The sequence below is a fragment of the Bos taurus genome, chromosome 24 (genome assembly GCF_002263795.3).
Source record: "Bos taurus isolate L1 Dominette 01449 registration number 42190680 breed Hereford chromosome 24, ARS-UCD2.0, whole genome shotgun sequence".
In the NCBI taxonomy this organism is placed as follows: Eukaryota; Metazoa; Chordata; class Mammalia; order Artiodactyla; family Bovidae; genus Bos; species Bos taurus.
The window spans coordinates 24689426-24977783 of record NC_037351.1 but is presented as its reverse complement, the minus strand read 5'-3'; the positions used below and the strand labels follow the sequence as shown (position 1 = coordinate 24977783).

The window sequence follows — 288358 nt, the reverse complement described above, 5'->3', positions numbered from 1 at the left end:
ATGGTGATATCAGCCATGAAATTAAAAGACACTTACTCCTTGGAAGGAAAGTTATGACCAACCTAGATAGCATATTAAAAAGCAGAGACGTTACTTTGCCAACAAAGGTCCGTCTAGTCAAGGCTATGGTTTTTCCTGTGGTCATGTATGGATGGGAAAGTTGGACTGTGAAGAAGGCTGAGCGCTGAAGAATTGATGCTTTTGAACTGTGGTGTTGGAGAAGACTGTTGAGAGTCCCTTGGACTGCAAGGAGATCCAACCAGTCCATTCTGAAGGAGATCAGCCCTGAGATTTCTTTGGAAGGAATAATGCTAAAGCTGAAACTCCAGTACTTTGGCCACCTCATGAGAAGAGTTGACTCATTGGAAAAGACTCTGATGCTGGGAGGGTTTGGGGGCAGGAGGAGAAGGGGCCGACAGAGGATGAGATGGCTGGATGGCATCACTGCCTTGATGGACGTGAGTCTGGGTGAACTCCGGGAGTTGGTGATGGACAGGGAGGCCTGGCGTGCTGCGATTCATGGGGTCGCAAAGAGTCGGACACAACTGAGCAACTGAACTGAACTGAACTGAAAGTATAAAGGAGATAGAGAAAGCTTCTGACATAGGCATCATAAGGGGGCAGAGAGAGTACCCTAACTTTGCTTCTTGACCTGCATACAGATTTCTCAGGAGGCAGGTAAGGTCGTCTGGTAATCCCATCTCTTTAAGGATTTTCCACAGTTTGTTTTCCACACAGTCAAAGGCTTTAGTGTAGTCAATGAAGCAGAAGTAGATATTTTTCTGAAAATCTCTTGCTTTTTCTGTGATCCCCTGGATGTTGGCAATTTGATCTCTGGTTCCTCTGCTTTTTCTAAATCCAACTTGAATGTTTTGAATTATTAGATTTATAATTATATACCTAATGTAATACCTAAAGCAACCACTATAAAAGCCATAGACACTAAAAATCGTATATAATGTATTAAACTTCATATATATTACATTATATATGTATATAAAATCATAGCCTTCTTTCAATTTTGAAAAAAATCTATACAATAACTAAGTTTAAATAACCATTGTTTGTCCTTCAAGTGTTTTTTCTTTTTTTTTTTTTAAAGTAAAAGCGATGTTCTATGAGATAAGTGGCTAATTCATCTCACAACTCAAAAATCTTACAGGTTCTTTTCTTTAACTTAGCCATACTTCATTATGAAGCAAAAGTGCCTTTATTAATACATTCCATTTTATCAGACAGAATAGAAAAAATACGTATGCTCAAGGGTTGAGATTTTGTAAAGTTAATCATATTTATTACTTCATTAAGGATATTTTTGAGTAAGATTGGCTTTAAAATTACTCATTTATTGATTTATTTAACACAATGTGTCACAGTCAAGATTGCAGTGACTATTAGTACTGTTTGGTACATTGCCTTGATTTGTGCTAAGACACCAGCAATTCTATCCATCATTGCTTTCTTTCTTTTTTTTTTTTTTCTGACTTTTTTATTGTGATAAAAATTTTAAAACAACAAAATCCACCATTTTAACCATTTTAAAGGGACATTTAGAACATCCCAATGTTCTATCAGTAGGATTTCCCTGGTGGCTCATACAGTAGTGTCTGCCTACAACGTGGGAGACCTGGGTTCGATTCCTGGGTTGGGAAGATGCTCTGGAGAAGGCAATGGCAACCCACTCCAGTACTCTTGCCTGGAAAATCCCATGGACAGAGGAGTGTGGTAGGCTACAGTCCATGGGGTCACAGACACGACTGAGCGACTTCACTTAATGTTATATCATGACCATCATTATGCACTGGTAGACCATTTTCATCACCCCAAAGAACATTGCATATCCATTAAACACTCTTTCTCTTCCTCCTTGCTCCAGCACCCACAAACCCACTGCAGTCCTTGGCAACCACTAATTTGCTTTCTATGTTTATGGATTTGCCTATTCTGGACATTTTGTGTAACTAGAATCACATAATATATGACCTTTTATGTTGGGCTTCTTTCATTTAGCATAAGATTTTCAAGGTTCATTTATATTGTAGCATACATCAGTTCAGTTCAGTTCAGTTCAGCCTCTCAGTCGTGTCCAACTCTTTGCAACCCCATGAATCGCAGCACACCAGGCCTCCCTCCCTGTCCATCACCAACTCCCGGAGTTCACCCAGACTCACGTCCATTGAGTCAGTGATGCCATCCAGCCATCTCATCCTCTGTTATCCCCTTCTCCTCCTGCCCCCAATCCATCCCAGCATCAGAGTCTTTTCCAATGAGTCAACTCTTCTCATGAGGTGGCCAAAGTACTGGAGTTTCAGCTTTAGCATCATTCCTTCCAAAGAAATCTCAGGGCTGATCTCCTTCAGAATGGACTGGTTGAATCTCCTTGCAGTCCAAGGGACTCTCAACAGTCTTCTCCAACACCACAGTTCAAAGGCATCAATTCTTTGGTGCTCAGCCTTCTTCACAGTCCAACTTTCACATCCATACATGACCACAGGAAAAACCATAGCCTTGACTAGACGGACCTTTGTTGGCAAAGCAATGTCTCTGCTTTTGAATATGCTCTCTAGGTTGGTCATAACTTTCCTTCCAAGGATTACTGCTGCTACTGCTAAGTCACTTCAGTTGTCTCCGACTCTGTGTGACCCCATAGATGGCAGCCCACCAGGCTCCCCCGTCCCTGGGATTCTCCAGGCAAGAACAATGGAGTGGGTTGCCATTTCCTTCAATGTATGAAAGTGAAAAGTGAAAGTGAAGTCGCTCAGTCGTGTCCGACCCTCAGCGACCCCATGGATTGCAGCCCACCAGGCTCCTCTGTCCATGGGATTTTCCAGGCAGGAATACTGGAGTGGGGTGCCATTGCCTTCTCCGTCCAAGGAGTAAGCCTCTTTTAATTTCATGGCTGCAGTCACCATCTGCAGTGATTTTGGAGCCCCAAAAAATAAAGTCGGACACTGTTTCCACTCTTTCCCCAACTATTTCCCATGAAGTGATGGGACCAGATGCCATGATCTTCGTTTTCTGAATGTTGAGCTTTAAGCCAACTTTTTCACTCTCCTCTTTCACTTTCATCAAGAGGCTTTTTAGTTCCTCTTCACTTTCTGCCATAAGGGTGGTGTCATCTGCATATCTGAGGTGATTGATATTTCTCCCAGAAATCTTGATTCCAGCTTGTGTTTCTTCCAGTCCAATGTTTTTCATGACGTACTCTGCATATAAGTTAAACAAGCAGGGTGACAATATACAGCCTTGACGTACTCCTTTTCCTATTTGGAAATAGTCTGTTGTTCCAGGTCCAGTTCTAACTGTTGCTTCCTGACCTGCATACAAATTTCTCAAGAGGCAGGTCAGGTGGTCTGGTATTCCCATCTCTTTCAGAATTTTCCACAGTTTATTGTGATCCACACAGTCAAAGGCTTTGGCATAGTCAATAAAGCAGAAATAGATGTTTTTCTGGAACTCTCTCGCTTTTTCGATGATCCAGCAGATATTGGCAATTTGATCTCTGGTTCCTCTGCCTTTTCTAAAACCAGCTTGAACATCAGGAAGTTCACGGTTCACATATTGCTGAAACCTGGCTTGGAGAATTTTGAGCACTACTTTCATTACAGCATTCCTTTTCACAGCTGAATAATATTTCACTGGATGAATATACCACTAATCAAAGGGAGTTGTAGGGAGTCGTTTTAGCACAAAAGAGACATTGTTGCCCACATGCTGGTGGTTGAGACTCTGAAGCCAGACTGCCCTGGTTCAAATCTTACCACACACTTGTGGTGTGACCTGGGAGAGTTACATAATCTGTGCCTTCATTTCCTCATCTCTACACTGAGTAGTAATAATGCTTAGCTTACAATGTTGTTGGAACAATAAACTACATAATATATGCAAAGTGCCTAGAACAGTGCCTGGCGCATCATAACCACTGTGTAAGTAAGAGCTGCTGTTGCTAGAAAAGGAAATCAAAAGGATGATGAATGGCAGGGTAAGAAAGCAGAAGCAAGTATCTTGGATGATAATGGCTTTTTCTCAGTGATTTTTTCAAATTAAAAGTAGTTTTTATAATTGTGTATGCGCCTCTGCTCCCAACACATGTCCAGGGCAGTTTACAATTAAAACCCTGGTTAAAAGAGTTCAACCCCTCAAAAGCAGATCTCATCATTTTTTTTTTTCTATGCAGGTCATGACTATCTCTGTTGCAAATGTTATTAGTCTCCTATTGTTTGGTTCTTGGATGATTAACGTACCAAATTATGGGCAAGCTGTCTTGTTATGTAGTTCAGTTACTAAGTTGTCTTCAACTCATTGTGACCCCGTGGACTGTAGCCTGCCAGGCTCCTCTGTCCATGGGATTTCCCAGGCAAGAATACTGGAATGGATTGCTATTTCCTCCTCCAAGGGATCTTCCCAAACCTGGACTGAACCTGCATCTCCTGTGATGGCTACATTGGCAGGTGGATTCTTTACAATTGAGCCACTAGGGAAGTCTGGGCAAACTTACTATTCCATAATCTGGAATTTCCAAACTGAGATTGAGATACATTTTTGAGAAGTTTGTATTTTTAATTCTGGGAGCAGAAGAGGAAAACCTCTCCAATTTCTTATATATGCGTATAGTCATATTACTCATGTATATATGAAGATTTTGTAAAGACAAGGGAATGAACAGGTGTGTAGGTGTGCATGCATGCTAAGTCACTTCAGTCATATCTGACTCTCTGGGACCCTATGGACTGTAGCCCGCCGGGCTCCTCTGCCCATGGGATTCTCCAGGCAAGAATACTGGAGTAGGTTGCCATGGCCTCCTCTGGGGGATCTTTCTGACCCAGGGATTGAACCCGAGTGTCTTAGGTCTCCTGCATTGGCAGGCAGATTCTTACCACTAACACCACCTGAGAAGCCTGCAGGTTATGTATATACTTTGGTAAAATGCCATTTATTGATATCATGTGGCCATACTGGGTTCAAATTTGAATTACCTGTTAGTCTCAGGCTTTAACCTTTTTAATAGTATATGGATTTTTTGTTTTTACACTGGTTTCCAAAGGTTTAACTAGAGCATGTAACAGTTTACATAAATGTCTCCTCTTTTTCAATTATACAAAAACTCCCCTTTCACACTCAGTTTTCTTTAAAGTGAGAGGGGAAATGGAGCCATCTCAGTCTGTTGTGATCCAGCACCTGCCATGATCCTCACAGCAGGATATTTTTCTTTAGTCATTTTCCCCACGGTCCTTGTTCCTTGTGATTGTTTAAGACATGTGGCCTGAGGTGTTAGGGCTTCCCCAGTGGTTCAGTGGGCAAAGAATCCACCTACAATGCAGGAGACACAGGTTTGATCTGGGTCGGTAAGCTCCCTTGGAGGAGGAAATGGACACTCACTCCAGTATTCTTGCCTGAAAAATTCCATGGAGAGAGGAGCCTGGCAGGATACAGTCCAAAGGATCGCAGAGAGTCGTACATGACTGAGCAACTAAGCATAAGCACTGAGGCATTAAGTAACTAACTATTTCTCCAGTGGGGCAGTTCTAGAATTTTCAGCATTGGTTCAAAGAAGATAGTAGGTCCCTTTAATGGAATATTGCACCCTGTAAAATGAGGTTGGATTTGATCATCTAAAGACCTTTTCCTGTGGAAGCATCGTTCTGTGGTTCCAGGCCTGCCATGCAGCATGGTTGTCAAGTCAGACTTGTGAGGCCTATGATTGCAAGTTTGTGATATCAATTGTTTCTACCAGTTTTGACTGACAAGGGACAGTGGGTATTTTTGGAAACCAGCTAAAGTGGCACTGCCCTATGGTTAGGGCATAATCACAATTTTCAATTCTTGTGGGCCACTAGTTTTAAAATTAAGAGATTCTAAACGAATTTTAAATTTAAGATGTTTCCCATTATTTTAATTTTGCACAGAGAGACAGATTTTCTACTAAGACATTTAATACTGTGCTATTTCAAATGATTCTTTATTTCAAATAAAGAATTTCATACTTTGCATAGAATTTAATTACCTCTTATTTCATAGGCAAAATCATGCCCTTGTCATTAAACACCCATGGAAGCACATTCACTCTTTCATTTACTCATCTGTACATTTTGGTACCTGGTTATATTGTTGAGTTAATCTGTCCTTTAAAATTCCAGGGATAGAGTGAACTGTATTTAATCTTAGGGCTCAAAATGACCTTAAATCCCTGTATTTCTATGGAGAACACTGTTTGGGGCCTAGAAAGAATGGGGCTCCATTCAGATTATCTTTATTTATTAATTAAATTTTTTTTTTTTTAGTTCTTTAAAGTTCATGTATCTGTATATAATTTTTTATTTTGTTTTTTCTACTGTCCTATTGTTTGTCTTAGAACATTCCTATTAAATGTTTCCATGCAACAGACACTCACACATGTGTCAACAAGCTTGTGCTCATAGAAACTTGATTCCAGTCGGGGGTCTAGAGCCCTCTGTGGCACAGACCAGTTGAACTGAGATCTTCAAAAATGAGACTCCAAACTTGAGCCCTGAAAGATTATATTGAGGACAAGAAATCTCTGTGAAAATTATAAACTCAGATCAAATGTTCTTTGACATGATGAGCTTTTGGCATTGCTTCCTTCTAGGAAATTTCTCTTAAAAAAAATAGTATTAAAATTATTTTACTTTTTATTTTAAAAAGCTGTATTGATTATCTTTATTATTTAAAGATATTAAATAAATATTAAATATTTAATTTTAATTTAATCAAATATTTGTTTATTTAATTTTAATTTAATTAAATATTTATTTATTTAAATTTTAACTCAATTCAATTTTAATTAATTTAAATAATAAATATCTATTTAAATTATTTAATTTAATGTTTTAATTTTAAACAAATATTTAATATTTTAATATTTAAAGATCATATTTAAATAAGAACATGAACTGCAGAGAGGACAAATAATTATCCTTTGACATCTAGAATTTTACCATAAATCCAAATTTCACCACTGAAGTCAAGTCTGACCATTAAAGCCTGGCAGCCTTCTAGAACATTGACTCCAGTCCTCAGATGTAGTTTACATCAGAGACACAGTGCTTGCCATCATAAGAATTAACGATTATAGGAAATTTTCATCAGAACTCTCAGATGACTGGGAAATGCTGTTATGGAAACAATTAATTATTGGCCAGTTAAACACCCATTTCAAACCAACTGAGGAGGTGAAAACAAGCCACTGGAAATGGACACTCCATAAACTTTTGGGACTTTGGTGATCAGCACGATCAGAAGGAGAACTAAACTTCCTGGTCAGGAGAAGAGAACTAAAATTTCTGGGTACGTTTAACTGTACTCAATTCTAGATTCTGTGGGGTATTTTATATATTTAATTCTCACAACAGTCCTTTGTGATGCATATTATCCTTATTTGACAGGTGAACAATATTATGTTTACAGTTAGGTCATTTGGCTTTCAACTTGTGGTTATTCTAACTTTATTATGTCCATGTGGTGCTGTAAGCAGTGTGGTCCACCTGTTAGACAACAGAAAATTCAACTGAGTAAATTTAAAGCTCAGATTGGCTTTATTAAATGACTCATAAATTGGGCTTCCCTTTTGGCTCAGCTAGTAAAGAATCTGCCTGCAATGTGGGAGACCTCGGTTCGATCCCTGGGTTGGGAAGATCCCTTGGAGAAGGGAAAGGCTACCCACTCCAGTATTCTGGCCTGGAGAATTCCATGGAATACCCAGCCCAGGAAATTGCAAAGAGTCCAAAACGACTGAGCAACTTTCACTTTCACTTTCCATCTGTCAACTTGAAAGGAGTTCCACCAAGTTGTAGAAAAGGGAAGGGTTTTTTTATTTGAACATCAGTTCAGTTCAGTTCAGTCGCTCAGTCGTATCCAACTCTTTGCGACCCCATGAATCGCAGCACGCCAGGCCTCCCTATCCATCACCAACTCCCGGAGTTCACCCAGACTCACGTCCATCGAGTCAGTGATGCCATCCAGCCATCTCATCCTCTGTCGGCCCCTTCTCCTCCTGCCCCCAATCCCTCCCAGCATCAGAGTCTTTTCCAGTGAGTCAACTCTTTGCGTGAGGTGGCCAGAGTACTGGAGTTTCAGCTTTAGCATCATTCCTTCCAAAGAAATCCCAGGGCTGATCTTCAGAATGGACTGATTGGATCTCCTTGCAGTCCAAGGGACTCTCAAGAGTCTTCTCCAACATAGGCACCTTTAAAAAAAAAGTTATTTATTTAGCCACACTGGGTCTTAGTTGAGGCATGTGGAATCTTTAGTTGCAGTATGTGGGATCTAGTTCCCGGATCAGGGATCGAACATGAGCCTCCTACACTAACAGTCTTAGCCACTGGACAACCAGGTTAGTCCCAGGGAAGGGTTTTAAAGGCTTGAAGAGATAGGATAAGGAAATTATTAGTAAAGAATGCATTATTTTAGGCCAGGCCACCTTCCTAAGGGGATGGGAAGAGGTAGATGACCTCACTTGTGCTAACCAGGTGATTTCCAGGTTGGCTGGGTTAAAGGTTACTTTCCCAGAGGGGTTGAAACTGCGATTAAGTCAGATATTAAGTTTTGGCTCGGTGATGCAAGTTGAGCACAAGTGACTCCATTTGAGACACTCTGTCTCCTCACTCCACTGAGGAGCAGGCTATACCTCAGGACATGGAGACGGTTCATCTGATCTGCCCTTTAAGTGCAACCTGTGCAGAACCTACATTAAATGTTTAAGGTGGTAACGATCCAGCAAAGCCCAACTAAATGAAACCTCTACTTGCAGAACAAACAGAAAGAAAGTATTCTGCTAAGTGTGTGTGATAAGTGATTTCTAGTAAGAAACATGTATTTGGTCTTCCTGTTTCTGCCACAGAGCTCCTAAAAACCTTGACATTTCCTAAACAATGAGAACTGTAAAGGAGTCTTATGTTAATGAGGTGACTTCTGAAACTCATCTAAGGATGGGGGCCAGTTGCCAAGGGAACCAACCAAGATCAAGGTGTTGGAATTTTCTTCCCACCCCCTGATTTCCAGAGAAAGGTGGGATTGGAGGTGGAATCAATGGCCAATGGCCAAAAATCAATGGTCAATGATTTAATCAATTATGATTTAATTAATTGTGCCTATGTAATGAACCTTCCATTAAACCCCAAAGGTGATGGGGTTGGTGAACACAGGGTGGTGTGGGCAGAATGGGCCACTGAGAGAGCATGAAGCTCCACACTGTTTCCCGGTACCTTGCCCGACACATCTCTTCCATCTGCTATTCCTGAGTTATATCCTTTTATAATAAGACAGTAATCTAGTAAGTAAAATGTTTCTCTGAGTTCTGTAAGCTCCTCTAGCAAATTAATCAAACCCAACAAGGTGGGGGTCATTGGATCAGAAGTGTGAGTGATGATCTGGGTTTGCAACTGACTTCTGAAATAGGCCTAAGTCTTTAACCTGTGGAGTCTGATGCTATTTCCAGGTAGACAGTGTCAGAACTGAGTTGAGTTGCAGGACACCCAGCTGGTGTTGAAGTGCTTGGTGGCCTGGGGAACACCTGTCCTTCCTGCCCCCTCCCCCACTCCTGTTTTCTATTCTTGCTGCTGCTGCTGCTAAGTCGCTTCAGTCGTGCCCGACTCTGTGTGAACCCATAGATGGCAGCCCACCAGGCTCCCCCATCCCTGGGATTCTCCAGGCAAGAACACTGGAGTGGGTTGCCATTTCCTTCTCCAATGCATGAAAGTGAAAAGTGAAAGTGAAGTCGCTCAGTCGTGTCCGACTCCTAGCGACCCCATGGACTGCAGCCCACCAGGCCCCTCCGTCCATGGGATTTTCCAGGCAAGAGTACTGGAGTGGCCTTAATCTTCCTCAAACTTGTGTCATCTTTTGGCTGCTGCTGCCTCTGGTTAAAATTTCTTGGATCATTTATAGCAACAATAAGCTGGAATAGGGAAGAGGAAGGATAATTAAAGAAAGACTCCCCATTATAGAACCCATTCAAACAGACCATTTCCTCCAGGAGTCACCCCTGCGCTTTGATCTCTCAGCTAGTAAATCTTCCAGCTGAGATTTTATAAACAGATAGGGTAGGGGGTCCCTGGAGAAAGAGAATCAGTCCATAGTTTTTGACAGAAGAGAAACCATTTTTGGCCTAAGGCATTTGGTGATCTAAGCTGGGCCACTTGCATGCCTGCCCTTGAACAGGTCTCAGTAATGAATGATCTTAAGGGAAGGGAAGGAAAGGAATGCAGAAACAAAGGAAAAGCAATCAAGAAACAGTTGTTCAGTCTCTAAGTTGCGTTTGACTCTTTGCGACCCCATGGACTGCAGCACACCAGGCTCCTCTGTTCTCCACTGTCCCCCAGAGTTTGCTCAAACTCATGCCCATTGAGTTGGTGATACTATCTAACCATCTCATCTCCTGCCACCCCCTTCTCCTTTTGCCTTCAATCTTTCCCAGCATCAGGGTCTTTTCCAATGAGTCTGCTGTTCGAATCAGGTGGCCAAAGTATTGGAGCTTCAGCATCAGTCCTTCCAGTGAATATTCAGGACTGATTTCCTTTAGGATTGACTCGTTTGATCTCCTTGCCATCCAAGGGACTCTCAAGAGTCTTCTCCAGCACCACAGTTCGAAAGCATCAATCCTTTGGCACTCAGCCTACCTTATGGTCCAAGAAACAATAGTTTGGTGATAAAACAAGTACCTGTTCCTCCTCTCGGGATATAATATCAATCTGATATGTATCTGAGTTCTCCATGAGCTAAGGTCCCCCCATCCAGGTGGAGGATGGTAGCGACATATTGAGACCCCAAACTTGTTGGAACTGAAAGGATGATAATGTCGGCCTTTTCTGACCCTCTTGACTTCAACCAACTTCAGCTTGGACTCTGGTAACCTTTCCCCCAATTCTATGCTGCATTCTCTTCTGCTCAAGCCCCTTTATGAATATGCATATACTACCCAAACCCTTCATAAATATGTGCATACATTTAGCTTGAAATTTCCTCAGTTTTTCTCTTTGGGGGACATATATCCCTGGTGTTCTCCCTACTTGCTTCAAGTGATTAATTCTTCCTTCTCTTCATCTTGGTTGCATCTTTTGGCTTGACATATATCAAGAAGCAAACCCAATTTTGGGGTAATAATTTGACCAGGACTTTCTAATTCAAGACTCCAGGTATTTCACCACTGTTTCCTGGCAAAGTCAATGAGAAAGGAGAAAGAAAGCGTAGCTGTCTTTAAGGAAGCACCATCACTGTTCTTTAGTCACAGACATCCCTGTGGGATTCCAGAGAAGTGAGAAAGACAAATTCAAGAAACAGCTTTGCTGAAACTTGACTTTTGGTTGTAGAATTCAGGACTCCTTGGCTTATAAGTGAAGAGGTGACAAGGTTGCTTAAGCAAATGGGACTTCATTGGCTTGCGTATTCTGACCTTGGGAAACTGGGCTTGAGCTGGTCCCAGGGATGAACAGAACCTGGAACATGTGTGCCACCAAGCCGCAACCTCGGCCATCCCCATTCCACCTCTTGCTTTGTTCTGCCAAACTACTCGTCTGTGGCAGGGGATGTGGTGTTGGTGCGCCAGACTCGGGTCCTCAGAGCTCTGACCCAGACAGGACTTCAGCTCCATTCTGAAACATCGTGGAGAAGGGTTTTGATTGCCATGGCTTAGGCTATGTGCTGGTTTCCTGTGGCCAGGGGTAAGGTGCCCTGTTTGGTCCAGTCTGGTTTAGTGCATATCCTTGTTGCAAAAGGAGCCAGAGAGAATGACTGCTGGGAAATCACCATGGATTGGATGTCCGCTCTGTTTTGTGCCTTATGTAGCTAACTAATCTTGGAATGACCAAAAATGTTTTCAAAAAAATTTTAAAAAGGATAAGGTGTGTTTTATAGTTATGCTACAGGCCAGATTTCATTCCTTAATCAGTTGATCATGCAACTAGTCTCATTAATTATCCTCTTTTCTATTTTAAAAGCCACTAATATAACTTAAAAAAAAAGTCTTCATTGAATTTGTTACAATATTGCTTCAGTTTTATGTTTTAGTTTTTTGGCTTCAAGGCATGTTGGATCTTAGCTCCTGACCAGAGATCAAACCCGCACCCCCTGCATTGGAAGGTGAGGTGTTGATCACTGGGTCACCAGGAAAGTCAACAATAGAATGTTATATATATAGTTAAAAGAAAGAGACTTTTAAAAATTTATCAAATTATACACTTAAAAAAAGAAAAAAAACATAGGTACTGTGAGGAGTTAGGAGGGTGACTTCCTGCTACTCTCTCTCCTGCTGGACACAATCCACTCTGGTCTCAGAACCCCTTCTCACCATGTCCTGCCTTCCTCCCCTGCCCACTAACCCCATTCATAGGCTACATTGTTTTGAAAGACTTCAGGGAAAATGAAAGTAGTGAATGGCCCCCCAAAGTTGGTGATTATGAGATCCATCCCAAATAGTTATTCTTTAGAGATAGGTAGATAACTATTTTCTAATTCATTAAAAGGAATCAAAGCCTGCCACTTACCATTTGAATTTTTTATATTTAATCACATGTTCTTTCCATTTAGTTTTAAAAATTGCATATGTTAAGATGTGTAGAAATAAAAGGAATTGCTTAATTTAGCACTGCTGCTGCTGCTGAGTCACTTCAGTCACGTCCGACTGTGCGTGACCCCGTAGATGGCAGCCCACCAGGCTCCCCCGTCCCTGGTATTCTCCAGGCAAGAACACTAGGGATAGTCTTATTAGACACAGAAAAGCCTCAGTTACCATTTAAAAATTCTAATGATAGTTAAGAGGGAAAAAATAATCATAAATTATGGAAATAAAGAAATCAACATTTTAATTTTCTAGGTTTTATGAGTCACTTATTGCAAAAGAATTCAAAAGAATCTATAAAAATTTGTCAGAGGTAATACGTTTTCTTAAATGTGTATATATATATATATAAATATATAACATAAATATAGATTTATTATTATATGTGTGTGCCATAATGCTAAAATACGCAATGATAATAAAAGATTATTTGTTGTTGTTTGTGCAAATATTGAATTACTGAGAATTAACTCAGGACACACAACATTTAAAATATAAATCTTAACATGAAAAATAAGAGGACAAGAATAAATGGACAGATATGTAATATTCCCAGTTGAGTATTTTAAATAAAGGAGATGATCATCCTAAATATAATACATGGGTTTATGCATCGTTAATGCATTTTATCAAGGGAAGTTAAAACAGAGTAAAAAAGTAGAACTTGACAATTTGATAGTCACCTGGAGCACTAAAGGACTCAGTATGAATTTGTAAATGTGTACATATTTACATAAAATTGATCATAGTTGAAACATTTTAGAAAGTAATGAAAACCAAAACATTATGGTACTGAGTTAAAAGGAGAAGCATTGCCCAGGGGATTCTATTTCGCTGCTCATTTACTATAAAATTAATGTATGACAGAACAAGAGCCATACAGCTGCCACGGGCAATTCTGCCCTCAGCTCACCTCTCTGCCTCCGTGTTCCAGGGTCAAGCATCTTCCATGCGCTTGGCTAAGTGGACTCAGGGCCTGCCATGCCTCTCTCTTCTCTGTGTACCCATCTGAAGGTGGCGATCACTATGCTGCTGTACCCTGCATCTGGTACTATCTCAGGCTTTTATTATTATTATTGTGTGTCTGCACGGGGTCTTTGTTGCTGTACTCCAGCTTTCTCTAGTTTTGGTGAGCCAGGGCTACTTGCTCGTTGCTGTGTGGGGCTTCTCACTGTGGTGGTGTCTCCCGTTGTGGAGCACAGGCTCTGTGGCACAGCGGCTGCAGTAGTTGCCGTGGATGGGCCCGGTTGCCCTGCGGCATGTGGGATCTTCCTGGACCAGGGATTGAAGCCATGTCCCCTGCTTTGGCAGGCAGATTCTTAACCACTGGACCACCAGGGAAGTCCTGTTGCAGGTGCTAGTTGGGAGGTCCAGGTTGCATGTTCCAGCCCAGTTTTATCACACGAATACACTGGGAGTATTAGGCATTTATTCAGTTCCATCAAAGGTATACTTTCTTCTTTGTTTCTCATGGCAAATTTTTGGAGAGACTGAAGGGAAGGCTTGGGTGGATATGGTTGACAGAGGTGGCTGTGAGAATTCCTGTTTCTCTGACTATAATACAATATAAACTCACTACAAATTCTTTCATTACTAATATTATTGTGATAACTGGATAGCAAGACCGGGAAAATTAATTTAGATTTATACTTATTGTATATACTGCAATGAATTTGAAACTGTTTAGAGGCTTAAACATTAAACAATATATGAAAAAACAAGGAAAATAGAATAGCATATGAAACATATTTCTCTGTTCTGGGCAGTAAAATTAAGGTCTCATTAACAGTGACCTCAACATAATAAAGGCTATACATAACAAGTCCACGAGTTTCCCAGGTGATGCTAATAGTAAAGAACCTGCCTACTAATGCAGGAGACTTAAGAGCCATGGGTTTGATCCCTGAGCTCAGGAAGATCCCCTGAAGGATAGCATGGCAACCCACTCCAGTATTCTTGCCTGGAGAATCCTGTGGACCAAGGAGCCTGGCGGGCTATGGTCCATGTGGTCCCAGGGAGTTGGACACGGCTGAAGCGACTTAGTACGCGTGCATAACAAGTTCACAGCTAACATCATCCTCAATGGTGAAAGGCTGAAAGCTTTTTCTTTAATATCGGGAACAAGGCTGCCCTCTTTAGCCACTCCTATTCAACATAGTATCAGAGGTCTTAGCCAGAGCAATAAGGAAAGAGAAGGAAATAAAGGGCATACACATTGGAAAGGAATAAGAAAAATTGTCTATGTTTCAGATGATATGATCCTGTATGATAGGATAGAACATGCTAAAGACACCACCAAGGAACTGATAAACAAACTAAGTAAAGTTGCAGGATATAATATTAACTGCAGAAATCATGTAGAAGAGTTCTATACATTAACAGTGAAATATCTGAAAGAGAAACAAAGAAAACAATCCCACTTACAATAGCATCAAAAACAGCAAGACATTTAGGAATGAATTTAACCAAAGAGGTGAAAGATTTGTACACTGAAAGCTGTAAGATTGATAAAAGAAATTGAAAACACAAATAAATGGAAAGATATGTGTTTATGGGTCAGAAGATTTAGTACTGTTTAAAATGTCTGTATTGCCCAAAGGCATCTATAAATCTAATGCAATCCTTATCAAAATTCCAATGCCATTTTTTATAGAAGTAGAAAAAAACAATCCTAAAATTCATATGAAACTGCAAAAGACCCCAAATGTAGTAGGGAACTTTGTATTCTACTACAAAGGGATGTTGCCTATAAGATTAAGTTATAAGTGACGGCCCTTCTTTGAGAACGTTGCCTCCCAGCTAATGAGCATTAAGCTAAAACACCTTTGCTAGTTTCACAAGTAACATCCTGACCAGGCTCACCTGTGACTGAGAGCAGGGAGGCTCATGGGAACCAGGAAGTGTTTGACTTTACTCCTCCCCTTTAGTATAAAAGAAGCCTAAGACTTCTAAGTCAGGCAAGCTGTTTCTTTGGGATACAAGTCTATTGTCTTCTTGGTCTGCTGGCTTTGTGAATAAAGTCATCATTCCTCCCCTCTCCACTCTGCTACCCATCTCTCCATTTAATGGCCTGTCATGTGGCAAGTTGTATGAGCTTGGACTCAGTAGTGGGTTTTGGCCCAGCCAGCCAGGAGTCTTGCTGTCTTGGTTAGCCGACCCGCTGGGCCCAAGCAACTCCTGAGGCCCATCCTGAGGATCCCCCCTTCACAGTTCTTCAAAGTGGCCCTGGCTGTCCCAGCGCTTGGCGGTTGGAGCAAGGAGCTGACGGGCTTCATACAGTAGGGTAAGTCACTCCGGTGTGTATACAGCCGGGAGAATTTCCTTCTTGTTTCGGGCCTTTTTCCCCCTCCTAGAATAAGCCCAATTTGTTTCCTATTTGAGTGTGGTACCCTGCTACAGAGAGGGAGGAGTTGCTGCATTGCACCTGACTTGGGAACTGGTTTGTTTTTTCGGTGCTAGCATCTGTGTGTGCCATTTGTGTTTTGTTTTGAACTTGTCTCTAGAAAGAGGGAAGGTTTCAACTATCCCTAAGGAAAGTTCTCGGACACATATTTTGGATAAGTGATTACAGCTCTGAACTCATGGGTGAGAGGAGGGCATTTAGTTGGAAAAACGTGTGGCCACAGTACCTGTGAGGCTCTCCGTAAAGGGTTTAGGCAGGGTTACTTTGGGATCCCGGGGAACCATGAACTGCTACCCTGGCTGCGTTAATTACATCAGTTATGGCCTCCTGTGTCGCAGGTGTATGTAAACCACCAAGACCAAATTGAGGGTTTAAGATTTTCTGTTTGCTTTTGAGTTTTTTATTTCGCTTTGTTTGGTACTGTTTCTCCATTTACAGCCAAACTAGTTTTGTGATATTTAAAACTTTTACTGGTATCAAATGGAGGAAAGGAACAGGAGAAAAACCCAAAAACAAAACCTGTCCTTATCCAACAGAGGGACATTCTCAGGAAGAAGAGAAAGGTTCTGCTTGGTTTTTAAAATCACCAAAAAGCTGCAAATAGAAATAGAAGTGTCTTTTCCATGAATATTAGTAAAAAAGGTTTAGCAGTCTAGACAGGTGACCTTGATTTGTCCCATCTGCTGGAAACCCGATTTGAAACTGACTTCTGTAACTGATGGGTTTTACCTTGTTGTACATGATTCAAAGGCCAAAGCCTTTGTGTGAATCACAACAAACTGGAAAATTCTTAAAGATACGGGAATACCAGACCACTTTACCTGCCTCCTGAGAAATCTGTGTATGCAGGTCAAGAAGCAACAGTTAGAACTGGACATGGAACAACAGACTGGTTTAAAATTGGGAAAGGAGTACGTCAAGGCTGTATATTGTCACCCTGCTTATTTAACTTATATGCAAAGTACATCATGAGAAACACTGGGCTGGAAGAAGCACAAGCTGGAATCAAGATTGCCGGGAGAAATATCAATAACCTCAGATATGCAGATGACACCACTCTTATGGCAGAAAGTGAAGAAGAACTAAAGAGCCTCTTGATGAAAGTGAAAGAGGAGAGTGCAAAAGTTGGCTTAAAGCTCAGCATTCAGAAAACGAAGATCATGGCATCTGATCCCATCAGTTCATGGGAAATAGATGGGGAAACAGTGAGAGACTTAATTTGGGGGACTCCAAAATCACTGCAGATGGTGACTGCAGCCATGAAATTAAAAGACACTTGCTCCTTGGAAGGAAAGCTATGACCAACCTAGACAGCATATTAAAAAGCAGAGACATTACTTTGCCAACAAAGGTCCATTTAGTCAAAGCTATGTTTTTTTCCAGTAGTCATGTATGGATGTAAGAGTTGGACTATATAAAGAAAGCTGAGAGCTGAAGAATTGATGCTTTTGAACTGTGGTGTTAGAGAAGACTCTTGAGAGTCCCTTGGATAGCAAGGAGATCCAACTAGTCCATCCTAAAGGAAATCAGTCCTGAGTATTCATTGGTAGGACTGATGCTAAAGTTGAAACTCCAATACTTTGGCCACCTAATGCGAAGAACTGACTCATTGGAAAAAACCCTGATGCTGGGAAATATTGAAGGTGGGAGGAGAAGGGGATGACAGAGGATGAGATGGTTGGATGGCTTCACCAACTCGATGGACATGAGTTGGGGTAAGCTCTGGGAGTTGGTGATGGACAGGGAGGCCTGGTGAGCTGCAGCCCATGGGGTTGCAAAGAATCGGACATGACTGAGGGAATGAACTGAACATGACTCATGGCAAAATTTTGAAATGGAAACTGAGGTCCTTTGTGTGTGTGTGTTACAGATGTGTGGCACTGCCAAAATTAATTTGTAAAAAGTTCTATTTAATTGCCTCAAAGGAAATGCTTATGTAAAATATTCAAATATAAAAAATCTGGCTGGAATGAATTTCAGGTTCATGTGATCTAGGAAATGTTCATTCTGGGAAGTATTGAATTAATATCTGGTATTAGAGTTAACTTAAGCTTGTTCGTTTGATTAATACAGATGTGCCTTTAGACTTTTCAACATTAAATATAATTTATTGTACCTAGGTTTCCTAGAAATTAAATAAGAATTTATTCCTTTTACAAAGCTTGTTAGCAAGAAAAATAACAATATAATAAAACTTTGAATTAAATAAAATAGAGGCAAATGAATTAAGCATTTTAGGTAAACTGTATCTGAATAATTGTTTTGGGAATGTCTGTCTAAAATAGTCTCTCCGGGTTTTCGTAAGTTGAAATTGAACTAAGTTAAGTGAAAAGAATTCATTCACCACTATATGGGTCATTTCAAATAAGATAAAACATTAGAACATTAATTGCTTGGCAGGACTAAGTTTGCTTACCTTTTGCCTTCTCCGAAGAGGAAGAATGAAGCATAAGCTTGTCAATTGGGAAATGCTGGTATGACAGTTTTACAAGTACTTGCTTCTTGGTTTTTACTAAAGAGTACGGTTTTAAGGTTAAGAATTATCAGGGAAACATTTTGGTATGCAAAGAGGGGATGCGTCCTAGAATGTTTCTGAATGGGAAAGAAGGGGAGGGACATGATAATATGGATATGGAAAGTTGTGGAAGGTTTGTGGAGCAGGAACACTGAAAGAGTTCGGTGCATGATCAGGATTCGCTAAGATAAGACTGAACCTAAGAAAATGAGCTGTAAAGGTAAAACGGCACAAAACCTGCATTTGCTTCTCTGAAAGGACAAAATTCTCTTCAAATATTGAACCGCTTTCGGTAATTGTGAGTTTCTCTAAGTGATCTGTACTTGTTATTGAACTCTTATTGTTGTTGTTTAAAACCTTTGGATATTTTTGACAAACTTTCCAAAGATCAAATTCTAAATGGAGTTCATTTGATCTCTGGCTTTGAAAGTCTTCCAATGGGTCCCTGGGACACCTCAAATTATTCTCCATCTCAGAGAGAAGATTAATTAGGCTTATTTGCTATGTTAAGTTACGTGAAAAGCATCATCAAATAAGTGATTGATAAAACTTCTTTTGTTATTTATGTAAACATTATTAATGTACACATTCTGGAAATCATATGCAACTCCTAAAATTAAAGTACATTTGATAAATAATATCAGTGATAATTTTAGTAATTATCTTAAATTGTATGTCTTAGTAACCAAGTTTCTTTTTTTTTCTTTTTTCTTTTAATTGGAGGCTAATTACTTTACAATATTGTGGTGGTTTTTGCCATATATTCACACGAATCAGCCATGGGTGTACATGTGTTCCCCATCCTGACCCTCCCTCCCCATCCCATCCTTCAGGGTCATCCCAGTGCATCAGCCCTGAGCACCCTGTCTCATGCATCGAACCTGGACTGGCAATCTATTTCACATATGATAATATACATGTTTCAATGCTATTTTCTCAAATCATCCCGCCCTCACCTTCTCCTGCAGAGTCCTAAAGTCTGTTCTTTACATCTGTGTCTCTTGCTGTCTCGCATATAGGGTCATCGTTACCATCTTTCTAAATTCCATATATATACGTTAATATACTGTATTGGTATTTTTCTTTGTGACTTACTTTGCTCTGTATAATAGACTCCAGTTTCATCCACCTCATTAGAACTGATTCAAATGCATTCTTTTTAATAGCTGAGTAATATTCCATTGTGTAAATGTACCACAGCGTTCTTATCCATTCATCTGCCGATTTTTGCATTGTAATTCTGTTGTTTGATGCCAAAGCAAAAGGCATCCTTTTGATGATTAGATGGTCAACTGCTATTTATGGTTTTACAGTGGCTTTTGAATGACTCTTGAGCTGTTTTGTGAAAAAGCAGGGATGGATTATGAAATTCTTTACGTTTGCGAGCATTTGGGCTATTACATCAGAGAAAATCAGAAAAGGAAGGGAATAAGATGGGGAGGGTATGTTGCTTCAAAACTTAGCCCTCCCTCTGAGCCAGGTGCCCCAGCCACTCTGGCAATTGTGCCGTCGTGATCAGTGGTGGAAGGTCTCAGCACTGCTTGTTTCAATTGGCCATTTAAAGTTAATAGTAAAAGACTGATTAATGATAACCATGTGTCATAAAACCTTCAGAAGGGAAGGAGAATGTTTTGCGGGCCATTGGTTCTGTGTTTGATAGTTTTAAGTTATTTTTATTTATTAAAAATGTTTCATTGAAGTTGATTTATAATGTTTCAGGTGTACACAAAGAGACTCAGTTATATATATATTTTAGATTATATATATAGTTATATATATTCTTTTCTCTTATAATTTTATTACAAAATATTGAGTGCTATTACCTATGCTATATAATAGGTCCTTGTTTATCTATTTTATATATGTTATTTTATATATTATTTTATATATGTTAATCTGAAACTCCTAATTTATCCCTCCCTCTCTTTCCCCTTTGTTAACCATAAGTTTTTTCAGTGTCTGTAGGTTTCTTTCTGTTTTGGAAATAAGTTCATTTGTATCGTTTTTTTAGATTCCACATATAAGTGATATTATATTTGTCATTCTCTGCCTGGTTTACTTACTGTGATACTCTCTAGGTCCATCCACGATGCCACAAATGGCATTATGTCATTCTTCATGGCTGAGAACTATTCCATTGTGTATATGTATCTCGTCTTTATCCATTTCCTCTGTCGTAAGACACTTCTGCTGCTTCCATACCTTATCTACTGTAAATAGTGCCGCACTGACAGGGGGGATACGTGTATATTTTCATATATATGAAAATTAGTTTTCTCTAGATGAATGCCCAGGAGGGGATTTCTGGATCATGTGGTAGCTCTGTTTTTAGTGTTTTAAGGAACTTCCATACTGTGTTCCATCGTGGCAGTACCGGTTTATATTCTCACCAGCAATGTAGGAGGATTCCTTCTTCTCCATGCCCACTCCAGCATTTATTGTTTGTAGACTTTATGATGATGGCCATTCTGACCAGTGTGAGGTGATACTTCATTGTAGTATTGATTTATATTTCTCTAATGATTAGCTTTGTTGAGAATTTTTTCATGTGCCTTTTGGCCATTGTATGTCTCCTAGTTATTTTTAAAAATTAGTACTTTTTAATTGGTTAAAGTCCTTCCTAAGGAAATTATTCCTTGATTTGGATTAAGACATTAGAACCATATTCATCCTAGAGAGCACATCAACAGGAAAAACCGAGAAAATGACCACTAACAACTTGGGATAAGGCCTTGCTATTTGCCTTGCTATGGATCAGTGGCTCCCAGAAGCAGGCTTAAATTAAGCCCCTTTGAAATATTGTATGGTAGGCTATTCCAGGTGTCTGCCCAGGTGAGAGAATCTACAAATGCTCTTAAAGACCTGAAAGTGAAAGTTACTCAGTCGTGTCCGACTCTTTGCAACCCCATGGAATACAGTCCCTGGAATTCTTCAGGCCAAAACACTGAAGTGAGTAGCCTTTCCCTTCTTCAGGAAATCTTCCCAACCCAGCAATTGAACCCAGGTCTCCTGCATTGCTGGTGGATTCTTTACCAGCTGACCTAGCCGTTGCCAATTATGTTAAAGTTTTGGGAACTATACCAAATTCTGTTCATGTGTTTGCCTCCAACAGGTCTGCCTATCTAATGGAAATAGATGGTAATTTCATTGTAGTGTCAATCAGTTTAATTTTGTCCAAATAAATAACACAGAAATTTAGTGTGTGTGTGTATATATGTATATATATATGTATGTATGTATATTGGGAATTGGAACTCAAACCCCAAGTTGAACAAAGTATCTCTTGACTTCCTACTTTTGTATTCAAATCCCTTATGATGAAAAAGACATCTTTTTTTTTTGGTGTTAGGCAACAAAGTGCTAAGGGGGTTCATCGGGTTCAAACAGTTGTAGATGAAGGACTGACATAAATATTCTAAGGCATATTTGTTGCCTCTATAAGTAGCCAGAGTGGTCTTTGTTCCTTTCCCCATAATTTTATAGAATGAATGTTGACACTGGGCAAGTGTAGTTATAGGGAAGAACTTTTGTGTTCTGTTACAAGTTAATCACTAAAGGAATATTGTCTATAAGCTTAAATTATACATAATGGCGTATCTCTGGGCTAATATCTCCCATCTAATGACCATTAAGCTAAAATACCTTTGTTTTACTCACAAGAAACATCCTGACCAGGCCCACTGCTATGATGCAGGAAGGAAGAAATGATACATCCCTCTGGAGGCCGATGGGAGCCAGGAAATGTTTGACTTTACTCCCTTCCTTTTCTGCTGTAAAAGAAACCTGAATTCTAACTCAGGCAAGATGGTTCTTTGTGGCATGAGTCCACTATTTTCTTGGTCTGTTGGCTTTCTGAATAAAGCTGCTATTCATTACTCCAACAACTCTTCTTTCCATTTGTTGTCCTGTTCTGAGGCAAATTGTACATGCTTGGACTTTAACACAAATAGCGTTTGAATTTCTTATATTTAATCTTCCCTGGGGGCTCAGAGGTTAAAGTATCTGCCTCCAATGCAGGAGACCCGGGTTCGATCCCTGGGTCGGGAAGATGCCCTGGAGAAGGGAATGCTAACCCACTCCAGTATTCTTGCCGGAAGAATCCCATGGATGGAGAAGCCTGGTAGGCTACAGTCCACTGTATTGCAAAGAGTCAGACACGACTGAGCGACTTCACTTTCACTTTCTTTCATACTTAATCTAATAAAAGCAATCTTGAGAAGAACAAATCTGGAAATATCATACTGCCTGATTTCAAACTATACTACAAAGCTCTAGTAATCAATACAATATGGTACTTTCATCAAAACAGACACATAAGTCAATGGAACAGAGTAGACAGCCCAGAAATAAATCCTCACATAGGGCCAAGAATACTCAGTGGGGAAAGGATATTCCCTTCAATAAATGATATTGGGAAAATTGGCTATTCACATGCAAAAGAATGAAACTGGACTCTTTGTCTTTCACCACTCACAAAAATTAACTTGCAATGGGTGGATTAAAGACTTATCCATAATACCAGAGACTGTAAAACTCCTAGTAGGAAACGTAAGAAAAATGCTCATCGACATTGGTCTTGGCAGTGAATTTTTGGATATGCCACCAAAAGCACAACCAGCAAATGCAGAAAGAAATGAGTGGGACAACATCAAATTAAAAAGATTCTAAATAGCAAAAGAAATCATTAACAAAATGAAAAGGCAACCTGTAGAAAGGGGGAAAATACATGAAAACTTCATCTGGTAAGGGGTTAAGGAACTCATACAACCCAATAGCAAAAAACTAATCAGATTTTAAAATGGGCAGCACCTGAATAGACATTTTCCCAAATGAGACATACAAACTACCAATAAGTATGTGAAAAGACGCTCAGTATCACTAATCGCAGTGCCCGTGGATTCTGGTGGTGCAGCTGTGTCATGCTGGCTGAGCTGTGATGCCAGGCCAGGTCATGGCTGCCCTGAAGGTGTTCTTCTGTGAAGGGCTGCTACTGCTACCGATGTGCTGAAGCAGTCCTGTATTCTCTAAAACTGCAAGAGCGTGTGGCAGTGTTACCAGTACTGCATAAAGATCTTACATGAGGATAATTGTTTTGGTTTTTCCTTTGGATTTTACCATTTGCCAAGGACTTTGATGTGAGTCCATGAAAGCTTCAAGAGGAAAAATATCAGTAAGGATGTGTAGAACCCTTCTACCTCACCTTCCAGAAACATAGTACTCCTTTTTAAAAGCCAATCATGGGGTCTTAACACTTACTCTTTAGGGTCCTCTTGGAGCAGGGGCCTCAGTGACCATTAATGACAATCTCTTGGTTGGCCAATCCCACCATCCTCTAGACTTGCTTCATTTTGTTCAATCTTACAGGTGAGGACTGCCTAGTCAACCTTTGGGCCCATCTCACATTTCAGGGCCCAAGGGTGTCCTTGTAGGATGGTACTGCAGTGTAATTTCTGTTTACAGTTTCACCCAGAAATTATTTTCAATGCCACTGAATGCAACTGTATGATTCATTTGATCTGCCCATTCATTCATATATACATTCATTCAACAAATAGTTTCCAACAGAAAAGTTTTCTTTCTTAAAATGGCAAGGTTTATCAACTATAGTTCATTGCCAAATGGCAGCGAATGATTAGTTGTTTTGTGTTTCAGCATACTGGAGGTAGACTGTTAGTTGATTTTCGTTGACCTGTATTTGTGTTTAGAATCATATAAAATGCCGATGTATTATAACTCAATGCGTGAATTGACAAATGCTTTCTGAGATTTATGGAAACATCGAGTCTTCTTACTCATGGAATTCTTATCTGTATCTTATTACTAGCAGCCCCGAGCCCTTCTTTTTTGACAGCAAATGGAGGGAGATGGACTTTAAAATCTTTCAGAAAGAAGAAAAAGTCCATCTGTAGAAATATAGGTTATTGCCATCTTAAAAAAAAACCCAACAACAAAACTCAACCTAAAAATTCCATTTTTCTCCTTCTGTTCAAATCCAATTGTCCATCTGCTCTTCATTCCTTGCTTCCCTGTGGCTTACTTTGCACCTTTTCCCGGGTTTATTAACACTTGTCATTCAGTCATCTGTCCGCTCAAATCAGCAGCAGCCGCAGTCTAATTTAACAGCTAAATGACAACCTGCTCCTCTGGCTTTAATGTAGACTAATTTGGACAATCTGTAGTCCTGTTTAATTTTCAGCCTTCTGTGGATATTACCTCCTATAAAGTAGCAGAGGACGTTTGTGAGCTAAGGGCAACAGATGCCCTGCTTGTTTTATCATAGAAAAGTCGACCAAGAAAGCTAGATTCATGACAGTTTGGGGGCTGGATGAGTTTGGGGGGCTGGGTGAGCCTGCCTCAGTAGAGGTGCTTCTGGGATGAGGGGGTGGAGCTTTCTCTGACCACTTTCCTATCTTGAATACTGAAAGCACAAAATGAAGAGAGGCATGCTTTTTCAAAGCAGAATGTTTTAAGAGAAATTGAAAATATTATAAACATATATAAATATTTTGTAAAATGTAAATGTATATTTATATAAAATATTCTGGAACACATGGTATAATATAAATAAAATACATATTTTATAAAATGTAAAAATATTCTAGAACACATGGTAAGATACTAAATTATAGGGCTCTTGGGGTTCCTATTCATCTTTACAATGTTCCTAGGCTGCTGCTCATCTTTCTACTCCTCCCCGCTCCACATGCTTTGAAGTACTCAGTTAACATTTGTGGAATTGAATAGATTAGAAGAATCAAAGGCCTGGTAAATAACACATTTCAAAGGATTGATTTTTAGAAAGAAACTTTAAAACAGACCATCTTGTTTGGATCATTATTAATAGCTGGTTAGGCCTGAATAATATTCAGGGTACATTCCTCACTCATTTAGCAGGTATGATTGTGTCATTCTTCCTCGTCTCAGAACAGCAGTCCTTCCATTTGACATAAAACGGAAGGCAATGAGCAAACCCCATCACCCTGAGTTCCAAATCCTTGTGAAATTTGAACTAAAAACTCTAAATTCATAATAAAAAGATAACGCCTCTAATATCCAGAATTTACTTTTTACATAGTTTTTACTACGTGTTGCTTAAAAATTACAGTATAAACTATTGGATGTAAGATAGGCTCAAGAATGTATTGTACAACACGGGGAAGATAGCCAATATTCTGTAAGCTGTAAATGGAAAAGGAACCTTTAAAGTTGTCTAAAATAAAAAAATTATGCCACAGTCAGGTATTCGTGCAGACTTAGCACAGACAGTGTCACAGGTGTCACAGGCCTCAGTTCTGTGACCTGGTCTAAAGCACCGGGGCCTGCTGACAGGGTCTCAGTGAGGGCGTGCTGAGTTTTCTCTGAAACTGCTTTCTTTGTGGAACAACACTGGATATGGAGTCAGAGCTGCCATGCATGGAGGGAAAGTGGGTGAAATATGAAGGTTTGAGAAAGGGAAAATGGCCTGACTGCAAGGCCAGTTTGAGACGACCCATTTGGATCGTTGGATGCATTTGCCATCCATCTCTTCATAAATACTATCGAGCCCCTTCCTGTGACAGGCTCCCTTCTAGATGGTGGGGAGATAGCAGGTGACAAAGCAAAGTTCTGGCTCTCTCTGTTTACAGGCAATCAATAAAACCATGAGAAAACATGTCTGCAAAGGATTGCAAATCAGCTTAAAGACAAGAGAGTGATTGTGTGGTTACGCTATTCTGGAAGTCTGGTCACGTCTCTTGAAGGTGACAGTTAAGAGGAAATATGAGTAATTACAGCACTGAACATGGAAGATACTGAGAAAGTCTTCAGGAATATTTTCTAATGAGTTCTTAAAATGACCACTCAAAGGAAGTGTTGAAAACTAGAATCCTACTCTTGGAAACTTCCCCACCATTGCCCTCTTAACATTCTGCTTGCACTTCTGTCATAGAGCCTAAAACGCCTTGATGTACCCATTTCTTTCCATGTCTATCCTCTTGTTTTCTCCTGTGAGCACCTTAAAGACAATCTTTGTCTCTTTTTTTTTTTTTTTGGTCTGTGGCTGTCAATTCTTGGCATGGAGTAACTATTTAATAAATTCAAGTTGAGTGAACTTATTTGTCTCATTCCCACAACTAGACAGAAGGCAGATACTGCGTCACACGTACTTTATATCCTCCAAGTGTCTGGCATCAAGAGGGACAGTAAGTGATGGGTGAAAGCTCCTTGAAGTATTTGGTTAAATTCCAAGTGGACTTTGAGCTTCAAAGGGTAAAATGGAAAGATGGAGAAATAGCTTAGGCTAGAGGCAGATTTACACAATAGTCAAGTTTTTTAGGGTGTTTGGGTTTTTGGTAGATCAAAGTTGGGATTTAGGGCTGGATCAAAGAAAGGGTGATATGGAAATATGTGGGGAACTTGGGGCTGGGGGTTGATGTATTGGACGCAGGACATTTGTGAAAAGGTCAAATGATGTTCTCAAGGATAAAAAATGTTTTCAATAAAAGCCAAGCTCATTTTTATACAAGAAAATGATGACACAGTAATTGTGCTAGTTTGGCTTTTTGTTTTCTTGCTAATATTACATCACTGAGTCACACGAGCGTGGTGAGGAGGGGACAATAAAAATAAGTTATCAATGCACTATTAACTCAGCGTGCTCTTACCTATTAATAAGACATTGATGTCTCCTCTTATGCGTGTCCCATCGAGAAGCATTTTCTCATTACCTCCAAGCAGCATACACAAAATGGCTTTTTTAATATACTCATGCCTGTGAATGCTTGGTGCTAAAGACTTCTCTAAATGGTCAAAGATATCCTATTTAAGAAACAGGAAACACTTACATTGCACATTATCAACATTAGAACAGAATCTCATTATCCATTAGCTGGTATTTGCACGATTTATAACTCACTTTAGATTGAGTTTTGCAGGATTTCATGATCTTTACCACATCATCAGCTGAAAACTTAGGTGCTGTGTCCTTGTTTATCAGTTGATATTATTGCGGGCATCATGGCCTTGTGTTTTGTAGGCTGCAGAAATCTTTTAAGAGATGCTGCTAATTAACTATTAAATAAATGCTTGGATGAAGTTATCTTCATAACAGATAAGCTCCTCGGAAATTGCTTTCAATAAAATGGAATGAGTTAAATTTCTTTCTGTTTTTGTTAACCTTTGCCTGTCTTTTCTGAATCCCAGACAGAACACTATACAGTGTGTTTTGTTTTTGTTTCCTAAAACTTGTGCTCTCTAAAAACTTTTGAAAGGAGGAACTCGTAAAGATATCTCTGAAATACCCTATGTGATGCTCCAAGTGATGACTGATGTGTTCTCTGCTTTGCGATGAATCTGAGAAGGCAAATCTAATAGAGGCAAATGGTTTTAAACTATAGAAAGAAAATTACATTATAATTTAGTGAGAACTACATGTTAAGTTGCAGGGTTTTTCAATGAGAAAAGAAAAACTAAAAATCTAAGAAAAATGGGTGCTTTGGTTTTTTAAGCCATGACAGATTATTTCATTGAACTGAAAACTGTTGGCTTCAATTGTGAGACTAAATATGGGCTTTAATTGTAAATCTAAGGAAAAAGATTTAAATAGGTAAATACGGGCATCTCAAGACATTTACTGCTTTTGGCAAATATTTATCTTTTCTAAAATTTCACTACTTGAAGAGTTTATTTTCAAAAGCAAAATGGGAGTGGTTTAATTTGTTTATATCCACCCATCCAACGACAGAAATGTTTACTGGACCTGACCATAGTGAGACAGGCCGAGGGGCAGGACCTGACCATGGTGAGACAGGCCGAGGGGCAGGCAGGGCAGTCTTGGGGCCAAGACTAAGATAAGTAAGACGCGAGAATCTGATGTTTTATAATCTAGGGACAAAACCAGAAGTTTAGGCCCTTGTTTACCTTCTGGAGAATGGCTCTTATTACGGTCCTCATACGGGGACATGCCTTGGAAATGAACAGAGATCATTCTGTCATTTTTGAGATTGCATCCAAGTACTGCATTTCGGACTCTTTTGTTGACTATGAGGGATGCGTGTTAAAACGACAGTAAATAAAATGACAGAAAAAAATCCATTTCTTCTAAGGGATTCTTGCCCAAAGTCATAGATATAATGGTCATCTGAATTAAATTCGCCCATTCCAGTCCATTTTAGTTTACAGATTCCTAAAATGTCAGTGTTCACTCCTGCCATCTCCTGTTTGACCACTTCTAATTTGCCTTGATTCATGGACCTGACATTCCAGGTTCCTATGCAATATTGCTCTTTACAGCATCAGACTTTACTTCTATCACTAGTCACATCCACAAGTGGGTGTTGTTTTCGCTTTGGCTCTGTCTCTTCATTGTTTCTGGAGTTTTTTCTCCACTCTTCTCCAATAGCATGTTGGGCACCTACTGACCCGGAGAGTTCATCTTTCAGTGTAATATCTTTTTGCCTTTTCATACTGTTCATGGGATTCTCAAGGCAAGAATACTGAAATAGTTTGCCATTCCCTTTTCCAGTGGATCACATTTTGTCAGATCTCTTCACCATGATCCATCCGTCTTGGGTGGCCCTACATGCCATGGCTCATAGTTTCACTGAGTTGGACAAGACTGTGGTCCATGTGATCGCTTTGATTAGTTTTCTGTGATTGTGGTTTTCATTCTGTCTGCCCTCTGATGGGTAAGGATAAGAGGCTTATGGAAGCTTCCTGATGGGAGAGATTGTGGGGGAAACTGGGTCTTATTCTGATGGGCTGCTGCTAAGTCACTTCAGTCAGGTCCGACTCTGTGCGACCCCATAGACGGCAGCCCACCAGGCTCCCCTGTCCCTGGGATTCTCCAGGCAAGAACACTGGAGCGGGTTGCCATTTCCTTCTCCATTCTGATGGGCAGGTCCCTGCTAATAAATCTTTAATCCAACTTTCTGTTGATGGGCAGCGCTGTGTTCCCTCCCTCTTGTTTTGACCTGAGACCAAACTATGGTGGAGGTAATGAAGATAATAGAGACTTCCTTCAAAAGGTCCTCTGCACACATCGCCACACTCAGTGCCCTCGACCCTGCAGCAGACCACCGTCGACCCATGACTTTGTCAGAGACTCCTGGACACACACAGGCAAATCTGGGTCAGTCTCTTGTGGGTTACTGCTCCTTTCTCCTGGGCCCTGGTGCACAAAAGGCATTGTCTGTGACCTCCAAGAGTCTGTTTTCCCAGTCCTGTGTAAGTTCTATAACCAAATCCCACTGGCCTCCAAAGTCTAATTCTCTGGGGGATCTCAGTCCCTTTGCTGGATCCCCAGGTTAGGAAATCTGTTGTGGGTCCTAGAATTTTCTTAACACTGTGAGAATTTCTTTGGCATAATTGTTCTTCAGTTTGTGGGTCATCTGCTTGGCAGCTCTATGGTGGGGTTAATGGTGACTTCCTCCAAGAGAGCTTATGCCACAGGCTGAGTGACCCAGGTAGCTGCACCCAGAGCCCCTGTCCTTGCAGCAGGCCTCTGACCTGTACCTCCAGAGGAGACTCAAACAGAGGTCTGGCTCAGTCTCTGTGGAGTCTCTGGGTCCTGGTGCACACAAGGTTTTGTTTGAGCCCTCTGATCGTCTCTGGCGGGTGTGGAGTTTGATTCTAAATGTGATTTCGCCCCTCCTACCATCTTGCTGGGGCTTCTCCTTTGCCCTTGGACGTGGGGTATCTTTTTTTGGTGGGATCCAGCATTCTCGTGTTGATGGTTGTTTAGAGAGAGTTGTAATTTTGGAATTCTTGCAGAAGATGAGTGCATGTCCTTCTACCACTCTGCCATCTTGATCTGCAGAAGCATTGATGTTTTGGAACTGTGGTGCTGAAGAAGACTCTTGAGAGTCCTTTGGACTGCAAGGAGATGAAACCAGTCAGTCCTAAAGGAAATAAGTCCTGAATATCCATTGGAAGGACTATGCTGAAGCTGAAACTCCAATACTTTGGCCACCTGATGCAAAGCACTGACTTATTTGAAAAGACCCTGATGCTGGGAAGGATTGAAGGCTTGAGGAGAAGGGGATGATAGAGGATGAGATGGTTGGATGGCATCACCAACTTGATGGACATGAGTTTGAGCAAGCTCTGGGAATTGGTGATGGACAGGGAAGCCTGGCATGCTGCAGTCCATGGGGTCACAAAGAGTCGACATGACTGAGCAACTGAACTGAACTGATGGGTACATGCATGCTGGTTCAAACAGTATTGAGACTCACTGCTGCTGCTAAGTCGCTTTAGTCGTGTCTGACTCTGTGTGACCCCATAGACGGCAGCCCATCAGGCTCCCCCATCCCTGGGATTCTCCAGGCAAGAACACTGGAGTGGGTTGCCATTTCCTTCTCCAATGCATGAAAGTGAAAAGTGAAAGTGAAGTCGCTCAGTCGTGCCTGACTCTTAGCAATCGCATGGACTGCGGCCTACCAGGCTCCTCCGTCCATGGGATTTTCCAGGCAAGAGTACTGGAGTGGGGTGCCATTGCCTTCTCCATTGAGGTTCACTACCATATGTAAAATAGATAGCCAATGGAAATTTGCTGTAGGACTCCAGAAACTCAATCCAAGGTTCTGTGATAATCTAGAGAAGTGGGAAGGGGTCACAGGTGGGAGGGAGGTTCAAGAGGGAGGGGACATATGTACACCTATGGCTAATTCATGTTGGTGTATAACAGAAATCAAGCCAATACTGTAAAGTAATTATCAATTAAAAATAAATAAATGCAATTATTTAAAAAAAACAACAGTATTTAGAAGACAGCCAGCCTCAGGCACCACAGGACAGAGGCCAGGAAAATGAGAAAAAAGTCCTTAGAGAAGAAAAGAAAGAGATTTCTGAATTTAAATCCACCAACCAGCCCATGCACTCACCCACCTACTCACCCATCAAATAACCAACAGATATTACCAAACACCCACTGCCAAGAAATGGTTGTGGTGGTTGCCATGTAGGAGACATACAGAGGATTAGACCTAGATCCTGACTCAGAAAAGGAATCTAAATACCAGCTCTTTTCTTCCAGCGAAAAGGTCAATCCCTAATGGTTCATTATCTTGCCATTTTCCATGACAAATAATAACAAAGACTCTCCTTTCCTCTTTTTGCTAATACAAAAGCTTTGTTAGGATCTTTTTGTTCTTCTGTTGGGCTTAATTTTCCTCTTTCAAAGAAATGAAAATGTGGCTCTTGCTTCCTAAAAGCAACTTCATTCCGTCTATACTTCTCCCAAGACTCTGTTAAGCTTTGCAAAGGTAAAGAAAGTTAAGACGTGGGTTATTCTAGACGGAGCCGTACACTCACTCACCAACCATCCTCTGTGGCAGACGGCACTTTGCTTTTCCTGTAATGCCGTGTTGCATTCGACTCATGGGGGTTGTGGTGATGGGGGCTGTTCATGTAAATACATTTTAGGCTTGAAGTGGTAGAACAGGGAAAAGTAAAAAGTACTTGCCTGGAGTGAAGGATAAAAAAATCGACTTCTAAAAAGTTTTGGTTTTTGACTTGACTTGTGGGCAAGTCTGTTTCTATCATCACATCATTCTTGTCAACATTCAGAGATTTCAAAAGACATTCCTGATTGCGAGGAGCTCCAACCCAGCTCTCAATTATGCCCGTTTTATTCCTGTTTTTAGGTATTTCCTTCAGTGTGGAGGACCAGTTAGATTTATGGTTGTGGCTTTTGTGTTCTGGGGCTTTTATCGAGGGAGCTTTGTGGTCAGGAGACAGCTGCTGCTCTGGCATAAATTTAAGTTCCAGAACAACAGATAAACTTCACAAAAAGATTGATTGGAGGTAGAAAAATAGAGTCTGTCCTTCACCAGAGTCTGCAGGGGGTGGTGCCTAGATCTTGGCTCTGGCTTGTCTGGAGAGGTTCTCTAATGTCTGGACGGGCTTTGTCAAACCCATTCGCTCATCAACCACTGTTTCAATCTATCAGCCAACTGGGCACCACTAGAGGCCATGTGAGCTTCCCAGTGGCAACAGTGGTAAAGACCCCACCTGCTGATGCAGGAGACATAAGAGGCAGGTTCGATCCTTGGGTCGGGAAGATCCCCTGGAGGAGGACGCGCGACCCACTCCAGTATTCTTGCCTGGAGAATCCCAGGGAGAGAGGAGCCTGGCAGGATGCAGTTCAAGGCGTCACACAGAGTCAGACACAGCAGAAGTGACTGAGCACACACCCACGCAGAGACCATGTACTCTCCTTCATGTTGAACATAATAAAATATGACTCCCTTCCCTAATGCAAAGATTAGAACCTTTAATTTTTTTTCTCTTTAAAAAAAAGTTTTCTTTAAATTCCCCTTCATATTCATTTATGATAAAGTGAGGCTAATTTCTCTTCACTACCCATAATGCAAACTTGACATCCCCCATTCAAAAAACCAGAGTAAGGGAAGAGGGTTAATTAACAGCACACTTCTATGTCTTAAAATTTTCATACATGCTGATATATATCAGCAAGAAGGGTAAATGTACTTCAACTAGCAGGCAACTCCTTCTTAAGTAGGAAAAAGCTAAAAATAGGAAGCACTGTACATTTGTCTCTTATCCTGCTGGTTTGAGACTGGCCACAGAGTTTGCCCAGCTCAGTGCAAAATGAAAATTCGGCGTGCGTGCTAAGTCGCTTCAGTAGTGTCCGACTCTGCGACCCCATGGACTGTAGCCCACCAGGCTCCTCTGTCCATGGGATTCTGCGGGCAAGAATACTGGAGTGGGTTGCCATGCCCTCCTCCAGGGGATTTTCCAGACCTAGGGATAGAACCTGCATCTCTGAGGTCTCCTGCATCGGCAGCCAGGTTCTTTAACACTAGCACCACCTGGAAAATTTGGAGCCACTAGTTAAAATTAATTTCAAGAGGGCAACAGGAGAGCATTAACCCAGATGTGCGGTACCTTTTTTTGTTTTTGTTTTTTAATTCTGGTAGTTTATTAAGTAGGGAGGACTGGTTGCAGTGGGAGTGGAGGTTGTGGGGAAGGCCCAGCCCCTACCTCCACCATAACCACCAGGTGATACTAAATTTAAAAAAATAGCTGCAGGTGGGCACGGAGGAGAGTGGGCAGCAAACACTGAGAGTACAGGAGGGACACAATGCCCCCTCCAAGCTCTGTCCATCATCAACCCTGGACCAGTAGGTACTATGATCAGTGAAGGGTGGGGCTCTTGGCTCTGGCAGCCCCCCACAGCCACTGAGTGTGGCCCATTGGATTGCAATCTTTCTGGAGGAAGAGTGTTTTCGGTGTTTGGACCTGAGAGGGTAACAGGCAGGAAGGCCAGGGGTCTCCAAATGGAGGAAATAGCCTGCAAGTGTCAGACATTCTTATCTCTCTTAAGCGGCAGGAGGAAACAAACTAGCAATATTTTTTCCTTCTCTATACAAATTTAAAGGGAGGTTTCTCTTAAAATACTGTGTTGCCATAATGACACCTGGTTTATTCTTGAGCCTAGAGATAACCAATGCCTTTTTCTTATGGGACTGTTTGTCTTAAGCTATGCTAATGTACTATGCCTTTACCCCAAACTCTGTCTCCAAGCCAGTTCAGCTTCTTGGCCCAGAACCTACTTGACAAACCAGTATGGATATTGTTCCCCTAATCTATGTAAATGAAATTATTTGTATGGTGGTCTGCCCTTCTTCAAGATTCAAATTAATCATTTTATGGCCCAGGATAAACCATTTGGCGCCAAGATTATCCCAAAATGCATCTTATGGGTGAGGGGCCTGGTGCCATTCTGAATTTTAAGACATTCCTTTCTTTCATTAACAGACTGCTAGTGACTATATAACATCCAGCTGAAGACTAGCAGGGGTGTACTCTTTCTGCCCCCTTCTGATGCCTATGTCAGAAGCTTTCTCTATCTCCTTTATACTTTAATAAAACTTTATTACACAAAAGCTCTGAGCGATCAAGCCTCGTCTCTGGCCCCAGATTGAATTCTTCTCCTCCGGGGGCCAAGAATCCCGGTGTATTTGCGTGATTCAACAACAACTTTTCAGACCTTTATTCTTGACAGAAATCTGAACCCTTGGCTGGCCCAGTCAGACCCAGATTATGAAGAGGCTATTGTCTCTCAGACTTCTAGATTGTTCTATTCATAATATAAGAGACCAATGGGTCATTGTTACCTGGTGTCCTGATGATTGGTCTATTCAGGACAGAGGCCATGAAAGGGTTATTGTCATTTAGCTTTCTAATTGGTTTACTAAGACTCCAGGACATCAAAGAGTCATTGTTTCTTAGGCTCCCAATTGGTCTACTCAGGACCCAATGTCAGTCAGTCACAATTACTTAGCCTTCTGATTGGCCCATTCAGGACTTAGGACAGTAATGGTTCTGGCAACCTGGACCTCTGATTGGTCAACAGGAACCCATGGTTAGGACCTAAGGGACAGATAGAGCCCCAGCAGCCCCTGGGAAGGGGAACAAGATTACGTGCTTGGGGTTGTATGACTGTGTAAGTTGCCTGTCCAGGAAACTGGCTTTGTACTTACTATTATATGGGGTGGAGATCTCATATTTTTTATATCCTTCCCACAGTTTAATTCTTAGTTAGCCACATCTTGAACTAAACTAGATGATCTCTAGGTACTAGCCTTCACCATCTTTCCAAAGCACAGTCTAGGGAACGTTGGAGAAATAATGGTGGCTCAGTGGTAAAGAATCCACCTGCCGAGGCAGGGGATGTGGGTTCCATCCCTAGGTCAGGAAGTTCCCCTGAAGAAAGAAATGGCAACCCACTCCAGTATTCTTGACTGGGAGATCCCATGGACAGAGGAGCCAGGCAGGCTACAGTCCATGGGGTTGCAAAGAGTTGGACATGACTGAGTGACTAACAGCCAGCATAGTTAGTAGTTTCTTATTGAGAATTTCTCAGAGTCTTTAATATACTAATAGCATTATGCATTTCCAGTGGGTATAATCTATAGCATGTCTCAAATTTTTGATGGGTTTGAGACAACTGAAAATACAGGCAAGAATAAGTATGTGATCCTGGAGAGTTAATGACCTAACTTGTTCTAGAGCTCAATTCTGTCCTCAACTGCTGACTCATGTATCAGAAATATCTCCAGCAGGAAGGCTGCATTCCAGTGGTCAACACTGGGGCAATGATGTTGCATAAGAGCCCATGCAGACACTGCTGGTTGCTTATCCAGTATCTGACCTCATCTCCTTTGCTGTTAGAGCCCTGATTTCTTCATGGGTGAAGATACTCACCTATGCGACATTTGCCACCAGGGTGGTCGTGTGACCTAGCTTGGGCCAAGTGGAAATCTATGAGACTTAAAAAAGGACTGAATCAATGGCATGAGTCTTTTGCTCTTCATACTTCCGAGCTTGCTTTCTTCTTAAAAGTCAGGAAACAAATGTTTGTAGGTACAGGATCCGAGTCATAATCATGAGGACAAAAGCCACGGGCGAGGCTGGTGCTGCAGGAGACCTGAGCCGTCCTGGTTTCTGGATGGTGGCCCTGAGCAGGTGCACAAGCCTTACATGCCATCTTTGGGCTTCTTGTTACTGAGGAAAACACCCCCCCGCTTCTCAACTAAACGGCTGTAGTTGTTGGTTTTGTTCTGTGTAGCTAAAAGGGTAGATGGCCTGAAACACAGCATACCCAAAGCTGAAACAGCATGCCCTTCCCAGCTGCTCCTCAGGTTCTTTTCTCTCCAGTTGCCCAAGTGGGCACCTTGGAGGCGGTCCTCAGTCCCTCCTTCCCTCCACTCCCAGGAGCCGTGAGCCCTGTTCCCCTGGTGCTGCCGCAGGCACACTGAGGACAGCCTCTGCTCCACGGCCCCGCCCAGTGCAAGTGCAGCCACTAGCGCCTCTGGGGAACCAGTCGTGCAGCCTCTGACTTTGGGGACATCCAGGCTCCCCATGGGGCTTCCCAGGTGGCGCTAGTGGTAAAGAAGCCTCCTACCAATGTAGGAGACATAAGAGACCCTGGTTCGATCCTGGGTCGGGAAGATCCTCAGGAGGAGGGCATGGCAACCCACTCCAGTATTGCCTGGAAAATCCCATGGATAGAGGAGCCTGGCGGGCCATAGTCCATAGGATCACAAAGAGCCAGACACAACTGAAGTGACCTAGCACACACGCACACAGGCTCCCCGTGGTTTCAGAGGACAGGAGGATATCCCTAGTTAGGGATACTGCCTTGGCAAATTCCTGCCCAGCTCCACCGGGGGATGCTTTGTGACTGAACTCCTGGTTCATCCTTCCGACCAGGACAGGTCCAGTGGAGAGTCTGGATTAGGCACCAGCATTTATCATTAAATTCATATTCTGTTGTTTCTGTTCATATCTCTGAAAACTACCATAATATCACACTTGTATTTTCCAGTCTCATGTTGTATTAGGAGGGGAAGTGGTGCAAGTTTGAGAGTCATAGGCACCTGGGGCCGTAGGTGCTTAATTTTGAAGTAGTACCTGCTGTGTTGGAGCAACTACTGAGTCCTTTTGTTTCACCTCCTAAACTCTGCTCTAGTCAGTCTATTTATCTATGTCCCCATTGGTGCTACCCCACCAAGAACAGCTCACCCCTTGCATAGATTATCTATGTGCTTCCTAACTGCTGCCTTTTTTTTTCAAACACATATCCCCTCTTTTTTAGATTTCCTTCCCATTTAGGTCACCACAGAGCATTGAGTAGAGTTTCCTATGCTGTACAGTAGATTCTCATTAGTTATCTATTTCATGCATAGTAGTATATTTGTAGATTAGTCCCAATCTCCCAATTAATCCCCCCTTGGTAACCATGAGTTTGTTTTCTACATCTGTGATTACATCTGTGATCCTATTTCTGCTTTGCAAATATGTTAATCTCTACCGTTTTTCTGGATTCCACATATAGGTGATGTATTTGTTTTTTCTCCTTCCGACTTCCTTCACCCTGTATGACGAGCTCCAGGTCCATCCACATCTCTGCAAATGGCGCTAATTCATTTCTTTTTATGGCAGAGCAGTATTCCATTGTATAGAGGTACCATGTCTTCTTTATCCATTCCTCTGTCTACGGACGTTTAGGCTCCTTCCATGTCCTGGCTATTGTAAACAGTGCTGCAGTGAACACTGGGGTGCATGTATCCTTTCAAACTATGGTTTTCTCTGTATATATGCCTAAGAGTGGGATTGTGGGGTCATATGGTAGCTCTATTTTTAGTTTTTTAAGGAACCGCCGTACTCTTCTCCATAGTGGCTGTACCAATTTGCAGTCACACCATCAGTGCAGGGGGGTGCCCTTTTCTTCACACCCCCTCCAGAATGTATTGTTTGTAGGTTTTTGATGATGACCAGACTGAGGTGATACCACAGTGTGGTTTTGATTTGTATTTCTCTAATAATGAGTGATTTGAGCCTTCTTTCGTGTATTTGTTGCCAGTTACATGCTTTCCTTGGAGAAATGTCTATTTAGGCCTTCCTCTAATTGCTTCTAATGGCTTTCCCCACAATCAAGTTGGCTTCCTCATAACCCACACCCCCTGCCACCCACATTCCCAGCCATCCTGTGGCTCCCTGCTTCCAATGACAACGTTTCCCCACCGCTTTCGGGATGAAGGCCAACCTCCCTGGCCTGCGGTGCCACGGCCTTCCTGGAGAGGCCTCCCCCGGCTGCTTCATTTCTCACTGATGCTCTCTAGGCCTTCCTGGAGAGGCCTCCCCTGGCTGCTTCATATCTCACTGATGCTCTCTATTTGCCACACCGCAGCCCCACTGAACAATTCACGTCAGTGACTCTGCGCTCCGTTGTATCTCCAGGACCTTGCCAATACCGCCCTCTCCCCTCTCACATCCTTCACCTTCTCCCAGCTCCCCTTCATTCCACAACCCCCACCCATGCTCCAGATTCTCCTTCAGATCCACTTCTACAGGAGGTCATCTCTGGTCTCCAAGTCGCAGTGACCACCTGTCCAATGAGCTCCAAGAGCACGTGTTCCCACATCGGAGCCCAGACTCGAGTCAGAGAGCCCCGCGTTTGCATCCAGGGTTAGCTGCTTGCTTGCTGTGTGATCTCGGATGACTTGCCCTTTTAGGCTGTCTCCTCATCTATAAAAACAGGAATAAGGAATTCCCTGTCGGTCCAGTGGTTTGGACTCTGTGTTTTCACTGCCAAGGGGCCCAATTTGATCCCTGGTCAGAGAACTGAGATCCCACAAGCTGTGTGGTAAGGCCAGTTAATAAATAAATAAAAACAAAAACGGGAGTGACAGTAGTGAGAGTGAAAAGTGAAAGTCGCTCGGTGGTGTCCGACTCCTTGCGACCCCAATAGACTATACAGCCCACGGTATTCTCCAGGCCAGAATACTGGAGTGGGCAGCCTTTCCCTTCTCCAGGAGATCTTCCCGACCCAGGGATCGAACCCAGGTCTCCCTCATTGCTGGCAGATTCTTTACCAGCTGAGCCACCAAGGAATTACCTCTTACTGCTTCCGTGTAAGTTAAATGAGATCGTGTATGTGATTTCCCAAGTTTTAGTGAATGGAACACAGTAATTAATAAATGATTTTTACTATCGTGTAACTGTCTGTAAAGCATTAGCTTGTGTCTTATGCACTCAGAACAGCTTTTGTACCTGGTCTGTCAGAAAACATAATATATCCTCAAGAAGTACTTGCTGAATGAATGGATGGTCAGAAGGAATATTCCCACACCATCTTTTCCCTCATTTTAAAAGGGAAAAGTTTAATTCTATTTCAAAACAGAACTGAGTCTTTCTTTGAACTAAGTGGCCTGTCAGGAGCTTCACGTATATCAACTCATTTAATTTTCATCACCACTCTAAGGGGTAGCTGTCAGTCTTATTTTATAGGTCAGAAGATGATGTCATAGCCACACCAATAATAAAGAGCGGGACTCTGACTTGAATGGACTCCAAAGGTGTCAAATATTTGTCACTAGAAAAATACACCCTCCCTCAGCTTCCATCCTGAAGAAAAGGATGGACGCACGTGTGGGAGACCTATCAAACCTGTATGCGCAGCGTTTCAGAGCTTCTCTGCTGGCTGTCTGTGCAGCTGAGGGTGCAGTTGTGAAGAGGTCTCTGGTTCATTATTGGGCCCACTTCCACATGGGTTTAGACAGTGAGTCTTTGGGAGGATGTTTGTTCACAGCATGGGTGTGGCTGTATGTGTACACACCTGCTGGATACCTGGGCTGTAAGCAAGCACACGTGTAGCTCATGTTGAGGGACCAGCTGCACATAGAAACTACAGAAGGCCTGGGAAGGCCTAAATACACATCTCAAGGGGAGCTTCTTTGCAGCCAGGGAGCCCCACGTCGGGATGAGAAGCAGGAAGTGACTCCGTGACCTTGACCAGCTGGGTTTGGTGCCAGGGCTGAGAATCAGAGGAAAACTGGGTGTTGGCAACCTCCATCTTCCATTCGTAGGCTTTGTCCCCTGCTGACTGTCGCCCAGGTTCAGGGTGTGATTTGGAAGGAGGAAGTTTAGAAGGAAATCAGTAGTTGTTGCTAGAATTGAGGATTTGGTACCCCTGTACCCTCAGCCATCCCAACATTCAGGCTGCAAATGAGACGCACTTTCCTCTAAGGGAATGTACCTCAGGGATGTGCTAGAGGGTGAGGGGCTGGCTGGTAAATATTTTATTGATACTGAAATTAATTTCAAACCTGCCTTTAGCATTCATACAGCCAGGATTGAAAAAGCAAATTGTTACTGTCTGGGAACGATGGGAGGCCGGGCCCCCAAATTACTTCAGTTAATAAACCCAGACAACCGCACACCAGCCGCCCTGCCTTCTTCCATCTGTCTATGAGTTCAGCCAGTCTCTCCAGTGTTGTTTGCCTGGTGGATCGCTTTGGCTGTGAGCAAGGACACGTTTGTGAAAGTCAGGTTAGAGACTGGCATTGTAGTGAACTAACTGGTGATAGACCAAAAAGGAGGTTCAGGGATATGTGAAATTCAGACTGAGTTAAGATCTAAGAAGCCTCAGGGAAGGAGGTGCGAGAAGGAACCCAGATTGCAGGGGTGGAGAGGCAGGAGGCAGGGCCACTACTGTGAATACAGAGACCCACAGCGCTTGGTGAGGAGAGGAGCTGATTTAGGTCAGGGTCTGGAAGTGGCATAATCCACAACCTAGAACTTGAGTGTTGGGAGGGCTGAAAATACATGGGTATAAAATCCTCAATTCTAGCAACAACTATTGATTTCTCTATGAAACTTCCTGCTTGCACATGACACCCTGACCCTGGATGACAGTCAGCAGGGGACAAAGCCTATGAATGGAAGATGGATGCTCTAAATATGGCCAACATTGGCAACATGGTAAGGCAAATAAATGAACAAGACCTCTCTCAAAGGGTTAACTAATAGCACACCCAGCAGCTAACTGAATAAGGAAATGTGTGCTTCATTTTCCCAGCCCATATTTCAAAATGTTCTGTTGCAATTAGTATCTGTGAAAGATAAGTTATCTCAGCCTTCCAAATAAACTATCAATTATTAACTGATCTGTGGATCCCAGTACTTTATGAGTTACTGTAGTAGTGGTGTCTGAGTGGGCTGCCTCTTCCTTCTGCTGACACAAGTCACTCCCATATCTTTCTATCACCCAGGCTGATTAATAAAGGGAAATCTGACTTCTTCAAAATGTGCCCCCCGATAACTGGCATACACAGCGAGTACCATGCTCACCTGTGTTTTTAATCAGATTTCAGTGAATAGTGAGTTTCGTGGGAAAAAATGGGATTGTGCCAAGAGCGGAAGCTAGGTCACACAAACACCGCTCCTCACCTTGTGAAATGGTTGGCTATCCTGGTTTCAGGTTTTGCTTCAGTGATAATTTTCATTGCTGACTTTTCAAACTGTGGGGTGGGGGAGGGGAATAGGATACAAATGCAGAACCAGCGTATCTACAGCTTTTGCACAGACCAGGAACCGAAAGTAAGGGTCTTTGTGTGTAGGACAGGGTAACCAGGACAGAAACATGGAACCAGGATAGCCAATCATTTTACAAAGTGAAGGAAAGTCCCATTTTCCCATGGGATTCAAAAACCATCGAAACCTGATAGAAACAGGTAAGCATGATTATAGCAACTTAAACTACATCTGAAATTATTGGTAGCTTACTGAATTTGTAAAATCAGTCATCTCCTTAAAAGTTGAAAAAGAGACTTCCTTTATTTTATTAATAACTGTGCTAAACTGAGAGTAGGAAAAAGCAAAGAATGAAGCATAAACACGTTTATGCCCAAACTGAGGTCTGATATTCTCTTTGTTAGAGTTCATCTTTCCTTTGTTCTTCAGAATCAGTTAGGTTGGTTCATGGTTTGGTTGTTAATGTGAAAGAGGACTGGAAGACATACACTGTCTCAATCTTCAAACATGTGAAATGTCATGTATGAAACGAGATGCCAGTCCAGGTTCAATGCACGATGCTGGATGCTTGGGGCTGGTGCACTGGGACGGCCCAGAGGGATGGTATGGGGAGGGAGGAGGGAGGAGGGTTCAGGATGGGGAACACATGAGAAATAAAGGAATAAAAAATTAAAAAAAAAAAAAAAAGAAAATCGACTTGATAGCTTTTATTTTTGGTTAAGGGTTTTTTGTTGCTCAAAACCAATCAATGGGGGAAAAAAAGAACTACAATTTCCTTTATGCAAAAGCTTCTGATTTGCCCCATTCACTTTCAAAATTCCAAAGACTGCAAGAAGGAGCAGGAAAAAAAAGCTGACAGGTCAGTTTTGCACTTTGAAAATTTCTCTGTGGAAATGTGGCTTAAATTTGAAACTGCACAGCACCTCCATTTTCAAATCCCTCATCTCTTTTGAGCCACTTCTTTCTATTTATATAACTTCAGGATTCGAATGCCTTTGGCTAACTAAGGAAAGTGGGAAAGTGAAGGGAATATAGAGACCACCACCAGAGAGGAGAGTTTTAAAACTTTACTCTGTACTAAGGCTGCCTTTGGCTAACTAAGGAAAGTGGGAAAGTGAAGGGAATATAGAGACCACCACCAGAGAGGAGAGTTTTAAAACTTTACTCTGTACTAAGGCTGGACTGGAGTGATCCATGGGCAGTTATTGGCTGGTTGGAAAAGCCCGACACCTTGTGGCCACGGTTAGTACTACAGCTGCCTCTTTGACACGGTGCCCCAGTTTGTACTCTTCCTAGGGGCTTCCTCGGGTACAGTGGCATAAAAGGTGTGTATGCTATATGTGTAGATTTTTTGGGGGAGGACTTTTTAAAATTGAAGTATAGTGGAATTTGAATATTTCAGGTGTACAGAAAAGTGATTCAGTGCTACGTATACACATTATATATGTATGTTCTTGCTCAGATTCTTTTCCATTAAACATTATTACAAGATATTGAATATAATTCTCTATGCTACACAGTAGATCCTTGTTATTTATTTTATATAGAGTAGTGTGCATCTGTTAACCCCAAATTCCTCATTTATTCCTCCACTCCCTTTCTCCTTTGGTAACCATTGAATTTGTTTTCTATGTCTTTGAGTCTGTCTTAGATTCCATGTATAAGTGATATCTATGCTAATTGTCTTCCTGTGACTGACGTCACTTAGTATGATGATCTAGGTCCATCCGGGTGGCTGCCAACGGCATTATTTCACTCTTCATTAAGGCTGAGTGATATGCGATTGTACATATATTTCACATCTTTATCCATTCATCTGTTGTTGGACATTTAAGTTTGGATTTTTCAAACATTTTTTCATCTTATACCTGTCTCAGTATCTCCACTGAGTCACAGTTTTTGATCAGAAAGCAGGAGACATGCTCAGAGCCTCCATTTTACAAGCAGGAGATGTTTATTTTGTTACCAAACAAAACTGGAGGGAACATCAACTCAGTATCATTTCCTATTTTTAGCCTTAGAAGAAAGAGAAGTTGGAGGACCAGGGTAGGGCATTCCATGTGCTTTCAAAAAACCCATGAAATGTTATTTTTATAAGTTAAAAGTGAAGGAAATTGAGAGACAAGTTTGTAGGGGAATGAGAGCATGCGTGCTAAGTCACTCAGTCATGGCTGACTCTTTGTGACCCCATGGACTATAGCCCACCAGGCTCCTCTGTTCATGAAAATTTTCAGGCAAGAATAATGGAGTGGGTTGCCATGCCCTCCTCCAAGGGATCTTCCTGACCCCGGGATCGAACCCACATCTCTTATGTCTCGTGCATTGGCAAGTGGTTTTTTTTTGTTTTGAACCACTAGTGCCACCTGGGAAGCCCCGGGAATGATTACAAAATGGGTTTTATTTCCAGCTCTGGTTCTGTCACAAACCATATATGATCTCAGGGAGGTCATTTACCCTCCATGGCTTTCATTCCAACAAAGCTAGGAGATCGGACCAGCTCATTTCCAAGGTTCTCTCTGGCTCTAAACCTCTGTGGTCTGCCCATGGCTGCTCCTCACCAGCTGTGCTTCTGGGAGCACAAACTGGTTTTTATCTTTACCCATCATGCTTCTGGTCCTGAGATCACCGAGCTTAGGTCATCCATCCAAGTCTTCAATGGCCTGTGTCTTTGAGAGCCAACATTCGAATCAACCCACAGAAACACACTGATCTTTCCTAGTTCACTTGACATCCATTAAAGAACTGAATGCATTGCCTTCATCAAACTGTTAGAAGAAAAAATTTTTTCTTTGGCAAGTGATACAAACTCGATCTGGAATCTCTAAATAGGTCCTTATCTTACCCTCTTTTAGTCTTAGAGGTTTTATGATGACCACAGATTTCATTTGTCATCCTTTTGACTTTACTTCATTGTTATGTAGCTCCAGGGTCTTGATCTTGATGGTATGAAGACTGGCCGCCATTAGGAATGTGATGTAATCATGCCATCATTCGGTAGAACCTCAAGTAGCATTACTTTTGAAGATATGACAATGAAGACAAAAGCCTTCATACCAAAGACTTACAGCTCAAAAGGGTAGGCAGAAGGATGTCAGCACAGAGACCTGAGACCAAATCAGCTTGGGGGATGTTGCTTGGTAAATCCTGAAGGATACGTGTGAGTAGCTAAGCATGGAAGGGCTGAGGTGGGGGAGGGGACTGCTTCTGGGAAAACTCGTTTCAGTGAAATAAGAATTTCCCAGCGCCTACTCACTGTTTTCAGTGATTTGGCTTCTTCTAACCTCAGATAGGTCAGATTTGGAGGATATCTGATTCTAACCCAATATATTTCTTTTTAAAAAATTTTAAATTTATTGTATTCAAGTCAATTTACAATGTTGTGTTAATTTCTGCTGTACAGCAAAATGATTCAGTTATATATATATATATTCTTTTTCATATTCTTTCCCATAATGGTTTATCACAGGACATTGAATATTCCCTGTGCTACTCGGTAGGAACTTGTTGTTTATCCATTCTAGATAGACTAGTTTGTACATTCGTTCCAAACCCCCAATCCTTCCCTTCTACTTGCCTCCTCCTTGGCAATCACTGGTTTGTTCTCTACATCTGTGAGTCTTCTAACCAAATATATTTCTAAACTCAATTTACTCAGCAGTATTCAATTTGGGGGAGTCACATGTCCTCGTGTATAGCTGATGTACATACTTCTAGAAACTTGGGGTAGATCCTTGGACATTTTAGCCCAGTGATGTCAATCCTATAGGTTCATCCAACACACATGCCTGAAATCAGGAAAGGGGCCCCCTGGCGGGTTTAGTTGCAGTGAAATAGGGCAGAAGGGTTGAAGGTTTAAGGATAAGGTGGAATGATTTGGGCATGCTTTGTTTAGCAAAAGAAGGCAGGCAGATTCTCTGGTGACTGTGAAGCTGGGGAGGTCCTAGCCAGACGAGGACTTCAGATCATTCTCCCCCCAGTCCTTCAACCTTCCCCTGAACTGCTCAGTAAGATGGTCTTGAGCTATTTCATGCTATTTCAAGTACAATAAAAACTTTCTTAATCTGCGTTCACTCGCCCACTTCTCTGCAAAACTGACTGGTGAGTGCTGCAGGGTGCTGAATGCTCAAGTCTTTCTCTAGATCCCTCAATCACTTCTGCTCCTTGTTAATTATAATTATATAAATTATACATAAGCCAAAGAGACACACATTTCTATTGCTTTGCTTTTCTTGGTATGAACATGTATTATTACTTTTATTAAAAATTGTAATTTATTTTTGGCTTTTTTTTTTTTTGGCTGTACCACGTGGCATGTGGGATCTGTTCCCTGACCAGGGATCAAACCCATGTCCCCCCTGCATGGAGACCATGGACTCTTAACCACTGGACCACCAGGGAAGTCCCAGTTTTGGTTGTATATTTGACTTACAATGTTGCATTTGTTCCAGGTGTATTTAGTGTTCAGGTGTTTCAGTGATTTAGTTATCTATCTCCCAATCTATATTCTTTTTCAGATTCTTTGTTATTATAAGATATTGAATATAGTTCCCTGTGCTATACAGTTGGTCCTTGTTTATCTGTTTTATATGTAGTAGTGTGTATCTGTTAATTGCAAACTCCTCATTTATCCCTCCCCCACCAACAATTAATTTCAAAACTTTTATTTTTTTGGCTGCAGCCATGTGGCATGCGGGATTCCTTAGTTCCCTGACCTAGGGATTGAAGCCATGCCCCCTGCAGTAGAAGCAGTGTCCTAACCACTGGACTGCCAGGGAAGTTCCCTACTATCTTTTAAGGCTCACCAGTTCATCTGTATTTGTCTTTTCTCGTATCTCCTGATCGCACAGGTACTAGATTCTCTTTGCATGCCATTGGGTTACCTGGTTCCCAGCTTCTTCCATTTATGATATGATAGCCAGTCTTCAATCTCTTGTCAATATGGAGTGGACTTGCAATCTTCATAATCTCTTCAGACAAGTTTCCTTCTGCTTCATGAGGATGGGGAAGAGTGTCTGGAAAGCCATGCACTAGGTTCAACTCACTAAGGAACCAATGCCAGAAGAACAACTTTTAAAATTTCTTTATTTATAGACATTTCAGAACCACTGAAATCAATGACAAATTTTTTTTAGACACAACATAACCATGTTTATCTTGAGGTACACATTGGGCCCATAGATAATGCTCTGGAAACAGTGCAACTGTTAACTGGTAGTTAACCCCAGGTTCCAAGCCAAGAAACTGTAAAGATGGTTACAAAATTCTTCGAAAAGAATAAACCATTTCCATTTAAGTCAAGGAAAACGCCCACATTTTTGATGGAGTTCAATTTTTAGGCTTAGCTTAAACAGTATTTTAAAGGGAACTTCATATGAGAATGGGAGAAGATGTTTATAGTTAAGAAATGATCTGAGCCTTACAACATGAGGTTGGAAACAAGAAATTCATAATCCGATAAGTTCATTACAAAACTCATAGCCTTAAAATTAAGAGCAGCAAAATTACAGAAGATATTTGTACAGTTTTACCGCAAATCACGTTTACCCTTTGTTTCTGGCTTTCACAAGGAGACAAATGTTCAAACACCAAGTTGTGAAGACTAAAGGACGTGACTGGCTAAGAAGTAGCCATCAGCATTCCACAAGATCCACAACCCCACCCTGTAAAAGTCCTACTTTCCATTATTTGCCCTCTGGCCATTGTATTTTTCTTGCCCCAGCAGTTTGGTGCCATTATGAGAAAAATAGTGGGAATTGGTATAATGGTGGTAAGTTTCTGAAAGTCTTGTGTGTCCAACAATAGATTTCACTTTTGTGGTGGACTGAAGTTGAAATTTCTTTGAACAGTTCGCTAGGGTCTTTGGAGAACTGTCTGCTTTACCAGTTTGTTATTCAAAACGTTAATCTCACACTCTTTAGGCATGATGAGTAGTGACTTGTGTGTGACACGGAGTGTTGGTTAAATGATGGACCCTCTATTCACCCACACCCACTCCCTGAACTGCTCGAGGAGTCGTGTGGACAACATGCAGTTGGTTCTGGAATGTCACCAGACAGTGTTCACCCATGTGTCTGAAAACAGTTGGAATGGACAGTCATAATATTTCCCCATAAGATTGTTTTATTTCTACATGAGACAAGAATAAACACTGCAATTTAGTCGAATGGGCAGCTCGCTGCAACTTCATAAACTTGAACGGCATATGTGGGTTGAAAGGGTCTCAACGTAAATTTCACAGTTCATAAAGTTGAGCGGCTCAACTTAAAAGAGAGAGAATATGCAGGCGTTTACGAGATGCTGAGAGGGAACTGACCTGTGAGTGCTTGAGTTCGCCCTCCCTGTGTGAGTCAGGCCCACATTTTACATTTTCGCTGCTCGGTTTGATTTATTGCTGAGTTTCCTTTCTGATGGGGGTCGTGATGATTTTGGCCATGAATTTAAGGAGGACCCCAAATAAGAGTCCTGTTTGGACACTTTCTCCCAGGCCGTGGAGTCAGTGCACAGACTGTGAGGCATCTGCCAGAGATGTCCTGTCCTGACTTGGTTGGTTAGAAACGATTCTGGGTGTGAGGGTCTCTCTACACCACTTTTCAATGCAAAATCGCAGCTCAAGAAGGGGAAGGGCTGTCTCCTTCCTACCCCTGTTCTGCATTTCTTGTCATGATTCTCTGTGGCTATGCAAGCCTTGTCTAGTCAGGGTGCCATGTGGCTTCAGACATGCCAGAAGATACTTATTAGCAATTAAAACAAAATTTCAGTCAGTAAAAAAGAACACTAGCCAGTGGGGCTCTGAGATGTTTTGTGTCTCCAACGCTTTCCAAGTTTTGATGATCTTGTAGTGTTTCTTTGATACTCCTTTCCTAGAAGCTGCCATTTTTCCCATCTGTGGCTTTTTGAAAGACAGAGCACACTTAACTGTCCCTATATCCAGCTGCTCGGAAGATTTCACGTTTCTCTTACACAGACTCAGTCTCAACAACTGTGGTTTTAAATATAAACATTATGAATTCCAAGAGGGCAGGAACTGTCCTTGATAGCAACCTGTCAAGTCATCCTAGCATGGTGCCCAGCACACAAATGATGCTCAGTGAATTGTGAGTGTGTGACTAAAAGGCCATGTCGTCCCTGCCCTCAAGGAGTCTCTACGTTGCCATCAATATAAACGCAACATACATAAGCCAAGACAAAAAAAAAAAAGCAGAAGGAACTTTTTTTTTTTTCCAAAGGAAAAAAAAAGATAAAAAGAATCAGTTGTTCATGTGGGGCGACCTTCATAGTAAACTCAAACCTACTTATTCCTCCCTCCTGAATTGAGAACGGTGTCTGGGCGTAAGGATTCACGAATGGGTTCAGCAAGATTTTGTCAGAGAAAACTTGCAACTATTCAACAGCCTCCTGTTTTTAAAGAAAGGTTCTGAGAGGTTAACTTTACCTAAGGGGTTGCCCCTGGCACTGAAGGATGGTTTCCCAACAGGAAAAGTCTAAGTGCAGTACTGGAAGCTTCTATACAGACTTGTCAGTTACTTATGAAGAGGTGACCCAGCCTGACAAGTTTTACAGGGTATTCTTTTTATGGGGTACTTTTAACCTAGAGTATTTGCATTTTGAGAGACATATGAAGGGAAAGAGGCTTTATTTAAAAAAAAGATTTAAGATGGAAAATGAGACAATATATCAATTCACCTCAGTTCTAAACAATGAGATGGATTAAAAATATCTTTCATGGCAGGAAATGAAGCCATATTGAACAGGTCTGCAAAACTAGAACTGGTGGGTTTTGTCTTTCCACTGGTGGACTCATTTTGATGAGCAGGAAGAGCAGATAATAACATACAAGCCAATCCTGACACCTGGGTGGCTGTCTGTCCCATCTGGAATGTGGGGACAGACTTCAGGAAGGCAGGGCTGAGGATGATAACCTGTTCAGAGATGGAAAATGTTTCTAAGATTCATATGCCTTCAAAAAGTCAACAATTATATTGATGCCATCGTATTTTGGAATAGTTAATCATGTTTGGCAAAAACTGTCAGACTGGGTTCTAGAACTGTTGGAATGAAAGTATGGTAAATCATGTATTTTCTCTGGACGAGAGGAAAGAAGAGGTTTCCGAACTAGACAAGTACTCTTATTGATGCTCTAAAAAATGATGCAACAGACGTAGCACAGATCAAAGCAGAGGGTGGTGTGTCTGACTTCGGAGCGCTCCTAAAGCACAAAGCATGTTGAACATGAGACATGGCTCTGAAAACTGCTCTCCAGACCCCAAATAACCAGATACCGGGAGAAGAACACCCTCAAACCCGAGAATTATCACTCAACAGAAATGATCAGTTCCCCAGACATGAATGGGCACAGGAGTATTCTATGCAAAACCCAGCCTGTAACAGGTTTAAAATTCAACTTAATTCTTCAGTACAGACTCTCTACTGGTTTGTTCCAAGTTTTCCATGCTGGAGCCTGATAAGACCGAGCTTCGAGGGACAGGATTCTGAGAATCTTTGACATCATTCTGTCCACTCTTCCTAAGAGTCGACTTAATCAATGGCCCCAAACTTTCAGTGGATATTTGAAAGTGAACAGATGTTACCTAAAAGATCAGACTCATAGGGATGTTGAAAACATACATTTGTATCATGTCTAGATAAATATACATACACATATAGAGTCTGGGTATTTTTTCTCTGCTCAATAAAATTAGCAGCTACAGATAAATTGTTGTGGTCATGATTTATTATTTCTAAGGACGTCTTATATCCTCTACCAGCACAAGACTTGATAAAATGCCTTTTGATGAAAAGATCCCATCAAGCACATAACACTGCATTGTCATTTCATATTACTAACATTTTCAGGCACAAGAGGAAAACAATTAGCACTGAGCAGTCCAAATAACAGAGCACAGACTAGAGTTAATTGTCTGAAGTTGATTCTCCCAGAGGAGGGAATTGTTCAAGTGTGTGTGTGTGTGTGTGTGTGTGTGTGTTTAAGATTTCTTGTGTTTCTCAGCTTTGGCTATTTTGTAAATAAATATCAGACCTTCTTGCATAAACCTACTTGGGTAAGAAGTATTTCTCTGAACATGCCTTTTGTCTTTTAGCAGCTGTTGAGTGTTGAGTGACGTACAAGGCACACCTCTAAGTGTTCTGTACAGCATTTTTATTGATGTACAAAATAGCCTGTTCACCATTCAAAAATCATAATCTGCATAGTAAGAGTTCTCTCTTATCCCTATTTACAGCGAAGGTTTTTAGTGCAAAAAAAAAAAAAAAAAGAAAGAAAGAAATCCATGAAACCGTGTCCCAGCCAGTCCCATCTAGCACAACGGGGTTATCAGTTTTGCTCCATGCCAGCTGGGCTTATTTGGCTATATTTTGGGTCTCCAGCCATTAATGAACTGCAGAATTTTCTTCACCTGCAGTTTGCTCAGTTTGAAATCCTCCGAGAGGATTTCTTCTGTGAGCTGAACGAGCAGATTGCCATCGATCTTCTCGGTCACGAAGAACACGATGACGTCCTCCGACAGCCCGATGAACCGCAGGGACTTGGACACCTCTTCGACCGAGAGTCCCGACAGGTCGGCGGGCGGCTGCCACGGGGACCCGTCGCCGCAGGAGCGGGGGGCCAGCTGCAGGTGGATTGGCGACGAGAAGGGGTAGGGCGTGGAGAGGAGGTCCTGCGCGCCCTTCTGGATGAAGTACGCGTCCTCGGACAGGTCCGGCGACCCGGACTTGGGGGCTTCCTCAGCACCGTCGATTTGCAGGGGCAGAGGCGGGGTGTCCGGGGCCGCTTTCTCTTCCAGCGGCCTCGGGGCCCGGGGGGGCAAGGCGGGGCAGGAGCTGCTCTGCTTGGCCGGCCCGCCTGCCAGGCTCCTGTCACCCGAGCGCTCCAGGCAGTAGCTGGCCGACTTGGGACAGCCCGCGGGCTCCGCGGGGCCCGGAACAGGCGGGCTGGTGGCCAGCTCGCGGCCGTCCAGCTCGAAGGCGGCCGGGCAGTTTCTCTTGGGCGTGCCTGGCGTCTTCTGTCGGGGGTAACTGTAGCTGCGGCTCGGATCCAGCAGGAAGTCGCTCCTGGTGTGGGTCTCCGACGCTCCCGAGTAATGGTTTGGCCACGAGAGCCTGGAGGACAGAGCTTCAGAAGGGGGGCTGCCGCACGGGGACTTGGGGTCCCCGGAATCTGCCTTCACTCGGTTACACGGGTAGCAGGACACGGGAGCGCTCTCGGGGGGGCTCGTCTCACTTTTAGTGACGCTGCTTAAAAGCCAAACACACAGAGAGAAGGGTGAGTGAGAAAGTGATAGTGAACATCCAGCCTAGCTTTAGCCTATCGATGTCAGTTTTGAGTAGAAAAATGCTAGGAAGCAAATATTTCTTATCATGAATTCAAAAAAGTATCTACTTAACCTCACTTTTTTTTTTTTTAATTTAAAGAATCTTTAAAGTACTAAAATACATCAGTAACTATGGATATGAAGATACTGATTTAATAAGCTACAGCAGAGATGGCAAATAGATTTTTAACCACAAGAAAATCATTTGTTAGTGAGTGCCTGGATCTTCGTGAAGAGAAAAATCTTTAGTCCTGTTCGGGCTTATCACCAATAGGGTCTGATTAGTGACGTCTGCAGTGGGCAAGGGGGGCGTGAGGGAACAGATAGTGGGTGTCTCGTGCTACAGTGGCGGGACTACATCACCACCACCGATGACCTATCCATCCAAGAGGGTGTGAGGCTGGAAGAAACGTTTCAAATACAGTGCTTACACGAGCCTTGATTTCTGCACAGTTAACACCAGCATAAAGATTTAAGTGTCCAGCGAACAAAAAACACCTGCCAAGGAGAGCTACTGTAACCCATCAGGAGCATGTGTGATCCCCTGCAGCTCTGGGGCCCTATCTTCAAAACAACCATGAAACCCGAGTGCGCTCAGACTGGGTGACCGAGGTGGGGTGGGGTGGACAGTGGGTGGAACCGAGTCCGCCTCTTTGGGAGAAGAGAAGAGGCACATTCACGGCTGACCTCGCGCTTTCACAGCCTGACCAAGAGAAGCAGGTAGACCTAAGTTTGTTTCTCTAGACATAAGAAACAGTTGACAGTTACATAGAGAGAGATATAATGTAATATAATGAAAGATTTCTAAAAAAAAAAAAAAAGTTCTCAGCCTGTGCCAACCATGGAATGAGCCACACTGCAGAAGCATTTGCTCAGGGCACCAGGAGGATGGAAATGGAAGACGGTCTGCCAGTAATGGTCAGGAAGGGACCCCGGCTCTGGGTGGAAATTCAGAGTGGAGGCAGAACCCCTGTGACTCCCCGTCTCCCTGGAAGTTGCTGTCTGCTCGGCTGAAGTCAGAATGGAGGGCAGCATTGGCTAGGCTTTATCACCGAACCCCGCACAGACTCTACAGTCTGCTCATGCCACTGGCTCTTCCATCCTAGCTCAGAACCAACAGGGTCTATGCTCGTCCAGTAAAAATAAAAAGAGAAAAAGCTGCCTTTCCTGTCACTGCGAAGAGGGGCCGGCTCCCTGACACTGTCTGCAAGGACCGGGGGCCTTGGCTGCTGAGGGCACCGTGGGGGAAGTGGGCGCTGGCATAGGACTTACATGTCGTGCAGCCCTGAAGAATAGTAGGACAAGGTGGGGCTGGGCGAGCGAGTCTGCGGCCGCGCCGGCTTGGCTGTGCGAGGAGGGACCGAGGGGCTGGTGGACTGAGGCTTTGCGCTGCGGGGCGGGACCGGCGGCGCGTTCAGGAGCCGGCACTCTTCCCGGACCTGGCGCAGAAGAGAACACGCGGGGTTAGCGACACGCGACCCGGAGGGGCCCGAGGCTGCTCTGACGCGACACCAGCTGCGATGGACGGAGGGGAGGGGTGACCTGAGCCGACAGGGGGCTGCTAGACGTGGATTGATTTTGCAAGAAACCAGTTTGGCAAATGCTGCTGAAACGTGGCAAGTAGAGGGGAAGGACAGCCCAGGGAGGGCGCAGGTGATCCATGGCGACGCAGAAAAGAGGAGCAGGAAGAAAGTAAGGGTGTAAGAGATCTTACTAGAGGATGCCATTCTCCCAGGCAGTGGTGTTTCTTCACTGTTCAAGCTGAATTCGACTTGATCCAAACCTTAGGGGCAGAGCGAACCTTGTCTAGTGGAAAAGCTCCTCCAGGGCTTCTCACGGGTAAAGGTGCACCTCAATCCCCTGGGGATCTTGTTTCTTGCAGATTCAGTAACCAAGGGTGGGGCCTGAGACTCTGCATTTTTCTAACAAGCTCCCGGGTGATGCGGACCGGGCTGGACCACAGACCGTACATACTCTGAGAAACAGGGCGGCAGATGGTGGAATGAGGCAGCTCTCCAAATCCCCAAAATAGTACTGTGTATAAGAGCTGCCTCTGCCTCTCTCACTCTCCCTTCATCTTCCCACCAGAGAGGAGGCAGGTGACCCGTGCCAGCAACAGCCTGCCTTCACCCCGGCTTGTTGGCGATTCACAGCCGGCATTCAGAACATGGTTCTTTATAATGAAGATATTTTACGTACTTCTCTGTGTCAGACAGCAGGGGGCAGTTTATACCTGGTTCAGCTACTCTACCCTTAACTTCATAGATAAAAACTGAGCCGATTCTGGCTCAAAAAAAAAAAAAAAAAAAGGAAAGAAAAAGGCTTTGCCTGCTTTTAGGCTGTGTTTCCACCTTTTTCCCCCACCTTTTCCTTGACTCCTCCATCTCAGGGGCCCTGGGGTAATGAAGACAATGAAATAACAGCTCCCATTAGCTTTTGGTTTGGAGTTTGCTTAAGACCAAATGAGACGGGCTCCTGTTACATCACGTTGGCTACCACCTACGCTGCACCCGGCCTCGAACTGGCTTCCAAGGCCTGATTCACTTGCAGTAGAAATCCAGCCATTAAGAACAGTTATGTGACCCCGGGTGACCCGGCAAATCTCAACTCTAAGCAAAATGGAAGCCATTAAAAGTCTCATCCATTGGCATTTCTCCCTGGGCCTGCTCCCACCCAGAGGACCCACCAGATACAAGTTTTCATCTCAGCAGCTCTTAGGCTGAAACAAAATATTCAGAGCAGTGGATTTTCTTCAACAGCTGCAGGCTTTCCCCTTTTGAGCTTTTCTTAAGAAGGTGGTAGTGGAGGAAATGAGGTTTGCATAAGGAAGAGAGAGGCTTGTAAGCTGGCCCAGGGGGGCTCTTGCCCCACTTTGGGGTCTTCTGCAGAAGCTGAGAACCAACCAGGAGAGTGAAAAGCTCTGGTTGGGGTGCTCCCCTCCCTGAGTTTTGGAAGCATGGGCTGATTACAAAATAAGTAAAATAGTGTTTCCACCTTGCTGCTGCCGCTAAGTCGCTTCAGTCGTGCCCGACCCTGTGTGACCCCATAGATGGCAGCCCACCAGGCTCTGCCGTCCCTGGGATTCTCTAGGCAAGAACACTGGAGTGGGTTGCCATTTCCTTCTCCAGTGCATGAAAGTGAAAAGTGAAAGTGAAGTCGCTCAGTCGTGTCTGACTCTTAGTGACCCCATGGACTGCAGCCTACTAGGCTCCTCCACCCATAGGATCTTCCAAGCAAGAGTACTGGAGTGGGGTGCCATTGCCTTCTCCGTTCCGTCTTGATAGCAAACTGTAAAGTAGCCAACTGTGTCTCTTTTCTTTCTTAAGGAATGTCTTTAGAGTCTAGGGTGGATGGGTGTAACGTCTATAGATGTGCCTGGTTCTGTTTATGCTAGAGTGATAAGAATCAAGGAAAACGTGAGAGGATAAGGAGTCTGTTAATTTTTTTGATTTTAAAAATAGTCACGTTTCAATATGGAATTAGAGAGAAGTATAAGGGTTAAGGCTGAATCTGATTTAGAAATTTCTAAATTTTGGAATTCGTTGTTAAATACACTTAATTAGGGATCGTTGACTTAGATGTCAATGATGATATGCTAAGATGTCAATTACAATTGCATTTTAAAAATGTATTTATTTTTAAGGTAAGGGTATGACTTTACAATATTGTGTTGGTTTCTGCCATAGGATCATTGGCTGATCCAGGTCTAGGAACACAGAGAAGCAGCCACGTGCAGTTGAATTTGACCTCTGGGAAGCCCTCTCTTCTCATAAGGTTCCTGACAGCTGCTTCTGCCTCCTCCTTCCCTAACTGGGCAGTCAGTCCTTAGAGCTTCCCCACAGGTTGGGGGTACAGAGAATACTATTAATAAAAAGTTATTTGTAGGTGACAGGGCCTGGTAAGGTGAACTTGGCTGACCGAGAGCCTTTCCAGCTGAACTCCAAACAGCACCTGAAATACGGAAAGCTCCTGAGATGGCCACATGACTCCTGAAAGGAATTCAAGAACAAAGGTGTGAGTGTGTGTGAGAGTGAGAGAGCTTCTTACCCTTGGGATCTGATCAGTGAGGAGATACTAACATGAAGCCAGAAAAAAAAAGAGTTCTTCCCTTGTGATGAGAAGGCAGTGTTGTTAAGTCACTTCAGTCGTGTCTGACTCTTTGTGACCCTGTGGACTACAGCTTGCCAGGCTCCTCTGTCCATGGGATTCTCCAGGCAGGAATACCGGAGTGGGTTGAGAAGGCAGTTTGGGTGTAATCACGTGACTTCAAGAACTAGGCTTATCTGAAACCCATTTCGGAGACAAAGGTAGTTAAAACAAAACCTGACTTCAAAGGGACCCCGTCCTGGATGAGAACTGAGCTGTAATGCGGTGGAGGCATAGATTAGTGCTTCACCCAGCAGGTGTGGGAGGGCAGCCCGTCGGGGGGTGAGCCCCGCTTACAGCTCTGCAGACAAATGCATCTCCACGGGTTACTCTCAACTTGTGGCTGCAGATGTGGGTGCTCGAGGGAAGTTGTACAGCAGTGTATTTTATGGGAAAAATTATATATGCGTTGGGGTTCCGAGGTTACGTATCACAGGGTTTATGGTGCCATCTTACTTCCTAACTCTTACATCCTCTCAACAGAAATCATTCTACTTTCCTTTGGATTTAATTCATCATGGGACATTTGTATCCAAGGGAAACGTAGCTGTGGCTTGAAATGTATTTCATCTGACAATAAAAGGTAATTTACAAGACCGGATGGCCAATCACCCTATTTCCAGTTTTCCCTCATATTCCGTTTCATGTTGAAGTGCTACATTTTCAGCACATTCCTTCTGAAAGTCTCAGCATGTGGCTTTCATCATGTTACTTCCCATCTCCAGGGGCCCCTCTGACTATTGGACAAAGTCCAGCTTCTCCTGCCTCCCATGGAGGCCTGCAGCAGTCTTTCTAGTGATTTCTTCCCATCTGGTGCCATCTTTCTAGTATTTCCCCTGCTCTCCTCTGTATGAACACACAGGTCCCTCCAGTGGGGCAGGTTCAGTGTCATCTAAACTTATTCCTTGTACTTTCCTGTCTGTCTGTGCTTTAGTTCCAACTCCCACCCGCCCACCCCCGCCCGCCCCGACCCCCATCACTGCCTAAGGCCCAGCCTAAGCGTTACAGGTGCGGTTTGGGACCGTCACACACAGCCATCAGCACTCGTCACTGCGTCTGAACTCTGCACAGATGCCGTCTGTATTTACTCACTCTCCATGTATGCTCAAGGAGCCTGAAAGTGGACATGCTGGGGCCATCGGCATTGTTCTTACTGCTCTGTGGGTGGCAGAGTTTGGGGACTTGACACCCCTGGCCCAATGTGTCACCTAGAATGGCAGGCAGAGGTTACTGGATGTCACCAAACTCAAAGCACTTTTATTTTTATATGGATACCATAAGAATGTCTTTTATATTTTTATGTGGAAACTGCTATTGATAAGTCATCTGGGCTACATGTTAATTTGTGTGTGTGTGTGTGTGTGTCTTCATATTGGTATCAATTTAGGGGAAAAAAAGGCGTGTAGCAGACCTGGGCTAGGTGACCACCATCAACTCCGCCACCGCTAACCTGGGCGTGGTATCGGTGAAAATGACAGTTCTTTCTGAACTGGGAAATGCTGTGGCTTCATTAGGGAAGGGTGGGGAGGAGGGGAGAGGTATTTGGATGACCAAGAATAAGCTCTCTAACGCTGGTGCTAAGCGAGGAGATGGCATTGTGTCTGAGGCAGGTATTATTATTACCTATCATAGATTATGGGTGACTTTTGCCTACTGGTGGGTGATCTCTGGTGATGAGCAGCTTGAGTGTTTACAGCCAAGCTCCTGGCACCTGGTTATGATGGGGGTCAATCCACAGTATGAATTCAGGGCGAGCAAACTCCCACCCCGTACCCAGAGCCTGGCTTTACCAGCACTTCTCTGGTCTAAAGCCTTTCTTTCCAGCAGTCTCCCCCGTGCCCAGCACAATTGTCTCATCCTTGCCCCTTTACAAGTCTTGTCCCTTTTCTACAGCAATGTTCAATGATCCCATCTTATCAGAGATAAGATACACTGCCCTGAAGTAAGACACTTCTCCCCAGGGTTCAAGGTGCAGACTGCCAACCCAGGGCTAATCAGCAGATTTATTGAGAGGATGAATAGTGAGCTCCACCCTTTCTAGAACCGTCACTTCTCTCTAGTCTATGAAGCATATGTTCAGCGAGGCATAGGCAAAGTGACTCTCTAACACAGAGAGTTCCCTAGTGGGATTTGAAGGAGGCTGTGGAAGGTGCCCGTCCTGGGACTAACAGCCAGACCACAGGGACCATCTACTCCCACTGCCCCTAAAAGTCTGAAGAACATGCATCACTTCCCCTTTTCCTACAAACATGAATTCCATTTACGACTGACTTGTTCAGTTCCGTGCTGGGTGCCCATACAGGTTCACTGAGCTGCTGTGGAGTAGGGCTGACGAGAACGAGGAGCCCCTGCAATTAGCTGGGAGGGGGGTGATGGAGGCCAGTGCATGACAGATAGAAACAGGCTCCGTAATAGCAGAAGGTGGAACGCAGATCAGTGGGAGGATCATGGATGATTCAAGAGGCAGAGGGAGGACAAACTCAGGCAATTATGCTGAGGAAGTCTGGAGGCGGAAGGAGTTGTGAGTGTACGAGAGGCATGAAAACACCCCCGGAAAGATGAATTGGTCTGGGGGCTTAAAAGGCGAGACAAATCCTGGTGCTACTGATTCAGACAGACACTTAGAAAGAAGAACGGGCGTTGGGAGAAACCAAGGAGTTCAGGGTTGAAAAGAGTTTGAGCTCAGTGTTCTATTGATAGAACCTGAAGACGTGAAGAGGGCTGAACCCCTAAGAGGCGGCAGAGGAGGAGACCAAGGCGGAGAAACACAGGGGCCTGCACCTCACTGTTCACGGCAGGGAACAGGCCCTGATGGTGTCACAGAAGCGAACGGTGGGGAGGATAGCTCAGGACAGGGATGCGGTGACGACAGGGACGGCAAGAAGTCCAGGCAGGTTGGGAAGATGTGTGACAATTAGCAGGTCACTGAGGATCTTAGCACATGAAGCTTCAGTTGAGTGAGGAGACCAGAAGCAGATTCCAGGGGAGTCAGAGCTGGAACAGGAGGCCAGGGAGAAGTTAGTGAGGACACACCATTCCTTACAAGAAGGAAGGGGGAGGAGCTATTAGAAGTGGATACTGGACTGAAGGAGGTGTGGCTTTTTTCTTGGAAGAAACTTGAAAACGTGCATGAGTAGGTACATGTACGCACGTGACCTGAAATCAAGTGTACACTGACTCCAGGGACAGAGAGAACACACTTCCCCACAGTTTTCTGCTTTCCCCAGGCCAGTACCGGCCACGTAAAACCAGAAAAATAATGGCAGCTGATTATCTAAGAGCTTCCCAGGTGGCGCTAGTGGTAAAGAACCTGCCTGCCAGTGCAGGTAAGAGATGCAGGTTTGATCGCTGGGTCAGGAAGATCCCTGGAAGAGGGTACAGCAATGCACTCCAATCTTCTTGCCTGGAGAATCCCATGACAGAGGAGCCTGGCGGGCTGTGGTACACAGGGTCGCAAAGAGTTGGACACGGTCGAAGCAACTTAGCACACGTGCAGAGCAAAGACGGACACACCCAGTAGAATAAGTGACTTCGGAAAGCTTTGTTTAGCTATGTGAAGGGTGGTTGACAAGGTCAAAACCCAGTTCCAACCTGTGGTCAGAATCGCATGCGTCACAGAGTGGGACTATTTATTTTCAGAATACTCTTCCAGAAAGTGTAACTTGGTTCCCTGACTCCTGGAATAGGCATTTAAAGGATCCTTTCTCCTCCTCTTCCCTGGACTTCCCTGGTGGCTCAGATGGTAAAGTGACTGTCTACAATGTGAGAGACCTGGGTTCGATCCTGGGTAGGGAAGATTCCCTGGAGAAGGAAATGGCAACCGACTCCAGTACTCTTGCCTTGAAAATGCCATGGACGGAGGAGCTTGGGGCAGGCTACTATCCATGGGGTCGCAAAGAGTCGGGCACGACTGAGAGACTTCACTTTCTTTTCTCCTCCTCACTCCTCATAGCTGAAAGTCTTTTTAGCTGGTGGGGGGAACTGAGCCCCATCTGAAGGACCAATAATTTATGCAAAATGGAAAACAAGGTCTTCTTCCTAAATAGTCACATATTAAAGACAATGCATGAGAATGTGTTAAATACAAAGCTCGTTAGAGCATGGTTGGAAACAGGGGTAAATGTAAATGTTTGGCAGACAATTCAAACATTACATACAACTGGAGTATCTTATACACATGAACTACTTTCTTCTGTGACATTCTCTTTCTCTGACACTTCCTAGGGATTAACACAACACAACAAAAGACACACAGTGTGCCTACGAAGCTACTCAGCATAGGAATAGGGGCTTTTTAGTCTGATGATGCTTCTTGGAAAGTCTTAGCTTCTCAGAACTCTCTACTTGTCTTATGAAAGAAATGACACTTTCACACCCCATTCATTCACCAACTGGACCAATGAGACAGCTTAGGAAAATGGAATACTTACAACAACATGTTCCTTGCTGAACTTTTTCTGGGGGAAAAAAATTTTATAGCAGCGACTGTTGTTTAGTCGCGAAGTCATGTCCAACTCTGTAGCCTGCCAGGCTCCTCTGTCCATGGAATTCTTCAGGCAAGAATACTGGAATGGGTTGCCACTTCCTTCTCCAGGGGATTTTCCCAACCCAGGGATCAATCCCGTGTCTCCTGCATTGGCAGGCGGATTCTTTACAACTGAGCCACCTGGGAAGCCCATAGCAGTAATTACTCAACTTTTAAATACAAGCAGTGGATCTGAAAGCAACTGTCATTAAGACTCCGTGAGTCCTTGTCCACAGTCTAAAGTCCGGCATCCCATGCCTGCGGATGAAAACCTTGGCGCTCCAAGACCACACTACTTGGTCACTAATGGGCTGCAGCCATCCTTAGGCAGACTCAGGATCACTGCTTTTATGCTGACAATAATTCAGAAAACAGACACGATAGGTGAGCTTGATCTGAAACTGGACTCCCCTTCACTGTGAGTTTTCTTCTCTTAAAAAGCTGACTTGGGGATCGTGTCAGTGTTCCGAAGAAAGGAGTTTTGTAACCAAGCTTCCCTGAACTTTGTAACTTTGCCTTGACCGTGTGCCCTCTGCCCCGTATTTTACGTTTCTTCCCACACTCCCTCTCCCAGATAACACAATCATTACAGCCTTAAGAAATCTGATTTATAAAGAGGCTTTTATACAAAGAGTTCACAACCCTGTCACATACCCATCAGGGGTATTCTCAGCCAAACAGAAATTCAAGTTTCAGAATGACAATGTGGCCATCAATGAACGGCTCTTAGATGGATTACGCAAGGGTAGATGTGATTTACAGTCGAAATCCTGATTCTCTGATGCGTGTGTTTCTTTTTCGCCATTGTGTATGTGGACGGTAAGGACCGAAGGCAGGCCTGGGTCTGCCATGGCTTCCAACCTCCAGGCTTGGGGCACAGGAGTCAAGGCTGAGGGCACAGGAGGCCGCTGCTGGGAAACGAGAAGGGCCCGCAGCTCTGAAAAGAATACTTGTTTAAATTCCAGGGTGCTTCCCTGGACTCTAAAGAAAGATGATGCCATTGGGCGGAGAATAAAGCCCTTTTCTGAGCAAGGAGTATAATGCATGACAGATACACTGAAATAGGATATAACCTTCCTATTAATGTGATTCTGTGCAAATGGTAAACCCAAGAGTGCAAATTTGAAACAAGGGCTAGCCCAGAGAATATTACAGTGACTTTATTAACATTCTCATCATTGAGACTTTCAGTAGACACAGGAGAAAACAATTTCTTGGCCAAGAAGGTTTCATTTAAAAACAAATAACCTACATAAAACCGAAGGCAATTAGTTTCAAAATTACTAGAACACAGTAATAATTCAGTCATTATTTCAATTAACAAATGGGAAACGCAGGTATGCCTTGCTTACCGAGTACTCCTTAAAGGTTGTAATTAAAATGAATTAAATGTCAGATGCCTTAGGAGACCTTGTTAATTAGTGGAATCCTGAGTGAATCCTTTCGTAGAGCAATTATTTTGAAAAGTAAATAGTCATTTCCAGATGAACCTGTTTAATATCTAAATTTGACTATGACTATGTCAGGTTTACTTAAGAAAAACTTCCCTTTAGTGCCTTCCTAAGTTTTTTTTAGCTTAATTTATATCACCTAACTTTTTTATTGGATTACAGATATACTGTATCTTTTATATACAGTAGTGTGTGTATGTTATTTCCAAGTTCCTACTTTATCCCTCCCCATTTGCCTTCTCTAATATTAATATTCAACAGGAGAAAGCCCAAAGACAAAATAAAAATTCAGAGTAAAATCAATTATTTTTTAAAAATTTATTTGGTTGAAGTATAGTTGATTTCCAATGTTGTGCTAATTTCTGCTGTGCCGAAAAGTGACTCAGTTACACACGTGTGTACATACTCTTTGCCATTATGGTTTATCACAGGATACTGCATATAATCCCCTGTGCCACACAGCAGACCTTGTTGTTTATTCTATATGTAATAGTTTGCATCTGCTAATCCAAACTTGTAATCCACTCCTCCCCTTCTCTCCCCCTTGGCAAGCACAAGCCTGTTCGCTGTGAGTCTGCTTCTATTCTGTAGATAAGTTCCTTTGTGTCAGAGTTTAGATTCCACATATAATGGTGTATGTGGTATTTGCTTTTCTCTTTCTGACTTAGTATGATCATATCTAGGTCCATCTATGCCGCTACAAATGGCATTCTTTCTTTCTTTTTTAATGACTGAGTAGAACTCCATTATAATATGTACCACATCTTCTTTATCCATTCATCTGATGATTGACACTTATATTGTTTCTGTGAGTTGGTCATTGTAGATTTTGCTGCTATGAACACTGGGGAGAATGCATCTTTTTCAATTATAGCTTGTCTGGATATATGCCCAGGAGTGGGACTGCTAGATCATACAATAACTATTTTTAATTTTTGAAGGAACCTCCATACTGTTCTCCATAGGGGGTGCACCAATTTACATTTCCACCTACAGTGTAGGAGGGTCCCCTTTTACCACACCCTCTCCAGCATTTGCGATTGGTCGATTTTTAAATGATGGTCATTTTGACTGGTGACACCTCATTGTAGTTTTGATTTGCATTTCTCTAATAATTAATGATATTGAGCATATTTTCATATGCCTGTTGGCCATCTATGTCTTCTTTGGAGAAATGTCTGCTTAGTTTTTCAGCCCATTTTTAAATTGGGTTATTTGCTTTCTGCTGATGAGTTATGAGCTGTTTGTATATTTAGAAAATTGAGCCCCTCTCAGTTGCGTCATTTGCAGTATTGTCTCCAAGTCTGTAGGTTATCTTTTCATCTTATGGTTTCTCTAATTGTACAAAAGCCTGTAAGTTGGATTAGGTTCCACTTGTTTATTTTTGCTTTTATTTCTATTGTCTTGGGAGACCGACCTGAGAAAACATGGATACGATTTATGTCAGAGAATGTTTTGTCTATGTTCTCTTCTTTTAGTTTTATGGTGCCATGTTTTATATTTAAGTCCTGAAGTCATCTTGAGTTTATTTTTGTGTAAGGATGTGCTCTAACTTCACTGATTTACACGTGGCTGTCAACTTTCTCAGCACAATTTGCTGAAGAGATTGTCTATTTCCCATTGTATGTTTTTGCCTCTTTTGTTGCAGACTGACAGTAGGTTTTGTGAATTTAATCTCCGGGCTCTCTATTCTGTTCCATTGATCCGTATGTCAGCTTTTGTGCCAGTACCATGCTGTTTTAATTACTGTAGCTTTGTACCGGGCTTCCCAGGTGGCTCAGGTAAAGAATTCGCCTGCCAATGCAAGAAACGTGGGTTTGATCTCTGGGTCGAGAAGATTGCCTGGAGAAGAAAATGGCAACCCACTTCAGTATTCTTTTCCTGGAAAATTCCATGGACAGAGGAGCCTGATGGGCTACAGTCCATGGAGTTGCAAAAGAGTTGGACACAATACAACTAAACAACAATAAGCTCTGCTGTATTGCCTTCAGCTATGTTCTTTTCCCTCAGGTGTGCTTTGGCAATTCTGGACCTTCTGTGATTCCAATAGGATTATTTGTTCTAGTTTTGTGGAAAATGTCATGAATATTTCATAGGGATACTCATTACATGGGTAGATTGCTTTGGGTAGTATGGCCATTTTAGCAATATTAATTCTTTCAATCCAAGAGTATGGGAGTATCCTTCTATTTCTTTGAATCATCTTCAGTGTCCTTTATTAATGTTTTATAGTTATCAGCATATAGGTCTTTCACTTCCTTGGTCAGATTTACTGCTAAGTATTTTATTTTTTTGATGCAATTAAAAGGGATTTTTTTTTTCCCCCCACATTCCCTTTCTGATCATTAAGTGTAAAGAAACACAACAGATTTCTTAATATTCATCTTGTATACTGCTACCTGGCTGAATTCATGTATCAATCTAGTAGTTTTTGTGTGGAGTCTTTAGGGTTTTCTGTATATAGTATCATGTCATCTGCATATAATGATAATTTTACCTCTTCTTTTCCAACTTGGGTATCTTTTCTTTCTTTTTCCTGTTCGATTGCTGTAGCTAGGACTTCCAATACTGTCTTGAATACAGTTTGCATCCTTGTCTTATTCCAGAATTTAGTGGGAAGGCTTTTAGCTTTTCACAGTTGAGTATTATATTGGGTGTGGGATTGTGATAAATAACTTTTATCATATTGCAAAGTATCTTCCCTCTATACTCACTTTGGTTTAAGAGTTTTTATCGTGAATGGATGCTGAATTTTATTAAATGCTTTTTGTGCATCTATTGAGTCATTGTGTGGTTTTTGTCTTTTGTTATGTGGTATACAACACTGATTAATTTGCATATATTGAACCATCCTTGTGACCCTGGGATGAATCCAATTTGGTTGTGGTGTTATGATCTTTTTTGTTTTGCTTGGCTGTGCTCGGTCTTCATTGCAGTGCAGGAGGGTTTCCTGAGCTGTGCTGCAAGGGCTTGTGATGTATGATCTTTTCTTGTGTTGTGGATTCAGGGTTTGCTAATATTTTGTTGAGAATTTTTGCATATATATTCATCAAAGATAATGGCATGTAATTTTCTTTTCTGGTACTGTCTTTGTCTGGCTTTGGTATCAGGGTGATGGTGGCTTCATAGAATGTCGTTAGGAGTGTGCTTTCCATTTCAGTCTTCTGGGAGAGTTGAGAAGGATCGGCATAGGTTCTTCCCTGTATGTTTGGTAGGATTCACATGTGAAATCATCTGGTCCTGGATTTTTGTTTACAGGGAGATTTTAAATTACAGATGTCATTTCACTTCTAGTGACTGGTCTGTTCCAATTATGCATTTCTTTTTGATTCAGGGTTGGTGGGCTGCATGTTTCTAGAAACTTGTCCATTTCTTCTAGGTTGTTGAATTTATTGGCATATAATTTTTCACAGTATTCTCTTATGGTTTCTTAGAATTTCTTTGGTATTGGTTATTTCTCCTTTTTCATTTATTATTTTGTATATTTGGGTCCTTGCTCTTTTCTTCTTGGCGAGCCTGGCCAGAGGTTTGTCAAGTTTATTTATTCTTGAATGAAGCAGCTGTTTGTTTTGTTGATCTTTTTTCTATTTATAAAAAAATCTTTTATTTCCTCTCTGATGTTTATTATTTCCTTGTTTCCTTCTGCTCACTTTAGGTTTTTTTTGCTCTTTTTCTAATTCTTTTAGGTGGTAGATTACGTTGTTTGAAATTTTTCTTATGTTTTAAGAAAGGCACATACCACTATGAATTTTATTTTAAGAACTGCTTTTGCTGTATCCCATAGATTTTGTTTGCTTTTGCTTTTACCGTCATTTATCTCAAGGTATTTTTTGATTTCCTGTTTGATTTTGTTGTTGATTCACTGGTTTTTAGTAGCATGTTGATTACATGCTCCATGTAATCAATTTTCTTATTTTTCTGTAGTTGATTTCTAGTTTCATGCTGTTATGGTCTGAGAAAAGGCTTAGATATTATGATCAGAAATAATTTCTATACTCTTTAAGTTTACTGAGGCTTGTTTTGTGGCCTAGGATGTGGTCAATCCTAGAAAATGTTCCCTGTATACTATACTAAAAAAGAATGTGTATTGTCTTTTTGGAAATAACGTCCTGAAAATATCAATTAAATCTAACTGTTGTATCCTTTAGGATCTATGCTGCCTTACTAATTTTCTGTCTAGAAGATCTATTGATTGAGTGGGTGTTAAAGTCTCCTGTAATTGTACTCCCATCAATTTCTCGCTTTATGTCTTTTGGTATTTGTCTATGTATTTGGATGCTCCTACATTGGGTGCAAATAGTTTGATAAGTGTAATATACTCTTCTTGTATTGACTGCTTTATCATTATATAGTGTCCTTCTTTAACTTTCTTTATGGACTTTGTTTTAAAATTTGGTCTGATATGAATAGTGTGATCCCCATTTTCATTTCCATAAGATATCTTATTCCACCCCCCCATTTTCAATATATGTGTGTCCTTTGCCTTAAAGTGGGTCTCTTGTAAGGAACATATTGTAGGCTCCTGTTTCATATTTTTTATTCCAGTCTGTCACTCCCTTGTTGCCATCCACACTCATCTTTTTGTTGGGCTGTGATGGGTCTTGGTTGCTGCACACAGGCTTTCTCTAGCTGTGGTGTGTGGGCTACTCACTGCAGTGGTTTCTCTTGTCGCAGAGCACGGGCTCTAGGCGCATGGGTTTCAGCAGTTGCAGTGTTGGGCTCGGTAGTTGTGGCTCATGCGCTTAGTCGCTCTGTGGCATGTGTGATCCTCCTAGACCAGGCATGAAACCAGTGTTCCTTGCATCGAAAGGTGGACTCCCAACCACTGGACCACCAGAGAAGCCCTCCCTTGTCTTCTAATTGGAGCATTTAATCCAGTGACATTTAAAGTAATTATTGATAAATATGTATTTATTACCACTTAAAATCTTATTTTCCAGTTGATTTTTGTATTTTTTGTTTTTCTTTATGTAGTTTATGATTTCCTTTTGCATTATGCTTGTGTTCTCCTCTTTTTGGCTTTTGTAAATCTACCAAATGTTTTCACTTGTTGTTACCTTGTTTTCCAAGCAGTTTAACCCCTTCCTACATCTACTTGCTTTAGACTGGTAGTCATATACTCAAACATATTCTAAAAATATTTACATTTTATTTCTCTCCTCCCCCCACACTTTATGATTTTGATGTCCTCTTTAACATCTTCATGTATATGCTTTTGCTATTCACTGTGGCTGTCACAGCTTTCACAAAAACTTTCTGATCTTTAAAAAAAATCTGTCTACTGGCTTATTTAAGTGATTTACTTTTCCAATTGTGATTTTCTCTTTCCTATATATTCTTGCTTCTTTTCTATTTACAGAAGACCATTCATTATATCTTTTAGGTTAGATTTAGTATTGCTATATTCTTTTAGTTTTCGTTCCTCTGAGAAATTCTTTGTCTTCTATTCTAAATGATAATTTTACAGGGTAGAGTACCCTAGATTGCAGATTTCCCCCATGTTGCTATTTCCTCTGGCCTGCAAATGTTTCTGTAGAGAAATCAGCTGATAAACTAATGGAGGTGGCCTTGTAATTACCTCTGTTTTTCTGTTACTGCTTATTTAGAATCCTCTTTTTAACTTTGCCATTTCTATTATATCTTGGTGTAGATCTGTTTGGGTTCATTTTATTTGGGACCCTTTATGCCTCCTATATCTGGATATCTGTTCTGTTTTTAGGTTTGAGAAGTTTTCAGCCATAATTTCTCTGAATAAGATTTCAATCCCCCTTTCTCTTTTTTCCTCCTTTAGGGATCCCAATTATATGTAGATTGGCATGCTTTATATTTTCCCATGGGTTTCTTACTTGGCTTTCATTTTTAATTTTTCATTTGGCTTTTTCTGAGTGGGTGATTTCTATTATTCTATCTTCCAGAATATTAATTCTTCATTATGCAATCTGCTATTCATTGCCTTTAGCTCAGGTTTCATCTCAGCAAATGAGTTTTCTAATCTTTCTTGGCTCCTCTTTATAGTTTCTAGTTCCTTTTTACCATAATCTGAATTCCAGTTGATAACTCTTCTTAATTTCTTCAGTATATTCACTATCTTCTTTTAACTTGGTGTCTATTAGACTGAAGAGTTTGTTTCATTGTTGGTTCTTTCAGGGGGATTCTACTGATCTTTTAATTGGGAATGTTTCCTCTGTTTCTTCATTTTTATTTATACTTCTCTTACTCTATGAATTTAGGAGAAATAATTATCTACCATGGGCCTGGAGGGCTATTTTTATGTGGGAATATCCTCGTGTAATCTGTGTAGGGTTAATATTTTTGGTGCAAGGGCTGTTTTAGTATGCATGCCTGTTTCCTCTTTGCTCAGTGTTTGTTGGCTGTAGAGTAGAATTGATTCTTACAGCTCAACTCTTGAAAAATCACTTCTCTCAGCTTTTAAACAATATATTTTAGGATTTTCCCCTTAATTTAGGTAGTTGTGTGAGGGCCCTCATTCTGTAGGGTGGCCACATCCTGCTGTGACATCTGGTAGCACCATGACCTAGCCCTACCCACGCCTAATGAAATCAGCCAAGGCAACTTCTCAGCTTTAATATTTCTAGAGAGGTTTTTCTAGGAATTTGAGTTTCTTGATGTGCATTTGCAGCCTTGGAACCATATGTGGCGTTTTTATAGATACTCTCTAGTTCTACAAAGTCCCCAGATCCCCCATGAAAGGATTACATATTATTGGGGTCCATAGGTTGCTGAGCATTTCTGTAGTTCTTGGTTTATGACAATTACAATTTTGGCTCCACAGCTAGATAACTGTAACATATAGCTTATCAAGTAGACATTTTAAAACTCGGATGAAAGAAGATTTTGTTACTTTTAAACCTAGTTAGGTTCCTGGGATATCTTAAAACAACTAGGAGAATGAAACTCACAGGCACTTTGGGAAGGCAGGGATGACTGTCCCCTGTCTGAGTGCCAGGACTCTCTGCTGGCCTGGCTGTGGAGGTACATGTCCTTGTCCCCATCAGTTTCCATGACTCTCTGGGGCGCCTTTATACCTTAGGTAAGGAAGAACAGGGGAAAATAACCTCCAAAAAAAGAATCCATCTCCTATCGAGGTATTGCTACTATTTCCTGATTACTTACCACGTGCCAGGGAATACTGCCAAGTACTCTGCACAATACAGTAATGCAATGAAGATGTCATTATTAAGTCTTGCAGGGACTGACTCAGGAAGTGAAATATTTTGCCCAAGGTATGAAACACTAAGGGGCAGGGGGAGGATGAAAAGCCACGTGTGCTCTCAGATGTGACGCTTTGTGCCTCTATCTATCACACAGTGTGGCAGACCACTCTGCTGCTGGTGAAACTCCACTGAGAGGGGAAATGAAGACTCAGGGTCCTTGGTGTCTCCTTCCACCTTCTCATCAGGTGCTCAGCCTGTCTGAAGCAGATTCAGATGCTCCGAATCACCTCTGTGTAGCCAGTCTTTTCAAGCACCCACTGAACTCAGTCCGGTGTGGAATCTGGATTAAATTCATCCTGTCTGTCTTATTTTCCTCAAGCATCAGTAACACAGTGTGCTCCATTACAGGAACTTTATTTACAATGAACTTAAATCTTGTAACAGTGGATGTATGCTACCAATCCATCTTATGACTCAATCCCCACATCCTGCTTCTCGTATGTCAAGGGGGCCATCCCAATGGTTAACAGATTCTCTGTCCATACTGCAGTAAAACTTGCTTTAAACAAGTGGTTTATAACCTAGAGCTCCTTTTAAGATTTTCCTTTCATGAATCTTAGGAATCACTGTAATGTTAACATCCAACCAAGAGTGAATGCATTTTTTCTTTTTCCCCTATTACTAAAGACAGGAAGAGGATGTTAATTAACCCCTGGGTTCTGGGGTCCTCAGGTTTGATACTATTGCACAGGTAGCTATAGACAAGTTGTGATCTTGTAGTTTTGATACTGATTTGTGATTCATTACATAAACCAGAATAGTCTGAGAGTCAAACATTCTATTTCTAGAATTTCAAGCAGTGTCAAGCTTTCTCATCATTGCTCTCCAAAATGGCATCTTCCAAAGAGGTTTAAAAAAAGACAGCTCTTGAAGACTGTCACTTATAGAGTGTATCTGGGTAAATATTTTAGACATTATCAGCCAACAGTCAGAAAATTAAAATAATGGAATGAGGGCCACAATGTTACGAAATAGGAGGATATGTTTAGAACATAGGAACCAATTAAGGATAACCCACTTAAGTGGAACTGTCAGGTCATTCTGATTTGAGGGCACTTGGCACAATTTTAAACAATGAAAATGTCACCCCTCAGTGAGCTGGGCAGGCCCCCAGATTGGGCTTGTCTGCAGCAATTTTAAAGGACAGAAGTGGCCGCATCTCTTCTGTGCCTGGAACCAGGAGCTCCAGGATGTTCCAGTTAGGAACATCAGTTCCAGTTGGCTCCTCGGATGTTCCAGTTAGGGAGGGGAAAAGACTCTTATTCTCGGGAAAGATAAGCTGCAGGGTTTTGTGCTTAAAGAAGAAAACCTTTGTATTCAACAATCATTACAAAGATTACAGGGGTCTCTAACCCACAGGCCACGGACCACATAAAGAGACAAACCTCTGTATTTGATGATCATTACAAAGATAGAGGCTAGAGCAGGAAATCGGGCTGTACAGCAGGGGAGCGGTGGGTGAAACAGAAACCACCCCCTGAGCAGCCCTGGTCTGTGGGAAAACTGTTCTCCATGAAATCCAGTCCCTGGTATCAAAAAGGTTGGGAACTGCTGGACTAGAGCAAAATTCTAAGTAGCCACATCAAGTACAAAGTATATTAACAGGGCTAAACTGATTACCCGCACCTGCCTCCCCCCCACCACCTCCCACCACTGAGGATTTTCTGTTTGGCCCCACAGCCTAGTTTTCCATTCCAGAATATGGGCAGGAAAATGGTCAAGCATTAACTTGGATGATGATGGAACTGCAGCTCACTGTTGGAAACAGCAAGTGTTACTGTTGAAGGAGAAAATTTTTTTCAGAATTTTTTTACAGAAACAAAGACCATCAAAATGTGGAGAAATAGCACAGATATTTGCTATAACTCAGGGGGCTTCCCTGGGGGCTCAGTTGGTAAAAAGTCTACCTGCAATGCAAGAGACTTGGGTTGGGAAAATCCCCTGGAGAAGGAAATGGCAACCCACTCTAGTATTTTTGCCTGGAGAATTCCATGGACAGAGAAGCCTGGTGGGGTTGGACATAGTGACTAAACAAAGGACCCTGAAGCAGGTGGTGAAGAACAGAAGGAAATACAGGCTCACACACCCTGCAGTGAGCCACTGTCCCTGTAGATCCTAATAAGACCAGGCCATGGGCTGTTGCCAAGAAGAATTCATTCACCAATTACCAGCTTTGTTTCTTTTCATAAGAAAGATATTCTTTGACTCTGTTCTGTTACTCCAGTATCTTCTGTTACTGAAGACCTGATGGGATTTGTCACTTTCCCAGATCACCTTACTTGAAAATGGCCTCACAGGGAAGCTTATTACCGTCTTCAATTATTGGAAGGATAGCTGTGAGACACATGGCCCATCTCTCTCCCTGGACCCACCCCACTGCCACTATCCAAAGGAGTTTTATTTAATTCTGTGGGAGCACTTGAATTTATGCCCCAATAAAGATCTCTTTTGAAAACTACAAGTCGAAGCCACATCTAACAGTCACGACATTCTCTGGATCCCATGCACATCCTAAAACTGGAAAACTTGTTTCATGGCCACAGAACCAATAAAATATATGACTTCATTCGAAATGCCTAATTCTTAAAAAAGGAAAATAAAGTAATTTCAGGTGTTTATAAAAAGTCTTTAGGATTGGAGCGTTCTATAAACACTGAATATGCTCTAAGAAGGTTCTCTTGTGTCGTAAGAAATTACAGCTTGGACTGGAGTACCAAACCTTTCATTCTGCTGTGAGATTTGCTTTCAGTTTCAAATTTAACTCTTAACATTTTTCTTTTAGGACCAAGGTCAAGATAGGGCCTCTTAATATTTATGCTCTTACTCATCTTCCATTAGCCACAGTGAAAACAAGCATCGCCAGTTTCCTACCTCAAGACTTGGTTACATAAATAACTGGGTGTGACCATATTGGATGAGTCAACCAGTCAGTCAACAAACAGGACTCCCCATTATGTGCCAGGTGGGAGCAGAGTTCTACAGGAAAAGTTCATGTGGTCACGTTCCCGTTGAAGAGAAGGACTCTAAGCTTCAAGCAACAGCAAATGTACAGCTGGGCCGAGCCAGTCCTGTAACTGCCCAAAGTACTTGCTAAGAGTACAGTACCTCTTACTTACCTCCCCTTACCTCTGATCTGTTTTTTGAGGAACACCATCTGACATGAATAAAAGAACCAAGGACTCTTGACTCCACCAAGAATTCCCCCAAATATTCTACACCCCCTTCTGGGTACAGGGACTTCTGGTCTTGTGCCTTAGTGCGTGCGTGCTAGTCATATCTGACTCTTTGAGACCCTACGGACTGTAGCCTGCCAGGGTCCTCTGTCCATAGAATTTTCCACGCAAGAATACTGGAATGGGTTGCCATTTTCTCCTCCAGGGGACCTTCTTGACCCAGGGATTGAACTCGAGTCTACTGTGTTTTCTGCATTGGCAGGCAGATAACTTATTGCTGAGTGACCCTGGAAGATTGTAAAGAGGAAGGGAACATGCAGACCTGCAATTTCTGGGGAGTTTTTATGTCCTGAGCAAACAGCTGGAGGTGGGTCTTCTCTCAGGAAAGCTTTGCTGCAGTGAGGGGTCTGCCTCGACAGCTCCAGCACAAAGTCCTACCTGGTGTCCAGGGCCTTGCAGCCACCACTGCCCTTCACCCTCCCTTTTCAGCCCTACTTCACCTGCCCAGCAGAACTGCGTTTTTCTCATCCTCCCCTGCCTCTGCTCAGGTCATTCTGTCTGGAATATCCTTCCTTCTCATCTCTCTGCTCTTCCCATTCACCTGCACACCCTCAGGTTTCCCATTCACGTGTACACCCTCAGCTCATCTGAAATGCCATGATCTCCATGAAAGCTTCTCCTGCCCAACCAGAAATTTTTCTTCTCTGAACTCTCCCACATTTTAACCTCCATAGTTGTCCTCTCTTTTCACCTGTTACCTTCCCTGCTGCTGCTACTGCTGCTAAGTCGCTTCAGTCGTGTCCGACTCTGTTCGACCCCATAGACAGCAGCCCACCAGGCCTCCCCGTCCCTGGGATTCTCCAGGCAAGAACACTGGAGTGGGTTGCCATTTCCTTCTCCAATGCGTGAAAGTGAAGTTGCTCAGTCGTGTCTGACTCTTAGTGACCCCATGGACTGCAGCCTTCCAGGCTCCTCCGTCCATGGGATTTTCCAGGCAAAAGTACTAGAGTGGGGTGCCATTGCCTTCTGCTGCTGCTAAGTTGCTTCAGTCGTGTCCGACTCTGTGCGACCTCATAGATGGCAGCCCACCAGGCTCCCCATCCCTGGGATTCTCCAGGCAAGAACACTGGAGTGGGTTGCCATTTCCTTCTCCAATGCATGAAAGTGAAAAGTGAAAGTGAAGTCACTCAGTCATGCCCGACTCTTAGCGACCCCATGGACTGCAGCCTACCAGGCTCCTCCGTCCATGGGATTTTCCAGGCAAGAGTACCGCAGTGGGTTGCCATTGCCTTCTCCAAAAGGGAAAGCTACTGGAGTCCAAAATCATCATTTCTGGGGTTACTGATGGTGATTCTAGCATGTGTAGTATGTGGCCCAATAATTCCATGGTTTGAAGCAAAGCTTTACACAGCCTGGTGATTACAGAGGGGTGCCCTGAGGCCACATGGTGGGAGCAGAGTGGATAGGACTATGGGGAGAACCCTAGCCCTCCAATCTGTCCTTCAGTCAGATGGGTTTTGACTGTAATTCTTCTATTTATTGTGATTCATATAAGTTTTCCTTTAAAAAAGAAATTCTACTAGAGATAGAAAAAAAGGAAACCACTGCCATAGATACTATCAAATAAATGAACAGAATTATATCCAATGCCTTGAGTACTTTTTCCCTTCAGATATAATGAAATCCATGATAAAAAAAAAGTCAGGCAAGGTTCAGAGTGCCTGTCAATCAAAAACATGGTCAAAACAGAGGCCCTTTCTCCTCTCCTATATGATCCTTTTCCATTATAATTTGACAGATGCCTTCTCAAGCTCTGAGTGAGCTGTGTTTGAGGTGGTGAACAAAACCACGTTGGGCCTGGTTCTGCTCTGAGCATCACACCTGTGATGCTCTGATCTCAATGCATGTGGGTGAGCGCACTTATGATGCTCTGATCTCAATGTGTGTGCGTGAGCACACCCATGACACTGTGATCTCAATGAGTGTGTGTGAGCACATCCATAACATTCTGATCTCAATGCATGTGGGTGAGTACACCCATGATGCTCTGATCTCAATGAGTGTGGGTGAAGACACTCAAGAAGCTCTGATTTCAATGCATGTGCGTGAGCACACCCATGATGCTCTGATCTAAGTGCGTGTGCACATCCATGATGCTCGGATCTCAATGCATGTATGTGAGCACACCCATGACACTCTGATCTCAATGTGTGTGAGTGAGCACACCCATGATGCTTTGATCTCAATGTGTGTGCATGAGCACACCCATGATGCTCTGATCTCAATGAGTGTGGGTGAGACACTCAAGACGCTCTGATTTCAATGCGTGTGCATGAGCACACCCATGATGCTCAGATCTCAATGAGTGTGCATGAGCACACCCATGATGCTCGGATCTCAATGAGTGTGCACAAGCACACCCATGATGCTCGGATCTCAATGTGTGTGTGTGTGAACACATCCACGACACTCTGGTCTCAATGTAACTTCGAAGAGAGAACTACAAATCATGCTGACAGACATCTCTTGATCCTTCTCCCCCACCAAATAAATCTATTCCTTCAGTCTAAGTGGTGCTAATATCACTCTGCTGCTCAGGCTGCACATCTCAGAGTGTCTCCTGATTTCTCTCCTTCACTACTCACACCCAATTTATCAGTAATACTGCTAGTTGCATCTCTGAAATGTTCCCAAGCAGCTCATTTCTCCCTGCCATCTGCTGCTACCGACGGCTGGAGCTCAGGGCGTCATCATTCCATACCTGTTACCAAGTTCATACCTTTTCTCTACTCAGCCTTCTGCCCTCTCCTCCCTATTATCTGTACTCCAGGCAGCATGTTTAAACCTCTCTTAATAAAACTCTCTTGAGTTTCTTGGGAAGATTCCCCTGGAGGAGGAAGTGGCAACCCACTCCAGTATTCTTGCCTGGGAAATCCCATGGCCAGAGGAGCCTGGTGGGCTATATAGTCCATGGAGTCGCAAAGAGTCAGACATGACTGAGCAACACACACACACACACACATCTCATCAAACATAAAGTTAAACTCTAACTCCCAACTGGTAAAAAAAAAAAAAAAAAAAAATCCACCAAGTATTTCTATTTCTCTCCAAATTCAGCAAATTGCTCATTCTGATCACCTTGCATTGGGGAGTTTTCCTTTCTTTAAGAAAGAAAGTAAATTAGCAGAAGACTGAGCAGAGAGACAGAACTGGCCCATCACCACCAAAACAGAAAGGACTCACGGCTTCGGATTTGGGAGGCACTGGAGGCGGAGGTAGGGCGATCTCTGCAGATTTCACTGCTGCACCCAGCGCTCCGGGCACAGGAAGGGGAGAGGTTGCACACTTGGACCGGACAGAACCTCGAAACTGGTCGCATCTGCTCTTCTCGCTCAGGGAGCGAGTGAGAGGCTGATGGCTGGGCTTGCCTTCCTCCAGCCACAGCTCTTCATAAGGAAGTTCTGACTTCCCTGCCATGCCTGCAGATTCTTCACCAGCTTCTGGGAAAAGGTAGTCGCTCCCGCTGTCCCCCGAGTCCTGATAGGGTAGGATGTCGTGAGGAAAGGGGGCCCACTCTCCTCCCAGGTCCCTGCAGCCGTGGAGGTTCACCTCGCTGTTGCCATGGAGATTGTTGCCATACACACAGACCGAGAGCCGGTGGAAGGACTGGGTGAGCTCATCGCGAGCGTAGCTAAGGGAATTGGGCACGTGGTTATGGCCGGCACACCGGCCTTTCTTGGGGCTCTTACAGTCCTCGTTCCAGTCGGTTTTCACGTCGCGGACTGCCCGTGAATACTCATCGATGTCGAACTGTTCTTGGCAGATACCCAGCCAGTGATGGACCAGGGTTTCAGGCCATCCCTCTCCCTTGACCAGGTGTTCCGGGAGGCTAAACTTGGGGACGGTCAAGTGCAAAGGGAAGTGCATAGGGAGGATCTTGTTGTTCCGCAGCACACAGCAGACCACCACTGTCTTGGTCTGGATGTTCACAAACTTGTAGCGGTGCCCCTCGCGGATGAAGTGGAGGTCATACGGGTTTCTGGGCGGTGGGCTGGGCACCGTCACGTTCACGGGGAGCCTGGTTTTCTCCACGATGTTGCGGATGGTATGCTCGCCCTCCTGCATCTGAAGCTCCAGGGGGCTCCGGGTGCTAAACCTGCCCTTGCACTGGAACGGGAGGCTGATGCTCTCGTTGGTCCGGTGATTCATGCAAATGAGGCAGGGCATCTTGCCTTTTCCCAGCTTGCTGATGGAGTTGAGTTTCCCAATCTTTTTGAAGATGGTGTTGAGTCGCGACTTCTCCTTGAAAGTCTTTGCATAAAGGATTTCTGCCTGGCCCATTAGAGTGAGTTCATCTCCCGTACACAGGGTGATGTTGTAAACTTCGGTGTCTTCATTGCATTCACCCGAAGCAACCTACAATAGGATAAATCAAATTTCAGGGCTGTTTTCTTCAGTTTATTCACACAGAGAAGTAGAAAACTTGATATTAAGACAGATGGGCATGCACAAAGGAAAATGCTGTTTTTAATACTAAATTTAGACACTCCATTTTTCCTATAATATTTATGTGGCTAACAATAACAGGATGATGTTAGTTTTTAGACTTTTAAAAACTTTTTAAAAACTTTTTTTCCTGAAGAACAAGGTACTTTGTATTCCTTAGTAAAATTTTGAGAAATACAGAAGATAAACATAAAAAAAAGTAACACCCACGAGCCTGATGACTATGGTTAATGGTTTGATAAACATGCTTCTAGTTTCTTTTTCTATGTATTCTACCATGTAGATAATTATATTGAGACCTTAATTTTATCACTGTATTTTTTTCAATTATACAAATACTTCCATAAATACTAATAGGTAGAAAATAGGTAGAAAAAGTAGAAAATATCTTTTAAACTATTAAAATTCTACTAATTTTTTACCTTTAAAGTTTTGCTAATTTTATTAAATTTTCTAAAGTTGGGACAAAGGATTTAAGAAATGTCTCATTTCTCCTATTCTTTTATTATACAAACTACTCACATTCACTAGAATTATTAGAAAATACAGATATAAAAATGAGCAAATTCTATACAACCTGACCAATCACTAAAAATAACTTGTTAACAATTTTATAAAAACGAAAGAAAAGACAAGATGGGAGAGTAGAAGGACGTGAGTACAACTTCTTATGAAACACCAAAGTCACACCTAACCGAGAATGGTGGTGGTGGTGGTGTAGTTGCTAAGTCATGTCTGAGCCTTGCAACCCCGTGGACTGTAGCCCGCCAGGCTCCTCTGTCCATGGGATTTTCCAGGCAAGAATACTGGAGTGGGTTGCCATTGCCTTCTCCAGGGGATCTTCCTGACCCAGGAATTGAACCGGTGTCTCCTGCACTGCAGGCAGAGTCTTTTACCACCTGAGCTACGAGGGACCATAGGCTAAAAAAAAACCCCCCAAACACTGGTTCATATATACAATGGAATACTAATCAGCCATGAAAAGGAATGAAATAATGCCATTTACAGCAACATGGACAGACTTGGAAATTATCCTACTAAATGAATTAGGTCAGACACAGACAATTTATCATATGATACTGCTTACATGTGGAATCTAAAAACACACGTGCCACAAATGAACTTACTTATAACACAGAAACAGACTTAAAGAACGAACTCATGGTTACCAGGAGGGAAGGGCCAGGGGTGAGGGGTCGGGCAACTGGGAGGTTCAGACGGACATGTGTACACTGCTATACTGAAAATGGACAACCAACAAGGACCTGCTATACAGCACAGGGAACTCAGCTCAACATTCTGCAATAATCTGAGTGCGAAGAAAGAATAGATAGCATGTATATGTACAACCTAATCACTTTGCTGTACACTTAAAAGTAACACAAAATTGTTAATCAACTCTATTTTAATATAAAAATTAAAAATTCTTGAGTGATGTTTTAAGCAAAACTAATATTACTATGCTTATTGCACCAAACTCAAAAATTTAAATTCCTGTTCTAAAAAAAGAAAGAAGTGTATTAGTCTATCTCAGGGATATATATTTATATACAATTTTACTGCTCTGCTTCTCACTGTAATTTGTCCATTTTCCTGTATATATACTCCATTAATATCAATACTGACCTAACACATTCCATTATATCTGGATATGCCTTATTTGACCAATTCCCTACTGTTAGGCAGATGGGATTTCCCAATTTTTAACAATTATAAATAGTACTGCAATAAAGATTTTACACTTATTTCCTTAGGATAAAGTCGCAGAAACAGAATGCATGAACAAAGCTGTGTATATATATTTGAAAGGTCTAATATGTGTTGCTCACTGCATTGGGTTGGCCAAAAAGTTTGTTCAGGTTTTTCTGTAAGATGTAATGAAAAACCCGAATAAACTTTTTGGCCAGCCCAATACTTCTGGTGTATTACGCGTGTGTGTGCTAAATCAGGAGTGTTACACACATTCATATTTCTGATTTATGAGGTTGTTTCCCCATACCCATGCTGACTAAGTTTAATGCTTAGCAGTATTAAAGGTAATGCATGCAACCTGCATTTATTTACGCTTGTGAAAGTTTTCTGATATTTATCAGGATTTAGTTTTTCTTTTGTGAGCTGCCTCCTTGTGTCCCTCACCCATTTCTTCTATTGTGACGGTTGTCTTTTCTTCTTACGATTTATGTGTCTATTCATGGGTGCACTGGGTCTTGGCTGCTGTGCCCGGGCTTTCTCTAGTTGCAGTGAGCAGGGGCTACTCTTCGTTGCGGTGGCTTCTCTTGCTGCTGGAGCATGGGCTCCAGCAATTGAGGCATTTGGGCTTAGCAGTTGTGGTGGACTGGGCTCAGCTGCTCCAAGGCACACGGCTCTTCCCGGACCAGGGATGACCCTGTGTCCCCTACACTGGCAGATGGACTCTTAACCCCTGGACCACCATGGAAGCCCTGTGATGGTCATCTTACTGACTGCTTTTTATGCAAGGTGAATGTCATTTATGCTATATATTTCCTAATATGTTGCCTGAATTTCAATTCTATGGTTTTAGTTTTGTTTTTTTTTAATGTAGCAAACATTTTAAAAGATTTCCTTTGAGAGTCCATTCTTGGGTATTATGCTCCTTCTTTGGTGTTATGTTCCTTCATATCTGGTGTTATGCACCAGATACAGATCAGTGGTTCCAATCAAGGTGTGGTTTTCTCCCCTCCCCAACTCCCTGGGTGTCCTAAGACATTCCAGATTGCCATGACTGTGAGGGTGCTGTTTACATCTAGTGGGCAGAGATGAAGAATGGTGCTGAAAATGCTTACAAGGCACAGGACAGCCCCCACAGCACAGATTCATCCAGTCCAACTTTCACGATTGCTCAGGATAAGAAATGCTGATATCATTAACTAATATTTTCTTCTGCTATTTTGATGGTTTCATTTATTAAATATTTATCTTATTTACATAAAATTTCCTTGGATTATTTAAGATAGGGCTTTAAATTTTTAAATAGCTAACTTAGTATCCAGTACATTTCCAAATAACCATCCCTTTCATCTCAGTTTTGAAGTGCCACATTTATCTTATATTAAACTTATAAAACACATACATTCAAATACATATATTTTTTCCTAATGACCTTTCTGCCTATTTTCACATCATAACAATGTTGTTTTAATTTCTATATCCTTATCATACATTTTAAGATCTGATAAACAATAGCCCTCACTTGTGGTTATTCCAAAAACTCAAAGTTTTTGGATAGAAAGAGAAAAGAGAATCAAAATCAAAAGTCAAGTAACAGACTTTATTTTCCAGAACAGACTAAGTTTAATGTATAAGGTATACCACCATCTTGTTTAAGAAAGAAGGAAAAGTTACTATACATGTATTTCTGCCTTTTTTTTTTAAAGGAACATAAGAAAAATAAACCAGAAAACAAGGAAATTGGTTACTTCCAGGAGGGAGGGGAGTGAGGAACCTGGGGGAAGGGACATGAGGGCAAGTGACACCGCTGTGAGTAAACCATGCTATAGAGTTTCGCCTGTTAGAAAGTGGGCTAATGGTCTACATATTAAAAAGAATAATAATAAAATTAACAAGAAATTACACAAAAACTGAATGCAAATGGAAATAGATGAACCCAACTGTATTTCAAATGAATAAACTAAAAAATAGCCCCAGAGACAGAGAAATAATCAAAGTGACTGTGGAACACTGACTATATAGTTCAGTTCAGTTCAGTCGCTCAGTCGTATCAGACTCTTTGCGACCCCATGAATCGCAGCATGCCAGGCCTCCCTGTCCATCACCAACTCCCAGAGTTTACTCAAACTCATGTCCATCGAGTCGGTGATGCCATCCAGCCATCTCGTCCTCTGTCGTCCCCTTTTCCTCCTGCCCCCAATCCCTCCCAGCATCAGGGTCTTTTCCAATGAGTCAACTCTTCAAATCAGGTGGCCAAAGTTGGAGTTTCAGCTATAGCATCAGTCCTTCCAATGAACACCCAGGACTGATATCCTTTAGAATGGACTGGTTGGATCTCCTTGCAGTCCAAGGGACTCAAGAATCTTCTCCAACACCACAGTTCAAAAGCATCAATTCTTCGGCGCTCAGCTTTCTTCATAGTCCAACTCTCACATCCATACATGACCACTGGAAAAACCATAGCCTTGACTAGACGGACCTTTGTTGGCAAAGTAACGTCTCTGCTTTTTAATATGCTATCTAGGTTGGTCATAACTTTCCTTCCAAGGAGTAAGCATCTTTTAATTTCATGGCTGCAATCACCATCTGCAGTGATTTTGGAGCCCCCAAAAATAGTCAGCCACTGTTTCCACTGTTTCCCCATCTATTTCCCATGAAGTGATGGGACCAGATGCCATGATCTTAAGTTTTCTGAATGTTGAGCTTTAAGCCAACTTTTTCACTCTCCTCTTTCACTTTCATCAAGAGGCTCTTTAGTTCTTCTTCACTTTCTGCCATAAGAGTGGTGTCATCTGCATATCTGAGGTTACTGATATTTCTCCTGGCAATCTTGATTCCAGCTTGTGCTTCTACCAGCCCAGCGTTTCTCATGATGTACTCTGCATATAAGTTAAATAAACAGGGTGACAATATACAGCCTTGACGTACTCCTTTTCCTACTTGGAATCAGTCTGTTGTTCCATGTCTAGTTCTAACTGTTGCTTCCTGACCTGCATATAGGTTTCTCAAGAGGCAGGTCAGGTAGTCTGGTATGCCCATCTCTTTCAGAATTTTCCAGTTTATTGTGATCCACACAGTCAAAGGCTTTGGCATAATCAATAAAGCAGAAATAGATGTTTTTCTGGAAATCTCTTGCTTTTTTGATGATCCAGAGGATGTTGGCAATTTGATCTCTGGTTCCTCTGCCTTTTCTAAAAACAGCTTGAACATCTGGAAGTTCACGGTTCACGTATTGCTAAAGCCTGGCTTGGAGAATTTTGAGCATTACTTTACTAGTGTGTGAGATGAGTGCAATTGTGTGGCAGTTTGAGCATTCTTTGGCATTGCCTTTCTTTGGGATTGGAATGCAAACTGACCTTTTCCAGTCCTGTGGCCACTGCTGAGTTTTCCCAATTTGCTGGCATATTGAGTGCAGCACTTTCAAAGCATCATCTTTTAGGATTTGAAATAGCTCAACTGGGACTCCATCACCTCCACTAGCTTTGTTGATGCTTTCTAAGGCCCACCTGACTTAACATTCCAGGATATCTGGCTCTAGGTGAGTGCTCACACCATCGTGATTATCTTGGTTTGAATATCTTTTTTGTACAGTTCTTCTGTGTATTCTTGCCACCTCTTCAATATCTTCTGCTTCTGTTAGGACCATACCACTTCTGTCCTTTATTGAACCCATCTTTGCATGAAATGTTCCCTTGGTATCTCTAAATTTTCTTGAAGAGATTTCTAGTCTTTCCCATTCTGTTGTTTTTCTCTATTTGCACTGATCGCTGAGGAAGGCTTTCTTATCTCTCCTTGCTATTCTTTGGAACTCTGCATTCAGATGCTTATATCTTTCCTTTTCTCCTTTGCTTTTCGCTTCTCTTCTTTTCACAGCTATTTGTAAGGCCTCTCTAGAGCCATTTTGCTTTTTTGCATTTCTTTTTCTTGGGGATGGTCTTGATCCCTGTCTTCTGTACAGTGTCACAAACCTCCGTCCATAGTTCATCAGGCACTCTGTCTATCAGATCTAGTCCCTTAAATCTATTTCTTACTTCCACTGTAGAATCATAAGGGATTTGATTTAGGTCATACCTGAATGGTCTAGTGGTTTTCCCTACTTTCTTCAATTTAAGTCTGAATTTGGCAATAAGGAGTTCATGATCTGAGCCACAGTCAGCTCCTGGTCTTGTTTTTGCTAACTGTATAGAGCTTCTCCATCTTTGGCTGCAGAGAATATAATCAATCTGATTTCAGTGTTGACCATCTGGTGTCCATGTGTAGAGTTGTCTTGTTGGAAGAGGGTGTTGGAAAAACAAAAGACTGACCAAGATTGTGTTCTTTTTAGGAGATTTGTTTTGCATAGAGGTATAGGGACAGTGAATCTGAAACAACTTTACATGTGTTGTAGGATTGAACAAATGAGTAAATGTGTCCATAGTTTGGGAGTTTTCACTGTGGCAGGGGAGACAGAAGTATGGAATTGAGAAAAACAAAGAACTCCAAGGGGTTGGACTGGAATTGAAGGCATTAGTATGAACTCATAATTTTAAGAACACACACACACAAACACACGTTACTTGGTTTTGTCCTTTCAAAGAGATTACAAGCAAAGACTTCACTATCACCATTTCTCATTAAAAGGAACCAGGGCTCCTGGAATAAGTGACTGATTCCAAGGCTAGGGTAAGAAAGATACAAGATGAGCTGGGAATGTTCTGTTGTGCTGGGAAGTAAAGAAATGCTCTTAAGATGATGGGATCCTGTCAGAAGGATACAGGAACCAGCCTGAATTAGCCCCCATTGGTCCATATTGTTAATAAAAAATGAATGAATGAAAAAAATGAGTGGGGTAAAACCTGACACATGTAGAGAAGTGGTGGGGCTGGAAAAATTATAATTTTGTACTTATTACAGTAAAGATTATATGCTGCTGCGGCTGCTGCTGCTAAGTTGCTTCAGTCGTGTCCGACTCTGTGTGATCCCATAGATGGCAGCCCAAGAGGCTCCCCCGTCCCTGGGATTCTCCAGGTGAGAACACTGGAGTGGGTGAATCATTAATAATTACTGAATTTATAGAAGTTTGATTAAAGAGATGGTAATGAGGAAGATCTTAAAATGTCTTCGTCCAGAAGCTTAGGAATTGCCAGAGGAGAAAAAGTAATTGTAGAGGGTAGAAACAAGTGATAAAATCTAAACTCACCAAAAAGAAGCGTATTTCCATCACATACCTGTGGGTGTGACTCCCTGATAAGGTCAGAACCTCACTCATGTAACATTCCACCTACAAGGGCATTCATTAATGGAATCTAATCATGAGCAAGTATCAGACAAACCCCAAATGAGACATATTCTGTAAAATATCTAGTGTGTATTCTTAAAAAACATCCATGTGATGAAAAACAAAGAAAAGTTGAAGAACTGTTCCAGATTAAAGTGAAAGACAGAAATGAAAAGTAAATGTAACACATGATTCTGGAATGAATTCTGTACTGAAAGAAAAAAATGCTATAAAGTACTATATTGGGACACTTGGCAAAGTTAGAATATAGACTGTAAATAAAAGTACTGTTCTCAACGCACTGTGCTCACATAAGAAAATACCCTTATTCCTCAGAAATATACACTGATTACTAAGGGGCAAAGGGCATAAGGTATACAGTTCATTCTTGAATGGTTCAGAAAAGTGTAAGTTATACATATATATGTATATGTGGGCATACAGAATGATAAAACAAGTGTGCCAAATGCCAAGAGCTGGTGAATCGAAAGTGGTTAGGGAGATCTTATATTACTCCTGCAACAATTAAGACAGAAGTTATTTAAAAATAAAAACTTCAAAGAAAATATGACAACAAGAAATTTTAGATATTTTTTAGATATTAATCTATTTCTCCAGATGAACTTTATTTTTGGCTGTGCTGAGTCTTCATTGTGTGCGGGCTTTTTTCCCCCTAGTATCAGCGAACAGGGGCTAAACTCTAGTTCTGGTGCACAGGCTTCTCATTGTAGTGGCTTCTCTAGTTGCAGAGCATGGCCTCTAGGGCACGTGGGCTCTAGAGCACAGGCTCAATAGTTGTGGCACTTGGGCTTAGCTGTTCTGCAGCAAGTAGGGTCCTCCAGGACCAAACACTGAACCTGTCTCCTGCATCAGAGCCACCAGGGAAGCCCTCCCACCTGCCATGAACCTTAGAATCATCCTGTCCATGGTTTGCATTGGTAATTTTATTGGAAGCACATCTACATGGTGTTTTTTTTTTATATTGGAGAAGGCAATGGCACCCCACTCCAGTACTCTTGCCTGGAAAATCCCATGGATGGAGGAACCTGGTGGGCCGCAGTCCATGGGGTCGCTAGGAGTCAGACACGACTGAGCGACTTCACTTTCACTTTTCACTTTCATGCACTGGAGAAGGAAATGGCAACCCACTCCAGTGTTCTTGCCTGGAGAATCCCAGGGACAGGGGAGCCTGGTGGGCTGCCGTCTCTGGGGTCACACTGAGTCGGACACGACTGAAGCGACTTAGCAGCAGCAGCAGCAGCAACATCATTATAGTCATATTTTCAAAGTCACATGAAAACTCTAATCATGTATTCAGATCTTTTATTTCCCTCTTGGGTATTTAAGTCTGCCTTTGTTATCAGTCCCTGAATATCACTGTTCATTTGTGTTGTTAAATATGCTTTGTTGATATTCTGTGTCCAGTAATTTTATTGTCATAGTTTTCCCAGTTCATTTTCTTGGGATTCCTAGGTGATTATATTACTGATTTGTCTTTCCAATTCTAGCTTTCTAAAAGTTTCTACAAAGAGATTTTATCTTTTACCAAATGCTGTTTCTGTATCCAATAAGGCAGTCACGTTTATTTTAAATTTTGATGTATGGATTTTATAACAGTATATTTCCAAATATTAAAGCAACCCTGTGCTGTGCTTAGTTGTTTAGTCGAGTCCGACTCTGGAACCCCATGGCCTGTAGCCCACCAGGTTCCTCTGTTCATGGGGATTCTCCAGACAAGAATACTAGAGTGGGTTGCCATGCCCTCCTCCAGGGGATCTTCCCAACCCAGGGATCGAACCCAGGTCTCCCACATTGCAGGTGGATTCTTTACCAGCTGAGCCACCAGGGAAGCCCCAAAACAACCCTACATGCCTGAAATAATCTCTGTGTGATCATGGTGGACTTAAAAGTATACTGCATGATTCTCCTAAACAGCATTTGATCTATAGGTGATGTACTGGGTTGGCCAAAAACTTTGTTTGGGATTTCCATTGCATCTTATGGAAGACACCAATGAACTTTTTGGCCGACCCAATATCGGTCACTGGTGAGATTAGCCTACGGTTCTATTTTATCTTTATCATGTTTAGTGTCAGGCTTACATTAAGCCTGAGATGGATTTTTTTCTTGTATGTTACCAAAGCATCTTGGGTAAAGTGACTGACATTCATATTGCTTAATCAGTAGTGATCATTATGTTCTTAGAGAACTAAGTAGTAAGAATCCTTGTAAATAATTTCTTACCCATTCCAGGTCATCTTTACATAATTTTAACCTTGGGCAAAAGCAGTCTGTCAATTAATAGCAGTGCTATAAAAAAACAGACAGTTCTGTTGCCTCTGGCCAGGAATTATTCTGAAGGAGGCATTATCAGCACATAAATGGCAGAACAGTATTGCTTTTAACAGGAGTTCAGTCTCCAAAGGTTTAAGATCCATTTTTGGGGACTCAAATAAGTTTTATAATTATTTTTTGACAAGACCTCAACTTAACTGTGTTTATTTTTGGACTCGGCATTCACGTGGACTTCTCTATATTGGAGTAAGTTTAGGAATTTAAATCAATAACAAATAAAATTTAACTTTTACTTGGAATACTTCAGATTTGTAGGAAAGTTGCAAAGACAGTACAGAGAGTTCCTGTATACACTTCACCTAGCTTCTTCTATTAACATCTTATAAAACCATGGCACTTTATCAAACTAAGACATGAACATTGGTATAGTCTATTAACTACATTATAAGCTTTATTTGGATTTCACCGAATTTTTCAACAAAGGTCCTTTTTCTGTTTCCAGACCAAAGCAGGATACCATATTGCACCCAGTTCTCTGTTCTGTGAATTTCTTGAACTTGCCTTGTTTCTTTATGATCTTGACAGTTTCCACCTGATTTTACAAATAAAGTTTTATTAGGACACTGCTATGCCCATTTGTTTCTGCACGGTCTGTGGCTGCCTTCACTCTCCACTGGCAATGCTGAGTAGCTGCAACAGAGACTGTATGGCCTGCAAACTCCAAACTACTCACTCTTTGTCCCTTTATAGAAAAAGTCTGCTGACCCCTGGTGATGAATAAATGAACCACAGCCTTAGGAAGGCAATGGCACCCCACTCCAGTACTCTTGCCTGGAAAATCCCATGGACGGAGGAGCCTGGTAGGCTACAGTCCACGGGGTCACAAAGAGTCGGACACGACTGAGCGATTTCACTCAGCCTTAGGAAATTAATTGGTACCATACTATCAATGGTGCAATACTAACAACTAAGCTACAACATGAATTTGAATCCTGTTTACTGTTAAGTAACCTTAGAAAAAGTTTTGCCATTTCGCTTTATTTATTATTTTTGGCCGTGCTGGATCTTCACTGTGGTGCTTGGGCTCTCCAGCTGTGGCACTTGGGCATGTGGATCTCAGCTTTCCAATCAGGGACTGAACCCATGTCCCTTGCACTGGAAGGCGAATTCTTAACATTGGACCACCAGGGAAGTCCTGTGTTTTACCTTTCTGAGTCTCAGTTTCCTCATCTGGAAAATGAGAACACCATCGGCTACTTCTCAAGCTTAATTACTGTAGGTAAACAACTTCCCACAGTGGTAAGCTCTCAGTAACTCAACAACTGTTATTATTACTTTTATTAACAATAATTCTTAACAGTTTTAATTCTTATAATTGTTTCACATTGCCTTTCCCATCTCTGTATTTTCATGCTGTTTTCTGTTTTCATGCACTACTGCTGTCAAGCCCAAACCACTATCTCTAAGCATTATCTTTCATTCTGTACCACAGAACTGCTCAAATTTTTATTGAATGTGTTATCCCGGAATAAAACTTAATGTCAGAATAGGGCCTGAAATATCATTACAGTTACATCCCAAAGGAAGTGAACATATTGAAATGATTCATAATACGCTGTTTTAGGATAAACTGGTCTCCAACAAGCTCAGATGCAGTGCTGTACTTCCTTTTTATTGGAACTTGGTAAAATAAAAACTTGGCAGTCCATCCATTTGGATCAGGTTAGAGACAGGGATGTTGAGAGAAAGGGTTCTCATGAGACTTGAGACACACATACACACACACACACGTACGTACGTTCACTCATACAACAAACTGTTTCCAGGGAACAGACAGGGAGCCAACAGTGCTTCTCAAACATGAGGGACTAAGAAGAAGAAACATCTCTTTCTAGCTTCTAGAGTCAGTAACTTTGGTACTATTTTTCCTTATTTACCTTTATAAACATACACCTTCCAGGATGAAAAAAATCATAGATCTGGTGAGTACTGCACACCAAATGAAACTGAAAGAGAATGTCCACATGCTTTGTGAGACAGAATTCACACAGATTAAACAGATCAAAACCGTCTTCAATAAATGTCACGCTCCGGGCGCACGCAACAGTTTTGTCTACAGATTCCTGTCTGTCTCTACTTCTAGAGGAAGTTACTCCTACTGCCATACATAAAAATGCATAACATATGTGCACACAATCTGTGATTCCAAGCTTCCAACTCTGATGTCACCGTTCACACTGGCAATTAGCTCTGCAAGTATTAGCAGACTAGCATACTGACCGATCTTGTGGTCACTGTCCGTGACAGAGGAAGGAGCTCATAAATAAGTGTTTTTCCTTTGGCAGCTGAGCCAAACAATCTCCTCTGGTTTCTACAGATGTGATTTATTTGCATAATTTCTTTAAGATTTTTTTTTTTTTTTAATAGCAAAAGAAACAGTGTGTTCTGTCTTAAGTGCTTGGGTATGCGTGCCTGGTTAACATTTCCAGTTTCAATGTTTCCTGAGAGGAAGTCATTCAAAGTGTGTTATCTAAACAACTCTAATAGGTCTAATCCAGGAAACTATCAGGGTTTTACTGTTCATAACACCATTCAGAGTTAATACCCCAGGGTCAAGCAACATTTAAAAACACTGACGTAAAATTTTACACACACACATACACACACACACACACTCTCTCTCTCTCTCACACACTCTCTCTCTCCCACCCCATTCCGCTCTTCTGTCTCTCTGGCTCTGTCAACAGGCAACATTTTCCCCTAAGAACAGTTCTTTTAGAGACTGACATGGAATAGACGTTAAAGTCGCAACTCTTGAAAAAAAAAAATCAGGATTGATCTGACTGATATTTGGTTAGACAATATTTGATCAATATTAGATCTTTTCCTCCCCAAACTTCAGTTTTTATAACTCTTTTCTATGGGAAAATGGAAGAAAACGGGAAGCAAAGGGCATCAAGAGTTAAGACAAATGTCAATCCTGAGTGTTTTATTTTTTTAAACAGGAAATAGGGCAAGGATGACAAGTACAATGGCCATGATTTAATTTGTAGCGGCGCAAAGGAGGGCTTGCCAACCGGTAGTTTTTCAGAGGAGGTCTCGAAACCACAGATGACAAAAAAAGCACTGGGCTGTCTTCAAACACTGAAATAATTAGCCTCACCATTGTATCCAATTTTATCGTTCTGAATGACTCTTGAAAATAAATGACATCTGACTCATGGTAAGGAAAAGATGCGATTTTTAAAAACTGGAAATTACAAATAAAAATTGGCCACCTCTAAATTCATTCGCTCTTCATTTTTAAAATTTGTTCTTACATCTGACAAAATTCAGGCTGCATAGTAATTGATAATTTCTGATCTCTCTGAAATGTAGCCAAAAAAAAGGCAGTGAAATAAAGGCCTCTGAGCAGCCAAAAAAGATATGACATAAGGGCTTACGGAAAAGCCTTTAAGGACCTTAATTTAGAGTACTTCCTCCTATCTAACTAAACTCTACCCGTAGAACTTGTTTCCAACCCACTGCAGAACAGAAGCGGTAATCGAAACGAAACTCGGACTCTTAAAGCAGGTATTCTAACAAACATAAGAGGCAACAATTTAAATGAGACCATAAAACACCTAATTCTTAGGGTATGGGGTTCTTTCCATTTAAAGGTAAAACTATACCGACCCAGAGATGAGAATGAGTTTAAATTTTGTTCAAGTACTTCTCTTTCAGATGATAGAAAGTAGAATCCATTTTAAGAAACTCAAAGAAAATTACAGTCATTTTGCACAGGATTTTTGTTATAATTCAGTTACCCCCAGAACGGGCTACCCTAAAATTAATCATGCTCCAAAAGTTCTAGAAGAGGTAGGAAATGCCAGAGCAAATGAGCCCTATCCATTAAAAAAAAAAAAAAAAATCACAGGGGGAAAACACCTGTCTGACATCATTAAAAACATACAAAACGAGAAGGATTCCTTTTCTGAATGGTCAAGACAGAAACTAGGACTGGGATAGTAAACTAGGAATGATGTGACCACCATGACTGATCTATGCTTTTAATATAGTAAAACAAAACAACCAAAAAACTCAGAATTCAGTTCCACTGTTTTGTATTACTGTACAGGATGACCGTAGGATGGCCCATGTACCCAGAGTAAAGTCTAGCCATAAACTGTTTTGCCTTTTAAAAGACAAACACAGGACTTCCCTGGTGGTCCAGTGGTTACAAATCTGCCTGCCAAGGTAGAGGGGCAGGGGTTTGATCCCTGGTCTGGGAAGATCTCACACGCTGAGGAGCCACCAAGCCCGTGTGCCACAACAAAGACCCACTGCAGCCAAAATTAAATAAATAAATTTGTTTTAAAAAGTAAAGATAAACATGATCGGAGAGATGGCAGGGAATAAAATAATTATGACAAGGGTTAGAATCAAGAGCAGCCCAAACCCTCTTCATGAGTGTATTTTCAAGGCCTTGTCTGTAGTGTGTTCTAAGATGAGTAGAGGAAGTAATATGACATATGTTTAATTTGTTAGCTATCTTACATATGGAAACAAAATACGGTCTAACCGGCTGGAAGAGCAGGAAGATATTTCTTCAGCACTTTTTCAGATGGAAACTTTAAAAAGGGGAACGAATATATTAAGATAAAAGGCACACAGACTGCCTCAAGTCAATGGCTTGGGGGGAAAGCTGGCTGATTCTAAGTTAAAAGCCTTGGAAAACATCCAAGGTTCAGCATCAAGTTGCAGGAATCATATTAAACTTTAGAACTCTTGCTTATTGATTCAATGACGCATTCTGGCCACTTCCTTGTATCTTCACCATTGCTTCAAGCAACAGAGCAAGAACCCACCTTGTTTCTCCGTGAATACTGGTTGATAACAAAAAACAATGCTGGGTTAATATGTTACACTAGCATTTTTGAAGGGGTTCATTTGGACTCATGCTATCTAATTAGAAACTGCATCCTGTGCTGACAGAAAACATCAGGTGAACTAGTAGGATTTATTTTTGAAATGCTGGCACTATGCTCAGGAATGAAGGAAGGTCTTAAAAATTGGCAGATGTAACATTCACAAAAGTTGCCAAATCCTGTGTGTCAGACCATCAACATTTCAGATACAAAAGGCAGAAGGATTTGGCTAGGCAATAATTATTGAATACATCTATTTACTTTTTTTTTTAAGAAAATGAATTTATCATGCAAGTTATTGTGTCTATGTGAAAGGATCTTCTCATCATTGTCATGGGCCTTATCTCAGATCCACAGACAGAATTCGAGGGAGTTAAAAAAGACAACTGGATTGAATTAGGGGACCAGGCTTTGCAGCTAAGTTGCTTTGTGGTTTTGTATGAATCAATGAAGTCAGCTCTCATCTGTTTCTCAGTTTTCCTATTTATTAAAAGAAGGAGTGGGATGGGGCAATGTGTAAGGGCCTTTCCAGATCTAACATTTGATGATTATCTGAGTCTATAAATTTCCTAGTCCTGCTGGATTATTTATAATGGTGTATCACTTTATTCTTGGTCATGTTTCTTAGCACTGAGAAACCTAGCTGCCACTCAAGTTCTCCGAACTTTAAATGATTTTATTTTCCCTATTAAAAAAAAAAAAGATCCTGGGGCTTCCCTGGTGGCTCAGTGGTGGAGAATCCACCTGCCAGTGCAGGAGACACCCTTTCAATTCCTGGTCCGCGAAGATCCCACATGCTGCAGAAAAACTAAGCCTGTGTGCTGCAACTCCTGAACCTGTGCTCTAAAACCTGGGAGCTGCAAGTGGAGCGCACTGCCACAGCTACTGAAGCCCATGCCCTGAGCCAGTCGCAATGAGAAGCTCCAACTACAGAGTGGCCCTTGCGTGCCGCAACTAGAGAAAAGCCCACACAGCAATGAGGACCCAGCACAGCCAAAAATAACCGAAAAATAAAAAAAGACAAGATATTGAAACCCGTGCCAGAAGCAGATGCCAAACCCAGTTCTCAGGAGCCGATACCCAGGTGACAGGACTGTCAGCGGAGCTCTGACCCAGCCCACAGGAAATGGTTTTTACGAGGTCTGTGCAGGCTTAAGTGGTAACTATGCTCCATACTGGATCAAAATGTCACAGTTCCTGAGTTGGGGCACGTTGCCCAGCGGAGACAAGGCAAACTTATTATTCTGCCTCCAGGGAAATCTATGCTGGAATGGCTGAGATCTAGGACTTCACTAACTGGAACGAAAAGGGCAACGTTACAGCATCCAGGTTAGCGCGTTCGGGCACCCTCAGACTGGAGAGGAGTCGTCCGGAAAGCTTCTGGGCGACAGTACTGAAGTCAAGATGCCTCTTCCCCAGTTAAGGAGAGCTGCAAGCTACCCACTGCTAAGTCCAAGGCTGCCCTTTCTTCTCGCTCTCTCTGCAAATGTCACAGAAAAGACAGAACTTACAAGATTTAGCTTTAGTCTTATTTTGATGGGAGAAAATACATGCGTGGGGGAATTTCTTACTATCACTGGGCTGGGTTTGCAAGGCTGGGAGACATTTTAAATAATTCACCAGGTACTGGCATGTGTGTTCTGGCATAAGAAGGCTCCAAAAAAGTATTTGAGGTGAAAGGGTATTCAGAAACAACAACAACATATGTACTGTGTTCTCAATATTCAGTCACAGGGTATAAAGTACTAAATAAAGGGTAAGTGAAATCATCTGTGTTAGGAAATTTTTTTTTTTTAGATGTGAAACTTCCCTTAGTTGGATTTTATGTTTCGAATCAGGGGTTGGCAAACTTTTTCTTACAGGGTCAGTGAGTAGTCATTTCAGGCTTGTGGGCCATATGGTCTCTGTTGCAACTACTGGACTCAACTGTTACATTGCTGAAGCAGCCACAGACAAGAGGAAGTGCAGGGGGATTGCTGTGTTCTAATAAAACTTTATTTACAAAACAGGTGTCTTGCCCTAAGACTGTAGGTAGCCAGCCCCTACACGAGACACTTGCAAAGCATGTGTGCTTTAATGCGTTGCTTCATTTAATTCTCATGACAAATCTATGAGGTGGGGAGTTGTTGCTGTTCCTCAGTCACTCAGTCATGTACAATGCTTTGCTACCCCATGGACTGCAGCACCCCAGGATCCTCTGTCCTTCACTATCTGCCCGAGCTTGCTCAAACTCATTGAGTTGGTGATGCCATTCAACCATGTCCTTTGTCGTCCCTTTTTCCCCCTGCCTTCTATCTTTCACAGCATCAGGATCTTCCAGTGAGTTGGGTCTTCGAATCAGGTGGCCAAAGTATTGAAGCTTCAGCATCAGTCCTTCCAATGAATATTTAGGACTGATTTCCTTTAGGATGGACTGGTTGGATCTCCTTGCAGTCCAAGGGACTCTCAGAGTCTTCTCCAACACCACAAAAAGCCTTCTTTATGGTCCAACTCTCACATCCATATATGACTACTGGAAAAACCATAGCTTTGACTACATGGACCTTTGTTGGCAAAGTAACGTCTCTGCTTTATAAAGTAGAGTAAAATACACTGTCTAGGTTTGTTGTAGCTTTTCTTTCAAGGAACAAGCATCTTTTAATTTTTGCTGCAGTCACCACCTGCCGTGATTTTGGAGCCCAAGAAAATAAAGTCTGTCACTGTTTCCATTGTTTCCCCACCATTTGCGATGAAGTGATGGGACCGAATGTCATGATCTTAGTTTTTTGAATGTTGAGTTTTAAACCAGCTTTTTCACTCTCTTCTTTCACTTTCATCAAAAGGCTCTTTAGTTCCTCTTTGCTTTCTGCCATAAGGGTGGTATCATCTGCATATCTGAAGTTACTGATATTTCTCCCAGCAATCTTGATTCCAGCTTGTGCTTCAACCAGCTCAGCATTTCTCCTGATGTATTCTGCAGAGAATTTAAATAAGCATGGTGACAGTATACAGCCCTGATGCACTCCTTTCGCAATTTTGAATCGGTCCATTGTTCCATGTCTGGTTCTAACTGTTGCTTCTTGACCTGCATACAGGTGTCTCAGGTAAGGTGGTCTGATATTCCCATCTCTTTAAGAATTTTCCACAGTTTGTTGTGATCTGCACAGTCAAAAGCTTTAGCATAGTCAATGAAGCAGAAGCAGATGTTTTTCTGGAATTCTCTTGCTTTTTCCATGATCCGTTGGATGTTGGCAGTTTGATCTCTGGTTCCTCTGCCTTTTCTAAATTCAGCTTGTACATGTGGAAGTTCTCGGTTCATATACTGTTGAAGCCTAGCTTGGAGGATTTTGGGCATGACCTTGCTAGAATGTGAAATGAGTGCAACTGTGTGGTAGTTTGAACACTGCCTTTCTTTGGGATTGGAAAGAAAACTGACATTTTTCCAGTATGTGGCCACTGCTGAGTTTTCCAAATTTGCTGGCATATTGAGTGCAGCACTTAGACAGCATCATCTTTTAGGATTTGAAATAGCTCAACTGGAATTTCATCACCTCCACTAACTTTGTTTGTAGTGATGCTTCCTAAGGTCCTCTTAACTTTGCACTCCAGGATGTCTGGCTCTAGGTGAATGATCTCACCATTGTGGTTATCTGGGTCATGAAGATCTTTTTTTGTGTAGTAGTTCTATGTATTCTTGCCACTTCTTCTTAATGTCTTCTGTTTCTGTTAGGTCCATACTGTCTCTTCTTTATTGTGTCCATCTTTGCATGAAATGTTCCCTTGGTATTTCCCATATTTGCCCATTTTTCACATGATGGCACTGGGGTCCTATGACCTGTCCGTGGTCACAGTCAGTGTAGTGTCTGGACCTCAATTCTGAATCCAGAGCCTGAGCTATACTACCTGGTCTGACGTGCCCTTTAGATCATGACACCTTGTTTAAAGAGAGAAGTAGGACTGAAAACTGTTGGTGCAGCTATTTTTCTTATTAAAGCATAGAGGAATGAGGCTTCGGTTTGGAATGACCAATTCAGAGATAAGACATCTTCTGACTTTGAAAGTAAACATGAGAATAGAGACAGTTGATGAAAAAACTAAAGGAGGTAATTAAAAAAATGCCTATCACAGTTAAAAACAAGTAGGCAGGAAAATGGGTAAGATTCTCACCATGGAAACCAAAAGCTGGATGTTATTAATAGAGAGAAAAAGTGGCGAATGAGGCAGGTGACTGCTGTTCTAAAAACACTGAATGCCATTAGCTTAGGAGGGATTGGAGGAAACAGACAAAATAATCAGCAAGAGGCTACCTGCCCACATATTCTTTCATTTTCTTGACCTACTCATCTGCCATTTTCTGTTCCCCCCACCTCGGCTGCCTACTCAAAAAGGCATATTCAGATTTGAAGAGACAGCTACTCCTGTCGTTTCCTATGTTACTGCCTCAAATTTAATCCCAAGCATTCTACATTCTATCGCTGCTCCTAGTCTGCACCTTGCTTTCTTAACCCACACTGGAAGTCTCTTAACTTTGTCAGGATCTCCAAGATCCCATTTATCATATTCATACTTCCGGAGAAGGCAACGGCACCCCACTCCAGTACTCTTGCCTACAAAATCCCATGGATGGAGGAGCCTGGTAGGCTGCAGTCCATGGGGTCGCTAGGAGTTGGACACGACTGAGCGACTTCACTTTCACTTTTCACTTTCATGCATTGGAGAAGAACCAGTGTTCTTGCCTGGAGAATTCCAGGAACGGGGGAGCCTGGTGGGCTGCTGTCTATGGGGTCACACAGAGCCGGACACGACTGAAGCAACTTAGCAGCAGCAACAGTTATTCTAGCCAAAGATAATGCTAACTAAGTGTAGTAACGGAGAGGGGGCGGGTTGGGTGGTCAGCTCAGCTACAGCACAGTTCTTGTGAGACCAGTTTTAGCCATTGGCACCAACCCACGAGGAAGCTGGAACCCCCATAGGAAGAGGCACAGATGAGCACTTAACTGTGCACACGAAGACCTAAAAACCAAAGGAGGTTAGTAATGATAAATATTTGGTTCTTTCAGAGCTACCTTCACGTTGAATGTTATTTCCTCCATGACGTACACGCGTTCAGGAAATGCTTTGGCCACCTCCTCCACGCTGTTGAAATATTGCACTGGCTCCTTTATATCTCGGTCTTGTTCCAGCAACTTGAATTGCCCTAAAATACATGATAAACAGAAGAGCTGTGAGATGCTTACGCTGGACAGCTGTCACCGTGGTGACAGCATCCCCTCCCCTTACTCCCACTCTTCTCCGTCAGAGGCTTCCGAGCATTACATTAAAAAAAGAAAGCCACTGTGGCAGAAGGTTTTCTCTGAACTAGGATATATTTAAAAATTAGCTTAAAAATGAAAGCAAACGTGTAGTTTCTTTCTTTTTATTTTTTTGCTTACATTCAGGGTTTATTCCCAAAAGATCAATATCAAATTGGATGAATGCTTGCTTAGAGTGTAAACACGATGTGAAAACTCAGTGTGTTATAAATGGTTGCACATGTGGCTTGTTGACAGTGGTCCTGCTGTTATTTAGGTGTAATGATACCCCCACACATTATATTCTAAAACCAAGGTTGAGTGGCCTGGGGGAACTGGTTTTTTTAAATTAGTGTTTTTAAAATGTGCAGGTGGAATAAAATAATCTCAGGCTTAGTTGTGTCTTGGGCTTTCCTGGTGGCTCAGAGGTTAAAGTGTCTGCCTGCAATGTGGGAGACCCGGCTTCGATCCCTGGGTCGGGAAGATCCCCTGGAGAAGCCCCTTAGCTTTCACCGATACCCTTGGTTTCAAGAATACGTGGGTGATATTGGGGGCTCAGAAGCTCCTATAATTTGTGGTGTGGTTGCGGTACATGGCCTGAGCCCGAAGGGGCTGGTGTTGGGGGGAGACCCTTCCAGTGAGTAAGGCACTTGGCATCTGGAGCAGCAGGTGGCTTCCTTTTCACTACCATCTGTGAAATTCACAAGTGCAGACATACTATCACAGTAGCCGTAGTTTGGGTGATTTTTGAAGAACTTTGAACACATTCCTAAAAATGTCAAGGATCTACTATGCTGCTTGTACATTTCCAGCATTTGTGACACTCACTGCTACATTCTAGAGGAGCTGCTGTCAACTTAGAATAAAAGACCATATACAATCAAGCCCATGACACCGTGTTTCTCAGTGGTCATTTTCTGAATGCTGTTTATAACACTTGAGAAACTGGAAAAGGAATTAAAAACTCTTATGAGGCAGAGTTATCTGCATGCATCCATAGGTCAACAGGTAGAAACAGGGGCACTTTCATACTGACCATTCATATTCTCAACATATTTTTTAACACAGCATCTATTAGGTGGAGGTATTATTTTAGATGCTGAGATAAATCAATTAAGAGACCATATAAAAATGTCCTCTTGAAGCTTTACATTGTAGTGGGAGACAGAGGATATATACAATAAATCAATGGAGTATATAATATGTTAGAAGGTGAGTAATGAGCTTATGTGCTCAGTTGTCTCTGACTCTGCAACCCCCATAGACTGTAGCCCACCAGGCTCCTTTGTCCATGGGATTCTGCAGGCAAGAACACAGGAGTGGGTTGTCATTTCCTTCTCCAGGGGATCTTCCCGACCTAGGGATTGAAACCGTGTCTCCTGGATTGCAGGTGGATTCTTTACCAGCTGAGCCATCAGGCAAGCCCATCAGAAGGTGAGAAGTGCCATTAAAAATAGGGTGAGGGGGTTGGAGAGTACCCGCTGGCCAGAGCAGGCATGTGTCAGAAAGCGACTTTGATGGAGCTGTTCTTAGAATTCTCAACACAGCCAACAGTCTCCACAGAGACCGTCAGGCAGATGGGCTGGTGTGCGTTTGGTATGCTACCAGCGTGGCTGGACTGGGGTGAGTAAAAGCTAAGAAGGAAGAGAAAGAAAGTCAGGGAAATAACAGGTGGTTTTGACAGTCCACGGCTTTGCAGAACTGTGGCTCTTCATCTGAGTGGGATGGGGAGCCACCTGAGGGTGTGAGTGGAAAAGCAGTGAAATTATAGAAGAATCATTCCAGCTGCTTGTTCAGGACACACTCTGAAGGTGCCAGGTGTAGAGGCAGAGACATCAGTTAGGAGGCCCCGCCATCATGCAGGTATGAGATGGCAGGGGTTTGGAAGAGGTAAGAAAATGTCAGGAATCTGGAGTGGCTAAAGGAATGGAAATGCTATTGACTGAGATGGGCAGGTTTGGAGGGGTAGGATGAGGAAGTAAGGCCAGGAGTTAAGTTTGGACTCAGGCTTAGTTGTGTCTTGGGCTTCCCTGGTGGCTCAGAGGTTAAAGCGTCTGCCTGCAATGCGGGAGACCGGGGTTCGATCCCTGGGTCGGGAAGATCCCCTGGAGAAGGAAATGGCAATCCACTCCAGTATTCTTGCCTGGAGAATTCCATGGAGGGAGGAGCCTGGTAGGCTACAGTCCACAGGGTCACAAAGAGTTGGACATGACTGAGCTACTTCACTTTCTTTCTTTAGTCATGTCTGACTCTTTGCAGCCCCATGGACTGCAGCCCGCCAGGCTCCTCTGTCCATGGGATTTCCCAGGCAAGAATATTGGAGTGGGTTGCCATTTCCTTCTCTAGGGGATCTTCCCGACCCAGGGATCAAATCCGTGTCTCCTGCATTGGCAGGCGGACTCTTTACCACTGAGCCACCAGGGAAGCCCTTATTAGACATAGAAATGGAGATACCCTGAAAGCTCTTTAGATGGACAACATAAGCGAGGCAGTCAAGAGAAAGGTCTGGTTGGAGATGATAACGCTGAGTGCCATCAGCACATGGATGATATTTTCAGTCATGACATTTAATGATGACAACCATGGGCCTAAGTGCAGACTGAGAAGAGGTCCCAGGTTTGAGCTCTGGGAGACTGAGGAATGGTCAGGGGAATAAGGAAAATCCAGAAGCCGTATATCCTAGAAGCCAGGTGATTCTGGTGCTTTGGCCAACAATTCCACTGCTCATATCAAAACCCCCAATTAAATACAAGCTGCTAAATCCAAGAGTTCTCAGTCTCATTTCACAGTTTTGTATGCAACCCTTGACATTACTCCCCTTCTGCTCCTGGAGACACTTGAATCAAAAACACAAAAATAAAATAGAGCTACGACCTCAGAGGGCTTCACGAAAGGAGTGTTTTCAGGGTATATGCAGGTTTGGGTTTTAACAAGATGCAAGTAACGTCAAAGAAGGGTTTAAGGAAGTAGGGATTTTGCTGGTGATGAACCTTGATAGAAGTGTTTTCAAGAGTTAAAGGGTAGGTGGTGATGACAAAATAGAGGATGCACCCAGACACGACAGCTCGAGTACCTTCTAGAAGGATGTAGAGCGATGAATAACACATTCGAAAATACAAAATGATCATACCTTTTTCATAAAAACAATCTTTAAAAATTCAGAAAGACCATGACAATCTTAATACTACTTACATAAACAAATTCTGCCACTACAACCGACTAAACTTTTCCTTTCTCACTACTCTAGTCTGTGTACAAACTTTAAGTAACCACGGTTTATCTACAGTTTTATACTCTGTTCCTTTGTAATTTTTCTCCTTTTCCCCACATGATGACACAATGTTTGCACAGCATTTAATAATGGGCTTATCTGTTTTTCTGTTCTTCTACAGTTAGGTTGAGTTAGGCAGGTGCCTAATGTAAGTGGGCGCTCTGCCACGTACATGTTTTATGATACTGGCAAATCACTAAATCCGTCTGAGCCTTGCTTCCTCGCCTGTAAAGTGGGGACACTTCACAGGGCAGCTGTGGGGATTAACGGAGATGATGCAAAGTGTTCAGCGTAAGTAGCCATTTAGCGACTCTCGGCTCCCTTCTCTCTTCTCAAGACGCACAGGGATTCTGTCTTTTGGTTCATGTTTTGGGGATAAATCTTCTGGAGTGAGATTATTAAAGAGTAACACAATTTCTTGTTTACCATTCATGGCTAAATTTTTTTTTTCCCCAAAAAAACCTAAACCAGTTTATATTTCTACCAACAGGCTATGTGCCTCCTAGTTGGAGCACAATCTTGTTCTGAGTATTTTTTCAATTAAACAATTCCATGCATATTACAAAGCATCTCTTCCTTTTATTAATCTGCATCTCTTTGAAGATCAGTGAAGTTAAACATCTCAATTTTTCTTGAGCAAACGACTATGCAGATTTATAATAAATATATTTGACACAGTCTACATTTCCTTTCACTTCTAGAGACATCTAAGGCCCTCTGGATGGTTATACTTGGAAGTCCCATTAGCACCAAATCCAACATGTCTAAATTCAGGGAAGCACAATGCCTTGCATGCAATAGGTACTTAATAAGTGTTTGCTAAATGAAAGAAAATTACTGTAGTCCTGGAACTGGCAGACAATAGAGCAATGCAGAAGTAATTGCAGGTTTTCCAAGTTGTAAATATAAGGTGAACTACATTACTGTATACAAGGTTTGCTTCTAAACCACAGATGAATGTTGTCACTCAACAAAGAAAGCAAGCAACGGTGTACTTAAAAATCATTCAAATCTGAATAATGTACAGAGCCTCAAAGGATATTTTTCAGGAATCAATCCTACCAAAGAACATCAGACAACCAACAGAAATTATCTTTCAGGATGAAGCAATCTTTCAGCATCGGGATGTGTTAAATAAGGGGACAAAACTAGTCATCAGTGAGTTAGAATTTCCATGAATACAATGTTTTCACATTGTCTTTTAAATCCTGTGTTTGTTTTACCCTTGTGGCACACCTCTGTTCACACCAGCCTCATTACAAGTGCTAAAGAGCCTGTGTGACCAGTGGTTGCTGTGTCCATGGAAAGTCTAGAACACCCCCCTGTGTTTGCTTATAAAAGTGGCTGCAGACACTGTTCACATCCTTAAAAAAAGATCCTGCCGTGGGGAGTACCTTCTGACAAAACAGGATGTTCTCTCTCGTGACATAAGAGCTTCAGAATTCTTATATTTTCTTTTTCTCGTCCTGTTTGTCATGATCACTGATATTTTGATTCAGATAAGAGAGCCTGGGTTTCTTGATACAAACCATCTCTAACCCCTTAGACAGATCGCCCATCTCTATCACCATTTCTCTTCTCTTTCAATCTGGTGCTTGTTCTTCAGGCATTCTTTAGTTATTTTTTCTTGTGTCTGAGATCTTTTACTATCAGCAGGCTCAAATATGCTTTGGCATATGGACCAAATGAATAATTCTGTCTGGTATGGCTGTGGTGTCAAGGGCAAAGCTGCACACATTTCTCTTCTCTTTCAATCTGGTGCTTGTTCTTCAGGCATTCTTTAGTTAATTTTTTTCGTGTCTAGGATCTTTTAGGTATGACATAAATCAAATCCCTTACGATCATACAGTGGAAGTAACCAATAGATTCAAGGGATTAGATCTGATAGAGTGCCTGAAGAACTACGGATGGAGGTTTGTGACATTGTACAGGAGGCAGTGATCAAGACCATCACCAAGAAAAAGAAATGCGAAAAGGCAAAATGGTTGTCAAATAGCTGTGAAAAGAAGACATGAGAAAGGCAAAGGAGAAATGGAAAGATATACCCATTTGAATGCAGAGTTTCAAAGAATAGCAAGAAGAGATAAGAAAGCCTTCCTCAGTGATCAATGCAAAGAAATAGAGGAAAACGATAGAATGGCAAAGACCAGAGATCTCTTTAAGAAAATTAAAATACCAAAGGAACATTTCATGCAAAGATGGGCACAATAAAGGACAAAAATGGTATGGACCTAACAGAAGCAGAAGATATTAAGAAGAGGTGGCAAGAATACACAGAAGAACTGTACAAAAATGATCTTCACAACCCAGATTATCACGATGGTGTGATCACTCACTTAGAGCCAGACATCCTGGAATGTGAAGTCAAATGGGCCTTAGGAAACATCACTATGAATAAAGCTAGTGGAGGTGATGGAATTCCAGCTGAGCTATTTCAAGTCCAAGATGATGCTGTGAAAGTGCTGCACTCAATATGCCAGCAAATTTGGAAAACTCCGCAGTGGCCACAGGACTGGAAAAGGTCGGTTTTCATTCCAATCCCAAAGAAAGGCAATGCCGAATAATGCCCAAACTACCACACAATCACACTCATCTCACATGCTAGCAAAGTAATGCTCAAAATTTTCTAAGCCAGGCTTCAACAGTATGTGAACCATGAACTTTCAGATGTTCAAACTGGATTTAGAAAAGGCAGAGGAACCAGAGATCAAATTGCCAACATCCTGGATCATCAGAAAAGCAAGAGAGTTCCAGAAAAACATCTATTTCTGCTTTATTGACTATGCCAAAGCCTTTGACTGTGTGGATGACAATAGACTGTGGAAAATTTTGAAAGAGATGGGAATACCAGACCATCTGACCTGCCTCCTGAGATCTGTATGCAGGTCAAGAAGCAACAGTTAGAACTGGACATGGAACAACAGACTGGTTCCAAATCGGGAAAGGAGTACATCAATGCTGTATATTGTCACTCTGCTTATTTAACTTACATGCAGAGTACATCATGAGAAATGCTGGACTGGAAGAAGCACAAGCTGGAATCAAGATTGCCAGGAGAAATATCAATAACCTCAGATATGCAGATGACACCACCCTTATGGCAGAAAATGAAGAACAAAAGATCCTCTTGATGAAAATGAAAGAGGAGAGTGAAAAGTTGGCTTAAAACTCAACATTCAGAAAACTAAAATCATGGCAGCCGGTCCCATCACTTCATGGCAAATAGATGGGGAAACAATGGAAACAGTGACAGACTTTATTTTTGGGGGGCTCCAAACTCACTGCAGATGGTGACTGCAGCCATGAAATTAAAAGACATTTGCTTCTTGGAAGAAAAGTTATGACCAACCTCAGTTCAGTTTAGTCACTCAGTCGTGTCCAACTCTTTGTGACCCCATGAACTGCAGCACGCCAGGCCTCCCTAGACAGCATATTAAAAAGCAGAGACATTACTTGGCCAACAAAGGTCTGTCTAGTCAAAGCTATGGTTTTTGCAGTAGTCATGTATGGATATGAGAGCTGGACTATAAAGAAAGCTGAGTGCCGAAGAATTGATGCTTTTGAACTGTGGTGTTGGAGAAGACTCTTGAGAGTCCCCTGGACTGCAAGGAGATAAAAGCAGTCCATCCTAAGGAGGGACTGATGTTGAAGCTGAAACTCCAATACTTTGGCCACCTGATGTGGAGAGCTGACTCATTGGAAAAGACCCTGATGGTGGGAGGGTGGGGGCAGGAGGAGAAGGGGACGACAGAGGATGAAATGGCTGGATGGCATCACTGACTCGATGCACATGAGTTTGAGTAAATTCGGGAGTTGGTGATAGACAGGGAAGCCTGGCATGCTGCAGTCCATGGGGTCACGAAGAGTCGGACACAACTGAGCGACTGAACTGGACTGAGATCTTTTACTATCAGCAGGCTCAAATAAGTTTTGGTATATGGATCAAATGAATAATTCTGTCTGGCATGGCTGTGGCGTCAAAAGTAGAGCTGCATACCTTCTAACCTTCTAGCCTCACCTGTGTTTGTCGTCTCAGTTAGATGGCCAGGAAGACCTCAACCGCACGGGAGCACTGACAAGAAACTATGCTGAGAGTGATGAACGCACACAGATGAAAGAGTAAGAACCAAGTGGCAGCTAAATGTGACCAAATGTTTTCACATCTTAACATATTGCACATCAGAAAAATCAGTTCCTTTCATTCATTCCTGTTAACTGTTTACTGAATATCTAATACCATCCGTTAACTTGTCTCTTTTCCATATAGTTTATTTATATTGTCCTGCAAGATTTTAGTTTATATGTTTCTGTGTGTACATATATTTTTATTTTAAACATTTCCCTGTCATATGTTTAATGGTCTAAAACCAAATAATTATTTTATACTTCTTACACCCCACAAATACCTTTAAGATCTAAATATATCAAATGTTTTGATGTAATGTTTTAAATACCAGGTCACGGTATATATGCAGCTTCCTATTGCAGGGGCTGGCAAACTCGTTCTGTAAATAATTTAGTTTTTGTGGGCTAAATGGCCTCTGCTTCACCTATTTCAACTCTGGCAAAGTATCTCAAAAGCAGCCTCAGACGATTTGTAAACGAATTACAGCAGCTGTGTTCTAATCAAACTTTACAAAAACAGGCAGTAGGTCAGATTTGGCCCTGAGGCCACACGGTTTGCTGACCTCTGTCCTGCTGGGAGAACAGCAAAGACCCAGAAAGTGTGGCCAGAAAACAAGACATTTAGAAATGTCTTTACAACATTCTAATACTCCTAAGTAGTTACACTGAGGTCTCTAGTAAGGTAGAGATATTATGTGTTCTCTGACTCTTTGCGACCCCATAGACTATAGCCTGCCAGGCTCCTGTCCATGGGATTTTCCAGGCAAGAATTCTAGAGTGGGTTGCCATTTCCTCCTCCAGGGGATCTTCCTGACCCAGGGGTGGAACCCAGGATCTCTTGCAGCTCCTGCATCGCAGGAGGATTTTTTACCACTTGAGCCAGACCCATGCGCAACTTAAGAACAGAAGTTTTCCCTTTAAATATGAGTCCAGAACCCAGAATTGTAAGATGCAGATTGTAATCTGCAGCTGTAGCTTATATTAGGGAATAACGCAAATGAAATGCGAACATGCCCACATCCTCTCACTGGATTTTAAGAGACCAAATTTCTAAGCACTTTACTGACTTAGCTTCTATTCTCCTATAAAAGAATCTGACACTCTCAGATGAGTCAACTTGAAGTGCTCTGAGAAAGATGCTGAGCTGCTCTCTCTCCTGCCACTGCTGCAGCCTGGAAGGCAGAACTTGTCAGAGTCAAATCTTGGAGCCAATCTAAAGAGTTAAGAACCAGTGCCCTGCCAAAATGTGAAATCAATTTATGTAACACATATTCCCACAACCCCTACACGGAGGAACTAATTTTTTAACAGACCATTTCATGAATAACAGAGTCTTTGTGCCACCAAATAAAAACATTTGGAGATCGCCAAAACATCTGTTCTGAGATGTTACTGTCAAAACCCTGTTCCCGGAGAGGCAGGAAACTGCATTGTCTTTCAGCAGTTTTTTAAATTTCATTAAAAAAAAAAAGTCTCCACTGAGAGCGCTCTTCTGTCTGTAGGACCTCCAAACTCCCAGGAATGAATTCAACAGCACGCTCGTAGGTTACAATTTACAGAAACTGGAGGTAATAATGTAGAAAGCAAAGGCTGGTAGAATTATTGATCTGCTTTCATGAGTTGCTTCTAAAACTACATTAATTAATATGCTGACGATAACTGTCATTCAGAAAATATCTGTATTTTGGTGTATGTCCCTCAAGATAATCACAGCGATTTACTTCAACAGAGATGATGCATTAAACACACAGCTAAAGGGCTTCTCTGGTGGTCCAGGGACTAAGATTCCAAGTTCTCAATGCAGGTGGTCAGGGTTTGATCCCTGATTGGGGAACTAGATCCCACAAGCCACAGCTAAAAAGATCCTGTGTGCTACAACTAAGTTAAGACCTGATACAGCTTAAAAAAAAAAAGGGCAGCCAAGAGGCCCAAAGCCCTACCTGAGGCGTCTACATTTCGAGCTCCTATATGATGCTGAACAGTCTATAGGACTTTGTTACTTAGAAGGAAAAGGTCACTTGTCAGAGATGAAAAATGGAAACAAATTTTGCTAAATTAACAAGAGACAGCAACAACAGTGAGATGGGTAGAGAGAACAAGGAGAGTAAAGGTGGTCAAATTCAGTTCTGTCCTGTTTGCTACTGGCTGGGAAGCTGGGGTCAATGAGAAGTGAGTTCTGTGCCCCTGAAGATGGGGCTCCCATCACAGCTGGTGACGAGCACTGCCTGCAGGCAATCTCCTGTCACCACTCTGGTTTACTGCTCACCTGCCCTTTAGCACAGTGGCCGACTTCATATGTGTAAAGAAAAGCAAACCAAGCGAGAGCCAGGGCCGTTATTATCCATCTGTGGGGCCATAACTCAAGTCAGTGGCGACAGCCACCCAGTTTCCCCCCCGCCATCCACCCCCTCCCGGCTTGGAGCTGGAAAAGGTCACAGAAATCAGCACAAATGATAAAATGGAAAAGAAAGCAACAAAAATGGCACTAGAACACCAAAACAACAGTGAGCTAAGAACGGCTCAGACGAACAAAAGTGGTTAAGAGTCCCAGAGACTTCCCTGGTGGTCCAGTGGTTAAGGCTCTGAGCTCCCAATGCAGGAGGCGCAGGGTAGATTCCTGCTCAGGGGACTAAGAACCCACATGCTGAATGGCATGGCCAAAAAAAAAAAAGTTCCAGAATGTTGAAAACTCAATTACCAGGGATGAGTGATTTCCCATGGTACCTGGTATTATACCACATGCGGCATCAAGCAGGGCTTATGATTGAAAAAAACGAAGGAATTCTTCTTTTCTTCTCTTACCTCTTTCAGAGACAGCCCACCAAGTCAGTTGTGTGAGTGAAAATACACTCTAAATGGTTCGAATAACTGGATCTTAAAACCATTGGGTCATTTCCAGATGTGAAGAAATGAGGATTCTCAAGTGACAGAAGCAACAAACCAGCTGCCATTTTTCAATAAATAAATAAACACACAGTCAAAACTATCCTTTTCCCAGTAGTCATGTACGGATGTGAGAGCTGGACCATAAAGACGGCTGAGCGCCAAAGAATTGATGCTTTTGAACTGTGGTGTTGGAGAAGACTCTTGAGAGTCCCTTGGACTGCAAGGAGATCCAACCAGTCCATTCTGAAGGAGATCAGCCCTGGGATTTCTTTGGAAGGACTGATGTTGAAGCTGAAACTCCAGTACTTTGGCCACCTCATGTGAAGAGCTGACTCATTTGAAAAGACCCTGATGCTGGGAAAGATTGAGGGCAGGAGGAGAAGGGGATGACAAAAAATGAGATGGCTGGATGGCATCACCGACTCAATGGACATGAGTTTGAACAAACTCTGGGAGATGGTGAAGGACAGGCATGCTGCAGTTCATGGGGTCGCAAAGAGTCAGAGACAACTTAGCAACTGAATAACAACAAATAAACATGGGCAGGAGTCTACACTTACACTCAAGATTTAACTTAAGAGTGCTTTTGTATTTTTAACTCCATGGATGAAAACAGGCTGGATTTTCTATAGGACTGAAATGGAAAAGGACTGCCAGGTAAAAAGAGATGCATCTTATTAGTTATTCTAAACTGCAGCAACCAAGAGATTGCCTTCTAAAAAGCGTCTGTAAATGCTTTCTTCTTCTACTGTTCACTTCTACCAACAACATATGAAAACTCATTTACCTAAACCTTTCACCAGTACTGTTGGTGAACCACCTGGAGTCCCTTTTCCTGAGGAATGTGAAGAGTTTTTATGATTTACTTAATATATATAATTGCCAAAAAGTTAAAATTGTATGTAAGGGTTTAGGGTAAAATGTCTCCTTCCCAATCTGATCCTCAGATCTCTTCGTATCCTGTACATTCGTCCAGAGATGGTATCGGATAGAGTCCACTCTTACCCAAAGACCACTCTTACCCAAACAAACGGTAGGATTCCATATAGTTCTTCTATCATTCCATAAAAATCTGTCTTGTTCTTTTTAAGAGGTACACAATATTCTACTCTGTGCAAACACCATAACTAATTAAACAAGTGCCCTGTTGACGGGCATTCAAACTTATTCCAACTTTGTAGCAAAAGCTTTGTGTGCTGAATCCAAGTACATTGGCGGGAAAATGCCTGCGTGTGGAAACTGCTGGGCCAGAGGGTAAGTGTGTTTTTATTTTTGATAGATATTGCCAAACTAACCTTCACAGAGCATGTGCCCACTTATACTCCCACTGATGGTTTTCTCATTTCCTATTATCAGTGCCAATGTGATAGGTGCAAAATAGTACCTTGAGATTAGAATTGCACTTTCCTCACTATAAAGGTAGATATAATTATTTGGTAATAAGGTAATTCATATTTCATATTCTGTTCAGCTTCTTACTACCAAGTTTTGAAACTTCTAATACGATTAAGCCTAACTAAAAAAATAAAAACCCAAGGACTTCCCTGGTGGCTCAGTGGTTAACACTCTGCCTGCCAACGCAGGGGATGTGGGTTTAATCCCTGGTCCAAGACAGCTAAGCCCATGCACCACAACTACTGAAGCCCAAGTGCCTAGAGTCCATGCTCTAAAACAGGAGAAATTATCGCAATAAGAAACCCACACACCACAAACAGAGTAGCCCTGCTCGCCACAACCAGAGAAAGCCCTCTCACAGCAACGAAGACCCAATGCAGCCATAAATAAATAAATCGTAAAAAGATAAAAAGGAAAACACAAATGTGAAATATAATTTGTATTTTATACTATACTATATACATAATGTATATACATAATACAATACTACAATACATAATGTAGTATTTCACACAAATTACATATCTTATTCTACACTTTGATTCCTAATATTACTTCTAGTTAGTTCTTACATTATAATTTTTTTTCAGGGTTGGGGGAGGGTTGGAAGTGGAATTGGGATAAAAAGAAAAGTAAAGAACAAATCTCAGAACAAAAGTTCCAAACTTGTAACCAACAGACAATAGGAATTAAAGTCAACAAACAGAAAGAAATCATCAACCAAAAAAATTATGAATTTCATCATCAACCATCTGTGGGTAGTTCTATTTGTTTCTCAATCTCCATGAAACAAGTGGTCAGATCATTGCTTTCAATTCTGAAACTCCATCCTTGAACTTAACTGGATTCAAAACTCTGATTCATTCTGGGACACATGTTCTAGCCAGCCAAGCTATTTCACACTATGCAAATTATTTTTCTATTTGTTGAAAATGGGAAAAATTATACTTTTCATTGCATCTAGTTGTTCATTTGCTTCTTCCGAATGATCAGAAGTTTTCCAGGGCTCAATTTATCATAAACACGACATGCTTCCTAACATGTACTGGTGAGAATCACCAGTTAGTCTTCACCTCGCTGCTTCTGTATTCAGTCTCGCCTGTGTCTTGCCCTTTCTTTCCTTGAAATCTGTTTGTCCTCAGCATGCACTGAGACTACTCTGGTTTTGATCCTTATTGGTTCATAATGGTATTAACTGCTTCAGATTTTAAGGCTGTCTCCATCTCTGCCTTTTCACTTTACTCATCTTGAAACACAACCTTAATGGATTCCATTTCACTCAAGAACCTAAATGTTCAATACACATTTGTAGAATAAATGAATAAATATACAAACCTGTAATAGCTCTTTAATTTCTAACCACCCAGCCCAGGCTGCTCTGTCTTAGCTTTCACGTCCCTCCCTGACCTGGCTCCATTCAGCTTCTGAAAATATTTCCTCCACCACCTGGGCAACCAATATTGCTCCTCTCCCCTTGGCTTGTGCCCTTGCTCTCCTCTCAGTCTCTGCAGAACTCTGGGTCCTTTTAGTGTCCTTGTAAGTTCTGTGCATGACTGCCTGCCTTCTTCCAGTCTCTCGGCTCTCCTGGGGGAACCTCACCCATCACCTTGGCTTCAGGGACCATGTGTAAGCTGACAGTACACCAACCTTCCCACCAGTCAGATCTCTCTTGAATTCCACACTGATCTACCCAATACCTGGTCCCTATCTCCCAGTAGTTCTCCCACAAAGATCTCTCTCAAAATTGATACATGCAACTCATCTTTTTATTTTTTGAATCAAGCAGCCACCCAAGTCAGAACCCTGGGTGGTCATCCTTGACGCCTCCATTTCCCTGAACTCTCACATTCAACTGGTGTGAATTCAACTCCATCCCCTTTCCTGCAGGCATCCCTTCCTCTCCATCCCCGCAACCGCTGCATATTCTAACCACATCATCTGGCTTTGGCCAGTTTTACCCCTTGATTGCTTTGCCCCTTGACTTCCATTCCAGGAAACTATTCTTTCCACGACTGCTTAAAATTAAAATCGAATCATATTTTAAATGAGGATAATTTGCAGAGGAATTATTCACGGCAGGACCACTAATGATGGTGTGGTGGGCTGCAGCGGAAGCACAGTGATAAGCTAGGGATAGCATCAGAGAAGAGTCACCACCATAGACCTGTGGGGCCGAGGGAGGGACTAGTTACCAGGCAGGAGAAGGTTATGTCAGTAGGTCGCCCTGAGAAGGGGAGATGCAGCTGCTCCCAGGCCATCCTTCAAGGGAGGCATGAGCTGGAGAACATAAAGACCTTGCCCAGCCTCCTCCCTCGACCGCACCCCTACCCAATCTCCTGCTGGGGCTGTCTATCCAATGGCTGAACTTAGCTGGAAATCAAAGGGCAGGAGAGTCTACAGATTTAGCCCTACCGGCCAGCCTCTGGGGTGCAGCAAGGTGGAGGCAGAGAAGCATGGATTGCCAGGGTAGGGGGTAGGGAGTGCCCTTTTACCCTCTGATGTAAAGACTCTGGTGACCCTCCGCCTCCTGTACAATTTAACTTTACAGAGAATATACAGGCTGTCTAAGATCTGACCTTCACTTTCCTCTCATCATGCTAAAAAGCCATGTAGATCCATGTACAGTGAAGGACACCTCTTCTTTAACTGAACTCCAGGTCAGGAACGCCTTTCCTCTGTTTCCAGGTTTGGCCACGCTACTCATCCAAAGACTGAGGGCAGGAGGAGAAGGGGGTGCCAGGGGATGAGATGGGTGGACAGCGTCACCAGCTCAATGGACATGAGTTTGAGCAAGCTCTGGGGGACAGTGAAGGACAGGGAAGCCTGGCGTGCTGCAATCCATGGGGTCACAAAGAGTCAGACACGACTGAGTGACTGAACAATAAGAACAACAACTCATCCAAAACCAATTCACTCATCACCTCCTCTATAAAACATCTCAGGTAGATAACTGACCACACTCTTGTGCTCTCATTATCTATTTATAGATTTTTATCCAAGCACCTATTATATTCAAGCATCTATTTATAGATTTTTATCAAATACACCCAAACATGTATACTTTATCATTCTTATTTTTTTGCATGTCTTTGTAAATGAAACAGTAAAAACTTTCTAAAGAAAGCATAGGATGTGTCAATTACCTTGTTATTCTTGGGGTCCAATATTGCACAATTCACACAGATCAGTTGCTCAGTCGTGTCCGACTCTTTGCGACCCCACGAATCGCAGCATGCCAGGCCTCCCTGTCCATCACCAACTCCCGGACTTCACTCAAACTCATGTCCATCAAGTCAGTGATGCCATCCAGCCATCTCATCCTCTGTCGTCCCCTTCTCTTCCTGCCCCCAATCCCTCCCAGCATCAGAGTCTTTTCCAATGAGTCAACTCTTCGCATGAGGTGGCCAAAGTACTGGAGTTTCAGCTTTAGCATCATTCCTTCCAAAGAAATCCCAGGGCTGATCTCCTTCAGAATGGACTGGTTGGATCTCCTTGCAATTCACACAGTAAGTACTTAATAACAGTTGAGTGAGGGAATGAATTTAAAAAGTCCAATGTCATCCATGAAGCTCTCCTTCACAACCTCAGCTCATGCTGATCTTTGTTCATAGTTATCATCAGAGGTTAATGTTTAACTATTCTCTACTTATTTCACTTATTTTTGTATTGCTCTCTTAATTAGACCACAAGCACTCTGATAGCAGGGTTCATGTTGTCTTCTTTGACAGCTCAGTTTGAGTCCATACTAGAAATTTAATAAATTCTTGTTTTGAAGAGTGGATGTTCAGAACAGGGAAACACACACACACACAGGCTTCCCAGGTGGCACTAGTGGTAAAGAATCCACCTGCTAATGTAGGAGACACAGGAGGTGTGGGTTCGATTCCTGGGTCGGGAAGATTCCCTGGAGGAGGGAGTGGCAAGCCTCGCCAGGATTCTTGCCTGGAGAATCTCATGGACACAGGAGTCTGACGGGCTACAGTCCACGAGGTCACAAAGAGTTGGACACAACTGAAGTGACTTAACATGCATACACACACACACACACACACACACTTCAGACTCTCAAAATCAAGGATTTACATAGCCAGAGAAGTTGTAAATTGCTAAAATTAATAAAAAGGTGGAGATGGCAACCTCATAGCTTGAGCACCTGACAATTTCCAGAGGTAAGAGATCTGGATTTTTTTAAAAATATAAACACATCTAATTATTAATTTAATGGCTCACTCAAATAAAAAAATCTCCTCTAACCCCGAGACTACTCTGGTTTCTAAGAGAGAGGAGGGAGTGGCTGTGGTTTGAACAACGGCTAACACAATACTGATGGACATGATGCTGTACTGAGTGGGCAGGTATCAGTCAGGAAATACTCGGGAAAATTAGGTGGGAAGTCTAGGCTCTTGAGGTTCTTCCTTCTCCCTCAAACTGAAAGGATGACTCTAAGTGGGAGGTCTCTGTTTGCAGCTTTTAGCCTAAGCGTTATGGGCAAGCTCAGTTAAGACCTATACCACTGACAGCCCTCAGCCTGGACATACCAGGAGCTCCCACTACTTCTGGCCTCAGCCCCACATATTTCCATCTAAAGATGGTAATGAATGATGATAAGACCTGCCTGACTCCAAAGGCCTGAACTTGTTAAATGCCAGCACTGACAAAGCATGAGGAGAGAGAAGCACGTTCCAATGCTCAACGAACAGCTTCTTAAGAAAGAGACCTCACAGAACGTGGAAACACAAAATAGGAAAGAAAAAGGAGTCTGAACCTCTGGACAGGAGCCCTGTCGGGGTGACTCCACAGTCAACCTACATTCACTCGAAAGGTGTTCATGCACACATATCACCTCACTCAAAAGACCACAGAGGTGGGCGGGGATTATCGAAGAATTACCTTTGGTCACAGCAAGTCAATAGCAAGTCCAGGATCATCACTCACGCATTCTCACCCCAAGCCCACCTTGATTATGCTGCTGCCCCAAACCACCGATACCACCCTCCCTCAGGATGAGGTCAACAGGGAGAGGAAGTGACTGTGCCTTGTAAGTTACTGGAAAAAATTGCCCTGAGTTAGTAGGAAGAAGGGAGAAGGCCCTGGCACCCCACTCCAGTACTCTTGCCTGGAAACTCCCATGGACGGAGGAGCCTGGTAGGCTGCAGTCCATGGGGTCGATAAGAGTTGGATACGACTGAGCGACTTCACTTTCACTTTTCACTTATATGCACTGAGAAGGAAATGGCAACCCACTCCAGTGTTCTTGCCTGGAGAATCCCAGGGACGGTGGAGCCTGGTGGGCTGTCGTCTATGGGGTCGCACAGAGTCGGACATGACTGAAGCGACGCAGCAGCAGCAGCAGCAGCAGCAGTAGTAGGAAGAAGGGTCATTTACTATTCACATAGGCAATGAATCCTGCTGTGCTAGTGTGGAGGGCTACTCAGTTGGTTTCCTTTAATCCCCATATGACCCTGGCAATTGGTTACAAGTTAAAACCTGTCTTCATATCAGGGTAACTTAGGGTGACTGGAGCGTGGAGAGTACATGGTGTTACCGATAATTCACCCATTCGGTTGGAACAGAACCTTGCTACTCTTTTTAATCTCTGGCACTCGTATATGAATTATACTTCCATAAAGCTGTTGCAGAAAAATTAAAAAAAAAATCAATGACCTGTATGTTTATAATGGGTGAGTTTTATGAAATATATATACATGTATATATATATATGACACTTCAATAAAGCCATTAAAAAAAATCTCTTACACTGGAAATAGTTGCTGGGATGAAGCAGCTGCTGCTATTAGGGATCAAAAGCCCACATTAACAAAACAAAAACAAAAAAACACACAAGGTTCTGGTAAGTAAAAAAACAGTTTGATTTGAGGTAGGATCTTTTTGGAGAAAGAGAAAACAATCTATTTATCTAGATGAAAAACTTATGAACAGCAAAAGTAAAACTTCGAGCTTTATTTGCAGAACTGAAAATCATACAGTACCAAAAACTGAATGAGAAAACAAAGGTTAAGAGAAAATGGGAAGCAGGGAAGAGAAAATTAGGTGTAAAGGAGATATGGAAACAAATCTGAAAAAGAAAATGAGATATAGAAATTGACGCAAGAAAAAAAAATTACCCACAGATAAACACAATTTCAAGCAGACAAAGGAAAAGGAAGACCCCACTGATACAGATGGACAAAATATGGAAGTACACGACATCCAGGCAGACTTTAAAGCTACGTTGTCATTTTACAACTCCAGGCAAAAATGAAGGCACTCTGCGTGGACTCAGAGCTGAGGTCTAGGAATTTTCAGTACTCTGGTTCATACGATATGTGCTTCTCTTCCACGCCTTATGGAAGTATTTAAAAAGGAAAAAGAGAGCCAAACTGCATGTCCAAAGTGTGGGGAGGGTGAGGAGCACACTCAAGGATTTTAACATTCCACCATTCTTCCTCTATTGAAACATGACCCCTTTCTTGGATTCTCATTTGCTCCCTTTTCCACAGCCCGACAGTCAACTCCCACACACCAGTGGGACCACAGAAGAGAGACAATAACACGAGCAGCTGCTCAAGCTGTGGTTTTCATTAGGAAAAAAAGTGCCTTGATTATAAGGGATTTAGTTTTGAACCTTCAGGCCAAAGCTGAAGTGATTAAAACTCCATGCAGAGAAACACGAATAGTTTCTTAAAAGTCTGATGTACAGCATACTCAGCATAATCAGAGGCGGCTGGGAGAACCATGCACATTTTTTAACACCCACCTTGGCTTAGGGCATGGACTTAAGATGGAAAAGCTAGCAAATGAATGAAATGAAAACATAGTCCAGAGGTCCTAAGTTGCACTTCTAAAGGTCAGGGGTACATTTTCATTAAATCCTTTAGCTACAAAATGTGAGACAATCAAGCCATAAAAAGATGTAGAGGAAACTTGAATGCCTATTACTAAGTGAAAGAAGCCAATCTGAAAAGGCTCTAGGCCTTTCTATGATTCCAACTATAAGGCACTCTGGAAAAGGCAAAACTATGGAGACAGTAAAAAGACCAGAAATGGCAACCCACTCCAGTATTCTTGCCTAGAGAATCCCATGGACAGAGGAGCCTGGTGGGCTACAGTCCACGGGGTCGCAAAGAGTCGGACACGACTGAGTGACCTCACTTTCAGGGATTAGTGGAGAGGGAGAGATGAATGGACAGAGCACAGGTGATTTTTAGGGCAGTGAAAATACTGTGTATGATTCCATAATGGTGGATACATGCCATTATACTTTTGTCCAAACACACAGACTGGGCAACACCAAGAGTGAACTGTTATGTAAACCATGGACTTTGGTGATAATGATGTGTCAATGTAGGTTCATAAATTTTAACACAGGTACCACTGTGCTGGGGGCTGTTGATGATGGGTGAGGCTATGTATATGTGGGGACAGGATGTAGATGTACCCTTCCCTTTAATTTTGGAACGGAAACTGAAATAGAGTACAAAAGTGAAAGTGTTAGTCACTCAGTCATGTTTGACTCTCTGCAACCTCATGGACTGAAGCCTGCCAGGGGCTCCAGGGATTCTCCAGGCAAGAACACTGGAGTGGGCAGCAATTTCCTTCTCTAGGGGATCGTCCCAAACCAGGGATTGGACCCTGCACTGCAGGCAGATTCTCTACCATCTGAGCCACCAGGGAAACCCCAAATAAAGTAAATGTGTGTGTAAATATAAACACATCACATATATATACATACATACATACACACACACACACACACACACACACACACACACACATATACATATGCACATGCCAGCAAGGCAACCCCTGAAAGGCTTTGCGGGTGACATAAGAGCAGAGCTCTAAGGTGCAACGACACTGTGGGCGCCAGGCATGCTTTGTTCTCACGGCTCAGCATGTACTCATGAGTTATCATTTTGCCTCCACATCTTCACACGGCAATTAAGTGTATGAACTTCTGGAGCTGGCTCTCCCTCCCACTGTGCAGCCCTGATTAGGTCATAGCCTTCCACTCTTCCCATTTGTCTCCTAACTCCAGAATACAAGGGCAACACCACCCACATCAGCTGTTGGGATTATTAAACATACCTAAAGGGTTACACTTGGTGAGCAGCACCCGGTGAGGGCTCAACGACCATCAGAGAGCAGTCAAATGTGACCAAGAGGAACTTGTCCTGAACGAAAAGGAGTGCAATCATGAGACTCTTCAGAATGCGGGACGGGCTAGGAGGAAAGTGTTGGCTCCTTCTTATATCAGTCTGGGCAAAACTCCAGAAGAGCAGGAGCCATTGCCAAGCATTCTCAATTTAAGGAAGTGGCACAGTTGGAAGCCAGGTAGCTGGGAGGAAGACAGGAGAGAGCAATGCAGAAGATAGGGGTGCAGGGTGGAGCACTGCCACTTGATGAGAGGACTGGTTCTGGGAAAGAGAGAGAACGGGAGATGGCCAAGGTCACCTTTTCTACGACAAGCTGCTCCTGCACCCTCTGCTCAGTGAAGAGCAACTCCGAGTAAGATGTTTCACGTTGGGACTTCCCTGGCAGTCTAGTAGTTACGAATCTGCTTTCCAATGCAGGGGACTCGAGTTCCATCCCTGGTTGGGGAACCTCAGATCCCATATGCTGTGGGGCAACTAAGGCAGTGAGCCGCAACAAGAGAAGACTGTGTGCTACAACAAAGACTCAGTGCAGCCGAAAGAAAAAGATACAGGACTTCTCTGCTGGCGCAGTGGCTAAGAATCCGCTTGCTAATGTATCGGGCACAGGTTCCATCCCTGATCTGGGAAGATTCCACATGCTATGGAGCAACTAAGCCTGTGCACCACAACTACTGAGCCTGTGAGTAACAACTACTGAAGCCACGCGCCTAGACCCTGTGCTCTGCAACAAGAGAAGCCACCCCAGTGAGAAGCCCGTGTAGCTCAACTAGAGAGTAGTCCCCGCTTGCAGCAATGAAGCTCGCTGCAGAAAGTTCGGGCAAAGCAACGAAGACCTAGCACAACCAAAATAATAAAAACTTAAAAAAAATACGATTATTCTAATATATTTGTGACCACAGTGTTGTGGATGAGAGTCCTACGTTACTAGAAATCAGCCAAGACTACAGTCAAAGATGAAAACTCTAGTCAAAGGAAAAGGCCCTTACATGACAAAGAGCCCCTCATGCTTGTTAAACCTTTTTCTTTTAATTAAAAAATGGAGACACAATAGCCATGCTATGGCTCTGAGACCTGGGTCTCCATTTCTGTTCAAGTGTTTCATGAACGTGTGTCATTTCACGCTCAGTTGTGTCCAGCTCTTTGAGACCCCATGGACTGTAGCCCACCAGGCTCCTCTGTCCATGGATTCTTCAGGCAAGGATACTGGAGTGGGTAGCCATTCCCTTCTCCAAGGGATCTTCCCAACCCAGGGATTGAACTCAGGTCTCTTATGTCTATCTGCATTGGCAGGCGGGTTCTTTACCACCATCACCACCTGGGAAGCCTGTTTCTTGAATGACATGCTTTCAACAGTGGACCCCGCTGTCCCACACTCCTGAACCAGCACGTTTTCCCCTCCAGCCCTGCCCACCAAAAAAACACCCCTCTCTCCTTTTGTTTGCTTTGGTCTCTGCCCTGTTCTTGCTCCCTCTTGCATTGCTTCATTTTCATCCAAACGCCTCCACTTTTCTTTGCCACACATCAAGCTTCTTGGGCATTCTTTAGTGCGCTTCAGATCTGTGCTTGTTCCATGTTAAACAGGCTGTGGTGTGAGTGCAGGGCTGTGCAAAGTAAAATACTCCGTCCAACGAGGGCAGTTATGTAAACAGGGCTGTTCCTGGCAGGAATGTCTGATGGGATAAACAAGGCTGGAAAGAAAGACTCTCACAGAGGAGAGTGACTTTGTCAGGACACAGAAACACGTTCCAAATAAAAATACTCTTGCTTCTAATGTAAAAATCAGGCTTTGAATAAACCCAAATCACTGGGGGAGATTTAAAAAGAACAATTAGGGCTGAGTCAGAGATTGTGATTTCTGAAACTATACTAAAGGTCTTTGACTTTTTCCTTTTCTGGTTTTAGAGTTTTATTTCCTTAAAAGTAAAAACCACCAGTACAACACTGTAAAGCAATTATCCTCCAATTAAAAAAAAATTAAGTAAAATTAAATTACTTTTAAAAAAACAAAGGAAAACTAAAAATTTGAATGAATGAGGATATAAAGCAGTATTATTAAAACTATATAATAAAAAGCAAAAACACTTAACATGCCAGGATGTCAGAAGGCTACCATATGAATTTAGAACACTTAAGAGCCTATATAGATGCTGAATGGAAATAATGGCTAATCAGAAAGGATCAATTTGATGGCTATCAAATAAGAATCATCAGAAAATTAGTAGATTATGTCCATGTTGATACAAAGGCTTATCGCTGTTTTCATTTATATTTGGCCCCTAGGAAGAGGGATGAAAGTGCAGTATTTAGCCATGTACAAGAGTATACATAGAAAATTCACTATACTTAGATAATACTAGTTTATAATGAAGAAAACAGGTATCAAAGAAGACAAACAAAAATCGCAATACTTGAGGTTGACACCTACTTAATGTGATGGTTGCGAAGATTAAATTAGACCACGCAAGTACAAGAATACTCAGCAAAGAGCACTATGCACTTTTTAATAGTAAGATGACACCAGGCTTCCCTGGTAGCTCAGTGGCAAAGTTTCTGTCTGTCAAGCAGGAGACACAGGTTGATCCCTGGGTCAGGAAGATTCCTTGGAGGAGAAAATGGCAACTCACTCCAGTGTTCTTGCCTGGGAAATCCCATGAACAGAGGACTCTGGTGGGCTATAGTACATGGGGTTGCAAGAGAGTCAGATATGACTTAGCGATTAAATAGCAACAAAAGAGGATACTATTTCTTTACTGTTAGGATTTAATAAGAGAAGTGAAAATAAGGGCTGAGTTCATTTTCCCTCCCTATTTTAACTATTAGTCTAACTAATATAATAGGTCAAAGAACATGACTTACTTACTTAGTACTCTGTTCAAGGCAATGTTCAGAGTGCTAGGGGTATTTCAAACACTCAGAGATTACTGGGAAGAAAAATACAAGTCTCTGTGTTTCTTTCTCTTTCATTTACATACATTTGATTTTTTCCAATGCCAATCCAATTTTTATGTGAATAATTTAGGGGAGCATGCTTCTTTTGCATGCCTTGTAAATAATTCATAAATCTAAAATGATCAGATGATCGATAAACCTAATCACTATAGGATAAATTGGGTAGGACCTGAATTTATGCTGGTTGATATTATCCACTCCCTGTAAATAGAACAGACAACATCAATAGTTTCTTTCAGCAGTGACACTATTTCCACCTGGAGTCTAGCTGAAACTTTCCAAGGCCAGAATAAGGATGTGTTGACATTGTTTTCATGGGTGTTATTACTAGTCAGTGAGAGGCGGCTTATTCTTCTAGCTTTCTGAGTCATATTGACTTATACAAACACTCCTATGGAATGAATGAATTTCGAGAGGGTTAGGTAAATGGAAGACAAAGGCATCATTATATTATGTGACAAAGATAACTGGAAAAGATATTTAGCCTTTGACATGGTAAAACTGGCTCCCTGTACAGAGGAAAACTAAAAATGAATCCCTACCTGATACCACCTAACACCACCTACAGGCCAGGAAGGACTTCAGAAGCAGAGATTATAGCACCACATAATGATTACATTATAATTAAGGATTTCGGTTCAGTAAAGGATTCTATGAGAAAAGCTGACAGCCGATGGAACAGACGATGCCTTGCAAAGCCTAAAACTGAAAAGAGAATGATACCTGAATCAGTCAATGAAATGCTGCATATCACCAAAAAAGACACCACCATAAACACAATGGTGGGTGAGAAAATGAATAGACAACTGACTAATAAGCAGGCTTTGCTAAAGACCCACCCCAGTATTCTTGCCTGGAGACTCCCAGGGACAGAGGAGCCTAGTGGGCTGCCGTCTATGGGGTCGCACAGAGTCGGACACGACTGAAGCGACTTAGCAGCAGCAGTAAGCAGGGGACAAGAAACTGAATGGTCAAATAAATGGAAATGAAGAGCTATTACTTCACATCATACTTGTTGCTAATGTGAGTAAGGAATCTTGTTAGACTGTGGCAGGAACAATTGGGGCAGCCATTCTGGAAAGCAACCTGGTCCCAGGTAGTTAAATGAATTCTACATATTTCTATGGCCAGCAATTTCATTCCAGGGTTCATATCCCAAAGAAATGTTCAAACAGGAGCATAAAGAGAATGCATGACTTTTGCTGCCCATCCTCATGAAAACATATGAACAGACAGTCAAATAAAAATGTCGCTAAGTCGTGTCCAACTCTTTGTGACCCTGTGGACTGTAGCCCGCCAGGCTCCTCTGTCCCAGGGATTTCCCAGGCAAGGATACTAGAGTGGGTTGCCATTTCTTTCCCCAGGGGATCTTCCTGACCTAGGGATCGAACCCGTATCTCCCACATAACAGGTGGATTCTTTACTGCTGAGCCACCCGCAAAGCCCTAAAATAAAAATGAATTTTAAAAACACAGAGCATCCTTAGAACATTACTGAATGGGGGGGAATAAAAGAAATATGAGACTTAAAAAGTGTGATTTATGTAAATTTAAAATATTTGCACACAAATCATTGCACTTTGGTAAAAACGCATCCAAAGAAAAAAGGGATAAGAAACGCACTTAAATGGTTGCATATACAAAGGTGGGAAGGTAAACAACCATCAGCCTGGGACAGAATAAAATTCACTCTCCCCACACATTTTTATTTCTAGACAGAGAACTCGATCACTTCTTAATGCTTATTTAATATATCAGGAAGAAAAGAATAAAAGAAGGGAAGGAAAAAAAGAAGAAAAGAAGAGGAAACTCTGAATGTCTGACAGGTCAAGCACTGACTTTGATCAATACATTAAAATATTTTTTCTGGAAACAACCGCTGCCATCCCGTACTCTCTTCAAAATTCACACAGGCCCCCACTGAGATATATGCCCACATAACCAGACCCTAGCTTTTGAAGTGAATGGGAAATACCTTCCAACCTCACTAAGTATTTTAACTCACAAAAAATCTGTTCCTACTTCTATTTCATCATTTCCATCAAACTAAGTACCTTCCTTCAATTCTTACTACCATTCACTTTGTGAGTAGCAAAAATCTAATCATCTTTAAAACATTTCTCTCCCACACTTACTTAATAAACCCATAGAGAATGATTTTGGGGTTACAGCCTTTCCTGTGTTATGTACTCTACACCAATAAGAACTTCTCAACTGGTTTCAGAGACTGTGAAGAATTTACCCTTCCTCTACTTATACCATGGATTCCTAAGCACACCAAGACGAAATTACTAGTCATATGGAAATTGGCGAAAATTCCAGGGATGTATCCCAATGTATGTGCTGTGCTTAGTCTCTCAGTTGTGTACAACTCTTTGCAACCCCATGGACTGCAGCCCACCAGGCTCCTCTGTCCATGGGATTCTCCAGGCAAGAATACTGGAGTGGGTTGCAATGTCCTTCTCCAGTGGATCTTCACAACCCAGGGATCAAACCCAGGTCTTGTGCAGGGCAGAGAGATTCTTTACTATCTGAGCCACCAGGCAAGCCCATTCCAATATATGCTGCTGCTGCTGCTAAGTTACTTCAGTTGTGTGCGACTCCATGCGACTCCATAGATGGCAGCCCACCAGGCTCTCCCGTCCCTGGGATTCTCCAGGCAAGAACACTGGAGTGGGTTGCCATTTCCTTCTCCAATGCATGAAAGTGAAAAGTGAAAGTGAAGTTGCTCAGTCGTGTTTGACCCTCAGAGACCCCATGGACTGCAGCCCTCCAGGCTCCTCCGTCCATGGGATTTTCCAGGCAAGAGTACTGGAGTGGGGTGCCATTGCTGTATATTAACCTGTTAATAACACTGTGTAAAAAAGATGAATGTTGGCAAAATAATGAACTTAATAATTTCATTGTGGAAACAAACTATTAACATACTTTATAAGAAAGTAAGATATATTTTATAAGAAAATAAGAAAATTTCATAAGAAATAAGATAACATCATTAAATTCTTTATTTTTTAATTACAAAATATTTTTTTTGGCTGCAACCATGTGGCATGCAGGATATTCTCTAACCAGGGATGGAATTTACTCCCCCTGTATTGGGAGCATGGAGTCTTAGCCACTGGACTACCATTGAAGTCCAACACATCATTAAATTCTAAGGGAGACACACCACTGCTGCTGCTGCTAAGTTGCTTCAGTTGTGTCCAACCCTGTGCGACCCCACAGACAGCAGCCCACCAGGCTCCGCCGTCCCTGGGATTCTCCAGGCAAGAACACTGGTTCCCAAAGCAGTGTACATTGAAATCACCAGAGGGCTGTGACAACACAGCCTGCAGGGCCCACTGTCAACTCTTATTGTCTAGGGGCAGGGGCGGGAGACGGAGACTCTGCTACTTCCAGTGCCCCATATGGAGTTCAAGGAGACACAACTGCTCACAGAACTGGCAGAACCTATCAGAGAAGGGAGAGCACGGCACTAACCTTAACCTGAGCGCAGGAGGCGCCGCAGGCGGGAATGACAAGCGGCAGGGCCAGCCCAATGGGCTTGGTGACAGGTGGGAAGCCAGGTGGAGGGCTCCACCTACTGCCGGTGGTGAGCCGAGGACAAACCTGGACACACTGCTGCCAGGGATGTCCCCTCCGGCCCACGGGGTGTGCGCCCTGCTTGGCGGCCACCCGGCACCGACCCCTCACCGGCAGACAGCACGGCGAAGCAGCCCCAACCCACGAGTGCTTGCCACACACTCAAAGCACTTATCAGTTTCAGCTAAGTAAGAACTAGAGAGTGAGCTGAGCTGTACACAGTGCATGTCTTCCCCTCACAGGTGAGCGCTGGCGCTGAGAGTCCGGCGTGTTGCTCCGCCCACCCGCCTCCGCGATGCGCACACAGACCTGCTGAATGAAAGGACGCCGGCCGCCAGCGCGTCTGAGCCAAGGTGCCGCGGGTCAGGCACACTGAACTCCTGGCTCCCTTTCTCGCCCTCTTTTGGACTCAGCGCCAAACCCGAAGCCAGCCATGCGTACTCTCCTCCCCCAGGCAGGCCACAGGTGCCTGGCACAGAGAAAGCACCCCAGACCCAAGTCCTGCAACTCCAAAAAAGGGGACGCAAAGGAGGAGGGAAGGCAGAAGACGCCAGTCCTCAAATCCCCAAGAGAGCTGCCTTCACAGGCAGCCTGGACAGACAATCCGGCCCCTCTTCCTATTCCGAAGGGCATGGAGTCAGTCCTGGGATGTCTGGAGAGCAGGAAAGGGCGATATGCCTGTTCCCATCTCCGGGGAGACAGCGCGGGGTCCCTCCCACCGACCACCTGACAGGAAGCGGGGAGGAGTACTGGGAATGAGCCCAGAAGAGCGGTCTGCGCGGAGCTTGGCACTCAGTGCTTCATACATTGTGGTCTAGGCCATGGACTGAAATGACAATGACAAAACCAGACCCTGTGAGATTTAGGGGGTTAAAAAAACAGGTTCTTTTCCTTAGTTAAGCTGAAGCTGAGACAATAAGAAAGTGGAAGTGTATTCAGCCGCAGCAGAGCTTTGGAATGGGAGAGGTCAAGAGTAGAGTCACCTACAGGAGGTGGCAGTGGAAGCCGGGAGGGTTAGGTTTTCTGTGGAGAAAGGAAGATGTGAAGAGGGGAGAAAGAATGAAAGAGGGAGGGAGGGAAAGTGAGAGACAGGCACTGAATCTTGAGACCCTCATGGCAGGGATGAACCAAAGACAACTGAAGGAATGGAGAAGATGAAGTGAACCCAGGAGAGTGGACTGTTACGGAGACAGGGAAGGGGAGTTTCAAGGATGGTTCCTGCTGGTGTCTGATGTTACAGAGTCAAGGAGCAGAATCAGAGAAGACCAGGGCTGTGACCAAGACAAGTCATCATGACTTCAAGAGTCAGGTTTCAGGAGGTTTCAGTCGGTCTTGAGAAAACCAAGACCTCTCCAGGCACTGTTGGGATCCGGTTCTCCAAGTCAGAACATTGGGAGTTCCTGAGTCACTTATATTACTTCTAGAGCTAGGCAGATAAACTTCAACAAGTTGGAAACCTAGCCTATGCGTGCACACTCAATTGTGTCTGAATCTTCGAAACCCCATGGACTGTAGCCCGCCATGCTCCACTGTCCATGAGATTTGCTAGGCAAGAATACTGGAGTGGGTGGCCATGTCCTCCTCCAGGGGATCTTCCCAACCCAGGGATCAAACTTTCCAATGCAGGGAGTCTCCAGGATTGGAAAGCAGATTCTTTACCGCTGAGTCACCTGGGAAGCCCCAAACCTAGCCTACTCTTTTTCATTCAAAAGAGCCCCAAATACTGCAAGTCTATGTGATTCCTGTGAAGAGGCAGCTGCTTCATGCCAACAGATCTCATTCTCTTCATCATTAGGTGCTCAAACTACTCCTCCTGCACTGACATGATGCATCATCCGGTAATTTCATTTTTTTTTTTTTTTAATTTTGGAAATTATATCTAGGTACTCACCAAGGGAGGTGGGGTGGGGGAGCAGCTGTGACAAGTTTAGAGAAAAGTTGCCCATCTGTGTGCAGGCTGGAGTGTGATCTGCAGGTAGAAGGCAAACGTCTACTTCTGTTCCACCAAAGCTTCACCGTCACTGTGCAGGCCCGCCCCCGCAGTGCTCAGGAGGATGGTTCAGGGCAGGATTCATCAAGGATGCTAAGGACCATACTGTACACCCAGCAGTTAAGAACATTGTGAAATTACAGCCAGAAAGGAGCAGGTGTCTGGAGACAGAGAAAGAGTGACTCCCCACACAAGCTGTAACCGAGCCAAATGCTTCAACTCCCAACCCAATTTAGCCACTTTCCCATCAGAAAAATCCGTAAGAGAAGAGACAGCTTTGTCAAAGGCTTAGTCAGTCAGACCCTGAGGGGTGCAGATTTCCGAGGCAGTTCCGAGGAATGATGAGAAAGCCCAGTGGTATATTTAGACTCCACTGGGAACAGCTTGGAGACAGATGACACCCTGATATGTCACGATTGTAATTTTTGTGGAAATAAAACCTGCTACCAAGTTTTATTTACCAAAACCTCTCACCTCAAAGGAAAAATAAATAGGAAAGTGCAAACACTCAAACAGTTACATACTGGGGGCTGGGGGGATGGAAAAGGAAAGCCAGGATGGCCTGCATACTTTTCAAACCCAAGAGGAAAGCTCCAACTTTATGTGGCTTTCCAACAGTTTCCTGAGTGGAGTTCCACTTGGGAAGAGAGAGACAGTAAAAGATGGGAGTTGTTTCGAAGGACACAAGCTGTCCCGATGTGGCATAATCTATTACTCATATTTTTGCTGTGGGTTTTGTTTTTTTCTTTTTGTCTCTTATCAATGTAACTTTGAAAAGAACTAAAGATATCCCAATCTTGACTTCCTCCCTTAAAACATCCCTCTTGAGCTAAAGAGGGAAATATGACCCCCACTGGGCTTCCCTGGTGGCTCAGACAGTTAAAGAATCTGCCTGCAATGTAGGAGACCCAGGTTCGATCCCTGGGGTGGGAAGATCCCCCAAAGAAGAGAATGGCTCCCCACTCCAGTGTTCCTGCCTGGAGAATTCCACGGACAGAGGAGCCTGGTGGGCTCTGTGGGGTTGCAGAATCAGACACGACTGAGCAACTAACACTTTACTTTTCATGTGAACCCCATTACATGATCACTTCTCTGCCTTTCTTCAGTGAAAATCCTAGAATTATTTCTCTTTCTCGCCTCTTGGTAGAAATGGGAAACAGTTTAGGGTAGGAGATGTGTGGGAACAGTCAGGAGACTCAGCAGAAATACTGGAGACACCTGTACCTGACGGGGGTGGCTGGTATCACCCTGTCTTTGCCGGCTAATGCACCCTCGGACAGGGGAGCTTTTAGGATGGCTCTTTCTGCCCACTCCTTCCTTCCTCTTCAAATATAGCCACCTCCTCCCGCCACTGCCAATTTTCAAATCGGCACAATGATTAATGACCCAGACAAGAACTTAATTTCCTGTCCAGTAGTACAAGGCTGATTTCCAATAAAAAGAACTCACTCAAGACAACTATTTCCTCTCCGCAGCTTCTAATCTGGTATTCAATTGTGGGCATTCTTCCCTCACGGGTGTGAAAGCAGAATCAATTTTTGAACTTCCATTTGGTGAGTGTTGCAAAGAATCACTGAATGCTAACACTGGAAGGGATCTTAAACGCAATGTAATTCGACCTCCTCTTTTCTTGTGATTCAAGCAGGACTTGAGGGGAAGGCTTTGCTTTCCATCTTCTCTGTGCACTTGGTCAAGCAGCAAGTGAGAAGGGAATTACTATCATTAAAGCACACAGCTTGGGTCCTCACTGGTCTCATTATGGAGTTACCTTTAATGAAACAGTCCATTTTAAATTGGGAACTAATCACCATGGGAGAATATTTCTGCAATTATGGGCTCGGGCAAAACAAAACAAAACAAGTGTCAGTGAAGCCCTTCTGACAGAGCGGCACAGTTACCATGTTCAATTACCTCAGGCCTCCTTAAACACCCACAGCAGATGTAATGAGTTGTCCTGATTTGAACTACACTGTATCCATCGCTTGTCTTTATTTCTCAGAAATGCTTGAGAGCTGACTCCACTGCTTTCTGTGAAATGAATTCTGAAGAGCGGAGGTCCCTCCACAAACCACTAATGGCTGCATAATACAGCGCTTTCTTTAGATGCATGATTTCCCATCGACAATTCTAGTTACAACTCAGGAAATGCTTCCTGGGTTGATGCCTAAATTATCTGAAATTCACAAGGGAGGGATGCAAATGACAAGGGATGGGTTGGGCTGATGGTGGGTTGAGAGATGGCAGGGTGACCACAGTGGCAACAGAGCATGTTGTAAACTGTTCACATTAACACTGGACCAAGAGTGATGGACATGAGGTTAGAAGACCCCAGTGCAGCCCTCAGCTCTGCTTACTAGTTGTGTATGCTTGCCTGCTAGCTCAGCTGGTAAAGAATCCTCCTGCAATGCAGGAGACCCTGGTTCGATTCCTGGGTTGGGAAGATCCCCTGGAGAAGGGATAGGCTACCCACTCCAGTATTCTTGGGCTTCCCTGGTGGCTCAGATGGTAAAGAATCCACATGCCATGTGGGAGACCTAGGATTGACCCCTGGGTTGGGAAGATCCCTTGGAGGAGGGCATGGCGACCCACTCCAGTATTATTGCCTGGAGAATTGCTGTGGACAGAGGTGCCTGGCAGGCTACACTCTATGGGGTCCCAAAGAGTTGGACACGACTGAGCAACTAAGCACAGCATCCTTCCCCAAGTATTATTCTTTTCAAAGCTAGGTTGGAAAAGACTCTTGAGAGCTCCTTGGACTGCAAGGATATCAAACCAGTCAATCCTCAAGGAAATCAGTCCTGAATATTCATTGGAAGGACTGATGCTGAAGCTGCAGCTTTAATACTTTGGCCACCTGATGTGAAGAACTGATTCATTGGAAAAGACTCTGATGCTGGGAAAGACTGAAGGCAGGAGGAGAAGGGGACAACAGAGGATGAGATGGTTGGATGGCATCACTGACTCAATGGGCATGAGTTTGAGCAAGCTTCAGGAGTTGATGAACAGAGAAGCCTGGAGTGCTGCAGTCCACGGGGTCACAAAGAGTCAGACATGACTGAGTGACTGAACTAATACTACTTCCTTACCTGTAAACAAGCAATAATTAAGAACTGCTGGAATGTCCTATGAATCCTATTAGATACAATGCATGAAAAAAAATCAATCACACAGCACCTACCAAATACTGGTGCTCTACAAATGCTTCTTGAATTAAATATCTTAATCCCCTGACAATATACTTTTTTTTTAAATTGAAACATATTGATTGCCATCAACAATGCAAACATGGGGATTTTTAGTATTTCATTATTTAAGTTAGCATATAGCAACCATCGGAGAAGGCAATGGCACCCCACTCCAGTACTTTTGCCTGGAAAATCCCATGGATGGAGGAGCCTGGTAGGCTGCAGTCCATGGGGTCTCTGAGGGTCAGACACGACTGAGCAACTTCACTTTCACTTTTCACTTTCATGCATTGGAGAAGGAAATGGCAACACACTCCAGTGTTCTTGCCTGGAGAATCCCAGGGACAGGGGAGCCTGGTGGCTGCCGTCTATGGGGTCAAACAGAGTCGGACACGACTGAAGTGACTTAGCATAGCATAGCAACCATAGGATTCAACAAGCCAAATTTCCATTGGCTCTGACTTACCCCCCAGTCAAATGCTCTGCTGAACTAAAATTCAAATATGGGTCATAAACGGTCATAGAACTTAATGACATCAATCTGAACACTGTAATGAGATGAAGCTGAAGGCCAGAAAAAGCCTGGGCTTCAGACCAGAACTTGACTTGACCAGCAGCAAGACCTTGGAGAGACTCTTTAACTTCCCTGAAACTTCATCTATAAAGTGAGAATCCTACCAGCAACTTTGCAGATTAAGAGGATTAAATAATATTAGCAGATGAAGGTAACACAGCGGGCTAGAATCAGTCCCCTGACTGAGAGCAAGTGACTGAAAATGGTAATTGCTAAAAATATGCAGTCCAGGGGTCTTTAGATGAATGTTACCTTTGTTTCCACCTATTTTACAAGACAAGTACTGCACAGCTTTGTCACGAAAATACATAATCTAAGAAGTTCAAAACTATAAACTATTAAATGTCGTCTCTCTACTCCATGCAAAGATACATTATGCTTTTGTATTGTCTCTGGGAAATCCATCCCTGGAAAACATATGTTTTATTTTTAATGGCTTGTTCTTAGCTCCAAAAGATGCCAGAATAGGGACTAACAAAGCCACATGCAATTTTGTTGTGCAAGACCAAATGAAACCAAGGCAGATGATGTTCACAGCAAAACTTTGTGAAAACTTACAGTATGTATGTAAGTACAGCCAATGAACACACATTTTGCACTACAATTTAGTATCTGCTATATAAGCTTGAAAGTGGTAACACAAAAATTCTGTAGCCCTGTGTGCTACGGCTCAACTCATCCACTTACGCGTGCCTGAGGACAACTGCTTCCCACCTACATTAGTCATCGGAAAGAAGAACAAGCTTCACTTTCATGACCTTTGAGATCCAGATGATCTAATGTAGAAAGTTACCTTTTCAAAACTGAAGTCTTCACCACACTTAATCCGATAATGAGTAGGGATATGAACCTTCCGAATGGCCAAGAGCTGGAGAGCCAGAAGATACTTCCAAGGGTCACAGGATGTCTTAGCAGGAGATTATTTTCTATTGAAAACTCGGTTTGTGCCCCATCCTTTCCCAGCCTAAAATTAGTGGGTGGTTTGCTCAATCATCACTCAAAGAACTCTCTCAAGTTGGACAGCACTTCTCCCTTAGCTGGCTCTCTTGGAGACAGTATTTTGAATTTCCTTGGTTGAATGCAAAACACATTAGCTAACTAACCAAACAAAGTGGAAGGAGGCATAACATGGGATCCAAACCTGGCAGACGCGATGACTGTGAAAACACTCTTAAATGCTATGGGGCAGGAGGGAGGGTGACCCAGAGAGTGAAGGAGGTGGTTTCTTTAGGGTTTCCATATTTATTTGTCCATAAATATAGTCATCCATAATGCCGAACTAGAAAGGAATGGACGGCAAACCTGAATTCCTCTGACATGAAATAGCCCAGAGGGATCAAGGCAACCCCAGAGGGATCAAGGCAAGCCCATAATCTGGTAAAGTTTTTATTTCTCCTATCCTGAATTCAGGTAGGAGCTCTGTAAATATTCATTCTCATGTTCATTCATACTCTCTCTCACACTCCCTCCCTCTTCTTTTAGAAATAAAATGTTATGGGACAAGAGGTTAGGAAGAGACAAGAAAGGCTTGATTTAAAATGAGAAGACCTAGGTTCAACCCAGCCATTTAATGGCCAGAAATCTGGTATGAAACCTAATACTGGAGCCTCAGTTTCTTCATCTGTAAAATGGGAAATAAACCATGAAATGTTGATTTCTGAGTGTGAAGGCATGCACTTCCCTTTTGAAAGGCAATGCAAACTACAAAACCAAACAAGGAAGCCATGATGCTTAAATACCTCTAAGGTGACAGCAAAGCTCCTGAACTTTATGTAAGTAATAAAGACCTCTGTTTCTTTAAAGCCCTCAACACTGTGGATGTTTTGGCTACTTTACATACAAGCTGTAGATGATCAAACTGTCTTTTATAGATCTGCAGCCCTTCAGAGCTTCTCTGGAGCAGGCTAATGGCACAATTAAGGGCAGCCTACTGAGTGTGATGGTTAATTGTGTGTGTGTCAACTTGGCTCAGTCATGGCTCCCAGATGTTAGGTCAAACACTATTCTAGAAATTTCTGTAAAGGTGTTTTTGGGGGATTGGATTGACATTTAAATGAAAAGACTGAGCAAAGCAGACTGCCCTCTATAATGTGGTTGGGGCTCATCCAATCAACTGAAGGCCTTGAGAAATTAGACTCAGGTTCCCTGAGGAAGGGGGGGCTTTTGCCAACAAACTGCCTTTAGAATTAAACTGCAACTCTTCCCTAGGTCTCTTGCCTGCAGATTGTGCCTTGCCAACAACCAATCTCTTTCTATTTCATACATACACCCCCCCGCCCCAATCCTATTGGTTCTGTTTCTCTGGAGAAGCCTGAATACCATACTGGGTTTCACTCTTAATTTTATTTAACACTAAATCATGAAAATTTATTATGTCCTTCGTGTCCATACAAGTTGCTGATGTGCCTGCTAGTGCTGTAGCCCATGATGAATGGCTGAAGAAGCATACCTACTATGAGTCCTGCATACCTACTATGTGATAACATTGTCCTAGTGCTGCAAGGAGAGCTCACGGGGCAGGACTCACATTTCTGTTTGTTAAGAGTTTCTCTGCAGGCCCCTAAGAAAAACTACTGAAATAAAAAAATGCTTGAGTGGCTATCTTTAGGGGCACATAAAATTTGTATCTATAGCCCAAGTTGGCATGTTCTAAGCAATTGTATAATTTGGTCAAAACAGGCAGAAGGACCGGGATCCCTGTAGACTGAAATATCTTTACAGAAGACAACGGGCTTGGGCTGAGCCTGCGGGAATGGCTGCTGCATGGACCACCCACCCACACCTTCAGCATCCACACCCACATTTCCTAAATCTCTCTGTGTCTCCTGAGCCCATTCTACTTTAAGCCTCCACTGGACAATTCCTCAAGGGTGCCTCATATGCATTTAACATACCTAAGTCCCATTTCATAGTACTTCTCTCTAAATCTGATCTTTACCTGTTGTTTCTTAACTTCTCAAAAGAAAGTCATAATCCACAAAGTAAATACGAGCCAGGAACCTGTAAGTTGTCTTCATCACCCCAACACAGCCCCCCTCATCCTCCCCATCACATAGTATCAGTCCTTCCATCCAAATATTTCTCGAAGTTGCTTCTTCTGCTCCATCCCTGCTGTCTAAGTTCTGAGCATCAACAACTTTCATCTCTGAATTGAATTACAGTCTGGCTCCGTATTCCACCCACCCATCCACCTCCCTGGTGTTAGAATGACCGCTTGAAAATGTAACCTAATCCTATAATCAAGGCCCTGGCTGAAATCCTTCCCCAGCTTCCCCAAGATCTGGATACAACTCAAAACCTTGCCAGAAATGACAATGTCCTTCCAAACACAGCAGCGCCCCCTCCTCCCCAGGTCCTCACAGAGCCTAGGGGCTCCCCACACAGGCCTGGTGGTTCCGTGGAACACACTTTTCCGTCTCAGTTTGTCAAATGCTGTGCTAGGCACTCGAGATGGAATGGGGAGTGACGCGAACAGTCTTAGCCTCTGAGAGGTTCTCATCAAGGGACAGAGTGTCAGGTACTAAGCAATCACTCAACGAAATATGTAGTTACAACTTGGATAAATGCTGCTTTAAGCAAAAAAGTTCTATAAGGTCAAGAGTATCTGGCCTTGTCTAAGGGGCCAATGAAAGGGCTTCATGAGAAAGCACTCTGACCTGAGACCTGAAAGACGAGCAGAGGTCAGGCTGCAGGAAATGAGCAGACTAGGGTGCTGGGAGTCCAGCAGAGCAAAGGAAAGGAAAGTAGCATAAGATGAAGTTTCTAATAGGCGAGGGCTTGTCACACAGTGCCTGGCAGCAGTAATAAGAACTGCCCTCTGATATCTTTGGATCTCTTTTTTCCCTTTTCTTTAAAACTTTTTTCTAAACTTATATGCTGTGAAAGTAAAGCATATTTATTATAGCAACTCAACAGTAGAGAGGAAAATTAACTGTTAATTAATAGGAAATTAACTATTAATGTATGGTACTTACTAGATGCTAGGCACCTTCCAAATGCTTTCATGCTACTATTAACCAAATAATACAAAGAAGTTTAAGTGGGGTTTCCCTGGTGGCTCAGATGGCAGAGAATCCACCTGCAATGCGGGAGACCCAGGTTTAATCCTTGGCTTGGGAAGATCCCCTGGAGAAGGAACTGCTACCCACTCCAGTATTCTTGCTGCCCAAGGCCATGGAGCTAGTAAGTACGTGCTGGACATGGATCCAAGTAGTCTAGTCCTAGAGTCAGGCTCTTAGTCACCATGCTAAGGCCACAAATGGGGCCTGCCTCCAACCTTACACCCTTAAGGACTGATGTAAAGTGTTTTACTCTGTGCTCAAATACTTAAAATCAAGTAGATTACAAGAGAACTGACATATATTGAAATTATTTTCCTACAAAAGGGAAATTTTGGCATTCACTTTAAGTACAACCAGAAGCCACTTGAATTTGTTTATCACGGGAGTAAGGTGATCAAATCTGCACAGGGGACCCTTGAACAACACAAGTCTGAACTACATGCACCTACTATTACACAGTTTTCTTCCCCAATAAATACTTATTGTAGCATCCACAGTTGCTTGAACCTGCAAAACATTAGATACAAAAGGGCTGACTGTAAAGTTATACAGTGGACTCTCCACTCTGGATGGTTGGGGCCCTTAACCTCAGCAGTATTTTAAAGTTTCTCATACTCTGGGTCCAGAATGGAGAAAAGGGGTGGGGTGGGGCAGGGACAGGCAGAGGGAAGAAGTAACTTGTTAGGGCCTACTGCAATCCTTGAGCATACAAGACCACATTTTCTTTATCCATTCATCTGTCAATGGACATTTAGGTTGTTTTGGAAACATACCCAGAAGTTAGACTGTTAGATCAAAAGGTAGTTCTATTTGTAAGTTTTTGAGGAATCTCCATACTGTTTCCCATACCAGCTGTACCATTCTGCATTCCCCTCAATATTGTGTTGTTATTGTTCAGTTGCCTTGTGTTCAACTCTTTGCAATCAAAGTTGTGTCCAACTCTTAAGACCACACAGACTGTATGTAGCCCACGAGGTTACAGATAGTCCTACACGATCTTGTGGAGCTTGCTCAAATTCATGTCCTTTGAGTTGGTGATGCTTTCTAGCCATCTCATCCTCTGACGCACCCTTCTCCTTTTGCCTTCGATCTTTTCCAGCATCAGGGTACCAATATTGTACAAGGTTCCAATTTATCCACATCCTCACCAATACTTTATTATTTTCCTAAGAACAGCAATTCTAGCAGGTATGAGGTGATTTCTTATTGTGGTTTTGATTTGTGTGTTTCTCTAAAGATGAAATGGACATCTGAACTACCTCTCAAGTGACACTGAGTATCTTCTCATATACTGTTGGACGTTTATATCTGTTCTTTGGAGAAATGCCTATTCAAGTCTTTAGCTCATTTTAAAATCAGGTTTTTTTTTTTGTTGTTACTATGGAGTCACAGGAGTTCCTTATCCTTCACATATTTTGGAAATTATCTATTTTTGCCTTTGTTGACTGTCCTTTTTGTGTCATTATCAGTGAAGTCATTCCAAGACCAATGTCCAGAGGCTCTTCCTCTATGTTTTTTCTAGGAATTTTACAGTTTCAGGTCTTATGTTTAAGTCTTTAATCCATTTTGAGTTGAATTTAGTGTATAGTGTCATATAAGCGTCCAATTCCACTTATTTGCATGTGGATAGCTAGTTTTCCCAGCACCATGTATTGAAGAAACGATCCTTTCCTATTGTGCACTGTTAGCACTCTTGTAAAAGGTCAATTGACCGTATATGCATGGGTTTATTTCCAGGCTCTCTATTGTGTACCATTGGTTTGTATGTCTGTCTTTATGCAAATACCATACTGTTTTAATTACCGTAGCCTCGTAACATATTTTGAAATCAGAAACTGTGATGCCTCCGGCTTTGTTCTTCCTTTTCAGGCTGATTTGGCTTTGCATGGTCCTTTGCAGTTCCACGTAAATTTTAGAATTGTTCACAAGAGCACTTTAAGACAAGCTGACTAAAACGAAACCAAACCTATACTTCATATAATCAATTTTGTATCTTCCAGATTATTACATATTTTAGTGTAACATATTACCATTTGCCTAACAAGCATTTGGGGCTCCCTTGGTGGCTTATCAGTAAAGAATCCACCTGCAATGTGGGGGATTGCAGGTTCAATCCTTGGGTTGGGAAGATCCCCTGGAGAAGGAAATGACAACCGATTCCAGTACTCTTGCCTGGGAAATGGCATGAACAGAGAAGTCTGGTAGGCTAGTCCATGGAGTCACAAAACAGTCAGACATGACTGGTTGACTAAACAACAAGTACCTACTATTCATAGGAAATAGTGGTTGCCATCTTTAGCACTGTCTAGAGCCATTTAACTTCTATGCAGAGTACATCATGAGAAACGCTGGGCTGGAAGAAGCACAAGCTGGAATCAAGACTGTTGGGAGAAATATCAATAACCTCAGATATACAGATGACACCACCCTTATGGCAGAAAGTGAAGAGGAACTAAAAAGTCTCTTGATGAAAGTGAACGGGGAGAGTGAAAAAGTTGGCTTAAAGGTCAACATTCAGAAAACGAAGATCATGGCATCTGGTCCCATCAATTCATGGGAAATAGATGAGGAAACAGTAGAAACAGTGTCAGACTTTATCTTTTTGGGCTCCAAAATCACTGCAGATGGTGACTGCAACCATGAAATTAAAAGATGCTTACTCCTTGGAAGAAAAGTTACGACCAACCTAGATAGCATATTCAAAAGCAGAGACATTACTTTGCCAACAAAGGTGCATCTAGCCAAGGCTGTGGTTTTTCCAGTGGTCATGTATGGATGTGAGAGTTGGACTGTGAAGAAGGCTGAGCACCGAAGAATTGATGCTTTTGAACTGTGGTGTTGAAGACTCTTGAGAGTCCCTTGGACTGCAAGGATATCCAACCAGTCCATTCTGAAGGAGATCAGCCCTGGGATTTCTTTGGAGGGAATGATGCTAAAGCTGAAACTCCAGTACTTTGGCCACCTCATGCGAAGAGTTGACTCATTGGAAAAGACTCGGATGCTGGGAGGGATTGGAAGCAGGAGGAGAAGGGGACGACAGAGGATGAGATGGCTGGCTGGCATCACCGACTCGATGGATGTGAGTTTGAGTGAACTCCGGGAGATGGTGATGGAGAGGGAGGCCTGGCGTGCTGCAATTCATGGGGTCGCAAAGAGTCGGACACGACTGAGCTGAACTGAACTGAGAGCCATTTGAGCAGTCAGAAAGCACATGTATGTGTCAGCAGGCCAGCACTTCCCGGCCGCCTGCTGAGGGCAGCAGTCCCGGATCTCCATAGGCACCTCCCACTCCTAGCTCTTCTGCCCCATGCCTGAATACACAGGACCAGTGCCTGGTTCCCTTCCATCCCAAGCACTGGGGTGGGGCTGGGCAGGGGTGGGGATGGCACAGTGTGACCCCCTCCTGGTCACATCGGCAGTCTTTGTATCATATTCTTTTTCTGTCAAGGCTCAGATCTCCAGGGGCCTTTGTGCAGCCTACTCAGGTCTTCTCACATCCTACTCAGGAGGAAGTCTTGGAAATGCCCAGCTTGGTAAGTGGTATTAATACCACCTCTGCATTATATCCAAACAACTGTGCTGCCTCCCTGATCCACCTCCACACCCCAACGGTCAGCCTGTTTCTTTGGGACAGGACCTCTTTTTGGACCCAGATGTCAAACTGAACTTTGATTGAAAAGGCTACATTCTTATTGAAACCTGGTCTTGTACTGCTAGCTTTCTCATAGAAATTATCAATAATTATACTAAGTGGGGAAAAAAGTAAATACTATGCTGAATAAACAGCAGTTTACTATATATAGAAATACCTAATTACTTGAATAATTTTGGGGAAATTAAACAATGTGGGTAAAAAATTAAACAGGGATTTCTGATAAAAAATACTTTTAAAATAAAACATTACTAGATGATAAAACACATACATACGCTTGTCCATAAATCTGTAATAATGAAGTAACAGATTAGAAAGCTAGTGAACAGCCTACAATAAAAGTCTATAGTCTATAGCAAACTAGATAAGTAAAATGTATGAGCAAATCAAACACAGTCAACCCAGGACAGACTAATTACAAAGTCACGGGATTTGGACAAGGTTAAAATGAGAATGATTAAATGCAATGACTGTGTACCAGGAGACCACTGTTAGGAATCCAGTATTACTAACACAACATGGGAAATCCTCTCCAGCAATCATACTTAATCTCATTTAATTGTTGAAATCTAAATCAATATGAAATTTGGCAAAATTTTCAATTGCTAATTAGAAATATCATTCAATGATAAATCAGTAGAATAAAAAATTATGACATAAAAAAGATAACTTGTATATTCATGGCTCAGTCATGTCTGACTCTTTGCAATCCCACGGACTGTAGCCTATCAGGAGCCTCTGTCCATGGGATTCTCCAGGCAAGAATATTGGAGTGGGGAGCCATCCCTTTCTCCAGGGGATCTTCCCAACCCAGGGATCGAACCCAGGTCTCCTGCATTGCAGGCAAATTCTTTACTGCCTGAGCCAAAAAGATAAAGGACAAAATAATTCTATTTCAGTCAATACTGAGTTCTTCCAGTAGACTAAGGAAAAAAAAAAAGGAAAACCTTTCGGAAAATTTCTCACTACAATCTTGATAAGGTAATGCTCATTTGGTAAAATTGGCAATGAGCACAGGAAATGGAATCTGACCCCATCACTTCATGGCAAATAGAAGGGGAAAAAGTGGAAGCAGAGACAGATATTACTTTCTTGGGCTCCAAAACCACTGTGGATGGTGCATGCAGCCATGAAATTAAAAGACACTTGCAACTTGGAAGGAAAGCTATGACAAACCTAGTTCAGTTCAGTTGCCCAGTCATGTCCAACTCTTTGTGACCCCATGGACTGCAGCACACCAGGCCTCCCTGTCCATCACCAACTCCAGGAGCTTGCTCAAACTCATGTCCATTGAGTTGGTGATGCCATCCAATCATCTCATCCTCTGTCGTCCCCTTCTCCTCCTGACATCAAGCTTTTCCAGCATCAGGGTCTTTTCCATTGAGTCAGCTCTTCACATCAGGTGGCCAAAGTATTGGAGTTTCAGTTTCAGCATCAGTCCTTCCAATGAATATTCAGGACTGATTTCCTTTAGGATTGACTGGCTGGATCTCCTTGCAGTCCAAGGGGCTCTCAAGAGTCTTCTCCAACACTATAGTTCAAAAGCATCAATTCTTCAGTGCTCAGCTTTCTTTATGGTCCAACTCTCACAACCATATATGACTACTGGAAAAACCATAGCTTTTACTAGGCGGACCTTCGTTGGCAAAGTAATGTCTTTGTTTTTTAGCTATCTAGGATGGTCATAGCTTTTCTTCCAAGGAGGAAGCGTCTTTTAATTTCATGGCTGCAGTCACCATCTGCAGTGATTTTGGAGCCCACCCCAAAAATAAAGTCTCTCACTGTTTCCAATGACAAACCTAGACAGCATATTAAAAAGCAGAGACATCACTTCGCTGACAAAGGTCCATATATAGTCAAAGCTATGGTTTTTCTAGTAGTCATGTACAGATGTGAGAGTTGGACCATAAAGCCCTGAGTGCCAAAGAATCACTGTGCTGGAGAAGACTCTTTATAGTCCCTTGGACTTCAAGGAGATCAAACCAGTCAATCCTAAAGGAAATAACACTGAATGTTCATTAGAAGGACTGATGCTAAAGCCCCAATACTTTGGCCACCTGATGTGAAGAGCTGACTCATTGAAAAAGACCATGATGCTGAGAAAGACTGAAGGCAGGAGGAGAAGGGAGTGGCAGAGGATGAGATGATCAGATAGCATCACTGACTCAATGTACATGAATTTGAGCAAACTTTAGGAGATAGTAGAGGGCACAAGAGGCTGGTGTGCTACCATTCATAGGGTTGCAAAGAGTTGCACACGACTAAGCAACACAGCATGAGCAATAGCACAGGAAGCAGCTAAGCCAAGTGAGTACAGAATTTTAAATATGATGATAGATCGGGGTCCCCTTATGGAAAATAAAATCTTTTACCTTAATTGGCTTAAATCTACCAAAGCACTCCCAATACAATTGGACCATCATTTTATGAGAATTCTCTTACGTATTCTGCATATGTTTCATCAATAATAGAGCAAATCCTCTTATAAAGTGATAGACATCGTTAAAGATAACTTAGTATTTTGAAAATGTATCCAAGCCCTGGTTGATGGTTCTTCTATTTCAGATCACATACAAAAATAATATTCCAACACACCCAGAGGGTTTGGGCTGTCCTTTGGGGTCAAGAGAACAAATGGTTTACTGTGCTGCTTATATTAAGTGCATTAATGTTATGGGAATCAGGGAAATGATTGACTTATTTCTCCCTGGTTGTGTTTCACATGTTGAAAAGTGAAGAGACGTGGAGTCACTGGATTTTGGAGAACTTCACGGATCTGATTCAAGAACTTTCACCAAGGTTTCCCGAACACAAACTTAACATTAGAAGAATGTTTATAAAGCAGAGTTGAACTGCAGGGAAGAACATGCCTTGCAGAAGGTGGCAGGTCTGAAAAGAACTTCCCGCAAAAGGGAAGGAGGTTGTCACCAGGGTTAAAGAGAAGGCAGGAGACAGGATCAGCACCATCTCCATTCAGTTCAACCTGGTCAGCTTTGTTCACACGACATTTCTGTTTGGAAAGAGAATCTGGATATAAAATCTGATATAAACCCTCGCTAGGAGAGCCAGGTTTAAGGCCTTTCAGGGCTGTAACTATGCATACATTGTGTCCTCAGATTGTTAGTAGTGTGCGTACAATTAAAAAAAAGAAAAGAAATGACCTTAAGACCATTAAAGATGAAAAGAAATCACTGAGAGAATAAGAGATTAAAGTGTAGTAGCAAAAAACTACATTAAAAACAACCAGCCGAAACGCACAGTGCACGTCTGGCCCGTGGAAAGCACTGCTCTGCAGCCAAGGACTAGCGTCCTATCCTTGCGGAGCCAGACCTTCTCAGGACTCCAGGTGGCTGCCTGTGAACAAGAGAAACCGAGGAGGGCTCTTATTAGAAACAAGGAGACAAGAGAAGTATGAAATGGAACCAAGTGGAGAAAAGCAATCTTTCAAAAGTGAATGGAGGCAATTGCCCTCCCTCTCAGTCATCAGTCGTGTGACCCCATGGACTGCAGCCCACCAGGTTCCTCTGTCCAAGAATACAGAAGTGGTAGCTATTCCCTCTCTAGGGGATCTTCCTGACCCAGGGCTCAAACCTACATTTCTTGGGTTCTCTACCACTACCGCCACCTGGGAAGCCCCTGGAGTCAACTTGTACTCAACTGGATAACAGAGGATGAGTCTGGGTCCATTTGAAGAGATTTCTGGAAGAAAAGGACTCTTCTTTAGGAAATGCCATAGGATGCAGAAAACAAACAACTTCTTTAATTAAAATCACAGGAAAGGACCAAATTGATGCCAATTAAAAATATTTATGTATTTTGTATTTTTTTGGTATGTATTTGTATTTTGTGCAATGGCTGTAAGTGGGAATAAGGACTATAACAGGGTTTATGAGACAGTTTCAGTCCCTAGAGACACAATGGTGATCTTGAAAACAGCACAACAAAATCTGGGGCCAGCAGATACTAGTCCTGGTACTCTTTTCAGGCCAGGCTACTATCTTCTTAATTTGAAGATCTTGATGATATTCCATTATATAAACATGCATTAAGCAATTCACTAATTGTGATCTGTCACTGTCATGAATTACTTTCTGGGAAAGGTAGGACCTGGAAGCCTGCCCCGGTGGAACTTCCTTTCTAAGCTCTGTAAATTTACTCTTGACATTCCAGAGAACGTGATGAGGAGTTCTAAGACAGGAAGGAAACACTGGTTGAGGCCTCCTTGCTAATTTGAAAACTACTTTTGGAATCTGCAATTATTTCTTAAAATAGAGATTTAAAAATCTCTGAATTCAAACTAGATTTTAATTTGCCTAGTTTAAACTTTTGTAGAAAGCCATAAGGAACTACTCTAGAAATTATCAAAAGGATACATTAGGCCACTCAATGAGAAAGGCAGAGGGCCAGGGTTCTGCCTGTGATTAACAATACTTGTCTTCGATTTGGCAAGGGGATCTGTCTCAAAAAGTTTCATTATTCTGGATGAATCAAAACTGGGTGAGTACAAGAAAACTATGTTTCACATCATCATAAGAGAAGTGAAAAGCAGGCAACATGCAACCTCAGCCTACAAAGTCAACCAGAGCTCAATACGAACATGAATATTAAAGGAAAACCCCCTTTCCACTTAGTAAATACGTAATTTACCAACTCAAATAAGAGGATATAAAAATGATCAAATATATTCATACTATAAATAACTATTAACCGGTATTTTATTTTTTAGGCTAATTAGGTCATTAATGAACACTAAGAAATCCATGTAAACATCATCTGTTTGGTGTTTACAGAGATTTCTGTCCAAGGACAAATATATTTCACAGATTTTATCAAGTTTAGTCCATTTCCTAACATGTAAACTGTCCAGAATGTAGTAGATATAAAATAGAACAGACTTTATTTTAAATGTGTGTTCTCTGAGAGTTCATAAAACTAAATTCACACACCCTTTAAATACTGGAAGAACTAAACTTTTCAGGGTCCTCATAACTTCTCCATAGAGTTTAACAGGACAGGTATATGAAAAAGTTAAACTACTCACTTCAAATGCAGTTATTTCTCTAAATAATTTTCAAAAATTGTCAGGTTTTTCTAATGTTTATGGCTTACTGGCCAAAATCACTTATTAAAAAACTAGAAATAACCATCTATAACAGTGATTTCCAATCAGTTAGCCAAGAACTAAGAAGTACTGTAAGATGTCAAGTAATTCTGTACACTGAGTAATATCTACTATGGATGTGCTCAGTTGCAACCGACTCTTGGCAAACCCCATGAACTATAGCCTGCCAGGCTCGTCTGTCCATGGGATTCTCTAGCAAGCATACTGCAGTGGTTTGCCATGCCCTCCTCCAGGGGATCTTCCCAACCCAGGAATCGAACCCTCCTCTCTTATGTCTCCTGTGTTGGCAAGTGGGTTCTTCACTACTAGAGCCACCTGGGAAGCCCAAATGATGTCTACATACTGTAGCTCAGTTGGTAAAGAATCTGCCTGCAGTGCAGGAAACCCGGGTTCAATCCCTGGGTTGGGAAGATCCCCTGGAGAAGGAAACGGCAACCTACTCCAGTATCCTTGCCTGGAAAATCCCATGGACAGAGGAGCCTGGTGGGCTGCGGTCCATGGGGTCGCAAAGAGTCAGGCACGACTGAGCGACTAACACTTATTCACTATGCCTTTCTAAATACAGGTAGAAGCCATTGTTATTTACAAAAGTTTGAAAAATCAATAAATATATTGAAATACATATAATTAATTATAATATGAGATAAACAGTTGCCGAATGAGGGAATACTAAATTGATGCAATTTCAACTGACTTAGACAGGCAAGTCTTACTGGTTTTACCACCTGATAAACGTCTGGTCATTCTGTATTTTCTTAACCAACAAATACAGAATGGATCATGGGTGTGTAAACTGTCATGCTGTTAAAAACGGATTCTTGATTTTGAAAAGGTAGCATGAAGTACTGAAAATAAGGCATGCTTTTTTAATCCAACCCTGAAACTTCAATGAGCTCTAAAAGGACATTTGCTCGAGTCCAGGGACTGTGGAACACAGCATGAGAAATGTGAACATTCTTGGTAAACCGACATCATCATGACAACTTTGGCAGGGCTCCAAGTGTCTGAAGCGAAACCGAGTCTTGTTTATGAAGCGGACAGAGAAAACTTGGGCTTTCTGATTTACACCTTGGCAACCAGTAGAGATAGTTAAAAGAAAGGGAACGCTTTTTATGTACAGTAACTGACAAGTTTCAGTGAAGAAATGGGAAAAGGAGAAAAGAAAGCTATTTGGAAAGTTTAAAACTACCCCCCCCCCCACTCCCCGCCTTTCAGAATGAGTCATTCAGAGTCTCTTTCCTCTCTAAATATACATACACACGGAGATTTAAAAAAAGCCTATTTATGAAAGTAATATAACCACTTCACAATTTGGAAAGTAAGAATAAAATAACCCATAAGAGTCCAAACTCAATAGAACTACCCTGATTAGGATTTTTGGCTAATATTAGCACATTCTTGCCCCAAATGTTTTAAAAACAGAGTCAGGGTCTTTATGATATTAAATATGGACCCAAAGACATTTAAATTTGGTATAAGGAAAAAAAAAACACATTTCTACTCAAACTTGTGGATGTCAATATTTCTGGTGATATATGAGGTCTAGCTGTTACTGCTTCAAACTAAAGATAAGATTCTTTTTAAGAAACATAAAAAGAGTTTTTAAATGCAGTTTTAAAAATAGCTTTTACATGTCAAGTCAACTCTTATAATGTTGCAAATTATTTCTTAAAGTTCTTATTCAGATATTTGTTCTCTATTTTAGCAAACTATAAATTGAAGAATTTTCATTTCTACTTCATACAATAAAAATAATGTGAGTTTAAAAAAAAAAAATCAAAGTTTATACTGTGGAAACAAACCAAGTGATGGCCTTCTTGTTTCAAAACACATGAATTCCACTGGTCAAGGTTTTACATTTCTGTTCCACATTAAGTTTTATGGCCTATCGGGGATGTAGAGTACCATGTTTCAATAAAATTGCAATTTAGTAGCTAAGTTCTTACTTTTTGATAAATGTACTTTGTTTTTCAATGGTATATACCATTTTTTAACTGGAAAGAGAACAAACATTAGCAAAACAGTTTGCGAGAGAAAGCTGATATGAACATTCTTCTAGGAACTTGTATCTTAATTTCTTAGTCTGTTAGTTGAACTTCAGGTTCAACTTTAAATTTTATAGTGCACTGATATATTTCCTTACATCACTAAAAAAAAAAAAAAGAGTTGAAGGTTATCAATGATGCTATTTTAATATAACTAGGAAGTAATTTTCATTCAATTGCATTGAACTAGAAAGAGTACTTTGGCACCATATGAAATGTGTTTGGGTGTCTTTTAATCGCAATTCTATATTTATTTTTTGGCTCTCCAATGGTTTTAAAAGGTTATCTTTAGATTTATTACTCACTAATCTGACCAAATTTATCAGTAGAGAGAACTTATGTAAAAGTATTGATGCAAGCAGGAAAACAACAATTACAGTTCTTGGCCTTAATTTAACTCAGACATAAATAATACATTAATAAAGGTTCAGACATTCTCCATGAAAAGCTTTATAGTGGGGATCAAGGACACAAGTTTCACACAGTTTAATCAAGTTCATGAACATATGCTTCATGTGGCTCCGTGGGTAAAGAATCTGCTTGCAATGGAGGAGACCTGGGTTCGATCCCTGGGTTGGGAAGATCCCCCTGGAGAAGGGAAAGGCTACCCACTCCAGTATTCTGGCCCCAGGGAATTCCATGGACAGATAAGCTTGGCAGGCTACAGTCCATGGGGTGGAGAAGATTTGGACACGAGTAAGTGACTTTCACTTTCAACCAAGAGAAGTGTGGAGGAAGGTAGTTCAAAACGATGACCTTAAAATTCGATGTCCTGGAAACCTGATTAATAAACATTCTGAGTAATATCCTGAAAAAATGAAAATGTAAGTATTTCTAAAGCCATACCTTTTTTTGTTCAGGCCTCTTACTTGAACAGAAAACATCACTAACCTAAAAACAAGAACCAAATTTTGCTCGGCATGACTTGATACCACAGTTCAATTCTGACCGGCTACCCTACATTAAAATTCTCAGTACATTCTTTGAAAAGATGGATTAAAATATTAGTTTTCATGCCATAAAGAAATGCCTGTGAAAGGGAATCTTTTCTTCAGTGTAGGTACACAGCTGTTGACATGTAGATTTAAGGAATTCTGTGTGTCTGAAATATGTGTTTTTTCTGTACAAATGTATTATGTCTAAAATGCCCAAATTTAAAGGGAAAAATACTGTAAATTAAAAAGATTAAAATGTGCTTTTAGAGCTAAAAATTCTCAATGTTTAAAGAAAAATGAACAACCCTTTCTTCTCTTTCAACCCCTACCGCAAACAAAGCCCTTTTGAGCAGCTGCAGGGTAGACCCTTATCAGAAACAGGCTGGCACCAATTGCCAAATGTATGGATATTCCAGAAGTTCATTTATTAGCCAGTTCTTCAAAACTTTAACATCTTCCCAGAGAAACAAGATTAAAATTGGGGATTATGCTGCCAGGTCAGCACACAAGACCTGATTTAAAACATAACAACACTAAGACAGGACCAAGAGTCCCACAGAACGCTGGGGAGACGCAGCCAAGGCCAACCCCAAGGTGGGTGGCAAGAACCCACCTTCCTGTGCCGCAATGCTGGCCTGAGAGTGGGGAACCCTGTCTTGCCACTGTGAGCCCAGAACCCTGCCACTGCCAGTCACTATTAGAGGATTTGGGGGTGTTTGCTGGGGAGGGCTTGGGAGTAGCCTTTAAGAGGCCACAGTTTCAGGAGATGAGGGACAGAACCAGACATCTGGGGAGGACAAGCTTGAATAGGACTGTGGGAGGAGGTGGCGAGGGATAGGAAGGTAAGATGGAGCAGAGAGTGAAATAGAAAGAGGAGGCAGGGTCTAAGGGGTAGCCGGTGAACACAGCTAGGAGCCAGAGGTTACCTCCCTCCTTTCTGTGGATCAACCTTCTCTTTTCCCTGGAGTAAAAAGACTAGACCTGTGAGCACCTCTGATTATGAGGGAAGGCAAAGATCTTCATGGAAAATGGGTTTAGAAGGACAAGAGTGGAGGATGGACAGGTTGATCTGGGGCCTGAGGAAGAAGACACTCTCCAGCTGTAGCCACGGGATAGAGGAGCTCGAGATACAAATACTAATTAATTACTAATACTTCCCTTTGGGAACTGCTGGAACACATACATGGTACAAACTGAGAACACGAGGGGGCTGTGAATGCAAATAACAAAGCAAATGAGTTCAATTATTTGTTTTTTTTATTAATGAGAAACCAACCTGCACTAAATCTTTCAATTATAAATTTCCATACACCAACCAGACTGTCATATTTTATTTAGAACGAGAGTGTACATGCACATGATTTTCCACTCTTATTCCACTTATGTTAAATTAATATTTTAAAATGTCCCAACATAAAGCAATGTACAAACAAGTTCTGATTAGAAGCTAATAAAATTGGGAGCACTTTTTTCAATAAATACCTATTATGTGTGAAGTATTTTCTCAGCGTAGGTGATACAGCAGTGGAGGGTCAGAGAAATCCTAAAATGCTACTTTTATTTCTTAGTGACAATTCTGCCACATGAAGTATATCCATCCTCTTACTTTCTAGTTGGCGTTTGAGCACAACTGTTTATTTACATAATAGCTATTTCATTGGAATATAGCCAACTTTTTGACCTTGGCCCACCTAAAAGGGCTAAGAATTTGTTACACTTCAGTAATTTCTCAAGTAACTGGCTTAATTTACTAATTTCTTCTTTGATTATATAAGTATCTTTTTTACCTACAAACTCTAACTTCTGAGTTGCATTAGGTAGAAGTACATTGAAAATAATGAAGTTTGACAGTAGATTAAGGATGAAAAGACAAAGATGGATCATGGAAGGAGAAATGACATTTTTTCCTTTTGTTTTTGATTGATATACAGTTGATGTACAATGTTGTGTTAGTTTCAGGTAGACAGCAAAGTGATTCAGTTACACATATATATTCTTTTTTAGATTCTTTTCCATTATAGGTTATTATAAGATACTGAATATAGACCCCTGTGCTATACAGTAGGTCCTTGTTGGTTATCTATATATAATAGTGTGTATCTGTTAGTCCCCAAATCCTAATCCCTTCCCCTTTGCTAACCATACATTTGTTTGCTATGTCTGTGGGTCTGTTTTCTAAGTAAGTTCATTTGTAGCATTTTTCTAGATCCCACATTTAAGTCTGTAGGATGTCTTTTGTTTTTGCTTTTGGTTTCCTTTTCTTCCCTGGTAGCTCAGATGGTAAAGAATCTGCCTGCAATGCAGAAGACCTGGGTTCAATCCCTGGGCTGGGAAGATCCCCTGGAGATGGGAAAGGCTACCCACTCCAGTATTATGGCCTGGAGAATTCCATGGACAGAGGAGCCTGGCAGGTTGCAAAGAATCTGACATGACTGAGCAACTTTCACTTTCCTTTTCTTTGAAAAAACTTTTAAGTTTGGTTAGGTCCCATTTGTTTATTTATGCTTTTAATTCTTTTGCCTTGGGAGACTGATCTAAGAAAATATTGGTAAAATTATGCCAATAATTGCCAATAATTGGTACAATTATTGGTACAGTTGGTACAATTAAGAAACATTATGTTTCTTATGAATGCTCTCCTGCCAAAAATCTAATAACATTGCTTTAAAAAAAAGTACATCATGAGAAACGCTGGGCTGGAAGAAGCACAAGCTAGAATCAAGATTGCCGGGAGAAATATCGATAACCTCAGATATACAGATGACACCACCCTTATGGCAGAAAGTGAAGAGGAACTAAAAAGCCTCTTGATGAAAGTGAAAGAGGAGAGTGAAAAAGTTGGCTTAAAGGTCAACATTCAGAAAATGAAGATCATGGCATCTGGTCCCATCAGTTCATGGGAAATAAATGGGGAAACAGTGGAAACAGTGTCAGACTTTATTTTTCTGGGCTCCAAAATCACTGAAGATGTTGACTGCAGCCATGAAATTAAAAAATGCTTACTCCTTAGAAGAAAAGTTATGACCAATCTAGATAGCATATTGAAAAGCAGAGACATTACTTTGCCAACAAAGGTCTGTCTAGTCAAGGCTGTGGTTTTTCCAGTGGTCATGTATGGATGTGAGAGTTGGACTGTGAAGAAGGCTGAGCGCCGAAGAATTGATGCTTTTGAACTGTGGTGTTGGAGAAGACTCTTTGAGAGTCCCTTGGACTGCAAGGAGATCCAACCAGTCCATTCTGAAGGAGATCAGCCCTGGGACTTCTTTGGAAGGAATGACACTAAAGCTGAAAGTTCAGTACTTTGGCCACCTCATGTGAAGAGTTGACTCATTGGAAAAGACTCTGATGCTGGGAGGGAGTGGGGGCGGGAGAAGGGGACGACAGAGGATGAGGTGGCTGGATGGCATCACTGACTCGATGGACGTGAGTCTGAGTGAACTCCGGGAGTTGGTGATGGACAGGGAAGCCTGGCGTGCTGCGATTCATGGGGTCGCAAAGAGTCAGACACGACTGAGCAACTGAACTGAACTGAACTGATGTCAGAGAATGTTTTGCCTATGTTCTCTTCTAGTTCTATGGAGTCATGTCTTATATTCAAATCTTTAAGCCATTTTGAGTTTATTTTTGTGTATGGTGTGAGAGTGTGTTCTAACTTCATTGATTTACATGTAACTGTTCAACTTTCCCAACACCACCTGCTGAAGAAACTATCTTTTATTGATTGTATATTCTTGCATCCTATGTAGAAGATTAACTGACCATAGGTATGTGGGTTTAATTCTGGGCTCTATACTGTTCCACTGATCCATATGTCTTGTCTTTGTGCCAAGACCATGCTGTTTTGATTACTGTAGCTTTGTAGTACTGCCTGAAGTCTGGGAGGGTTATGCTTTCAGCTCTGTTTTTTGTATTCAGGATTGCTTTGGCAATTCTGGGTCTTTTCTGGTTCCACATAAATTTTAGATTATTTATTCTAGTTCTACGAAAAACTTCCTGGATAATTTGAAAGGGATCACATTAAACCTATAGATTGCTTTGGGTAGGATGACCATTTTAACAATGTTAATTCTTCCAACCCAAGAGCATGGGAATATCTTTCTTTGAATCATCTTAAATTTCCTGTATTAATGTTTTACAGTTATCAACATATAAGTCTTTTAATCCCTTGGTAAGGTTTATTCCTGGGTATTTTCTTTGTTTTGGTGATATTTTAAAAGGACTCCAAAAATAACTTTTTCCTTTCTGATATTTTACTATTAGTGTAAATAAGTGCAATGGATTTCTATATGTTAATCTTGTGTCCTTCTACCTTACGGAATTTATCAGTTCTATTAGTTTTTGTGGGGTCTTTAGGGTTTTCTATATAGGGTATCATGTCATCTGCATATAATGACAAATTTTACCTCTTCCCTTCCAACTTGGATATCTTTTCTTTTTCTTGTCTGACTGCTATGGCTAGGACTTCTAATACAATGGTTGAATAGACATAGTGAAAGCATGAATCCTTGCCTTGTTCCAGAATTTGGTGGGAAAGTTTTCAGCTTTTCACTACTGAGTATTATACTGGCTGTGAGTTTATCAAAGATAGCTTTTATTATGTTGAGATATGTTCCCTCCACCATTTTGGTGACAGTTTTTATCATTAATGCACATTGAATTTTATCAAATGCATTTTCTGCATCTATTGAGATGATCATGTGGTTTTCATCTTTTCTTTTGTTGGTGTGGTGTATCACATTATTAATTTGCGTATGTTGAACTATCCTTGTGACCTAGGATGAATCCAACTTGATCATGGTGTATGATCTTTTTTATGTGTTGTTGAATCTGACTTGTTAATATTTTGTTGAGAATTTTTACATCTCTATTTATCAAAGATAATGGCCTGTGATTTTCCTTTTTGGTACTGTATTTTTCTGATTTGGGTATCAGGGTGATGGTGACTTCATAGAATCACTTTGGGAGCATTGCTTCTTCTTTAATCTTCTGGAAGTGCTTGAAAAGAATCAGCATAATTTCTTCTTCACATGTTTGGTAGAATTCCCCAGTGAAGCCATCCAGTCCTAGACTTTTGTTTGCAGCGAGTCAGTTAAATTATAGACTCCATTTCAGTTCTAGTGATCAGTCTATTCAAATTATCTATTTCTTCTGAATTTAGTTTTGGAGGGCTGTATGTTTCTAGAAACTGTCCAAGACATGATTATTTAATCACTGCGACTACATTGAAATCACCGCATCTTTACAGTGGATTCTAAGATGCCTTCTGAATGAGAAATGATTCCATGCTGTCCTATGAGCAAATGAAAATACCTATCAACGGAACCTGGACCTTTCCGATTTAGAACTTAGAGAGCTGGCACTAGTGATAAAGAACCTGCCTAACAATGCAGGAAACACATGAGACACAGGTGTAATCCCTGGGTTGGGAAGATCCCCTGGAGGAGGAATGGCAACCCACGCCAGTATTCTTGCCTGGAGAATTCCATGGACAGAGGAGCCTAACAGGCTACAGTCCATGGGGCCACAAAGAGTCAGACATGACTGAGTGCCTGAGCACAGCACAGCACAGCACAGAGAGCTGAAGGAAGTTAATTTAGGGAAAGGGCGGGGCAGGGGAGTAGTGGAACTTGTAAAGAAAGAGAGGCGGGGGAAATGAAGTGGATGGGAATAATGGAGAACTAAAACTCTTAAAAGTCAAGAAAGCAAAGTTTTCTCATTAGAAAGTTTATAAGGTCTTCTATTAATAAGCTGACTAGTTAGAAATGAATCATTACAAATAATACAACGATTCACACATGATGTCTTGGATGGGTCCGTGTTAAGAAATTGATGAATATTAGGGAAGCCAAAGGAACCACAGATAACATATATGAAGTGTAAATCATCCTGATAATCTAAACCAACAAATTCATTAGAACTATCAGCTTGCAGTAAAAATAAATAAATTAATTCCGTACCACAGATTTGCTTTTTCTGCTTCATGTTTATGTTGTAGGAATCTTACACTGAAATTCCTATTACTGGTAAAAATATTATTTAGCAATATAAGCAAAATAGCAGTAGGAAAGAAGTATGTGAAAAAGTTTCATAGATTTTGTGGCACTTCTAAATGCTAATAGATTTGTCTGAAATTATGAAAGAAAAACATTCAAATACATAGGTGTGTCAAGTTTTGAGACAACTGTATTATACAATACGTTCTATTTCAGTGCCTTGTACCCAGCACATTAGGTCAACAAATATTTGCTACATTACTGAATGAACATTAAGGCAAAGGAGAGACAGCTATGGCTGGAAGAATTTAGTTTTCATCTGGGAGAATCCAAAATTAACTGTAAAACCACCAGGACTACCTCCACATGACAACTTGTTTCTTTTCTATCTACAGTGCAAATCTGAAATTTTAATAACACACTGTAGCTAAGGAAGAAGCAAGCTATAATTCTCTCTAAACCTCTATGAAAGTAGGATTGACATTTTGACCACCCCAAAAGGGGTTAGAAGAGAACACTAAGATAGCAAAGGCCAACTCCCTTGCTTCACTGGTTAAACTTGGCCCAGAGAGGTCAGATGATTTGCGTGAGGTCACACAGCAGACCAACAGTTAGAATTCTAGTCCTATGACTTCCCGCCAGTGTTCTACTCTTTACCGTGTTTAAAGAAATACTTTGTAAGAAAGCAAATGTTATGGGTAAGATAAGTGAAGAGGGAGAGACAGAAGAAGTTACTGTGTTTGCCTGATGATACATTTACCACAGAGATTGCTATGTCACTGGACTCTGTTCCAGAAAACTCCACAAACTGTCTTTATAGGCCATTACAAGAATGAAAACTTGGAGCAGAGATAGAAGAGAGAAATGTTTAAGAGAAAACAGTCCTAAGATCATTATCCACACTGAAGAGGTCATGTCTGAATCTGATGGTATTCTAAGTTTTTCCAAAACTACCTAGCAGTTACACAGTTTTACAAATCTATATCTAATCCCTTAAAACACACACAGACACACACACAAAGCTCTCGAAACAAGAAGCATATGATGAAGAACAAAACGACACCACTGAGAACTGTATATTTAGGTAAGTGAATAAAATTTTCTTATTTTGTACCTTTGGAATAGAAACATTTTGGATATGGCTGCTTTACTTGGATTTCTGTTTATGATAATTATTCATATATTTTACTTTAAGAAATCAAGAACAGAGAGGAAAGTGGAAAATTACTAGCTTTCCACTCTTGTTTTAGAGCTTCACAGCTCAATGTTTCAGTTACTAATAAGAGTTGGGGGGAAAAATTCAACAAATATACAAACACATTAGACATTATTTCATTTTTATCTTCTTCAATAATGCAACTAAAAATTACTGGTTTCATCCTGATATTTATAAATTCAGAGGAATGAAGGGCTTTTTTTCCCCTAATACCTTGACAAAGTTTGATTTACATTCACAGACAGAACAAAGAAGAGTGTGTTAGCAGGTAGAGAAATATTCTATAAAAGAAATGGAGGCTTTTTAAGCAAACAGAAGTAATCAAAAAATTATAAGCCTACCAAACCCAATATGTCTTAGGTCCACACAATTGTTGAAAAAAAGAACATTCAATAGAGTTCAGGAAAATTCCAAACACACTTAATATTAGAGAAGGCTTATTTTAGAAAATGAATATATCTTCAAGTGCTCTTCGTTGCTACGAGCAACATTCTTACAACCACATTCTACTGCCTGAATCAGGTCATGATTACCTCCAAACAGACCTTGCCTTTCTAGAGAAGCACTTTCCTTTCATTCAGGATTTCTAAGGAAAGGGCTTTCATCTTAGGCAACCAAACATCTGGCCTCTTGGTTTGTTTTAAGGCACAAAATGGGAAAAGAATGAATCACCATGAAGCAGGTCTGGTTAGCAAATTTTTCCAATTAAAAAAAAAAAAGTTACAGTCTCCAAAAACTTTTCCTTGAGAAAAATGACTAATTCCAAATGTACTAATAATGATAGATCAGGGATTTTTGATTATGTCTCATGAACATTCACATTCATCTTCCATGTTTGCTTTCTAAACTTTTACAAGCTGTTTAAGGTTATAAATCTACAAAGTAAAAATGCCCAGGAGGAAAAAAAGTGAAACTATTCAAGTTCTACTGCTGGGCTTTTTGAGTTTTCCCATCATAAAGACAATTACATAAATGTAATTTTGAACACTCCTTCCTTTGATTCTTAGAACATGCTCTTCTATTTATCTTTCCTATTTAATGGCTGAATAATTTGGTTATTTATTACTCTGCTCCTCTGACCACTTATTCTTGTTTAAATTCCTCAAAAACATAACAACGGCAACAAAGATGACCACTATTTCCACCACCACCAGCTGTTAAGAACTCACTAGGTGTCAGACAGTGTACGAGTACTTCACATAGGTCTTTTCAATCTCTACTATGGTATATGGTATTATCATGCCAACTGAGGATCACCAAATTAAGCCATTTGTTCTCACAAAGAGCAATCTGAACCCAGGTATATCTAAGCCAAAAATCTCCATTAAGATGTGAGAGCTACCTCCTAAGAGGACCATCATCATGATGATATCTGAAGATCCAAGACTCACAGTTTTGCTGTTAAAACCTTTCCTCGTGTATTAATGGCTTCTGCTGTATGTATGAGTTCAAAGCAAAAACCTTACTGGAGTTTTGGGTCCTGGCTGTGTGGTCCCTTACTGCCTTGGTGATTCAGTGCTGTGTGACCTCTCCTCCTGTCCTGAGCTCAGGGACACTGACCTTCTGCGGATTCCTTTTACACAAACACTATGTTCCTGACTCCAAGTCTTCACACACTCTGTTCCCTGTGCTGGCCACACCCTTTCTTTTCTAGTGCATCGTTCAGGTTTCAGCTCACAGATCAATTTCTCAAAAAGGTTTTCCCTAAACTGAACCCAATTTAGCTCTTTCTTTTCTGCTGTAAGGACCCCTTGACCTTTTCGTTTATTGCCTCTATCTCAATATGGAGCTGATCAGTGCCTCTCCTCCCTGGATCAGGAGCTGCCAGATGACAGTGTCTTACTTGACCTTGTGTATCCAGTGTCCAGCACAGTGTTAGGCATATGACCTGAATGGATATGAAGAAAAGCCACTACAGGAAAGAAGCTGGTTTCCAATTGCTTCATCAGCTCTAGCTAGTACCCTAAGGCACGCCATATGAAAGTTATGTTACCTGCATCAGAGCTTTTCACCCTTTACAAAACTGTTTGTATCTAAAATGGAAAGAAAGATGCAGCAACACGGATGGACCAGAGACTGTCCTGCTGAGAAAGAGTCAGAGAGAGAGAGAGATATTGTATGACATCCCTTACATTTAGAATCTAAAAAGGAATGATACAAATGAACTCATTTATAATACAAAACAGAAAAAGACTCACCGACTCAGAGAACAAACTTACGGCTGCCAAGGGGAATGATGGAGGGAAGGGACAGTCAGGGAGTTTGGAATCAACATGCACATACTGCTCTATCTCTAATGGGTAGCCATCAGGGAGCTTCTATATAACACATGGAACTCTGCTCAATGTTACGTAGAGCCTGTATAGGATGGGAGTTTGGGGGAGAATGGATGCATGTATATGTATGGCTAAGTCCCTTTGCTGTCCACCTGAAACTATCACAACATTGTTAATCAGCTATACTCCAATATAAAAAATTATTCCAATATGTATACTACAATAAAATTCCACAGACTGTATAGTCCATGGGGTTGCAAAGGGTTGAACACGACTGAGTGACTTTCACTTTCACTTCCAATATAAAAAAGTTTTCAAAAATCCAGTAAGAGGTTTTTAAAAAGTTAGAAAAAAAAAAAAAACAAAGAACAGAAAAAATTTCATCTAAGTCACAAGTCACATCTATTCCTTCATACTAAACAGTAACTGTTATAACTTTAAATAATTTTAATGAATCAATAAGATATAACAAAAAATAAAAGTTTGGACTGCAAGGAGATCAAACCAGTCAATCCTAAAGGACTGAATATTCACTGGAAGGACTGATGCTGAAGCTCCAATACTTTGGCCACCTGATGAGAAGAACTGACTCATTGGAAAAGACCCTGATGCTGGGAAAGACTGAAGGCGGGAGGAGAAGGGGATGACAGAGGATAAGATGGCTGGATAGCATCTCTGACTCGATGGACATGAGTTTGAGTAAGCTCTGAGAGTTGGTGATGGACAGGAGAGCCTGGCATGCTGCAGTCCATGGGGTCACAGAGTTGGACACAACTGAGTGACTGAACTGAATAAATACAGTGGAAGGCATATATCCAAATTAGCAGTGCATTTCAGATAGACCACTCTGGGGGCTGCACAAAGACCCCTGTGGCTGTTACTGCTTAAGACATTTCTAAGGCTCCTCTTTGGAAACTGCTTTTAAAATGAATTTACTAAAACCAAAGAGGAAAACATGCCTCCTCACTTTATGGCAACGGGTCACTACTTCTCGTCTGGCACTGTCTGTCTGCTCCTCTGTACACACGTGACAGACTCTGCTTAGCCTCCACTCTGAGCTCAAGCAACATGCATGGGTCAGATCAGCAGCAGACTGGACAGATTCAGTCAGTTCATGGGTCACAGAGGAGACCCTTTAAAAGAGCACATCAGATGTGCATGCATCCCCAAACTGGTCTTGGAAGTAACACACAGGTGGGATGTGCCAACAGTCACCCGGTGACCAGTCAGGATATGAGAGCTGCCTACAGAGGGCGCTGCTCACTACAAGACGTCAAGTGAGACCAGAAGGGGCCTGATTTTAGTCCTCTCTGTGTCCTCCTTGGTTGAAGGGGAGTCCTTTCATACCTCAGGGTCACCATCAACTTCTTCCTCCTAAAATGCTGCTATAACTTAGCTTTCCACTTCTCTGTTGGGCAGTCCAGATATCCTTTCCTAAGAAAACCATTTAACTCAGTATATAGTTCAGAATTAAAAATAACAAGGGCCTGGGGACAGGCAGGGATGAACAGGTAGAGCAGAGAGGATTCTTAGGGCAGTGAAACAATCTGCATGGTATTAAAATGTTGGAGACACATCATTATAAAGGTGTCAAACCCACAGAACATACAATACTGCTACAGACTGAGTATGTGTCCCCAGTGTGATGGCATGAGGAGATGGGCCTTTGGGAGGTGGTCAGGTCACAAGGGTGGAGCCCTAATGAGTGGGATTAGTGCCCATATAAAAGAGAACCTGGGGCTTCCCAGGTGGCACTAATGATAAAGAACCTATCTGCCAATGCAGGAGACATGAGACATGGGGTTCAATCCCTGGATTGGGAAGATCCCCTGGAAGAGGACAGGGCAACCCACTATAGTATTCTTGCCTGAAGAACCTCATGGACAGAGGAGGCTGGCAGGTTACAGTCCAAAGGTTTGCAAAGAGTCAGGCACAGCTGAAGTGACAGCATGCATGCAAAGGAGAACATAGAGAGCCTCTGCCCCTTTTACACATGTGAGGACACAGGCCTGCACCTTGATCTTGGACTTCTTAGCCTCCCAAACTGTGAGAAATACATTTCTGTTGTTTACAGGTCACCCACTCTACTGGACTGTTACAGTAGCCAGAACAGACTACAACATTGAGAGTGAACCCTGATGTTAAACTAGGGCCTCCGGGTGATAAAGATGGATCGGTGTAGGTTCATCAATTGTAACATGCTCCATTCTGGTGTGGGATGTTGATAATGGGAGAGGCCATGCATATCTGGGCAGGAATATATGGGAAATCTTGGTACCTTTCCCTCAATTTTGCTGTAAATGTAAACTGCTGTTAAAAAAAAAAAAAGGAAAAGAAAAGGTCTATTAAACTACACCAAAGGCTTCCCTGGTGGTTCAGTGGTAAAGAATCTGTCTGCCAGTGCAGGAGATGCGGGTTCGATCTCTTGGTCGGGAAGATTCCCTGGAGAGGGAAATGGCAACCCACTCCAGTATTCTTGTCTGAAAAATCCCATGGACAGAGGAGAAGCCTGGCAGGCTACAGTTTATGGGATTGCAAAAGAGACAGACAGGACTTACATGACTGAAACAGCACCAACCACAACAATATCTTTCTTTGTCAGATATCTTAAGAAGAGCAATTAACTAACAAAAGATTAGTTAGTTAACTAACTAACCAGGACAGTTTTCTGGAGGCATAATCCATGACTTCTAAACTTTCCTGGGAGGAACCTACGTTTATTCCAATGCTTAAGGCCACAGCAATGCCTGGGTGAAAACAGGCCACTGGAAGGTCAGGGTCAAAGGAAGGAGTAGCAACCTCAATAGGACAGAATTCGAACAATGTATCTATTAGAAGCGGGTCTGGCTACATAATTTGCAGAGCCCAGGGCAAAATGAGAATGTGGGGCCTCTTGTGCCTAAATTATCAAGAATTCTGAAACAGTGATGGCAGAGGATTCTGCCAAGCGTGGGGCGCCCGGGACAGGAAGGGCAAACCCCGTGCAAACCACCGGCGCCAGACCCAAGGGGGCCACAGAGTCTTCCTCACGCTGCCCGGATGTCCACTCAGTTCACATCGTGCCTGCTGTGACCTCCATATGCTGTTTCAAAACAGTATATGGTAGGCTTTGTGGCAAAACCTGTCTCCTGCTTTTATTTTTAAAGTAAAACGTGCCCGTAGTTTTAATAGTCAGATGGCACTAAGTGTCTTATAATAAAAAGAGAAATAGCAGCTCCCGCTTCACACCTTCCAACCTGATTCCTGCTCCCCAGAGCTGTTCATTTTTAACTCTTTGAGCATTTCTCCTGATATCCGTCTTTGTGTTTCTAAACACGTATCACTTGTATATATCACCTATTGATTTCCTGTCATATAGGAGGCTTATTTACACCACATACACTCATTCTATGCTCTCCTGCCCTAAACCACCCAACTAGGTTCCATGACAATTTAATGTGGGCATTAGAATCAAAATTCAGTGTTTATATTATACAGGTCACAGTGGAACCAAATGGATTTCATATTCTTTCCTGTGTAATATTTAATCCCCCTCCTACCCCATGGCCGGGTAAATGACTCCCATACAGCTGCTTTGTGTTTTAAGTAACTATTTCTTGCTAATTCAAAGCATAAAAGCCCTCCCAAACTCGGTCAAACATATCAGGTATTGGCTCTCTCTTTAAAAAAAAGAAAAGATACTGATGATCACCTACATTCATTCCCTTTCTAGAACACCTATTATTTAAACATTGAGGCTTACATTGCCTACTTTGTTTCTCTTCCTTACTAGTCTATACTCTTCTCCTTTACAAAATTTTACTCCCTGAAAAAGCTCTTCAACTTTAGTTACACAATCATTCCACTGAATTTCTTTATTTCTGCAATATTTGTAATTTCTGAAAGAAGAGCTTGCTTATTTTGTTACTTTTTTTAAAACCTTGTTTTTGTTTAATAAACATCTTCCATCCTTTGATCTTTTTTAGACAATTAAGGAACTTTTCTTCTGATTCCTGGATGGTATCTGTGCTGAGATTCTTTCTTTTGGTGTGTGGTTTGCTTGGACAGTCCTGTTGCAGACACTCCCCACAAATCTGATGCTCTGTGGTTATTGCCAGTCTTCATCTGAGACAGACATTAAAATTCAGATATGGGAAGTTCTGTGCGGGTGAATGGGTTTGCTGACTGGTTAATTTCACTTCAGGCTGATCACCTGGGGAGCATCCTATTAGGGAACCCCTAAATGTCAGTATCTGTAGACTCTTTTCTGGGGGATCACTTTTTCAAAAAGTCATCCTTCTACATGACCCTCGTCCAAGGTAAGGAGCATTGGCTGCACTTTGCTGGAGCAGCTGTGAAGAGATACCCCACGCCCAAGGTAAGAGAAACCCAAGTAAGACGGTAGGTGTTGCAAGAGGGCATCAGAGGGCAGACACACTGAAACCATACTCACAGAAAACTAGTTAGTCTAATCACACTAGGACCACAGCCTTGTCTAACTCAATGAAATTAAGCCATGCCCATGGGGCCACGCAAGACGGGCGGGTCATGTGGAGAGATCTGACAGAATGTGGTCCACTGGAGAAGGGAATGGCAAACTACTTCAGTATTCTTGCCTTGAGAACCCAAGAACAGTATGAAAATGCAAAATGATAGGATACTGAAAGAGAAACTCCCCAGGTCAGTAGGTGCCCAATATGCTACTGGAGATCAGTGGAGAAATAACTCCAGAAAGAATGAAGGGATGGAGCCAAAGCAAAAATAATACACAGTTGTTGATGTGACTGGTGATAGAAGCAAGGTCCGATGCTGTCAAGAGCAATATTGCATAGGAATCTGGAATGTCAGGTCCATGAATCAAGGCAAATTGGAAGTGGTCAAACAAGAGATGGCAAGAGTGAATGTCGACATTCTAGGAATCAGCAAACTGAAATGGACTGGAATGGGTGAATTTAACTAGACGACCATTATATCTACTACTGCGGGCAGGAATCCCTCAGAAGAAATGGAGTAGCCATCATGGTCAACAAAAGAGTCTGGAATGCAGTACTTGGATGCAATCTCAAAAACAACAGAATGATCTCTGTTCGTTTCCAAGGCAAACCATTCAGTATCACAGTAATCCAAGTCTATGCCCCAATCAGTAACGCTGAAGAAGCTGAAGTTGAACGGTTCTATGAAGACCTACAAGACCTTTTAGAACTAACACCCAAAAAAGATGTCCTTTTCATTATAAGGGACTGGAATGCAAAAGTAGGAAGTCAAGAAACATCTGGAGTAACAGGCAAATTTGGCCTTGGATACGGAATGAAGCAGGGCAAAGACTAATAGTGTTTTGCCAAGAAAATGCACTGGTCATAACAAACACCCTCTTCTAACAACACAAGAGAAGACTCTATACATGGACATCACCAGATGGTCAACACCAAAATCAGACTGATTATATTCTTTGCAGCCAAAGATGGAAAAGCTCTATACAGTCAGCAAAAACAAGACCAGGAGCTGACTGTGGCTCAGACCATGAACTCCTTATTGCTAAATTCAGACTTAAATTGAAGAAAGTAGGGAAAACCACTAGACCATTCAGGTATGACCTAAATCAAATCCCTTATGATTATACAGTGGAAGTGAGAAATAGATTTAAGGGCCTAGATCGGATAGATAGAGTGCCTGATGAGCTATGGAATAAGGTTCGTGACATTGTACAGGAGACAGAGATCAAGACCATCTCCATGGAAAAGAAATGCAAAAAAGCAAAATGGCTGTCTGGAAAGGCCTTGCAAATAGCTGTGAAAAGAAGAGAAGCGAAAAGCAAAGGAGAAAAGGAAAGATATAAACATGTGAATGCAGAGTTCCAAAGAATAGCAAGAAGAGATAAGAAAGCGATCAATGCAAAGAAACAGAGGAAAACAATAGAATGGGAAAGACTAGAGATCTCTTCAAGAAAATCAGAGATACCAAAGAAACATTTCATGCAAAGATGGGCTCGATAAAGGACAGAAATGGTATGGACCTAACAGAAGCAGAAAATATTAAGAAGAGATGGCAAAAATACACAGAAGAACTGTACAAAAAAGATCCTCATGACCCAGATAATCATGATGGTGTGACCACTGACCTAGAGCCAGACATCCTGGAATGTGAAGTCAAGTGGGCCTTAGAAAGCATCACTACGAACAAAGCTAGTGGAGGTGATGGCATTCCAGTTGAGCTATTCCAAATCCTGAAAGATGATGCTGTGAAAGTGCTGCACTCAATATGCCAGCACATTTGGAAAACTCAGCAGTGGCCACAGGACTGGAAAAAGTCAGTTTTCATTCCAATCCCAAAGAAAGGCAATGCCAAAGAATGCTCAAACTACCACACAATTGCACTCATCTCACATGCTGGTAAAGTAATGCTTAAAATTCTCCAAGCCAGGCTTCAGCAATATGTGAACCGTGAACTTCCAGATGTTCAAGCTGGTTTTAGAAAAGGTAGAGGAACCAGAGATCAAATTGCCAACATCCGCTGGATCATGGAAAAAGCAAGAGAGTTCCAGAAAAGCATCTATTGCTGCTTTATTGACTATGCCAAAGCCTTTGACTGTGTGGATCAAAATAAACTGTGGAAAATTCTGAAAGAGATGGGAATACTAGACCACCTGATCTGCCTCTTGAGAAATTTGTATGCAGGTCAGGAAGCAACAGTTAGAACTGGATATGGAACAACAGACTGGTTCCAAATAGGAAAAGGAGTACATCAAGGCTGTATATTGTCACCCTGTTTATTTAACTTCTATGCAGAGTGCATCATGAGAAACGCCGGACTGGAAGACGCACAAGCTGGAATCAAGATTGCCGGGAGAAATATCAATAATCTCAGATATGCAGATGACACCACCCTTCTGGCAGAAAGTGAAGAGGAACTCAAAAGCCTCTTGATGAAAGTGAAAGTGGAGAGTGAAAAAGTTGGCTTAAAGCTCAACATTCAGAAAACGAAGATTATGGCATCCGGTCCCATCACTTTATGGGAAATAGATGGGGAAACAGTGTCAGACTTTATTTTTCTGGGCTCCAAAATCACTGCAGATGGTGACTGCAGCCATGAAATTAAAGGACACTTACCCTTGGAAGGAAAGTTATGACCAACCTAGATAGCATATTCAAAAGCAGAGACATTACTTTGCCAACAAAGGTTCATCTAGTCAAGGCTACGGTTTTTCCAGTGGTCATGTATGGATGTGAGAGTTGGACTGTGAAGAAGGCTGAGTGCCGAAGAATTGATGCTTTTGAACTGTGGTGTTGGAGAAGACTCTTGAGAGTCCCTTGGACTGCAAGGAGATCCAACCAGTCCATTCTGAAGGAGATCAGCCCTGGGATTTCTTTGGAAGGAATGATGCTAAAGCTGAAACTCTAGTACTTTGGCCATCTCATGCGAAGAGTTGACTCACTGGGAAAGACTCTGATGCTGGGAGGGATTGGAGGAAGAGGAGAAGGGGACGACAGAGGATGAGATGGCTGGATGGCATCAATGACTCGATGGACATGAGTCTGAGTGAACTCTGGGAGTTGGTGATGGACAGGGAGGCCTGGTGTGCTGCAATTCATGGGGTCGCAAAGAGTCGGACAGGACTGAGCGACTGATCTGATCTGATCCTTCTTCATGCAAGAGTTACACTTACCAGCAAACATCACAAAACCAAGTTGAGGGCGGGTTCTGGGGATTAAATGGGGTGTTTTGATTTCCACAAAGCTCTTGTTTTTAATACTGGCATCTCCACATCACTATGGTTTCTTTCTACTGAAAATTTGAAGATTATAGGTGATATTCCCATGATTTACTCTCGAGACTTGTTAATAACTTTCATGTTCTGCCATCTCCTCTCTTCTGTTTATCCTTAAGGGTCTATACCGTCAACTACAAATTGGCACTTACCAAGAGCACTGCCAACGACTGAACAACAAATGCATTTGTCATCTGCCTCTACAGAGATTGAACCCCATGCTGCTTGGCTGTTGACCTTCAACAACCCCTGAGGGGATTCAGGGTGGAGTGAGGCACTCTGTGCTTCAGGGAATCTGGTGGAACAGGTCTTTAAACAGTTGGATATTTTTAGGAATAGAGTTTGTGATCTCAATCCTTGCATCTCCTCATATCTAGAGAAGCAATAAATCCCTTCATGGTGACATCAGATCCTCATGACTAACAAAAAACCTTTTATAAAATGAGTGCTGCATGGTATTGAACTCCCCCTTCACCAAAATCAATATACAAATTGACTTTCCCCCACTGACACCTCGGAGCAGTCTCTCAGAGCTATCTGAGATGCTGCCTCCTGGGCTGCAGTCCTCATTTCGCCCCAAATAAAACTTAACTCACAACTCTCAAGTTGTACATTTTATTTTTAGTCAACAATACCCTACTTGCTTCTGCACTTCATTTTTTCTTGATTTGGGGAAAGAGCAAATATTAAACATTTGTGCTGAATCAGCACATTTAATCAGGGTTTGAAGCTCAGTTGGTGAAGAATCTGCCTACACTGCAGGAGACCTGGGTTTGCTCCCTGGGTCGGGAAGATCCCTTGGAGAAGGAAATGGCAACCCACTGCAGTATTCTTGCCTGGAGAATCCCATGGACAGAGGAGCCTGGCGGGCTGCAGTCCACCGGGTCGCAAGAGTCGGACACAACTTAGCTACTAAACCACCACCACCCCTCTTTGTTTCAGACCTCAAACAGAAATATTCTCATTCTGGTGGCATTTCCAGTTAGGTAGAAATACAGTTCTACTTAATACTCTTTTTAAAATACTGAAATTCTCAGAGATAACAGACTTCTGATTTTTATCTAATCCTCAGATCCTGCCATGCAACCAAAAGAAAACAAGGCACACTTCTGTCTGGTCCTAGATGGATGAGTTTTCTTTCCTCCTAGTCATCACTACCACCACCTTCATCACCCCACACACTAGCACATTCATATGCAGATAATCTACCTCAGGGAGCACCTAGAGATAATCCTGAAATCTGAGACCAGCTCCACCCCATAACCACACACAGCTGACTCACTTCCTCATATACTTCTTGTTGGCAAGAGCCTAAGAACTCTGGCTGTTTTTAATGTTAGGGCCAGTTAAGCACGATGAGGAAGGCAAATCTTTGATCAACTGCAAATATCAATCAAAGATATGACATTCCCAAATTAAAATATTTTTGGATATTTGTATCTCTTCAATGAAATTCATAAGGAAGAATCTACCTGAATATTACTTATTAACTTCAATAGTATCATTAACTATAAATTCATCTGGGTGCACAAGTTATCCCTCTAAGTTTTTATTTTAGATAGAAAATTATTTTCAAAGTATTTGGAAATCTCACATTCCATTCTCCCACTTCCAATGAACAAGAAATGGAATTAAGACATTCTATGAAAAACTCTACATCAGTATTTCAGAATTTCCCAATACCTTAAGTCAATTATTATACAAACATCTGTCAACCAATTATGTTTCCTAGTAGAATTTATAAAACGTATCATGATTACCTCACGTAAAATCAGCATCAGTAAGTTAAATCAACAGGTAGAAACAAGAATGGAAACCAGTCACTCAAACATCTTTGAACACCTAGGTGCCAGGTTAATAATTTAATAGTTGAGTCCAGTGCATGCCTTTACATTAGTGTGTGTCGCCAATTTAAGTAGAATCATCTACATGTGTTGCTTAACAATGACTACTGTCAAGCAATCACACAAAAATAAAAGTTTATAAACCATTTACATCACCTTCAACAGCTACAAGCAACTACCACAGCTGGTCTGGCAAGGAGGGTAGGGAGGCATAATACAGAGGTACCAGGATCAAACATGCAGATTCTCAGTATTTAAACTAAGTAGCTATGCTGCTGCTGCTGCTGCTGCTGCGTCGCTTCAGTCGTGTCCGACTCTGTGCGACCCCATAGACGGCAGCCCACTAGGCTCCTCTGTCCCTGGGATTCTCCAGGCAAGAATACTGGAGTGGGTTGCCATTTCCTTCTCCAATGCATGAAAGGGAAAAGTGAAAGTGAAGTCGCTCAGTCGTGCCGGACTCTTAGCCACCCCATGGACTGCAGCCTACCAGGCTCCTCCGTCCATGGGATTTTCTAGGCAAGAGTACTGGAGTGGGGTGCCATTGCCTTCTCCAAGTAGCTATGGTCTTCAGTATTTCCCACACCAGAATTCCTATACCAGGATACAGTTTCCTCACCCTCAATCACCTTCACTATACACACCTTCTTTCCATACTGATACATTTACCCTCAGGTACCCAAATGACCTCTCTGGAGCTTGTCATTTTTCTAGGGTAAGACCTTTTCATGTCCTTTGTAAAAACATCTTAAAGATTTTAGTGGGTTTATAAGGATCTAACTCCTCCTGCATTCCTAAATTAAATGTGCTTTAAGTTAAAGGTCAGTTTTCATTCCAATCCCAAAGACAGGCAATGTCAAAGAATGTTCAAACTATTGCACAATTGCACTCATTCACACACTAGCAAAGTAATGCTCAAAATTCTCCAAGCGAGGCTTCAACAGTGAACCAAGAACTTCCAGATGTTCAAGCTGGATTCAGAAAAGGCAGAAGAACCAGAGAACAAATTGCCAACATCTGTTGGATCATCGAAAAAGCAAGAGTTTCAGGACATGCAACAACAGACTGATTCCAAATTGAAAAAGGAGTCCACCAAGGATGTATACTGTCACCCTGCTTATTTAACTTACATGCAGAGTACATCATGCGAAATGCCAGGCTGGATGAAGCAAAAGCTGGGATCAAGATTGCTGGGAGAAATATCAATAACCTCAGATACACAGATGACACCACCCTTATGGCAGAAAGCAAATAATTAAAGAGCCTCTTGATGAAAATGAAAGAGGATAGTGAAAACATTGGCTTAAAACTCAACATTCAGAAAACTAAGATCATGGCATCCGGTCCCATCACTTCATGGCAAATAGATGGGGAAACAACGGAAACAGTGACAGACTTTATTTTCTTAGGCTCCAAAATCACTGCAGATGGTGACTGCAGCCATGAAATTAAAAGACGCTTCCTCCTTGGAAGAAAAGCTATGACTAACCTAGACAGCATATTACATTACTTTGCTGACAAAGGTCTGTCTAATCAAAGCTATGGGTTTTTCTAGTAGTCACATATGGAAGTGAGAGTTGGATTATAAAGAAAGCTGAGTGCAGAAGAATTGATGCTTTTGCACTGTGGTGTTGGAGAAGACTCTTGGGAGTCCCTTGGACTGCAAGGAGATCAAACCAGTCAATCTTAAAGGGAATCAGTCCTGAATATTCATTGGAAGGACTGATGCTGAAGCTGAAACTCCAATACTTTGGCCACCTGATTCGAAGAACTGATTCATTGGAAAAGACCCTGATGCTGGGAAAGATTGAAGGCAGGAGGAGAAGCAGGGTACAGAGGATGAGATGGTTGAATGGCATCACTGACTTGATGGACATGAAAGCCTGGCATGCTGCAGTCCATGGGGTCGCAAAGAGACACAACTGAGTGACTGAACTGAAGTTACAAATAATATTTGAAATTATAATGTTCCTCCAGTTGCTAAATATATATAGCTGATCAGCAATGGACATAAGGAATATGTGATTTTCTCAGTTTTTCATACTTCAGTTGTAAAGGTAAATTACAGGAAAGAGGAAGAAATGACTGAAAAGCTCAACTGAAAAACAAGTGAGAAAAACATATATGGTTTAACCAAGTGATAACTAAACTAGCACTCACTGGGATCCAATATCTAATGCTGTGCAAGATATTAAAGAAAAAACTTCATCTATTTATACTACAATCTGCACTTCCAGTTTGTTTCAAAAGAGAAAAATTCTAGGCATTTTAAACATCAAAACAAAAGGATGGATATTACTGAAGAAAGAAGAGCTGCTTCTTAGCCGAGTTTGCATTTTGAAACCAGGAATATTCACTGATTATACAGTTATCCATGTGTATACCTTTGAAAAACTACATTTTCATCTACAGTGAGTCACTTTGTACATATTTGGTTAGATTGTTCTTCCAAGGAGTCCTATGGTAAATATGCAGTCATTTAATCTATACATCTTCATATCTGAATTCACATATTAAATTTGCTTAAATTAGAATAAACAGGAGTTTAGCTTGGAAGTATTCAGTTCCATCATGGAGGGGTTGGTTTTCAGCCCAACCTGATGAGCTTTACTTAACAGAAACAGTGCATGCTCAGTGGCTCACTTGTATCCGACTCTTTGTGACCCCGTGGACTATAGCTCGCCAGACTCTTCTGTCCATGCAACTTTCCAGACAAGACTACTGGAGTGGGTTGCCATTTCCTTCTCCAAGGAATCTTCCTGACCCAGGGATCAAAACCCGTGTCTCCCTCATTGGCAGGAGGATTGTTTACCACTGGGCCACCTGGGAAGCCCAACAAAAATAGTAATATTCCTGAGAAACTGGATATACCACAATCTTCTTTGTCAAGATTACAAAAGCATACCTATGTTTCTTAAGGGAAAAAATATTTTTCTGTGTCAAGGCAAAAAAAGTCTTGTTTAAGAACACAGTAAACCTTTAGAACACCAATTATTTTCAGGAAATCAAAAGCAATTGCCAGGGAGTCCCTGATGGGCCAGTGGCTAAGACTCCATGTTCTCAATGCAGGGGTCCTGGGTTCGATCCCTTACCAGGAAACTAGACCCCACATGCTGCAACAGGGAGCCTACATGCCACAACTAAGACCCTGTGCAGCCAAATAAATGAACAAATATTTAAAAAAAACAATTGCCTTCCTATTAACTCTATCATGGCTTCATTCCCCTGGAAAAGTAAATTTACTTTTTGGATATTACCTCACCACTGTTTCTTTATAAAATGAATATAATATCATAGTTGTACAGTTAACCATCCTGGTTAGAATTATCAGTGATTAATTTTTGATTGAGGTGTAGCTGATTTACAATGTTTTATTGATTTCAGATGTAGAACAAAGGGCTTCAGTTAAAATACACTTTTTTCAGATTATTTTTCATTGTGGGTTATTACAGGATGTTGAGTGTAGTTCCCTGCACTATACAGTAAATCTGTTGTTTACCTGTTTTACAGGCAGTAGTTTGTATCTGTTAATCTCCTGCTCCTAATTTATCCCTCCCCTATTTCTTTTCCCCTTTGGTAACCATGTTAGTTTTCTATGTCTGTAAAGATTGCTTCTATTTTGTATATCGGTTCATTTGTATTATTTTTTAGATTCTACATATAAGTGATATCATATAATTAAAACCATTATCACTGATCATCTTACATGCTATTTATAGCTGGTAAAACTGATATAAAATTTCTTCAGAAAACAATAAAAAATTCTGTAAAGCAATTATCCTTCAATTAAAAAATAAACAAATTTTTAAAAAGTGTAAAAAAAAATTTCTTTAGAATTTCTCTTGATTCAGTTAAGATTTCAACTCTCGGTGGGAGATCTTTTTTGATCTAGGCACTGAAAGCCTAGGTCTCAGGCTTTATTCCTAACAAATCAAGCTTCAGTGAAGGATTTGAAAATTTATGCAAATGTTAGAAAAGGTTTAATGAGCTGACTCAATTCCCTTATCCCCAACTCCAGGAACACTGCAACATTCTGAACTTTCATCAGATACAATGCCTTTGTAGATTTGCAGTCATCAACACATAGAAGGGAGGGTTGTTCTGAAGAGGCTCAGTAACTTCTAGAACTTTCTGAAGCATCACAGAAGCCCTTGATCAATCTGACTGTAAGACACACTCAGGTCAAGGTCATTTTTCTGATTCTATAAAAAGGATCATTTCAACATCTCAGGGCCATAAGTGTACAGCCCTGTCCTCCCCTCCCCCACACAGCATGCAACACAGGAAGTGTGGGAGCAAAGCAAGAACTATATTCATGGATTTTGTAAAAGCCTGATGTGCTAGTGCTAACAGAAACACTGTAAATTGTGAATACATGAATGTTAGTAAAATACACGTCCGCAATTCTCTAATCTAACGCACAGAAAATTATAAACATAGGCAAATGTTATAACAGTAGAAAATGTGGAAAAATGTAGGAAAAGGACACAGGAGATGAAGATAATCAGATTAAAGTTGTAAAATATGAGAACATACCATGTACCAGGCACATGTAAGATCACAAGAAATGAAGTGAGGAGGAAGTCAGTCTCCAGAGTGTTAACTTCATGAAATCACAGAGCAACGCAAAAACTCAACCCACGACTCTTTAAAACTTGTACCTTTTGACCACCTACAGGAACTTTTAAAAATGGGTAAGAGACACTAAGATGGAATTTTCATTTCTAACCTTCACAAAGAACACCGGTTCCAAATAATAATTTAAAATATTAACCAGAACCTTCATATATATACACGGAATTAACTTTATTTTTATGGAGAAACAGTAAAAATCATTTCGACTGCCTTTAACTTTGATGTTCTACTCTGGCAATGCTAGATATTTTAGTTTATTCAACAGAAAAAAAAAGTCAGTCATTCACATTATCATGAAATACCATCATTCCACACCCACGGCTATACTAAGGCACAGAAACCACCCTGATTGCAAATATTCTTTTCATTATACAAACATATCATGGAGACTTCCTGTAAATCCAGTAAGAGTCTACATATCTCAAAGGAAGTGGTACAAAAATCTTTCTTAAGATCATGGTTTCAATTTGGGGTTCAAGAACTATGCACACAACAGGTGAATGCCCTGTATGTGTTATGATGGGGAGATGGGAAGTGGAAAAGAGGAGGGAGGGTTGATCAAAACACTAAGGAAGGTGACAGCTCCCTTCCTGACTTGTTCCCATGGCCTGTCTCCCTCCCATGTCTCACCTCAGGATCCCCCCTGCTTCATTCCCATTGCTTCTTGGTTACCTATCCCCTTGACCGACAGCACCTCATCAAAAGGCCTTCCTGAGCGCTGATCTTAGAAATCAGTGTCATTAAAATAACACAAAAGAAGTGTGATTTTTTCCCCCCCTCCAGCATGAGTTAAATCTCTAGAGGGAATGCATTGGATAAGAAAAAATGAAAGGAGGAATTCCAGTGTTACATAGGGAAGGGTTTAGGGAGGTGGTGGAAGGAGTCCAGAACTCTTTCAAATAATATTCCTTAGGTGTTGCTTAAAGTCCTTAGTAAAACATAAAATAAGATGGTCCTCCAGATTGGACTCCTATTTGCCAACTTAGCTCTACCTCTCCATTTTCCCTTCAACAAATTGTTGGCTCAGTTGTTTCAAATGCATAATTTTATTTCAGTGCAATGCTCTGCTCTCTCCCTGCCCATACACTGTCTCTCCTCTGTGCACCCTGTGACCCGGCAGGAACACCACGATGCAGTTCTACCAACCTTACCTAAGTTCAGCTAGCAGCCCCTTCTAGACGATGAAGTGCCTCGGGTTTCCCTGTGTGCTCAGTCGTGTTCAACTCTTTGCAGCCCCATGGACTGTAGCCCACCAGGCTCCTTTGTCCATGGGATTTCCCAGGCAAGAATACTGGAGTGGATTGCCATTTCCTCCTTCAGGGGATTTTTCAGATCCAGGGATCGAACCCATGCTTCTTGCATCTCCAAGCATTGGCAGGTGGGTTTTTTATCCCTGCGCCACCTGGGAAGCTTCTTCCCAACTTAGTGCTACTTTTTCTTTTTTTAAAATTTTTATTGGAGTACAGTTGCCTTACAGTGTTATGTTAGTTTCATACAGCACAGTCAATTAGCTATAGGAAGATCCTCTGGAGGAGGAAAAGGCAAGCCGCTCCAGTATTCTTGCCAGGACATTCCATGGACAGAGGAGCCTGGTAGGCTACAGTCCATGGGGTCACAGAGAGTTGGACATGACTGAGCAACTGAACACACACACAGACACATATATCCCCACACTATTGATACTGTGTGTATCAATAACTAATAAATAACTAATGAGAAACTACTGTATGGCGCAGGGAGCTCTACATAATGTTCTTTAGTGCTACTTTTTAGCTACAGTGCAACACACGCCCGTGGCAGGCTTATGGTTCTCTAGTGTTTCAGAGATGGGGACACTGCCTGGCAGAGAAGAACCTCGCCCAATATCTGCTGTACAAATGGATTTATAAATAAAGTTATGGCAAAGGCTGCCCCAGGAGAAAGAAAGAGAAAAGTCTTTCAAATGTATTATATATATATATATATATATATATATATATGTTTAGAGGAAGGGACCCGTATATCATAGAGAAACATTCTGTTCACACAGATCCATCCATTCAAAAACCAAAAGGGACAAAGACTAGAAAGCCGAGCCAATGCAGCTTTTAATCCTCTTCCTTATTTTTTTACAAGAAAGTCTAACCACTACATCATAATATGAGATAAACTTTGATTACAGCCATTAAGGAAAACTAAGTGCCGAAGTCAACGGCAGTTATGCAACAGAAAAAAGTGATTTAAATTATATTTTGCTTCCGGCTAGCTGGGAGGTCTACATACCAAAGCTGGGTTGGCAGCTCTTAGTGGTTGAGAAAGTTCTACAAATATTCTGGAAAAACCAGTGGGTGGAATTTCAGTCCTCAGTAATAACACAGCTTTTATGGCCAACAGGTGAAATGTAAGGTTGAGAAACCAAATATCATTATATGAAGGTCAAGAGTTTCACAGTGAACACCCTGAATTTAAAAAAAAAAGAAAGAAAGAAAACCAACTACTCTAAAGGATAATAGAACTTTTTATTTTAAATTTTTTTTTTCTTAAATGGAGAGAAGTTACTGATGCTGGGTGCATGGACAAGGACAAGTTGATAATCTACCAGAACAGCATCTTCATCACCCTCAGCCCTTCCCTACGCCTTCTCGCAGTGCTACCATTCTTAATCTATAACCTTGCCCTTCAGAGTTTCAAACTGATTCCTATCAACCAAAACCAACAGCAATAACAACAAAAAGGCCCACGCCAAACAGAAATGGCACACACTTCACTTTCTCTTAAAACATATCTATGTATATTCCTTGGTCTTCTGCAAAGCCCAAGAAAATCGCCTAAATAAAACTGCTCAACTACTGTTTTCAAACAGTAATAAGAGAAATTTAACTAATAGCAATAATGATTAGGGTTTATGTCAGATACTGATTTTTGACTGGTAGAAGAACACTGTTTAGTAGATATTATTACACGAGGGTCAAGAGTTTCTTACCTCTCAAAGCCCATTCTTCCATATATGGGTAAGAACAGGGTTTTCCTTACTATAAACTCAGTAGCAATAAACTGGTTGTTTTAGACTAAGATTACATATTGATCCTAAGACTAGACTAAGCCTTTTTCTTCTTCTAAGATATTTCATTTTATAACATCTAGTGCATGTATGCATGTCCAGTTGCTTCAGTCGTGTCCAACTCTTTGTGACCCTATGGACTGTAGCCCACCAGGCTCCTCTGTCCATGGAATTCTCCATGCAAGAATACTGGAGTGGGTTGCCATGCCCCTCACCCCCCCACCCCAGGAATCTTCCCAACCCAGGGATCAAACGTTCACCTCCTGCATTGGCAGGCAGATTCTTCACCACTGAGCAACCAGAGAAGCCCTTATAACATCTAGGGATAACCCCAATTCCAATGATTTACAGAACACATGCTTCTCCTCTGAGACATTTCTTACACTTCACCTAATTTCCAGATTACCTCTCTGATAAAACAAATACAAGAAGAGCAATCCCTCAATAAATGTCCTCATTGCCAAAGTTCAAATTTTATTTTACTTTGCTTTCTTTATTGAATATTTTCAAGCTGAGCACCCTCCTAAGTTTTAGGGTTACAAGGGTGATGAACTAGGTCTAGCCCCACTCCTGAGCAAGCCAGGGAGACACTCACGAAACAAAATAACCATTTAAAGTGAAGGGCTACGTGGAAGAAGAAGAGCAAGGTCGGTCACAGAAAAGATGACTAACTGCCCAGGGAGCCGGGCGAGGGTGTACATGGGAGGCAAGATTAATCTGGGGCTTGAGGGATGGAAGAGAGGTGGGTGTTAAGTCAGTGCCAAGAAGGGTATGACACATATGAGGTGTTCGCTCCGAAAATAATCTCCTCCTCCTGACAAACCCATCTACTTTTTTTTTGTTGTTGTTTTTCTAGAGCAGTTTTAGGTTCACAGCAAAACTGAGAAGTACCAAGATTTCCCAAATACTTTCTGGCCCCCCTACTCAAGGACAGCCTCCCCTGTTATCAACATCCCCACCAGAAGGGGACATTTATGACAACTGATGAACCGACACATACACAATGAAGTGCACAGCTCAGGGCTCACTCTTAGTGTGCACTGCAGAGGTCTGGACAAATGTGTAGTGACATGCACCTACCATGACGGTAACAGCTTGAGTAGTTTCACTGCCTACATCCTTGGTCATCCACCGAGGCGGAAAAAGTGCTTAGTGAATGCTGCTTGTAAATGAGGACCAATGATGAAAACTGAGCTATTTATTATTTCAACACTTGACAGAACTTCTATGAATCTCTGGATCTTCACATCCCTTCATTATGTGTCACAGTTGGTGCCAGACAAGTAACTTTCATAGAAAATCAGGCAAAAATGCTGTGCCAGAGACTGAAAGAGATGTCTCAATATTTCCTCATTGGTAAAACCACCATTCTCCTCTTCTCTTCTGCATCACTGTTCCTACTGCCTCAGTGATAACCTTTTAGGTTATGGGAACTCTGTCTGTCATATATTAAGGTCATCAAGTCTCAGCAGACCCTGGTGCTGAGTCCTAAGGAGGTAAAGTATATCTGGAAGTGAAAGTGAATCTATAAAGACCCTTCACCACCACGTGTCTACATCACTCCCTGACCCTCTGACCCATTCATTCATTCACATGCTCTTCCTCTCCTCCTCCCCCTCTCCACTCACCCCAAGCACATGCAACAAGAATATGGCTTTTCAAAAACAGCCTCTGCATTTTGATCAGGAATCTGAGAAATCTAGTTCCCTATCAATAAAGAGTGAAATTAAACAAAAGGCATTCCTGGAGCTTAGCACTTTCATTTAAATATCACTCATCAAGGGACTTCCCTGGTGGTCCAGGGGTTAAGACCTTGCCTTCTAATGCAGAGAGTACCGTTAGATCCCTGGTTGGGGAGCTAAGATGCCGCAGGGCCAAAAAACCAAAACATAAACCAGAAGCAACCCTGTAAGAAATTCAAGATAGACTTTAAAAACAGTCCACATAAGGAAAAAAACCTTAAAAAAAAAAATAAGCATTGCTAACCATGAAAAATCTGCTTTGGGAAGTCAACATGAAATGTAGTAATTGTCCGTTTAGAAAGTGAACAATTAGTCTGCACTTGATTTGAATGGTACACCTACACCATTGCTCCTCGTGAAGGTAGATGGGCACTGTTACAGCAGCTGGGTGTTCCTTTCATTGGATCGTCTTTCCCACACGTCAGCTCTAAGGGTGCCTGTATTCTGGCACGGCTACCCGCTATCAGACATTCTGAGAATGAGCGAAAGACAAAACGAGTGCCGGATGTAGATTCGCATTTCAGGGCCCATAAGCTTTGTTTTAAACGATGTGGAAAAACTTCCACATGGTGAATTTGGACAATGATCCAAATGACTGAAAGTCTGCTTAGGTTAAAAATATTTGCCAGCATGTTTCAGAAAAGAGATAGTGAGACATCAGCCTTGTAGAGAGGTTTTCAAAGCTTAGTAAGCTTTGAAAGTTAGTAACTTGTAACTTGTAACTTCCCTTCTATTTTCAGTACCGACAAAGACTTTGTTGATAATGTTATTTGTTGCAGGTTAAATACACACACACAGGCATACATACACATCTCAAGCCTACATGGAGGTTTGTCTTCTTTTTTTAATTGTAGTATAATTGGTCTACAGTGTTGTATTAGTTCTGCTGTACATGAATCGTGTATATTTAGACATATATCCCCTCCCTCTTGGACCTCTCTCCCACCGCCCGCCTCATCCCAACCCTCGAGGTCACACAGAGCCCCGAGCTGAGCTCTCTGTGCCACACAGCAGATTCCCACTAGCTACCATTTTACACATGGTGGTGAATGTATGTCAATCCTAATGGAAGGATAACAATTCTATGGTAGCTAATAAACAATCTTTTTAGTTGAAAATATCAAGGCGTTTTTTTGTGTGTGGGGGGGTATTAAGTCAGGTATGATTTAAAATAAACACACTGTATTTAATTTCTTCCTGATTAACTAAACCACGCTATGGGGCACTTTGTAAATAAAAAAATAAATCAACCATGACATCAATGATTTCTTCCAACATCACTCTGACACAGTCATCACTGTGGTGTCTTCCCTCTGGATATCAATGTGTATGTCCTTCATTTCCATCAGCTGTGAAATTTGGGCGATGAAGAAGATAACCTTTCTATCCGAGCTGTAAGTTGCTATAAGCATCATCAGAAAGTACATAAGATTTAATATCTATTTTCTCCATGTTCTGGATGAAGAAGATCATGAAAGTTTCCACTGCCTGAGCACTTACGCACTACTCTGTAGCAATTTGAAATAAATGTGACTAGTTTTTAATGATGCACTTATAAAAGTGTAAGAATGCAGAGTTCCAAAGAATAACAAGGAAAGATAAGAAAGCCTTCCTCAGTGATCCGTGCAAAGAAATAGAGGAAAACAATAGAATGGGAAAGACTAGAGATCTCTTCAAGACAATTAGAGATACCAAGGAAATATTTCATGCAAAGATGGGCTCAATAAAGGACATAAAATGGTATGGACCTAACAGAAGCAGAAGATATTAAGAAGACGTAGCAAGAATACACAGAAGAACTATATAGAAAAGATCTTCATGACCCAGGTAACCACGATGGTGTGATCACTCACATGGAGCTGGACATCCTGGAATGTGAAGTCAAGGGGCCTTAGGAAGCATCACTACGAACAAAGCTAGTGGAGGTGATGGAATTCCAACTGAGCTATCTCAAATCCTAAAAGATGATGCTGTAAAAGTGCTGCACCCAATATGCCAGCAAATTTGGAAAACTCAGCAGTGGCCACAGGACTGGAAAAGGTCAGTTTTCATTCCAATCACAAAGAAGGGCAATGCCAAAGAATGCTCAAACTACCACACAACTGCACTCATCTCACATGCTAGTAAAGTAATGCTCAAAATTCTCCAAGCGAGGCATCAACAGTACATGAACTGTGAACTTCCAGATGTTCAAGCTGGATTCAGAAAAGGCAGAGGAACCAGAGATCAAATTGCCAACATCTGTGAGATTATAGAAAAGGCAAGAGAGTGCCAGAAAAAAACTTTTGCTTTACTGATTATGCCAAAGCCTTTGACTATGTAGATCACAACAAACTGGAAAATTCTTCAAGAGATGGGAATACCAGAGCATTTTACCTACCTCCTGAGAAATATGTATGCAGGTCAAAGAAGTAACAGTTAGAATTGGACATGGAACAATAGACTGGTTCCACATTGGGAAAGGAGTACATCAAGGATGTATATTGTCACCCTGCTTATTTAACTTATATGCAGAGTACATCAAGCGAAATGCCGGGCTGGATGAAGCACAGGCTGGAATCAAGACTGCCCAGAGAAATATCAATAACCTCAGATATGCAGATGATACCACCCTTATGGCAGAAAGTGAAGAGAACTAAAGAGCCTCTTGATGAAAGTGAAAGAGGAGAATGAAAAAGCTGGCTTAAAACTCAACATTCAGAAAACTAAGATCATGGCATCTGGTCCCATCACTTCATGGCAAATAGATGGGGAAACAGTGGAAACGGTAGCAGACTTTATTTTTTGGGGGCTCCAAAATCACTGTAGATGGTGACTGCAGCCATCAAATTAAAAGACACTTGCTCCTTAGAAGAAAAACTATGGCCAACCTAGACAGCATATTAAAAAGCAGAGACATTACCTTGCTGACAAAGGTCCGTCTAGTCAAAGTTATGGTTTTTCCAGTAGTCATGTATGGACGTGAGAGTTGGACTATAAAGAAAGCTGAGGGCTGAAGAATTGATGCTTTTGAACTGTGGTGTTGGAGAAGACTCTTAAGAGTCCCTTGGACTGCAAGGAGATCCAACAAGTCCATCTCAACGGAAATCAGTCCTGAATATTCATTGGAAGGACTGATGCTGAAGCTGCAACTTCAATACTTTGGCTACCTGATGCAAAGAACTGACTCATTGGAAAAGACCCTGATACTGGGAAAGATTGAAGGTAGGAGGAGAAGGGAAGGACAGGGGATGAGATGGTTGGATGGCACCACCGACTTGACGGACAGGAGTTTAAGCAAGCTTTGGGAGTTGGTGATGGACAGGGAAGCATGGCGTGCTGCAGTCCATGGGATCATAAAGAGTCGGACTGAGGGACTAAACTGAACTGAACTGAATTTTTACTACAGGCATGACTCCCAAAATTTGCAATTATGTTTTGTGAACTTATTTAAGCCAATGTTCCTCAACTGATAAGCCACACTGTTTTCAAGATTCCCAAATTTCTGTTTCCCTTGTATTTAAAATTTCAAAATAAATTAAACCTGGTACAGGGCATACAACAAGAGAAGCTTAAATACTGTGTGTGCCACTTCAAAACATTCAAGCTCAATTCTCCTCACCTTCACACACAGGCTGGCGATCAATGATAGAAGCCAAGGTAATACTAACACTAAGGTTATGTTTAAACTATCTGCTGTTGAAAATCTTTACATATCCTAATTCTTATCGGCAATTCACACTATCATAGGCACATTGTTAATGTAAAGACTTATTGTCTTATTATATGCCAGATCCTCTGATGTATCTAGCGATACAAAGGAAGATCTTTACTCGTCCTCAAAGAACTCAAGATCTACTGGGGAAAAGGCCAATTATAAATGCAGACATGCAACATCAGAGACAGAGGGTTACAAGGCCAGAATGGCTTCCTGGATGATGGATGACCATTCAAGGCGGAGAAGAGAGCATGACCAAAGGAAAGACAGGGCCGGTGCGGGAACTGCACAAATGCAGACCTGGACAGGCAGGATCAAAGTCGTACAGTGTCTTAATTGTTCACACTGACCTTCTCTTGTTGGCCTGGGGATCCATGGAAAGACCAAGCAAAGGTGTAAGGTGTGTAAATGAAAAATATTATGTGTCTTAAATATCGAGGACCTTTTAGCTACTGTGTGGGCTGCAAATTTTAGGGGAACAAAACTGGAGGCAGTCCAAAGGCCATTTAAGTGAAAAATCAAGAGGATTTGAATGAAGACTATAGACATGTGTTTTTTTTTTTCACAGAGGATACACTTGATATGTAGAGGAGATAGAATCAGGGAACTTTTCATCACAGGATGTGGGGGATGAAGTCGTGGGAAGACTCCCAGATTTCTGGCTTGGGACGTGATGCCACCAAACAGGATCCAGGAAGAAGAGCGGGTTTAAGGGCGGGTGTGGCAGCTTTAGAACAAGCTCCAGTGAGCTGAGTGGGCCAAGGATGACATTCTGGGTGACACTGAGCACCAAGGACGGATGACACAGAGGGACAGAGCTTGGAACCAGGGGCAAGTGCTGACGCCCTGGCAGTCCACGATGTCAAGGAGAAAAACAAACAATAAGCTCACTTGTGGCAGAGAGGTCTGGTGAGGAAAAGACTGGAGAATGCCCACGAGATGTAGAAAGCAGGATGCATGAAGGACCTCAGTAAAATCTATTAATATGTCAGCCAAGCTATGAGAACTAAAAGTCAGGCCATAGTGAGTTAGGAGGTGAAGGAGAGGTGAGACGCAGGGAGGTACGGCTGAGGAGCTCCTAGGTGGAGAAGCAGGGTTCAAGGTGGGGTTTGGGTTGGTTTGTATTTTAAATCAGTTGAAAGCTCACCACCTAGAGATAGACAGCATTGACATTTCACATAGGCATACCTCAGAGATATCTGACAACTGCCACAAAGCAAATATCACAACAGGTGAGTCACCCACATTTTTTGGTTTCCCAATGCATATAAAAGTTATGTTTACACTCTACTGTAATCTATTAAGTGTGTATTAGCATTATGTCTAAGAAAAAAATGTACATACCTTCATCTAAAACGGATGCTGCTGGAAAAAATAGTGTTGACAGACATACACACTGCTATGCGTGAAACAGTTGGTGAGAAGCTGCTATATAACACAGGGAGCCCAGCCTGGCGCTCTCTGATAACCTAGAGGGGTGGGGTGGGGGAAGAGGGAGGCTCGAGAGAGATGGGATATATGTATATTTACGGCTGATCTGCGTTGTAGTACAGCAAAAACCAACACAATGCTGTAAAGCAATTTTCCTCCAACTAAAAAAAAAAAAATTAAAAAAAAAATGGTGCTGACAAACTTGCTCAACACAGGGCTGCCACAAAGTTGCACTTAAAAAAAAAAGAAAAGTACTATCTGTGAAGTACAAGAAAATGACATTCACCTGTACATAAATAAACATACATAATAATGCACAGACTTAAGGAACATTAATTGTCTACAAAATTATTATATACTAATAAGGCAAGCTGTATCTTTACACCGAAACTATTCTTGAAATTATCAGAATCACAAGTGTACTCATAACAGAAGCACAGTTAAAACCCAACATCTCTATGACATGCACTACCCTTTGTCAACACTGGCTCTTACTTCTGAGAAACTTAATGTAGAAAAGTCAGCTGAGGAAACAGACACACCCAATCCATTGATTTTAAAAGGTGGAGAGCAATTACCCACTTGAAGTATTTCCAGGGGGTTAAACATGCAGTCTTAGTAGTAGAACCCTGGAAGCTCTACCTCTTGAAGTCAGACAACCTCTTGCAAGGGAGTACTAACAAGGTACACCCAAGAGCAGCACCCAGTGAGTCACCAGAGGGGCAAGTTCCACCCTGTAAGGCTCCCACACCTGCCTCATCACCACGGAAGGAACAATGCACAAAGCTCTCTAGTGTGGGGCTACAATCTCAACAGAGCTGGGAATACTGGTTAAACTGGCCCAGTCAGCCGAATGGCCATTGGGTTTGGCTTGGGGTTGACTCTACTAGGAAATGGGAAAAGAGGTCGTAATTGTAACACAGAAAAGGTAGCACCCAAAGACTTCCAAGTGGGCTTCCCAGGTGGCTCAGTGGTAAAGAATCTGTCTGCCAAGCAGGAGACGGGGTGTTCGATCCCTGGGTCGGGAAGATCCCCTGGAGAAGGAAATGGCATCCCCCTCTAGTATTCCTTCCTGGAAAATCCCATGGACAGAGAAGCCTGGTGGGTGTCAGCCTAGATATCCTGCCCACCCACCACCCTCCTACAAAGGCAGTCAAACTGGAAATCATTCAATGAAAGGCCGTTGCGGCTGGAAGTTAGATCTGGTGATGCGCGTCCATTCTGCACGCTCAGTCATGTCTGACTGTGACTCCTCACACTGCAGCCTGCCAGGCTCCTCTGTTCATAGAATTTTCAGGCAAGAATACTGGAAAGGGCTACCATTTCCCACTCCAGGGGATATTCCCGACTGCAGGATCAAACCTACGTTTCCTGCATTGGCAGGCAGATCCTTAACCACTGAGCTATCTGGGAAGTCTCTGGTGATTTAGAATTGATTCTAACAGTGAATAGACTTTAAAAGAAAATGATACATACCTGGTCTGGCTCTTCAAACCAATTTATATCTACTTTAAAAAAAAATGTAAGCCTAAAAATCTCTTTTATTTTTTATTAAAATATAAAAAAATTTTTTAATTGAAGGATAATTTCTTTACAGAATTTTCTTGTTTTCTGTCAAACGTCAACAAGAATCAGCCATAGGTACACCCATGTCCCCTCTCTCCTGAACCTCCCTCCCATCTCCCTCTCCATTCCACCCTTCTAGATGGTCCCAGAGCTCCTGTTTGAGTTCCCTGAATCATACAGCAAATTCCACTGGCTATCTATTTCACATATGGTACTGTAAACTTCCACATTACTCTCTCCATACATCTCACCCTCTCCCTCCTCCCTTCTTCCCATGTCCATACATCTGTCCTCTCTGTCGGTTTCTCCATTGCTGCCCTGAAAATAAATTCATCGGTGCCATCTTCCTAGATTCCATATATATGCGTCAGAATACGATGTTTATATTTCTCTTTCTAACTTCACTCATCCACTTCATTAGAACTGACTCAAATGTGTTTCTTTTCATGGCTGAGTAGTATTCAACAGTATGTGAACCGTGAACTTCCAGATATTCAAGCTGGATTTAGAAAAGGCAGAGGAACCAGAGATGAAATTGCCAACATCCGTTGGATCATCGAAAAAGCAAGAGAGTTCAAGAAAAACATCTACTTCTGCTTTATTGACTACGCCAAAGCCTTTGACTGTGTGGATCACAACTCACTCTGGAAAACTCTTAAAGAGATGGGAATACCAGACCACCTGACCTGCCTCTTGAGAAATCTATATGCAGGTCAGGAAGCAACAGTTAGAACTGGACATGGAACAACAGACTTGTTCCAAATAGGGAAAGGAGTATATCAAGGCTGTATATTGTCACCCTGCTTATTTAACTTCTATGCAGAGTACATCATGAGAAACGCTGGGCTGGATGAAGCACAAGCTGGAATCAAGATTGATATTGACATTTCAATATCCTCAATAACCTCAGATATGCAGATGACACCACCCTTATGGCAGAAAGTGAAGAGGAACTAACTAAAGAGCCTCTTGATGAAGGTGAAAGAGGACAGTGAAAAAGTTGGCTTAAAACTCAACATTCAGAAGACTAAAATCATGGCATCTGGTCCCATCACTTCATGGGAAATAGATGGGGAAACAGTAGAAACAGTGACAGACTTTATTTTTTTGGGCCTCCAAAATCACTGCAGATGGTGACTGCAGCCATGAAATTAAAAGACACTTGCTCCTCGGAAGAAAAGTTATGACCAACCTAGACAGCATATTCAAAAGCAGAGACATTACTTTGTCAACAGAAGTCGGTCTAGTCAAAGCTATGATTTTTCCAGTAGTCATGTACGGATGCGAGAGTTGGACTATAAAGAGAGCTAAGCGCCAAAGAATGATGCTTTTGAACTGTGGTGTTGGAGAAGACTCTTGAGAGTCCCTTGGACAGTAAGGAGATCCAATCAGTCCATTCTAAAGGAAATTAGTTCATTGGAAGGACTGATGTTGAAGCTGAAACTCCAATACTTTGGCCACCTGATGCGAAGAGCTGACTTATTTGAAAAGACCCTGATGCTGAGAAAGATTGAGGGCAAGAGGAGAAGGGGACGACAGAGGATGAGATGGTTGGATGGCATCAGTGACTCAATGGGCATGAATCTGAGTAAACTCTAGGAGTTGGTGATGGATAGGGAAGCCTGGAGTCCTGCAGTCCCCGGGGTCACAAAAAGTCAGATACGACTGAGAGACTGAACTGAATAGAACTGAGTATTCCATTGTATATATGTACCACAGCTTCTCTATCCATTCATCTGTTGATGGATATCTAAGTTGCTTCCATGTTCTAGCTATTGTAAATAGTGCTGCAATGAACATTGGAGTACATGTGTCTTTTTCAATTTTGCAAACCATGGAATATCTACTTTGTCTGTAAAGTGATCCACAGATTTTGTCGAGACTTATGACTCTCAGAGCAAGAACTACCACAATCACCACTGAAGCTACACACAGGTGGCCAGGAAGCTTAATTTGTAACAGAGTTTGCATGCACTTAGTTTTAAAAAAAAATCTGGACAATAATCTTAAGAAAACTGTCTTATCACACGTCCCCATGTTCAGACAAATGACTGAATTAAAAGTATGATATGAACCCATCAGGATATCTCAGAATAGATTTTTGGAAGAAATCTGTAAATAAGATCCTCCATGTAAAGGTAGGGGGCACATATTAAATATTAAAACAAATCTATACATAACATTTAACATGTTTTCATATGCCAACAAAGAAACACCTGTCTCACAGAGTAACAGATGTGTTGACATCTCAAAGCTTAACTGTCTTCACTGAGATCAAGAGGAAGGTCCTTACAAGGGAAATGAAAATGTGTTCTGGATGCAGTGTAAAAATTACATTTTCCACTTGGAGATTTCTAGTGTATTAGAGAGCATTATTGATTTTATAACCTAACCTTGTATCTGACCACTAAATTCTAATGTTATTTATAATCTTTGGTTCAGTTGATTTACTGGAATTTTCTAATGAGACAATCATATGTTTTTCTCCTCCTTTCCAATGTTGGAAATCTCATTTCCTTTCTGTCTTACTATATCAACTACACAGTAACAGCTTAGATAGTGCCCAGCATATGACAGGTGCTCTTCTAAGCATCAGTTATAAGCTCATTTCAGCTGAAAAACAAATGTTGTTTAGTCACTAAGTTGTGTCTGACTCTCTAAGACCCCATGGACCAGAGCTCACCAGATTCCCTGTCCATGGGATTTCCCAGGCAAGAATACTGGAGTGGGTTGCCATTTCCTTCTCCAGGGGATCTTCCCAACCCAGGGATCGAACCTGCATCTCCTGCACTGCAGGCGGATTCTTTATAACTGACCCACCTGGGAAGTATCAAAACAAGTATATATAGGTTATTATTTCCCCTATTTTATAAGTAATGAAACTGAGGCGCAGCAAAGTTAGACAACATATAGAAATGATCACAAAGCCCCTAAGAAGTTGCAACAGATCAATGAACTTCCTCCCTACACTGTCACTTTGGTAGACTGCATACTCTAGTTGGGGAGTAAAATTCAAGCAGTTAGGCCACTGCTATGGACTGAATATGTCCTCCCCTCTCCCATTTATACATTGAAATCCTAAGCTCATGTGATGGTACTAGGAGGCGGGACTCCTGGGAGATGTTCAGGTCAGGAGAGGGGGCTGCCACGAATGAGATCAGTGCTATCATAAGAGAGACCCCACAGAGCTCTCCAGCCCCCTCCACCGAGAGAGAACACAGCAAGAAGTCAGCCATCTGCAGTTCAGAAGAGGGCCTTTCCCAGCCTTTCCCACATGTGCCCACATGGGCACAATGTCCTTGGACTTCTCTGCCTCCACAGCTATGAGAAGTAAATTTCTGCTGTTCCTAAGCCACCCGGTATGTGATTATTTTGTGAGAGGGACCTGAATGGACTGAGACAGCCACAGAAGAGCAGAGATCAAAGTAGGAACCCTCATCGTCTTCCAGACTCCACTGCTGTCGTTGGTTTTTGCCGTAAGACAGGAGGAGGCCATGATCTGGAGTCTGCCAACAATCGCAGAGCTGACCCAAGGAGGCTCCTGCCACTTCAATGTCATTCAAGGTCTGGAGTGCCCGGCTGGTCAAGCACCAAGACAGCAGACAGGGATGACCGGACGCCAGCGACACTAGTGACATCAGCTCTTTACGCAGCAGCACGCTCGACAGCTGTCACACAGAAACGCCCCACAATCACAGTATCAAAGAGAAAGCAGCTTCTTCATGGTTCCCGCAACAGGCAAAGTGCACCCCCTGACCGTCCTTCCACTACCTCACAGAAAAGACACACTCGCCATGAAACACGGTGTGTATGTGTGTGGGTTCCGGAGCAGAACGGGGCTGAGGTGAAGTTATGTACGCCAGGAATTCTCTAGTTCAGTTTAAGTGCCTTCATACTTGACATTTCCCTAGCTGTCTGCCCTGTTTATCTGGACATGGGGTTCGTGAATTTTTTTCCCCAGCCCTTCTACACCCTGGGAACACACAGGAGGCCTTTCTGCGTGGCGCTCCCATGGTAGGGAGGAGGAATAACACACCCTCAAAGTTGTGAGTTTTTCCTGCTGGATGAGCAGAAGGACACTATGTGTGTGTCCTGGCTGACGGGAGGGCTCCAGGTAGAGGGAAGATGGAAAAACAGAGAGGATAATTATAGCCCCAGTCAGAGCGCTGTCTCATTCCTGAGATAGTATCCGTCTCTCCAAGACTCACCCACCTGCCCGGACAGACTGGGGAGCAGCCCCGGGAACAACGGGCTGTAATACTGGCTGTTCCACCTTACTTACGCAATTTGCTAGTCACCGAGGGCCGTCCCCACCTGCTACCAAAGGGTTATCTCTGAAACACACATAAAAAATATCTTGGAGCTGAGCTTACGCTGACAGGATGCAACCCCAACCCAGAAGGCCCGTCGGAAGCCTGTGACCTGGCCCCCGGGGCAGGTGGCAGGCGGCTGTGGGCGTAGGGGGCAGGCTCCATGGCTGGGCGGCTCTGGGTTTCAGTCCCCACCTACTGACAGCAGGACCTTGGCCAGGCTCCCAGAGCCTTGGTTTTTTCATCTGGGAAGGGGCCCGTTTCTACCATGAAATGAGATCACAGGTCTGTGTGATAAAGAACCCCCCCCACACACACACAGCAGGTGCCCCCAGGTGCTCGCCACAGCGGGTCTTACGTGCTATCACGGCTTCCACTCCACTTGTCCGCCCACCCTCCGCACCCACTGCCCAGCGTCCAGGAGGTGCTTCCAGTTATTCAATCAGGGTCTGGAAAGATCCCCAGACCTGCAACAGCACTGCTTCTGTGCAGCCTCGCCCCCTAGACTTGGATTCCCTATGCAGCTGCCTGAACTTTGTTAAAATGAAAAAGAAGCTATAACAATAGAGAAATGATCGTCAATAGTGAAATGATGCTATACTTCTATTTGGAGGAGGCAGGGCTGATCTGGACCCTTCCCCAGATACAACATGTAAAATTCTTAATTTCAACAACATCTGAAGAAACATATATTATGTACATACATACTGCAGTCTGAAGTAGAGAGACCAGGTTTTACAATGTCGTTTTAGTTCTCTTAAAATTTGTGTACTCCAGGCATTTACACATATACCTTTTTCTTTTTTAATAAAAAGGGAGAAGGACGGGGCCAGGGTAGTCCTGGAGGATAAACAAATCTTTGCATTGAAAGGGGTCTGCACCTTCACTGTTCCCTGACTTTTTCTGCCATGACACCCGTGGCTGCTGTCAGGAGCAGGGAGTGTGTACAGAATGCAATGTCCATTCAGAAATTTGAGAACAGCAAAAAAAAATGCTTCATATGCTTTTTTTTCAGTCTGGGCAAAACCTTTTTCCTAGGACATGTCTGCCTGGCAGCTGCTGTGCAAAATCAGAAATTTGGTCAAAACAAAATAAAACTGATATAATCATGTCATTATTATATTACAGTTATATATATTATATAATGTTATAAAATAATAACATTATTATATCAGTTTTATTTTATGCTGTATTATCAAAAATTCTCATTTTCTGCTGAAAAATTCTCTATTTTATGCTGAAAGCTAAGCACCGAAAAATTGATGCTTTTGAACTGTGGTGCTGGAGAAGACTCTTGAGAGTCCCTTGGAGAGCAAGGAAATCCAACTAGTCAATCCTGAGGGAAATCAGTCCTGAATATTCACTGAAGGACTGATGCTGAAGCTGAAGTTCTAATCCTTTGGCCACCTGATACGAAGACCTGACTCATTTGAAAAGACCCTGATGTTGGGAAAGAAGGAAGGCAAGAAGAGAAGGGGACAACAGAGGATGAGATGGTTGGATAGCATCACCGACTCGATGGACATGAGTTTGAGTAAACTCCGGGAGTTGGTGATGGACAGAGAAGCCTGGCGCGCTGCAGTCCATGGGGTAGCAGAGAGTCAGACACCACTGAGCAACTGAACTGAACTGAATAACAACATGATTATTGCTATCTGATTTTCTCCATCTCAGCACCACTGGCGTCTCTGTAGTGGAGGCCCTCCGGGGCTTACAGGATGATCAGCAGCATCCTTGGTTTCTACTCACTAGGTCACAGTAGGTCCTCCTCCCCTTGTTATAACAGCCAAAAGTGTCTCACAGTATTGCCACATGTCCTGGGGAAGGAGAGGTGGGTAGAAGTTTGCAACTTGGTTGAGCAACTTGCTTGCTCAAACTTGGTCGAGCACCTTGCTGTTGCTGCTGCTAAGTTGCTTCAGTTGTGTCTGACTCTGTTCGACCCCATAGACAGCAGCCCACCAGGCTCCCCCGTCCCTGGGACTCTCCAGGCAAGAACACTGGAGTGGGTTGCCATTTCCTTCTCCAATGCATGAAAGTGAAAAGTGAAAGTGAAGTCGCTCAGTCGTGTTGGACTCCTAGTGACCCCATGGACTGCAGCCTACCAGGCTCCTCCGTCCATGGGATTTTCCAGGCAAGAGTACGGAGTGGGTAGCCATTGCCTTCTCGGTGAGCACCTTGGGTCTATGTTAAAGTAAAGAAAGAAAACAAATATTCTTTTTCTTAAATAAAGGAAGTAACAGTTATTAAGAATTATAACAGATTCCATAACAGACGTTTTGATCTTAACAAATCAACCTATGAAACACATACTCCCTTTCACAGAGGAAGGTCTTTATCATAGCACTGGAAATATACGACCAGACTATTTCACTCAACTCAGTTTCCTAGATTTTGACACACAGAATGAAGAATTCCTACTGCATGGAGGAAATAAGTAATTGCCAGATATAAGCCAAACTATTAAATCTTTGTGGTATCAATCTTTTAGACCTTTAGATTTTTGTATATAATTTTTGTTCCTCCTTTCATCTGATGCCTTGTATCAAACACGGTTTTCAGTGGAACTCCTATCCCTGATTACCTTGCAGGCTCAAAAACTAAAAGGATGAGCACATTCTTGTCAATCTAGAAGTCTAAGTGTGTGTGTGCTATGTCATCTTAGTCGTGTCCAGCTCTTTGCGACCCCACGGACTGTAGCCTGATAGGCTCCTCTGTCCACGGGATTCTCCAGGAGTGGGTTGCCATGCCCTCCTCTGGGGGATCTTTCCAACCCAGGGATAGACCCCATGTCTCTTATGTCTCCTGCATTGGCAGGCAGGTTCTTTACCACTAGCACCTCCTGTACCCGAGGTGATGGGAAACTTCTACTAGAAGGCCCTGAGTGTCCCCAAAAGATCACAAAAGCATTTCAAAAAAACCAATACAATATTGTAATTAGCCTCTCATTAAAATAAATAAATTTAAATAAAAAAAAATAAATATTTTACTTAAAAAAAAAAAAGAAATCTGAATTTTACTTTCCTACTGTTTTTATTTTTAGGAAGAACCTGAAATTTATTTTGTTGACAACATTTTAAGAGGCAAGAGTGTTTTTAGTAAAAAAGAAAATGGTAGAAACAAATGAAAGCTATTAGGAAAAAGCATGCATGAGAAAGGCCTATGCCTGGGAGGTTGAAAACAAAAATCTGCTTCCTTAAAAACTGGACCGAAAGAACACACAAAAACTCAGAAGAATTATGTTTCTTTTTCCTTGTCCCCTGCATCTCGATATCAACTTTTACCTCATCAGCACTTCCTCCAGCCTAGGTCAGGTCTTCTTTATCTTTTCATCAGGCTATTCAAACAACTTTCTATTCTCTTTCTCTTATTTCTCAGCATCCATTCTGAATCAGCGGAGGTGGCCTCTGAAAGACAGACTATGAGGGCTGCTACCCCCAAGGCACAAAGACTACTGTTCCCATTATTCATCCTAGAACTCAATTCTCTTCAAATCTGTTCCAAGCTGACTTTCTAACCTTACTTTCTAAACACTCCTTTCCCGTCTCACCCACAAAGCACCTGAATTATCTTTACCACTGTCCATAACCCGCAGCTCTGCTCAAGCTGGCACTCGGTCAAGACTCCTCCTGGAATGGTCACCAAAGGGCCTCGCCTCTCATCCCCACCAGAACTGCTCTCTCCTTATTCAACAGTTGGCGCCTCCATCAGAGCATCACAATCATCCCTCTCCCTGTCCACGGAGGGGCTCAGAGCCACACCTGCCTGCTTCAAGGGGAAAGGAAATCAGACTGTTCTCTGGGCATCTCAGGCATATTTGTAAACCGACTGGAAAAAAAAAAAGTTCATTCTTTAAAGATGACTCAAGTTCCATGCGGTCAAAAATATTTAGTGAGCCCTTAAACCATCCAAGCCTGTGCCAGGTTCTGTGAGGGACAGGACTGTCCTCAAGGAGCCTGCAGAAGCAGGGAGAATAAGATCACGACATAAATGCTCTTGGACACAAATTACTACAGGATTCCACACAGAAAGGACCTTATCTGTATACATGGTGTGGAAAACTGGGAAAAGCTTCTTGAGGGAGGTGGTGTGTGAGGGAGACGCTCACGAGCTGGGGGTGGCTGAAGCGTGAGCCATCCAAGGACTAGGGTCAGCATGGAGTGCAGCAGGTGGGCACAGCCCATTTGGGGAACAACAAACAGGCCATGGTGGCTGGAGCCTGGCAAGGTATGGATCAGAGACCAGGGCTCTCAGCTGAGTCTATTCTGGCCCTGATTAGAAGAGAGTCTGTACTTACCTGGTCAGTGGTGAAATAACAGCAGTAGTTGAGAAAGAATAATCTGACTGATGGGGGCAGGGAGGAGGCATTAGGGCCTTCAGAGACCCAGTGAGAGCAGGCTGGAAAAGGGGAGCAGCTTTGGCAGGGGCTGGGGAGGTGGTGTCCACAAGACTTGGCCAGGGGACGTCCCTAGTGGTCCAGTGGCTAAGACTCTGAGCCCCTAATGCAGGGGGCCCTGGGTTCAATCCCTGGTCAGGGAACTAGATGTCTCATGCCACAAGTAGGTCCACATGCCACAACTGAAGAAGTCCAGTGTGCTGTAATGAAGACCCAGCACAGCAAAAAAAAAAATCAACCCAAAAAGCCAACAGCAGCAGCAACAAAAAACCAAACGAAGACTTGGCACACGATTTCTTTGAGGAACAAAGAGAAAAAGGCATGAGGTGGACAAGGGACTGAAATTTCCCTCTCTGGGTGACTGGCTTCACTACTACAAGTAAGAAAGCTGAGGGGTTTCCCTGTGGTCCAGTGGTTACGAATCAACCTTTCAACTTGGGGGACACGGGTTTGATCCCTGGTCGGGTAACTAAGACCCTGCACACTGCAGAGCAACTAAGCCAGAGCCCTGCAACTACTGAGCCCACACACTGCAACACAGTGTGCAGCACAGACAAAATAAAATTTACAAACAAAACTAAAGAACGCCAAGGTGATGAAAATGCTGTGAAGGACTGTACAGAAAGATGCAACGGCCACTGAGTATTAAGCTCATGGGATGCAAAAGAAGACATGAGGGGAGACATGGAATATTTCAAACACTGATGTGCCCATGGCATCTCATTTACCTACAACAATTTTTCACATGTAGAAGGTAAAAGCTCTGTGTTTCTCATTTGTCTCACGCTCACTCATTGGCTTGACTCAGTCTTAGGGACGAAACCCCATGATGTTCTGTAAACCAGTCCTAACAGGTTGGAGGCCTTGCTGAGGTACATCTTCCGGGAAAAAAGCACATGTGAGTGTCTGAATCATCTCCTTCTTGCCCTAAATGTCAGAAAGGCTCACACGGTACACGAGGTGCATCGTTTTACTGTGGATAGCACACCTGACAACTCCCCAGTTGGGTAAGAGGTTTAACAGAAGGCCAGCACACGACTGTCCTGGAGGGTGAGTCATAAAGGTAAGTGACTCCAAATCTAAGAAATGGAGCAAAGTGACTTCATGAAGCTTTACCAGCACTGCATCAGTTTTGGAACATATGAAGCCTGTTTTCCGCAAAGAAAAAAAAACAAAAAAACAAAAAAAAACCCTCAAAGCAATTCTTAAAAGCCGAAAGGGAACCTTTGAAAAGGTCACACCACCTCTCGGAGGTACAAATCCAACATGGAAATCAAATTACGAAGTGAGACGAACCCATCCCCACCCATGTTATAAACACCCCATTAACAGCGTGGTTACAGGCAGCTTGTTCAAACTTTCCACCTGATGTTAATCACATCATCTCATAGGTTAAACCAGACTGGAGCTGGAGTGATCCTCTTTCAAGTACTAACCTTCCATTCGGGACTGACATATAAGCTGGGGGGGTGGGGAGAAAAAAGAGAGAACAGCAGCCTGGAGTTTTGAACTCTAAACACCACCCCTGTTTGCATACCCTGTCTGTTTTACATTTCAGAGCCTAGGTTTTCTGTGTGTAGATTCAGTATGTGATTTTCAAGGATTCTGAGAGTAAACAGGCAGTGAAAATAGCAATCGAGGGATCCTCAAATATTTTATGCAAGTTTTTTACCCATGTTTACAGATCAAGAAAAGCCGCATACTGTGACACTGACTCTGCCCCGCATTTACTCATACGCCCCCTTTCCATTTCTCCCATAGAACTCTGATTTTAAGGGGAAACTAATGAAAAAGAATTTAATGAGAAACATTTCCTTTCTTCTCAAATCTCACTCCACTTACACACACACACACCCACCCCCTCTCCTCTATACTTAAATTATCACCACCAACTCCGTCAACCCCTGGGAGCTGACGGACTGGGAGCAATCAAGCCCCCAAAGGAGGCTGGGGATGGTTCCACCACGTGGCGAAAAGGGAATCATTTCTCTCTGGTTCACCTCGCACTGGGCTGTTTCTACACTTGACCCTGGAACAGAACAACCCAGGGAAAGGTGAACTTTCACCCCTCCAGAAGTTACTTAAGACTGTAAGTAGGGTTCAAGGACTGAGGTAGGGGTGGTTTCGTTAAGAATACCACCGAAGAGTTGGACACAAAAATTCACTTTGCTGCTGGTTGTCGTCAGGGAGTCCTTTTCCCCTTTTTATTAGAAAAAATTTTGAAACATACAAAAAATGAATACCATCTACCCTTTACCTAGACTAAACAACTTTAACAGCCTGCCCAATATTCATCTATGTTGATGTTTGATTTTGAAGTATTTTATATATGAAAATCATATTCCCCTTGCCCTAAATAATTCAGTGTGTCTCTAACAAACAAGGATGTTTTCCTTCAAAACTGTAACACTAGAATCACACCTAACACAAAATCAAGATAATTCCCTTGTATCATCTCAGGATGAATGCCATTCACATTCTAGTTTACTTGGGTTATTATTCTTAAGTATTTAGAAGTAAAACTAGAAAACTATACCAAAGGCTGACAACAATCCTCAAGTCATTCTTCTGTCAAAGGTTGATGCTTACATTAAGTTCTTTATCTTTGTTTTGAGTTAAAACATCTGGGCGACACCCAAGTGTGAAAGAAACAATTCATCCGACCTCTGACCACAAACGCTATGTTACAGTAGCTACACCAACTGCATCATGAAGAAGTGGAAACAACGGCAGAGACAACTTCCTAGACGCTGGGCTATTATATTAATTAGTTTCCCCCTTTATCCTCTCTTGAGTAATCCTCCAACCAAGAAAGATGCCTCCAACTCTGTTATTGTTAAAAAAAAAAAAAAAAAAGATCAGAAGCCTTTCACTCCTATGTCCTCTCCCTTAGCTTTTCTTTAACATACTGTGACAAACATAGTTATTCATGCCTGCTGTCTCACCTTCCACTCATTTTTAACCCCCTCGTGAAGTCTGACTTTTCTCCCATTTACTCACTGAGACTGTCCATCAGAAGACCACCAATGTCCTCAGTCACACTTAAAAGACCCTCTCCCCGGCCTCCAGACTTGGGTAGGAAGCCCCCCACGTTCCCTCCATCCCCTCCCCGGCCCAGGGCTCTCCATGCAGCTCTTCTGTCTTTGCTACTTTCTGTAATTTACTTGAGAGATGAGAACGTCACCTGTATGCGGATGACATATAAATCTAGAAAAGGTCAAGATAGGACCGCGCGCCCCTGGCCCTCCAGCCCGCCCGTCCGCCGCTCGCCGCACGATGGGTGCCGGCCGTGAGGCGCCAGCCCCCGTGCCTCCGCCCCGCCGCCGCCCCCGACAAGCGCGCCTCGAGAGCCGCAGCGGCTGCCGCAGCCAGGCCGGCGGGCCCGCATTTAAAAAAAAAAAAAAAGAAAAGGTCAAGATAAATATATGTTTCCTTACTTTTCCCCTAAAGTCAGAATACACGTGGGGAGCTGGGTGAAAGGAGAGAAAAGCAGAAGCTTCAGTAAATTTACCAGCAAATTCTAAAAGATCTCTCTTTTCTGTGATGGTCGGGATGACTTCCATGTGGAAGTGCCTTCTAGCACATTCAAGAGGAACTGCAGTGGGGGAAACAGGTCGTGGAGCTGCAAGTCCTGGGTTCCAATCACACCCATTAGCTGGGTAATATTACAAGATCCTCAATGTCTTTAAACTTCAGTTCTCATTGGTGCACAAATACAGAAAATAGAACCTGCCTCGTGGGTTTGTTGTGAAAGCTACATGAAGACATACAAGCAAAATGCTAAATTAGCAAGAGAATGTAATGTGTGTGTGTGGTTAGTTGCTTCAGTCGTGTCTGACTCTGTGACCTCATTGGCCACAACTCACCAGGCTCCTCTGTCCACGGGATTTCCAGTGTAAGAATACTGGAGCGGGTTGCCATTACCCTCCTCCAGGGGATCTTCCCAACCCAGGGACTGAACCCGCATCTCCTGTGTCTCCTGCACTGTAGGCAGATTCTTTACCGCTGAGCCACCAGGGAAGCCCAACAAGAGAATATGTGCTTAGTTGCTCAGTCATGTTCGACTCTTTGCAACCCCATGGCCTGAAGCCCGCCAGGCTCCTCTGTTTATGGGGATTCTCCAGGCAAGAGTACTGGAGTGGGTTATCATGCCCTCCTCCAGGTGATCTTCCAATCTAGTGATCAAACCCAGGTCTTTCCCATTGCAGGCAGATTCTTTACCGTCTGAGCCACTAGGGAAGCAACAAGAGCAAGCACTAAATAAAATTAAGTTATTGCTAACTGTGACCTAAAGATTCAATTATGAAAAAGGGTTATTTCTTAGCTAATATTTATTACTGGTACTGGCAAAACTGGTTGGGATAATACCGCTTGCCATGTACTGTGGTTATTATTTAGTTATTAAGTCATCTTTGACTCTTTTTTTTTTTTGTTTTGCAAACCATTGGAGTATTGCCCATCAGGCTTCTCTGTCCATGGGACTCCCCAAGCAAGATTGCCATTTCCTTCTCCAGGGAATCTTCTGACTAAGGGATCGAACCCAAGTCTCCTGCACTGGCAGGTGGATTCTTTACCACTGATGCACCTCGGAAGCCCAATATTTGTGCTGAGGACTTTTTAAAAGACAGACTGGTTACTTTCCATTTTATCACATAAGCTTTATACCATAAAACAGAGAAAGTACACATACTGCTCTACACAAGTAGTTACTTTTATAAATGGATGATTCACACTAATTAAACTCACAACCCAGGAGAATAAAATTAGCTTGTTTCAACATTTTCTTTTGTTCAGTGATTACAATTCAAGGTTAATGTTAGATACCACATTACTATAATTTTGCCTGAGAGACAGACACTGCACATCCTGCATTTTTAAAAACAGGTACTGCTGATATAAATGCAGGTGCTTGCTAAGGGCCTTGCAGATTTCATAAGCAATTCTAACTAACCTTGGGCTTCCCTGTTACTTATTTGTGTACATTTGTAGCTAGGAGGGAAGCTGTTGTTGATGTTCAGTCGCTAAGCTGTGTCCGACTCTTTGCGACCCCCTGAACAACGTAGGGAAAACCACTAGACCATTCAGGTATGACCTCAATCAAATCCCTTATGATTATACAGTGGAAGTGAGAAATAGATTTAAGGGCCTAGATCTGATAAATAGAGTGCCTGATGTACTATGGAAAGAGGTTCGTGACATTGTACAGGAGACAGGGATCAAGACCATCCCCATGGAAAAGAAATGCAAAAAAGCAAAATGGCTGTCTGGGGAGGCCTTACAAATAGCTGTGAAAAGAAGAGAAGCGAAAAGCAAAGGAGAAAAGGAAAGATATAAACATCTGAATGCAGAGTTCCAAAGAATAGCAAGAAGAGTTAAGAAAGCCTTCTTCAGTTATCAATGCAAAGAAAAAGAGGAAAACAACAGAATGGGAAAGACTAGAGATCTCTTCAAGAAAATTAGAGATATCAAGGGAACATTTCATGCAAAGATGGGCTCAATAAAGGACAGAAACGGTATGGACCTAACAGAAGCAGAAGATATTAAGAAGAGATGGCAAAAATACACAGAAGAACTGTACAAAAAAGATCTTCATGACCCAGATAATCACGATGGTGTTTTCACTGACCTAGAGCCAGACATCCTGGAATGTGAAGTCAAGTGGGCCTTAGAAAGCATCATTACGAACAAAGCTAGTGGAGGTGATGGCATTCCAGTTGAGCTATTCCAAATCCTGAAAGATGATGCTGTGAAAGTGCTGCACTCAATATGCCACCACATTTGGAAAACTCAGCAGTGGCCACAGGACTGGAAAAAGTCAGTTTTCATTCCAATCCCAAAGAAAGGCAATGCCAAAGAATGCTCAAACTACCACACAATTGCACTCATCTCACACGCTAGTAAAGTAATGCTGAAAATTCTCCAAGCCAGGCTTCAGCAATATGTGAACCATGGACTTCCTGATGTTCAAGCTGGTTTTAGAAAAGGCAGAGGAACCAGAGATCAAATTGCCAACATCCACTGGATCACGGAAAAGGCAAGAGAGTTCCAGAAAAGCATCTATTTCTGCTTTATTGACTATGCCAAAGCCTTTGACTGTGTGGATCACAATAAACTGTGGAAAATTCTGAAAGAGATGGGAATACCAGACCACCTGATCTGCCTCTTGAGAAATTTGTATGCAGGTCAGGAAGCAACAGTTAGAACTGGACATGGAACAACAGACTGGTTCCAAATAGGAAAAGGAGTACGTCAAGGCTGTATATTGTCACCCTGCTTATTTAACTTCTATGCAGAGTACATCATGAGAAACGCTGGACTGGAAGAAGCACAAGCTGGAATCAAGATTGCTGGGAGAAATATTAATAACCTCAGATATACAGATGACACCACCCTTATGGCAGAAAGTGAAGAGGAACTAAAAAGCCTCTTGATGAATGTGAAAGTGGAGAGTGAAAAAGTTGGCTTAAAGCTCAACATTCAGAAAAAGAAGATCATGGCATCCGGTCCCATCACGTCATGGGAAATAGATGGGGAAACAGTGGAAACAGTGACAGACTTTATTTTGGGGGGCTCCACAATCACTGCAGATGGTGACTGTAGCCATGAAATTAAAAGACGCTTACTCCTTGGAAGGAAAGTTATGACCAATCTAGATAGCATATTCAAAAGCAGAGACATTACTTTGCCAACAAAGGTTCGTCTGGTCAAGGCTATGGTTTTTCCTGTGGTCATGTATGGATGTGAAAGGTGGACTATGAAGAAGGCTGAGTGCCGAAGAATTGATGCTTTTGAACTGTGGTGTTGGAGAAGACTCTTGAGAGTCCCCTGGACTGCAAGGAGATCCAACCAGTCCATTCTGAAGGAGATCAGCCCTGGGATTTCTTTGGAAGGAATGATGCTAAAGCTGAAACTCCGGTACTTTGGCTACCTCATGCGAAGAGTTGACTCATTGGAAAAGACTCTGATGCTGGGAGGGATTGGGGGCAGGAGCAGAAGGGGACGACAGAGGATGAGATGGCTGAATGGCATCACTGACTCGATGGATGAGAGTCTGGGTGAACTCCGGGAGTTGGTGATGGACAGGGAGGCCTGGCGTGCTGCGATTCATGGGGTCACAGAGAGTCGGACACGACTGAGCAACTGAACTGAACTGAACTGAACTGCAGCATGCCAGCAACCCGGCCCTTTACTATCTCCTGGAGTTTGCTGAAATTCATGTCCATGGAGTCGGTGATGCCATCTAACCATCTCATCCTCTGTCACCTCCTTCTCCTCATGCCTTCAATCTTTCCCAGGATCAGGGTCTTTTCCAATGAGTTGGCGATTTGTATCAGATGGCCAAGTACTGGAGTTTCAGCTTCAGCATCAAATATTCAGGGTTGATTTCCTTTAGGATTGACCGGAGGAGGGAAGTACTGAGATTATTTTAGCTTATTAAAGAGTTACTGGATTTGCAGAAGGCTGAGAATTTAAAAATAGAAGCCAAATGTGGCTGGCGTTTATCTCAAATGCTTATGTTCAAGTGGCAGTCTGTTTGGTGAAGACACCAAGCATGCCACTGAATGATGTGCATTTTCATAAACCCAGGCAGAATCCCACTACTTCCCCAAGTGGTGGACCATGGGTACACAGACACCTCACATTCTGATTCATCTGACTTCTCAGAGCTCTGTCCCTGGACAGCTCTTCCTGGTTAGTTTTCAGGAGAGGTGAGAATGAGGAGGTAACATTATTTAGTACTCATCTTGAGGTAGGGAAGCTGTTGAGTCAATAACGCAAATTAGAGCTCAGAGAATGTTCACAACATTTTCTAAGGAAAATCTCCATTTTATAAGTTGGAAACTTGGAGCTTAAAAGGGCAACTTCCAGAGGCAAGAGCATATTCAGCTTTTTGTGGAGTCTGAAGTTTACATTAGTTTTAACGGACAAAATGTCAAATTGTGAATACCAAATCAGGGTTAATACCCTAGGAAGGTTCAGCCTAAACCCGAGACACTTGCTTTAGTGTAAGCAATGTTGAGTGAGCTTGACCGATCGCTCTGAACTGTAGAGACAAAAGGAATTTGATGAAGAGAAATCTGAACTGTTAAAGGGAGATCATTCATCTTTACAAACTATTGGCTATAATTAAGTTGCACTAGGTTCCTTTTTCTTAAAAAGAAATTTTTGTTTTGTTTTGTTGTTGTCATTTAACAAGTCAAGATAAACTGGGGAGGTAAGAGATGTTCAGGGTGAGCTATGAGTGAAGTAGGCCAGGCAGGAGTTTAGATGGCCTGAGTATGCATAAAAATTCCGAATTCCCCATTGTACATTCCTTAGGAAATCTTTGCCCTTTCGGTAGCAGCAAGAAGTTAGAGCTTGGATAAAATTGATCTGTGATGCCTTTTGACTAAAACGTGTGTGAAAGTGGCCATCACATTTCTAAACCCTATGCCAATTTTTCTTGAGTGGTTTCTCTGCTGTTAGCAAAATACGTGATGCTGACTAAACACATTCTCTCTCTCGGAATCAACTGTTTGTTAAACCAAGAAAATTCTTTTTATTCCAAATAAAAAATTTACTTCATCAGAAAGAGGGACGTCTTTATTTTTTTTTTTCAAAGCACACCTAATAATTTCAGAATTCAGAGTAAGGTGATTCTTATCACCACCACGTGAGAGTGTAATTCTGATAAGAACTTCAAGTCGTATTTCTCTTCTCTGAAAATTTTATGACAGTATTTCTTTTCACATGAAGACTTCCATGAAAATCTCTGATTAAAAATATGGGAAAGGCACTCGGGATTGTGATTTTTCTAAAAATGCTGAGGTCTGCTATTTTTTGGAATATATGTGAACAGAGCTGTGTATGGCTGCCTAGGCTGTGTACTGCACAACTCCAAGGGACACCATTTAGAGAGACCACAAAGTAAGGGGTGTTGCCTGGGACAGCACAGTGCAGTGGCCCTGACAGAAATGGTACACGAAGAAGGAGAAAAACAGCTGCCACCAGAAAATAAGGACAAAGGGGGCAAGTCATAAAGATGGATGGGCCAGCTTGTACCCAAATGGCAAAATATGGACAAGTCGAGCATCAAAATAAACAAGGACAGGAAGATATTTTGACCCCCTGCATGAAGTAAGAATCCGTAACTCCATGCTGATAATAACAGGTAAGTAAGGGCACAGTGGGAGGGAGGGACAGCTCTTCCTTACAGTAGAATGACAACACACGGAAGAAGGAACAATGGAGTTATGTTAGAAATGCACTATTTTACCACCTTCAAAGTAAAAATTGAATCAGACAGGTATCATCAACAACTGCTCAATAAAACGGGGTAGGGAGTTAGAGAAGGAACAGGATACCCACAGAATCTCAAAGAATCTTCTTTCAAACTTCCCAGTAACACAAAGCACATGCTAATTATACAGCAGAGAAATCAGACGTCTTAACCGAGTGATCAAAATCAAGGTCACCAGTAAGGGACAGAGGGACACCTGTGTCTCCAGGTGTGATCTCACCGAGGAGGACACAACCAGCCCAAAGTGCACAATCTCAGTCTAATCATGAAGAGACTGTGGAACCCAAAGTGAGGGTTATTCTAAAAAGCAACTTGCCTACATGCTTCTAGATTGTCAAGAAACACGAGAAAGGCTGAGGAACGGTCCCAGATTAAATAAGGAGACTAAAGGGACATGATAGGAAAAACCAGTAAGTGGTCTCAGACTAGATGCTGTCCTGGAGGGAAAAGAATATTATTGGGACAAATGACAAAACTGGAACGTGCACTGCAGATTAAATCAAAGTATTAAATGTCCTGAATTTGCTGACAGTACTGTGGTTACATAAGAGGATATCCTTGTTTTTAGGAACCATATAATAAAGTACAAGGGGGATGCGTGTGGTCTGCTCCAAAGATTTGGGATAAATAAATAAATAATATGGGTGTGTGTGTGGGTGTGTGCCTGCATGTAGAGAAAGAGATGGAGGAAAAGAATACAACAAACATGGCAAAATAATGGTCCAAATTGGGTAAATAATATAAAGGAATATATCATACTATTGCAGCCTCAAAATAAGTTTAAAACAACAACAACAACAAAAAGTAGCCAAAACAGCTCTGAGGGGTGTCAGTCTGCTTTAATGAGCATTCAACTCAAAGTAATTCAACTTGTAATCTGCACTTCAAAACAAAGAGTTAAATCTTCAGAAACATTGTGCTGCTATCGTTACGATAATCACCACCATTAACACCATGGAGCACTTGGGAAGTATTAATAGTAAGCATTTCCCACTTCGCTCAGTGGTAAAGAATCTGCCTGCAATGCAGGACACTGGGGTATGATTACTGAGTTGGGAAGACCCCCTGAAGAAGGAAATGGCAACCCACTCCAGTATTCTTGCCTGGGAGAATCCTATGGACTGGGGAGCCTGCAGGGCTACAGTCCATGGGGTTGCAGAGTCAGACCCGACTGAGTGACTATACAAACAAGCACTCAGAAAGGCGCTTCACTTGCATCACCTCTTTTAATCTCCACAACCACCCAAAGAGAAAGGCACTCATTGTCTCCACTTTATAGATGAGGAAATTGAGATCCAGAGAGGTGGAGTAACTTGCCCAAATACACACAGTAAGTGGCAGAATCAGGAATCCAACTAGGCTGATTACAAAGCTGGTAGATTTTATTCCTACATCAAACGTATTTAATTAATTATTTTTCTCAAAGAATGAGTGGTGACTCTCAATGTAAATGAAGTTATAACAAATTAGTGAAATATGCATGAATAAGTGTTTCTTTTACTAACGAAAATTAGAACACTACTAAACCAGAGACATAAATGGTATTTTTAGCCTCCACTATTTACTTTATGCTCTCTTTCTTCCAAAGGCTGGACTTGGTCATAAATCCTTTGAAATAAAATATACCTGAGGATGTTCTTTGAAATGATTTTATCAAGTCTCATAAAACACTGGTTCCTTGCTATGGACTGAATGTTTACATTCTCCCAAAGTCAGATCCTGAAGGCTAAATCCCCAATGTGATGGAATTTGGAGGTGGGGTCTTTGGAGGGCAATTAGTCCTGAGGGTGGAGCCTTCATGAATGAGATTAGTGCCCTTGTAAGAAAAGACTCAGGAAAGCTGATTGTTCTCTCTCACTCTTGATCTCTCTCTTCTTTCTCTCTCTCTCTACCATATGAGGACACAGCAAGAAAATAACCATCTGAAAACCAGAAAGTGGGCTCTCACCAGACATCAGACTTACTGGCACTTTGATCTTGGACTTCTCAAGAAAGAAATTTCTGTTATTTACAATCCCACCAGTCTACGGAATTTTGTTACAGCAACTTGAACTAAGTTCCATTTCAAATTTTTCTTCCTTTAATATGTTTTCTTTCTTTTCATGTAAAGTGGTGGAATCTTAGTGCTCATATTTCCTTTTAGTCTTTAACTTTACTTTAAAAATGAAAAAGTATCATTTGCAATATACTGCCTGGGGTTCCCAATTAAGTGCACTATCACTTTCCTTGCAGATAAACAGTAAGCTGTCTGCATACCATTTTTTATCCCAACGGAAGATGAATGTAAAAAATATATATATTTAGAACAACAAAACATTTGCAAGTATTTGCAGGTGTTTGGGGAAATCTCATCATCTGACACAGCAAATGCCCACTCCAGAACAAAGGATTTCCAACCTTGGCTGAATAACAAGAGGAGCTATTAAAAACCCTGATGCTCAGCCCACACTCAAAGCCAATTAAATCAGAACCTTGGATGTGGAACTGGGCATCAGTCATTTTTAAAGCTTCCCAGGTGATTCCCAGATATGTAGCCAAGTTTGAGATCCCTGGATGGAACATCCACAGCCATAAAGAACTGTATCTTTTGTGTACAGATCCAAAGGACTCACAAAGGCCTTTTGAATTAGTCTCACTTGTTAAGGAGTATACAGTCCAACTGGCAAGTGGAGATATGGGTACATGCAATGGCTCAGCAGGTAAAGAATCCGCATGCAAAGCAGGAGACACAGGAGACATGGGTTTGATTCCTGGGTCAGGAAGATCCCCTGGAGGAGGAAATGGCAATCCATACCCGTATTCTTGCCTGGAGAATCTGATGGACAGGGAAGCCAAGTGGGCCACAGTCCATGGGGTCACAAAGAGTGGACATGACCGAGTGCCTAAGCACAAGTACAAGGAAGAGGTAATGGAGTGAAACCTGAGGACGTGTGCCAAGTGCATGTGATACAAGGTAAGCACATCAGGAGACAACATGGGGACAAGTTGGGGGAGCCAGCAGCCTCCTGATGCAACGACAGGCTCTGACGGAAGCACAGCTGAGGAAGGCAACTCCGGCCAGGGAGTGGTTACACGGAAAAGTACTCAGAATGTCCAGGACACAGGAAGGTGACTAATCTAGCCAGAGGGGAAGGCCCACTCTTCAGAGTGGAAAAGTTAAGTTTGGAGAAGTGGACTAGAATCAGAGCATGAGAGCTTTGAGCAGAAAGTTAGAGAGACTGGTGGTATATGGGGTCTCTAAAGAAATCTGCACATCTGATCAAATGACAACATTCGTTTGGGACAAGCGATGTCACAGAGCTATTCACAAGGGTTTGGGGGAAAGACTAAAAGTCAATCTGCTAAAAGAACACAACAGATTAGGTAAATTTATTCATCTGAATCACAACCTTACATCTTCCTTCTTGGTTTTCCATGAAGTACAGGAACCATAATTTTGGTTCGGCTAAAACTAGCATGGAACTCACCTGTCGTGTGACCACTGGCAGGAGAGACCAGGCAGGTGGAGGCTCGCTCTCATTCTCTGTCCCTTTGCCTGGCTCCCAATATCACTCTTAACACTTTCTGTAGCTATATGTTCCTCCTTTTTCTATGAAGGCTACTCCCACAGCTGGGAAAGAGAATTCTAGGACAGAGTTTCAGGCAACAGAAATCTTTTCTTAAAATTTTTTCTGTAATAAGGATTTTGAGAAGTTTAGTGACCCCTAGGTCATATCCAGCAATAAAGACTCCTAGAAATAAAAAGGGGACCAAACCATTCTTACATCCCATAAATATTTACTGAACACATACCATTTACTGCTGTTCTAGGCAGTGGGAATACAGTGAAGCCCCTTTTCCAAACAGACAACTCTCTGGGCAATGCAGAGGTTTCGCTCAAAAACATAACAGCAGTCTAGGGCATCCTGCTACAGACTTTTGAAACATTAATGATACTAGAGAAAAAGAAAAAGATCCTTCACATAATGAATTATAAGGAACAGAAGGAAGTGTAGGATATATATATATATATATATATATATATATATATGCTTTTTAAAATGCTTTTTAAAAACTGCATGTATAAACTGCCACTATTGAAAATGCATTCAAGCTACTAGATGGATCCTGAATTCCTAGAACAGTGCTAGTACTTAGAAAGCCCTTAATAAATATTAGTTAAATGACATGGAAAGGAACTAGTTAAATAACAGTAAATTTAGTTAACATGTTAACTAAACTAGTTAAAAATTAAATAAATGCAACAGTGACATGTTACACTGAACAGAATTCCAAGTGAGGCAGGAAAGTAGCTATTATCCTGATTCAACTAAAGCAGTGAGGTCACCTCTGCTGTCTGTGTTCTAAATGCTCCTTTGCAGAAGGACATATGCAGGTATCTGACTTTTCAATACTTTTAAAACCAGACCATAATGCTTGTTTGTGCAATGGTATTTTGTAAAACCATGAAATCAAAGTCATTCACAAATTGTGCTCAGGTTAATTCAGAGATCCTTGTGCTCAGAGGCTGCCTACACATATGGACTGCCTTTCCAAAGAAGATCTTCGGAACATTTTTATTTTATGAATATCTGAGAAGAATTTGTGCTTAATGGGGAACTCTGCTCAATGTTATGTGGCAGCCTGGATAGGAGGGGAGTCTGGGGGAGAATGCACACATGTACATGTATGGCAGAGTCCCTTTGCAGTCCACCTGAAACTTTCACATTGTTAACTGACTATACTCCAGTACAAAATAAAAAGTTAAAAAAACGCACAAGATCATTAAAGAAAAAAAAAATTCATGCTTAACTACATGCATTAATTAGAAATTCCTATGACAAAATGAATCTGGTAACCAAAGTGTTTTGTTCTTCTTTGTCCAAGTCATTATATCCTCTAGTTTATAGACAACTCCTATTTTCTCACTGTGGAGAGAAAATTAGCATATTCAAGTACCCTTCCATGGCCCTGTCCCTTGAGAGGAGCTTTACCTGCATAATGTACCGGAATCTCTATCTTTGGCCCAATGACATAGTGCCCCTCCTCCAAGCTGTGGGCGGTGATGGTGGTCCACTGACGACACGAGTGGATCAGAAGGTAGTCATTGTCCCGCAGCCCTTCTACGCACTCTCCTGAAAACAAATTTTATAAGAAACTTAGAATTAGCATCTGCTTACTCCATTCTCTGCAACACAATTTCATTAGTTGTACGTTCACTAATGGAGAAGTTGACAGCTCATCCCAAGATGAGATAAAGTCCACTTTTGAATCAGCAATTTAAAAAAAGGCATTCCATGCCAAGTTGACAACTATACACAGGATTCCATAAAAATGTTTCCCATTTATCTGCAAAGAGATTTTTAAATACCTCATTCTATCCTAGTGGTATTTCAACAATAATATAATAAAATAAAAATATACTGAGTGCCAACAATATCCTGAGCACATCTAATTAAATGTTTTATATATATTATTTCAATGTAATAAAAGAACATTATGAGGCAGGTATTGTTCCTTCTTTATAGACAAGAAAAATGAAGGTTCAGAATGTTAAGTATAGGGGTTTCCCTGGTGGCTCAGTGGTAAAGAATCCACCTGCCATTGCATGGAAGACATGGGTTCAATTCCTGACCTGGGAAGATCCCACTTGCCTCAGAGCAACTGAACCCACGAGCCACAACTACTGAGCCTGGTCTCTAGAGGCTGGGGAGCCACAACAACTGCACCTTCGTGCTTCACCTACTGAAGTCCACCTGGCCTGGACCCCATGCTCCACAACAACAGAAGCCACCGCAGTGAGAAGCCCACACGCCACAACTACAGAGTAGCCCCAGCTCTCTGCAGCTAGAGAAAAGCCCATGCAGTAACGAAGACCGAGCTCAGATGTGATAAATAAATAAACAAAATTATTTTTAAAAACAGAAATGTATAGTCTAAGTGCACAGATTTAATAAGCAGAAAGGTGCGGATTCAAGCCTAGGTCAGATTTCAAAGCTTATGCTTTTTTTTTTTTCTTGGGTACACCATGGCTCATGGGACCCTAGTTCCCTAAACCAGGAGTGGAACTCAGGCCTTTGTCTGTGAAACCATAAAGTCCCAACCGCTGGACTGCCAGGGAATGTGCCCAGTACAGTACTAAAACATGTAAAGTTTGAAAGGAGATTATAAGCATTTAATCTCAAGTACTGTTTCAACAGAGAGAAATTTAGTTTTTTATTTTTGGTACTTATATTGTAGTGATTAAATTTCTCTCTGTTGAAACAGTACTTGAGATTAAATGCTTATAATCTCCTTTCAAACTTTACATGTTTTAGTACTGTACTGGTACAAAAACAGACACATAAATCAATGGAACAGAACAGAAAGCCTAGAAATAAACCCACACACTTATGGTTAATTAATCTACAACAAAGGAGGCAAGAATACACAATAGAGAAAAACACAGTCTCTATAGCAAGTGTTTCTGGGAAAACTGGCCAGTTCTATGTAAAGGAATAAAATTAAAACATTCTTCAACATCATATACAAAAATAAACGCAAAATGGATTAGAGACCTAATTGTAAGACCATGTAACTCTCAAACTCTTAGAGGAGAAGAAAACATTGGCAGAATCCTTTTTGATATAAGTTGCAGCAATATTTTATTGGATCTGCTTCCTAGACTAATAGAAATAAAAGCAAAAATAAACAGATGGAATCTAATCAAACTTAAGAACTTTTACACAGCAAAGGAAGCCAGAAAGAAAATGAAAAGACAACTTACAAAATGAGAGAAAATATTCACAATGTGATGGACAAGGGATTAACTTACAAAATATACAAACAGCTCACATAGTTCCATAACAAAAAAACAACCCAATTAAAAAATGGGCAGATCAAAATAGACGTTTCTCCAAAGAAGACATACAGATGGCCAACAGGCACAGGAAAGAATCAACATCACTATTCAGTTCAGTTCAGTAGCTCAGTTGTGTCTGACTCTTTGCTACCCCATTATTCACAGCATGCCAGGCTTCCCTGTCCATCACCAACTCCTGGAGCTCACTCAAACTCATGTCCATCGAGTCGGTGATACCATCCAGCCATCTCATCCTCTGCTGTCCCCTTCTCCTCCTTTCCACAATCCCTCCCAGCATCAGGGTCTTTTCCAATGAGTCAACTCTTCGCATGAGGTGGCCAAAGTATTGGAGTTTCAGCTTCAACATGAGTCCTTCCAATGAACACCCAGGACTGATCTCCTTTAGAATGGACTGGTTGGATCTCCTTGCAGTCCAAGGGACTCTCAAGAGTCTTGTCCAACACCACAGTTCAAAAGCATCAATTCTTCGGCGCTCAGCCTTCTTCACAGTCCAACTCTCACATCCATACATGACCACTGGAAAAACCATACGCTTGACTAGACGGACTTTTGTTGTCAAAGTAATATCTCTGCTTTTGAATATGCTATCTAGGTTGGTCATAACTTTCCTTCCAAGGAGGAAGCGTCTTTTAATTTCATGGCTACAATCACCATCTGAAGTGATTTTGGAGCCCCCCAAAATAAAGTCTGACACTGTTTCCACTGTTTCCCCATCTATTTCCCATGAAGTGATGGGACCGGATGCCATGATCTTAGTTTTCTGAATGTTGAGCTTTAAGCCAATTTTTTCACTCTCCACTTTCACTTTCATCAAGAGGCTTTTTAGTTCTCTGCACTTTCTGCCATAAGGGTGGTGTCATCTGTATATCTGAGGTTATTGATATTTCTCCCAGCAATCTTGATTCCAGCTTGTGCTTCTTCCAGCCCAGCATTTCTCATGATATACTCTGCATATAAGTTAAATAAGCAGGGTGACAATATACAGCCTTGACGTACTCCTTTTCCTATTTGGAACCAGTCTGTTGTTCCATGAACAGTTCTAACTGTTGCTTCCTGACCGGCATACAGGTTTCTCAAGACTCAGGTCAGGTGGTCTGGTATTCCCATCTCTTTCAGAATTTTCCACAGTTTATTGTGATCCACACAGTCAAAGGTTCTGGCATAATAGATGCATAATAGCAGAAATAGATGCTTTTCTGGAACTCTCTTGCTTTTTCCATGATCCAGAGGATATTGGCAATTTGATCTCTGGTTCCTCTGCCTTTTCTAAAACCAGCTTGAACATCTGGAAGTTCATGGTTCACATCCACTGGAGAACGAAATGGCAAACCACTTCAGTATTCTTGCCTTGAGAACCCCATGAAGAGTATGAAAAGACAAAATGATAGGATACTGAAAGGGGAACTCCCCGGGTTGGTAGGTGCCCAATATGCTACTGGAGATCAGTGGAGAAATAACTCCAGAAAGAATGAAGGGATGGAGCCAAAGCAAAAACAATACCCAGTTGTCGATGTGACTGGTGATAGAAGCAAGGTCCAATGCTGTAAGGAGCAATATTGAATAGGAACCTGGAATGTTTGGTCCATGAATCAAGGCAAATTGGAAGTAGTCAGACAGGAGATGGCAAGAGTGAATGTCGACATTCTAGGAATCAGTGAACTGAAATGGACTGGAATGGGTGAATTTAACTCAGATGACCATTATATCTACTATTCTGTGGGCAAGAATCCCTTAGAAGAAATGGAGTAGCCAACATGGTCAACAAAAGAGCCTGAAATTCAGTACTTGGATGCAATCTCAAAAACGACAGAATGATCTCTGTTCTTTTCCAAGGTAAACCATTCAATATCACGGTAATCCAAGCCTATGCCCCAACCAGGAACTCTGAAGAAGCTGAAGTTGAATGGTTCTATGAAGACCTACAAGACCTTTTAGAACTAACACCCAAAAAAGATATCCTTTTCATTATAGGGGACTGGAATGCAAAAGTAGGAAGTCAAGAGATACCTGGAGTAACAGGCAAATTTTGCCGTGGAGTACAGAATGAAGCAGGGCAAAGGCTAATAGAGTTTTCCCAAGAGTACGCACTGGTCATAGCAAACACTCTCTCCCAACAAAACAAGAGGAGACTCTACACATGGACATCACAAGATGGTCAACACTGAAATCAGATTGATTATATTCTTTGCAGCCAAAGATTGAGAAGCTCTATACATTCAGCAAAAACAAGACTGGGAGCTGACTGTGGCTCAGATCATGAACTCCTTATTGCCAAATTCAGACTTAAATTGAAGAAAGTGGGGAAAACCACTAGACCATTCAGGTATGACCTAAATCAAATCCCTTATGATTATACAGTGGAAGTGAGAAATAGATTTTAGGGACTAGATCTGATAGACAGAGTGCCTGATGAACTATGGATGGAGGTTCGTGACACTGTACAGGAGACAGGGATCAAGACCATCCCCATAGAAAAGAAATGCACAAAAGCAAAATGGCTGTCTGAGGAGGCCTTACAAATAGCTGTGAAAAGAAGAGAAGTGAAAAGCAAAGGAGAAAAGAAAAGATATAAGCATCTGAATGCAGAGTTCCAAAGAACAGCAAGGAGAGATAAGAAAGCCTTCCTCAGTGATCAATGCAAAGAAACAGAGGAAAACAACAGAATGGGAAAGACTAGAGATCTCTTCCAGAAAATTAGAGATACCAAGGGAACATTTCATGCAAAGATGGGCTCGATAAAGGACAGAAATGGTATGGACCTAACAGAAGCAGAGATATTAAGAAGAGGTGGCAAGAATACACAGAAGAACTGTACAAAAAGCTTCACGACCAAGATAATCACGATCGTGTGATCACTGACCTAGAGCCAGACATCCTGGAATGTGAAGTCAAGTGGGCCTTAGAAAGCATCACTATGAACAAAGCTAGTGGAGGTCATGGAATTCCAGTTGAGCTATTTCACTAATTATTGGAGAAATACAAATCAAAACGACAATGAAGTACTACTCACTTCACACCAATCAGAATAACCATCATCAAAAAGTTTACAAACAATAAATGCTGGAGAAGGTATGGAGAAAAGGGAACCCTCCTAAACTGTCGGGAATGTAAACTGTTACAGCCAGGATGGAGAACAGTCAAGAGGTTCCTTAAAGAACTAAAAACAGAGTTACCTTATGATCCAGCAATCCCATCCCTGGGCAAATATCAGGAAAAGACAAAGCTGTAATTTGAAAAGATACATGCACCCTAATGTTCACTGCAGCCCGATTTACAATAGCTAACATATGGAAGTAGCCTAAATGTCCACTGAGAGACGAAAGGATAAAGAAGATGTGGGATATGTATACAATGGAGTATTACTCAGCCATAAAAAAAGAATGAAATAATGCCTTTTGTAGCCATATGGATGGGCTTAGACATTATCATACTATGGAATAACTCAAAGAAAGACAAATATCATATGGTATCACTTTCGTTTGGAATCTAAAACTATGATACAAATGAACTTATTTCCAAAATAGAGACTCACAGGCATAGAAAACAAAATTATGTTTATCAAAGGGGAAAGGTGAGGGAGAAGGGTAAATTAAGAGTTCAGAATTAACAGATATACACTACTCAATATAAAAAAGAAAAACAGCACTGGGGGCTATATTCAAAATATCATAATAATCAATAATGGAAAAGAACCTGAAAAAGAATATAAATGTAACTGAATATATGTAACTTTTTCTGGAACTCTCTTGCTTTTTCAATGATCCAACAAATGTTGGAAATTTGATCTCTGGTTCCTCTCTGCCTTTTCTAAATCCAGCTTGAACATCTGGAAGTTCATGGTTCACGTACTGTTGAAGCCTGGCTTGGAGAATTTTGAGCATTACTTTGCTGGCATGCGAGATGAATGTGACGAACTGACTCATTGGAAAAGACCCTGATAGTGGCAAAGATTGAAGGTGGGAGAAGGGGAGGACAGAGGATGAAATGGTTGGATGGCATCACCAACTCAATGGACATGAGTTTGAGTAAGCTCCTGGAGTTGGTGATGGACAGGGAAGCCTGGTATGCTGCACTCCATGGGGCTGCAAAAAGTCGGACACAACTGAGCAATTGAACTGAACTGAGAGCAATTGTGCAGTAGTTTGCACATTCTTTGGCATTGCCTTTCTTTGGGATTGAAATGAAAACTGACCTTTTCCAGTCCTGTGGCCACTGCTGAGTTTTCCAAATTTGCTGGCATATTGAGTGCAGCACTTTCACAGCATCATCTTTTCTGATTTGAAATAGCTCAACTGGAATTCCATCACCTCCATTAGCTCTGTTTGTAGTGATGATTCTTAAAGCCCACTTGACTTCACATTCCAAAATGTCTGGCTCTACATGAGTGATCATACCATTGTGGTTATCTGGGTCATGAATATCTTTTTGTATAGTTCTTCTGTGTATTCTTGCCACTTGTTCTTATCTTCTGCTTCTGTTAGGTCCATACCATTTCTGTCCTTTATTGTGTCCATCTTTGCAAGAAATGTTCCCTTGGTATCTCTAACTTTCTTGAAGAGATCTCTAGGATTTCCCATTCTATTGTTTTCCTCTATTTCTTTGCACTGATCACTGAGGAAGGATTTATCTCTCCTTGCTATTCTTTGGAACTCTGCATGCAAATGGGAATACCTTTCCTTTTCTCCTTTACTTTTGGCTTCTCTTCCTTTCTCAGCTATTTGTAAGACTTCCTCAGACAACCATTTTGCCTTTTTGCATTTCTTTTTCTTGGGGATGGTCTTGATCACTGCCTCCTGTACAGTGTCACGAAACTCCATTCGTAGTTCTTCAGGCACTCTATCAGATCTAATCCCTTGAATCTATTTGTCACTTCCACTGTATAATTGTAAGAGATTTGATTTAGGTCATACCCAAATGGTCGAGTGGTCTTCCCTACTTTCTTCAATTTAAGTCTGAATTTGGCAATAAAGCACTCATGATCTGAGCCACAATCAGCTCCTGGTCTTGTTTTTGCTGACTGTATAGAGCTTCTCCATCTTTGGCTGCAAAGAATATAATCAATCTGATTTTGGTGTTGACCATCTTGTGATGTCCATGTGTAGAGTCTTCTCTTACATTGTTGGAAGAGGGTGTTTGCTATGACCAGTGCATTCTCTTGGCAAAACTCTGTTAGCCTTTGCCCTGCTTCATTCTGTACTCTACAGCAAAATTTGCCTATTACTCCAGGTGTTTCTTGACTTCCTACTTTTGCATTCCAGTCGCCTATAATGAAAAGGACATCTCTCTTGGGTGTTAGTTCTAAAAGGTCTTGTGGGTCTTCACAGAACTGTTCTACTTCAGCTTCTTCAGCATTAGTGGTTGGGGCATAGACTTGGATTACTGTGATACTGAATGGTTTTGCCTTGGAAACGAACAGAGATCATTCTGTCGTTTTTGAGATTGCACCCAAGTACTGAATTTTGGACTCTTTTGTTGACTGTGAGGACTACTCCATTTCTTCTAAGGGATTCTTGCCCACAGTAGTAGATATAATGGTCATCTGAGTTATATTCGTCCATTCCAGTACATTTTAGTTCATTGATTTCTAAAATGTCGATGTTCACACTTGCCATCTCCTGTTTGACCACTTCTAATTTACGTTGATTTATGGACCAAACATTCTGGGTTCCTATGCAATATTGCTCTTTACAGCATTGGACTTTACTTCCATCACCAGTTACATCCACAACTGGGCATTGTTTCGCTTTGGCTCCGTCTCTTCATTCTTTCTGGTGTTATTTCTACATTCAGAAAAACTCAACATTCAGAAAACTAAAATCATGGCATCTGGTGCCATCACTTCATGGCAAATAGATGGGGAAAAAATGGAAACAGTGAGAGTTTTTTCAGGGGGACTCCAAAATCACTGCAAATGGTGACTGTAGCCATGAAATTAAAAGGTGCTTGTTCCTTTGAAGAAAAGCTATGACCAACATAGACAGCATATTAAAAAGCAGAGACAATACTTTGCCAACAAAGGTCTATCTAGTCAAAGCTATGGTTTTTCCAATAGTCATGCATGGATGTGACAGGTGGACCATAAAGAAAGCTGAGCACTGAAGAATTGATGCTTTTGAACTGTGGTATTGGAGAAGACTCTTGAGAGTCCCTTGGACTACAAGGAGATCAAACCAGTCAATCCTAAACGAATTCAGCCCTGCACTGGAAGGACTGATGCTGAAGCTGAAGCTCCAATACTGTGGCCACCTGATGCAAAGAACTGACTCATTGGAAAAGACCCTGATGCTGGGAAAGATTGAAGGCAGAAGGAGAAGGGGACAGCAGAGGATAAGATGGTTGGATGGCATCACCGACTAGATGGACATGAGTTTCAGTAAGCTTTGGGAGTTGGTGATGGACAGGGAAGCCTGGTATGCTGCAGTCCATGGAGTTGCAAAGAGTCGGATATGACTTAGCAACTGAATTGAGTTGATACGTAACTGTAACTACAACTGAAAGTAACACAACACTGTAAATCAACTATACTTCAATAAAACAATAAAACAAAATTTTATGTTTTGCCAATTCTCTCTGGCCTCCCACTAAATTTCCCAATCAATTGAAAATAATGAAACTTTGTAACATACAATGAAATTTTTGATTTTAATATTTTCTAAAGTAACTTTTCAGCATTTGCCCCAATAACAAACTATTTCAAATGAGAAACCTATCCCCTGAAACTTAAAAAATGTTTTTTCCTAGATATTAAAATAATCCATCCCCCACTAACCCTGGTTTACAATTTTCCAATGGTCAAAAAAATGACCCAACAAAAACAATAGCAACCTGAAAGGACTAATTTCTTTATACAGAAAATAATATGCCTTCCTTATTTTTGACCTTATATCAAGATGTCAAAATATATTAAATATATTTATATTTATATATCTGAATAAATGAATTATTATTGATTTCACTGTGTGTTCTGAAATGGCATTCATAGACTTTTCAAAAATTCTTAAAAGTGTCAATATGTTTTCAGTAAATAAAGTAGAGGAAGCTGTAATGATCAACTCGGTTATCAGAGTAATAAATAGTGGGAGGATGGTGGTTCATAAAGCCACCACCAGGGACCACTGGTACTCATGAACCCTCTGCATCCCTCAAGCGTGAAAGAAAGCAGGAAAGAAAGATCTGGAATGGCTGCACCAAAGGAGAAATTAAGCAGCCTTCTAGGTGCTCCCCATTAGGAGGCAGGATGGTAGGAAGGGCATATACCCAGGAGGCAGGTGTTACAAGCTTGCACTTTAGGTACAGCAGACCTGGTCAAGCCCGAGCCCTGCCACCGCCACTGTATGGTCCTGGGCAGGAACCTCCTCTTTACTGTGAGATGGGGAAACAATGGTCCCTGCTTCACAGAGCAGCTGTGAAGACGTGCGATGACAGTGATGGAAAGGTGCAGCACACGTCTGACCATGTTAGAAACAATCAGTAAAGGTCAGCTATTAATTATATTGGAAGCTTTTTCTCCCTAAAACTCAGTCCTCACATAAGCATTGTAATTTAGGGCCTATGAATCTTCCCCAGGTGAGGAAACGACCTTTAGAGCAGTCAAGAAGCTTGTCCTTTTCTCGTAAGTGGCAGAAAACTCACTCCATGGTCCCACTCTCTACTCTGCTCTTCCAATACCACAGTCCTTTGCCTTTAAAAACCACCAATGACAACCCAAGAAACAGGGAGACCCTGACCTTCGGCCTCAAGTCTCACTCCTTGACTCAACCTGTAAGACAGGCTCTACTCCGGAGTGCTTGAGATGCAGAAGCAAACAAAACAAATGGCCCTGCCCTAAGGATGCTCAGGAATCCAACAGGAAGGCGACAGACAGGACCATTAACGCAAATGAATGATTAAATTATGAATTACAAAGTAAAGGCACCATGGGAAAAGGGTAAGAGATCAGGAACATACAAGAAAGAAGAGTCACTTGCAAGTTTGTCATTTTGAGATATTTCTCATTTATTTACCCAACAACATGTATTTATTTTGCCTTTTTAAAAAAACAGCTGGAGAGGCAGCCTTGCAAGCATGACTGAGGGGATGAAAAAGCTTGAGGAAAGTGTAAAAAGTACATTATTCTTTAGTCAGTAAGAAAAAAAAAAAAAAAACAGAGGCCATTTGAAATTCCAGGGAAGACAAAAAACCTAGATAAGAAAGCTTTGTCCAAACATGATGAAAATAATAAAGAGGTAGGATTTTAAGCAAAAATCCCAAAACAACGACACTAAAAAACAAACCACCCCCTGACCTGATTTACGGAGTTATAAATGATATTCAAAGAACTGTACATATTTAATGTGTACAATATGATGACCAACAAACACTTGAGAATTTTTTATGCACAAAGCAACTGGGGAGCTGGGGAGTGAGCAAAAATATAAAGAAGACCTTGCCCCTCATTCTCCTGGGTGAGATACGTTCTCGTAATTTCACGTAAGGCAGGATGGGATGAACACTATTGCAAGAGGAATAAGATACTGAGAGTGGAGGTGGGGACTTTAGCAGAGAGGATCAAGAAAATGCTAACGGGGAATATACAGCATTTGGGTTGATTCTTCTGTGATGGATAAGTTGGGCTTAAATGAGGGTGGAATAGGGAGCCACTGAAGAGTTTTGGATTGTCAAAATTCTGCTTTAGGAAAATTAATGTGGTGGTACTATAAAAAAAATGGGCTTCCCTGATGGCTCAGTGGTAGAGGATCCGCCTACCAGTTCAGGAGACGTGGGTTCTATCCCTGGGTTGGGAAGATCCCCGGAGAAGGAAATGGCAACCCACTCCAGTATTCTCGCCTGGGAAATCCCATGGACAGAAGAGCCTGGTGGGGCTACAGTCCATGGAGTCGCAAAAGAGGCGAACCCGACTTAGCAACTAAACAACAACTATGTATAAAAGATCGATGAGGGAGGAGAAACCAGAGCCATGGGGTGTGTGCAGGAAACTCAGAAGGAAAACACAGTGCCATTCAGGGAAAAGAGAAAATGTCATTTTCTGCAACTAAATTGTTGTATCATAAAAACGGTTTTAATTTTATTCCACAGTGGGCTCTAAAGAGGCAGCCAAGAAGCAACTGCAGTGAAGTTAGTCAGAAAATTTAACGTGAAATTCTCCCGCTTGTTGATGCAGTAAACACTCTATCAAGAGGATTCAGAATGATTGCTGAAGCCATAAAGTGGTAAGAAACCAATGCCTATTTTTCAGCTTATGTCTTTTTCATTTTTTAAAACAACTGAACCAAGTGCCTGCTTGAGGCAAAATAAGTCTCACAAAAATTGTCTAGAAAAAAAAAGCTTAATATAATCACTTAAAATATCCTTGGGCAGGTCACTAATAGAGACACTATTTAAATGAATTCATGAAGTAAACATTTTTTGGTGCTATAATTATCCTGTTGCTTAAGTACTATGTATAACATGCTAAAACTTACATATTTAGCTCAAAGATGTAGTAAAAAGAACTCTCAAAGAACTGTGTGTTAAATTCCAAAATACTTTAGTGCCATCCTGAAATTTCCCCACATCTGGATATACTTATAAATATTTGACTGGTTTGACCTTGATTCTCAAGTCTCACAACCTGTTAAAATCATTTCTCATGTTAGGGGAACATAAATCTATGAATTCTTTAAAGTCAGTCCACTTAAAAAAAACCAATCTCAAAATTTAAAATAAATATTTATAATCTGGACGTACACAAACTGTGTTCCTTTATCTGTTTGACCAACATAATCTCCTGATTCACCTTTCTGATGTCTCCGTCTTACCTGCTCCTAGTTTTCACCCCTTTACATCCATCTATATTAATTGTAATTATAGGAGTTAATCAAGGTTCCCGAATGGCTTCCCAGGTGGTACTAGTGGTAAAGAATCTGCCTGGTAATGCAGATTCACAAGAGACACGGGTTCAATCCCTGGGTCAGGGAGATCCCCTGGAGAAGGGCATGGGAACCCCTCCATTCTTTCCTGGAGAATCCCACGGACAGAGGAGCCTCACGTGGTCCACGGGGCCGTGAAGAGTTGGACACGACTGAATGACTGAAACACACACAATCAAGGTTCCACCCTTAGCCTGTTCACCTTTTCTCTCTCCTTTACAATCGTATACATCTCTCAATGGTCCCATTAGTTATGGACAACTCTCGAATCCATGCTACCGGTCACTAACTTCTCTTCCGAGCTCAGAGTCCAGACTTTACCTTCTGCATACTTCTGCCATGCTATTCATTCAGGCATCACACATTTATTCAATACTTATCCAGGACCAGCTATGTTTTAGGACCTAGAGATACGGCAGTGAACCAAGTATCTGCTCTCATAGATCTAACCTCTTGACTGGGGTTTCAATCCTCTATTCTTCACTTTTTCAATGTATTGAAATATTGCTGCAGACGACACTTTCGAAAGAACACAGCACTGCTCATCTTCTTCTTCGACTCCCATCTGCCTTCAGAGGTTCCCAGCCACAAGGAGGCCTTAATTCCATGGCCCAGTACTCAAGGCTCCCATGATCTAGTTCTGAAGAGTCTCTCGCCTTACGTTCCCCACATCATATACTGGAGCGCAAAAAACAGTTCTCTGGGCCACATACACATGGCACTTTCATACATCTGGGCCCTCTTCTCACTTTCTTTCATTTTCCTGCAATGAAATGCCTTATATTTGAATTTATCTCCCAATCCCTATTTACTCATGACTCATCTTACTGGCTCTTGATAGACCAGCTCTATGAATGTTTTCCTGCTTTGAATATCAGTATTTTTCACTTAAACTGTACTAATTTTGTAACTTTTTTGCTTATCATCTATCCTAATTTATAAATTTTAGAGCTATGAGCACAAGAAATTTAGATTGACTGTTTAGTGTTCATATATATTTAAGTGACATAATAAAAAATTAACACTATGAAAATTACAAGCATTTCTTCCCTTCTAAAACCAGTCTTTACATTTATCAAGTTTGAGAACTGTGAAAGTGTTAGTCACTCAGTTGTGTCTGACTCTTTGTGACCCATGGACTGCAGACTGCCAGGCTCTTCCACCCATGGGATTCTCCAGGCAAAAGTACTGGAGTGGGTTGCCATTCCCTTCTTCAGGGGATCTTCCCGACCCAGGGATCAAACCCACGTCTCCCATATTGCAGGCAGATTCTTTACTGTCTGAGCCACCAGGGAAACCCCTTGAGAACCATGGGGATAAGGAACAGACATTCAAGACCGTACATGCTGTTGGATGCTGCTGCTGCTACTGCTAAGTCGCGTCAATCGTGTCCGACTCTGTGCGACCCCATAGATGGCAGCCCACCAGGCTCCCCCATCCCTGGGATTCTCCAGGCAAGAATACCGGAGTGGGTTGCCATTTCCTTCTCCAATGCATGAGATCCTCTCTAAACCATCTGGTTCTACCAGCATCCACAACAATGCAATGAAACAGCCCGGATTCACTGCCCTCACGGTTTTTTTTTGTTGTTGTTTTTTAACTGAGGTATAACTGACACAACATGGTGTAAGTTTTAGGCATAAATACTAACAATCTGATTTAAAAATACCACAAAATCACCATAAGTTGTTCAGTTCACATTCACCACTATACACAGTTGCTATTTTTTTCCTAAGAGACTTCCAAGATCCACTCTCCCAGCTACTTTCACCTGTGCAATACAATTATACTAAGTAGAGTCGCCATGCTGTACATAGCATTCTCGTGACTTAGTCATTTTCTAACTGGAGACTCGTGCCTTTGGCTCCCACCTGCCCCTTCACCCATTTTGCCCACCACCCTCAGCCCCCACCTCAGGCAACTGCCTTTCTTGTTTCGCTTTTTAAGTATTCTATAGTAACTTTTCGGAGAAGGCAATGGCACCCCACTCCAGTACTCTTGCCTGGAAAATCCCATGGATGGAGGCGCCTGGAAGGCTGCAGTCCATGGGGTCGCTGAGGGTCGGACACGACTGAGCGATGTCACTTTCACTTTTCACTTTCATGCATTGGAGGAGGAAATGGCAACCCACTCCAGTGTTCTTGCCTGGAGAATCCCAGGGACGGGGGAGCCTGGTGGGCTGCCGTCTATGGGGTCGCACAGAGTCGGACACGACTGAAGAGACTTAGCAGCAGCACAGTAACTTTTAACTTAGGCTATTCTCCCCAACGTTGAACCTTGTGGGTTTTGGTTTTTGTTTTTTAATGCTTTCTATTTTAGCTTTGTCTGAACTGTAATGAAATTCATTACAGCTGAATGTGTCTGAGCAAGTGTATAACTGCTGTACCTTTATACATGAATTACTCAGAATGTGTCTGAATCAGCTCAAGTCCTCGTGTCTGCACAGCAGAATCCAAATTTCTTTGAAATGCTTTATTTTTAAACATGAAATATGACTGTACTCAGATGACAACTGATAATGTTTTGATATTAAACCTGTTAACTTACTGCGGATGAGTTCTGTATTAAGGTTGAGTGGAATGCATAAAAGAAAGTAAATACTCACGGTGTTATTTATTTATTTTTGCTGTTCTCATGTCACATGGAACAAATGAGTGACTCACTCACTTCTCTAAGCTGTGTTGTAATTTTGGCAGCTAGTAAATTAAAGTGTTTTTTTATTTTCCACATTTGTGTCTTTATTCTTGGTGCAGCATTTCACACCAGAGTAACAGGCTCTATCCCCACAGAAGGCATATATTGTTAATCCTTTAAGTCCTGACTCTGCTTTGCTTTAAAAATAATATATCGTCTTAATGGGGCTTCCCTGGTGGCTCACTGGCAAGAACCTGCCTGCCAATACAGGAGGCATGAGTTCAGTCTCTGGGTGGGGAAGACCCCCTAGAGGAGGGCATGGCAACCCACTCCAGTATTCTTGCCTGAAGAATCCCATGGACAGAGAAGCCTGGGGGACTCCAGTCCCTGAGGTCACAAAGAGTTGGATATGACTGAGCAACTAACAGTACACCACTTGACTATGGTCTTATATTGCTATTTATTTTTCTCTCGTAAAGTATCATTTTAGCTTGATTTCCTCTCAGGACATAAGTAGCACCCTGTCTGGGGTGGGTACTCCCAATATCTGTTGACTGACTAATAAGGCCCCACTAAAATAATCTGATTTGTTAATACATATGTACTGTGAATGAGGTTTACTGAATTGGGTATTCTTTAAATCTGTTTTAGACACAGACTGTTAATGTTATAGCTAACTCTATCAACAATGGGTAAATTGAAATATTCTACATGTTTTTCTTACTACAAATCTAACTTAACAGCTGTACACTGCTTTATTTTACCAATGTTAAAAGGAAAGCTAGTCGAGTGATAATACTGTACATATACTTCCTCATTATTAATAGTCTTGCCTAATTTTAATTATGTATTTACTTGACCTTAAAATCCTTTTCATGCATAAAGGAAACCTACTGAATTAACTATTCAAAGCACTGCATTTCTCTCCCTAAACATTTTAAAAAATACCTTTGATGTCAGGAGCTGATTACCAGGCAGGTTTCTTTTTCGTTCCCACTCCCCTTGCAGTTAAGTGGTGTCACGTCACTTAGTGCTCAGCCAACATGTGGGAGCAGAAATGACATTTCCTACTTCCTGTCCTAACCCATGAAAACCGCCCACAAGCCATCCTTTATGCTCTTTCCTTGGCCACGGGCTGAATATTGATTCCCAGAAAGATCTTGGAACAAGCTGAAGATAGCCCAGCTGCCAGCAGTCTGGGTTCCTTAATTAATATAGAGCGGAAGAAACCACCTGCCCCCACCTGGTATTGATAAACCACCAATGATAGCTCAACATGGTCATTTTTCACTATTTAGCTCCCATACATTTAACTACCAGATGAAATTAAAGGTATTTACCTCCTTTTTTGGTCTTATATTTTGCAATAAGAAATAAGGAAAATTCTACCTTATCAGATTTCTCTTTGTATGTAAAATCTTAAAAAAAACAAAACAAAAACACCAAGTTATTATTTCAGGCTCATGGGAAGCTTTACATCTAGCACGATTGTCGACTTAACCATAATAAATTGTAGCTGTGTTTTTTTAAATTCACTTTTAACTTGGAAAGTGGCAGAGATTGCTAGAGACCCAATAATATCTCTGGAGAAGGCAATGGCACCCCACTCCAGTACTCTTGCCTGGAAAATCCCATGGATGGAGGAGCCTGGTAGGCTGTAGTCCATGGGGTCGCTAAGAGTAGGACACAACTGAGCGACTTCCCTTTCACTTTTCACTTTCATGCACTGGAGAAGGAAATGGCAACCCACTCCAGTGTTCTTGCCTGGAGAATCCCAGGGACGGGGGAGCCTGGTGGGCTGCCGCCTATGGGGTCGTACAGAGTCGGACGCGACTGAAGCGACTTAGCAGCCGCAGCCGCAGCAGCAATAATATCTCACTGACTCCCTGTCATCAGTAACACTCCCCTCGTAGGCACGTGGCTGCCCAGAATACTGTTCCCAGGCCCCACAGCAAGTAGGTGTAACTCTGTAACTAGGTTACAGCCAATGGGATGCAGTGCAACTAGTGCACGTAACTTCCAAGATAAATGTGCATTTAAAATCTTTAATACACCAGAAAATTCAGATTGCAGTTTATATTCAATGCTTTTAGTATATTCACAGAGTTGTGTAATCATCACCACCATCTAATTATAGAACATTTCTATCATCCCAAAAGAAATCTCAAATCCATTAACAATTAAGTCTCTACTCCCCACCCCAGGCTTAGGCAACCACTACTTTCTGTATCTATAAATTTACCTAATCTGGAAATTTCGTAGGAATGGAGGTATAAAATGTGTGAACTTTCGTGTCTGATTTCTTTCATTTGGCATGTTTCCGAGGTTCATCTATGTTGTAGCATGAATCAGTAGTTCATCCCTTTTAATGGCTGAATAATATCTGATTATATGGATATACTATTTTATTTATCCAGTCATCAGATGATGGCCATCTGGGCTGTTTACAATTTTGGCAATTATTGAATAATTCTGATAAGAACATCTGTATACAAGTTTTTGTATGGACATATGTTTTCATTTCTCTGAGATATATACCTGGGGTAGAATTGCTGGGTCATATGGTAACTCTATATCTAACTTTTGAGAACTCCCTGACCTTTTCCCCAAATCGGCCACACCATTTTACATTCCCTCTAGCAATGAATGAGAGTTCCAATTATTCCACATACTCCAACACTTGCTATTATCCATCTTTAATTTAAATTATAAGCATCTTAGTGGGTGTGAAGTGGCTTTTGAACTGTGGTGTTGGAGAAGACTCTTGGGAATCACTTGGACTGCAAGCAGATCAAACCAATCTAAAGGAAATCAAATTTCCCCAATGCTAAAGGAAAAATCAACCCTGAATATTCATTTGAAGGACTGATGCTGAAGCCCCAATACTTTGGCCACCAGATGCAAAGAGTCAACTCATGGGAAAAGACCCTGATGCTGGGAAAGATTGAAGGTAAAAGGGGAAGGGGGTGACAGAGAATGAGATGGTTGGATGGCATCACCAACTCAACGGACCTGAGTTTGAGCAAACTCAGGTAAAGGATAGGGTAGCCTGGTGTGCTGCCAGCCCATGGGGTTGCAAAGAGTTGGACACGACTAAGTGACTGAACAACAACTAACCCAGGATAGCTGAGATACAAATGAAAGGAATGATTTCAGTGAGCCCAGACTCTTGCATCTTCCCATACATAGTGCTAATTTCCTTAACATGGGATATCTGCTTTTCTTTAATTAACAATTATCTTTAAAGATTCAGACTACCTGCCCTTTGTTGCAAAATGTCTATATAACCTTGGTTCCTCCCCTTGCCTCCCAGCAGCAGTTCTCGCAGGGTTACTTGAGATACTGTCTCCAGGGCTTGAAGTCCTAAAAATTCCCACCAAATAAAATATAACTCTCAACTTTTAGGTTGAGACTATTTTTTAAATGATCAGGTAGTTAGCCTAAAAGTGATGTCCAGTTCCTTTACTGACTAGAAAGTATCAAACATTTAGAAAGAAGAAACAAATGCTTAGAACCATTAAATCTGAATCTATCTTTACTTTGAATGCATAGGCATGAAACAGCCAGGACCCTTGTCTCTTCAGCCAGATTATCACCTCTTCAGGCCCAACCAACATCATCTGTTTCTCTTCTGGTTTGCATTCCACAAAACCACTGTGGAACAGAATAAGTATATAACGAATGCTTTCTGAATGAACACTCTTGGGTAGAAATGTGTGAGCATTCAACATTAAATAAGTCTAGGTATAAACAAAGCCCTAAGGTCTTATTCAGTATTTAAGCACCTGGAGGAAAGCTGAATATTTAGAAAGGCTGTTTTTTTTTTCAAATCTCCTATTGATCTCTTCCGACTCTAAACCAAATCCACAAATCTACACTAAGATCCCCTCCTTAAATGAATACTCTGTTCAAAGGCCCCAAAACTGTAACCTTGGGTTCTAAACAACAGAAAGAGTTTTCACGTTTTATGCTTTACTGTGAAATCCCAAGAAGAACAGAAAGAAACAGAGATGAATTCAGACAAAGCACTAAGTGGTACGGGAATCAAAGAACTCCATGGTGAAATCTAAACAAAAAGGAATGTATGAAACAGAAGAGAAAGATGTTGAGAGAGACAGAGATTAAGGATATATTATTACCTCTTTTCAAATAAACCCTGGGGCCAAGGACTCCCTTTTCAACAGCAGATTTACCAGGAATAATACTCCTGCTGTAGGAAACAGAAGTATGCCTACTTAAATCTGAAACTTTATGCTCTGAAATACTGTACTTAATATTTAAAAGATAAGAATTCTATGTCAAGGGATTTTTAGAAAAACAGGTGAGCCATTGTAGTACCAGTATTTCTACAAACATTGACAATATGCTAAATCTCTTAGTACAGCGTCTGGCACATACCCTGGAATCACATTTCTGGCAGGTGAGGAAGATGGGAAAATGACACTTTGGCAATCCATTAAAAGGCAGAATATAGACAGTCCTCTCTGTAAGACTGATACTGCCCATGTGTCCTCCCACGTTAGACAGTGAACCCACGAGGATGCATTTGGTTGGCGCCATGTGCGTCTATCACATGGTGCGAGGCGACATTCACACCATAAGATGACACCGAGAACAAGCACTGGAGCAGGCAGGTGTCATCTCAGACTCTTTCAGGGACCAAACTCTCAGATGGGCAGGCAGGCAAAGGCCCAATCACCAGGCACATTCCTAGGACACTACTCCTTGCCCGCAGCTCTTTGCTTCCATTAACTCAAATGAGTATATGATGATTCCAGACGCTAGAGGGAAGACAGTTCGGGATTTCAATAGCCTAAGATTCGGAGCCAGATTTAGGTTTGAACTGAGATTTGAATATTTCTTAACTATGTGACTCTGGGCTATTTAATATCTTTGAGTCTCAGAATTCTCATAGTTAAAATGATGGTAATAATTTACCAACAGAAGTCCCTGTTAGGAGGGACTTCTCTAGTGGTCCAGTGGTTAAGAATACACCTGCCAATCAAGGGACATGGGTTTGATGCCTGGTCTGGCAAGATCCCACAGCCATGGAGCAGCTAAGCCCGTGAGCCACAGCTACCAAAGCCTGAGAGCTCTAGGGCCCGTGGTCCACAACAAAAGAAGCCATGGCAAATGAGAAGTCTCCGCTTGCCGCAACTAGAGAAAGCCCACGGACAGCAACAAAGACCCAGCACAGCCAAAAATAAATAATAAATAAATAGGATAATAAAGAACTATAAAGAAAGTGATAAAGAAACCTGAGCACCAAAGAATTGTCGCTTTTGAACAGTGGTGTTGGAGAAGACTCTTGAGAATCCCTTGGACTGCAAGGAGATCCAACCAGTCCATCCTAAAGATCAGTCCTGAGTGTTCATCGGAAGGACTGATGTTGAAGCTGAAACTCCAAAATTCTGGCCACCTGATGTGAAGAGCTGACTCATTGGAAAAGACCCTGATGCTGGGAAAGATTGAAGGCAGGAGGACAAGGGGGCGACAGAGGATGAGATGGTTGGATGGCATCACTGACTCGCTGGACGTGAGTTTGAGTGAACTCCGGAAGTTGGTGATGGATAGGGAGGCCTGGCGTGCTGTGGTCCATGGGGTCGCAAAGAGTCTGACATAACTGAGCGACTGAATTGAAGATAACAAAATGCTAAAAACAATACTATAAGGAAGTTGGGATGAGTGGATGAGGATAAACATAAAGGACTCAGGATAGTACTGTATAGCTAGAAGGTTCGTGAATAATATGCCTTTGACTTATTTCCTTCCTTGGTGAGTTCCCTTTCTTTTACCAGCCAGGCTCAGCTACACAGTAGTTTCTTCCTCCAATGAGAAAATGCTCTGATAATTAATGTGTTATAATTTGCATTGTACGCTTCACATCAACTATTAAAATAAAGCCATGATTTTCACCAGGTATAAATGTCATGTTAAATCCAACTATTTTATTTCAAGAGGATAAACTGAGCTGTAAGTCACACTTAAAGGATTTTCACTGTCATTTTTAGTTTCAAATGTGGTTTAGAGTCCCTTGAGCTTTATTATGTGACAAAACAAACAAAATACTGAAGAATCAAACCAAAAACTATGATTTACTGCTATGGAAGTTATAAAAGAAGACACATTCTTAGAAAAATATCTGAGTTACATATTTGACAGTTTGTAGAATTTTCTCACATTAAGTCGATTTCCAAAAATCCTGCACAGCTATAAAAAGAAAACCAAACAAGATTTTGAAAAATAGAAACAAAACTCACACATACACCTGAAAATCTAATGTTTCCAGTGTCAACACACAAAACCACTGAATTTTAATATTCTCTGTACACATAAGAGAGGGTAACATACAAAAAGTGCAGCTGCCAGATAACATCCGAATGTCTACTTTTCCATCTGGGTTGCCTTTAAGGTGGAAGCGAGACAATGCTTTACCTCTACAAATCAGAACACATGTAATAAAAAACCTCAATGTGAAAGAACACCATATTAAATTACTGAAAATAAATGGCCAAAAGCTTTAAAAATATCAGATCACCCAATTTTATAGATAAGTCTATACAGATACTATAGGCCTAAAAGTATAGAGGCCTCTAATAGTAGAAAACAGAACTGGAAAACAAACCAAGAAAAAAAAAAAACCCTTTCTTTAAAAAAAAAAAAAGGCAAAAAATCCAGAAGCTCCCTGACCCCCACCACTAAACCAGGAATTTACAGACATTAATGGGAAGACATCATCAATTAAGTCAGTTAGTTACATCCCCTAACCAACTATATTGTTCACAGATAAATTATAAATTATCTGAGGCAAAATGAAACAAGAAAAAAAAAATCACTTTGACATTTAATCCTCCGTACACAGGGCCATTTCCTAAATGTGTAACCTGAGACATGGACTATTTAGCTGGCTTGAGGAAAGGCAAGATAAAGTTGCATGAGTTGTCAAGTGTTTTATGTACACATACACTTTTTAAAATTAAAAATCTACTTTAATGGATCAAAATTATGATGGCAATTATTCATAACAGTCATTATTAGTAAATGTTAAATTATGTTAAATTTAAATAACACTTGAAAGGTTTTCACACTGAAAGCACAGACTGGCTCAATCAATGAGGGGCTCCCCACAACCAACATCTATTCATGAGTCACCATGTGAATGTCACCAAATGACTCAGAATTTGGTCTAAAACTCTAAGCTTGACGAGCTGAACAGGAGACAACTAGAATGCAGTTCATCATATGTAAATACATTTCTTTTCTTCAGACAAGGGCATACCTAATTAAAGAAATTTACCTGAATGATGTGGAGATAATAGAAATGAATACAAAAAAACCTTCTACCTCATCCCATTTTATGTTCCAGCTCTAAGAAACAAAGAAATAACTTTATAAATTATCCAGGGGACCAGTATCCAGAAATGTTATTCCATGAACTTAATAAATAGAGAATATTTTCTTCTATTTCAATATTTGTTTTTCTTCTAGATGCAAGAGAAATCTAAGGAGAGGGTCTAAATAAAACCAAGGACACTAAAATAGAACAATCACACACATATAATGAAACTGACAGCCTGTGTTCCCTACTCCCAAGTCATACAGTCAGAATGAGGTATTTTCTTCTTGGCATGCTTGCAGACTGCAGTGGTGGGATGCTGATGTCCATGTCCGGCCAACTGCTCCTTGTTGCTATGTTCTAGAAAAACACCTGCCAGCCAATCCCACACACTTCTTTCTGTTCTAGGTCCCAGTCCCACCACTGCTATAGAATAGCCACATACTGCTCTTTTGCTAAGCGTACACATGTGAAACGGGAATAACAGGCCCACTTCAACGGATAACCGGGGTCCCAGGTGGCCCGACAGTAAAGAACTCGCCTGCCAATGCATGAGATGCAAGAGACTCAGGTTCTATCCCTGGGTTGGGAAGGTCCCCTGGAGGAGAAAATGACATCCCACTCCAGTATTCTTGCCTGGACAATTCCATGGGCAGAGGAGCCTGGCAGGCTACAGTCCATGGGGTTGCAAGGTGTCAGACACGACTGAGCTCACCACACCAGTGGGTAACATCCAAAACATCTTGTACAGCAAAATAAACATCACCAAGAACTAAATCAATAAAGGGAAAAGGAACAGAAATTACACCCTCAAATCACTTCAAGTAGGAGGATAACACCATGGAGACTTCCCCATCTCCCTGCAATGGCTGGAACCTATGTGAAGGATCATGTAACACAGAACCAGGGAGGGCTTCCCTGGTGGCTCAGTGGTAAAGGAGCCGCCTGCAAATGCAGGAGACAGAGGTTCGATCCCTGATCTGGGAAGATCCCATATGCCATGGAACAACTAAGCCTGTGTGCCACAATTATTGAGCCTGTGCTCTGGTTCCCAGGGACCACAACTGCTGAGCCCACGAGGGGCAACTACCAAAGCCCACAAGCCCCAGAGCCCATGACCTGCAATAAGAGAAGCCACTGCATGAGCAGCAACAAGGAGTAGCCCCACTGGTGGCAACTAGAGAAAAGCCCGTGCAGCACAGAAGACCCACCCCCAGAAAAATAAAAGCATTTATTAAAAAGAAGAAAATAAAAAGGAATCAATGAGACTTGGCTCAGGATTTTAAAAGAGAAAAGGGGAAAAGAAATAGGATTTGCCTTAATTCACTGCAGACGTGGCTATTAGGGCAACAGATGGAAAACACACTAAGCTGAGAAATGGTAACACTGCAGCTCAGGTGAGCAGTGATCAGCATTAGTAGAGAGAAGTGGGGCAGGGACAGTGTATCTGTTTCCTAATCCGCTGACTCCTCTTCTCTTTGCCTATCACAACGCTGACCCTGAACTGCCATCCTGGCAGGTAAATTGACCACCACCTCACTCATCCTGTCCCAAGGACCACCAGGAAACCATACATCATTGGGAGGTCTGTGAAGGATACTTTTCATTTAGATTGTAAAGAACGCAATCCAAAGCTGAACACAAGAGAGCTACAGAGTATCTAACTGCATTGGCTTCCCATACAGGAAGGTTTTTCTGCTTTGGAGCTGTCTTCACTACAGAGAATCCAGCAGCCAGGGGTTCCCCAGACTAGTCCCACTTACTGTGACACTGGAGTTCCCTCCCCAGTATTTCTGCTGCGTGGACATATGTAGAGAAGTATTAATAAAATACTTCTGGGGAGATACAGAAAGAGCCTAAAGCTCCACCCAGAGTCAGATAAAGGGTCAATTATGAAAGGGTCTGAGCCTCATGGCTCAGATTGTAAAGAATCCACATGCAAGGCAGGAGACCCAGGTTTGATCCCTGGGTCAGGAAGATCCCCTGGAGAAAGGGATGACAACCTACTCCAGTATTCTTGCCTGGAGAATCCCGTGGACAGAGGAGCTTGCCGGGCTACAGTGCATGGGGTCACAAGAGTGAGACACGACTTAGCAACTAAACCCTGTGAACGAGTCACTCAAACTATATTCAGCTTCGCCAATTTGTTAGTTTGTCCTGATATCAAGTGCACTCAGAACTATACACAACTGTCAGGCACAGGCCGAGCCTGAGCTCCAGGTCTATGTATCTAATTGATGTCTAGTATCACCAGCTGAAGGCCCCCCATCGGAACCTGAAAACTAGATATATCCCAGAATGATGATCCTTCCTCCAAGAGCTCTGACTCCTCCCATCTCAGTGTAGGGTAGCTCCCCTCCTTGGACCCCCCAGTCAACCAGGCAGTCATTGCTGGTGGGACCTCTTCCCTCGTCACCTCCATCCAGCCCCTCACCAAATCTTACAGGTGCCTACTGATCCAGAGGCAACAGAATGTAGTCATTAAGTGTGTGCACTGTAGAAACAGCTTGCTTCAGCTCACATCCCCCAACTGCCACGTGCTGGTGTGTAATTCAGCAAGTTATTACAAGGAGATCAAACCAGCCAATCCTAAAGGAAATCAACCCTGAATATTCATTAGAAGGCCTAATGTTGAAGCTAAAGCTCCAATACTCTGGCCACCTGATTTGAAGAGGCAACTCATTGGAAAAGATCCTGATGTTGAGAAAGATTGAAGGCAGGAGGAGAAGCAGATGTCAGAGGATGAGATGGTTGGATGGCATCACCGCCTCGATGGACATGAGTTTGACCAAGCCCCAGGAGATGTGAAGGACGAGGAAGCCAGTCTTCTGCAGTCCGTGGGGTCGCAGAGTCAGACACGACTGAGAGACTGAACAACAAAAATCTCTGCTAATATTTTGGTGTTATTATTCTGCCTCAGTCTCTGGGCTCCAGCCCTTTTCTATACATCCCGTCTGCTCTCACTGAAGGCAGGCTCCCAACAGCTCTCAGTGGGCTATTGTGAGGGTGTTTCCATCTACATCCTGACACCCCTCTAACCCAGCTTCCATTTTGCTGCAATTAGAGTCTTTCAAATGCAAATCCGCTCTCATTACTACTCTGCTTGGAATGCTTCTACGGTTCTTCATTGCTGAGAGAGAACAGTCCGAAATCCATGGGGTACAGCATGGAGGCCTTCCTGACCTGGCCACAGTAATGACACTGGGAAGGTCTGAGGCCTGAGAGGGCCAAAGGAACCCCTGGGTGAAGACTAGCTCAGCCCCATGTGCTGTCTGTCTCGGATCTCCGTAGGCTTTTCTCAGGCTTATCCTGTTGCCTAGAGTGCCCTTCCCTCATAGTTGTTTAAATTTGAAATTACGCTGCCTCCCCTCTGCCACTTTTGCAAGAGATTAGTTCATCCTTCCTTGAGACATTTCATCAAATGTCTCCTTAATGCCTAGGATAGCCTCAAGTCCATACAAGACTGGCCCAGGCTGGATGTAGCTTACCTCCCCAGCAAGTCATCCTCTGGCATGTGATAGAAACAGAACTACCTGGGGTTCTCTGAAGAAGTCTGCTGAAGGGATCTGCTTCTCTGACAGGCTTCCTTCTGCCTCTACGATGGTCTACTATCCTTTCTCCCCCTGGGAAAATCTCATTCTTAGTGAAGTCCGCATTCCTTCTATTTGCCATCCCACAGAAGAAACGGTTTCCCTCTCTCCCCCTCCTGGCACTCTGTACTCTTTCCTCCCAGGATCCTTCTATTTGTAATGACATTTCATATTTGTCAGCTTGCTTTCCATGCTCATTGCACATGAATTTGAGCAAACTTCAGGAGATAGTGAAGGACAAGGGAGCCTGGCGTGCTGCAGTCCATGGGGTTGCAAAGACTCGGACATGACTGAGCGAATGACTGAACAACAACATTTCCATGCTCAAGGTCTTGGGAGACCAAGTACTTAATACTACTGCTCAATTTACATTTGGGGAAGGAACTCCTGTACAACTGGTGGTCTGCAGTCATTTTCACTCTTTAAATTCCGAATGAGTGTCTTACCATGTGACCTTATTTCTTACTCAATAGAATTTAGGATTTTGCTACAATACTATCCCAAACTCAAAGCCTATTAATCCCTGGCATAGATTATTTTGCTGCTGTTGTTGTTCAGTCACTGAGTCGTGTCTGACTCTTTGTGACTCTATGGACTGCAGCACACCAGGCTCCCCTGCTCTTCACTATCTCCTCAAGTTTGTTCAAATTCATGTTCACTGAGTCAGTGATGCTACCTGACCATCTCATCCTATGCTGCCCTTTTCCCTTTTCCCTTCAATCTTTGGCAGCATCAGGGTCTTTTCCAATGAGTCAACTCTTCTCATCAGGTGGCCAGAGTACTGGACCTTCAGCTGCAGCATCAGTCCTTCCAATGAATATTCAGGGTTGATTTCCTTTACGATTGACTCGTTTGATCTCCTTGCAGTCCAAGAGACTCTCAAGAGTCTTCTCCAACACCACAATTTGAAAGCATCAATCCTTTGGTGCTCAGCCTTCTTTATGGTCCAACTCTCACATCTGTATATGACTACTGGAAAAACTACAGCTTTGACTAGACTGCCCTTTGTCAGCAAAGTGATCTCTCTGCTTTTTAACATGCTGTCTAGGCTTGTCATAGCCTTCCTTCCAAGGAGCAGGCGTCTTTTCATTTCACACCCGTCAGTCACTGTCCACAGTATTGTGGAGCCCAGGCATCAACAACTAGGAAAAAGTTAATGTAAAAAGGTGGGGTCATCATATGAGGCAAAAATTTTTTTTTAATTCTAAATGGAATAGTAATAATGAAATGTAGAATCACAGAATTTCAGAACCAGCAGGAAGCCTGGAGAACCTGAATGCCACCTGCCTTCATTTTCTGTTTGAAGAGGACACAAAGTTCCCAGTTAGTGGCAAGTGAAGACTTCCTGGTTCTTGGTCTGAAAACCATGCAATCCCATTATGCCAGATGAAAAGGAAAACCGAACCGCCTGTTCTATAAATGATTTACCTGGATTTCTCAAGAGCACATATGCAGCTCACCTAAATTATATGTCTCACTGTAGTTTCAGAGCAAACCCAGCCCAAGTGAATATTGTGATGAACAGACAGACAGCTGCTTCTGAAGTCTGAAGGCAGAGTCTGAATCCTGGCCCAACACTAGCTGTGTGATCCCAGGGAAGCCACAATCATCTTGGAGACAGTTTTCTAATTGAAATGTGAAGAACAGCACCTCTTTCATAAACTGTTGTGAGGATTAAGTGAGGATGTTGATGAGTGCATTCTGTGAATCACAAATGCCACATAATTGCCAGATACTCAGAAAATAAAATATAAGGGTGTGGGAGGGTACTGCTGCTGCTGCTAAGTCACTTCAGTCGTGTCCGACTCTGTGCAACCCCATAGACGGCAGCCCACCAGGCTCCCCCATCCCTGGGATTCTCCAGGCAAGAACACTGGAGTGGGTTGCCATTTCCTTCTCCAATGCATGAAAGTGAAAAGTGAAAGTGAAGTTGCTCAGTTGTGTCCGACTCTTAGCGACCCCATGGACTGCAGCCTACCAGGCTCCTCCATCCATGGGATTTTCTAGGCAAGAGTACTGGAGTGGGGTGCCATTGCCTTCAGCTTACACCAGTGCAATAAACATGAACTTGGGCAAACTCTGGGAGGTGGTGAGGGACAGGGCAACCTGGAGTGCTGCAGTCCATGGGGCTGCAGAGTCGGACGTGACTGAGTGACTGAACAACACTAGTTCACATTCTTTAAAGCACTGAAAACTAATCACTTGTTAATTGTTTTGTATATCCTTATATCTTTCTCTCTCTCTCTTTTTTAACTCTAGCATTCGCTTTGCTCATCAGCATTGCACTAGGTCCTAAGCAAGGAAAAGAAAGGGAAGGGAGGGGATTGTGTGCTAAGTCACTTCAGTCCTGTCCAACTCTTTGCGACCCCATGGACTGCAGTCCACCAGGCTCCTCTGTCCATGGAATCCTGCAGGCAAGAATACTGGAGTGGGTTGCCATGCCCTTCTCCAGGGGATCTTCCTGACCCAGGGGTTGAACCTATGTCTCCTGAGGCTTCTGCATTGCAGGCAGATTCTTTACTGCTGAGTTACCTACTCGATTACAAAAAAATTCAGGTTTTCTTTAGGCTCTATTCTGGTGACAAAATACAAATCTCTCTCTAAAATAAGGTTACGAGTACAGTATATCATCAACCTACAACTACGTAATACAGACTGCTACTTACCCATGCATTCAGACAGCTTGTAGGCCTCACACAAGCTCAACATCGGGGAAACACACAATCTTCAAATTGCAAGGAGCACTGGGAATATCTAAACCCTACCTTATTTTTAAAGCATATTTAAGAAAGAAACCTAACTAGAAAAGAAGGCACAAAATCACTATGCTATTTTATACCTCAACACATGATTATTTCATAAGTTATTCCTGACTATAGAGTAGATGTTTATTAATAAATAGAACTACATTTGAATGTCTCACAAAAGTACTTTCATGAGCTACAATCTATGATACATTAAACTTGAGATAGTTATGACACATGTCACTGAAATATATGTAGAAATATTATTAAAAATTTTGAGTTCTTTCTCCCTTTACTTATGATTATATACTAAGACACTAGGATGAGATCAAGGTCAAGAGACAGGAAGCAATCAGGGAAACATCCTAGGTTACAAATCAGTATTGCATGTTTTGCATGAACTTGGTTAAGATAAATCAATTTACCAGGGCCTGATACATCTCAAACCAACAAGAAAAAAAATTGGCATTAACTATATAGAGATATGAAGTATATATAATTGGATAAAATCATTTTCTCTCAGCATATACATTCAGATGGATGAACAAAATTTTAAAAATAAAGCTTTAAGCATGGCTTTACCCTGCTGTCAATGTACATATAAATAGAACTTGTAAACATCAGATGTTTTACCCACTTTCCTGCGTGAAACACCCTTATAACATTCTCTTAATTCAGCATGTTGTCAAATAGTACTTATTAAGCAGTATTCTCAGTAAATGAAACAGAACAGCCCCTTGTTCTGTGTTGTAATTTGGCACAGATGACGTCCTCGCAGGCCAGCCTTCTGAAGGGTGTATCAGGGCTGTTCTAAAGAAAGATCACAACAGTAAGGCCCAAAAAAAGGCACTTAAAATTCTGTGCCAGTCCCAATTTAGTGTCTGTGTTTGAGTAAAGTGTCAACCAAATCATCACCAAGCTCCTCCCTTCCAGTACTCTCATCCCAATGGGATGGCATGCCTCAATTAGTTACCACTGACTCATACAGCCCACTATCAACGTGCTTAGAATTTTCTATACATTCTGCTTTTAAACTCTATTAACTCAGTGGCTCCCACTCTTTAAAAAAAAAAAAAAAAAAGAACCTTCTCCATATTTAGTGATAGGAAACACAGTGATTTAACCAATTAGTTAAACTGCCATCGTGGCACAAAAATCTTCTTTGGAGACTTTCCCCACTAACAACTGTGAAGATTTCCCTAAGAAGAGAGTTATTTTTATATATTTTTAAAATTTATTTATTTTGTGGCATGTCACGCGGCATGCAGAATCTTAGTTCCCCAACCAGGGATCAAACCTGGGCCTCCCCAGGAGTGGAAGCGCAGAGTCCTATCCACTGGACTGCCAGAGACGTTCTCAAAGAGTTATTTTCAAATGTAATTTACCACCGTTTGAGGTAAACAGTGATTCCAAGTATATATGATACACATTGTGGTGGGGCCACCTCCCTCAGTAGTCTGCTGATTACTCAGGTCTGAGAGTCTTTAGTGGCTACAAGAATTCATTCTGTGCTCTGTATCATCTTGTAATCTGGAGCAGACAAAGAAGAGAGACAGGCATGAAGAATCAAGAAATACAAGATGGTACAAGATTTTAAACTGCTACACCTGCAGCTGAGATTTTAAGTCCACAGAAGTTCAGTGACACTGCGTGGCTGACCTCAAAAGAACACAGCCAAACAGTCAAGGACTCAAGCAGTCTAGTCCAGTCAAAGACACACTGGCCAGCTACTCTGACCAGAGATTTCACGCCTTGCTCTTCTCCTCAAAGAGTCATTCTTTTTATCTAACCTATGTCTCTCTGGAACCATGCCCCTTCCTTCAGTTCTCAGTGAGAAAGGAAACAACTGCTCAGTATCCTTCTCATGACAACCCTTCACATATACGAAGACTTATTAAGTGTCCTCTTGAACTTCTCTTCAAACGCAAGATCCACAGCTCCTTCACCCCTTCCTCATGGGCCTTATTTTTTACAGTCCTTTGGGTCTTGCTATCGCTCTTCCCTGGTCCTTGCCAGTTTTCTTTCTTTAGTTCTAGAGCCCAAAAGAGAAAATAAAACATTCTGCTAATGGCCTGGGGGCAACAGTGAGCAAAGCAGGATTATTTCGCTGTTCTTAAAAACTGTATACTCTTACTGATATTAAAATGTGCATCTCAGGATCTAAGGTAAAGTGTTAGTAGCTCAGTCATGCCCCACTCTTTGCGACCCCATGGACTGTAGCCCCACCAGGCTCCTCTGTCCATGGGATTTTCCAGGCAAGGATACTGGAGTGGGTTGCCATTCCCTTCTCCAAGGGATCTTCCCAACCCAGAGGTCAAACCCAGGTCTCCTGCACTGCAGGTAGATTCTTTACCAACTGAGTTACAAGGGAAGCCCTGGTAAGATACACAGGTAACAGCAATTCTCACTTCAATTTAATCTTCACTTTATTGTATGCTGGTTTGATCGTTCAGTTACGTCTTCTATCGCACGTATGTTGAGTTTCAGTCTTCAAATGCATTATGACTTAATTCTACAGCAATTCCTCTTTTCGATTCTATGCAAAGCTTTCACAGTGTAATCAACTCTATCAATTCAACATGACCTGAATAGCTAGTGAGTTTGCCACTTATTTTATCAGTTTACTCCTATGCCTGTATTTCCCTCACTGCCCCAGCTTCCTATGATAGCTTCTGGGAGCTCCACGTTTAGGAGCCATATTCCACTGCAAAGCAGTAAAATGGATATCAGTTTAACTAGATAGGAGCTTTTCATTAATGAAGTTATATTTTATAAGAAACACATGTCATCTAAAAATTAACAGAAACTACCATTAAGTAAACAGCAATGAACTTCCAGGAACTGTGGTAAGTATTGTTTTTAAAGGTCAATAGCTCTGTCAGTGGGATTGGGGGGAGGGAGGTTGGAAGGAGGCCCAAGAGGGAGGGGATATATGTATACATGTAGCTGATTCATTTCATTGTACAGCAGAAACTAACACAACACTGTAAAGCAATTATACTCCAATTTTTAAAAAACAATATTAAAATAAAAAAGGTCAATAACTCTACAAACTCTTTCCCCCACATTTACAGATGAGAAAAACAACAGCTCTGAGAGGTGAAATGATTAGCCCAAGATCACTCTGTTAATAAATGACAGAGCTGGAGAGAGAGGATAGAGCTTGACCGTAGTGACATCTAAGGTAGCTGTGGTCTGGGTATAACACCACTATCATCAGAAGCATGATCAGAAAAGCTGGCAGATGCAACACGCTTACCTCCCACAAACACACATGCAAACTTCTACTCCAAAGGACTGTATCACTTTAGTCTGTCATGACACAAAGATGAAAGTCAGGCATATGGAGATAAGTGATACTCTGCATTGAAATTAAGCATCTAACTTTAGAGGGAAAACACTGGCATTAATCTCACTGAGAACGAAAATGACTCACAAATATTTCCTATTTTCCTTCCAACCATATAAAAAAAAATGTGACCTTTCAAAAATGCCACATCATTTACTAATATATTAAAGCTATATTTTCTAAATCTGAAAGTTAAATTTCTTAGGTCTCAAAAAATGTGCCGACACACAACAGTATGAAGAAAGGGAGGGAAGAGGTTTAGTGTAGTTTCAGAAAAACTGAGTGAGAGAAGGTGACTATACGTGGAGGAAAAGCATGTATACAGAGCTCTGGAAAGGGTGATGGGTCGTGTAAGAGGAAAGGGAAGCCATCCATTTTAAAAAATAAAATGTCATTAGAAATGCAGTGATCTTTGAGATACAGAGCAGCCATATGGAGGAAAACTGTTAGAACATTATGATAGCTTGCAAAGGAACATGGTTGAAAAGCTTACTGTATTTGCAAGTTTGACAAATTGTGTAACCTTCCTAAAGGTCACACACCATTACAGGCTTTAATTATAATCAGCCGGCAAGTTTAAACAGTTAGTGTAATAGATCACTTTGGGGGGGTTCTGCCTAGATTAACGCTTAACCATTTACATGTCACTTGTTTCCCACAGAGAAGGAACCCCAGACAGAACATTTGGACTACATGCCTGAATTCCTGGACACAGCTGATTAGCTCAAGGGTGGGCATGTGACCCAAGATGAGCCAATAAGATCATTTTCCATCTTTTTAGTTCCTTGTTTCATCTTCTGCTACCTTCTTGCCCTTGCATTTCATAATACTCCAATATTCTTTCCTGATTAGGCAGCTTGAGTTTGTTTTTATCGTTTGCAGAGCCCCAGCAAAAATCTGTATCTTCAAAAGCATTTATGGAATGAATTTTATGTTTCTCGGTGTACTCCCCCTTTCCCTGAACAGAGAACTCTCTAAAAATGAAACCTATCATCACTTCCCTTCACTACCAGGGGGTAAAAAAAAGGACAAAGTGAATGTTGGAGATCTCGAATCTACTGCTGATACCACAGCTTATTATCTCTATCAAAGAATGAAGGGAGATGACCCAGTTCAAATTTGTATTCACTGTTAGGCTTTTCGTATCTCAGTAACAAGTTAATTCAAACTGTGCATCATTCTACACTAGCTACTGGAAATTCACTCTTCTTCAGTCTCCCCAGCGATGTGCTAAATCATTTGAGTGATATTAACACCAATGATCTACCAAGTGGGATTATTTCTATCATGTGAATCAAATATATGTGGTTCATAAAACAATGTCAGCATTGTGCATAATAATGCTCACCTCTCAGAACCACCGTCACACCAGCATTCAATAACCAAGCCTGAAGCTTTCCTTCACAAAACAAAAGTCCTTCTGCAAAGGCAGCCATGGTCCCCTCACAAGGAGAGGCTGCACGCCATTCTGAATTCTGGTGCTGCCAAGATATTTCTGAGTCTCACAGTGCAGTACTGTCAAACCCTAAAAGTGATTCCAAGCTGAGACAAGCCAGAGAGCACTTCAGTTTGCCGGCTGTGTTTCCGGCTCCGGTTCTTGACAACATTTTAATCTACATGGATAAAAGACACTTTACTTCTTTAATGAAAAGCACTGATCCAAATAGCCTTTTCAGCTCACCCCCTTCTTGATGCAGGGGGAAAATGACATTCTTTAATCTTTACTGTCATTAGCCTAGAGCATACATATAAAAAACAAAAATGAGCTAAATACTTGGCTACTTTCTATACTCCGTGGGTCACAAAAGAGTCAGAAACGACTGAGTGACTAAACAACAACTTTCTATACCTCAAAGATTGGTGAACACATTCGAAAAAGACCAGAAATAGTGGTTTGTCACAATCCAGTAAGGTGAAATCCAGTCACACGTTACTGCATCCAGGCCTGATATAGTAAGGATTTGGTTTCCGACAGCATGTCACAGTAGTAGTATATCTTCACGTGAACTCCGAAACACAATGGATGTTACAGGAAGTTTCAAGAAGCCAGCCTTGTCCTTTTCTGTTAGCAAACACATTATAGGTCAATCGTCCTGGCATAATCACCAATCAAGCCCCAGAATGCTGTTTACATGTCAATAACTGCTGTGAGAATGCACAACAGCACTGCGGAGTGAAATCAGAGTGAGAGGAGACTGGTAACTGGGAGAAACAAGCGACACTGAAGCACAACTTTGCACGCGTTCAGACCCAGAAAACAGACCACAGACAGTCACGCTGGACTGTGCTGGTGGCTCAGAGTATCTTAAAAATGTGAAACCTAACCTTTAAAACATCCTCTTATCATTTGGGTCTGACTATACTGCAGGTGAACTGTGCACAGAAATACACTGAAGGGGATGGAAGAAGCTGACACTGCTGCTGCTGCTGCTAAGTCGCGTCAGTCGTGTCCAACTCTGTGTGACCCCAGAGACAGCAGCCCACCAGGCTCCCTCGTCCATGGGATTTGCCAGGCAAGAGTACTAGAGTGGGAAGCTGACACTAGTAGATTTGAAACCCATGTGTGTAATTTGCTATTTTCAGGTTAAAGAATAAAAGACTTGTACACAAATACTGTACACTAATTGCCAAACTTGTTTTTCCATAGAAGTGTGGGTTCAGAAACCTCTCCAAGCCCCAAAACACACACACACACACACACACACACACACACTCTCTCTCTCTCTCTCTCTCTCTCTCTCTCTCCAGTTGAACAAATAAGCAAATACATTGAAAACAAGGGGACGTCAACCTGGCTGGCACCCTCAGGGGAGCCACAGCCTTTCTAGATTCTTTCAAGATTCCAGATAAGATACAGTAAGAAATGCCACTGTCTCTCGACTGATTGCAATCACAAACCCCAGATAGAATGCAAGGTGTAGGATTCTGAGGTCTCTGAAAAGCAAGTGGAAGCAGGCAGATGAGGGAAGGGGACAAAAAGCTGGCACAGCAAAACACTGGAGTCTTCAAGCAGTCCGGCAGCAGTGGTGTCAGGAGCTGGGTGTGTCCCTAAGACTCTGAGAAGGTGAATCCTCTCTGACCAGTGAAGTGGTGGTCCCAAGAGGATGGGCAAAGCACTGTTGCTTAAAAAAAAAAAAAAAAGTATTTATTTTACTGGAGTATAATTGCTTTACAATGTTGTCTTAGCCTCTGCTGTATAACAAAGTGAATCAGCTATACGTATACATATATCCCCTCCTTCTTGAGCCTCCCTCCCTCCCACCCTGCTAGGTCATCACAGAGCACTGAGCTGAGACCCCTGTGCTACACACAGCTTTCCACTAGCTATGTATTGTATATATGATGGAGTATATATGTCAGTGCTATTCTCTCAATTCATCCCACCCCACTCCCGCTGCACCTGCCCCTCTCCCCAACCCGCCGCCGCCATGTCCATAAGTCTGTTCTCTACCATAGCCTCTTTGCCTCTCTGTCCTCCTGAAATGTGGTCCTGGACACAAATGCAACTGCAGGAAGCACAGGGCAGAAAGGAAAAACACAGAGCTTTGACTTCTTGGCTAGAGGATTGGAAAGGGAGCACCAGGAGCCAGAAAACGCTAGTAGAATCACAAAGGGAGTTCAAGAGAGAAACTGCACAAAGTTGTACAGGACTCCTGGGCTCACCTCCAAGCTGCACATGGTTCTGACATTCAACAACCAACCAAACACCTTGGGCATTAACTGCAGTGTAGACCAATGCCCAGACCCAGACTGGTTCCAGGGTGGGGCAGAAGAAAGTCAGACCCAATCAGCACTGCAAAAGGCTGTGAAAACTAAACTGACACTGGAACCACTGCCTTCTAAGCAGGTTGGAACCTGTAACCTAAACCCAACCTGTTGAATGAATGCTAACACAAAGTAAAACACAAATCAATTTTCTGTTTAAAATTTAAACAAGACCTCAAGACTCTGAATTTCGTAACAGGATATTCAACATGTCCCACTTAAGAACCAAAATTACCTGGCATACAAACAACCAGGAAAATATTAACTTGAAACAGACAGACACCAACCCAAATACTGGAATTATGAGACAAAGACTTTAAAGGTGCCGTTAAAACTATGGTTTAAGAAGTAACAGTGAACACTCATGAAATGAAGAGATTAAAAGGTCTCTCTCCCAAATCTGGAAATACACAGGAGCAAACGAAAATTTTAGAACTGGAAAATACAACAACTAAAATGAAATATTAACTGATGGAGTCTATACCAGAATAGAATTCATAGAGGAAAACATCATCTGTAGATAAATCAATAAAAATTATCCAATGGAAAGAAAGAAAACAAAAATCCCTGACCAGGTCCTCGGGATTCTATGAGAATATACCAAAAGGTCTAATATTCATGTTATCAGAGTCCCACAAGAAAAGAAAGAGCACGTGCTGAAAAATAGGTTTGAAAAAATAATGGCCGAAAGCTTTGAAACCTGGTAGATACAAATGTCAGTGTTCTTGCCTGGAGAATCCCAGGGATGGCGGAGCCTGGTAGGCTGCCGTCTACAGAGTTGCACAGAGTCAGACACCACTGAAGCGACTTAGCAGCAGCAGCAGCAGATACAAATGTACAGATTTAAAACTCTCAGCCAACAACAGACTGAACATGCTCAAAGAAATCCAGGCTCTGACACACTATCAAACTGCTGAACATGGAAGACAAAGACAAAAATCCTGAAAGCAGAACTACTACAGTGACCCGCTGCCTAGGAAAACAATGAAATGCCTGCTGACTTTCCATTAGAAACTGTGGACGCCAGAAAGAAGTAGAACATTTTTCAAGTCCTGAAAGAAGAGAAATGTCATCCAGTGAAAATAGCCTTAACAAATGCAAGTGAGATAAAGACATTCTCAGATGAAGAAAAACTAAGGGAAAATTTGTTGGCCAGAAGATTTACTGAAAACAAAAACTGCTAAAGACAGTTCTTCAAGCAAGAGAAATGGTACCAGAAAGAAGCATACTAAAGAAAAGCAACAGAAATGGTGAATATAAAATATAATACACTACCCTTTTCCTCTTCAGATCAGATCAGATCAGTCGCTCAGTCGTGTCCGACTCTTTGCGACCCCATGAATCGCAGCATGCCAGGCCTTCCTGTCCATCACCAACTCCCGGAGTTCACTCAGACTCATGTCCATTGAGTCAGTGATGCCATCCAGCCATCTCATCCTCTGTCGTCCCCTTCTCCTCTTGCCCCCAATCCCTCCCAGCATCAGAGTTTTTCCAATGAGTCAACTCTTCGCATGAGGTGGCCGAAGTACTGGAGTTTCAGCTTTAGCATCATTCTTTCCAAAGAAATCCCAGGGCTGATCTCCTTCAGAATGGACTGGTTGGATCTCCTTGCAGTCCAAGGGACTCTCAAGAGTCTTCTCCAACATCACAGTTCAAAAGCATCAGTTCTTCGGCGCTCAGCTTTCTTCGCAGTCCAACTCTCACATCCATACATGACCACAAGAAAAACCATAGCTTTGACTAGACAGACCTTTGTTGGCAAAGTAATGTCTCTGCTTTTCAATATGCTATCTAGGTTGGTCATAACTCTCCTTCCAAGGAGTAAGCGTCTTTTAATTTTCATGTATGGTGGTTAAAAGCAAGAATTACAACAATGTCTTTCGGGATTTTCAGTGTACATGGGATACTAATGAAGCAGTGAGAAGAAGAGTATTTAGAACATGAAATGCTTGTATTATAAAAGTAGAAAGGTCTGAAATCGGCGATCTATGCTTCAACCTTAACAACTAGACAAAGCAGAGAGAGAGAAACCCAAAGCAATCAGAAGGAAGGTAGTAAGAGCAGAAATTTTTAAAATGTTAAAAAGAGGAAATGAAAGCAGAAATCAATGAAATTAAAAACAGAAAAATAGAGAAAAAAATCAATCAAACCTAAAGCTTAGTTCTTGGAGGAAAAAAAAAAAAATCAATAAAATTGATAAATCTCTAGCCAGGCTGACAAAGAACAAAAGAGAGAGAAAAAAATTATCAGCAACAGAGGAGTGGGGCCATCAATAAGACCTAGTAGGCATGAAAAGGAAAACTGAGTAGAACATAATTTACAGGTGTGAATTCAACAATGTAGACAAAATGGAATAATTTCTCAAAAATCCAAACTACCAAAGCTCACTAAAAGAAAAAAACCAGATAACCTGATCAGTCTTCTTTTCAAGAAGTTAACATTGTAGTTAGAAAACCTTCCCCCAAAAGAAGTCTCAAAGGCCAAATCACTGCCAAATTTTACCGAACATTAAAAAAAAAAAAAAATTACACCAATTCTACATCCCTTCTAGAAAACAGAAGAGAGTTACTTCCAAACTCCTTCTGTGAAGTCAGAATTACTTTGACAGCCGACAAAGACAGCTCAAGAAAAGAAAATTACATTAATATACCCCTCATATACCTCAAAAGGTAAAAATCCTCAACAAAATGTTAAATTAATAGTAATATACCACTTCCACCAGGAGTTCATCCTGAGAGTTCATAGCAAGATTAATATTTGAAGCCAACTAATGTAATTTACCACATTAATAAAATAAAAACATAATCCACACATGGTCACTTTCAGTTGATACAGAAAAAGCATTTCACAAAATATAACACCCACTCATGATAAAAAAAACAACTTTCAGCAATGAAGAGAATCTTTCTAATAAAGGAAATTACAAAAAAAATTCAAAGCTAACACCACACATCATGGTAAAAGAATAAATGTTTTCCCCCTAAGATCAAGAACAAAGTAAGGATATCTATCCATTTGTCTATTTCCAACATAATACTGTTTACAACAGTTGCAATGAAAGAAAGAAAAACTTATGTATAAATCAAACAAACAGGTACAGGTATGTTTCTGTACGCTGAAAACTAGAAAACCTTTGAAAGAAATCAAAAGATGTAAATAAACACAGAGACAGCATGTTCATGGATGGGAAGACTCATTATACTCAGTAATATCAATTCTCCCCAAAATGATTTACAGATTTAATACAACTTCAACCAAAATCCTGACAGGAGTTTTACTGATAAATACAGACAAGCAGATTCTAATACTTATAGGGAAAGACAAAGGAACTAGAATAGTCAAAACAATTTGAATAAGACAAAGAAAGTCAGAGGACTCAAAGTGGTTGATTTGAAGACTTAACTATAATCAGGATGGTGTGGTATTTGTGAATGCACACACAAAGATCAATGCAACAGAACAGAGAATCCAAAAATAGACCCACATAGATATGGTCAATTGGTTTTTGTTACTGAAAGTCAGTTTCTTACTGCTGTAGAAACAAGTTAAAAATAAGCAAAGGAGGAAGGTTAAAATGAACTTTGTGCTAGATACGAATCCAAGGTTATACAGTACGAGCCCTCCAGTTCGTACATAGAGAGATATAGAGACGTGTGTGTGTGTGTGTGTGTGTTAGTTTACATATATATACTCCCTAACTTTGTCTGCAGAGAGGCCTACAAGCCGTGACACTCCAGGAGAATAAACATAACCTTTATTAAAAGGAATTGGGGCTCCTTGGAGAAGTGAAGCCTGAGGCAGGGAAAATAGAAAATGAGCCTGGAACATCCTATAGTGTCAGAAAGTAAGAAAGGGGGCTTTTAAAAAAGAGATGGAGGCACACTGAAGGACACAGAAACCGCCATGAGAACTCCCTGCAGCCAAAGCTGGAACGGTTTGAGCAACGAAGTAAATAATGATAATATTAAATTATAACCCAAAGGATAAAATTAATATCCATGCATTCATTCTGATATAAATAATGATAATTAATAAGTAAACATGAGAAGACAAATCTTCCTTGTAGAAGAATTCTAATTCAAAATGTAGACAGAATGAATGAAAAAGAAAATCATTATTAGCAAACCCTGCAACATTATTGCAGGCAAGATCCACAGATGAATGCTAAAATGAGTGGGCAGAAGTTAAGGAGAAACAGGACTTCCTTGGTGGTGCAGCAGATAAGAATCCGCCTGCCAAGGCCAGGGCCACAGGTTCGATCCCTGGTCTGGGAAAATTCCACGAGCTGCAGAGCAACTAAAAGCCTGTGCGCTGCATCTACTGCAGCCCACATGCCTAGTCTGTGCTCCACAACAAGAGAAGCCACGGCAATGAGACGTCTGTACTCCACAACGAAAAGCAGCCCCCTCTCCCAGCAACTAGAGAAAGTTCACACAAAGCAGCAAAGACCCAGTGCAGCCAAAAAAAAATTATTAAAAAAAAGTTAAGGAGGAACCCTTGATGAGGGTGAAAGAAGGGAGTCAAAAAGCTAAGATTCAACATACATCATACTAAGATCATGGCATCCAGTCCCGTCGCATGCATGTGTGCTAAGTCACTTCAGCCATGTCCGGATCTTTGCAACGCTATGGACTGTAACCCATCAGGCTCCTCTGTGCAGAGGATTCTCCAGGCAAGAATACTGGAGTGGGTTGCTGTGCCCTCCTCCACGGGATCTTCCTGACCCAGGGATCAAACCCATTGTCTCTTAGGTCTCCTGCACTGGGAGGCGGGTTTTTTTTTTTTTTTTTTTACCACTAGTGCCACCTGGGAAGCCCCCCATCCCATCACTACATGGCAAACAGAAGGGGAAAAAGTGGAAGCATTGACAAATTTTATTTTCTTGGTCTGCAAAATCACTGCAGAAGGTGACTGAAGTCACAAAATTAAAAGAAGATTGCTCCTTGGAAGAAAAGCAATGACAAATCTAGACAGCGTATTAAAAAGCAGAGATATCACTTTGCTGACAAAAGTCCTATAGTCAAAGCTATGGTTTTTCCAGTAGTCATGTGCAGAGGTGAGAGTTGGACATAAAGAAGGCTGAGCACCCAAGAATAGATGCCTTTCGAATTGCAGTGCTGGAGGAGGCTCTTGAGAGTCCATCAAGGAGATCAAATCAGTCAATCCTAAAGGAAAGCAATCAATCCTAAAGGAAATATTCATTGGAAGGACTGATGCTGAAGACCCAATACTTTGGCCACCTGATGTGAAGAGCCATCTCATTGGAAAAGACCCCAATGCTAGGAAAGACTGAAGGCAAAAGGAAAAGGCAGCAGAAGAGGATGAGATGGTTAGAGAGCATTTCCAACTCAATGGACATGAACATGAGCAAACTCGGAGAGAGAGTGGAGGACAGGGAAGCCTGGGTGCCGCAGTCCATGGGGTCGCAGAGTCAGACATGACTTAGCAACTGAATAGCAACAACTATGATTTTTAGGGAAAGATGAGTTAAGGGGATATGGGAACTCATTATACTAGTTTTGTAATTCCTGCAAACCTACAATTATTTCAGAATACAAAATTAAAAAGTAAAGCAAAAGTTTTCTAACATTATTAAACTGGTTTTCTGAAAACTAGGCCAATTTTGTCTTCAGAAACATTATACCTGGTGGGTAGGTTTACAGAATATGCCACAGACTATTTAACCAATAATGTGGGATTCTTTTCATAACAGGAGAAATCAATGTAGAAATCAATGGCAGTAATTAAACAAAAATAATGACATAAAATAAAAACTTGGTTTTTTTAAACTGTTATTACACGAGGAAAAGCAAGTAGTCTTTGAAAAGGAGAAAGATGCTACTTCATGAAATTAAGAGTCACCATGCCTAATTTCACACACTCAGGTTTGAATTCCTGGAGTGTGCCAGGAGCAGTTTTAGGTCTTTTCCAGCAAGATCTTAACTAATCTTTATTACCTTTGAAGGAGGTATTGCTAGCCCTGTTTTGCAAGTAAAAACATCGTCACCGAGGTCTCACAACTAGTTAAGCAGCAGAATTGAGCTTCCATCTCAGGTCTGAATAATATCCACGTTTCTTTTTCTGTATTTACTGCCTTTTTAAGAAAACTGAGTCATTCTCCTCAGATAAAGGGCACAACTTCAGAGGCTGAGAAGAACAGAGAAAGGCACCAAAGGGAGTGAGTGTGATAAGGGAAGAAAGAAAGAAGGCAGAACTAATTAAGTCATCAAATGATAAAGCAAATTGCTGGTGGAAGAGGTTTAGATCTGCGTTCTCCGCGCAAGAATTTCAGGGTTGGGGGTGAGGGGTGGGGAGGGATGTATTAATAAGAGCTGCCGTGCAGAACTAGCCCCCAACAGAGCTGCTCTCTTGAGAGCCTCGAAAGGTCAAGGAAGTTACGGAACAACACAGAACACAGAGCCACTGCAGCTTTCCCCTGTGGTCCTCACTGTAGCTCTGCCTTACTACTCATTTAGATGAATGTGTGTAAAGCTATCAGTGTTTTAAACCCAGTGATTCACAAGCAAGAAAATTAACTATGACATGAAAAGGACTTATATTTATCTACCTCTTTCTAACGTAAAAGAAACACTCCAAGCTAACCACTGGAACATAAATCCTGAGTAAAAACAAGGCCTCTTTTTGTAGCCAATTATCAATGTCCTCTCTTATTCAACCTGATGAGGCTGCTTAAGTCAGATGTCATTTCTGTAACTTCAAGCAGCCTCATTATCAGGACTGCTTACATGCATCCCACTATTCATTCCAAGCGTTTGTCTTGAATTCTATGTCTAAATTAAAACAAAGCAAGGTAATAGTTCAAGAAAAATACATTATCCTGATTAGATTTAAAATTAAAAAGAAAACCTCAAGTATAAGAGGTTTATTTATTCTGAAAATGTAATTGTGAGGTACTGAGGGGGCAGAGATTTCGAAGACAGACAGATTCAAATCCGAGCCCCGTCGCTGACTTTAAAAGTTACCATGGAATTAACGGAGAAATGCCATGTCTAGCTGTCGATCCTGCCTCTGCAACACAGGGAGCCCTTCCTATACGGTTCAGAGAAAGTCCCAGTATCACGTGGCTCTTCCTGTCACACATGGATTTTAAGCCATTATAATGATACAGGATAATTACAATGACAAAAGGGACAGCTGGGAAACAAACAAGTTTAACCAAAGTAATGTGTTATGGTTAAAATAGCACCAGACAGAGCCGGAGACATGGGTTTCAGTTCTATTTCAACCATTACTCAGCCAGGGACCTGGAGACAGGACGTAACCTCCAGCTCTCGCCTCCTCCCATAACATCATACGATGGGGACAAGGTGGGATTACCCTGGAGTTTCCTTCTAGCCCCTGGATTTTGTTACGTAGTACTGGGGACCTGATAAAGAGCTAAAGAGCTGAGTGAGACCATGCGTAAAGGGATGAAAACTGTCTGCCATTAGTCCTATATGGAAAGGAAGGAGGTGAAGGCAACTCTAGCCTTTACAACCGTTCAACACATGATTCCAAGCTCTCTGGTGTCTAAAACGCCACAACCAGAGATGCTGGTAGAAGCTGACTTTCTAGACTGTTTAGAGGTAAAGAAGAAAGTGAAAGCCGGGGATGATGAACGTCAAGGATGACAATTACATCTTGAAACAGGCTACCAGGCTGAATGACCCTGAGGCCAAGGCCATCCTGCCTTCAGATACAGGGACAGAATTACCTACCGACAGACAGAAATGAGGCGGTTTTCAAACACCAGAAAATGGGACCAAAAATGAGCCTTTAGTCGCTGTGTCTACTTCCTTTTTAAAAATCCAATACAAATAATTCAAACAGGTGTTTTAAAGAATGTTTGTTCTAACTTTCTCGGAAAAGGGTTTTTATTCCATCCCTGTGCTCTTTATGGAGCACCTGATGCAAAGAACTGATTCACTGGAAAAGACCCAAATGCTGGGAAAGATTGAAGGCAGGAGGAGAAGCGGATGGTAGAGGATGAGATGGTTGGATGGCAACACCGACTCGATGGACATGAATTCGAGCAAGCTCCAGAAGTTGGTGATGGACAGGGAAGCCTAGCGTGTAATTGTGAGGTACTGTGCAGTCCATGGGGTTGCAAAGAGTCGGACACAACGGAGCAACTGAACTGAACTGTGCTCTTTACATCATTAAACCAAGCAAATTGAGCTTACCTTTATGCAATGTTTATTACCCTCATGTTTTATCCAAAGTGAATTGGACTAGTCTCTTCACAATGGTGAACTGATAGCCAATAGCTCAGAATAGGGGCTTCCCAAGTGGTGCTAGTGTCAAGAGTCCGTCTGCCAATGCAGGAGAAGCAAGAGATTTGGGTTTGATCCCAGGGTTGGGAAGATTTCCTGGAGAAGGAAGTGACAACCCACCCCAGGATTCTTGCCTGGAGAATCCCATGGACAGAAGACCCTGGCAAGATACAGTCCATAGGGCTACAAAGAGTCAGACATGACTGAGCAACTGAGCACACACACGGCTCAGAATTACCAAAATCCACTCTAAAGCCGAGAATAAAAACAATAAATTGAACTACTGTTGCCACCAAAAACACGAGACACTCAACATGTACAGTGCGCCCCCCCATTTCTATATTCTTTCTTTTTCACTTGGGAAGGAACGAACTTCAGCTGCCATTTCAACTCTCAGCGAAAAATAGGAAAGGGAGAAGGCCTACAACATACAACTAAATAAGAGACAAAAATAAATATGCTTTATCTGGCAGAGAAAGTCTGTTTGCTCTGGTCGAACCCTCGGCTCACAAGCAAACTAGCAGCCTTGGGACAGCCATCAGCCCTGTGAATTTATGGCTTCGATCCATGAACTTCCTTCCACAAGGTCTTGCTAAGCCCTCACACTTTCCTCACCTTGGCGGCGTGCCTGGTTCCCATGATGACAGCTAGCACTTCTCCACACGGCCCCTCGGCCCTGGAGGCAGCTGAACCCCTTATCAGCCTGACCCTTCCCCTCAGGGAGCTATGAATCTCACAAACTGTGCTGAGAAAGGGGGGGTCAGAAACAGAAGATAGACCCCATTCTCTCCTGACCCTGGAACTACAGAGTGTCAAGAACAAAAGCTTGTCAAGTCCTCATCCTGACAAATGATACTGAAACACGAAAACCAGGAACTGACTTTGGCTGATTTATAAGTTTATGATGGAACTTAATTTTTACTTTTATCTCTGGGCACTTACCTAACTGCTGAATCTCAGTTTTCTTATCTGTAAGATGAAAACTGTAACAATACTACCTCCCAAGGCTGTTTCGATGATACGTATGGTTGCCAAAAAAGATTTTAAAGTGATTATTATCGAAATAAGCACTGATCTTCTGAAGGCAAATAACTTGGGGGCCTCGTATCCCGCATGCAAGAGTTTCAGGGCTGGAGGATGGAAAGAGAAGCAGGACATTGTCTGACTTCTGCCCCCGCCCGGATGAGTAAGAGTGACTCATTTCAGTAAGGACTCTTGTTGGGGAGCATGAATTGTTTGGAAAAGGTCCCCATCTGATCCCTGGTCCCATACCCACCCCTGCTTTAGACAAAGGTGGGATGTCTAATTGTGACTGAGTGTTACTGACTTACTGGGCTAGCACTATTATTTGAAAGATTAAGAGCTGAAGCTATAACACTGCAGAGGGTTCTCACAACTGCTCTCTGGAGTTAAGTACCAGCTTCTCTATTAGAGAGAGAACAAAACTCATGTGGGAAGCCTTGCCAGCCACTGGAAGGCAGGTTATAGAATTCCCAAGCCCATTTGCTCTGCTCTGTATTCACAACTGGGGCTTCCCAGGTGGCTCAGTGGTAAAAAATGTGCCTGCCAATGCAGCAGACACAGGAGGTGCAGGTTTGATTCCTGGCCCAGGAAGGTCCCCTGGAGAAGGGAAATGGCAACCCACTCCAGTGTTTCTGCCTGGAGAATCCCATGGACAGAGGAGCCTGGTGGGCTACGGTCCATGGGATTGCAAAACAGTGGACATGACAGAACACACATGTGGGCGGGGTGGGGGGGTGGGGGTTGGTTACAACTTCTGTATTTAACGTGAGGAGTTGTAAAGACACGAAGTTAAGTTCTCCACCCTCCCACCCCCTGCCCAAAGAACACGGAGGAAGAAGGTAGAAATACGCGAGTAACTGAGCCTTGGTTCTGCTCCAGGCTGACTACAGATAAGCATGGAACTGGCCCACCCATCAAGCACCCAAAGCAGAAATCTGTAAAGGAGAAAGCCCATGATTGCTTAGGTAAAAGTACTTCTATTAAGAATGCTTCGGAAGATTTCTCCACTCCTATAAAACCTCCGCAACTGAAGAAGGCTCAGCAGATTTATGTCCTGTGGGTTGGGCCTGATTCTGGGCCACTTCTGGACCAAAAGATATTGAAGAAGCAATGGTTTAAAGGCACTACAGAAATTAATTCACTACAGCAAAAGACTCTGAGGTGGAAACTATTCTTTTTTTTTTTTTGGATGAAGAAAATGGGGCACAGAGAAGTACCTTGCTGAAGCTCACACAGCTTCCATGTGACTATAATGGGCTTCTGGCACTTCTCCACATCATGAGACATTCTAGCTTCAGATCCCAGGACTGCTGCTATTTCCTATTAAACTGTCCAGAGTGAATTCACCAACATACATATACATAACACTGGAAATAATACACTGCCTGTTTCCTTGTTATCATTACTCATAATTAGCATAAGCACATTCCGGAGATAAAATGATGAACCCCAGTAAAGGTGATGAAGTTAAGAAGTCTGGGCTTTTGATTGTTTTTCTTCCTCTAGTATTACACCACCACATTTTGACTCTACCCTGCATCTCCAGACTTGGCCTGCACCTCACCATCACTGCTGCCTAGGTGGTGGTTCTGATGTCTTCTCATTTCCTGTGCATACACGCATTAGAAGCTGTAGTTTCAGAGATCCTGGAGACAACAGTAGAGCATTCCTAAGAGATGATGCCTCAACAATGCTCTCGACTACACAGAGGCCCGTCCTGTGTGGGAAAGCACGGACATCTACAGCTGAGGGGCAAAACGAGGCCCAAGAGTTCCACTCGGAATGTAAGGAAGACTGAGAAATACCCTAATTTGTTTTGTGTATATTTCCTTGTTTCTATGGCCCAAGAATGAAAAATCTATAAGTAATCTCAAAGAGGATAACTTACTCTTTACTTACTTTATACAAGTATATATATATAAAGTATATACTTTATACAAGTATAAAATAAAATTGTAGGTGATAAACAGCAATGTTCCAGTTTCTTTGGCATTTATTTTCTTCAGTTCAGTTGCTCAGTCGTGTCCAACTCTTTGCGACCCCATGAATCGCAGCACGCCAGGCCTTCCTGTCCATCACCAACTCCCGGAGTTCACCCAGACTCACGTCCATCGAGTCAGTGATGCCATCCTATATATACAATACTGCCATTTAGTTGATATTTTTGTAAGATTCAATGAAATACAGAATCAGAATCATCACTAGCAGAAGCTGTCTTCACTGTGGTCCAGTGGTTAAGACTTCACCTTCCAATACAGTGGGTGTAAGGTTTGATCCCTGGTGGGGAAGCTAAGATCCCACATGCCCTGGGGCCAAAAAACCAAAACATAAAACAGAGGCAATATTGTAATAAACGCAATAAAGGCTTTAAAATTGGTCCACATCAGAAGCTGTTTCAGAGACCTAAAGAGACATTAGGATCCCAGTTCCTACAGGATCTTTGAAAGAGAAAAAGACCCTCTGAGGAAGCCTAGAGGTGCAGAAGCAAGTCTTCAGGTAACATGCATTTTGCTGTTTAGTTGCTAAGTCATATCTGGCTCTTTTGCGACTCCACGAACTATAGCCCACCAGGTTCTGCTGTCCATGGGATTTCCCAGGCAAGAAGACTGGAATAAAAATACAGAAATATATATATATAGTATCTACTATACCGAGAAGGCAATGGCAACCGACTCCAGTGTTCTTGCCTGGAGAATCCCAGGGACGGGGGAGCCTGGTGGGCTGCCATCTATGGGGTTGCACAGAGTCGGACATGACTGAAGTGACTGAGCAGCAGCAGCAGCAGTATCTACTGTAACTAAGAAGATTTTAAAACTTTTCCCCAAACTTCACAAGAGTGTGGGGTCTGGCAGCCAACTCCATGGACAAGCTTGATTCCCCATTCTTCTAGGTCAGGTGGGGATAACAGTGCTTCATTCTGTGCTGCTGCTGCTGCTAAGTCACGTCAGTCGTGTCCGACCCTGTGCGACCCCATAGACGGCAGCCCACCTGACTCCCCCGTCCCTGGGATTCTCCAGGCAAGAACACTGGAGTGGGTTGCCATTTCATTTTCCAATGCACGAAAGTGAAAAGTGAAAGTGAAGACGCTCAGTCGTGTCCGACTCTTAGCGACCCCATGGACTGCAGCCTACCAGGCTCCCCTGTCCACAGGATTTTCTAGGCAAGAGTACTGGAGTGGGGTGCCATTGCCTTCTCCATGCTGCTGCTATGAGGATTAAATAACCCGACTAAGGAAACAAAAACACACTACTTGTTACAGAATAAATACTTAATACATGTTAGCTGTGGCCAGTAATTACCAATCAAAAATATATAGCTTTTCCAAAAAAACGGAAGAACCAGAGGAGGAAAGCTGCTACCTTGACCTGGACTTCTTCTGTGGTTGTGTTCTCTATTTAGTGACCGCTCACTGGGAAGCCCCGGTGGCTCAATGGTAAAGGACCCGCCTGCCAAGGCAGGAGACACAGAGACTCGGGTTCCATCCCTGAGTCGGGAAGATCCCCTGGAGAAAGAAATGGCTACCCACTCCAGTATTCTTGCCTGGAGAATTCCATGGACAGAGGAGGCTGGTGGGCTATAGTCCATGAGGTCGCAGAGAGTTGGACACAACTGAGGACATGCATGCACACACACGCGCACACACACAGGCACACACAGACACAAACACGGTTTTTTTTTTGACTGAGGCCTTTCCTCATATCCGGAAACAAAAGCAGCCCCTACTGCTGCTTTATTTCTCCAATTCTGTAATCAGCCCCAAATCTGAATAGGTTCCTTCTTCGGACACAGGCCAACCCACATGGTAATCTCTCCTTACACAGCCCACCCTCCTGACCTCGCAGAGAAAGAAAAGTGCTCTGAGAGTCCTCTGGAGACGACAATGCACCAATATTTTCGCTTGCATTCCAAAATACAGCAAACTTCCTGTCCCAGCTGCCGCCTACCAAGTTCCTCGGAAAGGTCGCTGTCATAGCACTGGGGGCAGGTCACCAACCAGCTCCAGAAGGCAGCCCCAAGAGGCTGAACCCCGCTTCCATCCATGTCCATGGCACGTGCAAACTGATTTCTTTTTGAAGAAGAAACCCCTCTGAAGTGGCTAGAAGCAGCTTTGCCAACTACTAAACTAAGTTACTGAACTGCTCCATGAAAACCATTATTGATCTACTGTTTAAAAATATAAAAAGCGGTACTGAAAATCTGTTGTTCTATTTAATACTGCTAAGTAAACTCTTGTGGCTTTATATAAGGCCTGTTACCCTTTATATCACAATGACAGAATTTACTGGATAATTCTCAGTTTTGATATTTATCACCATAAAGTATGAAGCTAAGCTATTTATTGCAAAATAATTTTTAACAACATGAAAAGCAAAATAACAAAACAATAACTAAAGAATAGAAACGAATTTATGTGAATTCAGTATGAAAATTCCATTTCAGCTTTTCAGTCAACATGTGATATTTCAGGGTAACAGAAGCTCTTTGAAATATAAAGTACATTTAAAGAAAGATTGACACCCTTACATTTAAAACAGTGTTTACAAAAAGAGAGGTATCGCTGTGTGAATTAAGCATATTATAGAACTAAAAAACCTCCTGTTTCAATGAAAAATAAAAACAATCAATGACTTTACAAGAAAAATGTGTAACGTGTTATTTGAAGAATAGACTGTGAAGTTTCCCAAACTCAGCTTTGATTTGGATGTAAATTTTCAGCGCTACAGCATGGGATGTGGCGGTTTTCAAGTCACCTGCATGTTTTAAGCTTTTTGCCCTCTACTCAGTAGCTTTGTTCATTGTGCAGATAAGAGACTGATGCAAAGAGAGATGCTTTCATTGAAAGATCCCAAACAAATGTTCTCAGAAAATGAAGACATTGTCCTAGAACAGAGACCAACTGTTCAGGTTAACAGAGCAAGAGTCTTCAGTACTACACTGACTTGTATTTGCTACTGTAAAAGAGAACATGTATATTCTTCAGCTCACAATAGCGTTAGGTTAAAAAAAAGTTGAAATTAATCACTGTATGTCATTAAGTAGATTCCCTCAAAAGACCAAACATAAGACCCAGAAGAGTGAAAACAAGAATTTTTCTTAAAACTTTTCACGTAACTTCATGTGAACTGAAACATTAGAAAGATTAATAATTTAAAGATAAAATAGCTGGGAAACACAAAAAAGTTGTCACTAAGAAGTAACCTATAAAAAGCCAGCTAAAACTGGATCAGCTCAATAGATCTGAATGTAAGTGCTAAAACTATTGAACTTTTAAAAGAACACAATAGAAGAAAAGCAAGACGACTCTTCCTTCCAGACAGTTGGTGTAGTGTATTCTTGGTTATCAAAATACTCATAGCTTTGGGACTTAGAAATGGTAAATATTCATGATGTGTGAAACAGCATGATACATAACTGTAGGATCTTAATTACATAAAAATTAATGCTTAGCTGTGAAAATACACAAATGAGACCTACAAGAACATGTCAAATGGTAAACTGCTTGTGATTATGGATGATGACTTTGTTTTTTGCTTCTTGCATTTTTGCTTTCCTATTATGCACATGTTAACATTTAAGAAATAAATGTTATTTTAAAAACCTTAAAAAAGAATACAATAGGAATAAATTATTTGTGCCTTTGGATTAAGCAATGGCTTCTTACATGTAACACAAAAGTGCATGACAACAAAAAAACAGATAAACTGGAAATTATCAAAATTTCAAACTTTTGTGCTTCCAAAAACACCATTAAGAAAGTGAGAAGATAACCCACAAAATGGGAGGAAATATTTGCAAAACATATATCTGATCAAGGGCATGCATCCAGAATACATAAAGATGGCTTGTAATTCAACAAGGAAACAAATGACCCAATTTAAAAATGGGCAAAGCACTGAACAGTCATCTCTCCAAAGAAGATACACAAGTGGACAAGCCCATGAAAAGATGCTAAACATCACTAGTCATTAGGGAAATGCAAATCAAAACCACAGTGAGATGGCACTTCACACTCTAGAACGGCTATAAACAAAAAGACAATACGGATGTGCAGAAATTAGAACCTTCGTACCTTGTTGGTGGGAATGTAAAATGGTGCAGATATTTTGGAAAAGAGTCTGGCAGTTCCTCCACCGATAAAACACAGAGGTCCTATATGACCCACCGATTCTACTGAGGCATATATACGTCCAAGAGAAATGAAAACATATGTCCGCACAGAAGACCGTATTTGAAAGTTCATTCAGCAGCATTCATAAGAGCCGAAAGTGGAAACAGCCCAAATGTCCACCAACTCATGAACGGACACATAAAATGTGACAGATCCATACAGTGGACTATTATTCAGCCATAAAAAGGAATGAAGTGCCGATACATGGTACATCACAGATGAAACTTAAAAACATGATGCTATCTATGTGAAGAGGCCAGTCACAAAGGGCCACGTACTGAATGATTCCACTCAGACAAAGTGTCCAGGACAGACAAATCCTGATAAAGTAGACTAGTAGTTCCCAGAAGCAAGGGAAAGGGTGAAAAATGACTCCTACTGGGTCCAGAGTTTCTTCCGGCAGCAACAAAAATAGTGGTGTCAGTTAAACAACTTCTGGAATATACCAAAGACCCTTGAACTGGACACTTTAAAAGAGCGAGTTTCATGGTTTGGACTTATTCCTCAATAAAGCTGTTAGTGGGGCTTCCCAGATGGTGCTAGTGGTAAAGAATCCACCTGCCAACGTAGGAGACATAAGAGAACTGGGTTCCATCCTTGGGATTCACTGGAGGAGGGCATGGCAACCCACTCCAGTGTTCTTGCCTGGAGAATCCCATGGACAGAGGAGCCTGGTGGGCCACAGTCCATAGGGTCACGCAGAGTCAGACATGACTGACTCCACTTAGCATAGCACAGCACAAAGCTGTTAGTGTTTTAAAAAGTTACCTGCTCTGTGGAAATGGCATGGAGCTCAGGGACAGGGGTCCCAAGTCCTGCTCTGGTTATGAACCCAGGCTTGTTAAATGCCAGTTTTCCTGGGAGCCTTAGTTTGTGTGTCAACGGCTTGGCCTGGGCTAAGACAGAGGGCCCTATCCAGCTTCAAAGAGGTCACTGTACCATCATGCCAGATCTCAAAACATGGCAACAACCCAAGGGCACGTTTAGGAGTCACTAGAAATATCACATCCTATCCCGGTTAAGGTACAGTCATCACATGAGGGATAACTGTCAAGAGAGTAAATATTCTAAAAACAGAAGAGGATCAAAAAGGAACAGAAAAAGCAGCGGAACCAAGCTGCCCCTGGAAACGCCAGCCACTCAACAGTGCTAGGTGCCATCCCAGATCTTTCCAACCAGCCCTGATGAATTAAGCTCCCACTGTGCAAGGGAAAAGCCTCTCTCTGTCTCTTTTCTAAGGACTGGTTCAGAAAATTCTACATTGAATGATTATGTGCTTGTAGCACAAACATTTAAAAGGGTAAAACTTTCAAAGATTAACAGGAGGCCACATCAGGTAAAAAAGGTAAAGAAAAACAGAGCAGCCCCCTTTGCTAGCTAATCCCTCTCTGTCCTTCAAGATTTAGCACAGGAAACAATTCCTCCTAGAGGTACATATTCTGCCTCCCTTCCCAACCATCACCCTGGACCCAATGTCTGTATGTGATCCCAGAACACCTGGGCTCATGGATGGGAGCAAGTAAATACCAGAACTACATCTCACCTGCATGGCCCATCAGCAACTCAAGCTCAGCACATCCAGCCCCTGATGGCATCACCTAGTCTCTCCACTACCCACCCCAGGCCTGCCATTTTTCCTAGTTTTGGAGAAGGGCATCACCACCTATTGCTTTCAAACTACGATGCTGGAGAAGACTCTTGAGAGTCCATGGGACAGCAAGGAGATCAAACCGTTCAATCCTAAAGGAAACCAACCCTGAATATTCATTAGTAGGGCTGATGCTGAAGTTCCAACACTTTAGACTAACAGATGCCAGTGGGAAAATCTATATTCAGTAGTAAGAAGGGTGAATTATAGAACTTTTAAAAAAGATTTATACCTTTCATTCAGGATCACACACACAAAAAGGCCAAAGAACTATTATAGATCTTTCAGAGTATCTTTTAGGAAGAGAAAAGAATTTATGACCTACCGATAAGACAGTTGAAACTGTGGAAAATTCTTAGAGATGGGAATACCAGACCACCTTACCTGCCTCATGAGAAACTGTATGCAGGTCAAGAAGTAACAGTTAGAACCTGACATGAAACAACTGACTGATTCAAAACTGGGAAAGGAGTGCCTCAAGGCTGTATATTGTCTCCCTGCTTATTTAACTTCTATGTAGAGTACATCATGCAAAATGCCAGGCTGGATGAATCACAAGCTGGAATCAAGATAGTCAGAAGAAATATCAACAATCTCAGATATGCAGATGATACCACTCTAACAGCAGAAAGTGAAGAGGAATTAAAAAGCCTCTTGATGATGTTGAAAGAGGAGAGTGAAAAAGCTGGCTTAAAACTCAGCATTAAAAAAACTAAGATCATAGTATCTGGTCTCATCACTCCATGGCAAACAGATGAGGAAAAAGTGGAAACAATGACAGATTTTATTTTCTTGGGCTCCAAAATCACTGCAGATGATGACAGCAGCCATGGAATTAAAAGACACTTGCTCCTTGGAAGAAAAGCTATGACAAACCTAGACAGCATATTAAAAAGCAAAGATATCACTTTGCCAACAAAGGTCCATCTAGTCAAAGCTATAGTTTTTCCAGTAGTCATGTATGGATGTGAGAGTTGGACCATAAAGAAGACTGAGTGCCAAAGAATTGATACTTTTGAACTGTGGTGTTAGAGAAGACTCTTGAGAGTTCCATGGACAAGCAAGGAGATCAAATCAGTCAATCCTAAAGGAAGTCAACCCAGAATATTCACTGGAAGGATTAATGCTGAAGCTCCAATACTTTGGTCATCTGATGCAAAGAGCTAACTCATTGTAAAAGACCCTGATGCTGGTAAAGATTGAGGACAGGAGGAAAAGGGGGCAACAGAGGATGAGATGGTTGGATGGCATCATCAACATAATGGACATGAGTTTGAGCAAACTCTGGGAGATGGTGAAGGACAGGGAAGCCTGGTGTTCTGCAGTTCATGTGGTCACAGAGTTGGACACGACTTAGCGACTGAATAACAACCAAGACAGTTCATCGGAAAGACCTAACAGCAGTGTATGCCTCAAATGGAGGCATATACACCCGCCCCCGCCCAGAACATCATTCATGTTGTTATAGGAAGGAAGGAAAGGAAAGGAGGAAGAAAGGCAGGAAGCAAGGAAGGAAAAGGAAGAGTATAAACAGTCTTGTTAAATTATTACATATGGTAATATTTAGAATTCATGAATAATTTCTTGCTTTTGAATGTAAACCAGAAATCTTCTAATGAAAGATGACTAAGTGAAGCTGAATGGCTGAAGATAAAGATTCCTAGCTTAAATTGCCAAAGTTCTATGTATAAATATGTTCAGTGTGCTTTGCAGGATTCTAATGCACAATTAATCATCTTACTCTAGCATGACAAATTACTTCCACCTTCTAAAAATAGTTTTAAATCCCTACAGTAAATCCCAAATATCAAATTAGCATATATAATAATCCCAGAATCAAGTTATATGGTCTTAAACTAGATTCATTTTTCTACCAAAAAATACAAGATCATAGTAGCATGATAGAAATTAAGTCTCACAAATTATTTCAGTTGAGAAAGTGCGTTATCCCAGGAAATGTAATGTTGAGGTAAAAGGCATGTTGCTCATCATAAGAATTGCTCTAAATTTTAATTCCTGCTCTGCCACAAGGCACCAGAGGCTTCAATTTAATTCAAATAAAAGATAGGGACATTAAACAATGATATACAGAGCTGTGCAAGTGAAATTTCTAATGATACACAGGAGTAAGCACTCCTTTCAAATCAGAGTATTGATTCCTGATGCACTATAAATGGTCATCAAAATATTCTCTCCATTTCACAGACAGCAATTTCCCTATAATACATACGTATGTAAAAGATATGTACCCATCTATCACCACTTCTGAATAATATGTATACATGAAGATAACTATCAACAAAATTATTCATCATTGTTATAGAATTCAATGTAATTCACTGTAACAAAAATTTTATTTTTCATTTTTTGTAAGCCAAAAGAATCATGCTGGTCATTTTCATATTGTTTCATATAATCACTAGATATCACAAGACTGGGTGGGTATTATCTCCCCTTCACCTATAAACAGCATGTCTATATAATATATCTTCCAAACTAGGGCCCTTCACAGACAAAAGAGGATTCTATTAATACTACTCTGGGACAAGGGATGCAAACTGGGACTATCCTGGGCAAACCAGGATCCTCCACATAGGGAACAAATTGAGAAAAGCTCCCTAATTTTTCAAATTCACACACAAGGTCAAGAGGGAGCTAGAGAGAAAAATCCACGTATAACTGGAGATCAAAAGAAAAACAATCCCCCCCCTCAAAAAAAAAAAACCACAAAACACAAAAATCAGCAGGAAGTCAACAAATGTAGTAGCAGTCCTTCTTTCTTCCATACACTGCTGTTACTGTGAGCTTATCACGATGACTTGTAGGAGACTTCCTGAGTTGACTATTATTGCTTCCACCAACACTTTCTCAAATCCCCTTGCAATTCCTATAATTATGCTAGATGAGTAATGTGGAAGCTAAATTTTCCAGGCACTGGGAAGATGAAACTCTCTGAAGTGTAAAATGAAAACAGAAAAATCTAGACCTGTTGAGTGTTACCAAGCACAATCTCCCAACAGTAAGTGGGCAGCAGTTACCTTATTAAGAGATGTTTACTATGTACATCATCCCAGGAGGCTCAACTGCCACAAGCCATCAATGGCCTTGATTGTACTGAACACATAGAGAGAACTAAATACATGCAACTTTGCTGCTTTTAAAACTACATATGCTAACCAAAAAAAAAAAAACTGTATTACTGTGCCTATTATAAACAGACACAAACAGCAGTCACAACTGTTTCACAGAGATTAACAGCATCCATCACCATCTAATTTACATTCAGTAGGAAGTTATGAGTGGGTTTCTGATAATTCATTTACATTACTACACAAATTATTCCTCCATGTTTTAAGCCAAAGAATCTCTGAATATGTATTACCAAATTTAAGACAATTTTTTTTTGGTTATAGCTCTAATAAGAAATCATTAGCTGTATATCATTCAACTAGATTCTAGATTTTCAAATTTTACTCCTGCATGTTTACAAATGTACTAAACGAAACCAAGTAAATTTTCTAAGTCATAATCCTACCACTCCTTCCCTCAATATTATTAAAAAATTCTTTGCATTTATAGAAAAGCAAACATTTTAAAAGAGGCAATATACACATTAATGTAACTTTTTTTTTCTTCTCATACCGTATCAATGTTTGGTATGATTGTTTGAAAACTACAATTGTTTGAAAACTATTTGTTTTGCAGGAAAGCAATAAGTGATTAATAACAACCTCTCTGAATTGGTATTGATTCAGTTCTCTTTCTTAAATCATACAAATCTATTGGAATAGTTGTAAACATTGATATAATACTAGTACTAAAAGATTAAGTACTAAACTTTAAATTTTTTGAGGCCAGGGGCCTTGTATTTGTTTGTTCTTTCCATCTGCTTTATCCATCAAAGACATTTTTCCACAACTGCAATTTTTATTTCTATAGACAATTTTTAATGACATTAATGAAAAGAAGTACTACGGATAATCCAAGAGACACACAATTTAGAAATTATGTTGTTGAAATTCATTGTGTGTGATTAGTGAAGTGGTTTTGTCTTTCCTGATTCTATGCTATGTAATGACACTAAATAATTTAGTTTGTGTTGACTAAGTATACTCTGAGAGGGCCAACAAGTACCCAGCCCAGCATGAAACTTAAACCGTTTCACACAGAGGTAAGGTTATAAATAATCAAAGCTGCTCTATTCTATTTCTAAAGGGGGTTATCTGGAGACCTCTCTTGTCCTGTTTTCAAAGAGAGAAGCTGCCACCGATTAAAGCGCAGTTACACGTGAGTGTACGTAAGACTGGTCTGTCCACATCAGTTCATTTTTCAGAATCTAGGGAGATCTTGTTGTTGTTCAGTTGCTCAGTCATGTCCAACTCTTTGCAACTCCATGGACTGCAGCACGTCAGGCCTTCCTGTCCCTCTCTATCTCCCGGAGTTTACTCAAACTCATGTCCATCGAGTTGGTGACGCCACCCAACCATCTCATCCTCCGTCGTCCCCTTCTCCTCCTGCCTTCAATCTTTCCCAGCATCAGGGTCTTTTCCAGTAAGTCCGTTCTTTGCATCAGGTGGCCAAAGCATGGGTGCTTTAGCATCAGTCCTTCCAATTCAGGACTGATTTCCTTTAGGACTGACTGGTTTGATCTCCTTGCAGTCCAAAGTGCAGACATTTCTACTTTCATCAATGTAAAGAAACAACACCAATCTCAAAAAAGTAAAAAGCTTACCCGATCTCTGAAAATTATATTGATGTTTACAACTCTTCCAGTAGATCTGGGCAATTTAAGAAAGAAAACTGAATCTATACCAAGGCAAAGAGGTTGTTACTAATTATCTGCTACTATTCTGCAAAACAAATGTAGTTTTCTAGACTTCACTCCACTGATACGATATGAGAAGAAAAAGTTATACTAAAGTGTGTGTGTCCTCTTTTAGTGCTTCTCTATAAGTTAAGTTGCTTGCTCAGTCTTGTCTGACTCTTTATGACCCCGTGGACTGTAGCCCACCAGGCTCCTCTGTCCATGGGATTCTCCAGGCAAGAATACTGGAGTGGTCAATTCTAGTATTCAAGTGGAGAAGCAGCCAGAGACAACAGGTGAATGTGTGGCTGGTAAATCTTCATTTACTAAACAGGCAGCATGCCAGACCTGGTCCCTGGGGGTCACAGTTTACTTGGGTAAACTCTGGGTGCTCTCTGGTAGGGGGAACTCAAGTGGAGTGAAATCAGACTTGTGTGAATGGCACCAAGTTCCATTTCTGAGAAACCTTCTTCACCACTTCCCACCCCAGGGCACTGCCGCCGCCACCACTCCCTATGGAGGAAACCCCAATATAAGGAAGGCTATCTAGTCACCTGATATATATATATTTTTTAAGTCATAAGCTCCTAGGATGGGTGCTCCTTTCCCCTCCTAATGCCGTCATGACTGTCCTCTGCTACGGTGCCCACATCGTGTGCAGTGACAGGACATGCTAATTCGGGGTTCTGAGTCCTTGGCTTTAGGCGACAGGTGAACAGATAAGCAACACTTGGAAATTAACGCGACAAACTGTGTTAAGGCACATGTCGATTTGCCGCTTTCGTCAGATCTCCAACGAGTCAGACAAGAATCCCCGCTCAAGTTGTTCTCATCCATACACACTGTGAACGCACTGCCTGGTACAGGTGTGTGCTGGGGGGAGCGGAGGACCTGTAGGGGTCGGAGCCTAAGTATGACCACAGACCCTGATGGCACCTCTCGTGTTCTTTGTTATCACCTTGGATGACACCAATCTGTTTTCGCTTGGTTTCCAAAGAACTTGCCATATCACACTGTAATCATAAAATACAGTATACTCCTCAATTCAAGGAAGGGACTTGACTACAAGCGGTGGACTTTGTGACAGATGGACATCGGGGCAGACGTTCTCTGGAAAGGCTGGCATTTTGTCAAACCTTATCCCAAGGTGAGTGAGGCTTTGACTCTACATGTGGGTTTATGTATATAAATGCACACACATACACACAGGGCTGGTCGAAAGTTCATTCAGGTTGTCCCATAAGATGCTATGGAAAAACCCAAATGAACTTTTTGGCCAACCCAATATATATGCATGCATAGACCATGGTAGGCAATTAAGGAACAAGCATTTTAAATGCCAAGAACAAAATGAAGACAGTTCTTATTTCGATTTTACATGGCAGTTTCTATCCCTCCTCCCCCAAGTCTTTCTTGTTGGGGAGAAAGGGTTAGGAAGACAACAAACATTTGAAACAGAAAACCTCCCTTGGCTGGCGAGTTCCAGAATCCTGTTGAATTCTCACCTTCCACTAATAGTTCTCCAGGGCCCTGGCTTTTCAGTAGTCATGTATGGATGTGAACTGGATCATAAAGAAAGATGAGCACCGAAGAACTGATGCTTTTGAACTGTGGTGTTGGAGAAGATTCCTGAAAGTCCCTTGGACTGCAAGGAGGTCAAACCAGTCCATCTTAAAGGAGATCAGTCCTGAATATTCATTGGAAGGACTGATGCTAAAGCTGAAGAAATGACTTACTGGAAAAGACCCTGATGCTGGGAAAAACTGAAGACAGGAGAAGGGGATGACAGAGGATGAGATGGTTGGATGGCGTCACCAGCTTGATGGACATGAGTTTGAGCAAGCTCTGGGAGATGGTGAAGGACAGGGAAGCCTGGCAAGCTGCAGTCCATGGGGTCGCAGAGTCGGACACAACTGAGAGACTGATCAACAATGAGCAATGTGGGTGAGGAAAAATTCTTGTGGGTCAGAGAAATGGGAGAAGCAGAGGAGAGGAAGAAAGCAGGGTTCTCGAACCAGTTAGCAGCTCATTACCCGGCTTTACAGCTATGTGACCTTGAACAAATGATTTCCTTTCCTTCAGCCTCTTGTTCCTGGTAGGTAGTCTTATGTCAAGAGCTATTGTGAGAATTAAGTGCAGTAATGTATATAAACTATTGTGCAACAACCGGCACCATCATTACCCTCAGTAAATGTTAATTATAATTATCATCCAGGAGTCAACACCAATGACTCTGCCTGACTGAAGAAGAATAAGGAAGAATTGCTTTTAATACTTTTGTGGGTCTGGGACAAGAAGGTAATAGGCATCGCTTCCTTCTTTTTTATTTTGCAACCATTCAAGATACAGTGCTAACAAAAAGCGGAAGTCTGATGAATACTCCTTTGTATCTACTGTGAAGACCAAAATGGTCATTTTAACCATCACTGCTGTTGTAATTTTGCAGTTTCTTTCAAAGAAATAATGGTAACATGCCTTAAACCAGGCTTGGTTTTTTTTTTTTTTAATTTTCCTGTTAAGCACATACTCTTAAAAGGGAGGAGAGTTTATTTGGGGTAATCACATATGTCTGAAAAGATTGTATGAAAAGATTAAAAACTGCGTAACTTAGGTATGTAGACTACTATGCAGGTCAGGCAGGCAAAAGCACAAGAGTCTTTTAAGAGAAGGGAGAAGAGAAATAACATGTCTCATGCGTGCACATTGGCCAGTGGGGAAAAGTGCTATTAACTACCTCCCTTTGCCAGTAATCGGACCTATAAAAAGAGATCATTACAGCAAGGGTAAGCCCGTACCTTTCTGTCTGAGACACAACCAGTTAGAACACTTAATACGGTATTCTAATTTTCTGAGTACTCAGCAATTTTAGTATCCATCAACTTATAACTGATCTTCAGTTCAAACTACAGAAGCTATCCTTGACAATACATTCCCCTCCCTGCCAGGCCAGAAAACTGGCCTAAATCCCACGGCAAAATCTAAAGGCATCTTTTAAAGCACTAAATGCAAGTCAGCAATTTTGGAGTATGAAAAAGCTAAACTCCATTTAAGTGATTAATTCAACCCCTATGCCAACAGTTACTTAAAATTATTTAAAACTTAAACAGCTAAAAAAAAAAAAAATACGGCTTTGGGGTTGCAACATTTGGAACCACAAGCTTATGAACCTTGATCTCCTACCATCGTTAGCACAGGTTCTATTTCAGCCTAATGAATTACTCACTCCTGTGACCTGTTTTATGACCACTACTTTGAAGTCTCCCAACATTATTCCTCTAGCCCTGAACTCTCTCAAGATGTAAGCCAAGTCTTCTAATTCCTTCTGAACGGAACTTCCCTTAAATAAATACCTCAAGCTCAACATATTCAGAAATTAGCACAAGACTCTTGAGAGTCACACTCCTGGCCCACTGAAGACTGCACACCTCCATGCTCCCGACGTTAGATGTGGCCGTGGGATCTGCCATGAAAAACAAAATACAAGAGGGACATGAGGGGCAGCGCTGCTGGGTGGATGCTTTAAGGGGCCAGTGCGTGATCTGCGTATTCGCTCTCCTGTCTCGCATCAACACAGGCCTACAGGAAGGATGAGGACCCAGAGGACAGCCCTCAGTCAGCTCGTGATAAACAAGGAGCATGAAGAAGAAACAAACCTCTGCTGTCTTCAAAGGCTGACATTTGGGAGCGGTTACCACAGCCTCCCTGGTGGCTCAGACGGTAAAGCTTCTGCCCGCAATGCAGGAGACCTGGGTTCGATTCCTGGGTCGGGAAGATCCCCTGGACAAGGAAATAGCAATCCACTCCAGCACTCTTGCCTGGAAAATCCCATGGACGGAGGAGCCTGATAGGCTACAGTGCATGGGGTCCCAAAGAGTCAGACACGACTGAGTGACTTCACTTTCACTTTCACCACAGCCTCCAGACCACAGGTTTCCCAGGTGGACCTAGTGGTAAAGAACCCGCCTGCCAATGCAGGAGACTTAAGAGACATGGGTTCAATCCCTGGGTTGGGAAGATCCCCTGGAGGAGGGCATGGCAACCCACTCTAGTATTCCTGCCTGGAGAATCCCATAGGGAAACTGGCCAGCAACAGTCAGTCCGTAGGGTCGCAGACAGTCAGACACGACTGAAGTGATTTAGCACACAGCACACACACCACAGCCGCACCTGGCCTACCCTGGCTAATGGCCTCACCTGCAATCTGCTTCTCCATCTGTGTTCTCACCTCTGACAAGGACATCAGCACCCGCGCCAGGAGCCTCAGGACTCCTGAGCGAGTCTCTCCTCCTCATACAGCCATCCTGGAAATCTCACCTTGAAAATTATTTCCAGGGCATCACCCCTCCTCTGCAGTCCCATTTTAGATTTGGCTGGAGGCCATCTTTCTCCTTGATTATAACCCCACGGCTTCCAAATATTGTCTTTCTATAATTCCAGATTCTCTAAGTGACCTTCCAAAATGATACGAGTGTGACCCTTCTAAAAATCTAAATGTGATTTTCCATATTGAAAGCCTTCTGACATTTCCCCTTGGTTCATGTTAACCACCAATGGAGGAGTGCTTCCACAGGGGGACCATGCTAGGAGCACAGGAACAAAGATGAGCTCTTTGTCCAAACACCCATCGGCAACCGTGATGTGATGACACATTGGCTGCAGACTATGTTGCTCAGTACTAGGACTAAGTGAAATATGAAAAAGTCTGTGAGATAATTTATTCCTAAAATAAAAACTGGAATGGATTCAAGTTCCTCTCTGAAAATGTGACTCACGAACCCTAACAAGTTTTCTTTTTTTCTTTTAACTTTTTATTTTGTATTGGAGTACAGCCAATTAACAATGTTGGGATAGTTTCAGGGGGACTCAGCCATACATACGCCTGTATCCATTCTCCTCCAAACTCCCCTCCCATCCAGGCTGCCACGTAACACTGAGCAGAGTTCCCTGTGCTATCCAGCAGGTCCTTGTTGGTTATCCATTTTAAATATAGCAGTGTGCACAAGTCCATCCCAAACTCCCTAACTTTCCCTTCCCTCACCCTTCTCACAGCAACCACAAGCTTGTTCTCTAACAGGTTTTCTTGAGACAGAAAGAGATGGAGTTTATCATCAGCTGGGCAAGGAAGTGCACATGGCCCAAGATTCTCCCCTCCTGGGAGCCTCTCCGGAGATGGCTCCCAATATTTGCAGCTTATATATTATTAAGGGGGGGAAAAATCCTTGTTGGTCTGGGAACTGGGAGACTTGTGGGACTTGAGCAGATACGCTGCAGGGGAGTGTGTTATCACACCACCTGTTATCTGTGTCCTAGAAGGCGGGGGAAAGGCTAAGAGCCATCAGCTAAGCCACAGGATAAACAAGTGAAGCTCTTCAAGATCCTCCCACCCCCTTCCACGCCTCTGTTCAGGATATTCCTAACCTCGGGCCGGAATAGCAGCCTCCCTCCTCAAAACCCACTGAAATCCTACTCACTCTGTCTGGGCCTGGCTCGGTGGTCAAGGAACAGTTTCTGTGAAACCTGCCTCCAGAGCTGCTGGCAATATTAACCTACCTCTGGGATGAAGCATGTCCATGCTTATTATATGACAATAGTTAATTCTAAGCATCTACCTACTCAGTGGGCCTCGGAATTCCCTGAGCATCAGGACAGCGCTTATTCACCTTCGTGTTGCCAGCACTTGACATCATGCTGATAAAGACAGTGAGCATGTGAGCCACAGCTGTGCAGCAAACACGGAGTGAAAACCACATTCCATAATCCTGCTTATCCATCAGCCTACTGATGGATGTTAGGGTAAAGTCCACACTGGGAAAATCCAGAAAAGGACGTTATATATTTGTAGCTTCTAATGTTAAAAAAAATTATCTGACATTTTACTTATAGGCCAGCAAAACTTGTGTGTGTTCACACATGTGTGTGTGCTTCTGTGCATGTGTGAGTATATATATATACAGCAATTTCCTCTGGCTGCCATAATAAATTTCCACACATTGAGTGCCTTAAAACAACAGAAACTTATGCTCAGTTTTGAAGGCCAAAAGTCCAAAATCAAGACTGCTTTCTTGGAAGGTGCTGGAAAGATTGTGCTCCCTTGCCTCTTCCAGCTTCTGGCGGCTTCAGGTAAACCCTGGCTTGTGGCTCTGTCGCTCCAGGCTCTCCCTCCTCTTGAATCTGTCTCAAACTCCCTCTGCCTTCCTCTTGGAATGACACAGGTCAGTGGATCTGTATAATCCAAGTTGATTTCATCTCAAAATTCATCTGGAAAAATTCCTTTTGTGAAGAAGCTAACACACAGGTTCCTGTGATCTGGACATGGACATGTCTTTTTGGAAGCTGCCATTCAACTCACTGCACTGTGAGAGAGAGAGTGTGTGTGCATATGCGCGCGCTGTATATTGTGCCAGAGAAGAGTGCTTAAACCAAGTTCTACTGAACGCCCTCCTGTTGCCAAGGTGACAGAGTTTGGAAACCACGTTGGGTGCTGGAAACACAATGGGGAACATGAAAGACACAGTCTCTGCCTTATGGAGGTCATAACAAGTCAAATATTTTAAAGTTGGAAAATGTGGGATGATGGAAAATTATGCTGTGATTGTATACAACAGGGAACCTTGCCTTGTCTGTTAAGTGATAAATGTGACCTTGATATTTTCTCAGTTAGAGATGGATTACACGGAACATTCCTTGATTTTTAGTATGGATTATCTTCTACCCTGTAGAGTGACATCCACTAAGAATCCTTGTTTTACACGTATGCTTTGCACTTGAAATGATCTGATGCAAAGATACTCCATGAAACTATCACAGTTCATATAGTTTAGGATGCCATCACTTGCAATACAATCATTATTTTACAACAATCGAGAAGAATAAACGCTGCTGATTAAACTATGAGACACCATTAATTATCATCCCAATCTCATAGATATTGAAACATGTACCTTAGAATCAGTGAAATATGTTCGTTTCTACTCTGACATACGTTCTCACAAATTAAAAATCTTCTGATTAAACAGTACAACCAAATATCAATGGTCTACCAACAATATTTTAACACTGAGTTGGCTTCACTAAGCCTCAGAATATTTTTCACCTTTTCATGAGGTTCAGTTCAGTTCAGTTGCTCAGTCACGTCCGACTCTTTGCAACCCCATGAACTGCAGCATGCCAGGCCTCCCTGTCCATCACCAACTCCCAGAGTTCACTCAAACTCATGTCCATCGAGTCAGTGATGCCATCCAGCCATCTCATCCTCTGTTGTCCCCTTCTCCTCCTGCCCCCAATCCCTCCCAGCATCAGAGTCTTTTCCAATGAGTCAACTCTTCACATGAGGTGGCCAAAGTACTGGAGTTTCAGCTTTAGCATCATTCCTTCCAAAGAACACCCAGGGCTGATCTCCTTTAGAATGGACTGGTTGGAGGTCCTTGCATTCCAAGGGACCCTCAAGAGTCTTCTCCAACACCACAGTTCAAAAGCATCAATTCTTCAGCACTCAGCTTTCTTCACAGTCCAACTCTCTTAATATATGTAATTACAATTCACTAAGTCCTAAATTAAGACATTGGCTCAGCAGTAAAGAATACCTGCAATGCAGGAGACACAGGAGATGTGGGTTCAATCCCTGGTTTGGGAAGATCCCCTAGAGGAGGAAATGGCAATCCATTCCAGTATTCTTGCCTGGGAAATGCCATGGACAGAGGAGCCGGGCGGGGGGGCTACAGTCCATGGGGTCGCAAAGAGTCGGACACTAGAGTGACTGAGCACAAATGCATATTAGGTCTCTTTAAGGCTTGAGAGAGTTTGAGAAGTCAGAATACTGGGAAAGACTCTAAAACTCTTGAGCTGAAGCAGAAAGATGTGGCTGCTGGTATTATTGTCCCTTCTTTCCAAGTCCAGAACTTGGTAAAAGGTCAGAAGAATACAGTGTGTACACCTGTGTGTGTCTGCGAGCAGAGCTTGCAAATAGGGACAAGCCAGACTGTCCAGAGGTCCACGGGGCAGGGTCACATCTGGTGGCCCCTGTGAAATGCTACAATGGAAAGAGAAGACCCTGTGAAATGTTACAATGGAAAGAGAAGACAGGATCCCTGCTCTAAGAAAGACATCTAAAAAGAGAAGTGATGAAACTTTTAAACACACCCGACTCCAAGCTCATAAAGTCTGGAGGACTTTCTGGAATGCAGGATTGAGATTTTGCTGTAAATCTGCACAAAGGTCATAACGTACTGTAGAAAAAGTCTCAGAGAATGATCTCTGTATGAATTCTCTTCTTGCACTTATTTCTCATTTTTTCATGCAGTTTGGGACACTGAGATATCACATCCACATTTCCCGGTGTTTTTCCTACAAAGATTTAATTTTGCTCCTTGCACATGAAATTAAGAGGAATGAGGAAGACAATGCCATCCACGATTTGTGGGGAGGTACGGAACATAAGAGAAATTTAAGCCTTTAAAAATGAACAGATGTGAGTCAATATGGGGTTTTTAAGCAAGAAACACACATACACGTTAAGAATAGTATGTGAAGTATGTTCCTTATCCCCAAAATAATGAGGTAAATCAATATACTTTCAATTAAGTAGTTTAAAAAAACAAGCTGAGCTCAACTTGCAAATTCTTCTGAAATTTTGAAAAGGTGCAAACTCTTTTACACACACACACACACACACACACACACACAGCAGCTTAGTAAAGTATCATTTTAAAACAAATTCTTCCCTGGAGAAAACTTATTGCCAAAGCATCTGGTCTGTGCTTTCAGAAGGCATTTAACAAGTTACTATCATTTCCCAGACTCACCAGGGTAGCACTGACTTTCAAATGAATTAAAATTTTCTTTAGAAAAACAAATCTCAGGCCTCCCACAGCTATTGGAAAGAAAGAGTAAAGCAAGGTTAGGGGCAGATCTAGCCAAACTCCTTTTCTTCGGGGAATAGAGGGATTGTTTTCAGATTTCGGTAACCATATATGTTTTTCCATCACATCCCAAGGCAATCCCTGAAAGACAAGTATGGTTGAAGTGTGGATTTTCTACTGTTAAAGAACAAAACAAATTTGACAAAGATAGTTCAATTTAGTAAGCCTACTTCTGAATAAATGGACTGGCACAACAACAGTCTGGAAGAAAATAAAAATCTTATGTCATATGCAAAAATTAATTCCAGACAGACTAAAGACGTAAAATTAAAAAATCTTCCTAGAATATCTAAGAAAATGCATATACAATCCAGGAGTCACTTTCTCAGCCAAGAGTGAAAACACAGGAAAAGGAGACTGGTCTAAATAAAAAATTTAAGCTCTTGAATGGATATATATATATAATATAAACAAAGTCAACAGATTCAGTAAATGTAAATAAAAAATATCTCTATAATACACAAACGGCATCTAGAAATTGCCAAGAATATGCAACAGAAAAACTAGTAAAAATTATTTCAATTTGCAGAAGAGTATGTCTAAGTGATAAACAGATACATAAAAAGAGCACAAAAACCACTAACGGTCAGAGAAATGCAACTTAACATAGCAAAGATCTTATTTTGTATCCATTAGGCTGGCAAATGCTGCTTGTACACTTTGTATCTAATGGTTGTCACAGATTTGGAGAAATGGTATTTTCATACATCAATAATGGAAATGAGTATTGTTTCTGACTTTTCAGACAGCATTTCAGCAACTTCTATTAAATCAGTTCCACTTCTGTGAATTGGGTTTTGATATTGGGACAGAGGGTTCCCAGGTGGCTCAGTGATAAAGAATCCACCTGCCAATGCAGGAGATGCAGGTTTGACCCCTGGGTCAGCAAGACCCCTGGAGGAGGAAATGGCAACCCACTCCAGTATTCTTGCCTGGGAAATCCCATGGACAGAAGAGCCTGGAGGGCCTCGTTACAGTCCATGAGGTCGCAAAGAGTCAGACACAACTGAAGTGACTTACCATGCATGCACTGGGATAGAACACCTACTTTCCCTAAATTGTTTCTTCTAAAAGGATTTAATTTTCGTCCTTGCATGTGAGATTAAGAGAATCAGGAAGACAGTCATCAAAGATGTTTTGGGGGACAAGTACAAGGTATGTGATAGAAACCACAGAATTTTATAGAAATAATGAACAAATGAATGACATTACATACATGGAGGTTTGAAGTGAAGTGAAGTGGCTCAGTCGTGTCCAACTCTTTGTGACCCCGTGGACTGTAGCCTACTGGGCCCCTCCATCCATGGGATTTTCCAGGCAAGAATACTGGAGTGGGTTGCCATTTTCTTCTCCAGGGGAACTTCCCAACCCAGGGATAGAACCCAGGTCTCCCGCATTGTAGGCAGACGCTTTACCGCCTGAGCCACAAGGGAAGCCTTGTGGAGGTTTCAGATCAGATCAGTCGCTCAGTCGTGTCCGACTCTTTGCGACCCCATGAATCACAGCACGCCAGGCCTCCCTGTCCGTCACCAACTCCCGGAGTTCACCCAGCCTCACGTCCATCGAGTCAGTGATGCCATCCAGCCATCTCATCCTCTGTCGTCCCCTTCTCCTCCTGCCCCCAATCCCTCCCAGCATCAGAGTCTTTTCCAATGAGTCAGCTCTTCGCATGAGGTGGCCAAAGTACTGGAGTTTCAGCTTTAGCATCATTCCTTCCAAAGAAATCCCAGGGCTGATCTCCCTCAGAATGGACTGGTTGGATCTCCTTGTAGTCCAAGGGACTCTCAAGAGTCTTCTCCAATACCACAGGTTTAGTGAAGTATAATTAACAGAGGCCAATAACTAGAAATAAGTTGGACATCAATCAACAGAAGAATGAGTAGATCTGCATCATGGAATATTATGCAGCTGTTAAAAAGGAATGAATGTTTTATACCAGATGATTTAGAAAGATTCTCAAGAGTGACATAAACAGGAAGCCAAGAAGTATGTATAATATACAAGTATTAATAGATATAATACAGTCCCATTTTCACAAAGCAAGGACAGAATCCTATTTCAGTATATGTCTTTGTATCAAGGTTGGTTGGATCTGTGGGTGTAGAGTCCATGGATACTGAGGGTCACTGTACTATGGCCAGTTTACTATACAGACTTCAGCATCGATGGATTTTGGTAACTGCAGGAATTCTGGAATCAATTCCCCAAAGATACTAGGGGTGGACTACATATCTAATGTCAATGCAGGATTATACGAGTAGGGAGGAAATATGAAGCAAACTCCTGCATTATTAAAGTGGATTGTGTGGGTAGACAGGATTGGATTGGAGGCATGAGGGTTGAAGTGAAGGGAGAAACAAAAAAAGTGGTAGCTAAAATGTCTCATTTCTCTAAAATTATAAGAGTGTGGGAGAGAAGAGAATAGGGGATGCATGAAAGGACAATCACGGTTATCTCAGGGTGGTGGGACCTCAGATAACCTTAAGTTTTTACATATTTCCATGTATTCAAATTCTTAATAGTGAATGCATGATGTTTATAATTGGGAGAAATGAAATTCTATTTCATTGTGACAATTTAAAAAACTAGACAGACTGTAAATGATGTTTATAACTTAGTTCATATATTTCCCTTCTTCCTTCCCTGTCTAGTCTCCACTTATTAGCATGAAACTCCTCTGACATCGATTGTACTCAAACTGTGAACAACCTGCTCAGATTGAAATCTTCCCAGCTGAGTCAAGAAGACAGCAAACTGGAGGGAGGGCAAGAACAATTTCAGAATTCCCTGATCCTCTGTGAAGTTGGCTTGAGGGGTCTTCTCTGATGCTAAAAGATTCTCTTAAAGTCATCTTGTACTGTGCTTTCAGCAACTGCCACCTCAACCTTCTGATAAAGACAACTATTTATAGAGTCCTCAGGTGTCAAGCTGGCAACAGAAAACATTTTTGATTCCCCCATCAATCACTGCCTATACACAGAGAGAATTAAACCCAGCTTTCCTCCTCTTATCTCTGGTTCCCTTCTTCTTAACCATTACACTGACGTCGACACTTGCACAGATATTCAGCAGAGGAAATGAAATGACATTCAAACTATCACGTTTGCTTCCCTCCTGGTCTTGAAGTTATCTGTGAATCTCTAGCATTTATTCTCCTGCATTCATACTCAGATTCTAAGCTTCAACAGGCTCTCAAGTTGCTGAAACCTAACTCTTACAAAAAGAAAGAATAGGAAATGGAACAGAAACTCTAACTGCCCTAAATGCAGCACTTCAGGGTTCATTATAGATTACATATAAAAATAATGACATTTTCATAAACGTATCCATTCATTCTTAGTCTTTAAAATCAAATAGTGATGAACATAGCTTGGCAGCTTAGTTTTAGGCAATGTACAGGAATTTGTCAACAGTGACGTACCAACGAGGAACTATCCATGACTTGAACTTAAATATTGTACAATTATAATTGCTAACACACAATATGGTTTTTACCAAGATTTTCATGAGATTATTGACTGACCACAATGCAATACTGAACGTAACATTTAAATCCAATATCCAACTTGATGAAGAAAAGTAAGTTAACCATAATTATTCAATTTCAGAAACAGGTAATGCCTATTTATGAACGTTAACCAGAGAAAAATGGAACAAAAGTTTATAAAGTGATTAAACCCCCATGAAGCCTAGAGATTATTATAAACATCCTACAAAAAAAAAAAAAAAACAAGAATAAAGGACACTAGGATTTCATTTTTATTACAGGAGCTTTGGAGGAAAAAAAAATTCTACCGAAAACAACCGAATAACTAACTTATAAAATTCACAATATGAAACAATCATTGAATTTATTCTAGTAGCCTTCAAAGTGATGCAAATTATAAAAAGTACCAATTTTTAAATCACCTAAATTAGCAAAGACTGAAAAAAAAACTCTGATATTCAATGATGCACACTGATATTCATTAACTGCTAATGGTGCAAACTTTCCTGGCTACAATTAGCAATACACATCAACAACCTAAAAAAAAAAATTTTTTTTAATCCCACTTCCAGGAACCTCAAATAATGAATGATATACAAAACAGACAAATTTAAGTATAAAGATAGCCTCAAAAAATGACACTCAAAACAAGTGAATGTCTAGCAAGCAGAAAATGGTCAAATAAATAATGGTTAATTGGTAATAACAGAATTGCATTCGGTCATGACAATTTTATTTTCAAAGAAGATTAATAATGAAGGAAAATGCTCACGATATAATGTAAAATTTTAAGTTTTATATACAGTTTGGGCTTCCCTGGCGGCTCAGACAGTAAAGAATCTGCCTGAAATGCAGGGGACCCAGGTTCGCTCCCTGGGATGGGAAGATCCGCTGGAGAAGGGAATGGCAACCCACTCCAGTATTCTTGCCTGGAGAATCCCATGGACAGAGGAACCAGGAAGGCTACAGTTCATGGGGTCACAAAGAATCAGACATGACTGAAAGAATAACACTTTCATTTTTATATACAGTTTAGGGCTTCCCGGGTGGCTCAGTGGTAAACAACCCTCCCACCAAGGCAAGAGTCACAGGAGACTCAAGTTCCATTCCTGGGTCAGGAAGATCCCCTGGAGGATGAAATGGCAACCCACTAGAGTAGTCTTGCTGGGAAATCCCATGGACAGAAGAGGCTGACAGGCTATACAGTCCATGGGGTTACAAAGAATCAGACACGACTTAGCAACCAAGCACATATACAGTTTAGTCTCACTTTATATACATTCTCCATGTACGCGGCATGCCTGCATAATAGGAAAATGTTAATAACGGTTACATAACAATTACATAACCTCTGGAATTAACATTGATATTCATTTCTGTCATTTTCTGTCTATGTTTCCATAGTAAAACTCTCTATAATAATGATATTGGGGGTGACGGTGGGGAATAGTAAGTATGTTTTAAAAAAAAAAAAAACAAAAAACCAACCACTAAGCCTCTCTGGCAAAAGAAATAGTTTAAAAAATTGGACAACTATCCCCATTGTGTGCATCAGGTCAAGGGCAAAATCTGAAAAGTAGGCAAACCAAAAAAGAATGCGAGAGTGCCTTCCAACAAAGTCTTAAGAGTATACAACTTTTCCTGCTTACTGAAAAAGTACTTCCAACCTCTAATAAAGAGCCTCTTATACAGAGCCGCTTTAAGGTTTTAGCTGAAGGATGAAGAGAGAAAAGTTGGGGCAAGAAGTTCCTACTCTCTTAACTGCAGAAGAACCCAAACAAGGAAATGTCTAGGAACTGGGGCCCAAGGCATGACTGTTTTAGTAAGTTCTGGGTAGAAGAAAAAAGAAAATGCAAGGCATCAAGGCAAAAATCTAAAAGGCAGAGGCTGACGGGTAACTCCCAATATTCAATGACCCCCTTTCCTGCACTGTGCCCAATTAAGATTCCACTCGCCTTCCTGTCCACATAGCAGTATGTAAGTCCTTACCAATGAGATGTGAGTGCAAGGCGGTGAAGGATTGATGGTGAGACATACCCTTGGGCCCTTCCTTCTATCTGGGATGCAGACATGATGGCAAGAGCTCCAGCAGCCACTGAGAACCATGAAGTGAAAACTACCTACTGAGGATGACAGAGCAGAAAGCCATGAGAAGCCTGGGTTCTTGTCATTCTGCCCTGTCATTCTGGGCCATGTTTCTTCAGACTTTTGTTATTTGAGAAAGAAAGAAATCTCCATGTTGGATAAGCCATTATTGCTATTATTATTTTGGTCCTGTTACATACAGTTAAAATGAACCTAAAGTGATGTACCTAGCCATGATAAGCTTCTGAAAATTTTTCTCTTGATCTTGTCTATTCTCCGTGGCTCCCTTCCTCTTAACAGACCAAAGAGTGGACCAAAATAAACAGGAAAAAATAAAAGTAGAATATCTTAATAAAGCTTTATGTTATTTATTTTTAAGTAATCTGAACCTTCATGAGCGTGCTCTCTCTCTTTAGGCATAACTAATTAAATTATTTTTAACTTGGGTCTGGCGCTTGATTGATTTTATGAGTCAGTGATCCAAGGTAAAAATGGATTCCTTATTACTTTATATGTTAACCTGAAACAAAGTGAAGGTTTCATAAGATAAGCTACAGAGGATCAGGAATGACAATAAAATAGATATTAGGTCTTCGATTCTAGCCATCCCTTACTTGCCCACTCAAGGAAGAGAGTGGCATCTGCTTGGATGAATGTCCTGGAGTTATTCAAGCGAGTTTCCTCTGGCATTTCATTAACCTTTTTTTGAATGGATGACAAAGTCTCTTACAACCAGTGCTTCCTAATTACCTACAAGATAACAGATATGTTTAAAAATAGCAAAGTAAATATTTACCCTTTTCCAGTTACTTTTAGGTATTTGAATCTAGTTTCCTGCTAGGAGGAAAATACTCTCAATTTGAACTAATTATCAAGAGCAAAGTTTCATTTCTAACATCTTAACATCTATTACTGAGAAAACTATCACTTTAGGGGGGGAGGGGAACTTACCGAGGAAATTTTTCTTTACTGAATGGAAAAAAACAACAGAACACAGTCTATTCAAAAATCTTCACAAGGATACACACATAAGCTCTGCTCACAATTCTATTCCTCTCTAAGCTATAATCAGACCTAATCATAATAACTTACTGTACATGTTACATATTAACCTAAATAACAGCTTCATAACTATGACTTCACATTGCATTTTAAATTCAATAACTTGATATTCATTAAACAACCATTAAGCCATCAAAGCTCAAGTGATATTTAAATATTTATTTCAAAGTAGGTTTAAGAATTAGCAGAATCAATTAAAATGACTTGCCTTATAGTATAAAGTAATTCATCCACAGAGCTAGAAAAGGGCTCAGGAAAACTGGGTTTTCCTTCTCCTCCTACCACTATGTAATACTCCTGCAATGGCATAAAAGGAAACTCACTGTCTGGGATTAAGAGACTATGGTTTCAAGTCAATCTTGGGGCTATTCTAGGAAAACAACAACTGTACCAAATTAGCAGTAGTAGTTTTGCAACACTACTTAAACGAAGCGGCTTGCTTTGCTTAGAAGTAAAACCCCTGATGCTCTGAAAAGATGAAACAATGGATAGTTAAATGGTGAGCTGGCTATCCAATCAGGTTCTTTCTTATTGTAAGAGTTGACTAGCTCCAAAGATGTATGGCATTCTAGGTGATAGAAGGCTAAAAATTTAATGACATACTACATGTAACATGTGAAGAAGGCATCTGAATTTCAGAATGAAAGAACGAGTAAGAAAGCAAAGAGAAAAAAAAGGCCTTTAAAAAATGAGTTTTAATTGCTAGAAATAATTTATTTAAAGATGGATAACTAATGAACCTAAGAATCATTATTTCATCATGATCTTACCAGTCTCTATTTTTCCTACTGCTAATTTTAGGACCTACCACCTTAGTCTGTGTATCTCAACTGAATCAAAAGTTAAATTCTGTTAGACTTGCAGAGGCCATAGACACCTTTAGTAATCTACTTTGGACCTTAAAAATTTTAACATTGAGATGTATTCATTCATTTATTAAATTCTTACTGAATGCCTCCTACATACCAGGAAGTGTGCTAGGAGCTGGGAAATCATGATAATTTATTAAATTTTTTTATCCTTTTAATGAAATTTGGGTAAATGTTCTTATGAAACTGGGAATGGGGTGGAGGTTTGAGATGTGGGGAAACAACTTCATGTGGAAATGTCATCTAAAGAAGAATTAATCCCATGAGATTTAAAAAATATTTTAGCAAGCATTTTATATTTTATCAAATATGACAAAATAATACGTAAACAATAAAGAGTTATTTTTCAAGTTGCATATAATAGCTGGTTTTTTTAAGATTGATAGTCCTGCTAAAGACAAGAAGGAGTTTATGAGTCTTCCTAGAACTGGAGCTTTTTTAGTGAAAAGACAGATACCTCAGGAATCTCAGACAAAAATAAATGAGTTTACAAGCTGGTCGACTAGAACTTGGTATTTCAATAAGGAAGCCAAATGAGGTAAAGAGACTAAAATACTCTCTTTAAACTATGATACAGTCAATCGCAATGATCAAACCAGTTTTCCTTTTACAGATGAACTGAGCATCTCAAGATTCTTTTTTTCTTATCACGTGGATACTCCCTTAAGACTTTCAAAATCGACATCTTATTTGAAAAGCAAGAGCGTTTAAAATAAGGAGCCATGTCCAAATCTCATCTTACGAGTCTAAATGTTGATAACCATCCACTGTCCTCCACAAGATCCTGTTATGCATGGCCAACTCAAATACATGATAACTAGAGGAAAATGACAGTATATAAAAGAATATTCAAGAGACTTTCTTCAAAACCTACCTTGTGTATAACACACTAGGCACCTCTTTCCTGCTAACAGTTATTCAACTACAGATTCTCAGAAAATCATCTTCAATCCAATAAAAGCATTGATGAGTGCCTACTAAAAATTTCAAAGATAACACTTGAATCTAAAAACACCTGTGACACTTTCAACAGCCACGTGGAGCCTCTCGGCCATCTGAGTGGCCACAGTTGTTTCTGCTCCATCAGCTCTCCAGGCACTTGAATGGTACAGTTAAGAGAAGGAGCTCCGCAGAAAGCAAATACCAAAGCCCCCAGCATGCCACACACGTGGGGTTTGGAATCAACTCTGCTTCCTCCTCATGGTGGAGAGAGAGAAAGTGCAGCTATCCACCCAACGCAGCTGCCTCCAATGCCTACCATCTTTATTTCTCTCTCCCTGGCAGTTCATGCAGCCTATGTAATCTTCTTTCTTTCAGCAAGCAGGACCATACACTCATCTTTCCTGCTCTAGACCAGCATTCTTTGAACTAGGGTACGTGTCTGAAGCAAAGCCAACACTTCGCAAGGGCTTCATCATCACAACTATGTGTTGTGCTTAGTCGCTCAGTTATGTCCAACTCTTTGCAACCCCATGGACTGTAGCCCACCGGGCTCCTCTGTCCATGGGATTCTCCAGGCAAGTATACTGGAGTGTGTTGCCATGCCCTTCTCCAGCGGATCTTCCCAACCCAGAGATCGAACCCAGGTCTCCTGCATTACAGGTGGATTCTTTACCGTCTGAGTCACCATTGAAGTGAGTCAATTTCCAAGTCCCCAACTTTCAAATACTCTCCTGTCTAAAAACTGATTGCCTGAAACTGTAACTGTGATGGAAGAACATCCCTCCTACAATGAATGGCAGCTGTCCTTTATTACCTCCCCCTCCCAAAGGTCCTTCTCCCACTTTACAAAAGCAGTCCTCTGGATCAACTTCACCAGATCTTTCTAATCTGCATTACCCCAGGGTGTAAAGATCCCAGGGAACGGGGCGACTAACAAAAGAACAAATGAAAATGCTGATCCCTGCTGTGGAGTGCAAGTCTCCAGCATTTGAGTATCTCCTTTCCTAACACAGGCAATTTCCACTTCTTTGTTTTAAACAACCTGAAATATTTAAATAAAAAGGGCCTGTGGCCAAATGAAATACGAAATACTAGTTTTTGATTTATATTCTTTTTTTGGTACAGAAAGTAAGGCAGTGATCGATAAGACACTGCTTTGGGAAAGATTTCTGGTGTTCTCTTTATTTACTGCAAGTAATAAACCCTTCCTTCTAACAGAAAAAAAAAAAAACAACTATTTTCCATTGGAGTAAAATTCTGTAGGAGAAAGGAAATGGAAATATGAATTTAAGGAGAAAAAAGGAAAGACATAAAAATTTTAACTGTTAAGAACTTATTCGTGCATTTCAAAAATGAATAACGTTGACAATCAAACATGAAGTGAAGTGAAAGTCACTCAGTCGTGTCCGACTCTTTGCAACCCAAATTCTCCAGGCCAGAATACTGGAGTGGGTAGCCTTTCTCTTCCCCAGGAGATCTTCCCAACCCAGAGATTGAACTCAGGTCTCCCGCGTTGCAGATGGATTTGGTGGCTCAGAGGGTAAAGCGTTTGCCTGCAATGCGTGAGACCCGGGTTTGATCCCGGGGTTGGGAAGATCCCCTGGAAAAGGAAATGGCAACCCACTCTGGTACTCTTGCCTGGAAAATCCTATGGAAGGAGGAGCCTGGTAGGCTACAGTCCATTGGGTAGCAGAGAGTCAAACACGACTGAGTGACTTCACTTTCTTTACCAGCTGAGCCACAAGGGAAGCCCAAGAACACTGGAGTAGGTAGCCTATGCCTTCTGCAGGAGATCTTCCAGACCCAGGAATCGAACCAGGGTCTCCTATGTTACAGGCAGATTCTTTACCAACTGAGTTATAAGAGAAGTTATGAGGGAATCAAATATACATTCTACTAGAGTTTTTTAAACAACGCAATAACTTGAAAAGTCAACGTTGATGGTATGATGAAAAATAACATCCTCTACAACTATTTAAATTTAAGATGAAAAGTTTTAGCAATTAACTTGAAATGTGCTTAGAGTACAGGCTTTTACAGAATCTTTCAGGCGCTGTAAGAGCAAAAAAGTTGGAAGAGTATGGCTGGAGAACAGCTCTTCAGAGCCCTTCCAAGAAAAAATACTGAAGAGACAGAGAAAAAAGAAAAATTTCCCCACCTACCTAGCCCTAAGTGTGGACGGGCTGATGATGGGTGAGGATTATTCTCTCCACCCTCTCGGTCATAAAGACATTTGTTGAACCTGGTTCTACAGCCAACAGTTTCCAAGACTGATGATGAGGTTAAATATCTGATTTTAACTGCGTTGCAGAACGGCGTGAGATTCTGGCTGAAGAGATGTCTTTCTTAAGGAGAACCTCTACTTTTCTTTTAGTCTCCAGAAAGACTCATGAGGCCATACTGTGGTGGTGGTTTAGTCGCTAAGTCACGTCCGACTCTAGTGATCCCACAGACTATAGCCCGCCAGGCTCCTCTGTCCATGGGACTTCCCAGGCAAAAAAGACTCACTAATTTTGTATTTATCTTAAACGATGACAAATTTCACCACTGGGGGTGGAACAGTGAATGTGTCTGGCAATTCATGAGTGACATGCAGGAGGCAAAGAACTGGAAAGCTCTTACTGTGCAGTTAGTATGTTAAATGTGGCAAACGTCCTAAAGTGCTCTCAACAGGCATGTCTACATACCCTTGGCCCTCAGACTCTACTTTTTGCCTTCTTTCTCTGATTCTTTACTTTCTTCTCTGCCCCTTACCGCTTTTCAGCCACTCTTTTGGGAAGCAGAAAATCGTCTAAATATGATGGATGAGGCCAGCACTTAATTCGATGTCTACTCTGTTCTAAAAATATTGACTTTCCGGTCCTCCAGCTCTCAAGAGAGACGGTGGGGCTCTTTAGACCAGACGTTAGATCTACTCTAAATCTACTCCTGTTTAGTATAAGGAGGTAGTACAGTTTAAGATAAAAGGTCTGTCTTCAGAGTTGGAAAGTCGGCTAAAAATCACAATCCATCATTTACTAGCTATGTTGCTCAATTTCTCCAAACCTCAGGTTCCCAAAGTCCTTAAAATGGAGTGCTAAGGATTTGAGACAAGATATATCAAGCACTTAGAAACGGACCAGCACATAGTAGGCATCCAATAATCAACAGTTCTGAAATAAGATGTTTGATTTTTTTTTAAATGATTGCTTACAATCAGCCAATAGTTTCCTCTTGGCATAATGTCAACTACTGCCATGTTTTTCCATTCCTTTCTAACCTCTCTGAAAACAAGTGATTTGGAAAATGACTACCTTTCATGTCTAAGTATAGGGTGTATGTATGTGTGTGTGTGTATAAAATGTACCTGCAGCACTAAAGCTGGCAAAAGGACATACACAGGAATGAGGGCTGCACAAATTTCACATACAGCATGGCAGCATGTCCTTAACGTGTTCTGCGCACTGCTGTGACACATTTAAAAAAATAAACATGGAATCTATGACCAACTCTTTTAAAGTCTATCCAAATTTAATTGGTAATCTAACACTTTCCGCCCTTCAAATTAGCAAAGTTTATTGGTTCTAGTTGTTTGTAAAATACTTATTATTTTAAGGTTGTAGGGAAACTGCTACTCCCATGATTCTCCCTTGAGCATGAGTATAACCTTTAGTCTCTGAAGCAATTTGGCAATGTGTAACAAGGACTTAAAAAGGATTTACATGCTTATTCAGCAGGGGAGGAATATATCCTAATCCAAACAAATAGATTTATGTATAAGAGTATTCATTACATCACAACTTAAAATTCATAAAGTGAAGCAGCTTTGGTGTCCACTTTGACTTTTCACTTTCATGCATTGGAGAAGGAAATGGCAACCCACTCCAGTGTTCTTGCCTGGAGAATCCCAGGGACAGGGGAGCCTGGTGGGCTGCCGTCCACGGGGTCGCACAGAGTCAGACACGACTAAAGCGACTTAGCAGCAGCAGGGGACTCGATATATGGTACAGCCATCATCCCATGAAACAGCATGCAGCTTAAAAAAAAAATTTTTTTTTAAATAAGATGAGATTAAGTGAAAGGACCAAAGTATAAAGCAGTATTTGGCTATGATTCCAAATTTGTATATGCCACTGTGATCCTCAAGCAGTAATAACAGAAACTTTACAATACAGAATTGGAATTACACACAGTGATCAAAATCCATTCCACAGCTTGAAAGGACACACTGTTAAGACTTGCTACCCACGTCCTAATTTGAAAAAGAAGTGTGGGATGAGTACACTGCTGATTCAGATCCTTTTTATGAATGGCAGGGAGAGGAAAGTGGATTGTAAAGCTGAAAGTTATGTCTGCAACTGACATTCAGCCTCTTAAAATTTTGTTTAATGAAACTTTTGGGTGACTTTTACACCACACACATCCATGTTCACCATCTAGCTAGTAAGTTTTGGTGATGTGAGCAGAGATGAGAGATAGGAAAAAGTGAGGAATTCTATAACCTTTCAGTATACACAACTGCATACAATGTAAGAATAAATGAAACTCAGAGTACACACACACTCTCTCTCTGATTCAGACCTGCAGACATATTTAAAGCACTCCCACTCCAAGCAGAAATGCCTCAAACATACCACCTGACCGTCCCTGAACTCACCTGCCCTTCATCACTACTTTCCGAACTCTTAGCTTATTCCCAATGCCCACGACTACCACCACCAATTAAACAAAGCTAGTAAGCACGGGGAGACTGTTTTACAGTGATCCTGAACTCTCCTGCCTTTATTTTTCACATCAGTACTTCAAACGTCTAATCTAACTCCTCAGAAGAAAGGGAACAAAAATGCCTTTAGACACTTACAACGTCTCATGTTACACATGCCTGGACTCCAGAGAAAAAGGAGCAACCCAAGTCCTTTGAGCAGAAATGACACCTTTCTGCTCAGTGCTGATTTGGCGAGAGCACAGCTTTATACACTTGCCTGCCCGCCTGGGCCCAGGTGCTTCAAGCAGCCCCATAGCAGAGGCCAGCTTGTTTCTGCAAACAGTCTGAAACCGCACGAAGCCAAAATCAACAGAAGTTATTACGAAAACACAAAAGGCAAAACACACCTAAACTGCCACCTTGTCTGTCACAGCTCTCAAACCGAAAAGTATCTTAACAGTATGCACATCTATCTACCTGTTTGCAGATGTCAACCTGCAGAACAAACAGCTGGGAGACGTGGGGTTAGTCTCTGGTTGTCAATTTCAGGAAACACGAGCATGTCTTAGTTTTGAGCTCAGGTTCCAGGTCAATACAGGTTTTCGGGACTTCAGTTTTTTTTCCAGGCTGGAAATGCACTAAGCTAATAATTAACCTTAAGCATACCATCACCTCTACTAAAAACATTTGCTACACAGCTCTAAATTACTTTCAGTTGACTTAAACAAAACAGACAAGCTGTAATAAAAGGTCTCTGAGAAATGTGATCTCTTTCATTGGTCACCCAGGACCTTTCCCCCTAAAATCTGCTCCTTCTTGGGGAGGGGAGGGGGAGAGTTGCCAAAATAAAGATGCCACCCAAAGCACAATTATTTTGTGAGAAAGTTACCTAAGCTAACTCTTCAGGGTTTCTCAGGTTGAGTAATTCTTGCAGGCGGGTAGGGAGGGACAGCTCGCCTCCAAGATTACTATCTGCAGAGGTTTCCCTAATGTTGATTTTTTTTTTTTTTTTTTGGCGTCCTTTTTAATTATCCTGCAAGGGCTCTGATTTTCACATCTCTAGCTGCTGCTGGGGGGAGTTGAGAGCGACGCGCCAGGGCTGCGGCAGCCGCTCGGGCCAAGTCCAACGCCGGGGGGGGGCGGGCAGCCCACTCCCCACCGGGTCCCACCCTCCCCGGCACAGGCGCGCACAGCCCAGCCAAGACTGCGGCTCGCGGGCGGGGACTCACCGCTGTCCAGCCGCGCAATCTGGGGCAGTCGGTAAGTGCTGACCAGCAGGTCGAGCGGAACGGCCACCGAGCTCCACTTCACATCCTTGAGGCTGCAGCCCAGCGAGGGCGCCGGGTCCATCTTCCCCGCCTCCTCCGGCCCCGCGCTCCCGCCGCCGGCACCACCCCGCGCCTCGGCGGCCGCCGCTGCTCGCACTCGCGGAGCTGGGACGCGCGAGGGGCGCCCGGCACTCCCGCCGCGGGCAGCCCAGGGGCGCGGCGGCGGCTGCGGCAGCCGGGAGCGAGGGAGGGACGGAGGGGGCCCGCGGCCGGCTCAGCTGCCGCTGCGGGGCATGGCTGGGGCGCCCCGCGTGCCCTCAAGCCCGGAGAGGACTCGCAGCAGCCCCGCGGCGGCCGGGGTGGCTGCAGCGGCTGCCGCTCCGCCTCCTCCTCTGGCCCCGGGTCTGCAGCTGCGGCGGCCGCCCGCTCGCCTCCTCCTCCTCTCACCCCTCCTTCCCTCCGCCTGGAGCGTGTGAGGAGGAGCCGCGGGTCTGAGAAACGCCATAGCAGCGCTCCCAGCACTGACTAATCAACAAGGTGCGAGCAACGCCTGCGCAGCTCGGAGAGACCCCGCCTCCGCCTCCCCGGCGCCGCCCGCTCCGCCCCGCCTCCCGCTCGGCCTCCCCCGCCCCCCGCAGCCGGGCGGGCTCGGCTAGGCGGCGGCTCCCGGATCCAGCGGGCGTCTGGGCGCGCTCCGCAAGCTTTAGCTCTCGCTCCCCCGTCCGACCGCTCCGGCGCCTTGCAGCCTCGCCCGGCGCCGCCGCGCGCCCGCATTCCTTCGCTTTCCCGGGGCCTGCCCGGAGGGCGCCCCAGAGGAACACAGCGAGCTCGGAAATCTCACTCGTCTTGCAGATGTAACTCCCTCTCCGGTCCACCCCCATCGTGGCGCTGGAGTTGCTGTTATAGGCGCAAGAGATCTGTGTGGTGCCCATCTCTTGAGAGTGCCACCGCTGGGAAAAGCATCCATCCCCTGGCGTGCCTCCCGCCACCCCGCCCCGACAGCCCTAAAATTCTCCAGAAACGCAGCCGGAAGTTACCCCCTTGAGTCTAGACTCAAGTTTTAAGATTATTTTACACCAGACTCTGGCTACAAGGCGGAATGAAAAAGGCCTAATCACCGAGAAACAGAAAGGTAACGAATTATCAGTACCCACATAAGGGAAGATGACTGTCAGGTTGGCACCTTCATTGTACCGACAAGCTGCTGGAGACAGCGGAGATTGAGACCAACAGCCACAGACACGCCAGTTTACTGGGAGGTGACGGGAACCAGCTGTTGTCACATGCTTTTCTCACTCATTTCTCTCCCAGGGTTGGAATAATCCTCGTTTTCTAGATATACGTACCAAGACATTTGGTAAATTGGCAAGATTGTGCACTTGTAGATGGATATGCCTGGATTCAAGCCCACAGTCCACTTTCTGTGATAAACACTCTGTTTTCCCCAATATTGACTGTGGCCTACTCCCTGCAGACAGAGCTCAGAGGTGGCTGTAAGATTCCTGTTTCTTTAAGCACATCCTAACTTTTAATTGCTACTTTTTTTTTTTTTTTAATATTATTTTACACCAGCAAAATAATGGCTTCCCAGGTGGCGCTAGTGGTAAAGAACCTGCCTGCTAATGCAGGAGACATAAGAGGCCTGGGTTCGATCCCTGGGTTGGGAAGATCCTTGGAGAAGAAAATGGCAACTCACTCCAGTATTCTGGCCTGGAGAATCTCATGGACAGAGGAGCCTGGCGGGCTACAGTCCATAGGTTGCAAAGAGTGGGACACCACTGAAGCGACTTAGCACACAGCACACACACCAGCAGAGGCGAGTGGTGGCCAGGTGAAAGGGTTACATAGATCAGTTCTTTATATTTTTCAATACGTATTCAGTGTACAGTGCATGGAAGACAAAACAAACACCTGCTTCACCTGCCCAGGGGGACTTGAAAACAACCACTGCCTTTCAGATGGCTGGCTTAGGTCTGTGCCAATGAATAAACCTCTCCATAGCAATTACAGAGGAGAAGGCAGTGGCATCCCACTCCAGTACTCTTGCCTGGAAAATCCCATGGATGGAGGAGCCTGGTAGGCTGCAGTCCATGGGGTCTCTAAGAGTCGGACATGACTGAGCGACTTCACTTTCACTTTTCACTTTCATGCATTAGAGAAGGAAATGGCAACCCACTCCAGTGTTCTTGCCTGAAGAATCCCAGAGACAGGGGAGCCTGGTGGGCTGCCATCTATGGGGTCACACAGAGTCGGACAGGACTGAAGCGACTTAGCAGCAGTAGCAGCAGCAATTACAGAAAAACCCTGGAGATGCTTCTCACACTTTCCCTGTCCTCCCCCTTGGAAGCACTGACAATGATTTTCACAAAATCTTCTGCTGAAAGTTTTCAGCTTTGTGTCACTGATGTGAAGTTTTCGGAAAAGTCTTGGAAAAAAAGGTGGGGGGAGGAGTTTTTAGTCTGTTTTACTCCAAATCCCTGGTGACTCCGATGGAAAAGAATCCGCCTCCAATGCAGGTGATCACTGTTCAGATCGCTGGGTCGGAATCTTCCCTGGAGAAGAAAATGGCAACCCACTCCAGTATTCTTGCCTGGAGAATTCCACAAATAGAGGAGCCTGACGGGTTATAGTCCAGGGGGTGGTGAAGAGGCGAACAACTGAGAGACTAATATTTTCACTCGAAATCAGAGGTCCATAAAGTTCGAAGTTTTGCTCACAGAAAGAAGAATTTTTAAAAATTAAAAGGAACCAATTTTCCAGTAGTCATGTATGGATGTGAGATGTATGGATGTGAGAGTTAGACTATAAAGAAAGCCGAGCGCTGAAGAATTGATGCTTTTGAACTATGGTGTTGGAGAAGACTCTTGAGAGTCCCTTGGACTGCAAGGAGATCCAACCAGTCAATCCTAAAGGAAATCAGTCCTGAATATTCATTGGAAGGACTGATGTTGAAGCTGAAACTCCAATACTTTGGCCACCTGATGCAAAGAGCTGACTCATTTGAAAAGACCCTGATGCTGGAAAAGATTGAAGGTGGGAGGAGAAGGGGATGACAGAGGATGAGATGGTTGGATGGCATCACTGACTCAATGGACATGAGTTTGAGTAAACTCTGGGAGTTGGTGATGACAGGGAGGTCTGGCGTGCTGCAGTCCATGGGGTTGCAAAGAGTCAGATATGACTGAGCGACTGAACTGAACTGAACTGAAAAGCAATCAAATGCCAGCTATTTTTTTCTATTTAAGTAATTAATCATTTTTGAAAATTAAGCTCAGACTCCAAAAACGATACAAGAAACATTTAAGAATGGATAGGGTCAGGGGTCCTTCAGGCAGTTAGTAGATCCTTAAACCTTAAATGGTAGATTGATTTTTTTTTTTTTTAATAATTTTCTTCTACTATTACATCCTCTTTAAAAGCTTCAGGGAACAGTAGAAGTAGTTCTTTCCCATGAAAGCACTGGTAACTTATGACCTAAAGGCAAGATAAAAAGTAAAAAGATTAATGCAATCAACTTTTTTTTTTAATCAATAGAGAACTTACATTAGATTTGCTCTTATTGCTGACCTTGCAGAAAAGTTTTCATTTCAACCTTGAGTATTAAAGGAAAGAAATTTTAATGAGCTCCAAAATCTTATATAATCTCCAGTCATGGCAGAACTGTTTCAGAAAGATTTTATTTGTAAGACAAAGAGAATTTTGATTAAACTGTAGGGGAAAAAAATCAACTGAGAAGAGTACTCTTTCAGTCTGACTAAACTGCACTTCCAAACATGATATGAGGAGGTATGTTGTCTTAAGATTGTTGGGCCAGTGCAAACCATTCACATAAAAGTGTAACAACTGGGTACAGGGGCAGAACTTACAAGATTTTACAGTTTACAAAAAAGAAACACCCAAGAAAATTTTTCTGTAAAGCAAAATTCAATGTACTGGTCCCTCATTCCTGCCAAATACGTTTTAAATTGAGGTTTGTGGAAGGCAGCGTTTTATGGTGATTAAAAATATTGACTCCAATGCCAGATGGCATGGCTTTGATTAGTGACTCTGCTTCTATTCAGGAGCTGTTTCCTCTTCTGAAAAAATGGGGATGATTGCTATAGACTGAATGTTTGTGTTCTCCCCAAATTCTTATGTTGAAACCTAATCCCCAGGTGGTGATTTGGGGAGATGATTAGATCATGAACAAGAAAACGGGCCCTAAGCAATTATCCTTCAATTAAAAAAATTAATAAACTTTAAAATATTTAAAAAGAAAGAATGGTTCTCACCAGACTCAGAATCTACAAACGCCTTGATCTTGGACTTTCCAGCCTCCAGAATTGTAAGAAATAAATTTCCGTTGTTTATAAACCCCCTAGTCTATGATAGTCTGTAATAACAGCCCAAATAGACTAAGATAAACATAATAGTTCTCATCGCATAGGGTTGATATGAAAATGTAATCCTTTAATATATATTGAGCATTTAGAATAGGGCCTGACACATAGGAGGGCTTCCCTGGTGGCTCAGCTGGTAAAGAATCTGCCTGCAAAGCAGGATACCCCAGTTGGATTCCTGGATCAGGAAGATCCACTGGAGAAGGGATTAGACTACCCACTCCAGTATTCTTGGGCTTCCCTGGTGGCTCATATGGTAAAGAATCCGCCTGCAATGCGAGAGACCCAAGTTCCATCCCTGGGTGGGGAAGATACCCTGGAGAAGGGAATACTGAAGCGGGACTACCCACTCCAGTATTCTGGCCTGGAGAATTCCATGGACTGTATAGTCCATGGGGTCACAAAGAGTCAAACACGACTGAGCGGTTTTCACTTCACTGACACATAGGAAGGGCTAAAAGAAGTATTGGGTTTTTTTCTTTTGTTTCCTTTAAAAAAAAACAAAAACTTTCTGACTACCTTTTAAAAACGTATTTATATTTATTTATTCATTTGGCTGTGCCAAGTCTTGGTTACTGCACTTGGGGTCTTCACTGCTGCATACAGGAGCTTAGTTGCGGCATGCAGGATCTTTGGTTTCTGCATGTGGGACCTAGTTCCCTGACTAGGGAGTGAGACCAGGCCCCCTGCATTGGGCGCTCAGAGTCTTAACCACTGGACCACCAGGGAAGTCCTGAAGTACTGGTTTTGAAGGGGCACAGTTTAGAGAAGAATGGAAGAGGCAAATGGAGCTGTGAGGAAGTGATTCGATTTTGGAAGAACAGTTATATCTGGCAAGTAGTAGAGAGCGTCAGTCCTCAAATGGAAAACCCAGGTGCCTGCTCCCACCTGTGGAACCTCCGTCCCTAAAGCTAGAGTCTGTGGGGTTAATTCCACAGTAAGCCAGTCCTGTCACCCAGCCAATCCAGGCAGTGGCTGTGACGACTCTTTATATGCTGATAAGCTCAGAAGTGAATCAGGCATATGATACTATATGACTCCTATGGGGGACGCTTCATGACTTCCTAACTGTGAAACTTCATTTTATACGTTCGTAATTCGTTAATTCTGTGCATTATCGGCTTTGCGAGATAAAAACATTACATGTTGGTTTTCTTCATATCAGAATGTCCTGGGTCACATAATAGGCTAGCAGTCAACTGTGATATTAAAGTTCATAGCCCTGGTGGTTTTCTAGGTCTCTAAGCTCTTTTCCCTGTCAACTACAGTCCATGCTGTTGCCTAAGTTAAGTCACTCCGTGCTTAAAACCTTGTACAGTGTCTTTATCCTCAGTGTCAGTGGAATAAAGTGTAAAGCCTTTTGTCTGTATAAAATGTTCTTCTTTTACATAATCTCA

At 42.0% G+C, this 288358-nt stretch overlaps 1 protein-coding gene across 2 annotated transcripts; it reads right to left on the bottom strand.

Moving 5' to 3' along the window:
• Window positions 1–46375: 46375 nt before the first annotated feature.
• On the bottom strand, window positions 46376–283109 carry GAREM1 (GRB2 associated regulator of MAPK1 subtype 1). 2 transcript variants are annotated; one of them, XM_005224060.5, is made up of 6 exons: window positions 282544–283109; window positions 202157–202297; window positions 95868–95998; window positions 75412–76584; window positions 52911–53077; window positions 46376–51561 (listed from the first exon to the last, which is right to left on the bottom strand). In XM_005224060.5, exons 1-6 carry the CDS (start codon window positions 282662–282664, stop codon window positions 50676–50678), a joined length of 2619 nt encoding a protein of 872 aa, XP_005224117.1. In that variant the 5' UTR covers window positions 282665–283109; the 3' UTR covers window positions 46376–50675. The 2 variants fall into 2 exon arrangements, with proteins under 2 accessions (XP_005224117.1, XP_002697730.1); XM_002697684.6 differs by having other exon boundaries at window positions 46376–51558.
• Between the last annotated feature and the right edge of the window lie 5249 nt (window positions 283110–288358).

Bases quoted from the DNA above. Each gene is read 5' to 3' on its own strand.
- GAREM1 (XM_005224060.5), bottom strand. From the start codon at position 282,664: ATGGACCCGGCGCCCTCGCTGGGCTGCAGCCTCAAGGATGTGAAGTGG. The intron at 202,298-282,543 runs GTGAGTCCCCGC...ATTTGTTTTCAG, and splicing joins GATTGCGCGGCTGGACAGCG to GAGAGTGCGTAGAAGGGCTG. The intron at 53,078-75,411 runs GTGAGTCCTTTC...CTTCTGCGCCAG, and splicing joins TGCCTCCCAAATCCGAAGCC to GTCCGGGAAGAGTGCCGGCT.